Source organism: Mus musculus, chromosome 4 (assembly GCF_000001635.26).
Source record: "Mus musculus strain C57BL/6J chromosome 4, GRCm38.p6 C57BL/6J".
Classification (NCBI taxonomy): Eukaryota; Metazoa; Chordata; class Mammalia; order Rodentia; family Muridae; genus Mus; species Mus musculus.
In genome coordinates, this window is record NC_000070.6 from 28,783,923 (window position 1) to 29,072,280 (window position 288,358).

Genomic DNA, 288,358 nt, shown 5'->3' on the forward strand with positions numbered 1-288,358 from the left:
ACACCATTGCCTCAGGAAAACTAAACTTTTCACCATGTAGGAAAAAGTACAACAGCGAAAGCAATCATGACTGAATTTCTTATGTAGAATAAGGAATCACGCAGGTAGAAGGGAGCTATATGAGTCAGGATCTTAACGAGAAACAGATGTTCTGTCAAATCAGACTACTCAGGCAAAGTACTCAGGCATGGGGCTGTTTACAGACATAGGGCAGGGGGAAGCCTCTGACCTAAGAGTCCTGAAGCTGCACAGCAGAGCCCAATCTAAGGAGAGGGAGGAAGCACTACAGAGGGAGAGGGAGAGAGAGAGAGGGGGGGTGAGGGAGGGGGGGTGAGGGAGGGAGGGAGAGAGAGAGAGAGAGAGAGAGAGAGAGCTGAGTGAGCAAGGATTACCCAGAGCACATTCCCTTCCCTCCTTGAGATCTTCCTGGGCTAGACACAGGCATCCAGCTTGTGGCAATGGTTCATTTCTTCAGACAGACAGCAGAGCTGCAAGGGGCTTGCAGAGGATGTGAAAGGATAAAATGCAAGGAACATGACTAAAGTTTTTCTCCTGAACTTTTCTTCTGGAGTCATCTGTAAGGTGTTTGCATCATCAAAAATATTCAACCATGCAGCTAATTACAGATAATAATTACTTTGACTGAATTCTTTCTGTTTCCCTGTCATGGTTAATAGAGTCCACAGTTTGGTTTAAGAGAAATCTGTCTTATCGTTAGATCATAATCATGAAAGGTAATTACATGTGTGTGTGTGTGCATGTGTGCACACACACACACATACTCACACACTGACATTAAAAATTAATATATTCAGCAGCTAGTTTCATCATTCATTCTTTCAATCATTAGCATGCACTCTGCTAGACACTAGGGATTTAAATGGAGGGAAAGTCAAAGTGTGATGAAGGAGACGAATTTAGCAAGTAATTAGAATACAATGTAAGTGAAAAGTAGTTAAAGACCTCGAAACTGGGAAACCTTTACAAAAAGCTAACTTTTGACCTGAGGCTCTAAGAAAGCCTTATTCTAGAAAGGAGGAGAACTTTTGCAGAAGCAAAGAGAGGGTCTGGCAGGTTTAGGAAACCACAAAGAACACAGAATGTTGTGAGTGAGAAACAAAGACACAGATGTGGCAAAAGATGCCGTGGGACCAAATAGCAGAGGCTGCGTGTCATGAGAGCAGCGGATGCTTTGTCCTGAGAGAAATTCTTTTGAAACTTTTGCCAAAACATTAATGCAGAAACTAAAGTGGGTTAGTGACCTTTTGGGCGGGGGGGGGGGGGGGGGGGGGGTTGTCCACAACACCTGCCTCAGAATTCTGCTCCAAACCAAAAGAAAAAGTTGAAGTCTTATACTTTGTAGCAAAACTAATGAATTTATACTTTATACTTTTCCATGTGATAACATGAAAAAGATCTTTTGATCTATTTAGAAAGCAGTTAAATAGGTGTGAAGGAAAACTTCATCAGTTAAAGGCTTCTAAATAATAATAATCTTAGCATTGAATAATCTTAGCATTCCCTTACTGGAGCTTTGGCAAAGCACATTTGTTAAGTTGTATAAGAGGCAGAGGAGGAGCCACTGAAGTTTAAATATGCAAATAGATAGAGTAAATACAACTTTTCAGAAATAAATAGTGTGATAAAAGGAAGGCTAACCTGAAATCTTTTTACAATAGGCACATAATAGAGACAGTGATGGTATAAAAGTAAAATGGTTTCTTGAAATGTAATACCTAGTGTCCGGAAACTCTGAAAAGGAGGGAAAAGGAGAGAGAATGATGTTTTCAGTGTTGCTAGCACGGGAAGTGGTTGGTGATATATATGGGGAAAGAGTAGGAATTAGAATAAACAGTGAATATAGGTCAGAGCATACTGAATGCAAGTTAAGAGAAATCCACACTGAAAGTACAGCTTCTGCAGGACTGATATGAAATCAAGTCTACAGTTCTAAAAAGAAAGGCTTAAATTTACAGTCAAAATTAGAAACTCTTAAACTCCATCTGGTCTGAACAGTTGTCTTGTGAGGCCTTCCGAAGGTTAAAATCCTTATGCGCTAACATTAGGACATCTAGAGGCTTACTTGAACTTTTTCTAATGGACATTATATCCAGACAACCCTGGACTAAGTCACACCATAACGAACAGGTAGCTTGTGAAGAGAAGGCAGCCCACCCAGGGAAGTCTCTCTCCCTTGCCCCACTGCCAATTCCAGGAAGCACTCGTGCCTATTTCTGTCTGCCCTACTCATCTGTGTTACCTCTGGGCACATGCTGATGCTGAAAGTCAAAGCCTCTGCTATAATAGATTTTATTGTTTTCATAATTGTAAAATCCTTTAAAGAACAAAACAAAAAACAAAAAAAAAAAAAAAGGAAAGAAACAATGGCAGAGAACAAAGGAAAAGCAAGATAGAGGAAGAGTAGAAAAAAATGGGAGTAAGTTCTGTGCTGTGACTGAAGCCAGGGGTAGTAAAATTTCCCACCTAGATATAAGCAGTCTTATTAAGTCAAAAGTCTGTTCAAATGAATTTGGAATAGGGATTTCCCTGTTACTTTTTATTCCAGATTTTTAGCTCACAATGCACGGTGAATCCTCAGGTATAATTTTTTAACGAATTAAAATTAAAAGTGTATAAAGCATTAGAAATCTATGTCTCAGATAATACATTTTTCCTTAAACTTGACTTCTTTGCATATTTCTTTTCTTTTTCTTTTCTATTTAGAATTTATTTGTGAGTCTCAATAATAGTAGATGGATAGAGGTAGGCATTGATTGTCAAGGTCTTCCTTGATTGTCACAGTGTAGTTGTGTACATTTGCATACATTTCAACATTTCTGATCTTACTCTGGAACTGAAACAGGTGTGGCCAAGACCATCAACGGTGTCCCACTGTGGCACCATGGTTCTCTTGTTTTAGAACTTTAATACAGTTTTTATGCCCCGTTTCCACTATAAATATCAGGAGTGAAGTGCCCCGCCTGGGGAATCCATCACATAAACAGCCAGCAAACCCAGACACTGTTGCATATGCCAGCAAGAGTTTGCTGACAGGACCCTGATATAGCTACATATTTCATTAAGATATTTCATATTTCATTAATATTTCATTTCTCACTCTGCAGCCTGGTCTAGCCTGGAACTCCAGTTATAGCCCAGGATGACTTTAAATTATCTCTTGCCTTGGCTTCCTACGTCCTGGAGTTTCAGGTGCGTGTAACCATACTCATTTCTAAATTTGACTTTAAATATATTTTATTTTCTCATTGTACATATCATAATGAAAAAAAAATGTTCGATGCAGAGAAAAATGAGGCAGTATATTTCCCAGCATCATTTGAAAATAAGGATGAACAAAGACCCAGGGACTCTGATTTCCAGGTAAGATTACAGAGAATTTCCTTAACCTACCCCTGATACAGATTTCTCATTATGTCTGGAGAATAAATAAATAGTAAAAGCCTACAACATGACTGAGAATTACCACATGATTGTTCAAACTTAAAGCACTTTCTTTTATATCCAGGAGTCTCAGCAGCAGCACTCACAGGTCATCCCAGTCAGGACAGAAAAAGACTTATTTAAAGGGAATGAGTGATTGAGGAGGGTTTATAGGAGGGTATTTTGTAGAAAGAGGTTAAAAGGAGGAACTCAGCAGTGACAATGTGTTCAAGGGATCATGATAGCAGAAGGGCCAAACCCTGGGCTACCATTAGGGGACTAGGAAAAAGAGCAGGGCAGAGGTCTGCTTTTTATGACATGATGTCAGAACCCAACCAGCGAGCTAACAAGGCAGATACCTCGGACTCAATGTCTTCCTGATGTCATCTGGATTTTATCTCCCATTTCTGAACGCCCTAGACTATAAGAAGGTACAAAATTTTGTAACCATAGAAGACTGAGCACAGAGCTAGATAGTAAAGGGAAGAAAAATATACTCCAGCACAAAACTAAATGCATTTTCCATCAGTCAGTAGTCCAAGGCCTATATTAAAGCATATTTTTCTAACTAAAATGGGATGGCTATGTATCCCCACATAGATGGCAGCCCTATCATTTTCTTTCTTATTATCTGGAAGATATTCACTGTACTGATATGTTTGTAGCAGCTTGCTATACTTTTTTTTGTCTGTTTTATCAGAATGTAACTTTTAGAACTCAAAGGCTGCACCCTCTTGACAGTCACAGGTAAGGAAACGTGCCATCCTTCCTCTGACTATACAAAGAGGACAAATCTCTTTCTACCACTTGCCCTCTTGTCCAGATTTAAAGGAACTCGTTAGGGTATGGAGATACAGCTCAGAAGACAGTATGCTTGTATAGCATTCCTGAAGTTTTGTCTTTAGCAGTACCCTGTACAACAGATATTGTAGCATGCATACAACTCACGCGTGTGGAGCTGGAGGAAGGAGGATCAGGAGTTCAAGGCCATTCCTGGCTGAATTGAGTTCCACACCAGCCTGGACTACATGGACTCTGTAGCAAAGATGGATTCATTATTTGATTATCTACTTATTTAAATCAACTTAATGAGTATCCTTTCCAGTCCTCTTAATATAGAGAAGGCAAACAAAATTTACTATAGAGCCTAGATTTATTCCAGACAGTGCCTCTCCTATACACACCTTTTTTTGGGGGGGGGGGGAGGGGTGGTAGCCTGGCCAGATAATCCCAGGTAAATATGTTTCCTTCCTTCCAGTACTTGTAATGCCTCCACGCTAGGTTTTGTGGCTTTCTGAATTTGTAGGAGCACCGCAAGTCCTCCCACGGAATGTTCTTATTTGTTTCCTTTCCTGGAGAGAACTGCACATGCAGTGGCTGTTTGCAGGATTTAGCCACAATCCGGATGCCATTCAGTACCTGAAGCCTGGCTGTGGAACTGGTGAACTGGATGTTGCTTCATTTCATACCCATTTGCCCAACCCTTCCTTTGCTTTGACTCTCTCCTCTGCCCTTTTCTCTGAGCAGCAAAGAAATGCTTTCCAGCCTTTCTAACATCCCAATTTCGTTCTGGGGAGTGTTTTAAAAATTTGATATTCATGTAACTAATAGAAGCTTGATAGGAAGACAAATCCATCTACAAGGAAGCAAGTATTGTCTGCGCTGTTTGGAAAATAAAGATACTCTAGTCTAAGATTATCAACACTTTTGTGACTGACTGCTTTGCCCACCGATCTCCATGCTAGGATAGGTAGGGTAATTACATTTTACACTTGCCAACCACAAATCAACAGCTCTGTGCATGCCTGGTTTTGAAGACATTATCTCCTTTGGTTTGGACACAAAGAGAGTTCAGTCGGCTTCCCCAAATCAAGGTTATTCAGTGACCCAGTTGGGACCGAACAAGAAACTTCCACCCTCGGCTCCGGCTCCACCACGCTATCTGAAAGTGACAGCTACCTCCTTACAGATCTTGACACTCAGATATGAATGTGAGAAAATTAGTGGCAGCAGTCAGTTCAGTCACAAAGGTACAAGAAACTACGTGGCACCTCAGGCTTCAGGGTGAGGCTCTGACAGCGTGAGAGCTGCTTTATTCAGAAGCCATGACTCTGGTTGGATTATGCATGGAACATCTACTAGAGACCTTTTTTTTTTCAAATTACCATTTTATTTTTTATGGTATTGATAGAAAGGAAATTGTATAATTTGCTCATGTGTCAGAGGTAGGCTGCTTGTTTACTGCTAATGATAATCAAAATAGCTGACGTTTAATAATGTTCTGGTAACACTTAAATCAAACTGATTATACTGGAAATCTAATAAAGGCTAACGACAGCATTTTTTTTTAATATGCTTCTGGCTGTTGAAGTGCTGCCAATCTGTAAAATATTTGAATTCCAAGCCGCCAATGGATATGTATTCAATTGTATAATCAAAACAGGGGAAATAAAAACACGGTTTCAACTGCATTGGCTTTTAACATTAAATTAAAGGAAAATAACTGAGAATCATAAAAATATGCTTCAATTTTGGATGTTAATTTGGGGGAATTAATATTGTCTCGTGAGCAAGATGAGTTTCCCTGATGTAATTGAATTCTTTTTGGTAATCGGGTTTCATAGGTGTGACTGGAAGCAGCTGCATAAGCAAATGGAGTTAGCTCTGAGAGAATATTAATAGCGTTCTGAAATTCCTCATTCCCACGAGGAGAACAAAACTTTAAACTAAATACTTTAAAGAATACACATTTTACATGTTTCTTTTATTAGTTATGAGATTTGCTTATTAATCAATGTTTAACAATGTAATTACAGCTGTTTTAGTCTCACCAGATAACAGAGATTAATAAATGACCTGCAACTAGTGAAGTGTGCAGGAAGGGTAATGAATCCTTCCATCAGCACATTAATTTATTAGTAATAAACAAAGACCATGATGAAGTAGGAGAATCGCTGGCTTTCTGAATGTTGAAATCAAATTTCCAGATGAAAGCATTTAATCATTCCGTTTTCCCTCATTTCGTTCTCTTCATGTTTGATAATGAGTTGGGATTTGCCTTTTTGGACTGTGTTAAATAGTTCATCTGAGGCTCAGTCTCTTCTGTTATTTTCAAGTTTACATCGATTCAACTTTCATTGTTATATATTAATTTTAAGCATAAGTATGACTTCAATGAATTGAATCTCTTGCATTAAGAACAGCCCTGTGTCCAGCTCTGTAAGCTACCAAGGGGTTAGCTGTGATCTTGCATATTGAATCAAAATGCGTATATCATCACGAACATCCTCAAAAACTGAAATGAATGAAATGTATTGTTATATGGATATATTGATCACATTCCTATATTTTATATATATGTAATATACATATAACACACACACACACACATATATATATATATAAGTAGCATTGCACAATGTTTAAAGTATGCTTTATGAATATTTTAAAATATAACTTTATTTTTAAAATTCTATGATGTTTAGTTGTTTGAATATAAATTTTTACCTCATAGATGTTCATAGTCATGACAATAGATGGTTGTTCAGTTACTTTAATTTTGTGTTAAAGGTTAAAGTGTAGCTAAATCTAAGTTTTTAAATTAGAAATGAAACTTGCTCTCAAAGAAAATAGAAGTCTGTGTTATCACACACATTTTGAATATGTGATTTGTCGGACACCTCAAATCCATACATATTTGTTGAACTGCATTGTAAGGTTTACATTCTAAAAAGAAGTTATACATCCCTTCATGTATCAGGATGGAGTATAGGCTAGACATCCGTAGATAAGAACTGTAGCAAATGAAACTTACAGTAATTTCTCGCTCAGGTGGAAATGAACTGAGCAAGAAAATTATTCTCTTCTGATGAGAAAGTGTAAATTATAGAATCTTTCAAATGGCCCTCAGAGTTACAATGGTTGATGTCTATACCCATGTGGAGTTTGTTCTCAGGCTGTTGTCTCATCCTGCTCCCATCTAGCCTTCTGTAAAAGAAGGGCAAGAATCAGAGGAACTAGAAGAAAATCAGAGTTCTTAATACTGGAGAAGTTAACCTATGGAGGTGTTTAGTGTCATCTTCCGGAAATGTCCTGAAATACAGATGTGTTTGAGGGGAAAAACAGGAAGGGGAGAATGTGATATAATTTTACCTTGGAATATTACTGACTCACTGTATAAAAAAAAGTATTCTATTTTTTCACATTTTTTTCTTTTTTAATAACAACAACAAGGGCACAGATCTTGAGGGTTTTCTGGCATAGGAAACATGGAATTCTGAAAGACACTATATCAGTTTTCCTTGTAATTTTCCCCTCTGTGATAACCTGCATGTTTCCACTTACATGGCTTATGTTTTGCTTCATTTAAAACTTCTTAGGTACTGTCTGTGTGGAGTGAGTGTCGCTGTGTATTGATTGAACCTAGGCCCTCATGAAGGCTAGGGAAGTACTTTCCTGCTGGGCTACAACCCTGCCCTCTTTTTCCCTCCTATATCTTTGATATATGATATCATTAAGTTACCCATTCTTATGTGGACAGACTTTGTGCCCAGTTATACCTGGAACTTTCTGTGTTAGCCTCTTGAATAGTTGGGATTCCAGGCCTATTTCATCCAATAGATTAGAGGTGTGTGTATTTTGTAATCATATTACCTGTGTGACAGTTATAATAGTAGCTTCTAAGCTGACAGTTCAGGAATGTCATCTTTGCTTTTCTACTGTTGCTATACAATGCCATGAAAAAAAGCAATTTGTGGAGAGAAGGACTTATTCTAGCTTATAGGTTATAGTCCATACTTTCAGGAAGCCAGAGCAAGATCTCAAGTTCTTAACTAAACTTTGAGACAGGAACTGAAGCAGTTATAAAAAACGAATACTGCTCACTGACTTTTTCTGTTATACAATTTAACCATCCCAGGGTGGCACTGTACACAGTAATCTAGGCACGTCCACAACAAAAATTAATCAAGAAAATGTTCAGTAATCATGCTTATAGGCCACTCTAATGGAAGCAGTTCCTTAACTGAGGGTTTCTTTTTCTAGGTATTTCTAGGATTGAGTTGATTGACAACAACTAGCCAGCACAAGAATGGTATACTGAGGATGTGCCCTTGGGGGTTCTTAAGTCCTATTACCAGTATAGCATCAGGAAGCAGACAAAATGGATGGTTTTATTTCTCTACACTACTATGGTACTGGAAAGAAAAAAAAAAAAAACCAAAACCAAAACCAAAACCAAAAACAACCCAGTAGGTTAGGCCTTTGAAGAATATAAATATCTGAGAAGTCTATAGAACTATTAGTAGCAGGAAAAAAAAAAAACACTAAAACTCATATCAGTGGACATTTCCAGGGTCTAAGATTTTACATTGTATCAGAACTCTTGGAGGTAAAACAAAGAATGAAAAAAGGAAATGGTATTTAATAACTATTTGTATGTTTAACTGAAAAGTCATAGCAGAAATCGAGAAAGTCAGCCAGAATGGGTGGCATTTTCTGAAGCCCAGACATATGCAGTGAGACATTGCTGTGAATACACTGAACACCATGCCAGAGGGAGAGAAAATGTACATGGAGATATGTTATAAGGTTTATTTGTTTGTACATTTTCCCCTTTATTTTTCTATCTCTTCTTCAATTCATAATGAAAAATTCCTAGTTACCCTCTAGGAGGTAATTGTTACTTTCTAAGAGCTAATTTGTTTTTTGTTTTTGTTTTTCTTTTGTTTTACTTGAAAATAGTGGTATACATAAATAAAAGTATAAGTTAGTTACTTTTAGTTCACTAAAAACTAATGGCATCAATGATGTGTATATTAAATACTTCTGGGTTATAGCACCAGAGCCACAAAGAATATTGACACTATTAAAAATTTCCAGAGTATGTTAGTTTGAATGTGTGTCCCAGGACATGGCACTATTAGAAAATGTGACCTTGTTGCAGTAGGTATGACCTTATTGGAAGAAGTTTGTCATTGTGATGATGGGCTTTGAGACCCTTCTCCTAGTCATGTGAGAGCCAACCTTCTCCTAGCAGTCTTTGGAACAAGATGTACAACTCTCAGTCATACAGCACCATGCCTGCCTGGATGCCGCCATGATTTCTGCCATGATGATAATGGACTGGACCCCAGAACCCATAAGCTAGCCCCAATTAAATGTTGTCCTTTATAGGAGTTGTCTTGGTCATGGTGTCTCTTTACAGCAATGGAAACCTAACTAAGACAGAAGCTGGTACCAGGAGTGGAGTGTTGCTGTGGTAGGCCTGACTTTGCTTTTGTTTGGAAGAATACAGATTTCAGAACTTTGGATTCTTAAAGTAGTGGAATGCTTTAAGAGTGGCTTAATGGGCGATTCTAGTAGGAATGTGAAAAACTTTGTGGCTGAGGGAAATTTGAACGGTGGAAGCTTTGCTCTAGAGGCTTTACAGGAGAAAGATTTTAGTATGAGTGAGAGAAAGTTCTTGTGATATTTTAGTGAAGAGTGTGGCTGTTTGTTGACCTTGTCTGTAGTCTGCCTGAGGCTCAGGCAAAGAGAGTCAAATTAATTGCATTTACAAAGGAGGTCATAAGACAATGCAGATTATACTTTGTGGTGTGGTTTAGTCTCATGAAGAGTATTTTAATCAAGGATAACAAGTTTAGAAAGAAAAAAAAATACAAAATCTGTGGGTCAAATCATGAAAGGGCAGCAGGCACTACAATGGGGCTAAATCCTGTGTTGGAGAGATAAAGATATTGAGGGAATGGTGACTTTGGGACAGGATCCCACCCAGTTAAGCTTATTATTTGCCATTTAACAAGGAATGGAACGTGTATTATTATCTGATTATCACTTTCATTTGGATTTTTAATCTGGAAAAACTATAATCTAGAAACAGAGGACAGAGACTTTTTGATTTGGGTATTGAGGAATAGTGACCATGAAAAGCTTAGATCCAGGCCCAAGAGTGCTTGACTTTAGTCCCAGGAGACAGAGGCAAGCAGATCACTATGTTCAAGGCCTGCCTGGTACAGAGCAAGTTCCAAGTAGGGACAAGTTTAGATTCAGGCATGGTAGTACACTCCTTTAATCTCAGCATTCAAGAAGCAGACCTATGTGGATCTCTGAGTTCAAGCCAATCTACAGAGCAAGTTCCAGGACAGCCAAGCTTTGGTAGTGAAAGAGTTGGAATATGGAAAGCTGGTGATATTGTAAAAGAACAAGGGACCATGTTCTAGCCCCAGCAAGCAGCAGAACTTGGCAGCTTCAGCCATGTAGCTTTGGTTTTAGAGTCAAGAAGTTTAATAAGACTCAACATTAATAAATAATGTAAATAGTATAGAAAACCTAAATGTTAAACTCTGATAGCACAGTTATCCAAAATATACAGCATAATATGAAGATTATACTACAAGTGACAGTAATCAGACCTATTCTATGATTGAATGTTATTTTGGAGAGTTTAATTAATGAATCAGACAAAAAAAACAAACAAGAAAATCTTTTAATATTGGGGAAATTACTTCTAAAATTTCTCCATAAATATAATAAATAAGTAAATATCCATATAATCTAAAGAATAGTGTAATAAAAACTTAAAAATAAAACTTAATACATTGCAAAATTCTTGAAAAGCATTCAAAATTTCTTTCATAATTATCCTATAAAGAAATTAGAGAGAAGTGAACTGAATCATGACTATTTCACTCTTAAATTAAAAACTACAAAATTGAGGCTCAAAAGATAGTTCAGAACTACAGAGTACTGTGACATTTTTTTTTCTTTTATTGGACATTTTACATATTTATCTTTCAAATATTATTCCCTTTCCCAGTCCTCTCCCCCTGGAAACTCCCTATCCTATCCCCCATCCCCCTACTTCTATGAGGCTGCTCCTCCAACCACCCACTCATGCCCGACTCCCAGCCCTGGCATTCCCCTACACTGGAACATTGAGCCTTCACAGGACCAAGGGCCCCTCCTTTTATTATGCACCAACTTAGAGTAATGTGGGAAAGAAGATGCTCAGTTGAGGAATTTCTCAGAACAGATTGGCCCGTGGCTATGTCTGAAGGACATCTTGACTGATAATTAATGTAAGAGAGCCCAGCACATTGTGCGTGTCTCCATACCTGGGTAGATGGAAATGACTTGTATAAGAAAAGCTAACAGAAAGGGAGAGAGAGGGTGAGAGTGAGCCAGTAAACACCATGTTTTGACGGTTTCTGCTTCAGTTTATGTTTAAGTTCTGTTCCTGAGTCCTTCAATAGCTTACTCTAATCTGAAAGTATAAACCAAATGAACACTTACTTTCAAAACTTGTTTTTGATCAGGAGATTTATCACAACAGAAAGCATATTAGAACAAACACATACTCCTCATGAAAACAGCACAGGTTTGGTCCTCATCACTCCTATCAGATGGCTCACAACCACCTCACTCCTCGGCTCCAGAGTATCCAACACCCTTTTCTGATCGCTAAAGGCATCTGCATTCATGTGCATATAGCTGCACACAGAAACATGCATATTACAAATATATTACAAATATACACGTGATAAAACAATTTAAATCTTCTAAAAATCTATAAACTACAATATTATAAAAAGTATGGAATCTAGGCAAAGGAACGTAGTCATCTCCCAGTGTCAGCAGAGATTGACTCCAATCTTCTATGAGTAGCTTTCCCTGAAAGAATGCATCTTTTAGGTAACATGTATTTGTGTATGGCTTACACAACCCTTCCATATTTTTTTCATCTCTAAGTTTACTGTATTTCCTGAGAAGTACATATGCTCTGTAAATAGCTATTGCATTGTATGCCATTAGAACAACAACACAAAAACAAATGTAAGTACGTGTTTAGTGGAAGTAAAGTTGTTTTGTTGATGTTGTTGAGTTTTTCTAATGTGTGGTTGGGTGAACCCACAGATGCATAACTGGTGGATATGGATAATCTTTACCTTGAGAAAAAGACCCAAAACATCAATAGCAGAAATAGGTTGATTTTCTAGATGACATTTTTATAAAGTTAATACAAGATCAATCAAAATCCCAATAGTCTCTCTCTCTCTCTCCCTTCCTCCCTCCCTCTTTCTCTCTCTCCCTCCCTCTCTTTTACTCTCTCTCTCCTTCTCCCTTCCTCCCTCCCTCTTTCTTTCTCTCCCTCCCTCTCTTTTACTCTCTCTCTCTCTCTCTCTCTCTCTCTCTCTCTCTCTCTCTCTCTCGTGTGTGTGTGTGTGTGTGTGTGTGAATGGATAAATTTATTCATGCACAGCCAAATGCCAGATGTATGGCTCTCCACCTTAAGATATATTTCTTTCTGAACCTGGAGTTTACATTTCTCAGCTAGACTGGCTGGGTGTCAAGCCCCTGAAATAATTCTGTGTCTGCTTTCCTCAGTACTGGTGATATAATGGGCATGCTGCTGTTGCACCCTGTGCATTACACTTGTGCTGAGGATGTGTGATCAGGTACTTATTTATACTTGTGACATAAGCAGTTCATGCTGTAAACTGTCTTTCCATTTATCCAACACGACCTTTACACATTTACACAGTTGTCAATAACAAAATTGAGATTATGAATAAAAGTACATTGCTCAAAGACTACTAATTTGATAGCTGTCATCATGAGAATTTTGTCAACAGGACACAAATCTAGACATACCCATGACAACGGAGTTCTGAAGATGTGCCTCTGTCTATTGGCCTGTTGGCATGTCAGTCCATCATTCCCTTGATTGCTACTTGATATGGGAGGGCCCGACCAACTGTGAAATGTGCCACCCCCTGGGCAGCTGGGCCTGAGACAGACTAGAAAGGACGCTGAATAAGCATGCTAGTAAGCAGCATTCCTTCATGGTCTTAGCCTTAATTCCTGCCCCTAGATTCCTGCCTTGGCTTCCTTTGATGATGGACTATCCTGTAAGTTCAAATAAACCCTCCTCCCCATATTGTGTCCTTTGATGATGGACTCATGGTATTTTCCACAGAAACAAAAAGCAAATTAGGACAGAAGTTGGTACCAGTGAGTAGTTAGTTGCTCTAATGTGCCTGAGCATACGTTTGGGGGGAAGACTCTAGAAGCATTTGGAAGTGTAAGAGTCACTGAGGGCTGTGAACTTAATGGGCTGTTCTTTAGGTACTTCAAAGAAAGTTAAGAGGAGTACAGACAACGCAGCCCTGGCTTGGAAGTTTCAGAAGGAAGTTTGAGAGTTCCTCTGTTCATGTGATAAACTGAACAGAGAATTTGTGTTTTCTGGTGGCTGGGGCTTACAAATCAGCTGTCATTAAGCATCAGTCAATTGAAATCTGTGCTTTAGTGGGACAATGAGTGATGTTTAGTTTGTACATAAAAGTTAGCTATAATTATATGTGGTGAAATATTTTGAGAAGTATTATCTCATCACCAGCACACAGAAGCTATGGTGCCAAGAGAGGGATTGCTACACATCAAGCACACAGAACATGACTTGACCAATAATGTACAGAGGTCTCCCACACGGCACTAGTTTGAAGGCATGAAGATGTTATGGAAAACAGCTGTGTATTGCCATTCTAGAAGGGTCGGGGTTATCGTTTGTATCTAGGTTAGTTCCAGCTTGGTTTTTCTATGATTTTTCTTGTTTATAGACAAGCTGTGTGCAGTGTCTTTAGCAATACCATCTTAACATCTAGTTCTTGGTGACAAAAAGAACCGGGAAAATAACTAAAAAAATATTTCCCAAAGATTTATATCTGTAAAGCTTGACTTAATGCAAAATGTCATAGCCAGTTAATGAGCAGGCACCATTAATTCTGTCTCTTTTATATATTTTTTTCATAAAAGCAAAATATTAGAACTTAGTCTGATTCAAGATATTTAAACTATACTTATAAAACATTCTTTAAAAGTAGATGAGAGTTAATGGTGAGATAGTAGACAAGATATATTGGAAACTTCTACATGGTGGCCACAATGGAATCCAGGAAAATATAATTTAATGCAGTAGTGTCTTAGGTTGTGTTATAATGCAACTTATGCCTGAATAGAGAGAAAAGGGGCCTAATAATGAAAATACCTTTCGTCTGGAGAACAATGTCATACATGCTAACACAAAGTTTATATAAAATGCAATAAGCCCTGCTGACCGAGAGAACATTGAAATAGTGTTTCTCTAGATGACAGATTTCATATACCTGTGATCTGCACGTGACAGATCACAGAGATTTCATTTCTTTCCCTCCAAATTAAAAGGAAGGCTTGTGTGTGTCTCTGTGTGTGTTTAATTTCTTGTTCTATGAATGTATTGGCAGCAGTATGTTTACCTCAGAAAGTTTTTTGATTTTGATTTCTTGTTAGTTTATTGTCTATTTAACTTAACTTCAAAATATGTCCTTGTGTGTGTGTGCGTGTATGTACATTTGTGCATATGAGTGGGTGCATATCTGTCATCTGTCTGTCTGTGTGCATTAGTGTGATAGTAGGCAGCTGTGCATGTGTATGTTGTGTGTGCATGTATGTTTTCATGTATGATAGTACAGGAATGTGATGGAGGTGGGGTGGGTAGGTGGCATCCACACTCTGTGCAGCTCCATGCCATTTAGTTCTCATTATTTGTAATATGTATGTATGTATGTATGTATGTATGCATGCATGCATATTTATTTGTATGTGTGTAATTATTTACTTACTTATTTATTTGAAACAGGGTTTCTTGGGAAATGGTTCCACCTGCCAGGCAGACTTTGAATTCAGAAATCTGCCAGCCTCTGACTCCACAATGATGGCATTAAAGAGTATACCACCACACCCAGCTTGGCTTCCCCTTCTTTTTTTTTTCCCTAACTCTGGAAATATTATTTTGTGGGGGCTGGGAGAAGAAAATTATGAAATCTCTGTGATTTAAGTGTTCCAAAAATCCTCAGGGATACTCAGACAAATTTTACTCTTACATGAGCTTTGGAGAACAGCAAGAATTCATTGACTACCACTCCTTCTGTCTTCTTCTGAATCAATCTCTGTGTGTGTGTGTCTGTCTCTATCTTTCTCTGTCTCTCTCTGTCTCTATCTCTGTATCTCCCCCGCCCTGGTTTTTCCAGAGAGGGTATCTCTGTGAAGTCTTCTGGAGTCCAGGCAGGACTCAAACTCTGAGATTCACCTCCTTCTGCCACCCAAATGCTAGTGATTATTGGGGGTCGGGATAGGAATAGAAGCAGCTTGGTGGCTAATTTCAAAGTTGCTTCTCTCTTTCTCTCTCCTTCACATGGTCATTGAAACTTTTGAACTGCAATCTAGAAAGTATCTGGATCATAGATTCACAGTCAACACATCTTCTCCATATACAAAGACACTGACTGATGGATAACAGACAGACAGACAGGCACACACACACATGGGGGGGGGCAGGGGGGGAGGCAGAGATTAGGGAAATAAACTAAATGTACAATAAAGTAACAGAAGAAGAAATAAAAACAAAGAATCAGATTTTGCTGCCCTGACCAAGCATGTTTTTTCGTCATGCTTGTCCATGATTTCTACCTACCAAGATGGCCTCGTTACCCTTCCTAACCTTTAGCCAGAACAAATTAATTGTTTTTAGAAATTGCTATTGTGTTTTATCACAGCAACATAAAAGTAACTAACTTACTTACTTGACAATAAGTACTTACTTAAACAGTATCTAGGCACTTACTTAACCAACATCTAGACCTCTTTCTATATATTTTCATTAAACAAACAAACAAACAAACAAACAAGCCTCAAAATCTCTACCTCTTACAGAAACCCACATAAACTTACACTGATAATAAACCTGTGATGTACATAACATTAGTACCCAAGTATGGTCATTTTTATGCATAAAAAGAGATGCAGCCAGCTCCTGCTTCCTATCCTATTTGATGGATGGAAGGAGGAAATCATGGTGGGTAGAGAAGCTGTCTCTTTCCACCTGCCTTTGTTGCCTGCCTATGGGACCCTTGCCTCCTACTTGGTCGCCTCATCTGGCATTAATAGGAAAGGAGGCACCAACTCTTATTACAACTTGAAGTGCCACGGTTGATATCCACAGAGGCCTGATCTTTTCTGAAGGAAAACAGAAGAGGAGTTGGAAAGAAGGAAACTGGGAGGAGAGGAGGGAGGGGAAACTGTAGATAAAAATGTTAAATAAATAAATAAATAAATAAATAAATAAATAAATAAACAAACAAGCTTGATTACAAGCCATGGCACCCTGATTTTGGCTGCATCTATTCCTGTGGAACATCTATCATCATACATCTACCTCCTCACAACTGGAACCTGGAGCACGCAGACATTCTATTAACTTCAGAAACAAAAGCCATCCAACAGCAGGGTTAGAAAGGCAAGGACTGGTTATAATACCATGATTACACAGTTAATCTAGCAATTGCTCACCTCTTGACTTGCAAAGAAGGTAAGAGAGCATCTGTCTTTAGAGAAGATAGACTTCATTGTAGTTTTGTCAACAATGAATGCACTTACATCAAGTGTACATCAAGAAGCAAAGGAATTCAGGTGATATTTAGTGGAAATGTGAGGCTAATTGGTTGTAGTAAGGAGTTTTGTGCAGTAATCTAATGTAGGGAGGACTTTGTAGATAATCCTGACATGTTTGATAGCTGCTGACTGCAGCCCTCTTCTCTATGTCCACACTGAAGTTCTCAGTTTTCAGATCTTAGTGGGGAATTTTAATTCTTCCACTATCTTTAGATCATTTTGCATAAGATCTTAGGGCTCAGAACCTTTGTCCTGAAAAAATATCTTAAATAGATTTTAGTAACTTGGAAGTTGTCATTTTGGGCTCAGTTTCAAGAGCCTCCCAGTGCTTGATTCCGTAGCTCCAGTTTATTCACAAGGCAACCCTGACCTTTAAATTCATTATATAAGGAAAATATATGTCTAACTAGTTTCAAATATATTGTCATTAATTTCCAATCTCACATATTCTACAATATCATGAAAGTTTATAAGCAATCACATGATTTATCTTCTGTTTCCATGCCCTCCTTAGATAGTAGATCGTGTGGTGGTGTGAGCTGTAGAGAACGTGCCTAGTACATGCAAAGATCTGCATTGGATTTTCAGTCCAAAATGGAAGGGAAAAAGAAAGAAAATTAGTTCAAAAAAGTAATCTAATTTTTTTTTCTTTTAGTTTCTGCTTAGGTTAACATGGGGATAATTATACAAGTTGCCTTTACTAATGTTTCAGTGTAAAACCCTTCCCTCATCTGCCTGCTTCAAATTCTCTTGCCTGATCTCTGGTGAGCATTTGGCAGGGCTGAGCACTTCTTTTCTTGAAACATGCTTAATTTTCTTCTGAGACACCATGCTCTCCTCTTTGATGTTTCTTTCCTTTATTTCTTGACAAACTCTGAAGAGTGAAATTCAGGGTACTCACTGCTTTCTTCTTTCTCTATGTCCAGTTCAATCTCTAACTGCTAGCATGGTACTTGTAGTTGTGCAAGTAGCCTCTTCTCTGAAGCCACGAGTTCTGTCTCTGTGTACTTGGTAATCTATACAGTAAGCATCTAAAGTTAATAAGTCCAAATGGATGCTGGGTGCTCATCACCTCACCTAACCTAGTTTGTAAGAAAATTGTCATTTTTAGTAAATTCAATCAATTTCTCAGAATACTTCATCTTTATCTTTTCATAGCTCAGTCCCTTCCTACATTTTACTACAAGTCATATTCACTGAACTGAAAAATATTGGTAGAAATACAAGGTGCTCCCTTACCTACACTGCTGTTATTTAGACCCAAAGTTCCATTATCTGTCAGTGAGATGTCTTAAAACATTCACTACCTGTTTTCCTCATGTTGTTTTCTCCATTACCCAAAGTCACAGCTTAAAATGAGAGACACGTTACTTCCTTATTTAGAGCTTCAAATTAAGAAGCCTTCCCATTTAATCGAAAACTCCTTGCCTGGGCCTACAAGATTCACCTAACCTGGCCTCTTGCAATTAACCCCCAATTAGTATTAAACTCTCCTTTTCAACTTTAGTTGCACTGACTTTCAATGTGTCAGTTAAAAACTATCAGCTTCAGTGATAACTCAGGGACTTGATAGGAATAGTACTGTTGACCTTGGACAACCTTTCTTCCGATTTTAGCCTAGTTTCTTTCTTCATCTCATTATTCAGGATTTAGCAATGAATATGATTTCCTAAAATAGTTTTTCTTGTACTTTGATTTAAAATAGTTTTCCAATAAATTTTATCATGTTAACAACATTTATTATTTCCAAGTAATGATTCTCTGAACTTACATCATACTCTTTTCTCACAAATGGGACAACTATGCAGAATTTATGGGCCATGAAGACAAACTTTATTCAGTCATTGACATTTCTCTAATATCTACAACCATTGTGAGAAGAAAAGGGAAAAATAGTAATAATAACAATAAGCAGACATCACAGTTCAATGAAAGGTGGAGAAGAAAGTAAAAAAACATATTTGTATATCTAAACTTCAATGTTGTTGATCCCCAGATAGATCCCAAAACTCTTGAAATGTGACTTAGTAGAATTCACCAGAGTGTGAATTTGTAGAATCTACCAGAAAGGAGAAGTAGACACAAGGGAAGTAATTGAGTTTGCAGTGTTTTAAATGAATGCCACTAGATGAGCAGGAGTCTAGGCTGGTGGGAGAACCCATACCTAAATATCATATCTATAAAAAGTGGATAACAGACTTAACTTTCATTTGTGAAACTATGAACATTTAGTAAAGGCCTAAGGAGCAAATATAAGGTGAGGAGTCGACAGCCAATGTAAAATCATAAACAATGTACTGAGCTGAGCTTCACCTAAATTTCGTTATTTTTTTCCCATATACTTGTATATTTCCCATATACTTCAGTGAAGAGATTGAAAATCTAGAAACCAGGATATCTTGGTACACTAGATATTTATAATAAATACAGAAATCTCAACAACTTAGTTATTTAAGATATCCGATTAAAAAAAATGGGGCAAGAAAGACAGAGACATCTCACCAAAGGGTTTGTACAGATGACAAGTTATCAGAGTGAAATTTTTGACCATCATGATACACTGGAGGTATGGGGATTAATATCATAGTAAGAAATCATTGAATACCTAAAGTTGATGGTGAAAAATAAACAGGGATTATAGAATATCTCAACAAAGACACAAAGAAACTGCTTTTGCTGGACAGAACACAATACATGCAAACATTACTTTGGTGATATATTTTTGCTGTGTGACATATTATAAAATATGTTTTTGGGTGTCATTGTAGTTAGCTTTATGTGTCAATTCCATACGGTCACTAGTGAAAAAAGTCTCAACTGAGGGATTACTTAGATTAGACTGGCCTGTGACTATGTCTGTAGGGAATTATTTGATTGTTAATTGATGCAGAAGGGTCCAGTCCACTCTGGGTGGTTCTACTCCCCAGGCACATGATCCAGGGCTCTATAAGAGAACAAACTAAGCATGGTTGGTAGTGAGTCAGGAAGCCATTCCTCAATGATTTCAGCTTCAAGTTCCTGTCCTGACGTCAGTCAATGCTATACCTGGAAGTATAAAACTAACAAACTCTTTCCTTCGTTAAGTTTCCTCTGTTTTAACCACAACAATTGAAAGAAACCCAGAATAGGGATTTATTCCAGAGAAAGAAAAATATATGATCCTATCAAAACCTCTATGTATGAATATTACAGAAGCATTGCATGTAATAGTCACAGTATGGCACACTGAGTTGCAAAACCGAGTTAGAACAGCTGCCTGGAATATATGAGATCTTGAATACACTCCAAACACCAAACTATAGTAAGAGATAAGCAAACTAGTTTATTAAAATAGTTTAAAGGAAACTATTTTAATGTTTTAAATGAGTAAATGAGCAGCCAAGTGTATATTTCAGAGTATAAGTGGGTTAATCTGTTGTGGTCTTTCCTTACAGCACAAAGCCATTCTTCAACTGGAATGAGCTCTCAGTACATTCAACAACTTGTGAGAACCTGAAGAATATTTGAGAAATAAAACCAGCTAATCTTAAATGTTGCACTTTATATTATTTGATTTGCATAGGTATGTATCATTTATTTAATGCACATTTTATTTTTGCAGTTTCTGGGAAAATTGTGGAATTTTTGCAATTTCACAACTCTTTTAAATAAAAGCTATTTTTTTTTAATTTTTCTTAAGTTTCAGGATTTTATTATCATGTTGAGAGCCCAAGCCAAGGCCTCACCTCAGATGAATTAAACAAGGATCCATTGTGGTATCCCATTATCTCCATGGGAAAACTTACCATGTGTTAGTGTTGAACATACCCCACCTGAAAAGTGCTGCTCTCCAATGTAGTCCCCTGGATGTGAGTCCTGGATCAGAGGTCTTTTCATCCCTTTGAAGTAGGTTAGTTATGCACAAGTTCATTCCCCTCTCTTTATGCAAGCCATGCTTTAGAAAGATTTTGGGGATACTCTGACATATATTCTCCAGCAGAGAAAAGCATTAAACATATGTGATCCAGAGAATTAGAAATTGGACTATTTCCATACATTGAAATTACAGTTTTCATATCTTACTCTAGACAAAAAAATAATTATTAAAACATATGCCTATTCATTTATATCTTAACGTGGCAGTGAAGTTTTTATTTGTGCATAAAGTTCACAATGTGTGTATATTGAAGAGTGATGCTCAATAGCAAGTTCCCTAACTCTGAGTACACATTATAATGATTAAATGAATAAGTAAATCAACTGGCTGAAGATGAAGCCTTAAAACGCTTCCTGGAGTATTTCAATGTGCTGCCCATATGAAATCTGAATGCTTTCAACCGGGCTTTCTCTGAGGGCTGCGTTTGGGAAGTGCACCAGGACATTGCTTATGCTTATTCTAGAGGTTTCTAAAGAGCCCCTGCTCTAGGGCTTTTATGAGACTTCTTTTTAAGAACTTGGGTGATAGAGGATAGTTTCCATGAGCTAAGCTCTCTGCCTTTGTTAGCATCCTTCACTTCTAAGCAGACCAGCTCAAGCTGGGATGAGCTGCCTGACTTCATCCTGCCAGGGATTCTTTTTTTTTAATTAATGCACTAAGCATTTATAATGAGAACTTTATCCTGTTTAATTCTCCCATTTCCCTAATAATTATCTTCCCTGTTTTAATATTTATAGCTCTCTTTAAAAATGAATATACATCCTCAGATATATTTTTCCTCTTTTGAATGTTACATATTAGAGACTCTAGTAATCTGTATATTTGAATTGTTATTACTAATGGCACTGCCAAAAATCTTGCCTCTAGATAATCTAAATGGGAGGAAATGTCTTTGCCAAACATTTCGGTAGAAGTAACCTTTAAGAGATAATGATAAATTATGTGGGAAACTAATTGAAAATTATTTATTAATTTATTCAACGACTTAGTATTTAGTGCATATTCAAGCAGTGATGTGGGGACCACTAAACTTAAATTAAAATTCCTCTGTCTTCATGTCAAACCTTCAGGTCAGAGACACAAGAATAGTCTAAGTAAAAGTATTATTGTTGGACCATGAAAACTAGTAAAGAACAAAATGAATAGAGGAGCCCAAGGCAAACTTGAGCAAGCAGAGGCAACTGATAGACCTGACTGGGTAAAGGACAGAGGCACCAATCATAATCTCAAAAGACCGTGGCAAGTCCTGAAAGATCAAAATGCCTAACATTCAAATTCTCCAAGGCCTACCCAACATTATAATCAGGAATGGTTAACCTCCCTGGTGCTGAAATATTTTAAGCTGAAATTCCACAAACTGTAATTCCTACTGGAAGAAACCAACAAAAGGCTCTAGAAGAGGCTTAGAAGGAATCTCCAGAAGCAAATATTGCGATTTCAATTGTGGGCACTGTGCTTGCATCATGTGAAGGAGAATGGATACTTAGAAACTGGTAAGGTGTTGGATTTTTGGAGGTAGTAGTAACACGTGTGTGTGTGTGTGCACTTGTGTGTGTGTGTTTCCAGAAGAGATTAGTGTATAAAAGTAAACTAGGTGGTCTGAGGTGCACCATATCTGACAGAGAGAGAGAGAGAGAGAGAGAGAGAGAGAGAAGGGAAGATAGGGAGGAGGAGGAAGAGAGAGACTTCAAAGCAGTCATGAGAAGGGCCATCTCTTTAAACTTTATCTGTCCCTATGGTGTTCCATTATAATAATCTTTTATATGTGAGTTCAATTTTCTTTAAAGTTTTCATCCCAAGCTTAAATGAGCAGCACTGTCTTTAACAATAGCGTTGCTATAACTTTCATTATTACACCTTTTAAATAATGAAAGAATGAACTGTGTGAAGACTTAGATGTTTGAATTCATCTTATGCATTGTCTTGCTGCATACAAGATTGACTTGGTGTGGAAAAATTGTGAGCTTAGATGAAAATGTTGGAACTTCTTCAGTAAAGAATGTTTTGGTGGTATATTTTCACTCTCAAGAGCTCTGTTCCTTAGGTATCTATGAATGAGGTGGTGATCCAATGCCATTTCTTGGTGGATTTGGTTAAATGGCTTGGGATGTCACATGCAGTGTTTCTGAGAGCTATAGGTGTTATTAAGTTGATGAATACAGTTAACAACCTGAAATGTGTAGAGGAGTCTTAATCCAGCAGCATGGCTCCTCTGATCACATCTAAAGACCTTGTAGGTCTGTTTGATCTGGCTGGAATGAGACTCACCCTTAGACACACCTTTAATCCCAAACAATGAAGGTAGTTGGAAGTACCCATGCTTGAAAGTGATGTCTAATTGAGAGGCTGACAAAATGACGAATCAGAGAAAGATTGGACAAGATAGGATATGCCTAACTCTGTGAGGAAATAGAGGCAATGTAAGAGGGAAAAGTGCAGAGGGAGAGAAGAGAAGGCAGTTTTACCTGGAGAGTTTTACAGAGGCAAGATGAAGGGAGAATGGCAGGTGAAGACAGAATGATCCAGAGAATGAGAAGGATCCAGATGATTAGAACACATTGTCATAGTTAGTATGAGGTCAAGCAGGGCAATACAGGCAGAAGTTAAAAGAAGCCACTTCAAGTCAATTAATGTGGAGAGGAATCTGGGGCCAGAACAAAGGAGTTGACCAACCAGCCTGAGTTCAGAAAGGGGTAGAAAGGCTGAGTTTATTCAGCAGTAAGTTTCAGAGGCTAAAGACATTTTAGGGATTGATAGTACAGAGGCTAGGAGGTCCTGGACAAGGCCTAGATTAGCAGATGGAGGCAGTGAGCCTCAGAACAACTAAATCACACCAATAAAAGATTGCTTAGAGACATGCATTGACAATCTTTACTCTTTGACTTATTTCTGTATGAACACACTTTATAAGGTCACCATTGCTGTATTCTTGGGTTTGCTGTTAATATATTTGGGTACTCGTGCTGTGAACATGTATGTTATTATTGTTTGTTTTATTATATAAAGAATTCTGAAGGGTTTTGTCATGTTTGGTTTGCCAAATAAGTTAAAAAGGGAAGACTAAAAAAAGAAAAGGGTGAAAAGAAGGAAAACAGAAGTAAATAATGGATTAGTAACTCCAAGAACAGGACTCTGTTGTGTTATGGTAACTAAAGAATGCAGTTCCTAAATAAAAAGGATAACAATTCCCTGGCCTCTGATTTCTGGCAACCAAGAGCATCTCTGTGTGGGGAATCAGGGGTCAGATAAGTTGCTAGGTTCTGAGGCCTTGAATCCAAAATGCAGGCCTTTATCCAACAAATTTCAAGCCCAGTCCTGGATTTTTCCTTGCATGAACACATTTCTCAGGTACTTGGGATCATTTTATTCTCCGCCAGACTATTCTGATCTGCCGGCACTTCCAACACTGTTGATATCCAGACACATTTGAGTGAAGATCCTCTCCTTCCAGGGCTGTTTTTGTCTTGTACAAATATGACTGTTTCTTCTCAGAGGGCAAACACTGATCAGGTCAATGCTACTGTGAGGCACAGCCTTCAGCATCACGGAGAAGATCCTGCCAATAGAATTTCAATTTTGCAACTAGGGGGCACCATGCATGCATTTCATTCTTCATAACAGAAACTTTTCTGTACTAAGATGAGATATTCAAGTGCCTAATTATTTAGATCTTTTTACAGGGCCCTTAAGATTAGCCAGCCATTCTTTACTCTTTACTATTCCAGTTGTTGTATTAAATGTGGCATATGCATAGTCTGAGAAGGAGTCTCTGATACATTCTTCAAGTTAGAGAGTTAAACGTTTCTTAAAAGATGAACTCTATTGAGAGACCCAGGCCCAGAACACTCTTTCAAGGGAGGAAAATTTCTAGGTTAAAAGATTTGCAGAGAACTAGGTGGGAAGTAAGGGGAAAAAATGCTACCCACGCCTTCAACCTGAGGCTACAAGTGCTCAGATGCTTACCATTAAAACCATTGAGAGATTTCTGTGAAACATATTTTACCTTTTAAGGCTTCCTTGAGCCTATTCTGTTAACTTGGCATCTGTAAAATTAAGTAGGTTACATAACAATATTTTTTATTAAGGCTTTTGGCAGATGGATACAAATACAAAAAAGAAACCTAAAATTAGCAATAGGGTTTTATTATACATATATATAATAAAATGTATATTTTCCAAGGGTGAAATTGATTGGCTAGGACACCCAGAGGACCTGATGCCCCCTGGTGGTCACCAAATTATCTCTGCTTTCCTTGACAGCTAAATATCTGGATAAAGAGATCATAGATTTTAAGATGGTGAATCATGAACATGTGAAGAAGCATTTGGCATAAGTTAAATTATGTCTTCATATCCACACTGGTGATTTATGGGAAAACAGGAGTGAATACTGGATAGAAAGAGCCTCCCCACATAAAATTACATTTGAAAAAGAATCTTATTCTTAAAAATATTAACAATGTATAAAATGATTTTGAGTAACATGTGACACATTTTTCTTGTCATAATCAGATCTGTTAATATTACTTAAACAATGGTATATTTAAAACATTTTTGAATTCTTTGTGTAATCCGAGCACTACAGTGACACATTAGCAACACTCCAGTAAACGCTTCCTAGTTAATCTATACTAAATGAATTCAATGGTTGCAGTTGAAAATTGTGATTGTAATCTCTTGAGTTTTGCCACTTATCTCATACCCACCCAAGTGAATACCGTGTCGTAAAGATGCAAAGTATACTCTTGATTTTTTGCTAGCTAAGCCTGATGCTGAGAGTACAGGTGAAATTTATTTTTGTGTGTTTTATATTTTCATTAGACTGCATGTAAATGTTTTGTATACAGTACATAAATCATGCTAATGTAAATATATAAATGATTTTCTTAGGCGGTGGAAAAATGTTTACATTTTGATTGAAATGGAAAATGTAGTTTTCAGTATCTATTAACCCAGATACAATGTTTCCTTTTCTTTATCAATTCTTCTACAGGGTAGGGTTTTCAGTTCATTTAAGTAGTCGCTCTTCTGTGATGAACTTGCATTTGGACAGTAAATGCAAAAGAAATGGTTCCAGAGGCAGCTCGGTGACTCACTGTTGTGTGGTCAGTATTTAGCTCGTCGGCCTTGGCATGGTAACATTCCAGAGGGCCAGGTGTTCCCACACATCTACAGATGCAGTTCCTAGATATGCAGAGATAAACCCATTGAGCCACTTTTGCTATTAGAAAATGCATAAGACCTACCCCCTGAAAATACTATAATATATTATAGTATTTAAGAAGAGAAATTCTAAGTATTTCTCATCTTAAAACCCTAAGCTATTTTAGAGGCATAAATACTAAGGTAAATATCAGTATTGTGGAAAGTTAAAAGAAAATAACAGTTGTCTCTCTCTCTCCTAGAATACATGACTTAAATGGTCATTAATTTTTATGTATGTATAATTATGTGTAGACAATTCAGTAAATTATTAGAGAAATGATGCAAACTGAATAACATTTCACAGTGTTTTTGTATTTGAAGACAGGCATTTTTTTTTAAATCTTTCTACTTTATCATAGATGTTTTAAAAAGTGGATTCACAAAAATAAGGTTTTATTATTCATTCCTGTGTATTTAGAACTTGAGATAGACTATTTTTAGTAACAATTCAGAATGAGTAAATAAAGACAATGAGTAAAAAAAAGTTTTTTTAATTTCTGGGTTTTTTTTTTGGTCAAACATGTTAGTTTTATAAATCATTTGTTGTTGCTCAAAAAAAGAACATGTTTTTAATTCACTTTGTATATGTACAACATGAATTTCTAAAATTGGTCAAGAAATAGTTTGTATAAAACATAGGTATCCAACTAAACTTATCCATTTTTAAAAGATGTGAGAAAATGTATTCTGTTATTTTAAAACATGGAATCTTTTGTTACTGTTTAATTTCCATAGCTCTACATAGGAATAGAATTATATGTGCTCTACTATTTATAAAATATACTTTAGTATAACGTGTTAAGACACGCTATTAAACATTAAACTTTGAACATTCTCTTCTTAATTGTCATGCATTTTCATTTCAGTATCCTGTCTTCTTTATCAACATATCTACATAGCACAGAAGAAAGAAGGTTGGTGATCCCAGACATGAACATCTTTGTATTGCTCAGAAGGGGGAATGTCAGCAGCCCAGCACAAGAGCAGCTAATTTGGAACTTACATCTTAAATAAATAAATAAATAAAAAGGGTGTGGCTCTAATTGTGCCTGTGTCTGATGGGAGAAGTAGCACACACTAGCAGGAGTCTCCACACTACTTACCCTCCTCAGGGGAAGAAACAGTACATTCTCTGAAGCCTCCTGGTTAAATGGGGGAAGTATTTGTATTCCTATCACCAAGTAGGAGTCCTTCAGTAGATGAAAGGGGTATTTTAAACCGTTGAAGCTATCTTGGTGGCAATCTAGGATGTTGAGACCTCAGAGAAAATGTCGAAACCTTGGAAAATTTATTTTGACGATTAGAAATTGTTTAATACATATCATCTTGTGATTTTGTGAGTTTTTAAAGCTTAAAGAGTGATTTATATTTTTAATTCTGACTTTGAGCTTCCAACTTTTACCCTGATTGCATCTGTTTGGGTTAATAAGGCTTCGTGTTCTCTGTAACCAGTGTGCTTTGCCTATATTGTTTTGTCTCCTTCCAAGATTAATCTATGAAGCCTTTTCCATTTCTTATGCATCTTTAAAGGGCACTTAAGAGACTTTTAAGCATAATTTCTAAAATATTCAATAGACCTAATGTCTAGCAATACGTAAAATTTAATACATAAACTACAGAAGCGACGTGATTGGAAAAGAAGGAAAACTTCATTTCTTTCTTTGGTATAATTATATTAGGCAAGTTAAACAACAGAAGAAAACCGTAAAAATAGAAAAGAATCTGGGGGCTGTAATCTCTTTTTATCTACACTATCCCTCCTGTACATATCAGAGAGAAACCAGCACACATTTCCAGAGGTCAACCAGGAAGTCCGAGGTTGAACTTTTTGTCCATCAGAAATAAAGGCTGATCATCAATGAGTGTTTATTTTTCTTTCCTTTTCTTTAAAAATATAGAACAATAAAAGGAAAATCCATCTTAAAATATGACGTACTTATCTACTCAGTGTGACCCTTGACATAGATGATTTGGCCATTACATTTTTAAGATTTTCATTTTACAATGTCAACCACCTCTTGCTTGCAAAGTGTGCAAAACTGCCTAATGGAAAACAGATTTCTCCACACACTTTTTTCTTGTAGCTAGGATTGGGTGAATTCAAGTGGAAATGTTGGTTACATTTTTAGTCTTAGCTTTTTTTAGAAAGATAATTACAGAATAATTATGGACTAACTACAGAAAATAGTAAATGTTTGCCCAAGTAGAAGGAATGGCTATGTGAATTTAGTACCTGGCGGCTTTCTTTAGAACTGAATGTTATTTACACAGCGAAATGGGAAACAATTCAAGTAGAGCAACCTATGAAAGACCCCAGAAAATGAGAAGCATGTAAGTAAAAACGACAAGAAACGTTTTCTAAGGTCCTATTTTGCCTGAGAAGAAACTGAAGATAGAAGGAGAGAAGAGGCGAGCATAAAACAAAAGACTTCCTTTCTCCAGCCCCACTTTCCCTGTTTCTTTTGTCATAGGTTGTTGTGAACTCAGGCAAACATTGAAAGGTTTTCTTTTGGGGGGCGGGGGGCACTTTTGATTAATTTTATTTTTCCAGAGATAGGGGAGTAGTAGTTAAACATGCCTCTCGAGTTACAGAACAGAAGTTCAAACTTTTGAAAACAAAAGAGAGGAAAAGAAAAGAAAGAAAGAAAAAAGGCAGAAAACCAAAGTTATCCGACCTGCTGAGGCTGCTAACAAAAAAGTAAAAGGCGTTCTAAAAGCATAGCTCAGTTTCACTGTCCGGGTCGGGGTCGGTGATTGGTAGTTGAGGGAAGGCTTGTTTCGCCTATGCCGTCTAGAAGACGTTGAGCAGCACTGCTATATACAGGAGTGTAAGACGGGAGAGTTATTCTCGGGTTTATTCAGCTCAGTGAAGCTGCAGTAGCTAAAAGCCAAGTGCTCCCGACTGCACGCCGCTGGCCTAACGCGGCTCGTCCCCGCTTTCCCGGCAACCGATCTGGGAGGGAATCCTGGACTCGCAACCCGACTCCGCTCGGCGTTGATTGGCTCCTGCTCAGGACCCCGCCTCCAAGGTAGAGGCGGCCACTTCGTAGGGACCCGCCCCCCGGCCGTGGGAATCGCCGCCTAGCAGGCGGGCTGCGGCTGCCACTCAGTCGGAGTGGCGGAGGCTCTGGGTTCGTAGCCCCGCCTCCTCCCCCCTAATTGATATTATTGGAGTGTGGAGCAAGCGGCCGGTCTGCAGTCGGAGACTTGCAGGCAGCAAACACGGTGCGAACGAACCGGAGGGGGGAGAGAGAAATCAAACAGCTAAGCGTGGAGCAGACGGCCTGGGACCCAGAAGGGGATCGATGCGAGGAGCGCAATAATAACAACAATAATAACCCACTTCGGAGCAAACAGCATCTAAAGAGCTGCGACCCAACTGCAGCCTAAAAAAATCAAACCTGCTCATGCACCATGGTTGTTCAAACTCGGTTCCCTTCGTGGATTATTTTGTGTTACATCTGGCTGCTTGGCTTTGCACACACGGGGGAGGCGCAGGCTGCGAAGGAAGGTAAGGCCAGAGGAAAGCAAAGTTTGTTCTGACTTATTTATTTCGCTGTCTACCTGCACGAGCCGACGGGTCCGCGGCGCTGGCCGCCGCGCCTCCGGCGCCGGGCGACCCTCCCTCGACCCCCCGCCCCCTCCCCGCCCTCAGTTCCAATCGACCAGAGGCGACCGGCCGGGACTAGTCGGGGCCCCGGAGCTCCAAGGGGTGGCCGGGGACTGGCGCGCGCTCTGCAGCCGGGCAGCTCGGGGGGCCATGGTGGCGAGGCTGAAGGGCGAGCGAGCTCCTTTGCATCCGGCATCTCGGGTCTTCAGCTCCAACCGCCGCGTTTGCTCCTTCTCTTGCGGTCGGCCTGCCGTGGACGCCACAGTGAGAGTTGGTTCGAAACCTGGGGAGTGGAGCTCCGCGTCGCCCCCAGCCTCCCCGGAGGAGCCGAGACTTCCGTGGCTGCGAGCGCTCGGGCTCCCGCCGACTCGCTCACTGCGGCGGCGGCGGCGGCGGCGGCGGCAGCGGCGCGGGCCTGCGGTGGGCGCTCGGCTGCCGCTCGAAACAATGCGGCCGCGAGGGGAGGCAGCGCGCGGGGCTCGGGCTCGACCCGCCGCCGGGAGGACTGGCCGCAGCCGGCAGTTTGCACGGAGAGGCCACCGAGTGAGAAGTCTCCCGTCACTTGGCCCAGGTCCGGTACTCCGGGAGTCCAAGTAGCCAGTCCTGGCCTCTGGGGACGAGTTCTGGTACGCGAGGGGAGGCTTCTTTTGACCACAGGATACGCCTGTACGTGGGTATTTTTCCCTGCGTCTCCTTTGAACCATTGGCAAAAGGTAAAATACCTTTTGGTGCCTGTAGTTGGAGCTGGGGAAAAATAAATCCTGTCAAAGGAAGTGTCTTGCTGCTAAGCAGTGTCACAATACCGGTACCTCATCTGACAAGCTTGCGTTTCTAAGGTTGATTTCTTGGATACTTTAGAAGCCTGTTCGGGGGTGTGGAGGGCGAGAGATCTGTTAGATTTAGGTCATAGCAGTACTAAAGGGAGGGGGCATACTGGTCCTCGATTCTTTTATTCCTAAAACTTAAGATTTCACGCGGCTTTTCTTTATTCTCTTCGTCCACCCTTCTTCGTTAACTCAACATCCCCAACCCGGTACAGTACCCTACTTTGGAACAGCCTGACCTTCTGGCCCCACTTTGCACATCTGCAGTCTGTGTTGACGCTGAATCCATTGAGAGAAAAACGTGCCTCTGAGCTGATGGTTATGTCTGCAGGTGGACCAGCATCTGCTACACACACACATACACACACACACACACACACACACACACACACACACACACACATCAAACATACATTTCAAGCCTCTTGACTTTGGTGACCAGAAACCGACACCCTGCCACCTTGTCCCGATTCCTCCGGAATAGCGGGATCTAAGGAAAAGTTTGCCCCGCACGGCGAAGCGGCGCGCGCGAGCTCTGGCAGACTCCAGCAGGAGTTTGAGCTATAAATAACTGCATCACTAGGGGGAGAGGTGCCTGCAGCCAGCAGGCCTCTCTTGCTCTCCTCCTCCGGTGCTACGTGGAGAGGGTTCTGATTCTCGGAGCCTGAGTTCTTTAGATGCAGACAAGATGTTTAAGAGGCAGGTGGTAGGGAACGCGCCCGACTTCTCGGTGGCGACGCTCGGGGCGCTCCGGCGCGCAATCAGGCGGTGGCGTTCCCTGAGCGCTGCTACCCGGAGGTGGCCCGGGGCATCACGGCACCCAAGGAGCTTGGCCAGCAGCGCCGCGAGCAGGTGCGCGGCCTCTAGGGCAGCTGGGGTGGCGACCAACCTCCCGGGTCCCCTTTCCCGGTTCCCTAGCGCGGCAGGAGTGGCCCGGGAACGCTGAGGCTAATTGCGGCCGCTGCTCTCCATCCCGACAGTACAACCGCCGCCGCGCCCTCAGAGGAGGCGCTTCCCGAAAGCCCGTCTGTTCCTCGCGACTCCTGCCCAGGCTGGGCGCCACCCGCTCCCTGGAGTCCCAGGTCTGGAAGTGTAATGGACGCTAGGTTGGCGGGCGCAGCCGTCTGGCTGCCCCGCCCCGCCCCGCCCCGCCCTGATGCTCGGGCAGCGCTGGAGCCTCCAGGCTCACCGCAGAGCCGCGGCTCTGGACTCCCGGTAGCGGCCAGCTGCCCTGTGCCTTCTCCGGGGCGCGCAGTGAGGCTGACTCGGTACGGCAGTCCAGAGGGAAGACGGTCACGGGGCGATTGCATTCAGCACTCCAGAGCTTCCGAAAGCCTCGCCAGCTCGGTGGCCACCTTCTACTTCCTCTTGATTTGCCGGTTTCTTTGCTAAGTTGCCGGCCAGCAGGTAGCCGAGGGGAAAGGCATAGCAGGAGAGGATAATCTCAGGGTTCATTTCATTCTTAAGACTAACCCCAAAAGGTCATGTAGGTTTAAAATCCACTGGTTGTTGTCAATATAAAAGCTCCCCATCCCCCACAATAAATTCCAAAAGAGAGTTCTGTGACTTGAATTTGTTTCCTTGGGCTTCATCCCTTCTCAAGGTATTGTGAAACTATCCTTTCTCAATTGCTCTTCTGAATACACTAATCCAACGACTTACTGGTGTTCCAAGTTAGAACACAAATTGAAAATTTATAAGTGACTTGTATTTTTAATTGAAAGGGAGTCGATCCCTCTCCCCCACCCCCCCGACAATCTTAAATGCACTACACTAAAACCAGACTCCTGTTTTTGTATCTATCTGTTTCCATTTACTGGGGATAACTTTGACTCCTGGAGAAGGAACTGAGCGCATCATCTACTCTTCTTTTGTCTCTCAACACCCGTCTTCTTTACCTTTCAAAGCATAAACCTTTTAAAATTGGAGTCTGAATATGTTTCAATATTAAGAAGTTTATCTGAGTACATATTTTCAAGTCAAAATTTGAACAATTTCCTGGAGGTGACATTAAGCATATGTAAAGAATATTCACGATGATTTCTGGACCAATAGATTATTTGTGAAAATGCTGACAGTCAGGAATATTGTTTTAAAACACCAAAGCTATGTAGCTCTAAAATCAATTCGGTCAGTAAGTATTTTATAAGAATAATTATCTTAGAGTAACATCATGACCAACTGAAAGCATAATGTGTTATAACAGGTAACATTCTAATGAATTATTCCATTAATACAAATAATACTTTAATCACAATTTTCATAAATATTAATTATGTTTTTGGTAGTCTAAAGATGGAATACAACTCCTTGTAAAAGTCAGCTGGGAGCTTAACCCATCTAGAGAATAGCTAGTATGTTGAAAAATGTCCAATTTAAAATTATATATATATATATATACATATATATATATATATAATTTCAAATATATATATATTTGAAAGCTGATGGTTGTCTTGTTTAAAAGCACAGCTTGTAGATAACAGAGACTTGTTCCTCATGGTAGCATTGTTTAACATAGATTTAACATTTCTATATTCATATTGATAGAAGGCAAGGTGCTATGAGGGTTTTCCCCTTTAAATATTAAACCCCAGTTGTCAAGAGACGATAGGAAGTATCGCTGGTAGAATATTGAAAAGTGGAGCCAGGCTGAATAGTAGTGTGGGGATGATATCTTAGTAGGTTCGTGTCTTTAAATGTAGTGAACTCCCTGACTTCCAAAGATCTTGTATGTTATTACTGCACAACCATTGTACCTGAGCTTAGCTTTCTAAACTCATTTTTATGTTAGTTTCACTGGGAATATATTTTTTATACTTTAATTGAAGGTATAAACAAGTGCATGTATAATTTAATATGTTTCCCCCTCTAGAAAGTTTCCTATGCTTGTATTTTGTGGCTCTTCACTGCTTGATGCATTTATATAAGTCTTAAGTCATCAAGTAGCAATTTTATATAAAAAATAGATTTATCCTAAAATGTTTAGAGATGTGCTTAATTTTTTTTGTAACATTGAAAATAAAACTTCTCTTTTTCAGTACTATTACTGGACTCGAAAGCACAACAAACAGAATTGGAATGGATTTCCTCTCCACCCAGTGGGGTAGGTACAGACCTCATACAGTATGATCGTAGCTGGTCAGAGAAAGACAGGAAAGCTTCCCTCTGAGGGAACTATTCATGTCCATACATTAAAAATGCTTAAAACTTAACATTATTGTTTAATGTTTTGTTTTCTCATGAGATATTAGATTCTCAAAGTATAGAAAGTATACTTTGAACTTTGAGAAAGGAGAAAATAAAATAAATCAAGCCCAGAGTCTTTGAGTTCTTTCTGGGAGTCGTATCAATCATGCCTGTTTGTTCAGGTTATAAATGCTTACTAATTGCAGGGAACATTCTTTTCGCTAACTCACTTAAGCCTCTACAGTTGCCTTATGCTTCTGGGTAATGATCACCAGGTAGAACCTCTGTAATTCTTTAAAACAGTATGAAACTTGTTTTCATCTTCTAAAAATAGTTTTAACATTGTCCACAGTAGACTCCAGAGGGTAACAAAAACTGTAAAAGAATATTGAGACGTAAGATTTGCCATAAAATGTTAGCTTCTTAAAATTTGTGTTGTTATCTTACTATCTGCTGTTATTAATCAAAAATGATGGCTGAAATACATCCATATTACAGCAAAATTCAGCTGGAACGAATGGGACTTAACATTAAATAAGTCTGTCTAAATCTAAGAAGAATCTTAGTTTTTAAAACAATTTTTAATATATTCAGATAGATATATTTCTTAAGTTTAGTTCAACATCATCTTTATGAGTAGTTTCTGATGATGAGCTAGAACAAATTCTTCAATTCTGATGAAGCCAGTAGACTGTGAGAAAGAACCTCCCTTGCTACCTAAGTTTATCTTTAACACATGTGGAAATCTGGGGCTAAAGGTGCAGTAAATATGGATGAAGAAAAAAACACTTTCGACTGATTTTACCATAAGAACAAAAGTACAAAAACAAAATTATAGAATCAGTATAGCATTAACTAAAAAGTCACTGAGAAAACTTCCCATTTAATAGAATGAGAAATTTTAAGCATGCTGAAAATATTCAGAGTTTCTGTTACATTGAACTCTGAGAGATTTTCTCTGGGATTATATAGTGATTATCTGTGTTGGCCACCAGAAATTATGGTAAAGTGACAGATAATTTACCAATGTAGTCTAAAAGTCTAATGAACTAAAAGACCTCTAAATCTATTGAGGTACTTCCTTGGATGTAAAATATTTCCACTAGAAAATATACATTGTAGAAAGACGTTCATGGTTAAAATAAATAAATACCTTTCTTGCCAGTGACAGATGCAGCCCATTTTCTACAATCCATCAATTAAAGTAAATAGATTCAGAAGATGGTTTTATCTCTGAGAAGTAAACTGATAAATGATTGCAGTACTTCATCCATGTAACCTACAACATGATAAATTATGACTGTCAGTGTTATCTTGGGCTCAAATGAGCAGTTTATCAGTCCAGAGAATCTTGAGTTAAACTTTAACCATGTGTGTGTGTGTGTGTGTGTGTAAGAATCAATAATATGTGCAAGAAAATATGAACCCAAGGATTTTCATTATATGACAGATTTGTTCACATGTTCTTACATAAAGCAATATTGTTGCTGAGCAATGAGAAAATATTTTTATAATTTTATAAAAATATCATATAATATTTATAAAGAGCATTGTAAATTGAGACACCCATTCCAATTTATGTCATTCATGAAATACATTCACTCTCAAAAACTGTGTAATGAAACAATGACCTAAATATCAAATAGTGAGACCTGACTTTTCTGGCTTTCATGAAAATACACTATTTCATGGGCAACAACATTGATTTCTCATACCTGTAATGATACAGTTATATAGTTATTAAATGAGTGAATACTTGAGATTAGCCCTTCGAATGATCAGCCTTGATTTCTGTAAGCTGAAGCACGGTCCTAAGAGCACATTAAACGTTGGTGCTTTGGCTTTTTGGTAGATGTCATAACTGTTTTCTCCCTCTTTTAATAATGTCAATTGGCTTAGGAGACAGAAATATATCTATCAGTGGAGGATTTGAGATATTTTTCTTAGTTACATACAAATAGACTGTAAGTAGATAATTCAAGAAATAAATGGAAAATATGCACAGTGTTATGTAGTGAAAAAAATGTGTGTCAAGAAGCATAGTATGAGAATCAATTCTTGGCTGTTTGAGGGCCTTTGGAAACATTAAGCTGCTCTTAAAATAAAATCTAGTAGATACTACATAACTATTGCTTCCTTGAGACATTTCTGAGTTTAGTTGTCTTCAATTCATCATTTTTTGTTAATTTTATAAAAATGATTTTAGAAATACACAGTTGATGAAATAGATTAAATTAATTGATACTCTGATGATCAGGTTTTACAAGTGAAAATCATTACCAAATTTGTGTGTGTGTTTTCTTTTTCATCTAACTTCTTTGAGTTAATAGTTTAGATATCAGATGCCGAAAGACTTTAGACTTAAAATACACACTATTTTGTTTGTAGTATTTCTAATTGGGCAAAGGAGTATAAGTATGTTACAGTTTCATTATGAAAACATCATACTGTGAGTTGGAAAACTTAGCAGAAACAGTAAGCGAGGATGTGACTAGCTATTGATGGCAACAGCTACTGATGTGAACAGCTATGACTGAAGAAGCCTTTAAAACTCTTAGACATATGGACCTTGTTTGCTGTGAGCAGTAAGTAATATACATGATTCGGTCATCTTTGAGTTTGTTGCTGAACTGTCTGTCCCCCTGTTTTTGTGAATGAGTATAAATCAATTCACTTGTAGAATATAAGGCATCACAAGATAAATGGGCATTTTAAAACCATTCATGCATAGCTTGCTAATTTGCCATGTGTCTTTGGCTGTCCGCTGAAAACAATTTGCTTATAAGAGTAGCTTTTACTTTCAGAACTACTTGATAATTATATAGGGTTTTATGTACCATTTTAAAATGATGCTGGGCAAAAATGTGTACCTCGGTAATAGATTTAAATGCTTCTTACAGCTCGTTTTCAAAATTTCGCAAAATATTCCACACTATAATTTTGACACAGTGCTCCATGTTTTTACATTCCAGTATTTTTGGAATTGTGCTCTAAATGCCAGCATCTTTGAGTGTAAGGACACTACAGACACTGAACATGTCGACTGAGTTATCAGTCGTTCTCCTCTGCATCTGTGTGCTGTGAGGGGTGGGTGATTTTAGTACTCATTAGCCTTAGCATGTTGTAGACTCACCGGAGACTACAGACTTCAACATGAAAAGAGATATTAGTGCTCTCGTAGTGGATATAAAACAGAATGGAATGCTCTTTGTATGTTGAAAGAATCAAGCAGCACAATGATGCTCACTAAGATACTGCAGGGTATGAACTCGACCATCTCTGACTTCCAGGAGTCCATACGTGTGGCTCAGGGGTTCTTCATCTTATTTGGAAAATACAGTGTAATTTTTTTCTTTTGCTGAAAGACTGATGAATCCCCTTCCCCTCTTTTTCCAAAACTTTACAGTGGGAAGAAATTAGTGGTTTGGATGAGAACTACACTCCGATAAGAACATACCAGGTGTGCCAGGTCATGGAGCCCAACCAGAACAACTGGCTGCGGACTAACTGGATTTCTAAAGGCAACGCACAAAGGATTTTTGTAGAATTGAAATTCACCTTGAGGGATTGTAATAGTCTTCCCGGAGTCCTGGGAACTTGCAAGGAAACGTTTAATTTGTACTATTATGAAACAGACTACGACACCGGCAGGAATATACGAGAAAACCTTTATGTTAAAATAGACACCATTGCTGCAGATGAAAGTTTCACACAAGGTGACCTTGGTGAAAGAAAGATGAAGCTGAACACTGAGGTGAGAGAGATTGGACCTTTGTCCAAAAAGGGATTCTATCTTGCCTTTCAGGATGTAGGGGCTTGCATAGCATTGGTTTCTGTCAAAGTGTACTACAAGAAGTGCTGGTCCATTGTTGAGAACTTAGCTGTCTTTCCAGATACAGTGACTGGTTCGGAATTTTCCTCCTTAGTCGAGGTCCGTGGGACATGTGTCAGCAGTGCCGAGGAAGAGGCAGAAAATTCCCCCAGAATGCATTGCAGTGCAGAAGGAGAGTGGCTAGTACCCATTGGAAAATGCATCTGCAAAGCAGGCTATCAGCAAAAAGGGGACACTTGCGAACGTAAGTAATATTTGCTATTAAAATTCCTTGAATCTGTAGTTATTAGGTATTTTAGAAAATAGTGACTATTCAAATTCACAATGACTATTAAACATAATGACTACCTATAGTTGTATCCTCACTGATGGTACGCAATAGATATTGGAGATCATACTAATTGTTAGTAAAGTTTCATTTGTACCATTCAACACATTTACTAACGTGGATGGCAGCGGTTTCGTACTGCACTGTAAGGTTTACAAGAGGTAATCAGCCAAGTGAGCTTTTGACAGGAAAGACTGAGGGAATGTCAGTAGGAATTCTATGAGATGTGATTCCGCCTGGTTCTTAACACTGATCCTCTGAGCCTTTGATGAGCATAAAAATAGAAGAAACAAGAGCTTAAAAAGATGAGCTCTGTTCTCAAAGTATTAACAAATGTGGCACATATATTTAGAATTGTCACTTATAAATAAGGGGGTTGTAATGTGACAGCACTGTAGCTACTTACTTTTGCCAAATGATGTCATTTTTTTTTCTGACGTGAAGAATAAAAATGGGTGCGCTTGATATGTCATACTAGAGTGGATCGTATTGTTGTAGAAGGCGTCTGAAGTAGAGTTTAAACTGTCACCAGAGAGCCACGGAGTTACTCATGTTTGTTTTTTGAACAATATTTTATTTTAGAACAATTTTCTGTTAATTATCATTATGTGATCAACTACAGGCCAATATTTTTACATATATACATATTTTATACATATATACATATAGTTACAGTTACAATTGTATGACTTATGTTGCTATTAACTTACAAAGTATAATATACTCTGCAAAATGGCTTTTATGTATATCTTAAACTGCTTGGGTGGCAACATCATTTAACTATTTGCAATGAGTGGTTAGTTTAAAGATGACTATACCTAATAATTGTTATAGCTAAGTACATTGTCCATTAGCTACTCTGGGTACTCATCCTGGTGTTTTCTTTCTATTAGCTTGCTTGATGAAGTAGGTGACCTTGTCCTAATCTGTTTTAGACAATGCAAAGGGGAACCTCTGCAAAGCAAATAGATACCTTGCTGTTATGTTAATACTACTGTGTTAGTGTAATATTCAAACTTGACATTTTTTAACTCTTGGGCATATGATTTTTAGCAACATTATTGTAGTTTCTGTCACAAAGAACAATCCTAACAAAATTATTATTCATTGTTGAACTTAAATGTTTCTCACATAGTAGCAAGCTCTTTTCCCCCAAACTTATATGACTTTTAAAAGAATAAATAGTAATTTAAAAATATTTAGATTTCACAAACCAAGAGTTGTGGTGTACACCTTTAATCCCAAATCTCTGAAGGCAGAGTCAGGCGTATGCCCAACTTCAAGGACAGCTTGGTCTACATAGTATGTTCCAGCCCAGTCAGAGCTACAACTTCAAGGACAGCTTGGTCTACATAGTATGTTCCAGCCCAGTCAGAGCTACATGGTGAAACTCTGTCTTAAAATAAACAGACAGAAGAAACAAAACAAAATTTCTGATTCTGAAAATTTATTTAAGTGCATATGATTTTTTGGCTTTTTTTTTAATGGGCATTCTAAATTGAAATCTTCTATAAGAAATTACATACTAAATTTCTAAGAAAAAAGAATACATATACAATTAAAATTATCAGCATTCAATATAATCTGAAATAATAATTTAGTTGTGTTGTGGTAAATTTAATATCGCATCAAAACTATACAGGATTAACACAGTGTATCCAAGCACTCTGTGACAAACCTGAGGCTGGCTTAGGGTACATCAGGACACCTGACTGTACAAGGAGACCTGCTGTTTAGTTGTTTGGTTTTGTTTTGTAAAGCAAAAGAGACACTTTACATATTTATTGAATATCTCTCCTTTTGACATAAGCATAAAAGCTGAGCTCTTAAGTTTTTCACCCTTATTGGAAGAGCTGAATGCATGCAGTGGATTAGGAGGACTGAGATAAAGTACTTCCCCTCCAGCACTCAGTTATTATCTCTGGGGTAGATAACAATGTCAAGTGAACTAGGAACAAACAAATGAAGCCTCTGCTGGCTTAGGTCTATTAGCAAACACAACATTCTCTATGTCCCTACAATCCAGACCCCTCTTTCATTTCTCACGAGAGTACTCAATTAGGAAATCTTAAGAATTCCATAGCTGAGAACCACAAAAGTGACACAAAGACTTAGCATCACTCTTTGGCAGAAGAATGTCTGTCTTACTGTATAAACACAATCACTTCTCTAATGAACTAATCAGATGAAAGGTGAAGTTTTTATCTAGTAGACCTTAACAACAGTTACTGGAAAAGTAATGTTACAATGCCAGTTGTAACAATTATTTAGAGATTTTTGACAGCAACAATCCAGAATTTTCTTTAAAAAAGCACAAGCTAATGCTAATATTTTAATTAATGTGAAAGAAAAATTTATATTTTGCACAATTATAAATGTGGAAAAAAACAAATCAGAAATACATATGTAAAACTTCACTATTAAATTTATCTGATGAAAGACTAGGAAATAATATTAAAGGTTCCATTTTTGGAAGAATTAAGTTTTTTAATGAAAATTATAATGTTTTATTTTATTTTATTTAGTAGGAAGTGTTTGAGTTGTAAACATATTAATAGAAAACTTAATACAAATATCTTTAACCATAGTTTAAAGATGTATTTGCCATGAAGAAATGGCCCGAATTTTTTTCAACTGAGCAAAACCATTTTGCTAAACATTGTCTGATTACAAATAATTATTTTGGCTTTAAGAAGTTAATACTATATTTGGTGACCAAAATTACTGTCACCTGTGAACTACATCTTGGTGCCTAAACTTCAAGTAGTAATTCTTCATATTCCTCTACATGAAACTTTGCAGTGTAATAGATGGAATTAGGTATTGAGAGTAGTCACTCAGCTTGTACAGGCATAAAGAAATAAGATACCTCTATATGCCTCATGTTTGTCGTATTGTAAGTCAGTGATATTAACTGTGACAGAAATGTTCATGGGTTTTCTGCATTGGTGATACATGAGGAAGGAATCATGCCATTTGTGGAAACACTCTGCTCCTTGGCGAGGCTCCAGGGCATGGCTGTGCGGGTGCTTGCCTCTGGACTTGATCCAGGCCTGCCTTTATAATATTCCTCCTGTTCCCTCTCAATGATCCTGTTAAGAGTTGGAAAACAAATCCTGTCCCGTATTGAGGAACACTGATGTATTGAGAGGGGATGCTGGTGTGTCCCTAGCCAAATGTGACTGATTAGCCACTTAAAGCCTAGTTTATCTGGGGGCTGTCTAGCGGATCATTCGGATGCTTGTAACATCCAACGTGAAAGGTCAATAACTGCAAAAACTGATCACAGTTTTTTACTTGATGTCAGTTTATTTTGTGAACTTGAAAAAGTGAATCTGTTCCTAAAGCCACATGGTTCTTAAACCTCTGAATGCATGAAGAATTTCTATTCAATAATTAAGTATTATAGTTCTTAAAAGCAGACACTTACAGTTGTTGTAAAATACATAATTCTAATTTGTAAGATTTTTTTCTCGCCAAAAATTTTTTCTTTTGAAAATTTCTCTTTAAACTGAAACTTGAAAAAACTGGCCAATATATTTTTCTAAGTAAGGAGAATAGCCATTTAAAAAATACATTTTAAAATATATTTTATAATATGGGAAGGTTAGTAAGTATATTTGTGAAGTATATTTATTGTTAAAATATTTTTGCGTGATTTTCACTGTGCACATCTGTAGCTGAGATTTCTCTTAGATTGCTGTAGGCAATTTTCAGTAGATGTTAAGCAATAACATTTTTCAATTCCTCATTTAATCACTGTAACTTCACTAATAAGCTGAATCTCAGAGATTCTAAGTTGGTAAACTTAGATGAGAATATTGAATCTTTATTTCGCTTTTGTCTTTCTTGAAACTATGCCACATGCTTCCAAGAAATCTGTTCTGGACTTCAGTGTGTTAGATACTTCAGAAAGAATCATGTTTTAGTTTATGGAGAATGTCTACAGAATTATCTGGCTCAGATGTCCTGTCTTCTTTGCTTTCAAAATGTTCTTTCTGACTTAAACATAGAATTTATATCATAAAACTTATAGAAAATGATATTATAGAGATTTGAATTTTTGTGTGTGTTATTTTGCTAAATTTCATTTTTATAAAGAAAAAAATTAGGAATTTCTTTGTGATTATTTGAAAAATAAAATTAAAAAGTATGGACATAGTTTTCCTTATAAAGGGTTTTCTTGAGGCAGCGACAGGCAGATTTCTGAGTTTGAGGCCAGCCTGGTGTACAAAGTGAGTTCCAGGACAGCCAGGGCTACACAGAGAAACCTTGTCTGGAAAAACAAAAACAAAACAAAAAAAAACAAAAACAAAAAACAAAACAAAAACAATCAACCAACCAAACCCCCCCCCCTCAAAAAAAGGGTTTTCTTCAGGTGTATCTTATTTTCATTTGATATATTAATAGAACTATTACTTTGGTGATATATATGATTTATAAACTTGTAACATACACCATTGTAGAACTTTAAACATTCATTTGAATTAAAAATATTAACAATATTTAAAATTATTTCTCATTTACACTTCTGAAGCCTGTGACTATTTTTTAATTTGACAGACTATTTAATAAATAGTGCCATCAATTTCCATGATAGCCAATGAGTCTTAGAAATATACTGTATTGCTAAATGAATATTAAAAGAAAGGTAATCTGTATTACAAGTTATATTGCTCTAGCAGAAATTATGGAATCCTCGTTTTCTGGATCCACACCTTACCAGGTGCATAAAGTAGGACATTCTAAACTTGAATTTTTTAAAGTTTAAATTGGGGCTAATAAAAATAGTACTTCCCTCATAGGGGTATTGTAGGAATTGAATGGACTAATAAATGTTAAACCCTAGAAATAGTATCTGGGACATAAGAAATAATCAATGAATGTGCAGTATTATCATTATTATGTAGTATTATATATCCTAGATAAAGAAATATTATGGCAATAAATGATTGAACATATATTGTTCAGGCTGCAGCCAGCGTATTGTCTTTTAATATAGCATTCTAATTCCGATAGCACACCAAAGGGCATTTAAATAAAATAAAATATCATTTGCTCATCCATTTTCATTTCAAACAATGTTTGTATCTGAAATATTAGAAATGTTTTAAATATCCAAAGTTAAGGCTTAACACCACTACTGAACTTAGTTATTAGAATATTGGTGTTTCTATACAGGAATTATGAATTGTCTTTTGAACACTTTTGCAGGAAAACTCATGTAAAAATATACATAACATATTTAGGGAAAAATAGCTAGAATTATAATCATAATTATGGTTCTAATATAGTGTACTGATTTGAGGTGATATCTTGTTCTCTCTGCCTTAAAAATATCTAGAACATTAACTTTATTATAATTAGTACAATTAATTATACTATAACTAATCATGATTATTAATTATAGGTAATCATATAATTCACACAAGATTAAGTAGAATTGTGTCTTCAGAGTATATAGTCCTAAAATGCCACTAGCTTCTGCATAAGCAATACAATATTCAAATGGAGTGTGATTTGGGTTTTTTGACCAAACAGCTCAGAGATTATATTTGCTTAAGTTCTAGTTACTAATAAATAGGCAGCAATTGCCAGGTAGTATTTTAGTAACTAGCAATGTCACCGAATCATTCAGCGCAATAGGCACTATTACCTAATGCAAAGAACAAAACCATTACCACTGAAGTAATAACAATTGGCTTCAATATCAGTGTTTTATCTCATGCATTTGTATCGTGTGCATGTAAATTGTATTATTTTTTTATTTTGTGCACCTCGGTTTGTATGTTCCTGTCTGCACCACAGTTCATGTGGGACCAGAGGACAACTTACCTACCATATAGGTTAAGGAGTTGAACTTAAGCTATTAGACTCAATAGCAAGTATCCTTACCACCACATTTAAAAAAAAAAATACACACACACACACACACATACACACACACATACACACACACACACATATAAGCAGGACGGTGATGAGGCTGGGGCAAGTACCCACCATAACAGAGAGTGGAAGGCTGCTCTTTAATCAGGTTGCTCTGTCTTCTGGATTCCCAGAGTACCTGAGTAATTATGGAGGACCACCTCATTTCTATCAGTTGCGAAAATCATGTTAATTGAATTTCACAATATCTGGAAAGGTGATATAAACCTTAACTTTTTTTTCCTATTTTGACTATTTCAATGTAGTGGTTTCTGTTTTCCTAAGCACACTATACATTCCAGTTCCTTCACCTCTCTCTCTTTTCTCCCAGTTGTTCAAGTGGCAGCAGAGTGTGGTGTGTGGTGCTCTGATACACAGTACTCCTTCATTATTTAGAAGCTTCATGCTCATCGCCTACAGAAATCTCCTATTTTTAAGCCTGCCACTTAAATCCTTCATCTTAACCATGGCCATTTTTGTTTGTTTGTTTGTTTGTAACGTCAGTGCACATTTATCACTGTTGAAGTCTTGCTGCCATTTTCCTGATACTTGCTTCTTGCAGCCCTAAAAAAAATGGTTCTTTTTTTCATATCCTATGATTTAATAGTTGACCTGAAAACAAACCTAGCTTTCATCACTACCTCTGAAACCTTACTGTTAGCTTCTGAAGTCCTGCTCCTCCCTAAAAAAGCATTTGGGGCTCCTTCTGTGACCTCCTTATGACTTCTGACAGGAGTTTATACCCTACTAATTACAGCACCCTGCTTTTACATGTGGGTTGCCCATTTTCTCATGGCAGGGACATGCTTAGAAAACAGAGGGAATCTGCTCTGTACTGAGGAAGTTGTTCTTAGAGAACAGCTGTTTCTTTATTCTTTTCCACTTTCACATTCCTTGTCAGTCTTTTTGTGTCTCTCTCTTCAGCTTTCTCATTTCTTTCTTCTGATGAATTAGAGGCCTGGCCTCCTCTTCAGTCTTGTCAACCTCTTGAGAAGGAAGGAGCTCTAAGAGCCTGAAGGACAGTTTCTAAACTAAGGTCGGAACTGTGTTTGTAGTTACTATGCACTGAGAAATGGTATGAAAGTACATCGCTTTGCTTGCAATTTATATCTTTAAAATATTCATTTTAGAAGAAAGCAAACAAAAGAACTTAAAAATCTAGAACGGATTCTCTGACCCCTGTAAATAGAAAGATATCTATAGTCCATATTATATCAAAACATTTTTCATTTTAGATTTTATATCTCCATTACCTCATGCTTTTTACATCTTCAAAATATTAACGTTAAGAAACCTTTACTTATTTAATACATTTTTCAATAAACAATTCACAGATATGGAATAAATATCTACAAGGTATTTAGCTTCCTTTTGCAAAATCAGTTGTTATCTGTGCTTTCCAGAGAAACTTGATCAAGCTGTTTTATGCACTGATAAATATTATAATACTTAAAATTTGACTCATGTCACAACTTAAAATTAGAACATCTGTAGCTGATATTTGAGATTATACCAGTTTTTATTATCTTTGGCCGTCTCTATATGTATGCATTGTACATTGAAATGTTAATTGTTCAATACATATAATAGCAAGTGAAAGGAGCTACAATGAAAGGCAGACAGGAGCGTGAGGTCGATATCTCTGCTTCAGGTTCAGATGATTTGTGCACTTAGCATATAATATTCAAACACTTTTTGATTAACTTAGTTTTAGTAAATTTGTGGTGCCTTTTTATATATCTATTAGAAGTTGAAATTGGCTTGAATTTCTGGCATGCAGTCCTGATATAAATCAGTGATCTGTTTAGGATGGCTTCTCCATACGACTCCTCGCTTTTTTCTCTAAGATAATTACAACCTATAAAATAATTTCTTGCTGATGAGTTCTGTGTGATAACTATTCTATGACAATAATACTTTATGAGAAATTTCACACAGCTATATAATGTATAGTGTTCTTTCTGATTATAATCAATGAATAAGAGAAAATTTTCACAAAAAAACTGTATTTAAAATAGCACATCAACTTCATGGTATCTTACACATTTATGGTTGTACATGTACCCTAGAGAATTTCTGTAAGTTAATACGGTAAAGGCAAATGTTATTACACATACAGAATTTAAAAAATAAGACTTGTTTTCATTTAAATCTCTCTCCCTCTCTTGTGCTCTCTCTCTCTCTCTCTCTCTCTCTCTCTCTCTCTCTCTCTCTCTCTCTGTGTGTGTGTGTGTGTGTACATGCAAACAGTTGCTGGGCCTGGTCTACAGACTTTAGATCAGTAGAAGTTGGAGATATAGGTAGTTGAGAACTTCTTGACATGAGTGTCAGGAACTGGACCTGGGACCTCTGGAAGAACAGCCAGGACTCTTAACTTCTGAGATGTTTCTTCAGTCCATGCATATAGATTTTTAAAAAAAATTTAGTAATAAAATAGTTTGACCTTGAGTTTAGTTAAAATTAATGACCTATGGACTTTTTGTGTTTTATGTAACATACAAACTATTAAAACTTATTAAATGTGCATAGACATTTGTAGACTAAACCTAAAATACCAGCATTTTGTAGGATTCAAAATTTTGTTTGTGTATTTAAATGATTTACTGTTGATATTATGTATCAGCGCTGATATCATAAAAATTGTAGCAGCTATGAAAGGACCCAGTGTCTGCTGTATTCTACTTAATGTATCATCTAATTACAACGTACTTTTTGCCCTTACCTCTAGGGGTGTGGCCCTCACTCCTGAACTGCTATAGTAGAGCCATAAACAATAGATCACAAGAGTTTATGATTTGTTTGCTTTTATAGAAAATCTAAATCTGGAGAAGAGAACCTGTGATTACTTAAATAAAGTACATGAATTGATTAGATACAATATTAAGCTATATACTCCCATTTGTTATTGAAGTTGGATAACAAAAATCTGTTACTACAACTTACTCTACTTCATAAGATCATTCTTTGTAACAAGAGCATAGGAGAGAATTTAGTTTAGAAGTGGCTATGTGTAGAAGGGCATAATGTCTTTGAAAGAATTTATTCTTGTCAGTTATGGGACAAAAATAAATGTTTGTTATGAAAAATTAGATGAAATATTAGGCAAGCTCAGTAAATTTCCAGTGCTTTAAGTGTTCTGTGTTTATTTAAATAGTAGTTTACTGTTATTAACTGAACCACTTCCTATGTAGACAATTACACCTAATGATGTTAATGACATTAATTTACACTAATAGCTGGGTTAAACAAATAAACCAAATGGATTCTTTAAATATTTCTTTGTATCGCCTACTTTTAACAAGATGGAATATTGTCTAAGTTTGATACCATTTTGCTAAGGTTGTCTGCCTCTTGGAAAAGAATTATGAGGGAGGAGATATATATACATGCATATATATATATATATACCCTTTACTCACCCAAATAAAATACACTCTAGCATAAGGTTTTTATGGCGATTTTGTAATGTAATGCATAGTGTTTTACAAGACAATTAGGCTGATAAATTCTTGGAGTGCAAATGTGTCCTGAAGATCATGAACTATAATTAGGGAAAGACCATAGTGAATGGGACAAGTAACTTCCTCATTCATGATGTTAGCATTTTCTCGAGGAGTGTTTCAAAGGTAAAGTAACAGCTCACTCCTGAGGGGTTTCTTTCTTTTTTCTTTTTTTTCTGTTTAAACTTATCTCCATATTGCACAGTCCATAAATGTGTACTTTCATAAATTCACACACACACGTGCACACACACACACCACAAATAAATACACAGCCATATGTACGTGTGTGTGTGTATCACTTATATCACACCAAAGAATAAAGTAATAAAAGCATAACTCTTCATAATGGACAACAACAACAAAATAATCTAAGATTTTTTTTTCTTGGCTCATTTTTAGTTGTCTAAATTGTTATGCACTAATTCCTTAATTTATAAGTGCCAAATAGATTTATTTATTTTTCCTCTGTAAAAATCACAGTTACAGATCACAAAGAAATTGAAACAAAACAAAACAAACAAAAATTCCTGTAAGATATGTTTAAGGTATTGCATGTTTTAAAAACAAAACAAAATAAAACTACTTCAATAATATAAACTGCCAAGCTGAAAGTTTATAAAATAGATGCTTTCTTCATTTCATTTAAAGCATTTATTTATGGCTTTCTAGAATATATTTAACAGATCAGAACTGCTTAGGTATTGGATGAAAAAGAATGTGAATTTTATGCTTATGCGTTCTACAATTTTCCTTAGTGTTTTTGATTGCAAGAAGGCCGACATTAGCAATTAGCACGTCTTGATTATTTTGGCTGTTCGGTGTAAAAGCTCTTTGAAGTAAAATCAGTGGCTCTCTCTTATAATGTCAGCCACCTGGGCTTTGGGCAGGGGTAGATGCTCTGATATTTATCCCAGGGTTTCCCTCTCTATGCACTGCCTCTGCAAAGTCTTCAGACTTGACCTGACAGCACTTCCAGGGCAGAAAGGCAATTTGACATTTGAAAAATCTCTTTCTCAAAACTATTAGAATCTATTTCTCAGAACTGACCAAGTAGATAGGTGGGATTCTAGTTTGCAAACAAAGGTAACCAATGTGCATACACAGCCCAGCCCTCCCCTAATCTTTTACTTAGTTATAGTTAATGAAATACACTAGTATGCCTGACATCAATTTTGCGTAAAGTTAAGTCAAGGAGCTCTTCATTTTTCTGGTTTCTGATTTCGCATGCAGTGTTTTCCCCGGACAAGATGACAGAACCATCCCCTGTTTACTCTGTGCGGGACATCTCTGCATATGCTTTGTCATCGTTATCAGTATACCTCACTCTTCATGATGAAAAGGATATCCTGCCTCCCTCTGATTTTTCTTTCTTTTGTTCGTGCATGCTCCTTTACAATGTTTTAGACTTTATCAGTTGCTTTTCATTTTCTTACTATGATATAAAACTTCTTAAAATACACTTAATAATCCTAAGTATGTATCTACATTTAATCATAATTACATAGAGAAAGATAGTTTTTTTATTTTTGTGGGTCAGTGTCTCACTATAGAGCCAAGCTTGACCTGGCGCTACAAGACTTCCATGTAGCTCAGCCTTGCTTCAGACATGAGATTCTCCTGCCTTACCCTACCAAGTACTTGGAATGTAGCTGTACATTCCAGCTCTGGCCTCTCTTACCTATTAAACAAATGGGAGTAATAAAAGCACACTTTTCTTTCTCATGATGTCCTCATTTATTAGAATATAACATATACAAAGAGAATTTTAATATCATATAGTTTGTAAATAAAGGGAAGAATTTTAGGTTTTGCTTCACTTGTATGCCAATATTTTGCTTATTATAACCCAGTTCTGGACATACGAGTATTTAAATGAAAGAACTGTACTCTATTAGCCCACATTGCTTAAAAAATTTACAGTTTTGATCTACTGGTGATATGTTTCTCAGGATGTTTTTTATTTTTTCTCAAAAGTGCTGGAGGCTGAACTCAGAGGTTTGTATGTGCTAGACACGTGTACCTCTGCGGAGATAGGGATAATCACCGATCTTTATTTTGAGATGGAGTCTTTTCATGCCAGTGAGGCTGACTTCAAAATAGCAGTGAATCTGTTCCCTGAATGCTGGGATTACAGGCTTGTACTCTCATGCAAGGCACTGTGCCTTTCTGCTGTGAAAAGTAGCTCGCTTCCTTTGGGTCTCTTCTAAAATGCATGGACTCTTTAAATCCCTGACACTACTCTTTACTTACAAAGCCTTGTGATATTAAATTAGGAAAATAGCTTAATAAAGGAAAATAAAAATTACCCATTAAGTCAGCACAAGGTAAACTTTCTATCTCTCACCTTCTAACCTGTTTTATAATGATAAGACACTCACGGAGCTGTGTTCTGCACTGTAGGTTTTTGTCCCTGATGTAACAGTAGGGGCGTTCGACTGTTCCCTGTAAGCTCAGAATCGACATCTTAGGATGAGTACCTCATCAAGATGTGCAGATGAGTCCCTGATAAGCAGCACTCTGAGCCTTATGTCTCAAAAGCTGTAATGTCAAACCACCATGTGTTTAAATTTGAGAAAGAGAAATTGATGCTAACAATAAAGAAGAATGTAGTGAGGAATTGAGAGCGTTTTTTCCTTCTGCAATATTAATAATAATAAAAATAATGAGTACACAAAAGGGGTTAAGTTGGAACATTGACACGATTTCTTTGGATCTTTCATTTTAAGGTGTTCCTCTCATCATACACTCTTTCACAGACAGCAAGCAATGTTATTTCTGTAATAGAGCATAAATATTCAAGAGATATAAAAATAGTGTTTTATTTTTTAATTTCGTATAAGCTGGGACACGATCACTTGTTGAAAATTAAATAGTGTAAACCAGCATCCATATTACGTGTGATTTTTCTCTATTGTAGCCATTTTATATTTTCTTCTGATCCTTGTTTTAATTTCATCTTCATTCTTCTCCTCTTCCTCTTCTTTTACTTATCATTTATTTCCTAGTGTATAACAAAAATATCAGGTCAGCTTCCGGACATAGGAAATCCGCACAGAACAAAATGTATAAATCCACGGGACACCTTTATTTATTATTCATTAATGTCAGTTAATAACTGACTGTCACTTGCCAGTCAACGTGGAATCTGATAAATGGCTGCCATTGACTGATGGACGTATTCATGAGAAGATGTATTGGCAGAGTTTGTAGGCCACTTGAAAACAGTTAAGCATCCTGGTTCAGATTTGGAGATGACGATTTCATCATCTCACTGACTTTTCTTTAAATATCATCACTTAAATTGATATTAAATTATCAATATCACACTTGATTCACTAGATTAATTTTAGATTTCTAGCACAACTTATAAATTAGAGAAATGAGTGTGTAATTTTCTAAGGGACACGGGTCCCTGGTGTGTGACCTGCATTTCAAGGAAGAACTTTAATTTGTTCACTCTATGTTAGAGAATGGATACTCAGAATAAAATTTTATAGTTGTTTTTACATAAAACTATTACAGTACTTTTGAGAGAATAGTTAGTTGAAAAATAACAATAGAAAGTCTTTATATACTCTGTGGCATAGAAAGGAATTCTACTCATGCATTGCTCTTGAATAACTGCCAGTATTCTTTTGAGTGGACAACCTCATTCAAATGAGCACACTTATTATAATTTAGTTTGTAGCTAGACTTGATATAGACTAAAGTGTCTGTAATAATTTTAATTGATAACTTTGAATAATAGTTTTTGATAACTTTTCTGAACATAACTGAAATATACAGACTTTTAGAATCTTTTAATCTAGGCTTAATATCTTTAATTCAAGTAAGGGAAACTGGCTTTTAGTATTTTGGGGGTTTTTTTGCAACCTAATAAAAGGGTTGGTATGGCTTTCAATTAGTAGCATTTGTTTCAGCATTTTTTTTAGCAAAATTTCCAATTTCATTATTCCATTCCATTTTATACTGAGTATCAGTAAATTTATATATGACTAGTTACTAACTCACAAAACGTAGCATTCTGGAACATTGGAGTTACAACTACATGTATGATTTAAACTAGTAATTTCTTCAAATTGAGTTACATGGAAATCTATGAGTTGAAAATTCTTTATCATTTTTATTGCTGAAGTTTTGAGTATTGGGTTTAAAGCTATGCAATTTTCTTTATATTATTCAAGTTTAAGTAACAAAACTTAACATACTAAAATTGTTCGTGGCTGGATCTCATGTACCAAGCCATTTATGGGCCTGTTAGCCTATCTTCACTAGGAATTAAATATTTTTCATTTTGCTTGCTAAATTTGCCTTTTTTTCCCAGTCTGGAATGGCTTATTAAATGAGAGATTGCAGAAAATAAGTTCTAGAAATTTTGTAGAATTTTTCAATGTGTGCATTTTAAATTGGAGATGTTAAATGCTACTTCTATGAAATGACTCCGAAGTGTTTTCTCCATATGTCTGATGTTTCTTTATAAAAGTTCTCATATTAGGTACTCACCAAGTGACACTGAATTTGAATAGTCATTTAGAAATATGCTCTAAGATCATACAAGGGTTACTTTCTGCAGATAAATGACATTGATTTTTATTACAATGACACTGGGAAACTGAGATACAGAGTTCAGCATTTTCTTGGGTGACCTGATCTTTGCTTGTCTGATTGCATCCTTTCTAAAGACAGTAAAGATGCGATTAAGACCAAAAAAAAAGACATCTGTGCCCAGATTTCGTTAGCCAAGAAGGGCAAGATCTTGTGTTTAAAAGGTAGAGAACCCAGTTGATAGAAATGTCTGCACTCATTAGCACCAACGAAACTGAAGGCCACGAGGAAGCCCAGGGACGGTATTTTGCTTTGGACATAAAAAGCAGAGGCAAACCATGACACTTGGGGTGTAGGTCAGCAAGCAAAATCATCTCTCATCTTTCCTGGCAGCTTTCTGTCAGATTCTTGCTCTGTTTAGTGGATGAACCAAGACTCTACTTTTGATACCAACCAATTGTCACCCAAGTGTAAATGAAGCTAATATTCACTGACCTTATGCATAACAAATGAAGGCCTGTGTGTCATTTGGAAAATAATGTTGTTTGACACTTCAGTAAGTGAGTGATATGCAGAAGGGGGAAAGGGGGAAAGATGGTGAGAAAGATTGATCATTGTTTGGTTGTTCTGATCAAATAATGAAGATGTACCCTTCAGCTACTCTGTGTCTTTAGTTGACACTTTGGACACAATTTTAGCTGTTGTGTTTTTATGCTCTTATCATCACATTTCACATAGAGCCTGATTATGTTGCAGGATAAAGCCTCACTTGGGTTTCCTCTGTCACTACATCTAACACCTAGTCACGGAGACAGGATTCAATTTCTGCTAATAGAAGCTCAACACTTTGAAGATGATTCTGATTTGCTAGGTCACATTGAAAGCAAACCAAAGAAGAATTTTTAATCATTAAAAAAGTTGGATTGCTTGCTCCCTTTAGAGGAGGTGGAAAGGCCTCATTTCGTGGACTGGTTTTTAGAAAGTCAATAAGTTCTTTATCTTCTAGTTGGAATTGTCAATTACTCTCCCATTGTCTTGTTTTTCATTGAATCAAGACTGTCATATTTTTCTCTTTGAAGGTTATATTTTAATAAGATATTTTGTGCTTTTCTACTGAAAGCATTCCCATTAGTATCTTTAAAGGTTCTTATAAGCTGGGCAGTGGTGGCACATGCCTTTAATCCTAGCACTTGGGAGGCAGAGGCAGGTGGATTTCTGAGTTCGAGGCCAGCCTGGTCTACAGAGTGAGTTCCAGGACAGCAAGGGCTACACAGAGAAACCCTGTCTTGAAAAACCAAGAAAAAAAAGTTCTTATAAAATGACAGGATGCAGCAGCAGCTGTAAATAACTGTTATATGAAGAATGTAAAACAGTAGCTCTGTTATGTAGATAGCATCACCACCAGCAGAAATGGAGAGGTAGCTTCATTATAAAAATAAAACAATGATTTCCAAGAATGAGTAGAATTTGAGATTTGCAGCGAAGGCCAATTAAGTCATCATCCAGGGTTTCTGATTTAGGGAAGGCGATTTCCTGCCATAGTGGGTTTTGTGAGAATCACCAGGATAGATCCGCAGCTAATTGACATCAACCATGTTTGAACTGAAGATAAGCAGTTGTAAAACCTGGGACTCTGCGGACGATTCTGGTTCTCCTCAGCGGTCTTGTTTATTTGTAGTTATTAAAGGAAGGAACGTGGTTCTCTTCTGACGACTTAAAAGGTGGCACTGAATCTGTCAGATATTTTTCTCTCTGCTCTGGCTCAACAAGTAAGTGAAATCAGATGTGATCATGCACTGTGCTCCTGGCAGTGCCCCTAGCGCCCCTCCACCTATGCAGGCAAACCAAGACACTAACCACAAGGGCACTAGTTTCTTAGTTCTTTTCTTTTTCACCCTCAATATTTGTCTCAGTTAAAGCATCCTTCAAAGTAAATGTAATTTCACTGAGTTCTGACATTTCTCTCACTAGTTGCTTGTGCTGTAAAGAATTTACCAACTGTGTTTTTGTATCTCTGCATAGACCTACACTTGTATAGGAGCATAAGAATTGTACAGCCCCCTTTTTTTTTTAAAAAAAAAACAAAAACCAAAAATTGACCAGTAGTTCTCTTTTTTCAGCATGTCTTTTAGTTCAGAGATTATCACTTCTCTCTTTCCTTTCCTTCCGCCAGACCATCCCACATTGCACCTTTTCCTTGTCACATTCGTATTTGTAAATGTATAGGCATATATATTCAGAACACAAAGCCTGCTGCATTTGTCAATGTCTGCACATAAACAATAAGTTCAATCAGCGAAGCCATTGTTTTTGAAGTCATATCAGGACAAAAAAATAATTGTTTTTGTTGGTAGCAGCCGTGGTGGTTATGTGGTAACTATAACTGATATTCAAACATTTTGAATGACAATAGTCAGTTTGTATAAAGTCTCAGATGGAAATTCAAGAGTGCAGAAATGATAACTACCTCCTCCATTGGTGGAGTGTTTGGGTGACATAAACGATGCTATACAGCTTACCTCATGAAAACAATGTCAAGGCCATTGTATATGTGTGTGTGCGTGCATGTGCGTGTGTGTGTGCGCACGCGTGTGTGTGTGTGCGTGTGTGTGTGTGTCTGTGTCTATGCTCACTATGCATGTGTGTGTACAAACACACGCACACACATATGTATATTTATATATTACATTATTTCACGTGGATTTTCTCTATTTCTTCAGAAATATCATAGGAAGTCTTTCATAATAGAAAAGAGGGGAAAAAGAAAGAGAGAAAAAGAAAGAAGTAGCAGCATGGAGCTGTGGTCTCTCCGTGGAGACCATAGTTCATAGATTAAGGAAAAGACCCCCTCTTCTTCACCCTATGATGTCCTCTTAGATGATTAACACTGCAGGATGAAAAGTGCCGTTTTATCCTGTGTTAAAGTAAGTTGCAGCTCTTCCCCCATCCGTTTGTACTGCCTCTAGTCTATAGCTGTGCTGTGAGCCCACTATAGGGCTAGTTTTTATGTTTGCTTGTTTATTTGATTGGTTGCTTGAGGGACTAATCTTTTGGTTTTGTTTTTTAAAGTAAAAATCAATACCTAATGGCTTCCGATAGAGTTCCAGAAGTATTATTTTTTGAAATCATGTTATCATATCATGGGACGACTTGGTTTACTCTTAGAAAATGAAATCTGAGTCTAAGTATAATTCACATCTTACTGTGACAATCCTTGCACCACTGTACTCATGACTGCCGAGGACCTGTGCTTACCAAGCACCTGCTGCTCCTGTAGCCTTTGGTCATGTTCTCTTAGGAGCTGACGGCTATGACTTGCAGAAGAGGGGTCAATAGCAGTATATTAAAGATGCCTTTCAAGCCTGCAACTTCAATACAAATTGTGGCTTCCTAGGCTGGTCCTAAAATATGTTTCACCGATCTTTAAATTTGGTCACATGAGAAACAAAGCATTTTATTCATAGCTAATTGTAATGATTATTTATGAAGAAATAACGTTTTACCCTAACTCATATTAATTTCATGTTTCTGAATCATAAGATTATTAGAATTTACTTATTAAATGAATTTATTAAGTATTTCCAACAGCTTGTTTTCTTTTATCTTTAAAATAATTCATGACAAAATTATTGAAGTAAATTAAACTTAATTTACCTGTTGAGATTATATATTTAAGTTGTTACCTAGGAAATTTATGTTATCAAAATAGATATTATAGGGCTAGACATACATCTTGTGGTAGAGATTTTGCTTAATGATAGCCTATACCAATACCTAGTACTAGAGAGATGGGGCGGAGAGAGAGTGGAGGGGAGGAGGAAGGGAGAAAGAATGGAGGTGTAGCCTTGTGGTTATTGTTAATACAATAGTAAACAGTGCTATACTGTGTATCACATAGGCTTGACTGATTTTTATTGTTAAATATGAAAGAATGCCATTTCTCATTTAAGTAAAAAGAAAAAAGTAGTGAATATATTTCTTGGTGCCAATTTTCTCTGTCAATGTATGGTAAGCATTGTTTCATATCTTCAGGGAATATGTATGGGAAAACAGGGTGAATGGAAAGCATCCTTAAGTATGTTTGCATTGCCTACTTAAGACATAGAGAAGAATGTGAGAAAGCTTGATAATGAAGTAAACAGTGAAGTCCCTCACTGAGAGCCTCAGAAGTGGCTGTCTCCCCTTTGGTGACAGTGGTGAGGGACAATGAGCATCAATGCCCATAGATCTGCAGTGATATGCGCCCCGCCCCCCAACCTTCCTGCTCAGACAGCCAGGCAAAAGTGCACACGCTGACAGACTGGAAAGGTGACCATTCCTTTAGGGCAGAGTTGATTCCACTTATGATTCTCACTGTGCTATTGGGGTCAAGCATTTCCGGAGAAGTTTAACCAGTATTTGCTGTAGGGAAAAGGAGTGACTTCCTCCTTCCAACCTGCAGATCTCCAAGGTTACATGGAGACCAGAGTTTACACTGCATTGCTTTGTCAGGATAGCTCTGGCTTTCTTTGACAGTTGTAAAAGACTCCTGTGATGAAGGAATCCTAAATCGCCTGCTATAGAGAGACCAGGAGACTATGATATATGTGTGTATATTACATTATACCACATACATATTTAAATTTAGTTCATGCCGTTTTATATTTAAAGAAATCAACTCTAACGCTGTCTGCTAGGCTCCGAAGTATAAGCATAGAATGAATGAAAATCAACTGTACTTCAGTCGTAGATATTTTTTGCTATGTCTGCTCTATCTCTGGATCCACCAAGATTTTAATTTTTAAGTAGCTGCAAGATAAGTTAGCAAGTAGTATGTTTAAAAGAAAGCCAATAATTGCATTCTAGGCTCTTAATTTCTGGCTAGCTGACTAAATACCTCTCTTCCCTTCCGGTTTCTGCTTTGCAGTCTTTCTCCTTCCTCTCTGTCATTTAAGCTCGTAAATGGAAACAGGTAGCTCATATGCATATCGGCACATTCATAAATATGCAGAGCATTTCTGAGATCTGCTGGTGCTGCAGTAGTCCCTTCTGATCTGTGTCACTTTCCCCGTTTGACTGAAGAAATTATCCTTTACGTTCTGCCTGTCCAAGCCACCCTTCTTAAGCCCTCCTCCCTCGGCCCTCCTGAAATCACAGTGCTCCTGTTAGAATGAGCAACGTGGTGTGGTTTGTTCTGAGTAAAATCAGATTACATTTTATCTCATGGCTGTCACACAGGCTTTTCCAGGTTTTTCTGTAGCTGGGTTTTCTTGTTTTTACACAGTGATATCATAGGAACTTTTCCGAATGGTCTCCATTCACACTTTTAGAGTTATAATGACCTTTCTTTCTCTCAAGGTAGAAACACATGTTTGAGAATCTGTCTGAACCTCCCGGGAGATAAGGCCTAGTGGAAAATTCTGGAGAGATTGCTCTCACTAGATATACCCATAACACGTTTGCGAGGGTGATTTGGCTAGATTGAAATAGTTGCTGACAATTTAAATTATTATCAGAATTTAATGGATTTTACTGAGGAAAAATGCTGAAAGTGACAAGAATATAATGTGTAAAGGGGTTAGGGATTCCTCCTTGCACACGGAGAGTTAAAGATCAAACACAACAAAGATACAGGCATTAACAAGCGTTAGACTAAAGGGGCTGTTGGGGAAAGATGCTTAGAATACAAACCAATCCAGTCCCACTTAAGAGGCATATTTCAGAGTGCTTTGTCTATTGAACACTATATATGTATTGATGGCAGATAAACTTGCATATGCATCCCTAAATTTAATGTTAACACTGTAGATGTGTATTTTAATTCTGTCTGAGAAATCAAATTTACCATGGATTTTCTGTTACAGTATCAATGTAAAACGTGGAGAGAATAATATTCTGTATGCCCAATTTCATCAAACTTCCTAGTTCTTAAATGTTACTCCGTGATAATCAAACCTGCCCATTCTCCATGAGTCTATGGTAAATTACAAACATAATGACAATTAGTTCCTAAATACAGCTCCTGTACCAACAATTTAATACTGTTTTATCCAGAGCGCATTCATTTTGCAGTGGCCTCAAAATTTCCTTCATTTCCAACATCCAGTTGAGGATCACATAGTTGGACCAGACATTTAAAAACCTGTGTTTAATTTTTCTGTCACTATGTTTTTTTAAAAAACTTTTTATTAATTCTTTGTGAACTTCATATCTTGTACCCCAACCCCACTTGTCTCTTCCTGCTCCTCCATATCTGCCCTCCACTCTTGTATCTTGTATCCTTTCCCCCCAAAGGAAAAAATTAATATATATGTATATGTACATATATATGTACAAATATATATATATATACAAACATATATATATATATACACATACACATGCACATAGACACACACACACATATATATACATATATGTGTATACACATACACACTCACACACACACATATATATATGTCTGCCTTTCTTTCTTTCTTTCTTTCTTTCTTTCTTTCTTTCTTTCTTTCTTCCTTTCTTCCTTCCTTCCTTCCTTCCTTCCTTCCTTCCTTCCTTCCTTCCTTCCTTCCTTCCTTCCTTCCTTCCTATGCACACACAGAGTCAACATGGAACTTTTATCTGTGTCCAGCTTTACTTACAATTATATGCTTCAAGGACTCTGACTTTTGCTACCTATCAATACTGTATCATCATGGGGACTCCTCTTAGATATCTACCTCTGTTCTTGCCCGGAGTCATGGAGATCCTACAGCTTTGGTTCTGCTTTGGTAGTTTATTTTTAAAGAAAAGTTACCTCTTAAGATATTCTACATTCTATATTTGTTCAGCTATGTTTCCTAAGTCGTTCATTATTAGGTTCAGATGACAGCTTTTGGAAGAGACAACCCACACCCACCCACCCACCCCTCATTTCCTGCCTTCAACTCTTTCCGGGCCTTCTCAGTACGATATACTCTAATATTCCCTTGAACTCTTGACTCTCTTCTGTATTCATTGTAGGTGAAGTCAATTTATATTTACTCATATGTACATAGCTTTAGAGCTGAAAACTTGAAAATAGATAACCTATCAGGGGACTGGTCCAGGAAGAAAGTTGGTCCTCACTCTCGTTGGCTATTGATTTCCAGTAGTTCTTCATGCAGGGGTGAGGCCTTGAGAACTTTCCCATATCCATGTTGACAAGCCACCTGCAGTCATTGCTCAGATCTTTTTTTTAGGAAACCATGCTGATATTGTTTAGGGGTAGCATATCTTTCATGTCTAGAGTAGACTCACTTGAGGTAGGTCTCCCGGTTGTCTGACTGTTACTGTAAATCTCCCTGAGCTGTAAGTGTAGGAGTGTATAGATGTACCAGCTAGGGCTGGGTGTCCACAGACACATATTGTTAGTGTGCTGAGCAGTTGTAGATCGCTTTGCTGAAATAGTCTCTGCTGCAAAAAGAGGCTTCACTGATGAGAGAGGGTAGGAGCTACACTTACATGCAAGTTTCCTAAATAAATAAATAAATAAATAAATAAATCTGAATTTCCATTTGGAGAAGAGTGAATTTGAGTATTAACATTTCCTTTTTAAAAAAGTCATAACTTGTCCCTAATAGGACTATACTGTAGCTCATTTCAACCTTTTATTTTTTTTGTCTGCCTCTATTCCCAGAGAGATCTTGAATACAATTTTATTTTTTATGAACGCTTTGTAATAAGGTATTTGATTTCCCGAAAAGTGTTTGAGATGGCTTTCAGGTTTACATTATCTTAGGGAAGTAACATTTTTTTTTTCCTTAAGTAGAAGTAGAGGAGCCACATGCATATCTAACATACATATGGGAAGTGGACAATAAATATGCATGAAAATAAAATTGTGTTTGTGAAGTAGCTAAGGATTCTTGAGCTCATGGTGAGCTACTGATAAAGGCAAGCTACAATTATTATTCTGAAAGGTACTTTGCGGGTTTGTATTTTACCAAATTTGTCTGGAAATGATCCCTAAGTCTTAGTGACTTTTTACCCCCACAAAACTAGTTCAGTCTTCTCTAACTAGTTTCCCATCTGTTGCTGCTATTTAGTTCAAGTTTCTGTCTTAGCTTGGAGATATCTGTGACCTCTTCGTTACTGGTCTGCATGTGCTTTGTTTCTCACCGATGTTTTTCCATTTTGTTCTGTATTTATTAACTCTCTTATGTGTCTGTTGCATGGCATGTGTCTGTAGGGTTGCATGTGCCACTTTCGGGAGTTCCATGAATGATGGAACTCATGTTATCAAGCCTACTGGTAAGTGCCCTTACACAGTGAGCCATCTTGCCAGTCCCATACTTTTTAAAAGATGTTAAATGTTTATATTTACAAATATTAAATGTTTATTTTTTTCAAGTTAAATAGCCACTTACATTAAGTGCACCATTTCCTTATGTAATTCCCAAGATATTTCTCAGTATCTATCTGAATATCCTTCTTAATGTTGCCTGTTTACTTTTGCCTGCTGTCTACTGACCCTGAGAATCCCCACTGGTTGGTTTCCCCCTTCTTCTGTCACATGTTGGAGTTTTCTCTTGTAAGATGTCATTTCTCCTGAGACTTTTCTCTCCTCACTGTGCTCTTCTCTGGTCCCCTTCTACAAGCCCACAGTTGTGCCAGTCAGATAGAGTTGCCGTTGGCTCATTAGCAATAGGTTGCTAGAGAACAACGCTATTTCTCTAGAGCCTTGGCACTTGACATTCTTCCGGTCTTGCTTGTTGGAAATGGAACAATTAAACACCTCAGTGATGTTATTTAGCTAAGGCAGGAAAATGAGGTTACACTTTCTTATCCCAAATGCAGGGCCTATGTGAAATTTTGATGATATAAATTCAGATAATAATTTTTAAAAGCCTGTTGACTCTAAAAAGGACGTTTCAATTAAATGTACAAGAATGTGGTGATTATGAATCTCGATGGGATAGTGTAGTTTTTTAGATCATGTTATTAAGTAACATTTTTTTCACAAGAATATGATCAAAATATTAAAGCAATTCAAGAAGCAATTTACAAAGTTCTGTGGTATTTTATGGCAAAGAGGAAAATATGCAAAGTGTGTTGATGTGGCTGGTGGGTAGATAATGGGCCATATGGATTACCATATATTCTTTTAGCTTCCTGTGTGGACAATGCATAAAACATATGTCATGTATATCCCTATCTAGCCAGCCTCCCACTTATAACTTTAAGTCGAAAATAAGATCATGAAAACCAAGTGTGATTCAAACAACCACAGTCTTTTTTTGTTTTTCAGTCCTGTTAGCATATAAATTAAATGGACCTTTTTGCTAGTATTGAACAAAAGTGGGATACTATTGACACTGAATAACTACTGGTTAACACATGCAATGGTCTTTATTTCCAGAAATATTTTAGTAGAAATTTAGTAACTATACTATTGGTATAGAGGGAATGAGCTCTGCAAGGTTAAATGTAAGAAACATTTAATTATTCATGATACATTTTTAGCTGCTGCATGACATAGAGAAAAGTGTATTATTTAAACACATTCCTACATAAGATACTTTGTTATATGTATATCATATAAATATATTTAACTTTTCTGTAATAGGGATCTTTCAGCTATTGTTGTCAGTAACACACCATTACAATTTTGATATCAGTTACAGTGTTTTATGCAGTTGATATAATTTATAGAGTAAACCACAAATGAGTTATAGATGTTTTAACAGATTTTATGTGATCATTCCTCAAAGGCGCTTTCCTTAAAGAAGAAATCTGGATATGATTTTATATGAATTTGAAGTAGAAAAATTAGTAAATCATGATGTTGGTTCTACATTGGAGTAAGTGTAGTATTAAAATCCCCACTGCGTACTTGATATTGCCACAGTTTGTGTTATATATATATATTCAATTCTTTGACAGAAATAAGCTTGCCTGTCAGATATTGCACATCACAATCTCTGTCTTTTTTTTTTTGTTGTTGTTGTTCCAAAAATACAAAGTTTAACTTTTACTCTAAGAAATTAACTCTGGTCTTCAAATTTGACTATTAAATATTTTAGGTAAAGCATCAACTTTGAATTATACAGTAGAATCTAATATGTTGTAGATTTTAAAGAACAACTGTGGCCTCTGGCCCTGTTTAGGTCTGTGGTTTTTGGCCAATCAGCTTTATCTATCTAGATATTCATGACATCAGTATTATTTCAGGATTGGAGTCCTAGCAGTTTCTGCAGCATAAGAGTCCTGGTTAGTGGAGATGATGGAGAAGTCTGGCCACAGCTCGTGCTTTGCCATCACTGAAGCTGTTGCCCAACATGAAACTTCCTTCAGGAAAACTTGGGTTCCTGTTGATAATCTTTACAAAATTATCCCCTCCTTCATTTCATGAAAAACAAGCCAAACCAGAAAATCTATGGTGGGTGTATTCTGTACACCTTGCTAGAATTTTTATCTTCATGAGAAGATACATGGATCAATAACAAAACATGCCATGTGTTAGAAAATTATAAACTGATTCTGAATTTTAATTTTTTTTTGAAGGTAAATTTCAACCAAAGAAAAATAAAGGCTTTCAGAACATATTATGCTTCAGTAGACAAGTGTGAGAGCCTGTAAGGACATTTTTAGCCATAGTGCATGTTAAGAATGAAATGGATGGTAGAACAGATAGATGCACTTGTGTGAGAAAAAATTATACTGCTAATACGAAGAAAAATGATCTTTTTATTCAGCCATCATCTGAAAGGCTTCCTCTTGCAGCAGATGGAAACTAATACAGAGACCCACAGCCAGAGAGAGGAGGCGGGCACGGCTGATCTTGGAACACACAGCTCTAAATGAGTTGTCTCCATCAAATCACTTCCCTCAGAACTCAGTGAGCAGGATAGAAGAGGAAGCAGAAGAATGTAAGGTCCTCTGATTCAACCCAGCAAGGCTAGTAGGAGCTCGCAGACACTGAAGTAGCAATTACAGGGCCTATACAGGACTCTACCAGGTCCTCTGTGTGTATATTATAGCTTTCATGTAGTAGTTTTTGGGGGGCACTCCTGAGTGTATGAATGAGTGGTTCTCTGATGCTAGTGCTTTCTCTTGAGGCTTTTTTCTGTTTCTCTTGGCTTGCCTCATCCAATAGCGATATGCATCTTTTGTTTACCTTACATATTACTTTTTTGGTAAAAACTAAGATCAAAAAAAAGCTATATTAAACTCTGGTTAGTTTGCCTTGGAAGACTCACAGAGAATTAATCAGAATGGCATTTAGTCTGAGCTGCGGACTTTAAGGAGAGTGGAAGACATGATTAGCAGTTCCGTCGAGATCTAGTACAACCAAACTGTGAGACAAAGGCACTGAACAAGACTGGCTGAAAATAGAATGGAAGGGATACATTTGACACAGGTTTTGGAGACAGAACTAATGCTTAGCAAAATGATGGGATAGTGAGGGTTTCACAGGATCCTGGGATTTGGAGTTTTTCACTGTTTTTTAAGCTTGTTCTTTTTAAGCTTGCTACTTTAGCCAAACTGCCCCAGCCAATAATGTTTCTAATTCAGACTGGGTTTTCCTAGTACAATTAGTACAATGCTTAGATTTTATCTTTTTTTTTTTTTTTTTTTTTTTTTTTGGAAAGTTCATGTGTTCACTTTTCCAAGGCTCTTTCTTTGACTGTCAATGTTGTCACCGATATATTGCTACCTAGAAATCTATGAATATTTCATTTTAATATATTAATCCACGTTGTAGGTTACAGTTCTCTGATTAGGAGGTGAAACCTAAGCCCCTGAAATTAAACTCCTACTGTAGTATGTCCTGGTCCTGACCTCGGATTACCTAATTTAGATCTTTGTCTTAAATTGAGTCTTTAGAATAAACTCCAATCTGAGAGATGCTCAGTATTATTGTTAATATGACGTCAAATAACACCAATATATCAGTAACACTCCTGACCAAAATAAGTAAATGCTACTTTATGTATCAAGCTGTTTGTAAGCTAATATTTGAAATCCACAAAGAAGGGAAGCAGTGAAGAGTGAAACGACCCTATCAATTGATGGCCCATTCAAACCAAGAAATCTTCATGGTGGCTTTCTAGTTTAGGATTCAGATTTCTCATTCTATAAAGAAAGATACATTCAAACATCCATTTCCTACATGATCTCAGTGTTGATGCTTAGATGTCATTGCTTCTGACTTAGAATATAGATGGTAACCATGTACAGTATTGGTGATACTGCTTTGATGTGACTTGAGTGTGCTGTGACTTTTCAGAGGTGTGTTTGAAAATAGTGTAAGTAGACAAAAAAATGAATGGGAAAACATGATTATAATTAAATCCCAGCATGGTTTCCCATATGCATGTGGTTTTAGGAGAGCCTCATCGCATCACCTATGGCGTGCTGAAGGCAAGAGGATGTTTACAGGAAGCCAGGCTTGAGTGATAAGGTGGTGAGCTGGGAGCAGAGAGTTCTTATTGGTCCTGAAGAGAAAGTTCAGCCAGTGAAGTTTAATTATTTGCATAATCCATGAAATAAAGACTTCGTTCTTTTTTTTTTTTTGCGGGGTGTAAAATAGGAGACAAAGGTTTGAAAAAGTCCACTTTTAAGTCATCTTTCTAGCTTGCCAGGCATCTCACTGATAGACTATAAAGAGTTAAACAAATGCTGGGAAATGAAAATTGTAATTTCTTATGTTAGCTTAAATATGTTGTTTTTGTTGGATGGGCAGGCTACCAGTTTATCTTGGCAAAACAGTAAACAGAAGTACATGGCTTTGAGGATAACAGGTAAAAAACAACCAAAATCCCCAAGCCATAACCAACCAAACCAGCCAAACACACAAACAACCAAAGAGCACTTTTTAAAAAAGATTCTCTTCTCTCTCATGTATTAAGTCAATGGGACCTCATAAATCTAAATCTGATAGGGGACTAATATTCAATATATATAAAGAGCTCAATTTTCAATAACCAAACAAAGTTTCTGAGCACCTACATTGAAACCTACATTTGCTAATTTAATCTGTAACTAACTTGCTGGTTTTTGTTAACTCTGTAGCTCATTATGCCTAAGTGCATGTGTTAACAGTAAAAATACTGACAGTGGTTTTGTTCTATAGAAATAATTTTCAGTACATATTTTAAAATGATAAGTGTTTTCTGAAGGCATTATTTTTGGAGAGAGTAGTAACACAAAATATCACAGAAAGTGATGACAGAAACTAGCACAGAAATAGCGATATAAAGTATCAGAGGAAGTAGTGAATCAAAGTGTCACAGAAAGCATTGATACAAATTACATTCCTTGCTTGTGGTCATGCCAGTTGCCTACCTTTTCTTCTCAAATTTGGGTTAGGCTATTCCTAGAATACCTAATAATTTACAGTAAATATTTTCACATTTTTCTTTCTTCCAAGCTGAGGATTTATAACATTGCAGTTTTCTATGCTTGCAGCTGTCCTGCCAAGGGCAGGTATTCATGGAACAAAGATCGTGGATGAATGTCAATCTAGCCATTGTGATCCTTTGAAATGAATACATACCTGCACTAAAATCTTAGAATGCCCTGCCACATATTGTTTCCAAACAGAACATCATTGTGCTTCCAGAGACTTTCAAAAAAAAAAAAAAAAAAAGGTTTAGGGTGCATTGCCTGACAACAGCTAAAATAAATGCAAGGGACTTGGGGACAGCAGTCACTTTTTTCAGAACCTTTAATAGTTTCAAGGAAAAAAATTAAGGAACACCTGCCATGTTGAATTTCATAAGTCTGAGTGATGCAGAACTGTTTGCCAGTGCATTCATGAGTAAGTGAGGAAAAAAAAAAAAAAAAGAGGGGCTTTATATAGTAACGCGGACCTTCAAATGGAATTGAAAGACAAGGCGCTTCTTTACTGGGTGAAAGTTATCTGCTATATAGAAGGTCCCACTGAATGAAACATTTGTCCTCAAATTCCTTTTAATCTGCTCTGGGGTTCTGACTGTTACCTTCCTTGGAATAATGTGCCAATTTTGTAGGGATGAAGAGAATTGTATCTGTGTTTTGTTCCCTTAGCTTCTTGGGGCGCACTTCCTTGAATTTCACAGTGCCTGCAAATTCTTAGCAGCTCTCATTTCAGACTATCACTTTCTTGGAGTAAAGTGTAAGAATTGATATTCACGTCTACTTGGTGCAGAATATTCAAGAAATGCAATCCCAGTGAGAATGCCACTTACTAATAGGTATTTCTTTCCCCGGGCATCTTAAAGAATCCAGTTATAGCGTTTGTTTCCACCCTTTAGTGCCTTTCATTCCTTACCAAAATAGTCTGGAGAGTGTTTGCTATCCTGCAAGATGGCTTATAGCAGCTTGCTGCATTGGTATTGTTGGTAGCTGTTACTCACCACTCAATTTTCTTAGTTTACATAAAAGGATGTTCTTTTTCTATCAAAATATTGACTTTGTCTTCCAATAGTTTAGAAGTGATGCACAGGTATTGTGGGGATTTAATTGGATTTGATTTGTTTTATCTTCATTCTTAACTTCCCTAAGTCAATGTTAAGGAGCAATTAAGCAAAACTGATATTTGTAAATATTGTTGGAACACGAAAAGAAAAATTTAATAACTTTGGCAAGGAATTCGGACTCTCAGCACTAAATGACAGCTTTAGGCAGTATAAGGATATGTTCAAACTAACAAAACTACACAGTTCTAAGCTGAGTTTCAGGGGAAGTGTGCTGTCAGTGAGCTGATTCTAATTCCAAGGCCAGGACTACATGACCTGGCTGCTAATAGTTAACAGAACCTCTCAAATTCAGAATGTGGGTACATAAAATAAAGTTAGGTTACTGAGAGACTTACTAAAGTAACGTAAAGAGCTTTTATGAAGCCCTGTCCTCTGGCTGTTATCTCACTGTAAGCACGAGGTGACACATGAGTGAACCTATTAATAGCCCATTCCTTTACCCTTGAAAGGTCTTATAAAATATATAATTACCTCCCATATACACTCTTTGATTTCTCTCCAAACATTTGTCTTTTCAGGATAATTATAGTTAAAATATTGCTTAAAATAATTACTTAAAAATATATCCTTGTGAATTTTAGGTTTTTTTAAATAAAAGTATTTTGTCTACCTATTTTATCCAAAATCCTATTTACATGCATGTAATGGGTAATTGTGCCCAGTAACAGAAGTTAATCTCAACATCCCAGTTACGTCCTTAAACTGGGGCCAAATGTTCATACTTCTCAATGGGAAAAATGAATAATTATAACATTTTAGTGAGATTTGGAGCTGAGAATATACAGATTGTAAAGCTACTTGGCAGATGGAACTGAATTTAAAGAAAAGCAATATGATTTAGAGGAAACCACAACTTATTTGTTTTCTGTGTCTTTTAGCCCTCTGGAACTGACTCACATTCAGCTTGCATATTATATATTTATAGTCAGAATATAGTACCAGGTAGTTTTAATCTGATGATACTTCACAATATCACCTTCCTCTGTTGACCATATTATTTCTATATTTCTATGGCACGGGTGATCTAATGTAGGGTCTTTCCCTGGCTTGGCAAGCATTCTCCTTCTCAACCTCATCCATCCCTATCTTTTCTTGTGTTATTTAGAGTGATTAAATATTTGAGTATGGTTTTATACTAGGTATGTATATTTATACCATATCTGCATTGCTCTATGGAATGACTTGTCAGAAACCAAATGTGTCTGCGCAACTTTTAGAAAATGACACCTCAGTCAGTAGAAACTGGGTTGTATAATAAGCATAAAGAAACAGAACTCTGGGCCCAGTCCAGAAGCAGGATCCAGAATCCAGTATTCTAGATCCTGAAGCACTAGATTTTACCAGAATAATAAATAGGTCTAGAAATAGGTGCCTAATTTCTAAACCAAATTTTATCCCAAAATTGCACAGTTCCTTCATCTCTCTGAATCCTCGCTCTCACTGAGCACCTCCTATGTTGCTGGATGCAGTGAGATCCAGTTTACAGTTGTAAGTCAAGCTGCACTCTAAGTCACCGTAGTTTAAATTTGAATGCGCAGTTATGTGATGAGCACTTGAAAAGCTTACCTGCTGAAGACTGAGATGTAGAGTCAGAACTATGGTGCTTTCTTGTAGGACTCTGAGCGTCCTCAGCTCTTAGATACAGCTACTGTATCTTGTGTTCTTTGCCATCATCTGCCTGCATGAATTTTTGCAATGTTTTTCTCCTGTCCTCATTTCCCTTTTTCTGCTAACAGTGTTTTAACAGGCATAGACCGCTTTGTACTTCTATTAGAATAAAACTCGATCCCCAACTCCTCTTGATCCCTTTTTATCCTGGTTTCTTGATTTGGCTGTTCTTTCTGTCACCGTCTCAGCTAGGGCACCATGGCCTTTGGTGGGCTGGCCTTCACACTCTGTGGTTGGTGTGTTTCTTGAGTATCACTTACTTATTTTATGACTTCACTTACACCAAAGCAAAGCCAACCGTGGAGTGCCTGCCATGATCTCGCCTCACTCACAGTGCATAATGCCTTATTAGAGCTGTGTGTTGGATTGTTGAGTATCGGCAGATGGAGGACTCTTAACAGTGTGACTGTGTCTGTCCTCCCACCGTGTCCCTTGTTTTTGGTCTAAAGACTACAGGAGAAGTTTTATAATATTTTTGAATAATTAGCAAATTATTAAAATAAACAGGATTATAGGGAAATAATTGCATTGCTGTTGCACTGATTATATATGAAATTTGAAGGGATAATGGGAAGAAATTATTTATCTAGATATTGGAGTTGGAGTAGAGAATGCATTGTCTGCTATTGAAGAAATGATAAATTCAAAGCACCGCCCCTCCTTTTTCCTTATGGAATTTGAAATAGAAGATAGAGTTATAAAGTCAGGAAGGTGGCAATCACAGTGCTTGCTTAGCAAATATAAGAACCTGAATTCAACCACAAGAACCCACATAGAGAAAAGCCAGATGTGTTAGCCTGTACTTGTGACTCCAGTGCTTGGGAGGCAAAGACAGCTGGATCCAGGACCTCGGGGCTCAGAGAGCCTAAATATATTGTCTGTTGACTAGCTTCAAGCCAGACCTCCCTCCATCACAAAATGGTAGAAAGCACTGAAGAATGAAGCTGGGTGGTGGCTCAGTCTCTGAGCACTCCCAGGATCCAGGTTAGTTCACACTGTTGGTCTTCCTATGGGGTTGCCATCTCCTTCAGCTGCTTCAGTCCTTTACCTACTCTTCCTTAGGGGTCCTCAAACTCGGTCCAATGGTTAGATATATCTGCACCTATCTGAGTCAGCTGCTGGATATCTGGGATGGGGTGGGGTATAGCACCCTTTCAGAGGGAGAGGGGGCACCTAGCAGGGACAACATTTCAGATGTAAATAAATAAAATACTTCATTTTAGAAAATGAATTTTTAAAAAAGTGACACTGGAGAATATTCTCTGTCATCTACCTTCATTTCCAACAGGATTTATTTTTAGCAGATAATCTAGTTACATAGAAGATAAACTTTAAAAAAAAAGAAGATAAACTTACCTTTTCTAAGAATATTCTGTTGTTTTTATTGGTTTACTATTTTTGAAAATTCAGTCATATCCCTTATTTGCTTTGTTAGTTAGCACTGGACTCCATGTACATGCAGATAGCTTAGTGGTTGAAGTAAAACTGATGCCCGGTGACAGTTAAGATGGATTTCTAAACAGTGGAAAACTGGGATACCATATACAAATAGATAATTCATTGCTGTAGAAAGATTTTTCCCCTAGTATGAGGAACAATACCCCCTTTATTGCCCCTTGCCAAAACTAAGTGCAGTTACAGAAGTTTCAAGGCAGTGTTAGATTTACCCCCGCATAGAAACTATTTCAGCGGAAGTATTCTCTGCTCTCTTTCTTCATGATAATTAGAATGTAAAGCATAATTACTCTCAAGTATTGTCAGGAATGTAGAATTATTAAGGATCATGGATAGCTTGTCGTAGGTAAAATGCAAACACATCTTAGAAATTGAGGAGGTGAAGAAAACTTAAGAAAGGAAAGGTAATGAGTTTGTAGATTAATTTAGAGCAGGGATCTCAACTTTCCTACTCCTATGGCCTTTAATGCAGTTCCTCATGGTGTGGTGACCCCAGCCATAAAATTACTTCATTGCTGCTTCATTACTGTAATTTTGCTGCTGTTATGAATCATAATGTAAAGGGGTCATGACCCACACGTTGAGAACCACTTACTTCAAGTGTGTAAGGAAGAGGTGGAGAAGAAATATGCCTGAATATTTGATTCAGGCGGAGTCAGGATAGAAGTGTTATGGAGACCCTGAGTCTCCTAAAATGTAGATCTCCTGTTGTGAATGTACCTTTAGACCCATGCTCTGATTTAATTTCTCTAATCTATAAGTGTAGGTGTCCCTTTATATTTCCTTTTTTTAATAAAACAATATAGCTTTCTAGAAAATACAATGTAAATAGGGGAGTCATCTTATAATTTATGTCCTTAAGAATTATGTTAATAAGGTGTCTTTTCAAATGATGTATTATAGCTGTTTGGTTGTAAGATATGGGGACTGAAAGGACACTCTGTTACCTGGTTCCTGGTGGTGACTGCGTACTCAGTCTCTTGAATGTGGCCTCTCCTTCAATGTCTTGCTTTAATTTTACTATTTATAACAAGGTAATGCCCCCTCCTATTTTTGTCTATGCTCCATCAAATCTATATAAATCATTTCTATTAAAACATCTGTGAGCATACTGGCAAAGACAGACAACAATGGCTAAAACCCTAAAATATTTATCTATTTCTTTGCCTTTTGTATCTTTGAGAGAAAATAATGCAAACTTTTAATTTCTCTAGTGTTTTGAGAAAGAAATCATATTCTTCAAAATGTTTGGAAAATAGAATGATCCATTTCATTCATCATTCATTTAAAAAAAAACTCAATTTTTATTCTTCTCTCATACATTAAACTATGGGACCACAGTTTCCACTCCTTCCTCTCTTGCCAGTCCCCCCCACCTCACCTCCCTCTCACCCAATTGAACTTCTTGTTTCTACTAAAAATCAAAGCAAAAACAATCAAATGGAGAGAGAGAGAGAGAGAGAGAGAGAGAGAGAGAGAGAGAGAGAGAGAGAGAGAGAGAGAGAGAAGTATATTGGATATCAACTGAACCACAATAAGAACTGGACACAGCCCATATCACAACTAGACCTGGCAACATAGTAGGAGAAAAAGGGTCGCAAGAACACTCAAACGAATCAGAGACACCCTAACTCCCAGTGTTAGGAGTCCCACAAGAACAGCAAGCTGCACCACCATAACACATGCCGAGGAGCTAGGTCAGACATGTACAGGGTCTGGTTTTTGGCAATTCAGTGACCCTCGATGAGCCCCGCTTAGTTGATTTTTGGGGCCATGTTTTCCTGGTGTCCTTCACCCCACTTCCTCTTACAGTCCTTCCTCCCTTCTTCTGAGGGGCCTCCTGTCTCTGCTCCGAGTTTCTGTATGTGTTCTCATCTGTTGCTATTACCCGTCATTTTAAAAAAATGATTTATTTATTTTATGTATGTGAGTACACTGTCACTCTCTCAAGACACACCGGAAGAAGGTATCAGATGGTTATGAGCCACCATGTGGTTGCTGGGAATTAAACTGAGGACCTCTGTAAGAGCAGTCAGTGATATTATCCATCATTCTTAAGAGCAGCAATGAAGCCGAGCTGTTTAAAATACAAGTTGTGTTCTCGTTAAAAAAACCCAAAACAACAACAAAAAAACCATTGATTGTTTTCTTTTTACCTCCTGCCTACATACTAGAGTATCTTAAGAGTTTTAAATCTCTAAAATTGTTCACACTTTCTTATGTTAGGTTTCTTAGCAATGTGTGGCAAGTTACATAAATTTAAGCATGTGCTTAGCATATTTTATCCACTGTGAAATAATTGATAGAATTTTTCCACTGTCAACATAACAGTCTATTAGGCCAATTAATTTTGGTCAGGACAAAGAAAACCTCATGAAAACAGACGGGAAAGTGGGTGAAATTTCATAAACTTCTTAAAATTAATTTTCTGTAATTGAAATGATCCAATCAAAATATATTGAAACTATTAAGGAGGCTTAAGTTGTACACTTAGTTATGTATATGATTTATATAACACAATAATTAAACAGGTGTTTGTAAGGATAGGAATATATGTATATGTTATACATTGTTATATAACATTCAGTTTTATTTCATACATTAAAAAATACCTTTGGAGAATGTGATGAACCCTAAGCCAGGAACATCATTAAAATGTATTATTTCACAAAATGCAATGTGACAGTTCTATGTGTTAAGCCACCTGCAAACCAGTAATATTGAATTCCAGAGCATAGGAATGCAAGGTGGTCGTGAGACTGAGAACCTGTTCCAACATGTTTCTAAAATAATGTTGAGTAGCAGAAGTGTGATTAAATGTGGCTTAGTAAGGTAAGGCTTCTTATTCTTTCAGTAATGGTTGAAGAAGTCAAATGTTCTGTTCCATACCTGGCAGTTTCTATCTCATCTGACCCATTTGTATTTTCAGGTTCTTTTCCCCTCCCTCTCTCTCCCTGTCACAGCTCTGTCTCTGTCTGTCTCTTTGTATCTGTGTCTGTCTTTCTCTGTGTGTCTCTCTTTCTTTGTGGAATGAAGAATGTTCAGCTAACCATACGTATAACACTTAGGTTATTAGAGCTTAAAAAACAGGGCTATGCAGTTAGGTGCATGGATACTTTCATGAGTGAACAGAAAACTTTAAAAGTCGGGAAAACCTTCATGAGAGTTGAGTAACTTAGTAACTTAGATGAACATCATATAAGGCCACTGTTTCATGCAGATAACAGAAACAATCCATCTTATTTGTATGACACTATTTTCTCTGAACTCTAGCTTTGTGAAATATTTTATAACACTGGATGCTGTTTATATAAAAAGAAGAATTTAAGTCTGGAAATCAAAGAACTTAGCAACCTTTATTGACATCATGTCTAGACATAGTCCTTTAACGTCTACAGTTTGAAAGAATTCACCTGCTACCCTATTTCTTAAGAACTTTATGTAAAATCTACTAATTTAAACTACAAAATAATCATGCCAAACATTGCAGAGGGAATGTCTGTCTGCTCATAAGTGTAGAATGTTTCCCCTTCTTTTTAAAGCTGGTTTCCCCTCTGTCTTTGCCATTGGTGTTGTGTTCACTATAGTGAAATCAAAGCAAGAGTGGAAAATGCCTACTGTTAAATCCTCATTTCTCCTGTGATGTCCACTCAATCACAAAGTACTTATTTCAGAAAGAAAATAATGCTGAGTTCTTTTTTTTTTTCTGAAATTACATAGTACTTAATTATTTACCCCTTGGCCTGCACATATTCTGTTTATTTAGATATATTTATTAATTTCTGGTTTTGATATTTGGATGAGCATTGACTCTAAAGGATAATTCAGCTTGTATTTAATAAAGTCCATGCTAAATTTTTATTAGACCCAGGCCACCATGTCACAGCCTCTGCCTGTGACAGTTTTGTACTTTAATGTTCTCACTGACTTTTTATCTTCACCTCTGCATAGGAGTGCACTGTCTTCTAGCTATCTTCTCTCTTCTGGTTAGTACTGATGGACATTTCCATATTTGTAGTCAGCTCTTAGATTGCTTTCATATTAAAATATTAAGATAATTTAATACACTCTCAGCTCTCTATCCGTAATACTGTTTTATAGCACCATTAGCACAGAGATAAAACAAGTCGTTCCATCTATTTTTCCTTTTAATTATAAGAATGATTGATACATTTTTCATTCGGATGCATGCAGTCTACATTATTGTCCTTTCCCTTGAGAAAGCCTGTCAGTTACTCAGGTTTTCTACATCTATGTATTAGTGTTGAATGCATTGCTTTGCAGAGCTAGCTATTGCCTTTAGTGGGGTCAAAAGTATTTCATGGATTTGTGCTATCCTGGTTCAAGTGTAAGCCTGCAAATAAGACCTAGCATGTGGACATGTAAATAGCTTTAGCCCACCCATGTTTTGTTATATGTATATTATAGGCCAAAGATCAAATTAATCCTTTTACTCCAGAGATATAATGGTAAAAATGTGAGTATATAAGAGAGCAAATTGATGTATATGTGTGCTTGTGCCTGTAATAAATTGTAACAAAAGATGTAATGTCCCATTGTATTTAAATTAGCCTTTGTTCACTCTACAATAATTGTTTTAAAGAGTTCCAGAAAGAAATAAATCAAAAGGGTTTCTATAACAAAGGGCTTTAGTGATATTTTGTAGTTTCTAATAGAAACCTTAATTATACGAATTTATTTTAATAGTGGCCTGTCTTGTTCCAAGTTTTATACAAGAATAAAATTTCTATATACTTACTGTGTGACAATGCTAATCTAAAACTACTTTCCCCCCTGATGTTTAGATGGATTATATTTGTGGGAAAATAGTCTTTTTTAAAAACCCAGAGCCCAGGCAAATTGTTACTCTTTTACTACTTGGCTTTTAAATAGAGCCCTGAGCCAGTAACATTTTTTTTCTCATTTATGATTTACAACTGAATTGTTCCCCTTTCTTGATTCCCCTCCTCCATGTTTAAGGAAGATGTTCCAATTACATTCATAAAGTATTTTCCTTGTCATTCGCTCATTTATTTATGCTGTTCTGTTAAATGTGCTTATGGAGTCATGTTAGCTAGCAATCGTGCAAAGCGCATGCTCAGCGGCTGCTGTGCTGGCGTTGGCCTGGACAGTGTATCAGGGAGTTTCGTTACAAGAAGAATCAGTGGCTGACACACTGCCTGAGGTAGCTGAAGTCTCCCTGGCCACCAGTCAGAACGTCACCTGCCAGTCCCATTGATCGGACTTTTAGAAACATGTGGTTAAAGAAGTCAGTAAAATAGTCTTTGAAAGTGCTGGGCATTTAGAGTGGGGGTGAGAGCACAGATTGGTTACTGAGTATAGGCTATCCAGTGTGTGCTCCAAAGATGCATGGATACATATGGCAGAATCCCACCATCAGGATTCACAGTGAAGTAGGTGACACACATATGAAGAACTAGTTATGGCACAGTGAATTCATTGAAGTCTCAGGAACCCAGAAAGAACAAGACATGTTGCTTTTAAGTGATAGGTAGTTCTCACATCTTTGGTTGTTACTACTTTAAAAATGGAATGAACCAGCAGGGAGCGCTTCTTTACATATCCAATGTATGCACTTTCTAACGTATGCACTTTTTAAAAGCAAGTTGGAATGATATCCTTCATATACCTGTATTTTTGTGTTTGCAAATTGCTGTGGATACACAGTATACAGAACTGAAAAATAATGGGTCAGATATTTGCTAGGTATGAAGATAAAACCAGCGATTGATTACCTAGTTTGCTCTTTCAGTGTCACAACTGTGGTATGAAGACAGAGGACACTGACTGTCTCTCATTTCATTGATCTCACAAGATGTGTGAATTTGTGGCCATCTCCTTCCTTCCTTCCCTCCTTCCTTCTGTCCTTCCTTCCTTCCTTCCTTTCTTCCCTCCTTATCTTTCATTCTTTTTTAATTTGTAGCTACCTCCCTTTTTTTGAACAAAGAAGTATTGAACCACAAAATATCATTTTTTGTAAAGATTTATTCTGCTTTTATTTTCAGGAATTAAGGATGAGTGAACCTCTTCACCATCCTGATGCATCTTCTTAAAATGTCCTGCTTCAGGGTAAATGGATTTCTTTATGATCTCCAGAAAATTTTCCCCTGACATAACAGAAATGATTATTTATCTCTTCACATGTTCAAATGGCCTTCAACTGCTTTAGGGTTCTTTGCTTCACAAGGCTTAACATTGGTTCACATTTTATAACCAACTAAATAAGGCAAACATAGATTCCAAACAATAGCTGCTTTCAAATATGTTTTGTTGTATTCATTGTTTAAATTATTCTAGCAAACCGATTATGAAAATTCCATGTTGGACTGCTTTCTATCCAAGGGTGTACACTGAGAAATTAAGAAGAAGTCGCTCTCCTTTTGGCTCTGTATTCTACCAGTACTTTCTATCAATATGTAAATCTAAATATATCATGAAAGGACAAACTGTTAACTTTGACTATTTTTCTACCGAGTTAAAGTATTTGTTTTCTGAAAATTAAGCCAATTACAGATGTGTTTGTGTGTTTTCTTGTTGAGTTGCAATACATATAAACTTGAAGTAATCAGCCCCTATAGATTATTGTGCTATTCCCAGATCCCCCAAAAGCATCCTTGAGAACAAAACCAATAGCTGTCAGAAATGGCGCTCTGTTTTAAATATAAGTGGTCAATAGTAGTCTTTACAGGTGCTTTTTGCATGACTATCTGCATGGCGTAATTTTCTCACTTCACACTGATGGTAGACTATGACTCTGGCATCAAAGATGACTTTGTTGTCTGTTCACAACTGACGTCAGAGACAATTAGGCTGTTGTAAAAATATATGTATTAAGGTACAAAATATATAATTTATAGAATCCATCATCTCCTATAGTTAATAGAAATTCAGTGCACATAAGCTTATTATTTAATTGCCCATACCACATAAAGCAGGTCGTCTATATGGTGACACGTTATTATTTTTAGAGGTTATCATATCTGCTCTTTAGAGACAGCCTTCCTCCCCATTGTCTAGCACAGTGGTGGAAACACCATTAGAACACAGTAATTATTCAGTCAGTGAATAAATTACTTGGCTGTATTTGGTTAACCATTTGGATTTCTTGCTGTACAAAGTGCATACCTGTTCGCAGACATACATCACATTCATCAAATATAGAAATTTAGATGGGATCAAACACTTGTGCAGAAACTGACATTAGAAAGTAATAATTGTTACATATTTGTTGTGTGTTTATTCCATGATGCCATGTCAAATTCTGTGCCTTGTCTTTTATTTTACCATCTCTCCTAATCCACTGCAATCTTGTTTAAGCTTAATATTCATACTGTAGGCTAGAAAATTGGACTCTAAGAACATAAGCAAGTTTGTAAAGCTCATATAGATAGTAAATGCAACAGACACCATACTCATATTGTGGGCATGGGGCATGGTGAATACTCAGCCTGGAGCCTAACATGTGCCTGTCATGTGCTCAACCCTGGGTCAAACCCCTAGCCCAAACCATCCTGCCTTTTAGCTGTGAAAACAGCAGCTAATGTAAAATTTAAAATGTAATGTAATGTAATTGTAGGCCTTTAGACTCTTTTCAAAGTTTTATTATTTATTTATTCAGTCTCTCTCTCTCTCTCTCTCTCTCTCTCTCTCTCTCTCTCTCTCTCTCTCTCTCTCTCTCTCTCTCTGTGTGTGTGTGTGTGTGTGTGTGTGTTTTGTGGCACATGTGTAGACATCAGAGGTCAATTTGTAAGATTCAATTCCCTCCTGTCATGCGGGCTCTCAGGGCTCCAACTCTTCAAGCTCAGCAGCAAGTGCCTTCACCTGCTGAGATCTTTTGCCAGTCCTAAAACACAAATATAATCCTTTGAGAAGTATTTCTATAAGATTTATTATGTAATGTGCACCGCTCTTTAAAAGGAGGAATTCTCACTCAGAAAAGTTAGATATTTTTGTATATAGTCTATGCTGCCTGACCTTTCTCAGTATTTTTTAATAAGAGGAATGGATAATATCACAGAATTTGTAAGCTATATGACAGACATTGTAATGAATGTAAGAAAAAATATTTGAAAGTAACCTTGGCAGCATCATGAATGCAGTGCAGTAAAATTGTGCCCATGACTAAAATCCTCCCTGCTGTATGGAACTGTTCCAGCTTATTGTTCACCCACACTTAGAAAAAAGTCATTTAGTGAATAACAGTAAAGTTGTGTCTTAAATAGAACACACTGCATAGTTACTACAGATCAATACATTTGAGTGTGCAAAACTAGCTGCCCTAATTTAATGGTTTATCCTTAAGAAATCTATAATAATAATAATACAGTTTACTATAGACTCTGAGTAGAGGTAACATTCCTTGGTTTTGAATTATATTTTTTAGTGCAGTTATAAGTCTTGATAGTAAATAATTTTAAATACATATATGCATGTATGTGCATTCTTATGTGTGTGTGCGTGTGCACACACACACACACAGAGAGAGAGAGAGAGAGAGAGAGAGAAAGAGAGAGAATGAACGAATGAATTGAAAAATTGAAGTCCTAGGCTGTGACATATGGATAGTACTCAAAGGGGTAGGACATGTTACTTTCATTATTTCTTCTTAATGGAGCTGATTAGTTGTTGTTGTTCTTTTCTGTGATTTTTAATGAGATATTTCTGCATTTTTATGTACAACAGTTCCAAGATCATTCAGATCTTGGAAAAGAGTTTTAAATAGTGGCTCTGGAGAGCTAGATGTGATAGACTACAAGTCGTGATAGGCAGCCAGGGACTGTAAGGGAAATTGATGTGTACATGCAAGACAGCCCTTCTCTTCCACATTCTCACTGAGAGACTGAGCAAATGCCCTGCATTTGCATACCACTTTCTGTGATGCGCAGGGAGGATGTAATAGAAATATTCACGGCTTTAAAGAAACCATTTCAATTAATCAGTGATTGGGTCACTTGGCAGCTAGGCAAACTAGTTCTGTGCTCTCTTTAAGCCTTTCCAAAGAGATAGGTGACATCATGAAAATGAATTAAGTAGAACAACAAAACCCACAAATATTTTATACTTAGTGTTTTAGGGTTAATAACAGAGCAACAGAGGAAATTGAAACCCAGTGTTAAACGAGTTCCCCTCAAGTGCATTCTTTCATGGTCAAGTAAGATTTGAACACAGGTGTTTAAAATCGAATTCTCTTTCTCTGCATCACATTACCTCTCTGTCATGGTCTAGCATTTAGAAGGGAAAATAAAGAAGACAAAAAAAGGAACTAGAACATTTCAACCATACGTTTTAATTCTGTTTTTCTACCATTCTGATAGTGATGCTCTAATCACAATGATATTCTGGTAAAAAAGAATGCTTAAACGTTGCATCTTAGCAAACTTATCACATCCAAATCGATAATTTAGTTAAAAAATACTTCATACACAGATCTACTTCATTTTACACCATCTATTTTAAAAATAAAGCTTCGAAGGCTTTATTGTTTTCATTTCCACCTTATAACATACATACATTAAACCCTCAATTAAATAGCCAAAATAAATACCAGACATTCATGCACTTACTAAGTTCCCTGCAATGAATAATGCTTTTCAGTCTTAAAACTCTGAAATTGTTTCCAGACACTTAAGTACCTGCTCTCCTCGAACAGAATATTCTTCATGGTCTCTTTTGTACATTTTTGCAAGTTAGTTATAGGGTAATGTGGATGGTGCTTCACAGACCATAATGTACTCATTACATCATGTTGGTCTTATCCTCCCTGCCCGCTGTTCATTCTCAATGTGAAAAACCATAGCCTATCAATGACAGGAGGTCTGGATTGCAGGCTGACTTTTGTAATTATTCCCACTGCGGGCCTGTCAATAGGATTAAAATACAGATTCTGGATCTGTCTCTTCCAGATGAGGTCAGCACATGGAGCAGAGGGAGTACTATTTCTGCAAGCTGTGCTTCCCCTCCGCCTTATGGAAGCAGAGATATTAACATGACACAAATATTTGAAAGCTCCTATGGAAACAAACTCCCTGTCCTGAATTAAGCAAAAAAATATCCATCTGCAATAAATAAAATGATGGCATTCATTAGAGAGCCGGCCATGTATGTACATAGATTCTGAAATAATATTAAAGGCCAGAAAGTTTCAATTACAGAACAATCCTTTAGTTCATAATTAATAAACTCTTTGCAGCTGTGTTACTGTGGCCGGAAACATCTGCAAACCTTCATATTTAACACACACACACACACACACACACACACACACACACACACACACACAATTCCTTTAGAAAAACTTCAATTGTGTTTAAAATCCCAGGTCTAGAAATGGAGTAGGACCTGAGCAAGAGGAATCTAGTTTTATTCCCTTAGCACACAGGGAGTTGGAGTGTGGATGGTTCAGGGGAAGCAAAGGACCTTTGCCTCACAAAGTAACGGGGAAACAAGGAGACTGTGCACGATGCGGTCACTGACTCCCTCATATACAGCTCTAATCTGATGGATCCAAGGTCTCTCCTGTAGTCAGACACTGTGGTTCATGACTGAGCCTAGCATTAGTAGACACAGACGACTGGAAGTTTGATTTTGATGCTGCTCCAACCTCAGCTGCTTAGTGTGTTTGTGATGAGTTCAACCTATATAAGACACCATAGCAAAACGGAAGGGCAAAACTTAAACTAAAATTATACTATACAATCATAACTATAAGTTTGAACTGTTAATCATTTCTTTTACATCCTAAGTTTCTGTGCAGATAAGAGTTAAGCTCTGCAACTGTAAACTGCACACAGAATAAACATGGGGAAAGACGATGATCATGTAAGTTATTAGTGATTTGCTAGTAATTTCTTACATATAAATGTTACAAAATGTTCACATACAGAGTGTATTTGTTGAAAAAGAATTTATATGCCCAGTTAATTCATTGTATTTTCCCTAACGTTTGCCTGCTCGAACATTCAGATATGAAGTTGTATTATTATTAGACTTAATTATTAAAGCTATAATGCAATACAGTTCCTATGCCATATAGAGCAACTGTTGAAGGTCATAATTTAAGTGTCCCATAGTCATAGCCACTGCACATTACTGTCAGGCCATTGGCATCACCACCACCATGAAACACTTCCCACTAACAGCACTCACCTCTGCTTGTTTCTGCTCCCCATGACCATAAATCTACATCTATCAGTAGATACTTACCTGCTTTGGATATTTAACATATATAAGAGGCAGTAACTTTGTTCCTTCGTGTGTCAGGTTATTTGTACTGCCCTGTGTGTGTCAGTATTTAGGGGTGTTGGGGTTTTTGTTTGTTTGTTTTTGGTAAATACATATATTCCATTACATTTCATGGCTACAACATTTACCCATGTGAGGAACTGTCACATCCTCATGGTCATGGTAGAGCCACTTACTCTATTTCCCATTTCTCTGTTTTGTTGCTAATTTTTCTTCTGGTGATTTTGCCATGTTTAGTTTTGCTTTTATATTTATTCTGCGGTAATGCTATACTCGATTATGTCCATTCCAGGCCCCCTTCAACTCCTCTGGATGCCCCTCCTATGTAATTTTCCCACTCTCATGCCTTTTTCTAGCTCTCTTTTTAAATAGCCTTTGCAACTGCAGCCATCTTCTTCAATGTAGATGGGTCTCATATGCCTGTGACATGCTCTTCTGTAGTGACTAATGCTTTTCTACATCCTTGTAGGTGCCTATGATCTTCTATATATCTTCGGTACAGAAATATTTATTTTCTGTGATTTCCTTATGTGTGTTTTCATTTCATAATAGTTATTTGTTTCCGGTTTTGATTGGCTTATAGGGGTGTTTTTATTTTGTAATATTTCTTTAAGTCTTATGGTTTGGGTAGCTTGTTACTCTAAATCATGATCTTTTAAATTGAGGTAAGATTACTTTTTGTTGTGCATCTTACATGACCATCTATAATTTTAAGAACTACATAGGATCTTCAGAAGCTGGTAATGAAAACGTGATTTACTTTAAAACACAGAAATATCCAATATGAGCAAAGATTGTGACATGCATGAAATTGCCGTACATTAAATCTACTATGATTTTCAATTTTCTTTGTGATATATGCATTTGTATGCAGATGTGTGTGTAGACAGCTAAAGTCAATAGCTAGCATCATTCTGGATTGCTCTCCACTTTTTTTTTTCTTTTGAGAGAGAGTCTCTTACTGAACACAGGGCTTGCCAGTTTGGCAGGCCAGCAAGCTTCCTATGATCCTACTGTCTCCACCTGCCAGGCCTGGGGTCACAAGGGAATGCCACTGTGCCTGGCTTTTAAGCCTAATTGTGTGGTCAGCAAGCCCCTGAACCCACCATTTCATAAAGTGAATACAAATTAATAATTTTTAAAACAAAAATATCCAGGGCCCAATCATGATTTAATAACTGTTACTTAGTCAAGGAAATTGTGTCTTTTCAAAACTCTCCTAATATACAGTCAATATGAATCTCCAAACAAGATATGGATTTCTAGTCAAATGTCAAGGGTAATGTCAAGTGTGCCTGACATCGGTGGAAGTGCCCACTCCCAAGCAGGAAGTCTTCCCCGAACATCCTTAAGTTCAGTGGATCATATAAAGAGGACCTTTATATATTTGATTGTTAATTTATTTATTTCAATGTATTTTAAATGAAATAGAATTACATTTCTCCCTACTCCTCCGTCTCCTCTCTCCCAGGTCCCCTCCCTCAGATCCTTCCATTTCCCCTTAAGTTGATAACTTTCTTTTCTTTGATTTTTATTCAAACACACACACACACACACACACACACACACACACACACACACAGAGACAGAGAGACAGAGACAGAGAGCTATATATAAATATAATCTGTTGGGGATATGTTCAAGGCTGATAACTCAGCTTGGAAAACTAATATAGATGCTTATCCCTGGGAAAGGCTGATTTTCTTTCTCCTACCAGTCTGTTATCTTCTGGTAGTTCTTTGTCTCTAGGTGAAATACCACGATGTTCCCACCTCCTACACACACACACTTTAACATGACCATTGATATTGCCATTATTCCAGTCTTGATTATGCACTAAATAATCAGATATCCATAGGTTATAAAGTAAAAGAACCAAACCCAGTCTTGATATTTGAACACTGGTGTAGAAGGGAGAGGAGCCATTTTAGCTTTATTGCCTAGCCTGGAGCAGAGTGAACGATGCTTAGTGTTTTTGTGTGGACTTAAGGAATGTTCATTTAGAGCATGCATTCTTTCAAACAGAGCTCTGATTGTTCTGCTGACTGCATTAGACAGAAATCAACTCGGAAGCCAGGGCCCTCATTGCTCTAACACCTGGAATCCAGGGAAGGCAACTGTGGTAATGTGATTAGTAGGAATGCAAAAGGAGAACCAAATACAGGCTTATAGAGTCAACTGTCTTAACTATATTTGTACTTAGAAGTTGGGTCCATTAATAATACTTTTCTTATGTAATTATTTTATAAGTGCTAAACCAGACTGCCTTTTTGTGCTTTTTAAAAGGAATTTGAGTTGCAAATATTATTTGAATAAGTTTACAATATAGAAGGACATATTGTCATAAAAATATTTGAATATTAAAATCTAGGGTTTTTTTTTTTCATGGCAGCAAACAACAGATCTTATTGTATGCTGTCATAAAATTTTACAGATACAATAGAGAAAGTTCTGGAAGTCTAGTATATGGAACTTTCCTAGAATCTTTCTTCATCTGGTTTTCTGTTTAAGAAACAGACAAAAAAAAATTCAAAACTCACTTAGTATACAAAAATTGAGTTAGGTTAGTAAATTTATTTTTTCATATAAGGGCTCAAGGACAGAAAGATCAATCAAAAGAATCGAATTCAGGGCTTTGCCATAACACAGAAAACTGTTGTTAAAGTCATAGGTGAGAAATTATTTTTATATAGACAATTAAATATTTGACACAGTTTTTACACATATCCTCACTCTCAGTGAATGCAACACCATGCTCCTTTACACTTAGGATCAATTGCAAAAGAGGGAAGCTTAGCAGGCAGGACATTACACTGGTGTGTTTCTTAGTGCAATTTATTTTTCTATAGGATTAAACACCCTGAAAAGTGGCTTTGAGTTCAAGTTTCATGGAGCTAATTTAGATGTAAAAGAAGAGAAGGAAATTTTAAATGGTTATCTCACAGTTCCTATGCAGTCTTTCTTAGATGATCCATACGACCTGGTACAGAAACTGTCCCTTTGTGCATTTGCATGCCTTTACCTCTGAAGTCTTCTTCTAGTGCGTTTTAGAAAACCACCTGCACTTTCAGACAGAAAAGTTGCCAGACTTCCCGTGCAGCCATTTTGTAGTATTTGGGAGACTGAATTCTGTTTCATGCTCATTCCAGATTAGGCTACTTTATAAGTTTATCTCATCGAGTATTTGACTTTAGCTATTTTACATAGATAGCTTATCTCAGTTTCTAATTTTAAGAACATCTGTTACTTCCTTCCCAAGGATTTTACCACCCACTTGCTCACTGTTATCGCCAGATACAAAGGTTCTTCTTTTACACGCTCTTGCTTTTATTTTAATATGCTGCCTCTAAAGAATTGGTACTTACTTTTAATAACTCTAAATTGATAGTTTCCTTTGAGGTTAGATAAACTAACTTGTTACAACTTATAATTTTCAATGTTACCTGCACTAAACCAAATATTACTTCAAAGGAAAGAATTACGAACATTTTTCTAGTATTACCCTTATTTAATTATAGCCATGAATGCATTCCATAATTGTGTGGTGCCAGAATTCATAGTGAAATTGAGATGGTCTATTTAATATCTTTCATTAAAATGTATTAGAGTATTATTACATAGACTTCTAAACCAAAATAATCGTAGTAACTTAGTAGCAGTACATAAAAGAGATAATATATCTATTGAAAATTACAAGATTACTGAAAGTAACTAAAATTCTTGAGAGCTAGCACGGAACTGAGACTCCTGTCATGACCAGCATACGGTTTTCTGTGTGCAGACCTGTTTTCTAAATCCAGCTTTAACGCAGGCAAGTGGAATTATTTGACAAATTCAGGTTACTTTTGCTTCAAATCTGTTTCCCCATCTGTTAAAGGGGAAATACAATTTAATGCAATTTGAAAGATGAGCAGTAAGACTTTTAAATTTCTCAACCTTACATATTATAGATACATTCCCAACATCATGAGTGTTCATTGGGAACTTGACTTTCTAACATGGAGGCTGGCAGAGATTCCACTAGTGAGCCTTAGCTTGCTCCCTGAAATCCTTACCTGCTAAATATCAAGTCATAGTGATATTGTGCTCCCCTTCATGTGTTCGATCTCGACCACAGTCTGTTAAAAATAAATGATATCAGTGACATGGAGAGACTATCTGACATTTCTAAGCCTCACTGTTTCAAGAAGCAGTACCTTCTCTGTGTTCTCCCACTGTATCTTTTATCCTTGTGTACCGATGGAGCACGAAGCAAGATACAGTGGATCTTGATAAAGTAACAGTTTTGTGTGAGGGGGTCTGAGAAGTTTATACTAGACTCTTTCTTACCAGTGAACATCTTTAATAGGGCAAGATCAAATCTGCACGTGTCGTTAATTTTGCTGTGACGTGGTATTGTGGAGCTGCCCTGCTTTCTCTGTACCTTGTGTGTAATAGTTGCTATTGAGAATACATAAGGCTGCGCTGTGTGTCTTTGTCTAATGTGATTGCTCCCATTTCCCACTTGTGTGTACTGGAAAACACAGTTTAGAGGACCAGGTTCTGAGGGTAGTAGTGAATCTTACATTTACAACAAGATGAAGTGCTCTTGATTATCTGTATGTCTATAAGTTAAATGTATGCTGTTTAACATGCTTATCTTGTAAACAGCATTAATTGCTCAAATCCTAAATAATAATAAGCCTTTTAACACTTCAAAGCTGTATACAAAAATATTGAGCATGTAAACAAAAGCAAAGTATGACTCAAACTTTTAGGAAATATGACACCCTTTGAAGTATCAAGTACTATCCAGGGAATTGAATCAGATTTTTTTTCTTCTGAGTAGCACACAAGGAGATCAATCTAAACCTTCAAGTAGAGATTAAAACTTTAGAGCTTAATATGCTATCATGTGCCTTTATCCCCAGCACTTGGAAGAAAGAGGCAGGCTGCTGTCTACAAATTTAAGGCCTCCCTGCTCTAAATAAAATACATAGGACTACAGAGAGAGAGAGAGAGAGAGAGAGAGAGAGAGAGAGATCTCATTTTAAAATAACACACAAAAAATTAAAAATTTAAAATAGGTGTAAAATATTCACTAATGTTTCTTTAGATATATCTGTTTTCTCAATAAAACTCAAAGTACTTATGTATTATTTTAATAAATATAAAGAATGATATTTCACATATTTAGAGTATCCTTAAGAAATAGTCACGATGTTGAAATAATAAAAAAAATTTTCAACTTGCAAAATTTGAACTGAAGATAATCATGAGCATATAAAATATCTAAGAAGACTAATTGCCGCATGGGTACCTCACACAGTGGGGTCTGAGTGAGTGGCAGTAGCCAGCTGGGGAAGGAGCTGCAGCATCTATGGCTCTCTGCTCACTGCCTAGAGCAATTGCTGGCTTCCTGAGCACTACACCTCCCTGAGCCCAGGAGAACATGAACGCCATCCACTCCAGGGCATATATGACTTTCTCTGTAATGGACTTGATATTTAAGTGTTTCTTTAACAAAAATGGTTTGAAAATGGAGAGGAGCCTACTGTATAACTGTCATGTGATCAACTTGAGGCTTGGAGTCCCCGGAAATTTGGAGCAAAGCATTTCAGCCATATCCAGGTGGAAGTTTGTGTATCATTATTAGTGATTATGCAGTTCGAATGTTGATTTGAAGGTTCTCTGTTTTTACTTGAGACCATCAATGGACTCTTCAGTGTTCTAATATTTAGCATTGCACTGAGACCCGCTGCAAGTGCACATTTTCTCTATTGTGCAGTTGTACTTTTTTTTTTTTTTTTTTTTTTTTTTTTGGTTTTAAAATGTATCATGGTTTTCCCCTGTGACAACATGTTAAAGCATATATTAGGTCATGGGAAGTTTATTGTTCACAAAAGAGATACACTCTCTTTTTTTTTTTTTCCTGAATATCCCCTGACGTCACAGTCAGTACTGGCCCACTTCACCTTACTCTGTCCTACCTCTCTCCTCTCCAGCCTGTGGCCGCAGGTTCTACAAATCTTCCTCTCAGGATCTCCAGTGTTCTCGTTGTCCAACCCACAGCTTCTCTGACCGAGAAGGATCATCCAGGTGTGAATGTGAAGATGGGTACTACAGAGCTCCTTCTGATCCACCATACGTTGCATGCACGAGTAAGTTCAAGCCACAGAAAGAATGGCTTAGATCTCCTTTTCATTCATTTGCAGCCCTCAAAGGAGCATCACTTAGGCAGACCTCAAGTTTGAAACTTTGAGGGGAGGCCCTTGGTCCTGTGAAGGCTTGATGCTTGAAGGGGAATGCTAGGGCAGGGGTGGGGTGTGGGGGGAACACCCTTGTGGATGCAGGAGGTGGGGGTGGGTAGAATGGGGCATTTTGGAGGTGGAACAGAGAAGGGGGATAACATTTGAAATGTAAATAAACTAACCAATAAAAAATTTAAAAAAACATTTTAATAAATAGATTTAGTTAAATAGAAATGTTAGTATAACTTTACCTCTCACCATTTAAGAGGCGTTTACTAACACTTTACATATAGTATTTCTTAGAAAATATTACACATTACTGGTCATACAGTGGATCAAATGTGACTAAATAGTGTTTTCTGAATTAAAGTCTCGGTGATAAACAAGAACCAGTCTTCCATTTTGGTGCTTAAAAAATTAATGAATATTTGAGAAGCCCAAATAGCAGACCCACTCATTGCTATCAGTATCTCTTGAGCATAATGTGAATGAAGTCAGTGTGTTTACCTTAATATGGCTCAAAAGAAAACTATCACATAACTTTTTTTTCCCCTTGGGTGTGCTAACTTTCTTAATTTCTTAGAAGAAACATTGTGAACGGCTGTGGCAAAAATAGAAAGACAGTTGTTGTCCTGTTCTTGTTCAACATAAACCAAAAAGAAATGAAGCCTCTTATGGAGTGAATTCATAGAGGGCTTATATAACTTCTCTGGTAACTACGATTCAGTGCTTATGTGAAAGAAATCACGTTAGCTGTATTCTATTTTCATGTTCTTCATTGATGCTACTGTTCATTTTGTTTGTATACGTTTTTCTTCTTCTTTTACCTACTTGTTTATTTATTTTTGGCTTCCAAAGGGCCTCCCTCTGCACCACAGAACCTTATTTTCAATATCAATCAAACGACTGTAAGTTTGGAATGGAGTCCTCCGGCTGACAACGGGGGAAGAAACGATGTCACCTACAGAATACTGTGTAAGCGGTGCAGTTGGGAACAGGGAGAATGTGTGCCATGCGGAAGTAACATTGGATACATGCCCCAGCAGACGGGATTAGAGGATAACTATGTCACTGTCATGGACCTACTTGCCCATGCAAATTACACTTTCGAAGTTGAAGCTGTAAATGGAGTTTCGGACTTAAGCAGATCCCAGAGGCTCTTCGCTGCTGTTAGCATCACCACCGGTCAAGCAGGTAAGTGCAGGGGGATCTTACTGAGTTCATAATGTTGGATTGTATTAGCTAGCGGTTGTGCTTGCGTGTTTAGTTAATGCCACTGCACAGATTTTTATTTTGCCAGCATTTTGATTATTTAACTTTTGCTTATTTCTCTTGTTACTTGTTACATGACATTTATAGTCATTTAATATCCCCATAGTTCTGGTGGGGAAAGTAAAGGTGGGAGCATTCTAAGCTGGTTTAAACTGTCATACTTCAACCTGTTTGGTTGAAAGCTCTAAAGGAGGAGTGAAAAACTACTGTTAAAATACTGAATAGTATTTCTTATGACCATATTCTACATGACATTAAAAATAATGAATGTGGTTGTTATGTTATTATATATTGCTAAGCCATTTTTACTGCATTGAATGTGATTGTCTTAGGGTTTTTATTGCTGTGAAGAGATCTTGACCATGGCAACTTCTATAAGTGAGAACAATTAGGGATAGCTTACAATTTTAGTGCTTTAGTCCATTGTAGTCATATTGGGAATCATGGCAGCATGCAGGCAGTCATGATGCTGAAGAAGAAGCTGAGAGTTCTTCATCTAGAACTTCAGGCAGCAGGAAGTAAAGGGGTTTGAGCCTCCAAAGCCCACGCTCTAGTGATACACTTCTTCCAAGGAAACCACACCTACTCCAACAAGGCCACACCTCCTAGTAGTGCCAGTCCCTATGGTCCTATTGGGGTCATTTATATTCAAAGATTTTTTGAAATATCTGAACTTTGCTTTTTAAATTTTGCATTAGTGTATTTTAAGTTCATCAGTAGATGTGGGATCTTGTGACCATCCATATTTTATAACACACACTTAGCTAATTTAATGAGTATTTCGAAAGAAATGATAATTATGAACTTGTAGCTTAGTCTAATACCAGCTTTCATTATTTTTTTTTAACTGATAATTGAAATGCCTTCCTTAGTCAGCTTTGGTTACAGTTAATATGTTCTGAAAAAATGCATGTCAGGAAGTCAGTTGGAGAAGCCAGACATTTCTAAAACCACCAGAAAAAAATCTTATTACTGGAAAACGTTTCAGAAATTGGAGCTTTTCTCAACTGACACTGTTGAAAGATGCTGTGCAGTCGATATTTAGTAGATGTCGCTGAGGACTCGGTTATCAACTGTACTAAAAGTGGCCCTGCACCAGATGATGAAGTTTGGCGAACATTGCAGTAGGCTTATAAGACGCTCTTTGTGGTCTTCTGCGGAATCTGAAACCAATCAACATTCAAGGAGCCTGCTCTAGCCTTCCATTCTTTGCTAATTTTCCCACCCTACTGCCTGTTTAAATTGCAATAGTATAATGACAACTGCATATGGACCTGTGGTGAGGAATCTGTATCGTGTATACATACACGATACTTTTTTTTTTTTTAAATATAGCCCATGGACTGCTATGTTGTCCTGGAGAGCACTGGGAAGGAATTCAGCTAAAAACTGCAAACTTCAAGAAGAAGTAATGGTTTGTTTCTCAAATTGAACTCACTAAGAAGCAGTCAGCTAGACGGAGTTTGGCGTGAGGAGCTTGATTAGGGGTGGGCTTGAGATTAGACAGCCCCGAAAGAGGACAGCAAACAAAAGTGGGCAGCTGGGAAATTGAGCTGTGATGCCGTCATGTTGGAAATCTTCTTCAGTGTCCAGGGAATGGTTCCCATTTAATGAACTTCCAATGTTATCCTCTATTGAAATGAATTTTACACTTCAGTGTCTCCCAGATATTGACTGTGAGTTTCACTAGGAAGGAATATCATTTTTCAGACAAAAACAAAAAAAAACAAAAAAAAACAAAAAAAAACTGATGGAACAGGGAAGTGAGTTCTGCTTCTTGGCAGCTATCTCAGCATCTGGTAAAATAATTTCTTTTGTCCTTCACCAAGGGGACTGTGACCACCACATCACAACATCCATTACATAAAATTAAATCATGGTTAAAAAAAAAATAAGGGAGCAAAGTTCAGGCTATGTTTAGAGAAAGATGATGATCTGGGCTGGGTCAGTAAAGATTTCCCTGAGGGGCTGGTGGGAACCTTGTGTTGGGATATCAGACCTGATGTAGTGAAAAGTGCTGGCTTTGGGAGTAAGCAAGTTGATGTTGATGGAGTATAAATTTTTGTGTATTTTTCATAACACATTTACATATTAATCATAGTTGATTTCCCCCATTTGTGGAAAATCATTTGTTTCCTCACATAATAGATCCTATTGACAGTTTCTCTTCCCTGTACTCCTCCCAGTTTCTCTCCCCCTCCCAGAGAATTAATTTCTGTTTCTCATTCGTTATTATCCCTTAGCCTTCTTAGGGATGATAATAAAATAAAATATAAGATAAGACAAAAACAAACGCATGGGGATTGGACGAAACAAACAATGGGAAGGAAAAGAGCCCCTGAAAAAGGCACAAGGATCAGAGACCCCACCCCCCAACTGTGAACACCAATGAGCACCAACATGGCAGCTCGATGTTCAACAAGTTGTGTGGATATTGCATTCAGCTATGGCCTTGCTGTGAGACTGCAGAGAGTACCCTATAGTCTTGGCAATTGCCTGTGTTGTTTAGGGGTTCCCATGGGACCTCTTTGGCTAACAGATACATTAGTGCTTTAGTAGGGAGAGATGGCCTGTTTGGGCTTTGTCTCTTTCTTTGTCTTTATTTGGTGACTCCAGATAAACTGCCATAAATACCTCTCTAGATTAATTCCAAAAAAAAAAAAAAAAAAAAAAAAAAAACCCAACAGTATGAAGTATTTTCTAAGGACAGGTAGGCATATGTGGGCATTATTCAGTGTCTTACAGACACAATAAAATCCATTGATATCTTAGTTTGTTTTCTTTCACTCATTGTAAGTTTGATTGTATATGGGTAAATGGTTTTCACAGAGCTCATATCATATCACTAAAAGTTTGAATGATTTTGTGAAATTTTGTAGGTAAAACATTGACTATAAGAATGTGACTTTAGCCGGGCAGTGGTGGTGCATGCCTTTAATCCCAGCACTCGGGAGGCAGAGGCAGGCGGATTTCTGAGTTCGAGGCCAGCCTGGTCTACAGAGTGAGTTCCAGGACAGCCAGGGCTACACAGAGAAACCCTGTCTCTGAAAAGCAAAAAAAAAAAAAAAAAAAAAAAAAAAAGAGAATGTGACTTTAAAGGATCACCAGTAAGTTGCTTTACCCATATTATTGCAACTTATTACACTGACTACCTCAGAATTTTCAAAAGTGTGTATATGAGTATATCAAAGATTGTAGAATCCATTGCATGGGAATTCTCAGGTTAAGTAAAGTATGAGCTGTTCACAAGAAGGGATCTAATAATGTCTTGTGGACATTAATGACAAAATACCTCTGAGAGGTAATTATGATAAACAGCATTATCCTGGTGGTCATTTCATTCCCTTTCTTCAAGGAAAAAGAGAATTACATATTTCAGTTTAATTAATTTTATGTTATGCAATTACCAGATCTGATTTTTCATTCTAAGAATTATTTCAGCGATCCCTTTAGTTTGATTTGTGTTTTGTTTTTTATATAATGTTCAAAATTAAGTACATTGGTAACACCCTATGATATAGCATAATACATAAGCAAAGCTATACTAAAAAGATGCGAGCACAAGTCTTTTTTTTTTAACTTTCAGAAACAGCCTTATTCATGTGAGCTAATGTGATTCAACTATGAATATTTTCCTCAAAAATCAAAGCAAATTATCTCTTTCCTATGATTTAAAATGGACACAAATCAACTTATATGCCTGATACATAAAATGAATTTGTTCTGTTTAAGTTAGTGCATTTTTATATTTCTTAGAAATCTAAACCTTGGTTTAAATTTAAAGGAAACATGCTATTAATAAGAAAATACATCTTCTGTTTCTAGAACCTTTACTGGTTATAAAGTAACATTAAATTCTTCATAAAATATAATCAGTTCACCTCTAGGTAGAAAAACTTACAACTACAAAAAAAATGAAACATCATTTAGAAAATGTGTTAATTTTATTAAGCATGCATGTGTAAGCAAACCTATGTCATTTACAGTGGAAGAGCTGGGCTCTCCACCCTTTCTCAGTGGTTCTGCTGACCCTTTGACCCCCGATGTGTCCATCTCAGGTGACAGGTTGTACAAGGACGAAAGAGGAAATGACGTCTTCCAGGAATCTGGTTCCTCACAACGAACCCATTACCTTTAAAGAAGTGACCCTAGACTCTTTTCAGCCCCTTTCCCCTCCTTCCACTTACCCGAGGACTTTCTCTAAGGATACATAGATGGAAAACCATAATCTTTAAGCCAAAAGTGAAATCTTGGCAAAGATGAACTCTGTTAGGTTTTGTTTGGGGAATTTTTAGTCCCTTCAACTGTAGGAAAATAACTTTAAGTAAGTCTATAGTATGTTCTAGCAGACCATGCGGATTAATATAGCTATTCATCTGCGAAGTCGTTGGAGTGCACCTCATTTTGAAAGAAAATATTATTTTTCTATGAACATGAGATTAAATAAGGCATCTACTACCCCTTTGTGTATCTGGAAAAATGTGAGCGTTGTAGATATTTACATCTTTTTTGGTGATTTTTCGCCTCTAAAATTTTCAATTAGTTTAGTGAGAGTCGTGGTAAATGGCAAGCTGACCTGTAGTCATGCTGTTTTCTATACTCAAACAAACTGATTAATTATCTAATGAAATAGGCAGGCTGTGCTATGATGCTGCTGTATGACTGTACAAATTAGTTAGGAATTTTTGTGTCAGTTTCTAAGCTTAAAAAGTTTGTCATATTCTTGGCAATCTTAATCTACAATTTGCACACAATTAAGAAGTAATTGCTGTATATAATATTTTGGGCAATATTTTACAACTATGTTTTAGAGAATTAAATTTGTAACTTACCAACTTTGAACCCCTTCTATTAAAGAGGCCTTGGATTGTTATCCTTGAACAGTCCATGATGACGGTATTAGATACAGTGATTCTTAGACTATGTTCTGCCCTTAGTAGAAGCTCTTTCATTTTGCTACTGAAACTGTCTCAAGCCAAGGCATAAGCCGACTAAAATACATTCCCTAAAATGATATTTACAAAGAGATAATGACTTCCTTTTAAAAAGGTAAAACAAACAAACAAACAAAAACAAACAAACAAAAAACAGTTAAGTGATAAATAGAAAGTTGTTTTCACTAAAATGTGCCTGCTTCTTCTTTTCTTTTAAGGAAAAAAGATACAAAAACCATGTTTACCTAAGGACCGAAATGAAATATGCAAGAAAAAAATTGCAGGATATAATCTTTGGTAGATATTTGTGAGTTCATTATCTGTTTATAGAGTTTCTAAACAATTAAAAGTAATTAAAATAGCAAACTTATTCCTGTGATAGCAATTGAAATGCACCAAAAGTTTCTGATATGAATTAACTTAGAAAGTACCTTTTGTTAATCTTTATTTGGTCCAAGCCAGTTCTCACTGTGATTTACTTTCCAATGTACAGATAGCTTTGGTGTGTGAGCCATTAATCTGTTCTTGTGGAGTCAATTGTCAAACTACTTCTGTTACTAAAATAAAAGCATTCTGGAGACAGACAATGAAAAGCCAGAGAGTAGAGAGCCCCATAATCTGGTTATGTGTGAATGAATATAGATATGCAATAAGCTCTTGGACCTGTGTACTAGTGGAACACAGTTCTTGCCAGCTCCAGTTTCTATACCCTTCCCATCTTACCCATTCATGCCTGTTGAGTCCCTGAACCTACATAGTGGCCCCGCCTTGATAACAGTAGAAGATGGTCTTTACCTTGATCAGCATTTGATTGTTCCATTTTAGCCCCAGTCTGCCGAAAGAGAGAGTAAATGTTGATTATTTTATTTCTTGCTTTGTTGGTGATGAATTGAAGCAAATTTGATTCAGACAAGCAGCCTGGTGAAATGAGGCAGAGCTATCCAGAAAACATCTGTATTTATCCACGAACGCAGTAAATTAGACGTACCTAGAAAAGACATTGATTCACGAGAATCATTAACAATTCTAACCAACTGATCCAAGTAATAGGGTAAAGGAGAGAACACTATCAAGATCTTGCTTCTCAGATCTGTCAATTAGAATTGCAATAGGCTGATCTTTACTTGTTTAAATCTGTTTTATGACTTTGTTCTTTTAGAAGCAATGGGTAGAATCAATTAAGAGGTGAAAGATCCATGAAAAATTATCCAGCTTTACTGCACTTCATTTACAAAGAGGTCAATCAGAAAGGAAGAGATAATTGCTCCATCCTAACAAAATTAATCTGGGACACCCAGACCAGATGATGTATGCTCTGTGACAAAATAAGTGACAGAGATGCACATATAAGCCTGTAGATTCTTGTCCCGTTGCAGAAGAGGATCATAGAAGGGGTGTGTCAAAACAGTCGCCATAGCCTTAAGACATGCTGTTCTTAATTACGCAGTGCATTTGACATCTCATAATTAGCACCTCAAGTTTTGATAATATCTAGTCGTTAAGCTCAATGTATAGAAAGATGCAGAACATTAAACATACCATGCAGCGAGACAATTATATAGGATAGACTAGCAAACACTGGTTTAGTCATTAGCACTAGTGGGTTATTCAACTTTTAATCCCCACTATTAACTCTGGATTTGTCAGGCTATACTATATATGTATATGTGTGTGTGTGTGTGTATATATATATGAGATCTATATAATAGCACAAATAGAGGTCAAAAAAATATATATAATTGTACTGATTTGAACATAAATGGTAATAGCTGTATATATGTGAGAAAATAATGTTTTTTAGAACCCCCAATGTTACAAGCTGGTAGAACACCAATGTTACAGGATGCAAATATAAAAAGTGTGGCATCTGAGGTAGATAGCAAGGCAGGCACTGCAAGGTCAGAAAGAGGCACTTTCTCCCTTTTCAGCCAGGTATTGACAGAGTCAAATGTCTTCGAAGGTCATCCAAATGAAGACAGACAGAAATCCTTTGGAGATGAACATTTGGAGCTAAGAAAGGCAGTTGTGCTGGGAAATTTGAGGTAGAAAATATCATAATCCTATTTCCATGGTCAGAAACAAATACACTGTGGCATATGCAGCAGGCATGCTTGGGGTTGACTGGACTGAATTGTAATAGATTGCTTTTTATGCTGATTTCATACAACATTTATCAAACCGCTAAAGACTGAGACGGAAAATGACTCTGAGTTTGGTTTGGAAAGAAATGGCCGCCGATGTTCTTTTCCAATGCATTATCATAACCTTGTTTTCTCCTTGTTTTGACATTTCATTCTATTTTCTTACATGCCTGACATCACTAAAAACCCACATTTAGCCTCACATAAATTTTATTGTTGAGATCTATATAATAGCACAAATAGAGGTCAAAAAAAGGAGAGCTGTTAATTATATAAAGAAAAACTGTACACATATAACCATCTCTCCTGAAATGTGTTGCCATTGTTAATATTGAAGGCTATAAATTTAGTATATACCACATAGAGAGCCTTGTGTCTTCACATTTATTCCCATGGACATCGACATAGCTTGTAGTTATATAATGTTGTTTTATTGTGTATTTTGTTTTCCCTTTTTCTTTGTTTCCTTCTTTTCCCATATATCTTAAACTGCACCATAGTGCACACTCACCTGTTTTAAACGTGGAGGGATTTTGCTGGAAGCGCACTTGTATGACAGAGGTAGGACTGGTTAAATATCTGTGTGGTAGTACTGACCTGAAGCACTCTCTCAGCTTGCTCTTTAGGAAAACACACAAACACACAAATGCACACAGACAAACTAATAAATACAAACATGCACACCAACATACCCAAACTCACACACACACAAATACACAAACTCAAACATGCAAACATACACACACAAACAAAACAAACACACAAGTATACATACAAACACATACATACTAAGCCAGAAAATTGCCCAAAAAGTTTTGAAATGAATCCGGCTATTTTCAACATCTGTTACCACTGAACAAACTTCATTTTCTCATGTAGTCTTCTCTTTAATTTAATTTTAAGTTTTAAAATTTTTATAAACAGAATGCTGGGAAAACATTTCAAGAACTCTTGGGTTTTAATGTCATTTTTACCGTAAACCTGCTACACTAAACGCTGTCAAGTCAGAAAAAAAATACTGACTGGCTTCCTTTAAACTACTATCTAGTCCAAGTTTCATTTTTTAATTTGACCTAAGGTGGAAATGCATGAGTGGATTGTAATTGTTGTATCCTGGCAATTCGTCAGTCTGTTTTCTGGACATACCTCGGCAAATGTGCTGACACCAGAAGAGTTGACGTCATATTTTCTTTGGTATTAAGTTATTAATTAGAGACCTCATGGATATGTAGAACATTGTCTTCTGAAAATACATTGGGTGTTTGCTGAGCCCTTTTCTACTTTAATCTGTAAACTTTATGAATGAAGATGATTCTGAGTGTGTGTGTCTATATTTCTTTCTTCAGTACTACAGAACTAAGCACTCTGCCTGCGTTTCTGTGATGAAATCTCCCTTTGTCTGCTTGTTTGCCTCTGGACTTTCCCACTGCTGAAACTAGAAGCCTATGAAATTTATTTTTCTATAAAACAACTTAGAATATATCTTCATTAGAACTAAATTAATTATTTATGTTTAACCTTTTAAATTTCTTATGTACCAATGCAAAATCTATTTTGGTTGAATTATGTTTTAAAAACCTGAAATGGTTTTATTTCATATTTTGGCAAGATGGAATTTTTAGTGTATTTGAATTCAGAGTTTTGTAAGTTGTGATTTAAATTATAAAATTTTAGAAAGTCACGCAATTATATGTTTATAAAAGTGAATCAGTAGTAATTGGAAGGTTTTGTTTGCTTTTTTTTTTCTGTATCCAGACTAAATATGTATTTTTACTAAGAAAACTTATGCCATCTACCAAATAGGTAGGTTTCCTGTACAGGATCAAGTTTGTTTTAGAAGACAAGAAAACTGTTATGTATTCTTAACAGAAGTCAGTAAAAGAAAAATGTGTTTATTTTTTGAAGCCAGCAAATGAGTAGCATTTTTTTCAACAACTATCATGTAATTGGACACTTAGTTTTGTCTGTCTACTCTTAGGTGTATAATAAATATATCTAGGAGAATTGAACACAGAAATTAGATTTAGTGTTCCTGTGGGTAGCTAAAATTACCCTGCCACTGTTACGAAACATTGGGGTTTTTTGTTTGTTTTTTATTGTTCTTAGGGTGTAAATAAATATATTGACAGTAAAGAATTAATAGCACATCCAGGAAGACTTTATTTAATAATAATGATGCAAATAGTTTTTATGCCATTCGATTTATCTAATTTATAACTCTGTTTGATTGCCACAGCATGCCTTTCATCTGTAAGAATTGCACCCTAGGGAGTAGTCAACTTATTAATTCATCGCTTGTCTTTCTTTATGGTTGCAAGTCCTATTATAGTATGAGCACCGAGTGACACTCTCTTCTGAAAGCTGCCAGCCAACTGGTTCCAGTTTAGCTGACCTTTTGTTTGTAACCATGATCCTAATGGTTTTCCTATTGGCTTCTGTTTCTCATAGATTACATTACAATCTACCCTTTTGTCTTATGGTATCTTGATGGGGACAGAACAGCAAGAGGGAATTGCACACCTGCAATTACAGAGCTTTAAAGAGAAGAAGGCCCTGCTTCAAGTTAACCTGTAGGCTTTTTTAAATGCCTTTTGATTTATCTGTCACTTGATCCATCAGCAATGAATAATTTTCATGGAAGGTGCACTTTAATTACATTCCCATTTGACTTGCATTATCAACCCCTATCTAGGTAATTAATCTCACCAAGTATCCAATTTCGGCCTTTATTGCTGGCAGGCAGACCTTCTGAATTATGTGTGCTTGAATGGATCTTGGGTCTTTTCACCATGAAAGAGATCTGAGACTCTCCAAATCCCAAAACTATGTCTTAGATTTTTTTTCTAATAGATACTGTGAACAAATTATATTTAGTGTCACACTCGTACTTCCACAACTTATAGTTTTGTATTATACTTAACTATGAGATAAAACTAGGTCATGGGTACCTTGGGGTACCCATAGTGTTTGTCATTTGTCAGGGGAAGATGTGTGCTAAGTTAGTAAAAACAGGGAACACTTCTGTCCATCTGCTGATGTAAGTTAGATAACAACCATCTAAACTTCAATGGGTTCTTTTACTTTCAGGAAATTTTTTTTCTGAATTAATGTAAACAATTGGGTTGATGATAAATCAAATTCAGAAAGACTTAAAATTACCTCTATATTTTATATCATCAAACTCCATTTTCTATAATTTTCCCCTCTCTGTGTTTAGGTACTTGACCTAGGGCCTAACTTTGGACTTTTAATTGCTTAATTTCCCCACTGACTACTGCCAAAGATGGTTTACTGTTTTAGTTTACATGTGCAGTTATGCACAAATACTCTGAAATATTTAATTTTCCTTTTTTCTGTCCCTCCCCCTCAAATGGTTGGACACTGATGGTTTCCAGACCTGGGAATTATGCAGTATTTTACTTCTCTATTGAGTTCACTTCAAAAACGTGGAGAACTTCTTGGGAATAAATCAGAGGACGGAAAAACAGGTTGGCTCTTTGAAAGTGCTCTAAATCCATGGCAGGATTTTAAGGGCGGATTTGGCTGCTGTGCAGAAGTGAAGGCCATGTTATCAGTACACTGGAGAGGTTAATGTGTCATCCAGGAAAATACCATGGAAGACAGGGATTGTGATAGGAGGATAAAGAACAGCACTTTCTCGTCACATACAAAGGTATCTGCAGAGTGTGGCCTTTGTATATTTGAAATCTTTAATCAGGAACGAACTTATTTAAAAATGGAAAATTAAACTGCTGTCTTGACTGTGTTGGTTGGACTGTTATTATATGCAGTTTATATATAGGGTACAATTAGACCTTGTTGGAATTTAATGACTCCATGTGTTTATCTGAGGCTCTAACACCCCTAAGGACACCCTCTTCTGTATCTCCCCAAGACCATAGATTATAATTATGTTTATAAGATCAAATAAACACCATTAAAATATAATTTTATTTTAGTCCTTTAACATGTATGCAGCTTTAATTTCAGCTTTTTAATTACCACAATTGAATATGTTATAATATATAATTATGTATTATGAAAACTGTTAACATCTTTTTATAAAAATCATATTTCTTTTTAATCCAAGCATTGTTTGCCTTTTTATATTTGCAAACAATTTTTCTCTTTTTTATCTTACTTTAATTGCATATTTGCCATCCCAAATATTTTTGTAGAAAATAAATAATTCAGTATTCTTCTTAGGATATGATCATAATAAGTGTTTACATGTCATACCGAAGAACCAAATGCAGTTGAAATTGGAAAGAATATCTCATTCTAGGTGATGTACTATTATAAATTTATCAATAAGGCCTTTGTACACACATGTCTAATTAATTTGTGTAATATATTTGATAAAAGTTATTTCCCTAAAATTCATTATTACCCTATGCATATCCTAATAATAAGATGTAAATACACAAGTTTTTAAAAATTTGTGTCATTATTTTGATCTGTTTTGAAACATATGAATCATGAAAGTTTATATCTTTAAAAGGTTTTGTTCTTACTCCCTACAACACTATTTGAATCATAATATGGACATTTCATTGATAGTTAGAGATAAAGGAATTAAAGTTAAATATTAGGGACTTTATATAACAACCCCACAGGCTCTTGATTAGCATTTATAAATGATTTAAAAGGCAGGATATTTCCAAGTTCTTTTCTTTCTTACTATATATTCTTTAGACGTACTTTTTCCTGTATATTTTCAGCCTAAAGATGTATTACTTTGGTTATGGAGGCAATAAGTATCTTGAGTGAGATTATATTTCTACAGAAAAATAATCTCAGTTTCTATGTGGTACTAAATCCATGAAAAGATAGACCACAGAGACAATGACGACAATGCGACCACTGGATTTAGAGTCATGTTTGCATTTCAAAGTAATCAGTTGCCTTTTGTGCTTGGGAAAATATTCCAATTTATAACAGTTAATCACCATGGTATGTAAGCAGTTATTCATTGGTGACACTATTGAACCCAGATAAATTTTTGCAAAATTGTGGTATAAATACAACTGTAGCAAAGCAGAATCTTGTTAAAATTAGTAAAATAATGCTGCTAATTTTATTTATGGTTAAAGTTATTATTATTTTAATGCATAACACTTTTGATAACCTGGCCTACAAAAAAATTATAAATTATAGACTAGTCTTTGAGCAAGTAATGTTACCATTTGCTTGGTATCTAAACAAATCTTTCATAGTCCATACTTTCAGGAAAGAATCCAGTTTTATTAGATATAATTCATTTAAAAATAGCATTATTTCTCAATAAAGTGGTTTCTCTAATGGTTTTTTTTAAGTTCTAAGTATTGCTTGCATTTTATTTTAGTGTACTTGATGGTTAATTTGTGTTACAGATATAGAGTCTTCATAATACTGTATGAGAATGCACATCATATATGTATAGATTTTAATACATATGCAATTTATGATAAAGGTGATTAATCTCTTCCTATATAAATTCATAATAAACACCATATTATAATGTATATAATTTGCCAACAGAGTACAGGAAATATTCTATATTTCTACACAACGTTTTATATTTTTAAAAAATAGAAATTTAATGATAATGATATTATAGGCATGACAGTGAAAAACTTCTGATGTTCAGTAATTTTTCACTTGTTCAGGTTTGTAAAGAAATGTCCTTTATCAGTCTCCTTCAAACAGTACAGTACAAACTACTTTGCTTTTGTTTTTATTAGTATTTAATATTCAAACAGTTAGCATCTGTGTAGAGTTGTATATATTTGCCAAGCTGTATATTTGAATTTAAATACCACTCATTGACAGGCCCCGAGAACTATTATTTGGTAGACTGCTAGGTTGCAGAGAGAATTGGATTCTGATGACTTGATTCAGATTCTCGTAAGCAGAGAATTCACTTTCCTCCTTCTAACTGAATTTACAAGTTACTTAAACACTCTTCTTCCATTTAACGAATCCAGTTTGTTTCTACTAACATTAACTCATTGTCTTTTGATCAAAATGTGCCTTGTTTTTGCATGTTGACCCATATGCAATGTTCTTATACTTTCAGAGCCTTAAGAGGGAATTATGTAGCTAAAGTGTGCAACACTAACTAGGAAAGATAAAACCTTATAGTGGGAGTCCATGTGCTCTTTGGATTTGCAGGGCATAACAAAGGCAGTGGATACAGACCTTCCTCTCTATAGAGAGAAAACTGTGTTCTCTGGCTCGATATTTTCTCCTTTGGCCTGCCTTGTTAGTAGGACTTCTTCAAACAACCACATTCTTTGGGTACTCATTCTCTGCTTCTCTTGTTATTTTACCGGTTCTCCTCATTCAGTCAAATCTCTCCTTTCTTATGCCCCACCTACCCTCTCCCTCCTTTCCTTTCTTGCTGTGTATTATCATGGAAAACAACTAAGTGCAGAGGGAAAGACTAATTTATAAGTTTATAACACAGACAATATTTTAGTATCACTGATGTCCTGTGGATGGCGAACGCACTGCCAGTATTACTTGTTTTAATTCTTATTTATTTTTTAAAATTATTATTGTTACTACTACTATTATTATTAATATTATTATTAGACTGTTGAAAGAGGAGAGGGGAGGCAGACAAGCCACTGCACATGTATGAAAGTAAGAGAACTACTTCATGGAGTCTTTCCCTTCCTTCTACAGCATGTGAGTTCCAGAGGTTGACCTGACTACTAGATTTGGGTCCCAAGAACTTTGACTTTCTGAGCCAACTTGCTGGACAGAATTTATTGATTTGTGACTGCGGCCTTGTCCTGTGATATTTACTTCTCCTGAGTTGCTTCCAGCTCAGAGCTGCATTTTTGAGACCAGTGCTAAGAATAATAGCAAGTCTGTCTGTGGTATTCTTTATTAGTTGATAAGAAAAAAAATGGAATGTTTTCTTTTTTTACCAGTTCCCTATGAGAGAAATCTCTCACCCACTGAACATAATTATATAAACCTGAAAACTTTTTAAAAATAGCTGTTTGAGACTCTTTGAAACAGATTTTCTATCTTCCAGCTTATAAAAAATTCAATGCAACAGAATGGCCAAACTCCTTTTATATTTGGAAAAAAGCCACTATTTTTATAGCTAGAATTGGTCAAAAACGCATGGAAAAATAGGTCTAGTTTCTAATCTGTATCCCAAAAAATAGAAGTGTTCTACTGTTACTGCCTAGTAAGTCAGTGTGTAAATATATCCACTTACTGAAAGACTTGTGACTCTGACCTTTGAAAAATGCTGGGCAGTCCTTAGAACCTTGTTTTGACCACTGGCAATCTTTGACATTACTGAGCAACCTTATCTGTGGACATCATCCTCTAGTGTTCTGCTTTTCTCATAAGAGAAAAGTGAGTCTTTGAATTGTACATTTGATAGCAGTAGCATCACATTCGTGATTTACAGACACTTTCTGTGAGGATTTTGACAATCATGTTTGTGTTCCATACAAATACAGTAAATGATAGCATGGATTCCTCTTAAATTATTATTTATGCTTCACTCATGTTTTTTTTTTCTCTAACTACACCAAACCCACAGTACTATAAAGAACAAACCAAAGAACAAGTGAGTGAATTGGAGTCCTTTGCTTTATCTATCTTATTCTGTTTTTCTTGCTCTGAGCATCCTTTAGGTATATGCTAACAACACTCAACTGGGAGAACTAAATGAGAAGAAGAAGAAGTTGCTATTGTGTACTGGAGAATATTAGGGAATTGTTGGGGAGACGCTATCCCGTTCTGTGCTTATGAGTTGACTGGGCTTTCTGAAAGCTGTACATTTAGCCGTCCCTTTGGCTTCCAGTGAGATAACACAGAATGCTCAGGCCACTGTAACATAAGGCTTATGAGTAGAACCCAGAATGATCACATATGCTCTCTATTTACAAAAGGTACTGATGTTAAATTCCTCACAAAAAGCGTAAGGAATACTCCTCAGGTCATCATTAACAGTCAAGTGTAGAGTTGTTCGTAAATAGTGTGACAATTCGGCATCATTTTTTCTCTTGTATTTTAAAGGTTGTAGGAGGTGGAAAACGAAAGTTTCACTCAACCCTTGAACTGCTTTTCTCTTTTTAATAGGTGACTTTATTTGGTTGTGGGTCTGTGTATGCAGATATGCATACACGTGTGCGCATGCATTTGGAGTCTAGAGGTCAACCCTTAGTTGCCTTTCCTTGGGAAACACTCATTTTTATGTTTTGGGGAAATAGTCTCCTCTAACTGGAGCTCAACTAGGTGGTTAGTGTGACTGAAAGTGAACTCTGAGCCTGTTTCTCCCTAATAGTCGCAGGGTGAGAGACTGTGCCACTACACTTTGCCTCTTCAGGAGTATCTTGAGGATTGACTCACATACTCACACTGATGCAGCAAACATTTCACCTCATGGCCTACCATTCTAAGAATTTTAAAAGGGCACATTTTACAAGTGAAGTTCATCCCATTGGTGTTGAATAGCAAGAACAGGATCTATGCCTCTATTTGCTATTACAGTAACAAGCATCCATTGTGTGTCTTTCCCATATGATGTATAGCCTTCAACAAGCCATCTTTGTAGACTATCCAAAAGAAATAATGGAATTATGATTTGAAAGTAAATAATCTCAATTTTATTGACAAATAGAAGTCTGGTTAATTTTTAATTTCACAAAGTATCAAGGAAAATATGTTATTCCATAGTTCTTTATGTCTTAGCAAGACATAAAGACTTATAATTTTATTACAAATATACAAAATATGATCATTTCCTAGTCCCCATTTTAGAAGGGCCTATGGATATTTTTTTAAAAGAAAAGTCCAAATCTGGGTGATGTGTATACCACCAATTCTTATCTTAACTACTTCATTTCAGGGGTGATACTTTTCCCATGTGTGCGTTTCTTTCTCTTACTGTTCCATAACTAATCTGCTAGTATCTTTTGAAAATCAAAGGTGCTTTTTAAAAATATATACATATTTATTTCATTGCTTTTTCTCTTTAAAAACAAAACAAAAAGATGGAGTTCTTTATGCTCTTCATGATGCCCATAACTTTAATAAATCCTTTGGAATTATAATGTAAATTCCAAAGAACCTGTTAAATTTTAAATAGAATTTATGTCTCAGGATTGATCAGAGAAAAAAAGATTATGTTACAACTGTAGACAGATAATACATCACATGTGTGGAGGACTGTGCCACACATTAGCTGAAAACCTCACGCTATTGTAATAGTAAAACCAGAAGAAAGGTATTTTCTTCCTTCCTTCCTTCCTTCCTTCCTTCCTTCCTTCCTTCCTTCCTTCCTTCCTTCCTTCCTTCCTCCCTCCCTCCCTCCCTCCCTCCCTCCCTCCCTCCCTTCCTCCCTTCCTCCCTTCCTTCCTTCTTTCCTTCCTTCCTTCCTCCCTTCCTCCCTCCCTTCCTTCTTTCCTTCCTTCCTTCCTTCCTTCCTTCCTTCCTTCCTTCCTTCCTTCCTTCCTTCCTTCCTTCCTTCCTTCCGTTCATTCTCAGTATTTCTTGAGTATCCCCAAATGTTCTTGTAGGCAGAGAAATTAAACCTAGAAGCTACGTACAAAGTTTCAAGAGAGGTCACTCCTTCCTGGTGTTAGCACTTTAATGACTCATTAACAATCAAACCTGCAGCATTTTTTTTTGGTAGGAAATATATTGTTCAAAATGCACGTAGGAGGTAAGCACTTGGCAAGGATGAGAGGGCCTATGACGTGACAGAGGACAGCAAACAGGGGGGGCCGTGAGCTCTGCTCCAGTTCAGCATTCCAGGTGATTTGTTCTTTCCTGTCCTTGTGTTTCACGGTTGTCCTCAGTCTGCAAACAGTCAATTGTGATAAATATGATGCTAGTCCTAGTGGGAAGCATTTGAATAAGCGCACACCTCACAATTTATACTCGTTTTATGTAGTATTAAGTCTAAAGGTGAAACATGCAAATATATTCATGGTTATCAGGGAAGGAAATGAATTCGCGTCAGACTTTTAACCTTGATATTTGTGATTTGATTCAGAACAACCTTGTTCTAATGCATAGAAAAGCCACAAGCTCTTGGACAGAATAACAGAAATGACATCTTAATGTGCTGCCTGGATGATGTATGTTAAGTTTACCTGCTATTAACTGTACAGAGATTTTAATTGTTTTATTAATGAAAACTAAATTTTGTGGCTAAAATTAAAAACTATGATTTGATTAGTATTTTATATTTAATTTAATTGTCTTAAATCTTCTTCCTAACACAGTGATGATCATACCAGTTTTTTTTTTAATTTGGAATTTAAAAATATCCTAAATAATATTTTATTCAAATATGCTAATATTCGAGTATGTTGGAAAGAATATTTTACTTTTGCCTTCATAATTTAATCTATATGGGCAGTACAGACACAAAGTTCAAAATAATATTTACATAAACTAGTTTATTTTTGCTGTGAACAATTGTGTCATACTATAGCCTAGAATAAAGCTTTGTTTAAGCGACAATTATACCTCTATATAGAAACTGAAGTAATTAAATATGTAATCCACATAGCGAGGTAGAAATGGCATTTTTTGCTGTTCTTTAACCTCATACCCGATTAAAGATTTCAAACATAAAAAACCCTGGTTTAGCAGGTTTGCTGTTCATGGTGTGTTCTCTTTACAGTGGCAGGCACTAGAAGTGCAGCTATTAGAGTTAATGTGTATGATCATGGCCCGGCCATGTGGCTCGTGGCACACCTAAGACTCGAGCACCATAACAGAAAGAGATATTTTCCATTATTGTGCACATTTTATTCTTTTAATATTACTCACTCAATATTTCTTTAAACATATTTGGGCCTGTTTAATTTAGGTCTACTCAGCTCCCAGGAGGCCAAGGCCTTCTCCCCTGGTCAGTTGATATTAACCTGAAGTGAGGGAGGCAGGGCAGTTTCCTTAGGTTGAAGCAAATTATATTTAAACAAGCGCACATAGTAAAATGCCTTCAAAGCCAGGGTCCTAACAGACTAGTTGAAAAGCAGTTGTGTATTGTGTATTCCTTGGTTGATAAATTATTTCTCTTGAATTATGTGAAGAAACGAAGCACACTGGTGTCTGTTTCCCTTCAGGCAAAGTTGTATAATCAAAGCTTGCTCAGTCTGGCTTCAGGATGCAGAAAATGACAGGATGGTTTAGGATAGCCACCAAATAATAAAACAGCAACTTTGAAGAAATGGTTATTGATTAACAGGGTATACTGGGTCGAATTGTTTTCTCAGGTTACACAGTGGAACGTCTTGGAGGAGTAGGGGATGTTGCCTCTCTGCACATTTCATTTGAAGTCATTCTTATTCTTGGCTGCTCTCTTCATTTTGTTAACTCTCTCATAATCATTTTCAGAAAAAAAGGAAGCATTATCTGTGCGCATGAAATATGTTTATAATCTCTTCTGTAAAAAGGTATCTTTCTCTATGTAAGTCTTGTTAAAAGGCTCATGATTGCATTTAATACGAGGAGCATCCGCATTTCATTTCTGTATCTTAGTCTTCTAACTGCATCAAGTATATTTTAGGAAGATACGCTGTTGAAAGTTGCAGCTCTTTGAAAGGGTGTAAGGATGAAGACAACTGAGGAAAATCTTTTGGATGTCTTAGAAGAATATCTGTCAGTGGAGATTACTGAATAGAGTTTCTTATAGTTTGCATATGTGCAAAACACTAGAGGAGATCAGGTAGGCTCACTACTTTTCCTAAGCTGTACTGGTGATACCCATTCTGTCTGGTTGATTTGTACATCCTTTGCAAAGTTATAACCAAGGTCTTTTAGGCTCGCGGCCTTCCTAGTACTAATTTAACATTGTAGCATCTATAGTACCACTGAAAAGTTTCAAATATATGTCCTTTTTTATTTCAAAAAGAATTAACTTACTATGCTTAATGTAAATTATTCATACATATTACCAATAATCATCTCACTTTATTCCAGCGTAATATTTGCATCCATTCAGTTCCCCTTGAGAGTAGAAGAACTGAGGATCGTCTCATACTTTAGGGGGAGTTTGTGTTGCTATAAGTAGTCCTTAGCATTGTGGCTCAGTATCGTCAGATCCAAGCGTGTCTTCATATTTTCTAAATGTCACTTAAGCTGCTCTGCACACGGAAGAGGATTGCACATTTCACAGTATACCAGGTTTCACTTTCCAGTTGTGAAGGTTGCTATACATAGAAAAATGTTTTATATACTGTCAAAATGTTTGAGATGAAGTCTATTATTTGAGAAAAATCCAAAATGTTTGAAACCTTATATAAGTTCATTTATACTGTTTAGTAGACAGAATGTATTATTTAAGAGATATATTTTTGTTTTAAAGTTGTACAACAAATGGCCAGGTTTTTTTAAAAAATAATATTTGAATAACATTTTTATCCATATGATATTTGGTGTAGCTCTCTGTTTATTAGTTGTGGGATATAATTTTTGGAAGACTTTTAGAGCATGTGTTGCAGCTCAGCTATCTTGCATAAAAATGGACATATTTCCGTATTTTCATTAATGTTACTTATACTCTGGTTTAGATAATATAATAAAGCCTTCCAACCATGTTTGAAGTAAAAATTCTGAATGACAGACAATCAGAATGCTTATTGCTGCTGTTTAAAAGAAGCAAGATAAACGTGTTCTGACTTGGTGGAACATACTCTGCAGTTATTTATATTAGTTATATGTCTTTTATGATCTTACTGCAGATCAGCAGAAGAGAAAAATAGTCACTTAATTTAACATAGTTGAAAGTTTAATGTAGTAAAACATGTATTGCTGTATTCCCCTCAACTATGTTGGTGAGTAGTTAGTGTTCCTGTTGCAATGATAAAATGCAATAATTCAAAGCAACTTGGGGTAGAAAGGGTTTGTTTAACTTAAAACTCTCAGGTCACACTCCACACTGATTCAGGAGTTCAAGGCTAGGACCTGGAGGCAGGAACTGAAGTTGGAGCAAGGCAGAGGTTTGAAGGATTTTAGAGACCCCATTGGGAATATGTTAAGTCTACAAGGCAAACATAAAAATCTATTTAGATGTGCAACATAGTCTTGAGTTCAAACCATAAAACTAAAGGACACAAGAAGAGATTAAAAAATATAAACACACCAAAAATACTCTGATCAGGGGAGAAATCCCAGGCTGGTGGATGACACTCAAAATATGACCAAGAGCAGTGGTAACCAGTGAGACAGGAAGGAGATTTAGAAACTGATGCCCCAAAGCAAAGCATTGGTAGTGCAAGGAGAAGATATGTCCGATACTATGAGGGAATCATGCAATTGGAGGAGTGAGAGTAGAATTCTGAAGGTCTTCAGAATGTCTTGTCTCATTGGTATGAAGTAAGCCAGGGAGTAAACTCAGCTGATACCTCTCTGTCAGAGTCATCACTGCGAACGTGGACTGTTAATAGACACAGCATTTAATCTATGACAGACAAGTAGATCCTAATGTCATGTGCTATACGAAGCCATTGACAGTTATCTAATTTAAAACCCTTTAGATTATTTTGACTAACTTGGAAAAAGGAGGAAGAAATAATAGCGATCTAAAAAGTCTGCAACCTCCTGTCTTAGAAACTCGGATGCGCAGTGACAATTTTGTCTCATCTGTGCTGCTCGTTGATTCAATAGCTAGCTCTTGGGGCTTGTGATGAGCTGCACAGTCTCCTGAGCAGCGGTGCTGAAGTAGTATGCAAGGAAGACAGGATTTTCGTGTAATGCAGTAAATTTTGATGTACTATTGTCATTTCCTGGGTCCTCTAACATTTCTATATTATTGGGAATCACACATCGTCACCAAGTACCAGCCATGGAACGTGAGTCTATTCAGAAACTTGAGCACGAAATACAGGCTCACACGCCACTCCAGAAAAATGACTGTAAAAGGATTAAACTGGTTCCTGCATCTCTCTGTAGTCTAGGTTCCACAGAATCTGTCTTTGTTTTTGTGAACACTTTTTGTGACAGGTAAGAGTGAATGCAGTCTTAAAATGACAATGTTCTTAGTTTAAATATTGCTTTCTATTCTGTCCATTTGACATCTTCAGTAAATTCCTGGATTCATTATATGTAGCTGATTTATGTCATGCTACTCAAACTTTATTCCATGTAAATTCTAGGTGTGGGTTTGGTTTTATATATAGGGTGCATAAGAAATTGTACTCATATATTTTCTATCAATAGAAAATTCATTTAAAGTAGTAATTGATGATACAAAAAATGGCTTAGTGGTTAAGAGTTCTGCCTGCTCTTCCAGAAGACTATGATTGAGTTCTGAACACCACATGGTTGTTCACAAACATCTCCCCAAGACTGGGAAGATCTCTTCTGGTCTCCATGGACACTGTACAAGTTTAAGATTACACAGAATTACTTACAGTGCTAAATACAGGGGTGGACTTTGGTTTTCCTCATTGGAATGATATGTATTGTGTTCTCATGATATATAGGTAGTCTCTGAGAGAAACAGATATGGATTCTGAGGCACTATGACTAATGGGAGATAGAGATACCACTTTCTACCCTTTTCATATCTACTAATACTACGTTTTTCTTAAGTGTATTATAAGATTCCTCTCAGATTGAAAAAATAGCTTGTGAGTATACTGTTTTATAAGGCTAATATATGGTGATGATGTCAGGGTTTTTGTTGTTGTGTTTTGTTTTGTTTTGTTTTGTTTTGTTTTTTCGAGACAGGGTTTCTCTGTGTAGTCCTGGCTGTCCTGGAACTCACTCTGTAGACCAGGGTGGCCTCGAACTCAGAAATCCGCCTGCCTCTGCCTCTCGAGTGCTGGGATTAAAGGCGTGCACCACCACTGCTTGGCCGATGTCAGGTATTTTAAAACTTAGAAATATTAACCCTGGGGTATTTGTAGATCTTGCTGATGGGGAGATGTTTTATTGTGTCATTGACTCAGGAAATATGGGCATTATAACGTTATCTCACTTGAAATAGCAAAGAAAACATTATTTAATTTCGTGTATTTGATAATAACTGTGTTTCCTGGCAAATACTTTATGCCCATTTTTCCTCATTGATATTTTCTTGATTTAAACCTTTTTATAGCCATAGATCTATATCACTCTGTGTATGGTGAGAAAGAAGGATAAAGATTTGGATTTGAATTTAACAATGTTTAAATAAAAATATAAAATATTAAGTAAGCTAGTTAAAGAAGTTTTATTAACATAGGCAATATTGGCTAAATATATACACACAATATTCTAACAAGTGATAGCTTGTTTTGTTAGAGTCTTCCAAAGTACTGTGGTAAGGGCAGAACTAAGTATGGAGAGTAGGAAGAAAGAAGCATAGGTAGGAAGTATTCTGCTTCCCACTGCTTTGGACAGTTTTCTAATTAAAATCTGACATAACTGATCTTAGAAATAGTCTGTTCATGTCATCTCTCCTTGTTGGCTTTGCTTATGCCACCATACAGACTAGGGCATCTAACATAATTAGGAATGTCTTGACTGTTAGTCTGGGAGATAGGAAGTAAGGATGCATGTTTCCTTGTGTGTATCTTGGAATCACTATTGACTACTTCTTTTCTTGACTGATCACCAGTCTGCAAGAATAGACTATATGGTGACTTACTCCGATATCATTGTACATGATGCATTTTGTTTGTTTGTTTGTTTGTTTGTTTGGCTTGTTTTTAATTTTTGTTTTACATGTTGATGAATGAACTGGGTGTTGTGCATGTGGTTTGCCTAGGAACAGAATAGCATCTATGTTCATTAAAAGAAATTCTGTTCACCAACGTTCTTTGGAGATACAGTGTGCCATTTTAATAGACTCCAATTTCCCAGGTCTCTTGCAAGAATTCACTTTTCCACAGGACTGACTTATGAGTTCTGGAACCCATGTACCTGTCACTTCCACTGTATCATTATACTTCACCCTCATTTGCTCTGATAACAGGTGATTGGTTTTTAGTGATTCTTCTCCACATGAGGAAGTCTAGTAGCCACTGATTTAGGGACTATTCCTTGGCAATTCTTAGTCTAATTTTACTTTGAACTAGAAGAGTGTTTCATTTCTTGAGATTTCCTTGGTCTGTCTGAATAGATGGGACCTAATTACAAAGATTTTGGTTAAGATGATAAGAACTTGTTAAAACATGGTGTGACTACATTGGCACATTTGTCTTATGTAAAGGAAGGTACATCAGGACAAACAATAAATATGCTTGTAGCTATTCCACTCATCACATTAAATTTGTGTTTTCCCTTTATAAGTAGGCATATCAAGTTTTGTTAGGGTGAAATCTCTCGAAACTGTTTCTTATGCTCTAGTCATCTTTCCCTCATGGATGATCTAAGATACCATCATTGACTTGAGGCAGACCACGTGTCCAAGGATACTTGGAGGTAGTTTTGTTTCGTGATGAAACACATGAGAAGGATGTAAATGGAAGGACTCCTGGAGTTAAGATTTTAATATTTCAGTTGTAGGGAGCTCTCTTTGAAAACATAGCTCTTTATACGGATTTGGTGTGAAAATGTTTAGTGGAGCAGATGGAGATCCAGCTGGTACAATATATGTTTGTCAGGGTATCTGGCATTTAGCTACATCCAAAAATGCTATCAAACTGAAAGACGCTAAAGAGCAGCGCTGTGTGGAAGCCAGTGTGATCAGCCAGGGGTAGAGTTCTCTCATTTCTGATTCCTAACCTTGTAGGGATACATTTTAACACACACGGAATTTTCGACTTTAAAAATAAAATCTGAGAAAAATGTAAATAAAATTGTCAAACAGCTGCCTTTCCAACTCTTGATTTTTGTAGGCGAGGCAAAGCATGCTACTCTGTGTTGAAGTGTAGTGTTTAAAGAATAGGCTGTATCTTAAGTGTACAGTAAACACGTGCACTTCACAGGGCTTCTGCATATTGAAAACCATCATATTAACATCTTTGGCTTAACTGTAAAGCATGGTAGATGATAATCAATAAAATAATGAGAAAAGCAAGGTGAGCAACCTAAATATGTTTACAAATATTCCATCCAACAGCAAGCTAGTGTTTAACCATTACTGAAGTAAATGGCGGGTCTGACTAATTAGAAAATAATGTGTTTACTACTGAGTCTGAAAATGCGTGCATGTGAGCACGTGTGTGCGTGTGTGTGTGTGTGTGTGTGTGTGTGTGTGTGTGTGTGTGTATTTATAATGTATCAGACATATGACATTGAAGTTGTTTAAATTCAGAGCATTTGGACAAAAGAAAACAATTTCACTCTATAAAAAATATTTCCCACAGATTTTTGTTTTGGTTTCCATTTTTTATATTAATAAAATAATGAGTAATACCCTTAAATTATACTCACAACAGGGGGTCAACTTGCCAATTTATTTTACTACTGTTAGATTTTGATTTTTACTTAGTACTGGGGGGTCACATTCAGGTCTGAATCGCAGGCAGGCAGATGATCTACCATTGTCTCTATCTTACAGTCTTACTGATCGTTGCTGTCTGAGTCCTATACATTCCTGTGGTGTTATTATGCACCACAGTGAACCTTGAAACTCCTTATAGCAGTGATCAAAAGTATCTGTGGAGTGTTTTTAGGAGTCTTGTCTCAGGAGTCTATTTAAATTACTGATTCCATAAGAATTTTTAATACTTACATTTTCCAATGACCTCATGAAGACAGGCTCTAAATATTTAAGGTGTAATAAAAAAAAAAAAGCCAAGGTGTCTCTGGTTCAGTCACCGATATTAGCAAGAACACAGCTCTAATATCAAACCTTATCAAAGTCTTGAACAATGAGACACATGCTTATTAATGAGCATACCTGAATGAGTTAGGGCTAGTTAATCATCAAAAGCATATATGCTAATCCTCAAATATTTATCATAAAAGCATCCCTTTAGAAACAATAATTTTAGGAGTCACCAGGAAGACTCTTATTTTATAGAATGAGGCAAAAATAGAATACTTTTTTTTTTTTTTTTTTTTTTGCAATACTGCCAATGATAGTGGCTTTTGAAATCCTGGAAAGTTTTTATTGGAATATCTTCTCTTATAGTTAAAGAGAATATTAATACCATATTTCCACTTCTCAAGTATCATCTTAAATTATACTTATTTCATAATACTTCCTTACAGCACAAAATTCATATAGAATATGTTAAACATATACAACATAAATTACATGTAATCTAAATTATATATGTGTACAAATTTAATCTATGTGCATATATTTTTGAATACATGTATCTATGAGGTACGAAAACTGGTGGGCTTACTTTATACCATACCAAGCCTGATATTAGAGTCTATATATGTGTTATGTTTTTAATCCTCATTAATTAATGTTAATTCAACTAAGTTTAGGGATGGGAAAATAAAGACATAGGGAATTTGAAAACCCAAATTTGTACAGAAGCAAGAGTATAATATTAAAGTATGGTCCTTTGACTTCTTTTTAATTTTGTATAAAAATTTATATAAAATGTGTTTTTATTTTCGTGTATATGCTATATCCTGTATTAATTTCTATTATGTAAAATTTTTAAAGGATATGTCTTTATAGTTACCTGAGGAATTTACTAATTAGTTTAACAAATTTGTGAACAGCTTAGTGAGTGTGTTGGAGCGAAGGTAGAACTGTGTAGATTATGCTGCCCTAAGGGGACTGCTGCTATGAAAGAACTGAATTTCTCGGTGTTCTTTCTGAAGATGCTTTCTTGCCCATTGGAGCCAGGTATGCAAATTCTAGAAGACAAAATCGATCTTTTTTTTCATTCAAATCCCAGGTTTTCCATTTTTGATGTATAAATTTTACTATAAATATCATCCTTATTGTGTCAAACAACTGATCTCTTAAAAAAATAAAAAAATAAAAAAGTATTTTCATTAGTGAGATCAGCTGTGGGCAGATCTTGCTGGCTGAATTCCACACATAATGATAACCTGAGAGCTGAAGCAGGCAGAGAAATTTTAGTTTTGGTTGTAGATTTAATGCCTTCCCATACTGATTCTGTAAACATGACCAATAATTAAGGTCTTACTCTTGCCCATTATTTAATGACTTTATTAGGAAATTTTTATTCCAAAATTTCATGTTAGTTACTTGTTACAAATGTGGATCCTGTGGAGTAACATTCAGGAAGTTCTGGTTTTGCTGGTAAATTGGGTGAGAACCAATTATGTCAAGTTTGCATGTATTCCTATTTTTCTAGTTATTCAATATGCACAGCACATCTTTAGTGGCAATTTGACAAACAGATTTACTGACCCACAAAATATAAATTAATATTTCCTTCATGACAGAGTGTGTTTCGAGGAGCTTTAAAAAGAATTTAAATGCCCATTTTAACACATTTTAAGACAGAGTGTTTCTGTTTTGCAGCCGTTACTTCATGAGAACAAAAGATAAACAGATTATTTTTTAAATAACCGAGCATTTTTAAGGATGATTCTTTCTGAATTAATCTAAATCTAATTTTTAAAACTTCCAATAGGATGAGCTCCTAAAAACCCCATATTTCACACTTTGATTCTGCCTCAGAACTGTGCTAATTAGGCTAGATAACCTTGTCTCTAAGACACTAAAAAGTAGCAAACCTGTGTAGGCTTTATGTATATTTTGCCAAGTTATCTTTTTAAATGAGTTCTCATGAAATCTAATTTTGCCGTCTTTGATTATGCATCTAACACGTGCCTCATAGTGTTTTAATGAAAAAGAATAATTAATATTGTCCTTCTATAGGGTATGTTTTTTGCTAGCTCCATCTCATATGTAATTGTTGAATACAAAAGTGAATTGCCTGTTCCCCAAGTGAAGTACAAGTGCAGCACAAAAGGGTTTTGTGGTGAAGACTCTCTTCTTCTAAAATAGACAGTCATGTTTGCTTCCGAACACTTTGCCTATGCATCGTATTGTATCACTATTAAAGAATTCTTTTAGAAATTCAGTACTGAGTTCACTACTAAAGTTTTGTTGAACTTGAAGCAAGCCCTCTGCCTGGTTCACACTGACAGAGAAGCCATCCCTGACCCTTCTCTGTGCTTCCCAACACTGGGACTATTGGCGTGCACCACTGCACACTCCTCAGATTAAATCTTTATTTGAATTTTCATTGTATATCAAAATGTTTTTCTAAGCTTTTACTAAGTCTGGATAACATTCCGACATGGCGAGGCTGCTTGTAGTTAGAGACCTCCTTTATTAAAGCATGTCTGAATGAAATGAAACTGCCACACACATATCCCATCCGCTGCACTTTCTATACATTTGCAAGAAGATGAAGTAATCGGTGAAATGGGTCCATGATTTTTCCTTTAAATTAAATTTTCACTAAGAATACAAAATTCATTCTAGAGATTTGGCCACAAAGCCAATTTTTACCTACTGTGATCTTTCTTATTGCAAAACGTCACCTCATTTAAATATATACAATTAACCACCACTTCTGCTTTCTGTGTTGCTATGGATCAACCCCAGGACTTCACGCATGCTATGTAAGCTCTCTATTAATTGTATATATTTCCATTGCTCCTTATATGTGTTCAATAAAGTTGTTAGATGAGTTAAAAACTGTTTTTTTAGGGTACCATAGAAGGAAAGTCATATAATATACCTTTGTTGTTGTTGTTGTTGTTGTTGTTTGTTTGTTTAATAGGTATTATTTCCATGTATATTTGCAATAGTGAGCTACTGATTGCTATATTTATAGATGTCCACGTTCATGTTCCCATGTGTTGAGGCCAAAGGACAACCTCAAGTGTTGTGCCTTAGATGCTCTCTCTTATTTTTGAGTATAATCTCTCACTAGCCTGACGCTTGCCAAGCCGTCAAGGCCTAATCAGCAGCACGCCCGCCCGAGGGACTGGTGTGACTGTGGCACCAGCACCAGGGTGCACATCATTGCCAACTTTTTGCTTTCATTCCGGGGATCACCCTTGAGATCCTCTTGCTTGCATAGCAACCATTTTACAGACTTTTACAGCCATCTACTCCGCCAGTAACACTTACGACACTGTCGCATTGTCAATCTGTACACTCCCGTGAGATTCTGCTAAATCTACTATCAACCTACTTATCATATAGATGTAGATAGATATAGATGGTATTAGTACAGTATAACCCAAATGCTTTCTTTCCTTCTATGACCATACATTGATAGATTTCTTGCTTAGATTACTGTAGGTCTCCATTCTAGAACTTAGTATCTTACTACCAGTTCTGAATAACTTTATAAAGAATAGACCCTCCTCAGCTGTAGAAGGTACCTGCTGGGATTCAAATCTCACTCTAAGTAAACATCAATGTCTGCCACATGTGTTGCCCTATGTCCTATCTACCTGCCCACACAAGCCTTTTAACAACATTGGTCTCTTTCTTAATCTTAAACACTTGGACCGGGGCGTGGTGGCGCACGCCTTTAATCCCAGCATTTGGAAGGCAGAGGCAGGTGGATTTCTGAGTTCAAGGCCAGCCTGGTCTACAAAGTGAGTTCCAGGACAGCCAGGGCTACACAGAGAAACCCTGTCTCAAAAAAAAGCAAACAAACAAACAAAAACAAACAAACAAACAAAAAATGAAACACTTGGACCACGTGCAGCACTTTTGGACCTTGGCTCTATCTCTTTCCGCTGTGGCGCAGCTATCTTCCACTGGATGGCCACTTGGCTGTATTATGGCCACTGAGTAATTGTTCAGATCTTGACTTCTCCAAAGCTCTCTCCTGTCAACCTTTCTTAATGCACAATTTGTAAGTGAGCTTTGGCAGAGCTAGTCAGTTCTTATACTCTTCTTCCTTACATACCGTATCAGCACCATATCACCATCATTGGAAAAGTGTTTCTTTTCCCGATTCCACTTTCTAAGCACTGCACAGCCGCTATGAACATATGAAGCTCATAGTTTTGAACTGAATTTGAGTTTGTGTCATTACTAAGAAGACATGTTGTTAAGTATATACAAGATATACCTGTAATTCACATCTCATTTAAATAACAGCAGAGTGAAAGGATGAAAGATCAGAAAAAACTAATTGCATTCATGATAAAAAAAAAAAGCCCATATCTATGGTCATCTTTTCCCTAGTGTAGGTTTTTGCATAATTGTAATTAAGAAAATTAAGAAAAACACATTTTAAAAACAGACAAGTTAATGAATGGCCTGCCTTCCTTCTAATGTTTCCATGAAAATTGCAAGCAGCTTTAAGAACCATCTCTAGTGGTGTGAACAATAAAGACAAACAAAATAAAAAGTTGGCAAAGAACTTATATTGCCAGAGTTTTTCAAGAGAAATCATGTTTACATCTGTAAGCAGGAGGTATAACTATAAAGTTAAAGATATGTTTTCTGTTACATATTCTTTCTTTTTAAAAACATACTGACTTGTATGTCCTCTTTGCATTTTTTGGTGAGAAATGAAAGAAGCAACAGAACTTAGATGAAGTTCAGAAGAAACCGAACTTAGCCATTCTAAGTTAGCGTACTTCTGAGCTCAATGCTTGTTTCCAAGGAGCCTCTGTCTGTACACACCTTTCGCTTTCTCACCAAGCAGATGGCGGCATAATGGCAAGCGATGCAGGCACACAGGCCAATTTATTCTGCCACACACTGGAAACTGTGCTAGATTTTGTGGGCAAAATAAAAACAAGAGAAGGAAACTAACACTTTTAAGAGCCATATTACAAACCAAGCCCTATGTTGCTGTTTTCATACACATATTTTTTTCAAGAAATATTTGCATTAGCAAGGGCCATATGTTAACACACAGGAAGGGTACAGAGAGTCTTATGAGTCCAATTTTTCAAAAGTGCATAGCTATCATTATTGTTCTGACTTCATGCTGTCCGATCTTTCAATATTAATGAAAGTATAGTTTCCAGACATAGAATGTGGTGGTTGAGAAGGTATGGACGTTAAAACTAGAACAGGGGTTAACAGGAAGACAGAGCCTTGCAACTTCTATGAATCTTTCTAAGATCAGCTGCCTTCCCTTTTATAGCCTGTGTTTCACCAAGGGATTGCTTAGGCAGCTGTGATGGCAGCAGGAGCCAGGCTCACACCATGCAGGTGGTGGGCAAGGTCAAAGATTTCTGCCCAACAACAGCTGAGGAGATTGAAGTGGAGGGCAGGTGGATGAGATGAACTGGAAAGAGAATACACTTAGCTGTGCTTTAATTCTGCTAAACTGGATCTACTCAAGGAGTTCATACTTAATAGTGTGATTATGTATAATCCTGTGGCCAAGTTTAAATGCAGCTTAAGATTAAATCTATGGCAAAGCCTCATTAAGTGAAAGTTTGTAGCTGAATTAATCAGTTGGCTAACAGTAAAAGGAAATCCTAAAATATGTGTCGGATAATTAATTCATGCATTAAAAAGGACCAAGGTCTACAATAGTAGGCCCTATAAAAGGCGCTCCCCAAATGAGTGCCTCTGCTCCTTTATGAACACATTTGCCCCATTACGTTATTTATTCTTGCTACTTATATTATGAACATGCTTCCATTTACCATTATGAATCCCAAAGGCAGTAAATTGCAAAGGTCCTCTCAAATCATTTTCTAACTGTCCTGAGCTTCAGTGTTCTACTGGTCACAAATAGTCATTACTTCCTTCTAGCTTTGAAGTGAACTTGATGTTTGTTTGCGCAGTTATATCTCTTGTTACACCTAGAGGCTGTGTATATAGAGAATGCATTGGAAGTTCTTTAAATGAATATTTTCAGTTTTCGAAGCTGTCAATCAGATACTCAGGGAAATAATCATACATAATATGAACTAATTCCTTTGTTTATCTAGTTTCATATACTAGTATATAACTACACCATTTGTATTTTATGTACAAATTATTATGTTTTTATTAATTAATGTATATTATGCAAAATTATTGGCATAAATAATTTGGATATGAAATGAAAGCATTTAAAATAACAGACTTTACAGTGTAGATATTTGTACTCAAATTGTCATATAGACACTCCATGATGTATATAATTATATCTAATTAAACACGTTATATTATTTAATCGTGAGAAATTCTCCTGTTTCCTTAAAGGACTACTTATAGTTTTGCTAGGTATAGTTGTTTTGGCTTATATCTCCTCTCTTTTATAACATGTAGAACTCTGACTCCAACTTATCTGGCCTGATGGTCTTCCTTGAAAAATCACATATTAGTATTATGGGACTGCTGCTTTAGGTGACTTAGTCTTTCTGTCTTACTGCTTTCAATTTCCTGTTGTTGTTGTTTTGTGTGCTTAATGATTTGATTGTGATAGGGCATGGGAAAATCTTCTCTGATCTTGTTTATGGGTTTTGTGTTTGCCTCTTCAGATGTTATAAGCATCTTTTTCCTTAGATTAGATCTAAGAGATCCATCTTCTATGATTTTATTGAAAATATTTTCTGCTTCTTTGATCTGTATATCATCTCCTTCTTTTATGCCTATTATTTTGATGTTTGGCATTTTTATGGTGTCTCTGAGTTCCTACATATTCTATTCTTTGGTTTTGACGTGGGGAGGGGTAATAGTTTATTTGACAGATTAATCCAGTTCCTCTCTCTTGGCTTTAGGACCTAATATTCTGCCATTTGATCCATTAATGAAGCTCTCCTCCAGTTTCTTGTTAATTTTTCACCCTAAGTTTTATTTTATTTTGACTTTTCTTCTATGATTCTCTTTATTAAATTCTCTTTTCAAATATTAAATTGGTTTTCTTTTCACTCAATTAGTTGTTGTTGTGTGTGTGTGTTTGGGTGTGTCTGTTTCTGATCTGATTGGGTCTGATTTTTATTCTGATATTTATTCATTCTTTCTGAGTTGCTTGATCATATATATTAATTTTTTGAAATCATTGTCTTATATATCTTCTAAGTTCCTTTGGGGAATTTTACTATGGGAATATTGTTTTTATAATACAATGTAGTATTTTCTTATTCATGTTTATGTTATTATGAGGAGACCTAAGCATCTGGAGTTGGGTTGTTTGCAGTATCTATTGGGATGAGAATCTTATATCTGTTTAGTTGAGTAGATGTTTGAATCTTTGCTTTCTATTACCCAAACTTGTCATGATTGAAACAAGCTGAATGGTACCTGGGATTGAGTCTTAGGAAAAATGTTTAAAGAGGGTATCATCTACAGTCTAGGCTAAGCTCATGCTAAGTGGAGTTTATAAGCCCAAGAGTATATCTTTGATAGAACTGGATGATTCTCATAGCCACACTTCTACAGTCTTTGTGGGCATTCAGAACTTCTCCTTAGGAAACAGGGGCAGTTCGAGTTGGCAATGAAAGTTGTCAACGAACCACAGAGACCTCCCCTGTACTGGAGAGGTTGGAGACCAGGCCTCTGGGATAGGTGGTGGTGAGAGCATAAATATGGGGTTCTTACATGGGAAAGGGAGCCCCAGCAGCTCTTCCTCAGATTTGGTGCCTTACCAGTTTTGGTAAAGCTGGCTTGCCTTGTCTTTTTCATGCTGTTGTTGACCCGTCTGGAGTTGTGCTGAACCTCCCTGTGTTAGCATAGTGAAACAATGGCTTTCTTTTAAGCCATGTATCCTCATTGTAACTCTTATTACTTTCAAAATCTGGACATTGATCATTTCACTTTAAGCAATTAAATTTCTACAACAGCACCAAGAACATATTCTAACCATTTCAGGTATGTTTTGGGACACAGTTAAATTTCTCAAGAGATTATCCAAAACTGAGAGGGAATGTTAGCTTTGTATTGAAAGAAAATGTTAAACACCTTCATATTCTGAAATCTGTATTACAAAACATGGTGTTTAATGGCTATGAACTTGACTAAAGAAAAAAAGTCAGTATGTTGATTTGGAAGTCAAGGGTGGACACTCAAGAGTCACATCAATTTGTACAGAAGAGAAATAAAATAGAGTTATGTCTTTCTTCTTTCTTTTTTTATTTATTAATTAAATGTTATCCCCTTTTACAGTTACATTTTCAAACAAAGAAATAGACTGTCCTTTGTTATAGCAATCCGAGAAGTCAGATGATACTAGGGTACGCTGTTGTTTAAAAGGGAGACAGGAAATTTTGTGTACCATTTTGGGTTGTTAACGATTTAGTATTTTCTCTTTGAACGTGTTTTCCATTTGCATGAACTAGGCCCCTGAGACAGGGACAGATCACAAAATATGCTGAATACTGTAATGATATGCTTTTATTCTAATGATAGGTATATGTCTTTGAGATATTTGATAATCAGTTTCAAAGAAATTAAGCTAGTTTTATTTTAGTTTAAGTCTCTAAGCAATGTATGTGTGTAAAAAAAAAAATGCTAGAAACAAATGTGCAGACAAGGGGATGAAGTTGAGGTTGTAATGGGAGAAAAAAGGAGTACCGTGCAAGGTGTGACCAAGATACAGACGTTAAAAACACGAAAGGAAATGCTGGTAATCCCACACTGGACTTCACTCAGTGCTGTCAATGCAGTTTCCAATGTATTCAAGGCCATTCGGGGCTGGCTGACAGTGGGCGCCCAGTCATCTTCCTGTTGTCACACTTTCTTCCTTGGAGACCTGAGACTGCCTTCCTGGCCTGCATTTCCTACCAAGGTCTTTGAGTCCTTCCACACTGATGCACTCTTTACCCTTGTTGATTAGTACTCACAATTTCTTTGTGTCATTAAAATCAGAAACCCAATGAAAAGTGTCTTCAACTTAGCATAGCAATGTAAAAGCATGTCTTATTTGGTAATTGTTTGCAAGATGAATGTCATGTCAGATTATGCAAAATAAGGATGTTTTACTATACAGAGTTCTCTTATGTTAGAATACCTGGTTTCACAAGATGAAGATAAAATAAATTTGGTATTGAATATAGGAAGTTCAGATATGTACTGTTTTAAAACATGAAAGAGTATTGCCCGATGCTAAATACTCAGAAGTTTTCATCAGATTTTACATATTTGGTTGAACTCATTATTTTTCTCAGGACTATATAGTATTATTTTTATGTGATTAAAATAGTTCTTGAAACTATAACTTGCAGTGTTTTCATAATAGTGAAGAGGTTAGGATTTTTAACCTGTTTTCCACATTCCACTACATCAGATAGCAGTTTCAGTTATTAAATGCAAATTTGTATGCGTCAGGTTTTTGTTTGGGGTACTTTAAGAAGGCAGGCGCTCAGTTAGAGACTTGGTGCATAGTGTTAATTGACTTTAACATGAAAGTAGCTCTCTGCATGTTATATTGAACGGTGTATAGAAGAACACCCGAAAAGTATTGTTTTTTGTTTTAAGTTGAAAGAATAAAGTTGAACACTGTTTTTTTTTTTAAATTCCATTTATTTAGAGGATTTTTTTCTCATCACCTTATTTTCATAAATTGTCACAAGGAAGCTGAAAAATTGGATTTAGTTAAGAGTTATTGCAACTACCACCATTGAGACCAAAAAGTGAATTTATGTGAACTTTACTTGTGCTACAACACATGGAGTTTACTCTTAAATTTATCATCGCCATGTAAATTAAATTCAATTAAATAACTCATGTTTATTGAAGAATGTTAAACATCATAACCTATTTTAGGTTCAGTCTTTTTAAGTGCATTTGAGAGATGGCTGATATAGCAACAAAGTAATCAAGAATTTTAAGAATGTGACTCCATTATAAACTAAGAAAACTAAAAATCCTCTCCTTAAAAATGTAATTGTCCATGTCTGGGTAACAGCTTCCTGCATTTTCCTTTTAACAATGTAAAACCAGAGGAAGGTTATCTCTTCAGTTTGGTACATCAGGCTGCTCTGAGGCTGCCATTTGGATACGGTTAACTCATTCCACTGACAAGCATGTCTCCGACCCCACAGCCTCTACTAAATGAGACACTTCAAGATCATATTGTCTTTATTCTCAGGATAATGGCATCTGAACAAAAAATGCACCAATTCAAATTCACTGGGAAAAAAAAAAAAACTTGCCATCTGAGACCTAAGTAAAGGCCATTCACTATTGTCACTGCTGTAAAGTGAAGACAAGACTTGGCTAGTGCAAAATCTTGTTTCATGCAGACTTGAAACATACATGGCAAGTGCCTTCCCCCAAATGAAAAGGACAGACCATGTCCAACAGGTCACCAGGTGACGCAGAACCCAACTGGCCTACAATGATGGCAAGTCCATGCTTTTTTCCCCTTCTAGATCCATTGTCTGTACACCACCTAATCTTGAAGCTATGACATTTAGTTTTTTAACCAGCGTGTTCTGACTATGAATAAGTGGCTCAAAGTTATTCATGCTTTAAAGTATGAAAGTTAGATTTGTGTTTTATGTTTTCTTGAATAGATGAGATCTCTCAAAAACCTCTTTTGAGAAGAAAAACAAGTATGTCCCTAAGTATACTGTTGTTTTCATGACACCTTTTCTAAAAGAGAAATAAATCTTTTGTAGAAATATTTGGTAATTTAGTCCAGAAATATCTGAATATCATTGTAAAATTTTATGCAATGTGTTATTATAGCCCAAACCTAAACATTTCCATTTACCAGAGTCAGAAAAATCTCAATGAATTACCTAAGATGGTTTTAAATGCTATATTTTACTTATGCTAAATAGAATGGATAACATATCATTAATGAGAACTTTGTAATAATGCTCACAATGTTGGGGGAAGTTTGTTATTTCTGATAGCACATACTTTCATATTGCTAGATTATTTTCTTAACAGAAAACCTGACATTTTAATGCAATGTTTCATAATTTAACTTTTATGTTCACAATAGGTACTGATTATATGGACTTGCTAATTAAAAATCAATTTAATACATGTTAATTATGTTTAGATGCTATTTTCAGATATGATATTTTATTGGAATGTTTTCATATAAAATAGTGTTCTCTTAAAATTAAGTGAAGATATGGCTAACTGTGGGTGTGCCTAAAGATTATAGTATTTTCTTTTAAGACAAAATTTTTATACTTCTAATAATTTTTTTATTTATTTAATCTTCATAGGCTTTGTTTTTAATCTTTTCTTATTTTTGTTATAGCTCAAGAAAAATTTCATTTCTCTTGTCAGACTGATAAGAACTTAATTTTCCTATAGTCAGCGACAGAATTCAACTCAACTTTTATCCTAATGAAAAGGCACTGCTGGTATATGGGCTAATGAGTGTCACTATGTTCTTAAAGGACATGCATTTGCATATTTTTTAATAAATTGTTTTGAACTGCTCATGAAGTTTAGCTAAGAATATTTTTAATGGGAGAAAACCCACACCAGTGTTACAACTCTCTTAATGAATTAAATAAGAAAAGGACTTTTCAATAGAATCTCTGGCACATAAACAAAAGGAAACCTTTAAATTCAATTCTTGTGGACCTGGACTGGTTACTTCCATGATGCTCATGCCACTATTGTGCCAGTGGACATATCTTGCCCGAGTCATATATTGTGTATATTGCATGGTTCACAGTGGGATGACTGATAAATGCATTTCTTCTTGGGCAGCTTGCATAGCATCTTCCAAGTTTCCAAGTAGAAATGGAGATTCAGGGTCAGTGCCAACTTTATTTCATCATGTACAATAACTCGGTATTTGGTGTCTTCAGCAATTGGAGCTACCATCAAGTTCTAGAGAGTGAAAAAAAAATGCACTCACAGTAGCCTGTCTTTGGGCATCAGTGGGGCTTCATTATCTAGTAACTCCAAAAGACTTAACACAATCCTGGCACTGGTCTTCTTTGTAAGCCTCTGGTGGTTACTGAGAGCATTGATGTTCCATTATAGGGTAACTGTTTTATATATATATATATATGTATATATGTATATGTATATGTATATGTATATGTATATGTATATGTATATGTATATGTATATGTATATGTATATGTATATGTATATGTATATGTATATATATATTCTTTTTAAAAAACTCTTTAGTTTTATGTATTCCTCCCCATATTTCTTCTTCTCTTAGAGACATATTTGGACTCAATTTAATTCAAACAGGTGTGTTAACATATAGTGATTTCCGCATGAATTTTTATCATTAATATAGATATATTGACATGTATTCTATTTTCTTAGATGAAAACAGATTGTGTTCCACTATGTTAATACAATACCATACAGGTCAAACTATTTTCAAGCAACAAGATTCTAGATCATAACTGTGTGTCAGCCATTAGAATAATAACTCTATCAAATATTGTAACATGTGCAAACATTCTGGTCACATAAGAGGAAATACTGTCTTCATTTATCTACTTGCTACTGAAATTGTTTACAAATATGTCACTTAATGGTATTGACAAAAGCAAACCAATTCTATTCTTATGGGCAATGGAATAAACTAATTATCTGAGATTTCCATTTACTTGGAAATGCAATATGTAGAACTTTCACAATGCCTCAGTATGTCAGGTAACTCTAAAGCAGCATTAAAATTTATTAGAAAATATGAGAGAAAACTGTTTTGGGGGAAACTTATTATTTTTCAGTGTGTGTGTGCGCATGTGCACAAGTGCTCCAGAATATTTTCTCAGATTAGCACTTTTAAATTCAAATCGCTTAAGTATCTTGTATAGTTTTCATAAACAAACAAAAAAATGGAGGCAGAATGATGCTTTAAAATGTAATTACCAGGGACCTGTATGAGCATCTTGGAAATCTGTGATTTCGTTCCTCGGGGCTTTCTTTGTGTCATTGCATGGCTCCAACTTTACTAAACTACTACCTTTTCTCAGTTGTATCACCTCTAATTCTCTTCTTGTCTTACACTTCTCTTTTTCCCTGTCTAATCTTTACAAGCTTTTCTTTTCTGAATTCTGACTTGCTCTAACTGTACACATACAGACAGTCGTGGCAGGGAAACTTTCCTCCTGGAACTGATATTCTATTGAGATTAGACAGGTATCTGACCATTTAAATACCTTAATGAGATGCACTGTATTTTAGAAGATGATGAGCAAGAATGGGGGTTGAATCAAAGCAGTGAACTATAGTAATTCAATGAGAATTTTAAGCACGAGAAGCAAACCATGCAGGCATCCAAGGAAAGAGATTTGAAAACAAGACTGTCGGATGCTTTGTGAGTTCTTGTAAATAGAAAGTGCACCCATTGCTGAGACAGCAACAGGGACAGTCGCGGACACTGGAGCTTTGTATCCACAGTGGGACTTGTGCTTTTTCACATAAGTTGCTGGAAAGCCTTGGGCTCGTTTTGGAGAGCTGTGATGTAATCCAACTCTAGAGCCAGGACTCTGTGACAACTGTAATCTTATTCCTTGGCCCAGTCTCTTACTTTCATAATGTGGCTAGATGTTCCCTTTACTCAAGGATAAGAGATACAAAATCCTACTCTATCCCCCAGCCTACCATAGCATCTAGGACAAAGAGGGAGCAGCAACATTGACAAAAAAAAATATTGATTTGCCTTGGAAAACTAAAAATAAGCCCTGCTTCAGCACTGGCATGTCTAGAAGTAAATCTTCACAGATCTGTTAGTTTGCCAATAAATACAAATAATCCAATAAAACTGTTTGTGTCTCCAATCTAGAAAGAAGAATAAATTCTTAAATTTTCAAATCTTCAGATTCCTATTATTGTCTTTCAAAATGTGAAAATCAAGCAAGTGTGCACAATTTAGGATTTCGGCACCACCAGCACCCCTCCCTCCTGACATGCCTGTTCAAGTCAATTAAAATGCTTCCTCGATGCCCTCATTCACTGGATTCTGTGATTTTATCAGAACGTTTCCATTGTCGCCTTCATTTGAATGCTGTGAAGGCTGTCTTAAACAACAGATGCAAACCATCTTTCTCCTATTCTCTTCTCAGACATTTATGTCTTGCAGCATGTGAGAAGCATATTAAGTGGGCTTCAGGTAATAGAAGTAAGGTTTTCACAGATAGTGCTTGACAATTCAATCAAAGAAAATCAAGGGGAACGATTTATGGAAAAGGGTGGCTTACCATTGGCATTCTTGAGGACATTTACAGAATAAAGAGCAACTCCTTCCTTGCTTGTTACAGTATAAAAATTCAACAGCAGTATAAATCACCTATATGCAGGTGAACTTGAAACATTAAAAAGGCCATGGAAAGCCTGATTACTTTTTATTTTTAAATCCAGTATTGATAATATCTATTTTAACTAATGTGTATGATCATGTAGGTGTCTTTTTCCTGTTGCTTTCAAAAGGAATATATTGTACCTAGTTTTATATACCTTAAAGCACTGGATTTCCATCTGTGGTTCATAACCCCTTTGGGGGTCCCATATCAGATATCCAGTAGATCAGATATTTACATTATTATTTATAACCATAGCAAACATTCAGTTATGAAGTTGCAATGAGGCAATTTTAATGGTTGTGGGTCATCACAACATGAAGACCTGTATTATAGTGCTGCAGCATTAGGAAGGTTGAGAACTACTATCGTAAAGTGATTTGTGGGCTAGATCTAAAATTGTAGACATTACTAATAATTCCTATCTCTCTATTCAGCCTTCTTATTAGCATGAATCTCTGTCAACATTGGCATGTTTTTTACTTATTCATGGCATCCTCTCTGAATTTGATTAGTATATGAGCTTGGGTACTCTTGTTAGAGGAGAGTGAATGGGATGCATTGGTAACAGTAAGATATAGCAAGAACAATGAAAGCCTATAGTGCTGTCACCTACGGCGACGAGAAAGTCTGCTTCTTTTTTTTAATATCATAATGTAAATAAATCATTTCCCCTTCCTTTCTTACCTCCAACTTTCTCATATAACCCTACTTGCTCTCTTACAAATGATTTTGAAATATATATTGTATATGTGTACATATTATATATTACATTATATATATAATATTTTCTGGGTATATATTTTTAGAGATATATGTTCTAGAATACATAAAGAACTACAAAACCAAGCAGTGTACGTTTGGAAGTTTGAATGGGAAAGCTGGATTCCTGGAGATATTAATAAAAAGCTACCACAAACAGGGTTTCAACTGAACCAGCACTAGCTGTTATCAAGTCAGATCAAGCTTCAGGCAGGGCAGTTGTGTTTTGCAATTCATGTCTGAGAAAAAAGTTTGACATGGGTGAAGCTTATGACCTGTGATCTCTGATGTATTCCGTGTGGTTGTGTGGTTTCCTTGCTCTGTGTGAGATGTGTTGCCACAGTATTCAGGAAGTGAGTCTAAGGAGGGACAGTCTCCTGGCACATGGCTACATATAAGTTATACAGCTCAGACAACATCTCCCTTTCTTTCTATTTTAGATGTACTCTTCATAGAGCAACATCTCTTCCGGGACTACAGATCCCTCTATATAGTGCTGTCTTCCAGTAACCGTTTTTCTCCCCGTTTTTCCCTACCATGTAAGGATACAAAAGCAAGGATAACTTCATTTCATAACCTTTTCTAGCACTCATAATAAGAATCAGAGCTTCTTCTTCTTTCAAATGCAGGATTTTCTATAGTAGATCCAGTTTTATACAATTTACAAGAGATGCTAGTAAATAAAAATGATCTAACTCGGAGAGTATGTCAATGGTTACCATCAGACTACATGAGCGAGAGTAATGGAATATTAGGAAGTAAAGGCAGAGAGGAGATATGAATTGTAGTTTGGTAAGGAAGGTTGAAGCCTAGGCTGTGCTATGATACTTACATACGTGACCAATGGACAACTGGAGATCAAGAAAGTAAGGGATCATGAACAGTAAAGCACCACCTCCGTGGTGGTTAATGTCAGCGTGAGCCCCGGAGCTAGTAGATGACAGCCCCTTCAGATAGAAAGCACAGGACTACCAGCTGCTATGTAACCGTCAAGCCCAATTCAGAGGTTGTGAACAAAAGGCTCACAGAACAGAATTACCCAACTGGTAAGTTCTGTGCCCTGCTAAAGAGACTGCAAGCTGAGAAATAACCAAGCTTTCTATATGGAGATGAAGAGCTGAAAAATTACTGACTCTAAGCTGGGCATTGGTGGTGCACACCTTCAATCCCCGCACCCAGGAGACAGAGGCAGGTGGATCGCTTGAGTTCTTGGCCAGTGTGGTGTACAAAGCGAGTACCCCAGGACAGCCAGTGTTACACAGAAAAGCCTTGTCTTGAAAAACCAATAAATAAACAAATACATAATACATAATAAGTAAATAAAATTACTAAATTTACAGTGATATATTTTTACAGATGTCTGATTTATTTAATGAATCAGAATGATTTTATAGTTATTTATTAACAGCAGACATTGATTTCTAAAATTTTACTCTTTGAATATCACATATAGTTATGCATTTGTAAAATATATTTTCATCTTAGGAAATATGTTTTAGACTCTAAAAATTCCTGGACTGCTCTCCAAATGATGGGATTCACGTCAGTAACTTGTGAATATGTTCGCTTCATACGATCAGAGAAAATGAGAGAATGTGTTAACCAGTTTAAGAATTTTCTTATATTTTCTAACTAAAGTACTTTACATGAAATTCCCAAGCTTGCATAATATACGACTAAAATATGAGGTTCAGTTGGGATCAATTTTAAATCTGTATGAGTCTGTTCCTGGTTGACGGCTGTAATGTGCAGAGAAAACCTTATTCATAAATAAGTTAGGAAATCCTGATTCCTCTTTTCTTCATTCCTTAAATGGCTTTAAGTTTTGTGTTAAAATTTTAACTTATCAAGATGTGTGTAATGTGGCAGTGTTTCCCACTCTGCTCCCACGAATCTTCACAAGCTCTTTGATGCTATTTACTGTAAAATGCCTCCTTCCCACAGTCTTTTGAAATGCTAATTTTTTCCCAAGGCTATATAGAGATGAAGCCAATTTCCAGACTTTCTGATCTTATTTAATTCTTCATTATTTGTCTTGTTTGCCAAATGACATTGTTTTACTTATCAAAGATTTAGATGTTTATATTTTATAATTTGTGTCACCTAATTATAGTTATCTCAGTTTTATAAACTTTCATGAACCGTTCCTTTTTTTTTAACATCTGAATTTTAACTTTTTTGTGTTGAAGTTTTTTTTTTTTTTTTTTTTTTTTTTTTTTTTTTTACCCCGAGGACATTGTTTAGTTATCATCTTATTGAAGTTATGAATTAATTTGGTTACAATTGATATCAGTCCAACACCAATTTCCCATCAAAGAACATAGGACATCACTGTGTTTAATTAGAAGTATCTTCTTGGAGTCCCATAAATATCATATTCTTTATATTAGACCTAAGTGATTAAAGATAAATAAAGGATGAAGTATATGAGAGCTAAAATTTTCCAGTGATAAAAATTACAAATATTTGCTTTATTTTAAATATCTTCACAAATTACACTGAATAACCCTTCTTACGGTCTTCTCCAGTGCTCTTCTTTTTTCACTAGGAGTGTCTACACCACATCAAGTGTTTTACTCTACACCCAGTGACTCTCCACGGAAAAGCAGTCTTCCTAGTTCCAACCCAAGAATCATGATGTGAAAAAACAGAAAAACCCATGCCCCAAATACCAGAAAATCTAAGTCCTATGGAACTTGTACCAAGATTCTATCTTCCTGTCACTCTTTCCTCCTTATTCCTTAATCATTTTAATTTTAATTAAAGTTTAATTGCATCATAGCCCCTTCCCTATGCTCTCTCCACCCCACTCCTCCCATTTCTAGCCTCTCCTTTGTTCTCTCAAGTCCATGGTCTTTTTTTCATTGGTTACTATTGTCAGAAAGATATAGGTGTAGATGTAGCTAAATATATAAATTCATAAATATATAAGTAAACCAGCTGAGTAAAGTGTGTGTGTGTGGTGTGTGTGTGTGTGTGTGTGTGTGTGTGTGTGTGTGATTTCAGAAATCAGGTTAAAAAATCTTCAACACAAAAAAAGTTAAAATTCAAAATACATCTTCAACAGTAAAACAAAAAAAAAAAAAAGAAGGTTCATGAAAGTTTATAAAACTGAGATAACTATAATTAGGTGACACAAAAGGTAAGAAACTAATCCCAGGGGAAGTGGAATTCCCCCATCTCTGCAGCCCTTAGTTGTTGGTTGTTCTTTGTCTAAGGATGAAGCCCCATGCGATTTCTCCCTTGCGATATTCGTGTATCTACTAGTGCTATGGTTTGAGTATTGTTTGGACAGCCATGGTGTTGTGAAATCTCAGGTGTGAATCCCCGGTGTTTCTAGGAGATGTATCCTCACAGTTATTTTACTTCTTAAAACTCAGTGTCCACATGTATTTTTCTTATTCACTCTATAAGAAAACTGAATTATACTGTACTGAATTAAAGAGTCAGCAGACTCTTAACTTTTTCTGTGACTTTAGTAAAAGTTGGGAAGAGCCTAACCATGAGTTATATCTTGGAAAGTACTATAACCAATGAAATGGAATACCAAGCAAACCTGTGATAGTTCCTAAACCAAGCAGCTAAAGTCCACATAATATTCTAAGTTGCATACCCTGCACAGGCAAGGCTGTACTCCAGCCTACTTCTGTGTGACATAAGCCAACCACCTTATCTCTGTGGACTTTTAAATGCCCTTGCATAAAGCGTCTCTTGACTACATGACTGTTTTCTTCAAAACTTATCATTTTTATCCATGTTCATTATACCCTGAAATTTCTCCATCTGTATGTTATAGTGCACTTATCTTAACTCAAAATTGTCAATAGTCTGAAAGCAGAGTAGATTGAGGAAAGTCACAGAAGACATCCGTGGCTAAACAGAGTTCTCGGCTACAACATTTCTTGGAAACGTAACCTCTTGGGTGGTGAGCATCTAAAGCTAACCTTTGTTGGACTGAGGAGTAATTTTGCTTGTTCTCACACAATCTGGAGAGGATTCCTTTCTAAACCTGTGTGAGATTACATGCAGCATATTAATACAGCAATAGGGATGGCTTGAATGTTTTTGACAGAGACGTATGCTGAAGTAGAAACTTTAGTGGCTTACAAAGCAATTAGCTCAAGCTTTTGTAGTGTGGCTTTGTGCAGGCTTGGAGATGCAGTATATATGAGCTTCAATTACTGAGTTCCTGTTTTTAGTAAATAGCTGCCCTGTAGGTTGCTAAGTGCTATGGCTGACAGGCTGTATATGAAAAAGCTTTTATTTTAATAACCAGTGGCAACTTGCACTTATATATATATAAACCAACCTTTCATTTCTAGAAATACTTCTTTGGTTCAAAACCGCTGAAGAGAATTGCAGTCACCTCTGGGAGAGTAGACCTAAACCAGTTATTAACCAAGGACCAAATGGGACATCAAAGCACAGGAGTTTCTAATACCAAAGTCAGAGAGCAAAATGGATCCTTGAAATATAAGCCTTGGGGTCTGTGTGTCTCAGATCCAGAGACAGGAACCAAAATGTATTCATGAGTGAAGCTTCAGTTCTGTATGCCTAATATTGAACAAAGAGAAGTTATACTCCAAAATGTTTTATTTAAGGCCACTACACAATAACCTGGAAATAAGCCAGCTCATTTATCTCAATGAAAAATCAAGTGTGCCTAGGCCATGCTGAGGCTGGGTTGTAGCTGTCAGCTCTTACAGACATGTGTTTAGTTAGCTTAGACATTATTTTAACCCATCTCTTCGTGGCAAAATGGCAAAAATGCCTTTCCTAAAGATGGCTCAGATTAATCAATTAGGAGACTACTTTTAGGACATTTTCAGTTGTAGCATTGGGAAGTTAGAAAATAAAGAGTAATCCATCAAAAACATATTTTGGAATAAATTTTGAGTTTTAGAATAGATAGATTTTATATACTAAATTTATAAAACATTATGAGATATAAAAATATGGTCATTAAAATTGTGAAGCAATTTGACATATCCAGTTCTTACTGTTTCCTCTCACTGGGGGCCGGGGGGGGGCGGGGGACAAAGGAAGTTAAATTTATTTATTTATGAGACATCTCCAATACACTAGGATTTTAAACTTCTATCCTCAAGTTCTCCATTATATGTCATGTATCGTTTGTACTTGGGATCTGTGTCACTCACCTACATGCCCCACCTATCTAATATATATATATATATTACACACATATATATAAAATACATATATGTGTGTGTGTGTGTGTGTGTGTGTGTGTGTATAATGTTTACATGTCATATTCATGTCTGCCTTAATGTGTATGTTTATGGCATAATTGGTTGATTTTCTGAATTAATTGAAATGGGAACATGACTAGGGAGAGCTAAACCAACTTTGGAAGAAATCATGTGATGACATATTTGAGAATTGTCAAATTCAGAAAATTTATTCTGATGGAAGTGAAGGGAAAATAGCATAAAGGGATGAAAGTTTCATACATTCAAGGAAACAGATATTCAGTTTACTCCCTAGTGTACACATCGTAATAAAAATCAATTTCATAGAAAAAGGTGTAAAACAAAGTGTCTTTTTGACACTTGATTCAATAAATAATTACCAGGGAAACCCTGTTTATGGCAAAAGTTTTGATACAGATGACTATAAAATAAATATTAGCCGGACGTGGTGGCACATGCCTTTAATCCCAGCACTCAGGAGGCAGAGACAGGCAGATTTCTGAGTTTGAGGCCAGCCTGGTCTACAAAGTGAGTTCCAGGACTGCCAGGGCTACACAGAGAGACCCTGTCTCAAAATATATATATATATAAATAAATAAAAATAAATATATTAATATAAGCCACTTGGTGGGAGAAAATATCAAATATATGTGAAACATAATGGAGTAGTGTTATTTATATATTCTAAAGAAGTAATAAGAAATCTTAACACAAAAATATGATGAAAATATTATCAAATGTGGAAAACGGAACCAAGAAGAATGGCTAATAATTTAATAAATAAGTGTGGAGAAAAAATGGGCCACATTGAAAGTCCATTTGAGGAGTGTGGAGAGATGGCTCAGTCAACACAGCTTGAGCATGGAGCATGTCATCTCAGTACTGGGATCTCTAGAGCTTGCTAACCTCCCAGGTTAGCCAAGTAAGCAAGTGTCAGGCTCATTGAGAACCTTGTCCCATTCGCATTCCTCCCTCCTCCCTCCTCCCTCCTCCCTCCTCCCTCCTCCCTCCTCCCTCCTCTCTCCCTCTGCCATCTCCTCCTCAGTTTTCCCTTTCTTCCCTTTTCTTCTCAATTTCAAAATGTAGTCAATATTGTAGGATTTACAAATTTGTTCTAGATTCCACAGAATAAAAGTGCGATCATAACCTTGAAATAAACACCTTTTAAAAATAAATGACCACCAGGCAATCTCATGAAGCTTGAGAAAGTGTTCCCATGTTCCATATGACTTCAATAAGTTGTGTGCAAACAAAGCCATGCATACATTAGTATTCTATTTTATTCCATATTCTGTTGCCTTCAAATGAGATTTTTGGTAATTCCTTACATGAATTATAATATTTAATTATATAGAAATATATAATTAAAAAGATAATGTATAGGTACAAATAAGTATTGAAACTGATAAATAATAATATAATCACAGTTTATTGCACTGAAATACATTATATGTTTATAACTATATGTAATATATTTGAAATGAAACACTGCTGATACAAATTCATACAAATGTGATATTTTCATTAAAATCTCTGTACTTTGGAAAATTCACTTTTAAAAATATACAATTAGTTTTTCTTCAAAAAATAGGAATTATTTTATAATAATATAATAATAGGAACAACATTATGAACTAACCAGTACCCCAGAGCTCTTGACTCTAGCTGCATATGTATCAAAAGATGGCCTAGTCGGCCATCACTGGAAAGAGAGGCCCATTGGACTTGCAAACTTTATATGCCCCAGTACAGGGGAACGCCAGGGCCAAAAAGGGGGAGTGGGTGGGTAGGGGAGTGGGGGTGGGTGGGTATGGGGGACTTTTGGTATAGCATTGGAAATGTAAATGAGCTAAATACCTAATAAAAAATGGAAAAAAATAGGAATTATTAGTTAGATATGGTGATATATGCATATAACACTTGATCGGATTACAAGAGTCCAAGACCAGCCTGAAACAAAAAGTGAATCCCAGTTAATTTTTTAATATTTATCTTTATATGTAATATATATATATATATAGCTATATAACTTTTATAGAACTTTTTATGGAAAAATATTCTTCAGTTTTCGAATGTTAAAACTTATACTTGAATTAATATTTGTTACTTCAGAACACGTATCCTTAGCAAGAATAATGAGTAGATTCAAATTTAGCTACTTTAGTTTTCCCAGATATATCACACCAACATGACACAGAGTCCATCGTTAGAACCTTGGCTATATATTTTCATCTCTGCTTTCAAAATCTTAGAGTATTAAGACTCTCCTCAGCTGACATCCTTGAAGTTGACATCGTCCTGTGACTGAGTAGATAGCAGCAAGAAATTCAATTACGGCAAGTCAGCTCTGTCATTGCACCTGTCGGCTTGCACGGAAAATGATTTGTAAATTGGGCTTTATCTTTCCCATCCCATAAATCTGCTGTCCATAATTGACACTTGTCAACATAGATGAATAGTGGGAGAAAGAAAACAGAAAGTAAATGAGTGGCCCACCTGGGAAAACGATGTCTTGCTGCCCGTGGGAGTCATTTACAAACAGCAGTACCCAGGGGCCAGAGTTTGCATCCACAAGCAGGCGGCCAGCCATTTCCTCCTCAGAAGGAGCCGAATCACAATGAAGACAAAACACAGTAATGACAATTAACATTCACCATTTTTCCAAAGGATATAAATATTAGTTCCAAGAAAACAAGAGCTCTGTTAGTGTGTTGAAGCCGAACGCTGCTGCTCATTTCTAAGTACCAGGTTAGTGTCTGACCTGACAGAATGCATTCATGAAGCAGCATTTTGCCTGTCTAGGGAGTTGATATTGTCACTTGTTACACAATTTAGCATCAGTTCAAAGTTGTTTGATACCAGTGTTGACAGATTGGTTTTTAAAAGACATAAAAACGATGATATTTTCTTTCAAATCTCAAAGAAGCAGGATTTCATAAAGATGATCTTGGGAACAGGCACTAACAACATATACGTGACAGAAAAGCCTTCAGGTTGCACCTGCCTACAAGACGTACTTAAATTCACATCTTCTTCTTCTAATGCTTATTGTAAATTTTGAAGCACTCAATTTTAAACAACCAAAATCATTTCAAAAAATATATTAGTAATCTTATGATTCTAAAAAAAATCAGTTTTTAAATTATCACACAAAGTATGATGGCTACAATATAAGTGTATAAATGTAAGTGATAACAGATTGAGCACTTTGCAAACTAAATTAGAAAGTTGAATTATGGTTTCAAATCATTAGCTACACATCATTTTACACTCTCTTTCCCATATACCCAGCTTATCAACAACTCAGCCCTTTAAGTGTGCCCTTTTTGTTTTAAAATATTTAATTTATTATGAAAACAATTTTTAAATTGCTGTGAACATTGCATTTCTAAATCATTGTCACTTTTATAATTTATAGCTATCTAACTTGAAAGCATAGCATTTTCTTTACCCCTTTTGTTTCCAACAATCAGCATGAATAGAAAATTTATATCTCCTTCAAAATGAGAGCAAAGCATTAGAAGAGGAGCGTTGGAGGAGGATTATTTATCTTGCACACCTCCGTCACAACTCTTCCTCCCCTGCATGGGCAGCTCAGTGAAATCTTGGTTGAGCTAGCTCATGTCTGCATACATGAAGCATGGTTATGTTTATGATATGTTATAGGGTTTTGGCTAAGAGGTAAGCCACTTCCTCATAGGGTGGTTATGTAATAGCTGATGTATAGATGCTGTAATGACGCGTGGGACATTCTTACGGAATGATAAAACACTAGGTATTAACAGCATAATGCAGAGATCAGCAGTCAAGGTCAGCTTGTCTTGAAATTCTGATCTTCCTCATTCAACGGCCTATGTGAGCTAGCCAAGCTTTGTTCTTAATATATATGTTGTGTGTGTATTATAAATCTATAGTATCCATAAAATATGTAATCCATATTATATATTATATGGTATATGTAATATAATAATGCAACCTAAGAGTTGAATTAAAGCACTTTAATGCATCCAAGTAACAAAAAGAAAATGGGCTGAGCTTTAGAAAAGTTATTGTGTAGGAACTATAATAATGATTTGAGTCACATTTTCTATCACTTAGCATAACAAGTCTTTGAAAGAAAATTCACTGTAATCTGAAAATACCAGACCATAATAAATGTTCAGCATTTACAATACAATACATTGTGTAGTCAATATTATTCTTACATGAAAATGTGTGTTTATGAGTGATGTGTAAGTTTAGATAGCTTGTACAAAAATCACGTTCTAAAAATAGTGAAATGATTCAGATGTAGGGATCTTAGCAACCAATTCCTTCATTCTAAGATTCAAGGAATGGACCCAGTGGAAGGGAAAACTGATTCACTGAGTTATCCTCTGACTTCTCAGCATATGTCATGGCACAGGTGAGCCCAAATACACACACATGCATGACCCGAAGAAATAAATATAAAATTTCTAACCATAGTTTCTATTAACAAACAGGATAGAAATTGGCCTCCTTAAAAAGTTTTAGCTAACATTGGGATAAAATAACAGAAATGGGTTGAATTTCTATTATGTATTGTTAAGTTGGTTTTACACTTCATTTTCTTCCTTCTCTAATTATTCAGGTTATTGACAAACCTTGCTTATTTTTCAAAATCATTATTGTCACTTCTATCATTTCTATATTATGTACTAAGACATGAGGTTCCTAGCAATTGGGGTAAGGTGCTATAATTAGTAAGTGAGAGTGCAATTCCTGAACATTTTGTTCATGCCTTCAAGTCCTATGAAGGCAGAAAGCACCTTCAGCCACACTAGAGTGACTTGAAAGTTGGATCTTTCCACTCCAGGATTTTATGCAATTATTCAACTCGATATTCATTATATATGTTGCTCATGTGTATGGAGCCGTATGTTTATGTGTGTGTTGGTGACTGGGTTCTCTGTTATGTCTTTATGTGAGGAATAAGGCATCACACAGTTCCCCAAACTGGCTAGTGGGATGCAGAGTAACAGTAATTCCTAGTAGTTTCCAAAAATATTTGATGCATTAGTAGAAACATATTTAAAGTATATTGTGATATTTTGATAAATCCATACATTGTGTAGTTTTATGTATTCCCTATATTCAACAACTCATTTTAACAGTTTCATAATCCTTTTATCATTTTAAGTTATGTAGTGTGTTGTTATCAATAGTCACGTTGGTGATTATTTCTTAAAAATCAGTAGCCTAGCACCAAAGTTAGCATTCCTTATGTATCGTTTTAGTGGTGGAATTATAATGTACAAGTCAAGTTTTGTTAAGTATTTATCTTAGCTATATGATTATGTGCCTAATGTTAACTGTCTTTTACCACTGGAGATTATATATATATATATATATATATATATATATATATATATATATATATACACACAAATGCATGTATACATATACATATATGCATATTATATAAGTATATGTGTATGTATATCATAGTTATATATGCATACATATATAATTCATAAGTCATATAATGCATATATGCATACATAGTTAATGTAAACATATATGAATCACATAATGCATACATATATGAATTACATACCTAAGTGTATATGAGATAGATGTCTTAATTTCAGAAGAACTTACTTTAAAATATAGTTAAAAACACTGGCTATTCAAAATAAATTCTTAATAAGTATCAACCACAGAATATATGACTTTCATTTTTCATTGATATAAGCAGTTTCTAAATAAAATACAGTACACTATTGCTTTGTTTGCCATCTGTGACACATTGAAACAGAAATGAGAGATGTTTTCATAAGTATTACAAAATTTTTCAGAGAGGGGTACCACTGGAAAATACTTATTACTGGACAAAATGGAATATGTACTCATTTGAAAAAGAAATTGAGTGTGTTGGTCACGGAACAGATTAGACGAACATCTGCAGGGAGATATTTGCAGCATCAGTTATTGGGATGTGTCAGGACTGTGTAGTCAAAATGTGCCATTGTGAGGTTGTGTTTTTATTTCTTTACTAATAAGGAAATAAAGATCAGATCTATAATATGAATTGACTAAATACTCATGTTGCTTTCTGCTAACCCCGGAGTTAAAATACTAGGGCATTGTTCATCATGAGGACCCTGCCAGCTGTTGCAGCAAGTGAGATCGTAGAAGTGAGCACGTAATGAACATATACAGCCTCACATCTCGGGAAACAAAGAGATGTTGCCAAAGCCTGGTCCCAGTTTATGAATAGTCTGCCAGTTTCAGGGAAAGGATCTCTAAAAAGGATGGTTAACCTAAAATTAACACTGAAATGGGAAAATAAGGAAGGGTCTCTTCTTATCTACAGGAAGTTCTAGTGGGGTTTAAAACTATCAATCTCCCCACCACGACCACCAAGTCCTAGTTGTATACCATCCACAACCCATAGGCTTTACCCGAGTCTTAGGCAACTCTGTTGGTTCTGTAGGACCATAATTTGAGACTAAGAATACAGGAGGGGGTTGTCAGATAAAGGGCATCATTTCCCTCTTCCCAGGCAGTGCTGGACAGTGCTAGCTTCCTTCTTGCTATAGAGTCTTTTCTCAATTACACCTCTCCTGAATTTTTGGAGTCACACACTCAGCTTTATTGCCCATCCTAGTGAATGAATAAATGAGCAATAAACAGATATCCAAGTGTACTGGAAACACAGGCTTTTCTGTCATAACTACAAAGCACTCCACATTGCCTTACCATTTTCTATGTGAGGATCGTGTGTGTGTGATGGCTGCTAGGAGCGGCCATATTGCAACTGCAAGAGAAAGGTTATAAGAGTTATATTTGTGTCCTCTTTATCAAATATATCAACTGTCAGCAGAATGCATTTTTATGAGAAAATCCAAACTTTAAACTACAGTTTCTTTTTTTTTTAATTAAATATTTTCTTTATTTACATTTCAAATGTTATCCCCTTTCCTGGTTTCCCCTCCAAAAACCCCCTATCCCAAACCATACCACCTACAGCCTACTCACCAATGCACACACTCCAGCTTCCCTGTCATGACATTCCCCTACATTGGTGCATCATGCTTTCACAGGATCAAGAGCCTCTCCTCCCATTGAAGTCTGACATCTGTCTGCTACATATGCAGCTGGAGTCATGGGTCTCTCCATGTGTGCTCTTTAGTTGGTCATTTCGTCCCTGGGAGCTCTATTTTTGTTTTCTTACAGTCAAACAAATTCTACATTAGAGAAAGTCATATGGTGGGGGGGGGGGAGGGAGGTGGGGGGGAGAACACCAGGTAATAAATGTGTTCCACTCCATAGGCCACATTTCTGTGTTACAGTTCTTCATTGTCATGTGTTAACACATCATAAACAGGAGGTAGAAATACATAGCCAATGGGCCAACTACTGATTATCTAATAAAAGGTGAGACTAGAAGTATTATCTTCTCAGTACTTGTCTCCTCATTGATTTTGCCCACGTTTCTTTGTGGGTGAGAGTATGTGCCATGCTTGTATAGCATATATGGAGTATACACATGCATGTATGCCAGAGCATGCAGAGGAGAGTGTTTGGTGTTCTGCTCTTTTGCTCTCCACTTTGTGCCTTTGACAGAGGGTCTTTCTCTGAGCCCAGAACTAGTCTGGTTTCACTAGCAAGTTCCAGTGACCTCCTTTACAGGCCTGTGTGAATACAGCTGCATTTTAATTCAAGCTTCTGGGGATTTGAACTTAGGCCCTCGAGGCCTGCAATCTAGTATTCTTACCAGTCTCCCCAGAGTCATTAGCTATTAAGATGGTGGTACTTCTTTGCTGGCCAAAACTCATTTTGAATAAAGAAAACATTCCTTATACAATAGAAATAATGGAGCAGGCCAAGCCACAGGCAGAAGCTGATCTGGGTAGGTTTTTGGCTGGGGATGGCAGACTGTTGGGAGGATCTAATGAGGAGGGGATAGTGGGGAGAAGCTTTTGAGAGAAGGGCCCAGAGAGGAGGAGCCAGTGAGGAGGAGCCAGTGAGGAGGGCGCACAGAGAAGTAGCCTATGCGATCCTAATTTCTGTGTTGGTGAATCTGTATGCACCAGTAATCATTAGTTCTTATCCATTATGTCTTCCTCTTTGATTCTTTGTTTGGCATAACTACTGCAGGTATTGAGATACATTAGATTTCCTCATCCTTTTTGTACACATATGATAGTGTAACAGTACTCTAGAATGAGTAGTTTGTCAGCCAGTTAAGCAATCAGCTTCTTGAGTGAGTCTTTCTTTAGGGAGGTGATGTCCAAGATAAAAAAAATTACTTATGAATTAATATCTGAAGCAAAGCCTATCCAAAATTAGTAACTTTCCCTACCTGGTATTTGTTGCAAACTGTATTTTCCAAGTGGACAAAAAAAAAAAAAAAAAAAAAAAAAAAAAAAAAAAAGTGGCTCCTGGGTTTAAACAGCCACTTGAGATAATATGTCTTAATCTCTTCTGAAACTAAAATATTGCATAGACAATTAATGCCATGCTCCCCTGGTGCTATCACACGTGGGAGGAAATCCAATGCAATTTTTAGCTATGGCGTTCTTGGTGGAAGTTTTTGCCTTGTGACACAATAGCTATAAAGTACAAGGTACAAACATAAGGTACAAACATATACATGGCACATTTACCCGACTGTAGGAAACTATTTCTTTTGCACTCAGTTTTCATAATAAGTATTAAATCTAGGCTGGTATTGAGGACTATCCCTTAAGCCACATGGATGTTTATATTTCTATAAACAAATGGACCAATTGGGATGGTGACTTTTCAACTCATCTTTCTAATTAACATTAAAGCGCTGAGGCTGTATCTCTTCTGAGCCCCTTGCTCGTTCCAATGCCTCTTCGTTCTGTTCCCGCCTTTCTTCCGTCTCAGTTTCTCCTGACGGACTAATCAACATGGACTAGGATGTGAAATTTAAATCACATGATTCTGTGACAATGATGGAAGTAATAAACTGATAAGCGGAAGTGAACAATACTGAAATGTTATATTTTATTATCCGTGTATAATACAGTTCTATCCCTTATAAAACCTGACAGCATCCTCAACTGAAAATGTTACTCTGGCCTGTAAGAGGTTGTTATCAGTGTAACGTCCATTTGTGTGTGTAAGGTCCATTTGTATTTTTAGAAGGGGCTTGGGTAAGAGCCAAGGCTTTATATACTTAGTGATAAAATCCATTCTGTAAATATTCTGTCTTTAAAGCAAGGCAAACTTTAATAGTTGACTCTAGAAATAAGGCAACGGATAGCTTTAGACTCACAGAAAGTTAGAAATGGGACCAGGTTTTTCTGTTGGGCTTATCAAAGAAGAAGTGGTCTGAAAATTCCTCAAGAGTTTCCTCAGCAGTGAAAAGTGAAGTCGCTGGGTCTTTATTTGTGATACCACGCATTGTGTGGCATTTTTTGAACCGGGCGTGTCTTGATGATCTTCCCCCGCTAGAGTAATTTTATTTTGTTTTTACTACGAAGGATCCATTTGAAATGACTTAAAATTTGGACTTTAGTCTTCTATCTTACTCGTAGTGATAACTAGGTCATTTACTTGACAAAACTATAAATGTATTATTTGCATACCTAACAAGGTCAGTATTTGTTATGAAAGGCGGTGGACTCACACCTGAAAATGACAATGCAAGTTCTCGACCACACTTGAAAAGAATCATTCTCAAACCCAGCTGTGCATCTCCATGCCAGCGCATTCATCTACGCATGTGAAAGACACCCATGCCAGAGCAGGAATTTAGAGTATCTGATTTTAGAAGAGAATTATTCTGAAAGGGGTTCCAGACATCACTTATCTTAATATACAAAAATAAATAAATATTTTTTGCTACATGCAGGAAGTGATTTTCCATATTTAAAAGCAATTAATTTCTACTACTACATTTCTAATACAGTTCTACTACTATCTATTTGTATCTATTTCTATTTACATCTCAGAATCCCAAGCACTGCGCGGTTAATTTTATTGCTCAAGATCATCCAACAAAGAAGCTCTGAACCCATTGCAAAGCCAGAGGGTTGACTTGTAACCTCACTCTTCTGTCTGCACTCTATACCAACATTCAAGAAACATCAGAAGAATTGAGGCAATAAAACGTAAATACATGTGTGGTTCCTAGCAACAACTATTATATATTAGCTGGAGTAGGGGGAAATGGTGTACTAAGTAGTTGTTACTTAAGGCTGATGACCTGAAAATCATGAGCCCAATCTTTAACCTGGCTGGATACTGCCTACGTATTAGCTTGTATATATAAATATCTCTAGATATTATACATACAATGCCACAACCTCTTTGATAACTAATTTGGATGCATATTCTACTACCAAAACAGGAAGTTACAACTTAGAAGGCTAAAAGCAGAATATTTTGTTGTTTGCCTCTATACTGTAGCCAAAAGATTTGCTGGCACTGGGCTTACATTGTCTCCACTGTGTTTTGCAGACTAACTATGTGTGTGCATTCCTACTTTGATTTTTGTTTTGAGTTGAGATTTCCTTGATGGGTATATACTATGTAGTTCAGTTGATGGAGTGCGACATGGTGTTGCATACAGGTGACCTCAGGATTCAGGAAGCAGGCACTGGAGGATGGGGAGTTCAAGGTCATCCGCAGCTACATAGTAGGTTTAAGACCAACCTAAGATACTTGGGACCCTGTTACAGAAATGCAACTAATGTCTTAGAAGGCAGGAGGTCAGACTTTATTATCCATCATCTCTGTAGTCCATAGAATTCTTTACACTATACTCTACTATTATACTATAATCACTTGTGGAAAAATTACGTGCAGAAGTTCTGAATGAATAGAACTCGCATCCAAAAATCAATAGGAATGTGAATAGTGATTTGCTATGGGGCATTTTAATATAACAGTGAAGGGCACTTGACCAATACTGTAGTTGTTTGAAAAGACACTGCTACTCGAAATGTCAGTATAGAACAGATAAGTAGCTTTTCTCAGAAGGAAAGCATTCAAGGAAGCTGTATAGAAAAGTAAATGCTGCTTTCACTAAGAAATTTTGCTAAGAAAAAAAAATATATCAGTTAAGCAACACACAAAAGAGGGAGTTAAGGTACGGCCAGTATATACCTGACACACGCCTTCTCAGCAAAGTGTGGAAACTGCCCTTGAGTTGTCAGACTGTGCCTTACCGGGCACCTGCTCTAGAATGCTTTGAATAAGAATGACTTGAGTCCTTGTCTCCTTTTACAACAGTAATTCTAAGTGAATCTTGACACTTGGCTCATCTTCTCTCTCGATCATAGAGCCTTATCTTAGAGAACTCTAAAACATTACAGAAAAAAAAAAATTCATTCTCCTTAGAAAAGTTGTATTAACTAACTGGTACCTGGGCAGTTTTATTCATCTTAATCTATTACTGACTGTGGTAGGAGTATCTCATGCTCATGAGTGAGGATGTAGGCCAATAAACGTGGCGTCTTTGTGTATGAATGCCAACAGCTGATAAAAGGTACTGCAGGTCGGCACATGACAAATTACTCAGCTCCTGAAGAGTTGCAGAAAGAAACATCAAGATTCCAAAACAGTCATTAAAAAGATACCCTGCAGATTTTTTAAATACTCCATATATTTTGGCTTACGTTGACTAAAGAGTGCTTACTTTAACAAAGATATCTTTGAAACACAAAATGTCAGGCAGAAAGGTTCCCTTTTACTTTTGTGCTTTTAAAGTGATGTGGTGTATGCATGCCCTTGCCATTTTAAAAGGGATGATATTTTTTAATCTCTACTTGGTCTACCGTCTTCAGCTACCATCAGGTTGTACAAGCATTTATTTTTATTTTTAATTTTTTGCATGGCTTATACCCACAGTGTTTCCACATCCCCTTGTTAGCTTCTTACTCACTGTGGACAAAACCTCTATTATAAACGAATTAAAAGGAAAAAGGGTATTTTGGCTCATGGTTTTGGGTGTTCTGCCCTCATCATGGTCATCTCTGTTGATTCTGTGCTTGTGGAGAGGCACACAATTAAGGTGGATGAAGCATGTGGCTGAGGATTCTGACAATAGTGCAGACAGGAAGCAAAAGAGAGGGTGGGGAGGCTGGGAGGGGGGATGGGAGGAGGAAGGATGGAAGGGAGGGAGGGAGGGAGGGAGGGAGGGAGGGAGGGAGGGAGGAAGGAAGGAAAGAAGGAAGGAAGGAAGGAGAGAAAGAGGGAGGGAGGGAAGGAAGGAAGGAAGGAAGGAAGGAAGGAAGGAAGGAAGGAAGGAAGGAAGGAAGAAAGGAAGGAAGGAGGGAAGGAAGGGAAGGGAAGGGAAGGGAAGGGAAGGGAAGGGAAGGGAAGGGAAGGGAAGGGAAGGGAAGGGAAGGGAAGGGAAGGAAGAGAAAGACAGAAAGAACAAAAGACAGAAAGAAAGACCAGGACTAGGTGCTGCTTCAAAAGCATGCCCCACTGACCTACTTTTTCTAAAGACGCCCCAGAATATAAAGTTTCCAGCACCTTCTGGAACACATGGGAACTCTAATTATGCTTCTACTGCCTACTCTCAGGAGATGAAGTACCTGGAATTATTAGTCAGGTAGGGGCAAAAAGAACTAGGACTAGAAAGCATACTCTTACCTGGAGGCTGCCTCTTTCTCATAAGCTTCATGGTGTCCATATTACTCCACTAATTCATAATAAAATAGAAATAACAATATCTGTCTACCTTATAGTGTTATAAAATGCAAAACATAATTCAAAATGAAAACCCTGGGGGGCGGGGTATGGGGGACTTTTGGGATAGCATTGAAAATGTAATTGAGGAAAATAACTAATAAAAAATATTTAAAAAAAAGAAAACCCTAAGAATTATAACATATGATGTGTGTAACATATGAATAAAGACTTTTCTAGTTCCTAAAGATCATCAGAAAGTCCTTTCTACACTACTAAATGCCAAACAAATGTTGGTTGACAGCAGCTAGACACGTTTAAAGAATGGCTTCTAAATAGTGATTTAAAAGCTAGATAACACCTCTCATAGGGGTACTTAACCTCCCGCCATTGTCCTGGGAGGCTGTTTCCTTGTTCCTCTTGGAATAAGGCTCAGTGAGGAGGAAGTCTCAACTAAAGAAAATTGCCTGATTGCTACCTGCTATATTCAGAAATTTAAATCAAGGAGATTTTTTTTCTGAAGATTAAAAATGACCAGGAATTACAAATTAACTTTTTACCAGCTGACGCTTTTATAGTCCTTCCTTTTGGGAATTCTGCCAGCAGGAGTCTCCACAACTCACCACACTGACCCTGACCCACTTTTCTGAGATGTTTTGCTGTAAAGGTCAGACACGTAAGACTAATTCCACATCTACACAATACTTGGCAATTACCTAGGGATTCTAGAGAAGAAAATTTGATTCTCATTGATATATTGGCAGATCATTTCTGTAATTATTGCTTTAAAGACGTGTAGTTCTGATTAATCTGAGCAGCAGGCATTGACCAGGTCTGAAACGGCTGGCTTAGCTTCTACATGCACTCGAGGAGGTGTCTAACCAGGACGCAATTCTCCCTGGCTTTGTCGAGTAAACATCATGCTCACTTTTCCATGGACCTTCATGTTGTAGTGATGGTTCCTGTGAAAAATACCACCTCATTTCATACTGATTTTTTTCCCGGCTACTTGTTATACAATGACATAGGTTTATTTTAGCCGAAAAGCACCCTTCCCTCCACCCAGATAATTCACAGACTCTATTACACACTGTGATCTTGATTGCTGCCAACTCAACTGTCTTTAATCTTTTTTCTGAGTTAAAATATTTTAGTGGCTGTATATAATATGCTATTAACCCTTCCTAGGCCGTTAAAGCTCAGTGCTTAGTAAGATCATGTGTTGGCATTGTATACATACACCTACATGCCCCAGAAATCAATTTGCTATATACAGAATACAATGTTGGAACATTATACTTAGGCACTAGTCCTCTGTAAGTGAAATAAATTATATGTGTTTTTGTTTATTTTAGAATGTGAGAGCAAATACTGTTAGGGAATAGGAAGAAAGCTAAATATAATATAATGAAATACTAAGGTAGAATGGCGCATGAACCTTTCACTTCAAAAGATGCTTAAAATTACATTCTGTATTTACAATGTATACTGACAAAAGTGTTTAGTGAAAGAAAATTATTGTGTTATTCTACAATATTATAGTACACAGAGTTCTAAAGAGCCTTCACTTCCGCCGTTTGAATCATCTAATGGAAACTTACTAATGCCAGAAGAATTAACAAGTATGTATGCATGCCCATAGGTCATTTCATAGTTGTTGATTGATCTTTCTTCATTGCCCTGCTAGAAGTATTGATGAATGTCTGCTCCGTTCCTTGACATTAAGTTAGAAAATATGTCTAGATAAAACGATGACCTCTATAAATAAATTACTTTAAAAAAAATCCAAGACAGAAACAAAATGCAAGAGTTTCACTGAAGTTCTTCCACACACATACAAAGTTTCTTCCTATTGTGCAGTGGAATTCCTCCCTATAAAATGTTGTGTTGGGGGCTTAAGTTCAAAATTATCCATAGTACATTTCATGGTAGTGTCTGTCAGGCACATCATGATCTATACAATCACTACCCTTGTCAATAGTTATTAAAAGGGGAAGTGCACAAACTTTCTTTACTATTGCTGTGATGAGAAATTTCCCTAAAATGAGTAACCTAAGGCCATTTGTTTTATAACCAATATTTGTTGCGTTAGAATTCTGAAAGAGCTTCATTCAGCGCAATCCATTTTTTTTTTCTCACAGTTTCCTCAGGCTATAAGCTGATCTGGGCTAGCCTGCCTGCCTGCCTGCCTGCCTGCCGGCCTGCCTGCCTGCCTCCTTCCTCCCTGTCTGCTTGCCTGCCTGCCTGCCTCCTTTTCTTTTCCCTTCCTTCTTTCCTTTTATTTTCTGCTCATAGATTTGTAATTTGGGAAGCTTTAGGGGGAAAAAAAAATCCATGCTCATTCAATTCTTTGGCGCTTCATAAAGGACTGCAGTATGCATCTCTCTGCTGTCAGCCAGGGTCCCCCGCCATATCTTCTTGTGTTTCCCACTATTGTTGTACTGTGTTACCTCAACACAAATCACCAACCCTAGCTGGACCATCTTTCCATATTAAAGTCTCTAGTTTTTCTTTCAGCTTCAGTGTCCCGTGCGGTGTCACCATAACTCCTACTGTGTTTTCAAGTTATTTTTTTCTCTACTACATGGAGAAAAATTTCTCTAACCATGCATGTGCATGCAAGCCTTCATACATGCACATACACACACATACAAATAGGCATGCTTAACATTTTTGCAAGACAAAAATGAAGGCCTTGTTCTGTAATCTAAATGTGACTTTGAAATTGAATCAGAAGTTAAGATAAAAGATGATATTTGGCTGTATAGATATCAAACTGTACAAAGTAACTCTTGGTTTAGCTTTATATGTCAGTAATCCATCCTGGTTAGAGATTATAAATCTAAAACTTGATCTTACCAAATCAAAACATACTTTTTTGCTTTATTTTACTTTGAATTTCTGGATTCATAAAAATCACCAACTTTGTTATCGTGCTATTGAGATTTACTATTTATCTATGGAAATTGTGCCTTGATTTCCTCAGGTCATATGTTAATTATCATTTAGTATAGATTCCAAATACAGGTAACAGTCTACTACATGGCTTGGTATTGCATGGTGTATTTTATATCTCTCCTTATGCTTCAGAAGAATTTTTGAAAACCAAGAAAATTGCATCCCTCTCCCTAGTTCAAAGCGTCAAATTTGAATATTTCCATACATGGAGGTGGGAAATGTATCCGTGAATCATTCCATACAAACTCTGCTAAAGATTGTTAGATAGCTTTGCCATATTAATACTTCCTAACAAATATTTCCAAGTTCACATTATTGCTTACTGCTTATTAGTTTCACATCAGTTCCAATTGAATTATATATTGATTTCATTTTAATAAGTATGGACATTATAAATTAGTGTCATACCATGCAATTGGTTGTTAAATGTTATGTAATTTCATTTTAGATTTCATTTTCAGAAATGAACCATGGGTTATAATTAACTGAGCATTTGACGTGAGTAGATATACTGTGTTTCAGAAAGTAGATTAGATATGACAAGGTAACCACACGGTGCATTGTGTTTTAGCATCAGCTCACCTATGACTCTCTTATATCAATTACTTTGTAAACTGACCTTCTTAGAATCTGACTAGTTCAGAGTTATCTGTGTTTATAGATGGTATACTTTGGTGGCGCCTGTCTTCTATACCTAAAATAGTAGAACTTGGGGAAAATATTATCAGTTTTTCTGAACCAAAACCTTGTATTTGAAGGGTTTTCTTTTGCATGACTCACTATTCTCAAGTGTCAGTTGCTAACACTTCTGTCTATGCCCTCTGAAAGCACGTGCCTGAATATACTGTCAGCAGAGGTTTTAAAGTCAAATAGGTGTACGAAAAGATCAGTGTGTCCCCTTGTGGGCGTGGTTTCCTGTGCAAAAGCAGAGACATCTGTTGTGGCATGGTGAACCATTAGTGCAATAGGGTGAATTTCAAAATATTACACATTTCAAAGGGTTTTTGGCACCCTTTCTCCCATATCCTCAATTATCATAATTATATCTGTAAAAGTTCTTTTACAGTTTCAAATAGCGAGTGTAATTTTAGTGTAACTTTCAAAACTCAAGTCTTCTTTTACAGTAGAGCTTGCTCCACGTGGCAGTAACTAAGCAAGGTGTATTTATAGCCCGCATTTTCTCCAGAGCACTGAGAATCCAAGGCTTCCTGTGTCTTTCAGTTTTGAGAAGGCAACTAAGAAGAGTTTAAGCAGTCACTGAAAACTACAGTGTGTGATGCATGCTATTTGAAAGTAGACGGTAGTCTTAAATGTGTTAAACAACATCACCCATTCCTTCCCAACTTGATTTCACGTAGCCCAACTAAATTATATGCAGTGATCACACAGCAGTGTGTGGGTGAGCATGTGCAGCTCTTTGCAGTATTTCCACCTGGGCTGTGTTCTAGGTTTCAGAGCAAATGAGACTTTTGAAACGCCAAATGCAGCAGGACCTTCTTGTTGGTTGGTGTTTACGCTTCCTGAGGCCATGGAGGCCACTCACACATCTCACTTTGTGAGCTGCTCTAAGCCTGGTCTCCCTCAGTGTAGAGATAGGTTTTCATAACTACTGCAAAGGGATAAATGTTGTTGAAAATGGGTTTCTCATTGCAAATTTGTTTCACTGCAAATGTACCAGATATGCATTTACCTGTAAATACAGTCTACAGAAAGCCTCACCTGAATTTTCTTCAAGCAAAAGACATTCCACTTAATCTGCCTAGTTATTTTTTTTATTAATGTGGGCAAAAATGGCAGTCATGAATCTTCCTTGCCCTTCCTTCAAAACCGCAAAACATAGAATATGATAGAATATGTGCAAAATGTGTTTTCCAGACATTGATGCAAGAAAGTATTATGAAGTAGAAGAAACAAAAAGCCACAGGGATAAACATCAGAAATTTGCTTAAATGGCTTTGGTCCCGTATAATTGCTTTTCTGTCAGCAGGATTATTAACAATTTCGGACATCTGAAAATTAAATTAACAGCCTTGAAAATATTTTACAGAATGAGATAGAGCATGATCCATGAAACATAATGACCCCACTGAAAATCAGCCAAGTCGGCGCAGCTACTCACTTAGGCAGAGGGGACGAGTAGTAAATCATCACGGAGCAAATTGGACAGAGCAAATTAGCTTACTGAATTCCAAAGCCTTGGCTACCAGAAAGAGGATATGCCTCTAATTAGAACGAAGGAACTCAGCGCATACTATTATCAGCAAAGGGAGAGAAAGCAACACTTTAGCTTTGAACTGCCTCCATAGAGGCTCACGAGTCAGGGTTACAGAGGTGCATTACGTATGTCAGGGTGTAAAGCCGACGGCATCCCATGCCCAGCTTGACATGGGAGAATTTGCACATACTGTAGCATGTTCACCTAATGAAGTGTAAAACTTCTCACCAAAGTTAGTTGCTGTTCATTCAGACTGGAATATATATGTACATCCGCATACACAAATGAAACATAAAAACATTTTAAAGTGTGTACCCTTTAAGTGAAGACGCTGCTTCATGAACTTTTATTTCTCTACAGTATTCTGATTTTTTTTATTTCGTTTGAAACGTGTATTTTTGTTTTGTGTAAAATAAATATTTGGACTCGGTTTATCACTGGAGATTAATCTGAAATCATATTTTCTAGCCTTAATTAGCATTCATTTGCTTAATTGTCATCCTCGGCCCCATGATTTTCGTTTTCCAGCAACTTGAACAATGCTATCTTCTGCTGTTTGCACTTTCATTTAAATTTCTATTAAGGTTTATGAACAGTAATAAGGTCCTGTTTGAATATTCATTAGCTTTTGAATTGTGAGCTATGAAAAGGTGCTTTCTTTTACCTTAATGAAACTGGCACGGCATGGGACTGATCAGTTGTGACATATGATTTGAGGCACCCGGTGAATTCTCTCATTGTTTATTGACACATCTTGTCCAAACAGCTCCCTCGCAAGTGAGTGGAGTCATGAAGGAGCGAGTACTGCAGCGGAGTGTGCAGCTTTCCTGGCAGGAGCCGGAGCATCCCAATGGAGTCATCACGGAATATGAAATCAAGTATTATGAGAAAGTAAGTGTGAGAGAGCTGTGGCGCCAACAGTGCGGTGCCTGACACCATCCAACTGCGCTGCATGCAGTCCTGGGCATTCCACTACAATTCGGAGCTACATCAGGATCCATACTTACTATTAATAGCCATCACCACCACCTCTGGTTTAGGATTGTGACCAACAGCTCTATTGGTTAGCTTTCTGTGTCACACAAATGAGAATATTGTACTCGTAGTGGATTTCTTCAGGTTTTTTTTTTAATTTAATTATTCGATAGAGCGCTTTTATGACACAGAAACTAATCAATCCAATACATTTTGAACAGTGTCCCTTTCAGTCAATTTGTGTGCTTAATGAAACTTTAATTTAGGGCTTTCATAGGACCGATGTTTTCAAATACTGTTGTAATAGCTGATGATATTGTGCATAATATGTATATAATACCCTCCAACACTAAGATTGTCATGATGTTATTCCATTCCTTAGATTCTCTAGCATAAATACAGAATTATTATGCCTTATGCCTCTTTTTCTATAGAAAGTCTAAAACTCATGTGGTGTTCCTTTCTATACTCTCCATAGAATGAACAAATATTAATAAGAAAGAATCTGTCCATATGAATCCATTCATCCATGTCTTGTTTAGAAAGGATGAAACTGTCAACCTTATTTACTAACACTTATGTGAGTTTTACCACACAGAAACACATCACTCAATTTAAAATGCAGAAACCACCACTAATAAATAGTATGACCATAATTGTAATAAATGATACTATATACATTTAATGCAGTTAGGTGAATGCTCCAGTACATGAAACTACTTCACTATTTAGACATGATTATAAAAATAAATCCTAATATTTGACAAAATTTGGGAATGATCAACTTCATTAAAATGTGTACAATTCAAGGCAATGGCACTCCACACCAGGTAAGGAAAACCAATATGGGAAGTGCCAGTGCTCACGTTAAAATACCTTGGCTTATGATTTTCATTCTGATTTGGTTTCTTCTTGGCCCCAGCTGCATTTTTATGCCTCAGCTTTGTAATAAAAAGCACATTTCTTGTCCCATCAAATGTGCTTAACGGGGATCATTGTTTTTAACGCTGCTTTTGTTATGTCTGTTACACCGTAATCCCTAATAGTTATGGTCCTTCCAGAAATTGGCAGAATTTAAAGCCAATAAAGCATATTTTACAGTACAATGTGGCAGAGTTTCTCACAGGGAATCTGCAATCTTTTGCAAATCTTTACTCTGAAATAAGTGCATTCAAATTGCTGGGGTTTATTTGCATAAAAGAAACAGGATATATTTACAGCCAGTAATGTGGAAAATAGGCAGTTATTGGAATGTAGCATTGGAATGGCTGAGCTGTGCCGAGTGAAGACACAGGACATGTGCGTTGTTGCTCACTGACTGTGAATCTCTCTAGCTCTGCTCAGATGTACTTCAACTGTCTATGAGTACATATATAATATCCACGATCATCTTTATAAATGGTTATGCGGATGGCTATCATGAATCATCTCAATAAAGTTAGTCCGAGTTTATTCCTACTTTTAGAAGTATCAATGTAAAAATAAATAAATCAAGGTGGTATTTTCAGATTTTAGTAAATAATTTTAACACTGGTACTTTACAGACAAATTCATAAACTATCCAAAACTGTATATTTAAAAACTATTAACTTGGCCAGGCAATGGTGGTGCACACCTTTAATCCCAGCACTTGGGAGGCAGAGGCAGGAGGATTTCTGAGTTCAAGGCCACCCTGATCTACAAAGTGAGTTCCAGGACAGCCAAGGCTACACAGAGAAACCCTATCTCAAAACAAACAAACAAACAAACAAACAAAAAACAAAAAACAAACAAACAAAAAACCCAACAACAACATATAACTTTTTCAACTTGTGTTCATAAGTAGCCTTAAAAAAATCACAACAAATGAAAATTCAGCTGTTACTCTTTTAAAACATTGTTTTCAAGAGATTTTATGTGCTTGAATTTTCATATTTAATTAATTCTTAAGCTTACCTCATAAATGTATAAAAGTGTCATATATGTATATAAAATGTGCTTAACACGAGATTTCAAATGATATATATACATATATGTATATATGTATATATACATATATAAATACATATATGCTATTGCTTTAATGAACTTTGCAAGCCTTGGTATTTACATTCGGTAAGTGCATAAATAAAATTAAATTTAAGATAAAGTCAAGCCACAATTATAATCCACATTACTCTCAGATTGAAAGTTATAATTTAGAAATTGTACTAGGTACTGCTCTGTGGATGTGTTTCCTTCCTTTTCATTGAGAGTAGCTGGTGTGTCACTATTGTTGTAGTGGATTTCTTAATTTGATAGGTTGCTTGATTTTTTAGTACATGAATTTTGTCATCTAAATATCACTCAGAAAAATGTTTGAAAGAGCTAGATTGCTATATGAAGTCCTGTACTAAGCCAGAGGTTTCCTGGATGTTCCTGCATTTTAGTTAATAGAGAAATGTGGCCAAAAAGTTGTGACTGTTGTGCCCTGTCCCAACACTGCAAAAGCCCAAACCTTGTGATCATCGTAAGGAAATTACTCCTCTTTGAAATGTGTACAACAGAGGCATGTTTTCATTGCATTTTATTTTATCTCAGAAACAGTCTTACAGCGTTTCAGAAGGTTCAGTGTAGCCTCAGTTAAACCAAAGCGATGCGGTGCATTAAAATCAATGATCAGAATCAACTTCCAAATAAATTCTCCCTGTAAATATCATTGCAGGATCAACGGGAAAGGACGTACTCAACACTCAAAACCAAGTCCACCTCCGCCTCCATTAATAATCTGAAACCGGGAACAGTGTACGTCTTTCAGATCCGGGCGGTCACTGCTGCCGGTTATGGAAACTACAGCCCTAGGCTTGATGTTGCCACACTTGAGGAAGCTTCAGGTAAAATGTTTGAAGGTAATTACAATCTTTGGTTCAGATTCTTCACTTTATAAATGGTTCTTGGTTTTGGGTTTCTTTTTCCCTTTTTTATTGAGGGTGGTGATCTTTCATCAAAAATAATTTTTGTATCTAAAAATGAATATACATGAACATAATGGAACATAAAGGCCACTCATCAAAATAATTACTAAATATATCTTTATTCAACAGTATTCAAATGTTATATCAGTCTTTTAAGTATATTCTGTATTTATTTATTAAAAAGGAAATAGGAAACACATGTAGGCATCATTCAGTTTGTGTGTTGACATAAGGCCTTGTTGTTACTTGAAGTGTGTTCATCAAATAGACACTTTTACATAAACACACCAAAAGGGTGACTTGATAGATAATAGTTTACTATCCGTGGTTTTGACTTAATCAAAACTATGGTTCTAGCAATGGTCTCCAACATTGAGGATTTGCAAACTCATGTCTCTTTTAGTTGGACTCTCTCTCTCTTTTTTAAACTTTTGTTATGAATTATTTCAGTTATAGAGAATATGAAGTATATATGAAATATATATAAATATCCTGGAACCCTGCACTCATCCTAAAAATATAACATGCTCAGTGATTTTTAAGCCCCTTTATCAAGTGTTCATGGTTCACAATGGCTATGTTACATGTCACATATAAACCGTTACAGCTGAAGATGGAAGTTTCTTCTCACACTGTACCCGGGGAACTGGGAGAACAGCGGATGGACATTCTTCAGCTGGCCTATAAGACCTTGGTGGATTTCCACATTTGGGAGGTCTTGCCTCCTCCTGGTGTGACTGCTTAGATGCCATATTCACCCTGTGGTTCTTCACTGTTGCCCCTTGTCATTCTAGTATTCCACTAAAATGTTTAAACAAAAGTGAATGAAAACCATGATATCACTTTCTTTTTTTTAGCTTTCAAAAAGCTTTTAAAGTGACAAAGCTTTGATCAGAATTATTTTGACTTCAGAAAAAATTATCACTTTCAAATGAGAGAATAAATTGATAAATAAGCTTTGTATAAATTGAGGCTTGGTAAATTTGCTAGCCATAATATCTTCTTTAAAATATTATATTTTAAAATAAATAACAAAATGTGTATATTAAATTAATATGGACCATCCATCATTTGTAGAGAACTGTCCATGTAAAAGTATCTGGTGAAAAAAAGTCACCAGAATGTGGTACTATGTGTTGGATGCTGTTTAGTTTTGCCAGTATCATTTATTCTGGAATATAGAATAGCAAAATTAAGAATATCTACATTTACTAGCTCCCAAACATTAGTAAATTTAGATGAAGAATTTATTTATTGAATCTGACTATTCATTAGTATCATTTTCACTATTTTAATGGAAGCAACTAAGACTTCAAAAGTAAGGTGAAGTGTCAGATACTGAGTAGTCATGTGAAATTAATGTTAAAATGGTATTTTGTATTAGAAACCGTATGGTAATTCTTATTATTATGATATCCTCTTCCATTAAGATGTAAAATTGAAGAAAGAATTTGACTTGTTAGTGCCCACTGTACTGTTTGCTGCATAGAAGTCACTCAATGAATAAGAAATGCCCAGATCATACCCACCTGGACTAGGTTATCAGCATAAATCAGTGCTCTGAGATAGGTGTGCGAAATCTCTCCTCGGTGCATCCATGTGTTATTCCAGATGCGCTTCGTCCATCCCTAAATGTTGGGACAGTAGTTTCCAAATTAAATTTATTATGTATTTTTTGTTATTAAATTAAATTTCTACATACAAAATAGTGTGGATAGTGCATAGTTTGAAGTTTTTAAAGGTCTCATTATTTAGCCAACTCATTCTCAGCAATTTATTTTTCTTAGAAGCACTTTTAGGCTTCTATTGAGGAACCCTCAAAACTTTGGGTTTATGTTAAAACGCCGTAATACTCTCACCTCCTTTAGCCATCAGTGTAATGTCATTAGGTCACTGAGCTTCTGAAAAATCTGATGTTGCATTTATAAGCAAATGAAAGTGTAAATAAACAACAGTATATTCACATTATGGGAAAATAATGCTGGTCTTTCCGATTTCCTGGAAAGCTCTTAAGGACTCATAGGGATGCCCAGGCTAGTCCCTTTGAGGTATGCTGACTCAGCATGTGTGTTACTCTAAGGATTAAGTGCACACAGAGATGTGAGGAATTTTAAGTGTCCCTAATCTAAGCTTAATGAAAAGGTGTGCCAAGTTTATAAATTCTGGCCATATGATTGACTCTGGTAGAAGTCACAATGCAGTATTATCGCTCAAGAAATGATGATGTGCTATGCTCAGAAGCAAGACAGAAAGGAAGATTCTCTCCCTCAAAGAGGTCACTTAGACACTGTTCAAACAGAAATTAAGAGACTATACCATTGCACATGCATCCCCAGTTTCCCTTCTACTTATTCAAATTACTGGCTTTGCAGTTGTTAAAAGATGGTCTTCTGAGTATGGCCTCAATAGGTCCATCTGAAATGGTCTATCCTTGACAAAGACGAAAATATTAACGATACAGGTCAACTATAAGTAACCACATGTGAATAAACATTCATAAATGTTCAGCTGAGCTCAGTGTTTCCGTTGGAGTGCTGCCTGAAAGGCTAAGGGAAGAACTGAGCCTTAGACAAGCAGAGAATTGACCGCTTGGGATCGCTAAATACAAAGCATTTCTACACTTGGGTGCATAATTGTTTCCTTTCCAGTGAGAATTATTTCACTCTGTATCTTCTCTGTCTATGTAAAAAGCTAGATAGAGATACAAATAAGCAACCAGATAAATAAGGAGGAAAACAACTAACCTAAAAGATATGCTTTGTTAGTCATATGCGTATTAGACTCTAGCTCAGCATTTAGAACTCAAAGGTAAAATAACCTTTTCTTTGGTTAATTCTCTAGAGGCAGATCAGCAGGTGACAAATTAAAGAGAGTGTTTAATACACACAATCAGAAATTGTATGACTAGATATCTCTGTAGTTTTCCTGTATGATATAGCAGCTTTCTCTTTTGGGAAGTTCTCAGATGGTGACAACATGGGCAAAACAGACAAAATCATTCTAGGAGTTGGTGCTACTGGCTGAGGCAAGGCAGTTCTGCATATATAATATCTTCTGCTCTAGAGACACAGTCCCTTGTCACCAATAAGAAAGAGTAATGTTTTCCATTGCGCCTTGTATGAAAGATTATAGTTGTTGACTACTTTAGAAGTAGGCAAATTATATTGATTTGAGTTTATATGTTACACATTTGTATTTTTGGATGTAAATTTTCATTGTATGTTGTTTCTTTCTATCTATCTACCTACCTATCTATCTATCTATCTATCTATCTATCATCATCTATCTTGGTAATGATAATGCAATGCTATAAATAAGGCATAACAATAATTACAGAGTTGGGAGTGATAGGCTCATGTTTCGTGAGACATCCTGAGTCACATGCTGCTTGAGGGGAGTTGACTCATGGGCTTCTCCACATCGAGACTGTAGAGACCAGCTGAACAGCTGTTAATGATCTCAGGAGAGTCGTTAGTATGTATAGGAAAGACTACAGTTCAATAATTGTAAGATAACTTTAACTAGTTGGAAAAGTTTGCTTATCATTAATATATTATTGCCTGTCTAATCTTGCACTTCCTTAAAATTCACAAATAACTATTTGTGTAAATTTATATTGTTACTTACAATGAATTTGCTTGAAATTCAAAATAAAGTAAACGATCTGAATGGTTTTCTATTCAGCCTTTCATGTTCCTCCTAGCCGTGAGTGGGTCTGAGCCTCTGTTTTCTGTTTGTAGCGACAGCAGTCTCCAGTGAACAGAATCCTGTCATCATAATTGCTGTAGTGGCTGTAGCAGGGACCATCATCTTGGTGTTCATGGTGTTCGGCTTCATCATTGGAAGAAGGTAAAGCAAAGAGTCTTCTAGTATTTGATATAAATTATGTTGATTTCCTGAAAGTGCCAACCATTCATCCTATTAGAATGTCAGTAACAAATGTGAGCACTTCTTTTCTGATATAAATATTAAATGTCAGTTCATTGCTTTTATTTTCCCCAAATCAATGTATATTATGAATTTGATCAGTGTCTTCAGTATAAAGTGAATGATTGCTACAATTAATATTAGGTGAATGTAAATTTGTTACCTTCAGTTATTTTCATAATAAATAAAAAAAAACCTAGGGAAAAATTTACTCATTGGCTGTGTTTTTCAACTTTGGTGAAAACCATTTAAGATTTGTATGCTTGTCTATTAAAAATATAAAAATGAATATTAACTGATAAATCCAACATCATAAAACTTTCCTGTTGTCTACTTTTACACATAGATGCCATTTTCAGTGAATATTTTGATCATGCATGTTGACATGTTATTATCAAGTAGTTTATAACTGTGGGTATAATGTATTTGTGTTTATTTAAATCTCTATCTAGCATGTTGATACATAGCATGTTGGTCCTGGTGTTGCAATCGAATCCATGAGACAAGATCAGGCTGTAAACTTTCCACAAATTTACTTTTGTCCCTCCAGGCACTGTGGTTATAGCAAGGCTGACCAAGAAGGGGATGAAGAACTCTACTTTCATTGTAAGTGTTTGGCTTTTTCTTTCTTTCAGTATACCCAGATTCGAACAGAGTAATGATTGTTCCGATTGGCATGAATGGATCCTAAATGCATCATGCTTGAAGTTCTACAATGAGCTCAAAATGTAACAGTCACATTACTTCAGAATATTCAAGTGCTTTTACATCACAGATTTTGCCTTTTGCAAACCCTGCCCATGCGTTCTCCTTGCTACAGTAGTGAACCATTAAATGCAGGACTTCCCTCTTTTCTAGTAAGGGGTGTCATTGTAAGTTACGATGGGCCCATTCTCCCATCCAGTGAGTGATGCTCACAAGAATCACAAGCACAGGAAACTAGTATGAACTAGTACAGAGAGATATGTCATGGGAAATAAATAGTATAATGTTAGTCTCCAATCCTCTAATGCTCTCCTAGGAATGTGAGCTACCTGGTTCTTAAAAGCTCATGTTAGAAATCAATTCTGAAGGAGGCCTATCAATCCAAAGAAAATAGGAGTGCATCTGAATTACTTTTGTTGCAAAATGAATGGCAAGTGGAAATAAGGGTTTTGAGAATAAATGTTGATAGTTTTACAGATAAAATAAAAGCCTCAGACTCAAATTATTTCAGTTCTCTAATTAATGACATTCAAAACCAAGCATATTATTCCTAGTTTTAAGTCATGAAAATATAAAATCTGAGTGTATTTATTATTTTTAATTGCTATATCTTTTATGACATTTTTATGCATAAATAAAGTTCCCAAAATGATATAATAACTAATTATTACCTAATGGGCCACATTATTCTTGTAGTATCTAAGAATATATTATAAGCCCTCTTCTAAAGTGATGAGTGTCTAAATGGTGTTCAGGAATGTCAAATCGTTTTAGAGTGTCCTCATAATTCTTAAAAAACAGTGCTCATATTGAAAGTGTGGATCAAATTAAAAATACTCTTCACTAAATTTTACCCCTTTGCATCTGTTGAAGCAGCGGTCAATTTGACTTCTGCTTTTTGAAAGAGAAGGTGTTGTGTAACAATGATCCAAACTGAACAGGAAGCCCTGAAGAATCTTAACACAGTAGCCAGGAGGGCATGCCCACAATTACACAAGTCAAAGCAGAAATGACTTCACGCTGAGTCTTAGACTTCTATTACTCTCTTACTGAACCCTTCCTACGCTCTGGGACGTCCCAAGCCTTTCTCTACATAATTGTATATGTATTCTCTTTGCGTTGGCATCCCAGGTCATATACAGCTCAAAGCTTACATGCTTTGAGTCTCCCTGCCTCCATGCGACACTGTTCCTCACTCAGGACCTTTGATTAGTTTGCCAGTGAGTTCCCTATAAAAAGCATCATTAATGAGGATCCCACAGCCAGTTTATAGGTAGAAGAGAAGGACAGTACGGATGTTTTTGTCTCCTTTGTGACAGAAAAACAAACAAACAAAAACTAACACTTCCCCAAACAAGGAAGGAACCAGTGGAATCTGAGAGCCTAAGACAGTATTTGTATTGAAAACCATCTACGGAATAAAATTGTAAGACCTGGGTAAGATTCCTGGCGTCATTCATCATGCCATAGGTGGATAACTTATTGGTGCAGTTGCTTAATATCAGCCCCATCAATATGTCACTTTTCTGTCACTTAAGGGATTTATATAAGACATTCTCAAATAATCAAATATACTCTAGTTCATTTGCTTTTACGTTGGAGCTTGATGCAGAATTTAAACCGAAACACAACTTAAGCAAAATTCCTGGTATAGCTTTATGTTTAAGTGTCATACTTCATTTTTAGTATTTTGCAGCCTTTCACTTTTTTCATGCTTTACATCCAGTTTTTAATCAGAACCACTCAGAATGAGTGTTTTACTGCTTTATGTAGACAGGATGAACTTGTTGGATATAAGCAATTTCTATCTCTTTGGCAAAATATCTGTGGTGGTTTTGAAATACTTAACATTTATGAGAAATTTAAATGAGGTATGAAAACACATACACACACACACACACACTTACTTACTCTTACATTGGACAAAGCAATGGACTGGAATATTCAGAAATTATGTCAATATTTCTTTTAATTTGAAACATAGACTTTTAAATGAATACTGAAAAAGTAAAATGTGCTTGATTGTTCAGTCCTCTTGAATCCTGTTATTTTTGATCCATTTTTTTTTTATATAGCTAACCTGTGATTCAGTGTGAACCATACACTGGATCCTACTTTATGGCCTTTTCTAAAAGCCCTAGCTATTTACACTACATGCTGGTATCCTTTTATACCCTCAGCACATTGGAGATGCAGAGAAACCAGATTTGATTTTTTACAGGAATTTGAAAGCCCTGAGTTTAACAGAATGCCCAGTCATTTGTAGCAGGTGCCCTGGGCTCCCGAGAGCCCCCAGTATCACATTTTAAGATATAAATACAATGGAGGAGCTTAGTGAAGCAGTCCCAATTTGCATTTTGTTTCCTCCTACCGTTTCTTCTAACAATGTCTTGGAATCCAAGCTGGGTAGTATTTCATGTTTTTATGCCAAAACAGCTTTGGCCTGTCAAAATGTTTTATGACAGCTTGAATAAAGAACCATCAGAGACCCGTTTGAGATGCAGAAGGCTACTTCCAATCTCTAGCTTCCTTATCGAAAACAAAAGGAAACAAAAAAATGAAAGAAAGAGAGAGAGAGTAAAAAGGGAGAAGATGGCTCTTTCTCCAACTGCCTGACAACCTAGGAGGTTAACCTATTGTTTTCTTCCCTTCTTTCTCTTTCCCCTCTTTCCTGTACTCCTCTTTTTTCTCTTCCTATCCCCTCTCTTTCTTCCCTTCTTGTGTTTTTTTTTCATGTTCAGCTTTAGTAACAAATGAGCACCTGTCAGTTTTATAAACCGCAACAATAACTGTTTAAGACAATCAATTTTGGATAAACAATCAACTACAGCAGAATAAATCAAGATTTTTAAGTCCCATTTTCCTTTATACATTCTGCTTATTTTGTTGTTATATGTTTATTTTTTAAACTCTGATCTTGATTGAATGTGATACCATAAGCACAGTTAGGCTGCAGTGTAAATATATAAAGACATTGTTCTGAGAGCAGTACGATTTCATGGAAAGATTGTTTGGTGGCTTTGTTAAAATTAATAAAGAATTTTTAAGGATATAGTGTAATTTTCTTCATTGCATTAATATAACCAAATATGCCTACCTATCTTTGTCTTGAACCAAATGAATAGATTTGGAATACTTTATTGTAATTGAATTTGATATAAAGTTGACTGAGCATTTATGTGTTACCTGCATGCTTCTGGGTGCATTGAAATATTTTAACTTTTAAAATGATACTATGTTGTTTCAATTTTGACTACCTTTTGTGAGGCATACTGGCTACCTCCTCCTATTAGCTAAGATCTTCCAAAGCCTTATAATGAAAAGTTTATATAAACCATTTCTCTTTCAAATCACTGTCATACTTGGTCACGGATCCCAGGAATATTGTAAATTTTCTAATTTACTCTGCACTTTGTATATCCAGCCTCTATTACCCTCAAGGTGAATATAAAACTATGTCTTTTGAATATTTCTCTTTGATTTTGTGATAGCAGTCCCTCATATCTTGTACTAATTTTATGTATATGTCAACAGTGGTTGGTCTTTAAAAATAAATCAAAGAATAAGTAAGATGTCTAAATGTTTTTAATATTGCTGTCAGTGTAGTGGTCTACCTGTAAATGAAATGTCTTATTTCCCTGGTGTATTAATTTGATGGATTGACTGGCTGATAGATTTATCAATGTGTCTACAAGTCCATTCCAACCCTCGGTATGGCATGAAGTAAGCTGTGATGGCTCTGAGTTTAATCAAAACCTCCGGTCCGATAGGCACAGGCACGTCAGAAATTTCGGTGGATGTCTTTTGTTGATTTACTGGAAAAGCAATTCAGTTAGTAACCTATGAGTTGGATCCTATGCTACCTATAGAAGCTTGCACATAATACGTAGACGCCAGCAGACTGGAGTAGTCTGTTAAAACTGCTGTGAATGAGGTGATGTGGAAGCAAGGTCACTGTTCCAAGGAGCACTCTGCATAATGACATTCCTGGGCTGACTGCACAATAAGTGCTTTGCTTCATCACAGTCATGCTTTCTTACATCATTACAGTTAAATTTCCAGGCACCAAAACCTACATTGACCCTGAAACCTATGAGGACCCAAATAGAGCTGTCCATCAATTCGCCAAGGAGCTAGATGCCTCCTGTATTAAAATTGAGCGTGTGATTGGTGCAGGTAAGGCTGTTGTAGCTTCCTTATTCAGCTGTTCTATTTAGCCAAGATCGAAAGTCATATATCATAATGACAGCCAAATAATTATACTTCAAGTATAGAACTCTTGCATTTACCTGAGCTATCGGAAGCAATGAGGCTGTTCTTGTCTATGAAATTTTAGAAAAAGAAACAGAAATGGAACATGTAGTATGGGATCTGAATATATGTGATTTTAACTGGGGTCTTAAGTTGCTGGGTTATTAGCTAACTCACACTTACCTTTTGCTATTTTAAATATCAAAATATCAAGAATAGCCTAGAATTTACAACATAAGAATTTTCTTGAATCCTTATATATTAAACATCTCTGTCTTTAAACTTGCCTGTTTTCTCTTTTTATCTGTACCAATTAACCATTGACTGTATGCATTTATGTAGAAATGTGTATATAAGCTAATTACATGGAATAATATAAATTTGATTTCTTTAGCCAAAGTGGCTTATACCTAGGAAGTGTAATGCATATTAATTCCATACTTTTAAAAACATTTAATACATAATGTTCCTTATACTATAAAAGCAATAGTGCTGGTGATAACTTGGTAATGTGACCCCAATGCTTTAGTGAGTAGATATTTTGAATCTAAAGGCTGTCTCACAAAGCATGTTTGCTAATCCAACTGAAAAGCCTATGTAGCAGACAGTTTAGTAAGGCTTAACTTCTCTGAATGAACAAAAGTATGTCTCCAATTTGATTTGGGTTTTTTTTGCCCTTCATTTCATAAGCTATTTCATTGCATATGGAAAATAAAAATCTCCCATCAATTTGAATGCATTTGTTTTCATTTAGGGGAAAAAAAAAACACGTCATCGGTTAAAACTTATTGTAAATATTTTACTTCATTTTTTTGAAGACATGAACTCTTTCAGCAATTAAAACATGCCTGCTTGTTCTTTTACTTCAGGAGAATTTGGAGAAGTTTGCAGTGGTCGTTTGAAACTTCCGGGGAAGAGAGATGTTGCAGTGGCCATAAAAACCCTGAAAGTTGGTTACACAGAAAAGCAAAGGAGGGACTTTTTATGCGAAGCAAGCATCATGGGGCAATTTGACCACCCAAATGTCGTCCATTTGGAAGGGGTTGTTACAAGAGGTAGACACTGGTGATATGCTTCACTTATTAATGTGTTGGAAATTAGTAGCATTGCTTATACAATTAAAAATCAAATTCTGAATGCATTCCATTTCTAACTGATGTGTAACTAACCAAAAAAAAACCAAGTTATTTTGCTGACACTTCAGAATATAATCAAGGAAAACACAGGATTAGATTTAAAGAATGAATCTCATGGCTAGTATGACTGATTCATGTCTATATTTATCTTCAAAAGCCGTAAAAGTGTTATAGCTCCTCTACATTGTATATAAAGTTTCACTTTTGTGGTGGTTGTTGCTGCAGTAGTTTCTCACAAAGTACAAATGAGCAGGGAAAGGAGATGGGTTAGAGTGCTGTAACTATCTTCTACAGCCTTGCATGTCCACCCACCCTTAGCCCTGCTATTAGAAAGTATCAATTCTGACCCCCTCAGCTTCTCCAAAGAGTACCATGGGGATTCGGGGTGAAAAAAAATGAGAAATTCTCGTGTGGGGCGTAGCTTGTGAAATAGCGTTGTCTCCTTTTGTTTCCTTTATTAATAGGGAAGCCTGTCATGATTGTGATAGAGTTCATGGAGAATGGAGCCCTGGATGCATTTCTCAGGGTGAGTGCTCACATCATTCTGCCATGCACCTAGACTGAGCCTGAGAGGGGCTCAAAGTGTGACATAGAGACAAGTAAACTGTATGGAGTAGGAATTTTTTTTTTTTAAAACAACCACAGTTTTAGACTCGGTTACTGAGAATATTTAAGAAAATGTCTTATTAATATCATTACTTGACGTCTTAAGGATACACCAAAGCTCTGTGATTGAAATGTCTGTTGCTGGGCGGCAAACAATTCTTAATGAATGGCATGTGATGCTTTCATAAATCCTTAATTATTAGCAAGCACCACTTTACTGCAGGAAGCTTGTCTGTTCAAAATATGGACATGTTAAGATTTTTCCCAGTGGCATGTCTGTATCCTTTACAACTGAGTGGTGACCTGTTTGGTTTTGAAGGTCTCTCACACAGTTGCAGAGGGTTAATGCAAGTCCTGTGGCAATACAAGCCAAGGGTTAAAAGAAAGTAAAATCAGCCACTGTTAATCACTTTCTGTCTTTATGTTTAAATATTCTAGCTCAAAAGTTGACCTGTTTCCTTTTTTTTACTATTCAGAGAACAAATAATACATATGCATTCCTTGCTCAATGCATCCTTACTTACATATATACTTTGGCATATAGGAGACATGTATCAAAGTTTATTTTTGGAAATTCGATTTCCTAGCTGTTGTTGGTATTTTAGCATGTAAATAAGTAGATTTTTATACTAGCCAATTATTTTCAGTTATCATGAAAATAGCAAATATATGTAAATAACTAGGTATCACCGCAGATCTATCATGTTGACCATCAACTAAAGCAGCATGTGCTATTTCCCCCACTAATTATCTACATTACACAGGACATTAATTAACACTTCCTACTATAAAATGGCAAATTGCAAAGGCGTATACATTTTTTTGGTTCCAGTGACTTTTGTTCCCTTTAAAGTCCCATTGACAAGGCTCTCTTTTGTCTTCCTACAGAAACACGATGGGCAGTTTACAGTCATTCAGTTGGTAGGAATGTTGAGAGGTATTGCCGCTGGGATGCGATACTTGGCTGATATGGGATACGTTCACAGGGACCTTGCAGCGCGCAACATCCTTGTCAACAGCAATCTTGTTTGTAAAGTGTCAGATTTTGGCCTTTCCCGGGTTATAGAGGATGATCCCGAAGCTGTCTACACCACGACTGTAAGCAAACACCTATTAGTATGCTCCTTATGCTTAAGCTATCCAAAGCATGCCAGAATGGCTTAATGTAAAATTAAGCACCAGGAGACATGCACATTGACCTCAGCTTTTCCTTTCATTGGAGGAAATTGGTGTTATTATTGCAGTCTACACATAAAACCAGAGAGGAAGGGAAAAGAATAGTAATGTTACATCTTACCCTGGTGTTTCACTGTCTGGACTTATACTATGTAAATATTATTCAGTTAAATACAGTATCTGCTTACTGGCATATTACCACAGAAGTAAATATAATGGTGTTTAAATAGAGACACCAAAAGACTAAGAATGCTAACTCATGACTTTTATGATATTAGTTAAAAAGGAAGGCATATGAACATTGACATAAATGCCACATTTTTCACTCCAGTTTACTGGCAATGTGGTCTCATTTGTCATTATCTATTCATTATACTCTTGCCCTGACACACACAAGGTCCATTAAGTACAGTTGCCTTAGAAATGAACATATAATGAGCACCTAATAGAAAGATTGGTAACTTTTAATACAGAGAAGTTCAAGGTTCACAGACCTGATGCTCCTGGGCTGCCAACCCATGGCAAAACATTTAACATAGTTGACGGCATGCCCATGAATGATGTAGAAGCTACTGTGCATACTTAAAATGTCAATGTCTTTTTTTATATATACCAGGGTGGAAAAATTCCAGTAAGGTGGACTGCACCGGAAGCCATTCAATACCGGAAGTTCACCTCAGCCAGCGATGTGTGGAGCTATGGGATTGTCATGTGGGAAGTGATGTCTTATGGAGAAAGACCTTACTGGGACATGTCAAATCAAGATGTAGGTGACGCCTTACACAGACAAGACTTACACATCCACACCCACTTCTCATGTGACAATGTCAATGGTTCATTAAGGACACATTGTTTTAGATTTATAAAAAATATAGTTTCCTAGCTTTCCATCATTATCAGTAGCAATAATGTTAATAAATGTCAGGAATTTTTTTTTAACTTAGAATGATAACTTTCTCCTTTTCTTTTTCATTTTAATTCTATTAACACCATCAGAACCTGAAGCTGGTATTCGCCACCCCCTTGTTTTGTTTTTGTTTTTGTTTTCTTTTTTTTTCTTGTATATTGTTTTTGTTTACATTTCAAATGCTATCCCCTTTCCAGGTTTCTGCCTGGAGACCCCCTATCCCATGCCCCCTACACTGGGTCATTGAGCCTTGACAGGACCAAGGGCCTCTCCTCCCATTGATGCCCAACAAGGCCATCAAAAAGGGAACCTCATAAAGACTTGGGTAAAACCAGTGTAGCAAAGCAGGGTGGTCTTCACTGCCATTCAGAAGAATGCTAGTAGTAGAGGAAGTAGATCTGTACTTCTGGAGTTGATATAGATGTAGGCAAGGAATCAGCTATAGCTAAAATTCAAGTCTGTTCATTAGATCGATATCATTGTTTATAATTTAGAGTAACCTAACAAGTTCCTGCGGCCTTTAAAGGCATTTACTCCACATGGGATGCTCGGCGAGGCTTTGGCTCCGTATTAACCGAGAGGCATATGCTTGAAAAGGGGGAGGTTTTTAATCATGTATGGGTTTTGGTATTTTTGAATTGAGTGATACACCTTTTCCTGATTTTGCTTTGTTTTTAGTGTTTCAAAGACAAAAAAATAAATCTAAATGATGCTTCCTTTTGGCAGAGGCAGAGTTTGCTAATATTTGACAGGTTTCAATGTCAAAGATTTCATGGACTGTCAAAATGTGGCAAACAAATCCTTGGGGTAGAGAAAGGGAATATTTACATCCCCAGATACTCCATAGAGTTTCATCTCTTCTGACACCTTTCCTCTCACACTGGTTTCAAGACTAAAAGGATTGACAGCAATGTGAGATGACTTAAACTCAAAGTTTACTTAACTTCTAAACATAGCAGAAATGGGTGAGGAGAAAAAAAACTTACACTTTTAAGTTTGGAAATTATTTTATTGTATGTTTGTTTGTTTGTTTGTTTTCTTTAAAATGAACATCACAAAGAACTGTTATGCCAAAAATTATTTTTGTTGATCAAATAGCATTATATCTGGAGTGTGGTTTGTTCTTACTTCAGTTGTTTAGCACCAACCTTTAAAATTTTTCACCCTGAAGGTCTAAATTCCCTGGGAGTGTGGGGTTTTTATAGTACAAAAGGTTGCCTACATACTGAGTTTATAATGAGAAATGTCTGTTAATATTTCTATTGAAGTATCCTTTATTTTATAGTTAATCATTAATATATAATTTAAGGAATTTTGCTTCATTTTCAATGTTGAAATGGAGACAAAATTAATTTTTTCATGAAAAAAGGTGCTCTTTTGGAATCTGGCCAGGGTTTATAGCCAGTGGATAAATCTGTGGATTTTCTACTGCGTTAGGAACTGCGCTGTTTTCAGGAACATATTGCATTTCCAGAGACAGTTGCTCTAATCAGATTTTTTTCATATATGCACGTGCCCTAACACTGAGTTATATCCACAACCCTCTGGGTAGATTTATTAAGTGAACTAATTCATTTGCATTGTTTAAAGTTAGCCGCTAGGCATCTGTGAGGTAATTTAGAAAGGCCTCAAATTTTAAATGCATTGGATTCTGAAAGACTTTTCATAAGATACCATGAAAAGACAATATAAATTTATGGTTTTGTTCTTACTCAAATCTTCAAACATCTAGTCTGACTTTGGTATGAGGTGAAGCGTCGGCACTCACAATAAGGGAATATAGAAAGGGTAGGTGACAAAGAGATCAGTAGTTTCGAGAGGTTTCTGGTGCTTTGGCTTCATTCTGTACTGAAGAAAACTAGAATACAATACAAGAAAATAGACATATGCATGGCCAAATATATTCAAATACCTTGTCACCTCATAAGCATTTGAATAACCATTTTGTTTATTTTCAGATACCTATAACTTTCTGTAGTCTAGACTGCATTTGAAACAGTGTAATATGTAATATGAAATTGAAGATAGTATGCTTTTCTAATACCTGTTTTATTTAATGGCCTTTCAAAGAAAAATTCTTTATGTGTTTACAAGCGATCATACATTAGGATGATTGCAAAGTTTGAAAGCATTCTTTTGACATTCATAACAGCTACCTTTTAATTGGGTTTATTCTGGATGGGTCAAAATGAAATATTTATTTTCAAATAATGAAATTTTAATATTACTGTATAGTCATTTTCTCTTATCAGTACTTGAGAAATTGTTTTCCTGTTGTGTTTTGTTTTTACTGTAATCGAAGCACCAGGCAGGCAAATCATCCCTTTTACTTATAAGTAGTTGGAAGTGTGACTTAAAAGCGAATGAACTTACATAAAAATGATTTCTTCATTTCATCAGTTAAGAGGTCACTCAAGAACTTGCAGTTATTCCTCAAAGGACCAGAGTTTTTTGCTGCTCATTCAGAGGACTCAGGTCCTGTTTTCTACAGACAATTAGGGAAACTACTCACAAACACTTCTTACTGAAGTTCCTAGGAGCTGACACCCTATTCTGATTTCCATTGATAAATTTGCACATAAATACATATAGACACACACTCCTACACATAGAATAGAATAGAATAGAATAGAATAGAATAGAGTAGAGTAGAGTAGAGTAGAGTAGAGTAGAGTAGAATAGAATAGAATAGAATAGAATAGAATAGAATAGAATAGAATAGAATAGAAAGAGGGAGGGGAGAGAGAGAGAGAGAGAGAGAGAGAGAGAGAGAGAGAGAGAGAGAGAGAGAGAGAGACAGAGAGAGAGAGAGAGAGAGAGAGAGAGAGAGAGAGAGAGAGAGAAAGCTTTGAAAAGGTTATATGCCTATGCCTAAATTTTAGAGGTAAGGTATGAGCTTTCAAATTCTACCTTTTTTTATTAGATTATTTCTTCATTCACATTTCAAATGTTAACCCCTTTCATACTTTCCTCACCGAAAATCCCCTATACCCTACCCCTCACCCTGCTCACCAACATACCTACTCCCACTTCCTGGCCCTGGCATTACCCTATATTAGGGCACAGAATCTTCACAAGACCAAGGGCAACTCCTCCCATTAATGGCTAACTAGGCCATCCTCTGCTATATATGCAACTAGAGACATGAGCTATGGGGTTACTGGTTAGTTCGTATTGTTGTTCCTCCTATAGGGTTGCAGGCCCCTTTAGCTCCTTGGGTACTTTCTCTATCTCATTCATTGGGGTCCCTGTGTTCCATCCAATAGCTGACTGTGAGCATCTACTTCTGTATTTGCCAGGCACTGGCATAGCCTCACAAGAGACAGCTATAGCAGGGCCCTGTAAGCAAACTCTTTTTGGTATATTCAATAGTGTCTGGGTTTGGTGGGTTTTTATGGGATGGATCCCCAGGTGGAGCAGTCTCTGGATGGTCCTTCCTTCACTCTTAGCTCTGAACCTTGTCTCTGTAACTCCTTCCATGGGTATTTTGCTCCCCATTCTAAGAAGGAACAATGTATCCACACTTTGGTCTTCCTTCTTCTTGAGTTCCATGAGTTTTGCAAATTGTATCTTGGGTGTTCTAAATTTCTGGGGTAATATCCACTTACCAATGAGTGCATATCATGTGTGTTCTTTTGTGATTGCGTTACCTCACTCAGGATGATATCCTCCAGATACATCCATTTGCCTTAGAATTTCATAAATTCATTGTTTTAAATAGCTGATCAGTGCTCCATTGTGTAAATGTACCACATTTTTTGTATCCACTCCTTTGTTGAGCAATATCTGGGTTCTTTCCAGCTTCTGGCTATTATAAAGAAGGCTGCTTTGAACATAGTGGAGCATGTGTCCTTATTACAAGTTGGAACATCTTCTGGGTATATACCCAGGAGTGGTATTACTGGAACTTCCTGTAGTACTATCTATGTCCAGTTTTCTGATGAACGGCCAAACTGATTTCTAGAGTGGTTGTACCAGTCTGCAATCCCACCAGCAATGGAGAAGTGTTCCTCTTTCTCCACATCCTCGCCAGCATCTGCTGTCACCTGAATTTTTGATGTTAGCCATTCTGACTAGTGTGAGGTGGAATCTCAGGGTTGTTTTGATTTGCATTTTCCTGATGATTAAAGATGTTGAACATTTTTTCAGTTACTTCTTAGCTATTCAGTATTCAGTTGAGAATTCTTTCTTTAACCTTGTACCCCATTTTTTTCATAGGATTATTTGTTTTCCTGGGATCCAACTTCTTGAGTTCTTTATATATTTTGGATATTAGTCCCCTATCAGATTTAGGATTGGTAAAGATCTTTTCCCAATCTGTTAGTGACCCTTTCTTATTGGCAGTGTCCTTTGCCTTACAGAAGCTTTGCAATTTTATGAGGTCCCATTTGTTGATTCTTGATCTTACAGTACAAACCATTGCTGTTCTGTTCAGGAATTTTCCCCCTGTGCCCATATCCTTGAGGCTCCTCCCCACTTTCTCCCCTATAATTTTCAGTGCCTCTGGTTTTATGTGGAGTTCCTTGATTCACTTAGATTTGACCTTAGTACAAGGAGATAGGAATGGATCAATTCGCATTCTTCTCATAAGATGGTCTCAGAAGATGGAAAGATCTCCTATGCTCATGGATTGACAGTATTCATATAGTAAAAATGGCTACTGTACTGAAAGCAATCTACAGATTCATTGCAATCTCCATCTAAATTCCAACTCAATTCTTCAAAGAGTTATAAGGGACAATTTGCAAGTTCATCTGGAATAGCAGAAAACCTAGGGTAGCAAAAGACTATTTTCAACAATAAAGGACCTCTGGTGGAATCACCATCCCTGACCTCAAGCTGTACTACAGAGCAATTGTGAAAAAACAAACAAAACTGCATGGTACTGGTACAGCAGCAGACACGTAGATCAATGGAATAGAACTGAAGACCCCAAAAATGAACCCATGCACCTATGGTCACTTGATCTTTGACAAAGAAGCTAAAACCATCCAGTGGAGAAAGACAGCATTTTCAACAAATGATGCTGTGGCTCAACTGGTGGTTATCATGTAGAAGAATGTGAACTGATCCATTCTTATCTCCTTGTACAAAGCTTTTACCTTTTAAAAGTCAACCCTGATTTTATGGCTTTATTTTTTTTTAATATTAAGATAGAAACAAAGTAGTAATTTCTTTCTGTAGTTTTTAACAAAATCACACAAGAGGAGTTCAGCATATTTAGTATCTTGCAGCAGTCTGGGTCAGGGTACCAGAAGTAAAACTTAGTATTGAGCAAACTCTGGAGCCAGTCATGAATCGTTCCATTTTGAGTTAATCCAGACCTGTAATCAACAGGTCTATGTTAATTCTTTTCTTCACTCCAATGCCCATACTGTAGTAAAAAGGGGACACTATAGTGGTAAGTTTTATATCTAAATCATACTAACAGTGTAGACCAAAGAGGTTGTCTTTGTGACAGGTGTGAGGATAGATCAGTGCAGGCAAACCCAACATATTTAGATTAAATTCACAAAATATATAGGTCACTCTATATGTATGCTTTGTTGTTTCCATGAATGTTTAAATACTTGGAGGAAAAAACCTCTTCTTAGTCTCCTCATTGGAAATATAAAATTCCAATTCTGGTCTGATCAGATCACCTACATCCAATTCCCTAATAACTGTGGGACTTGAACACTCTTTTATGTGGTGCAAACTTTATCTCTAACTTCAGTATGATAACAGTATTTGCTTAAGATTGTTTTTGTAACACTCAAGATAATTCCGGGTCAAAGCCATATCAATCATATTGTAGAAATAATGATAAATATTTACTATAATTGTTAGTTGTGTCTTCAACTGGTAGGTTTTTTCTTTTTCTGATAAGTTAACAACAACAGCAACAAACGACAGAATGTTGAACATCAGTTTCCAAAGAGGTGCAAGTATGTTGGCCAGTTTATCACCAAAGAATAAAACTTAACTTATACCAACATTCTCTAAATGGAAAAGCATTACCAGAGAGTCTCTGGCACTCCTGTGTTCAAGGCCAACATTGTCAGTGACAACTTCTGGGTGCAAACTGAGGTCTCATGTTAGGATGTTTTAAAGATTTGCACTCTGGTGTCAATGCTGTAAATGTGTAGCCCACTAATCTTTAAGCAGTCAGAAGAATTTTATTTCCCACTGAGGTGAGTAGTTTTATCAGTTGGCTTCATAAATTTCTAGAAGGCAATGGGATGCCTCCAAAAGTTCACTAACTCTTTCCTTCCTGTAAGATGCTTAGTGGTACTTGCTTCATTGGCCCAAAGTTCTAAACATGCATGGGATTCTAAGCTCAAGAATTCTAAAAGTCATCTTGAAAGCTTGGGGCCTTCTTGATGCCAGAAGGATGTCAGAAGGATCATAAAAATAATTATATTTTAAAAGAAGATTTGGAACAAAAGGAAAAGTAGATAATTCTTCCTACATTATTTTTCTAAGGCAACCTAAAGCAGTACAGACAGGGTGGACAATTAGGAGATAGAGCAAATGATGCGAACTGAGCAAATGCCGTTGATATTTAAATAAAATTTTGTCAAATTAGAAAAATATTCTATGTGTTCAGTATCAGCAACTTTGGGTATAAAGAGAGTGACTCTTCCCAATGAGGAAAATAACTTCCCATGTGTTTGTTGTGTGGTAATTCTAATGCATAAAGTTGGGAAGTTATTGATTATTTACACTTCACAGGTTAAGCTACTGTTTAAATCACTTAGCCTAGATATTCAAAAGTATATCTACTTTCCTCTGAAGTGTTTATATACAATATTTGAATCTAAGAACACCATTGTTACTTGAATGTGAGATAAATGTTGGTTATAACCCAGTGGTTCAATTCCAAGTAACAGTCTCACAACTGTGCATATCTTCATTTCCTGGAGGTCCAACACCCTCTTCTCATCTCTGTAGGGATTAGGCAAACATGATGCTACTCATACAAACATGTAGGCAAAACACCCATACACATAAAATAAAAAAAATAAATAAAACCTTTAAAAATATGATTCCATGTATATATGTACAAATATTGGTAATACATATACATATATGCTATCTTTATATAGTTACCATTTATGTATGTTTGTCCATGGGATAAATAGCATGATAAAGATGTATTTGGGGGTATGTTTTCAAAGCTATATGCTTGCGGTTTGGGGACCAACAGTGCTCATATAACTTCTATCAATGGTCCTAACCATCACTACTTAATATTTCCCCCTTTAGTGTTCAAAACTAAACAGTACTTGAGGAAACTTGGTGAAGGCTTACCTTGAGGCCAAAACTGTATTCTACAAGATGGAGAGCAAGGGTTTCAAGAGCATATTTTTCAGGACTTAGAACCATGAAAAAGTGGTAACTAGTTGCCTATGCATACAAAAGAGAACTCAGCACCATTCTCAAATTTCTGCTAGGATAACTCTGAGTTACACTGGATGAAACAGAAAAAGATTGGAGGCAGTAAGATACATTCAGTTTTAAACTTATAGATTGTGATATACCCATGAAGCCTATGAGATTTTTAGTAAAGTAATGCAATACAGATAACTGTACAATTTGAAGATTTGGACCTAGGATTTTATGGTTAACACTTTTTAAATATTGCTAAATTAAGTTTATTTATCTTTTTACATTATACTGTATGCATACATGTTTCTCTTAAAGTACAAAATGGAGTTGCCTTTGTTTTCCATATGTATAATCATTTTTTCTCCTTAAAGAGTTAGTGCTAGTTGTCTGATTCATGTCACCCTCCATCTTACATATATTTTCCTGTGCTATTCCTGCAAGAAAACATACATCTTATTGACAAGTGTCCCTAAAAATACCAAAGTCTTTAACATTTATTAATGGCAGTTTGTTGTCTGACTATATCTGTCTTTATTTTCTTCAAAAACTCAAGGTTAGTTTTGTGTAGTTTCTTTTCAAAAAAGGCGCTTTTTTCCTTACTTTTTTATTTCATTTTTGAGATTGTAATATATTTATAAGATTTCTCCCTTCCCTTTTCTTCCTCAAAAACTTCATATGTATGTATGTATGTATATATATATATATATCCAAGTTCTACTCCAAATTCATGCCACTTTTAAAAAATAAGTTGTTATTACAAGCATATATTTATAATATATACATACATGTTCTTAAATATAATCTGTTGAGTCCATATAATGTTACTTTTCTGTACGTTTTCAGGGCTGACAATTTAGCACTAGACAGCCAATGGGAATGCTCTTCCCTAAGGAAATCTACTTCTCCTTAACTTTCCTCAGTGTAGGGTCAAGGACTCATGGCTTTTTCTCATCAACTATGACTTACTCATTGGTGTCATCCTTGCTCAGTTTATGGCTCAGTGATCATGTTGGTGAAACCTTATGTGGATGACTAGTGTCATTGCTAGGAGAGACAGTCCCACGGCAATCTCCCTCTTCCTCTCTATCTTACAGTCATTCTTACCCCTCTTCCACAATGAGCTCTGAGCTTTAGGTAGAGGCGTGTCTTGTAGATGTATCCTTTGTGATTGGGCTCTACAGCTTTGCATTCTGATTACTTGGAGTTTTATAGAGTGGTCTCTGTTGCACCAATAAATTGTGGTTTCCACAACCACAGTTTACTAAATCAGATAATTTCTAACAATAATCTATAAACATTTGTCCTTATGCCCACTGACTTTTCTTAAATTTTTAATACTATCATGATAGTTAATGTCAAGGGTTTGTATTTCTCCTTGAGTAATATTTTTATTTGTTTCTTTTAACTCTTATTTAGGTATAGCTTGCCTTCCTATTGTCTTCCCTGTGCTGATCAGATTAATAATAGTTTTAGACTTTTAAGATTTTTTTTCCTTTTCATATAACCAAGAACATTGGTGATAAGAAACATAAGCTCTCTAATCTCTTTAAAGGAATGTCTGTACAAACCTATTTTATGTTTGTAATTAATATTTGAAGTAATTATTTGAAATAATTACTCTGGCTGTTATTTATCTATAAATTGTCTATGATAAAAAAATTTAAACCAGTACTATGAATCATTAAGCCTTGACTAAAAATTCATTTCATTTTTCTGCTGTAAAGCTTTCTCTATATCTGTCAGGTAGGTGAATATGGAGACAGGAAGGAATCCAGCCACCCTTCACGGACCAGAGCAAACTGTATGCAGCAAGGTCTTACATTGCATTGCCCAGAATAGTAGCCTTCTTGGGAGTTAAAAGGAAAGTGTGTCCGATAGTAGATTCTGACAGGCCACATTCACATTGTGTGCTCTCTTGTTTGATGAGTGTCATCTGCTCCCATCAAAAAGTGGAACTCTTTGGCTTACTTTCAGTAACTCAATTTCCTTTTCCACTTTCATTATCTTTTACTTCTATGCACATGTGTATTCTTACAACTATATTTGGCTGAGAGAGTTCCATAACACGTCCCCTTTTGAAAATCTCTGGGGTGGCATTAAAAATATTTCCATCTCTTGCTCCCTGTGTGAGCTTAATTGCTGTTCCCTATTGCTGAATTAACTAGGAAATGTCATCATATCCTGTGCCTCCTGGACCCCATAATAACATGCTTAATATATTCATGAATGTTTTGGAAAGAAGAAGTCTTTGTAAGCAATATGTCTTGCTCTTATCTGGATAAACCATTTTGCCTTCCAAGCAGTTCATTTCATTGTAATTGAAGCTCAGTTGGTAATCTTTTTTAATGTCCTTTTGGCTATCAGGTCATTAAAGCGATAGAAGAAGGTTATCGTTTGCCGGCGCCCATGGATTGCCCAGCTGGTCTTCACCAGCTAATGCTGGATTGTTGGCAGAAAGATCGGGCGGAAAGGCCAAAGTTTGAGCAGATAGTCGGAATTCTAGACAAAATGATTCGAAACCCAAGTAGTCTGAAAACACCCCTGGGAACTTGTAGTAGGTAAGAAATCTCCAGTGAGATGGAACTGAATGAAATTAAAATATCCACATAATTTACCTTCTTACCCTTTCCCCAATCATAAACTGACTTCTGTGTTCAGCTGTATATCTATACTAGAATGCTAGGTTTACAAACTTTATTAGCTTTTTTCTTCTTTTGTTTTTTAGATGGTTTACCTTACTTAGTATTTAACAAAATCCATTCATTGTTATTGGACCTCTCTTTTCTTAGGACTTCTGAGAACATGAGATGTCTTTCTCAGAAAGTGCCGGCTGGGTCTTTGTGACCAGGTAGACAGGCATTGCTTTCGGGCCTGATTGTTACCATCTTGCTTTGATTATGTGGCTTTGCTATATTCTTATAACGTAACTTATTGTCTTTCTTTGTTATCTTATAAATGCTTCTGTAGAATTAGAAACTATAAAATGTGACTCTGCATATATTGTGCAAGATGCCCATTAAGTACAGTCTCTTCACTCTGGGCCCAGGGCACAGCAGTAGTTTTTTTCAGCTTCAGCTGCAGAAAAGCTTGCCACTGTGGGCTGCACTCAGTGGGCTCTCTTATCTCTACGGGACTCCCAGTATGTCATCAAAACAGAGAATTTTTAATGCTCTGAATAGCACCCTGGTACCCTGCGTGAGTTAGGATACAGCCAGATATCTTTTACTAAAAAGCCAGCGAACAAATATGACTCTTCCAAGCTTCATCACTTATTCAGTGTTTATGATCATGTAGAAGACACAGGCCAGGGAGCACTCTTACAGTGAAAACTTAAACTCAGGTATTTGTAGTTTCTGGATAATTTACTCTGTTTGGGTTTTGGTTAAGACATCTTACTGTATTTCCTATAGCCTTCTTGTATGTATCCAGACATCTTTGGCAATTGCTGAGACTATTTTTTATTGCTGTGTTTTACTCTTGCCTAGACCCTTAAGCCCTCTTCTGGACCAGAGCACTCCTGACTTCACTGCCTTCTGTTCAGTTGGAGAATGGTTGCAAGCTATTAAAATGGAAAGGTATAAGGACAACTTCACAGCAGCGGGTTACAACTCACTCGAGTCAGTGGCCAGGATGACTATCGAGTACGTTTTTACTTAATAAATTGTATTTAATAATTGACCAGGTGCAATCCACAATTGTGGATTATCCTATATGCTGGGTTATCCTGTTTAGAAGTCTAGGTCACAAAATCAAGGCAGGAAAAGGCATTTCTTTTAAAAATAGTTATGTGACCACAATGCTTTTAAGTATAGTTTTCTTACACAGCATACTAACCGTTTTATGAAATCAGTAGTCACATGGTAATTTTGTAAATGAGAAAGATAAAGGTCAGAAAATTTGAATATCCTCTATGATGACTCAACGGGAGTCTGACATCTAATTTGTCTCCATGGCCAGCATTCTGGACCCTGCTCAGTGGGACTGTCTCCTTATTAACCACTGTATCATTCAGGTTCCTATTCACTGAAGAATATTTCTGCAGTCAGCTTGAAAATGACTATGAATTTAAACTCAAAAGACTTAAGTTGTGCTTTCTAGTCAATCATTGATTAAATGGTCATTAAAACTCTCCTAAAGCCCTCTCACCCTCGCAAACAAATATTCTTTCTGTATACACCAAGAAATGACATACATGTGAACTTCAGCATATCCACACTGTCCCCTTCTGTTTCTTTCTAACAACCAATACATAAAGTTGGCGTGCTTATACCTGAATTTCCAGAGTAAACTGTATCTCTGTCATTCTGTGCTCTTGAAAGAACCTGCAATATAATACAATAGTATTACCCCATTGCAATGTTTCTGGTACTTGGAAATATCTAAGCTCAACTCTTATGGCTTTTAAAAAAGACACAAACATTGAAATAGTTATAGTTAACTCACTGCACATTTAAGCTTTGACTCTAGCATTGTACATATATGTAGCAGTTTTCTTCTTGCTATTCAATTGAAGGAATGCAATTATATCTCTACTAATTCATGCTCAGAATTACTCCCAGAATCCAGCTCACTGGACATTTCTGTGTGACACTGACTTCCTGAACTTTCTCCTGGGTTCCCAAAACAATTTTCACTATTACAATATCCCATGTTTCCAATTATATAATTTACAATGCCCAGTGTTTCAGGTAACATTCCATTGCCTTTTAAAATAAAATCTTAGGATGAGTTAAAAAGCAACAGTATGGTAAACTACGAGACAGACTTGTTCATCCAGTATTTTCAAATGAGACTGTCCAAATACGTCAGCATCTTCTTTAGAGTAAGACTGTATAGCACCCAAGAGTACTGTTAGTGTGCGTCAGCCAACAGGTAGTAGAAAGCGTGAGTGACTGTGAAGAAGCACGCAGAGCACGTTCTGTTCTTTGTCATGGATCTGATAAGCGTGCCCTTGTCTTTTTCAGTGATGTGATGAGTTTAGGGATCACACTGGTTGGCCATCAAAAGAAGATCATGAGCAGCATCCAGACTATGCGGGCACAAATGTTGCATTTACACGGAACAGGCATCCAAGTGTGACACATCGGCCTCCCTCAGATGAGGCTTAAGACTGCAGGAGAACAGTTCTGGCCTTCAGTATACGCATAGAATGCTGCTAGAAGACAGTTGATATACTGGGTCCTTCCTACAAGAAAGAGAAGATTTTAGAAGCACCTCCAGACTTGAACTCCTAAGTGCCACCAGAATATACAAAAAGGGAATTTAGGATCCACCACTGGTGGCCAGGAACACAGCAGAGACAATAAACAAAGTACTACCTGAAAAACATCCCAACACCTTGAGCTCTCGAACCTCCTTTTTATCTTATAGACTTTTTAAAAATGTACATAAAGAATTTAAGAAAGAATATATTTGTCAAATAAAAATCATGATCTTATTGTTAAAATCAATGAAATATTTTCCTTAAAATATGTGATTTCAGACTATTCTTTTCCAGAACCATCTGTGTTTATTCTGCTTAAGGACTTTGTTTTAGAAAGTTATTTGTAGCTTTGGACCTTTTTAGTGTTAAATTTATGACACGTTACTACACTGGGTACCTTTGAAGACTCTCAAACTTAAAGGAAAGCAAAACTACGCACATAGTCGAGGATGGGACTTTGTCCTTCATGGCTTTGGTATCCTGGCTGTGTCATTTTGTTAAACCAGTGATGTTTTCATATTGTTTGCTGATTGGCAGGTAGTTCAAAATTGCAAGTTGCCAAGAGCTCTGATATTTTTTAACAGGATTTTTTTTTCTTTGTAAAAATCAGACAACATACTAACTTTTCAATGAAAAAAAAAAAAAAAAAGAAAGCAATAATGATCCATAAATACTATAAGGCACTTTTAACAGATTGTTTATAGAGTGATTTACTAGGCAGAATTTAATAAAAAAAAAAGAGAGATGTCAAATTTTAGGTTTATGTGTATATGATAAAAGGCTGAGCTTCGTCTGAAGATGCTGGTGAAAGCAAGACTGGAAGCGAAGCTCTCCAGCTTTGGCTAACCCAATCCGAGCACATCAAGAGCTTCAGTCTTGTGACAGTAAGAAATTTAGGAACATAGTTGACCTATATTTTGTATTCTTTCTTGTTGAATGCAGTCCAAATACAAAAGTAAGGAATTCAGTTTTCTATTGTTACTCTGAAGCAAGATCACAGGGGCCATTCTCTTCTCACCACTCACAGACAAACTAGCCGCAAATATTTCCACCAATGCAGTGAGAAGAAAGCAACACAGAGGTATTTTATCTATGAACAGTGACACACACACACACACACACACACACACACACACACACACAAACCCTTTTAGGTCAAAACTCTTTTACCCCAGAAGGAAGAAGTAAAGGGTCTGGCTTTTCTGTTTCCACTTTATTTATCAGACCATATTATTTGGTTACTGTGTTTGAATTTCATAAGCAATAATTAAATGTGTCTTTATAGCTATTTCAGGAATGTATACATATTTGAGTAATGTTTTCAAAAGTTACAAAAATCATGAACTACCCCAAAACTGAACTGTTGTACTTCCAAAGAAAATTGGGCTGTTTATAATGATTTTACTAGAGAAAGATCCCAGGGATCGGTCCTAATTGGTGTTGTTTGGTCATGTGGACATCCACAAACAATCAAACAAACAAACAAACAAACAAGAACAGGTAACAAGCAAAATCTGTAAATGTTCCTTTGTAAAACTTGTAAATTTTATTTATACCGTCTTGTTTTGTATACACATTTCTCAGTCGTGGCTCCGAGGACATGAAAATGCTCTATATTTTTCTATTTTACTTGCAGAGCTTCACAAAGAAACAGGTATTTTCAGTGCTACTTATTGTGTTTTCCCACATTTAGGACCAAAGATGGCTATAGAAAACTCAAATGGATTGCGTCCCAAGCCCCGCCCTATCCTTCTTTTTCCTTTTTATCACTGTACAGTGTTATTTGATATTTTAATTTATTTTTTGATTGAGTAGAAAACTCATTTTAATTTCTCTAAAATGTTTTTTGTCCCTTAGGAAAAAAAATAATCTGTAAAAATAGTTTTAATTAGCATAATCCAGTCACCCTAGACACTTCCATTTGTAATCTTTGTAATAGACTGTAAATATATTTTTGGAACTATAACACAATGTGCTTGAGGGTTATTTTTCAGTGTCTGCAGTGTATACAAAAGTGTTTAACCTCAGTATAGCACTTTACAATTCTAATCAGTAGCGTTGGCCTTTGTGCGAATGAGTGCGAGCTTGAGCGAGTGTTCTCTAATTCCGTTTGGATTCCGGACTCACTAATAATGAAGTTCTTTTCTTGTTCATAGCTTAAGGTGCTTATTTTTTCTATTAAAAATTAAATTAACAAAAAAGCCATTCTAGAAATAGAAGACGCAGTATGGTACATGCAGACAGAGTCTTTCCTGCTTTTTCTAGTAATAGATTTATAGTTGAGTAGTCTTTCTTGAGTAGAAGGGCAGAATAAAAGTGGTTTTTTTGGGTTTTCTTTTCAAGAAATAACTTTTTCCTTCAGCAATATACCTCATCTGCCTTAAATTTTTTACAGCTCTTTACAGGGAAAGGGGAGACGGGATGGAAAAGACACAGCACAATAAGAAGTGGATGATTGCATCGTGCTCTCGTTTGTAGGTCTCTTTTCCTAATCAACACTATGATTTTGAAGTACGCGTACACGAAGCAAACGGGAAGAGATAAGGAATTAGCATTGTGAACCTGACTGTAATCCTCTCTTCCGGAAAGAGATGAGATGCTATTGCGATGAGAATGTACAACTTGCACCTTGAAATCTTTTTTGATAATTAGTGCTCAGGGGAGGGGGGGGGAAGTAGAGAAAGCAAACGCCCAACAGAGAATTCCAAAAGTATAGAACACGCAACAGGAAATGGCCTCCTTGCTTTAATACAGCCGCCTTTTATAGAACACCGCCCACCCAAACCACCTGGTTTGCGTTCAGTACTGAGATACATTCAAGTAACTTCTTACATTGGGAGCTAATATTTTCTCAGCAGTGGATCAGGGCCCTGTTTACTAGACTGGTGGCTGGCTCATGCTTCTCAGAGCACTGTTAGTAGAATCATATTGTATACTTATGTAATCTACATTAGCTAGCACTCTTTAGGACTCTATTTTAATTGCTCCTCTTCTTGGTGTTTTTAAGACAATGGAAAGGGTGTAAGTCACCTCTCTTTTATTTAGGTAATGCTGATCCCTTCCCTTTTGTTTCCTGAGCAGCCCAGAACTGTACTGCTCTCCAATGTGCATGTTCCAACGAATAACTGATGTGTATTTTTTTGCTATATGTGGAGAAATCATGGGGAACTTGGGGCGAAATATGCTTTTTGTTGGTTGAATTTTGTCCCTCCTTGCCTAAGAAATACTACAGGGGTCATCCTTTTATAAGGACAAAAAAAAAAATGCTTTTGAACAGTGTCTTCAATGTATCAAGCACAAATAACTCTTTCTTCAACACGAATCATAAGTCTCTTTTTACCAGCTTAAAATAATAAACGAGTCTATTAGACAATGTAAAGAAAATCCTGTCTCCAGTCATTGGTGGGTTCCTTCACATTCCTTATGCTTTCCTTTCCTAGCTAATCAGATTTTGAGAAAATAGTTGAGTGGGCTGATCAGAATATGAATAAACTGATTATCCTTACTCCCCCACATGGATACTGACCTAATTTCACTCTAATCATTTATTATGGGATAACAAGACTGTTTACAAAGGGCCAGATTGTTGAACATTTGAGTTAAAACCTGGTTTTGTTTGTTCCTGAAGCCACAACGGGAGAATACCAAGAATATTTGCATACGAAAGGAAGTAGTTTGTTGCTGGCCCTTGACAGACTTACTAAAAGTCTGACAAAGCAGAGTGACAAGAGGGCACATTTGCATTTTTACTGCTGGGTAATGCAAACAGGAACCAGCACAAAGGGAAATGTGACCCAACTAGTTCTCTAATCCAGCTGTGGAGCACAGACTCCTGGTTTATGGATCAACTTGCAAATGAAACTAAGAAAACTCTTACTGCACCATCATCTAAAGGTGAACAATAAGTAGCAAACATGTTGAGAAAATGCTCATTGTGTTGAAGTATCCAGATGCTGCTCATGCTGGTCTGAACCAAGATACAAGGAGGATATTGTAACTTAGGGCTACCCTGCCCATTCCTACTGAAGACATAATAATATAACAGGAAAAGATGTAAGGCAGTAGTAACGAAGAGAAAAGTCCCATCATTAGTTGTGCATATGAATGATAACACAGTTCAGAACACAAAGGCAAATCCCTAAAATGAGCAGATATTTATTAAAGTTCTTTGTCTATATGTGCTATAAAAGCATCATTATTTGGCAATGTCTTTCCCCAGAATTATTAAGATATAATTTATAAGCATGTGACCACTATGAAACAAAAAAATTATTTTAATATTTATGATCTTCATCTTTTTTTGGTATAGCATTTATTTTTGCTTCAATAAAAACTCAGTATCAGTTATGAGGAAACATTCTGAAGAAAGAAATGAAAATCAAAAAGCAAAACGGGGAGAATCATGTTTCTAAATACAGAGATCATAATTACATATATTACCCAAGTAATAAAAGTAAGCACGTGGTACCTGGGATATTTTAAAACTACTGAGAGGCAGTGACCCTGAGTCCATGTGTGCTAGCCTTAATCACTTCTCTGGTCACTTCATTGTGTGCATCTCAATATAGTTTGATGAATATGGGCACGAGAGTAACATTGCAGTACAAATCCTGTGAGCTGCATTAGAGTTAAGTGCTGTAGGGTTTTTTTTCAAGTTCAATGATTGAATGTAATTAAATCTATAATTAAACAATAAAAGATCCCTTCTGATTGACCTTGAGGTTAAAATAAATATAATTAATTGATTCAGTTTAATTGGTCCTATTGCACAAATGTTTTCTGGGTAAGAATAAGAAACAGTAGTCTAGGATTTCATAAGTTGGTAAGAATCAAAGTCATTCTTAAGATATACAATAGTTACAGGCATTCCTACTTTTGATACTTTGGCAAAATAAAAAGTGAGATTTTTTTTTATGAGCTTCCATGGATAAATGAATTCCCAATGAGCTTGATCTGCACTTATATTGAATTACTTCAAATGTCCCAGGTTTCTGAAGATTATTTTTCTTATCTTTTAAAATTTGCCACCTGTAACTTGATATCTTTATAGATTTTGTATATGGCCAGAATCAGCATAAGATACCTTTAGTGTATGGGTATGAACAGGTGTGACTATAGAACTTACTTAAGGATGCCTGAGAAGAATGTGGCCCATTTGTCTGAAGCAATGTTCATTCCAGTTTAGGCCAAGACAAGAACATGTTCAAGTCTCACCAATGAACCACATAACCCAAACTACATAAAATGCATGCCTGAACAACAAACTAGAAGAAGATACAGAACATTAAAGTGTCTATGCAGAGCTGCCATTTACTTGTTACTCTTAATTTTTGAAATGAGACAATTTTTGAGACAGCTCAAAAGCAATTTTTCTCGGTGACATGAATTTATAAGCACATTGTATGGATATCATAGACTCCTGTACCAATTAAGTAGCAAGCCTAACCTTAAATTCCTTGGCCAATATGCTGAAACTAGAAACAGCTTACATTAAATACAGAGAAATGTAAGACTCCATGGACCCTTTTGGGTAAAAGAAACGAGTACTTTGAGCTCGAACACTCACAGAATGCCATTGATGTGCTGGTCCAGCATTGCTGTGATGCCATGTTTTCGCTAAGTGCCCCAGCAACCCCATGCTAAGCTCTCCATCCATTAGCTAGAACTCAGCATGGCAGAAATAGCAGGAGCCAGACAGTACATACAGTCTCAGCCAGACTTGAAGTGAACATGTGCAGATGGTTACTATTGTTGATTCCAAGGCCTCTAAGACAGGTTTGGTATGAGAGAGCTGTACAAGGTACCCTTCTAACTTATGCTCTTCAATATCATAGACCCTCACAGTTTTGTTTTGTTTTTATTTAGTTTTACTATGGAGAAGAAGCTGGCCTTGGGTTCACAGCAATTCTCCTACCTCACCCTCCTCATACTCTTTTAAATGGGAGGGATCTCCCTCTCCCACATATTTCCTGTAGGTTTTCTCTAATAACATGAGTCAGACTTATTTCTCTTCTTTGTGCTTCACCACATTGCCATATTGAGATCACTCAATCCTGTTCTCCCTATGATCTGGGTGTTTCTCTCCTGCTTTAAGTGATCTTGGAAAGTAGGAACCAAATGGAATTCAATGCCAGTATTTTCTTATACTCCGTAGATATTCTATAAATGCCTCATAATTCTTAAAGTATAAATAAATTCCATATATATACATATACATATATATGAATAAGTAAGGTACAGTGATGGATGCAGCAATGGGTATTAAGAGAACAAACTAATTTCAGAGCATGGATCAATGCTGCTAAGACTGGCAGAAGCAGCAGGCATGCCTTTCAGGACTGGGAAGAGAAGCACAGAGGCATGGAAGGTGGAAGGAGCTGCTTCGTGCACAGGCCAGGGTGCTCTAAATGGCAGACATTTCCAGATGTTTGAGAGGAAGAGATACCATTGGTTGTAATAACTGGGCAAGATTAAAGGCAGATGAAATTAAGAGAAATTGGACTTGATGAGAGAATACAAGGATCTTTTATTATTTACTAATATCTCACTGGATAAGGCAAAAACAGACTAATTTTAATGAAGAGTCGTAGCACAATTTTTCACTCTTTAAAAGGAAGGGTGTACATTTTATTATTCTAAGATTTTCAGGAAAAAAATGACAATAGTCCAATACTTAAACTAAACATATATTTATAATTCTAAAGTTAAGTAAAAATGTAATATAATACAGTACAATTTTGTAGGACATATATAAGTCTACTTTCTATTTATTTCATAAAAGAAAGCATTGGCCAATGAATGATTACAGAAGAGAGAATGAATGAATCTCAGAGTATACGGTATTCATTCTTGCTTTACATATATGAGAGAAAGTGAGTGATATGTGTAAAATGAGTAATGATAGAGCCATCTTTAAAGTTGTTCCATTGAGTCAGAGAAATGGCTCAGCAGGTAAAGGTGCTGGTGGCCACACTGGATAGCTTTTGGTCCCCTGAACTCAAGTATAAATGGAAAGAACCAGGTCCATCAACTCCTCTGACCTCTCACACACATTGATAAACAAGTTCTCTTGCATTTTAAAGTTGTCCATAATCCACTTGCACATACGTATATATGTATGTGTGTACATACGTACGTATGTACGATTGTACGTATGTATGTATAGATATGTGTATGTGTGTGTTTATATTTATACATGGGCATATTATTTTGGAGGTCAAAGAAGAACTTATAGAAGTCAGTTCTCTCCTTCAACCATGTGAATCCAAAGGAAGAGAGCAAAGGTGGCCGTGCTTGCCAGCAAAGACCTTTAACTGGTGAGGCCTTTTGATGGCCCAAGGATTATGTGTTAAAACACATATGCATTCTTAACCACTAACTTCCCAAAAAAGGAGATTTAGGTTATAAATCATGTTTGACCCCTACCTCATACTTATCTTTATCCCTTTTTAATTTTTTTCAGTACTATTAACTATATTTGTGAGAAGAGTATCAAAAATGAAAGAATTTTCTATCTATAAACAACTGCCTGGTATATACCATTGCTGTTAACATTTCACTGTCTTTTAAACCAAGTACAATCTCAAATCCACTTTCCTAAATTATGTTCACTTCACCTTCCCAACCCTGTTTGGACTTAGTTTTCTGTTAAACTTCTTTAGTAATTTCTCCCAAACCACATATAAAGAATCAGCATAAAAGTATATGATACCAATCATTAACCAGAAAACTTAAGTTTGTAATTGACATTGATAGTTGGAACCTAGTCTATGAGAGAAATTTCCCTTTCCATGTTCTTGAGAAGGTAAACATACCTATTTTAGCATTTAAAAAAATGTTTTATCTCTTTGTACTACAAACTTTCTTTGGACTATAAGAAAACATACCACATCTATGAATACAACACAATTAAAGGTTGTATATGGTTTGTCTTCCTATGCAGTAATAGTTATGAATGTCTATAGAACAGAAAATTTTAATTTAAGTAGAAGGACCCAAATTCTTTTTCAACTTTTTCTCTTTTTATGTATCTCCCCTAGTGACTTGAAGAGCCCTCTGGAACTATGACCAAACACATCATTTTGCTAAGATTATTCTTTGTGGCTTGATACAAACTGCTCTTTGTAAGTGGAAAAGTTTCACTTACATTTTCTTTCATCTAAACACAAGGGTTAATTTTTTGTCTGTCACTGCATTTGTAGGACTGGGAGTGGAGACACTCCCCCTTCACTACCTGCCTTGATCTTACAGTCTCATTTCTCATTAGCCAATCATATCTCAGGATCTTATTTTTTTCTCCTATAATTACTTCTGTTCCCTCATAGAGAAGATTCAGTTTTCCAAATCAATTTATGTTTTGAAATCTAGGTACAGTGCCAGATACTTAGAAGACTTCAAAGTTTGTATGATTGGTGGATTTCCAGACCAGGAATCTTTACAGTTCACTAGTATATCCTAAACTCAGTATATATAGCCTATATATACTCTCTACAACTGACTTAGCTACTCATCCTTCAGAGGCCGGTGTACAGTCTATGTCACACAAGTCTCTCAGTGGCTATACTATGTCTGATTTCAATGATTCCTTGTTTTAACTGACTCAAAACTCTAGACCACAATATCACAATGTTCAACACATGTCCTAAGAATACACAGTGCAAATAACCTCAGCATTCAAGCATCACATGCAAAAACATCGTATGCATACCCAATTAACTGTTCATAAACTTTTGGGTTGGGTATATATATTATTATGTGTATATTATACATGCAATATATGTATATATCATATATACATATAGAGATATAAGACACATTACATATGTGAATTTAAATTATATGTAAATAATTCACTCTTATTTTTTTTCTTCTCTCTTCCTCTGATAGTTGTACAAATCATGATTTTCTCATACTGTGACCACTTCTCTCTTTGATAAGATATCCATGTAGCTGAACCTCAAGCAATGTCACACGGTATTAAAGCTCCATTTTATTGTTTAACACTCTTAAATGTATGTTTAAATTATTTCATTTTATTTATGTAGACTAAATTAAATTTGAAAATTATGCTGCTGTAGTTGTGCATCTGTATTTTCTGTCTTCCAACGAGCAGCAAACTTCGTTCCTGTCTTCCTGCGCAGGAGACCTAAGCAGAGCCTTTACACAGTCTCAGTGGTAAACCTCGCATCTTCTACAAGATAGATTTCAGGGTTAATTCTATCACAGTGGTGTGTGTGTGTGTGTGTGTGTGTGTGTGTGTGTGTGTGTGTGTGTGTGTGTGTGTGCGTGCGCATGCACATACCTGGTTATGGCATTACCTGTCCCTCTCTTCACTGCCCTAAAATAAATAGGGTAATCAGACATGTATTTAAACATTATTAAAACAAGAAAATTGAATTTTATCTACCCTGAAACCCCCACAGAGCAAGAAAACACAATTTATTAATTCAGAAGTAACAGTAGTTAAACTCAGAAACATTTTATAAAAGTTGGATCATACCTGTCCCTCATAGGCTAGGAGTCTGTGCATAGGTACAAATTCAAAGATTTTCTTGCTTAGATACTGACACTTGCTGCGATGTTGCAGCTTGTGACTTTTGATGCTTTTAAACTCATACACTCTACATCGTGCTTCCATATATATATATATATATATATATACATATGTATGTGTGTATATATGTATGTATGTGTGTGTATGTATATATATATACATACATATATGTGTGTGTGAATAGAAAACATAACATATCTATAAATACAACACAATTAAAGGCTGGATATGGTTTCTCTTCCTATGCAGTAAGAGTTATGAATTTCTATGAAACAGAAAGTTTTAGGTAGAAGGCAAAAACAGAGCCATTTTAAGGAACATTAGCACAATTTTTCAGTCTTTAAAAGGAAGGGTGTACATTTTATTATTCTAAGATTTTTAGAAAAAAATGACAATAGTCCAATACTTAAACTAAACGTATATTTGTAATTTTAAAGTTAAGTAATATATATATATATATATATATATATATATATATATATATATATCCAATGTAGTAAAGCAAAGATTATCTTCATTTATTTATGATTATGGCTTCAATCCCACAAGTGTTCAGTTCCATATATTCATCAATTACTGCAGAAGTCAAAGTCTGCACATACCACATATGTTTTCTTTTTTTTTTAGTTTGAGACAGGGTTTCTCTGTATAGCCCTGGCTGTCCTGGAACTCACTTTGTAGACCAGGCTGGCCTTGAACTCAGAAATCTGCCTGCCTCTGCCTCCTGAGTGCTGGGATTGAAGGTGTGCGCCACCACGCCCGGCATTCTTCATTCTTAATAGTTTTAACTGTAAGAACAGTTTTGTAGCTGCCTTTGATACTAAACTATGCACCTCACATGTAACAAATACAATGATTCACTTGCTTAGGAGGACCTCAGTTTTGATAGGTGAACTAAGATTATCATGTGTAGACCTACATAAATTGATATCGAAAAGGAAACTTTATATGTTGACAGGATAAAAAGAGCCTAAGATGAGGAGAAATGTTTAAGCTTTCTACAGCAGAAGCAGCCACCCTGCTTCCAACACTCACTGATTCCTTGACATTTGGCCAAACAATTTAACTCCATTAAACACAATTTCCCCATTCATCAGACTGGAGATAACAGCTTTGCTTGTTTCTAATTAAGAATACATGGAATTCAAAGGATAAATAAGCTTTAAATATTATAGAGCAAATTTAAAATAGCATGATGGATATGGTTTTGAAAAGATGTTATCTGCTTTCCAACTGCCTTTTCATACGCTTCAGTTCAGCCCCCGAAATTACAAAGTATTAGGAAGCAATAAAAAAATTACCTGTTAATGGCTCTAGTATATTTTCTTGGCATTTTGTGGGGATTTTCATCTCAATTGTGGCTTTTGAAGCATAATGACTTGGATGTGAATAGTCCAAAGGTCTCCGCTGAACTTATTCTTTGATTTTGTTTTGATGGCTTCCAATTAAGCCCAGTTCCAAATTCAAAGTTTTTCTTTCATAGCTACTGAAGCCTTCTGTGATGTTGCAGCTGGCAACTTTCGATGCTCTTAAGCTCGTAAACTCTATATCACGCTTCCTACTTCCCAAATGGCATGTCATTTTTCCAGCTCCACAGCCCATCCCAGTGGTTTTTGGCCATCAGTATTCTGTGTGCAGACCCCTAGCCTATGACAAACAGCAGACAGATATGGTCCAACTCTTACAGAATGTTCCCGAATTTAACTTCTACATGGATAGATGATAGATAGATAGATAGATAGATAGATAGATAGATAGATAGATAGATAGATAGATAGATAGATAGATAGTTTTCTTGCTCTGTGGAGGCTTCGGGGTAGGTAACTTTCAATTTTTCTGTTTAATAGTGTTTAAACACATGTCTGTTTATCTTGTTTATTCCAGGTAGCTCTGTGTAGAGAGGGGCAGGTGAAGCCATAACTGATGCCTTGGCCACTTTGAAATTTCAGTGACAGTACTAAAACAGAATGCTTACACAGAAACAGAATGGCTGAGGCTGTCAGGATTGCTTTGAAACTTTATAAAACTTCTGTTGTTTAGAACTTGAATACAGACATTCTCATCTTACCCTACCATGACAGGCTTCAGCTTGCTCTGCTTGCTCTTTCTTTAGTTATTAGATGATCACCATGTAGGATGCTTGGCATTTTTGGGACTTTTTACGGGGTATGTGGTTATTTCTTGACTAGTCATCTGGAACATTAGATTCACAAAGTACACAACACTGCCATGGTTTTGTTTTTAAATACTAAATATAAATATAGATGCATATGTCCAAAGAGCAGTACCTTACAACCAACCACTTCAAAGCTACTAGTGAGTAAGTAAGTGAATTTATAAATACTACTGAGATGGAAGAAGAATAATACTTCAAAGTATTATTGAGACAAACTCTTTGGCTTACAGTTTCTCCAGCATTCTGACTCACACCTTTGGCTTTGCACAAATCCATGTCAGTTTCTATACGGAACTTTATGCCTTGATTCACACCATGTGGCTTTATAAAACAGGCTGTCCCCGTGGTCCCTGAACCTCTCAGTTGGGCTTATCATATCACAATGTTTTTCTTTCTCAGTTATAGCTCACAAAACCCAATGTCCAATAATTAGGGTAAATCATTTATTTCATTTCAAAAGTATATATGCAAAATTCTTACCATTGAGAGAGTTCAAGACAGAAGAATTAAGCCTCTTATCTCTTCAGAGAGAAGAACAGGATAGGTCTTCATAATTCCTTGAACACTGTGGGAGGGATAGTAATATTTGTTATCAGAAAACCTTGGTTTGTTTTGCACTATGATACTGCTGGATTCTAGCACTGTAACCACGGAGCAGTAACAAAAGCACCCTGCGAATCATGCTTCTCCTTTGCAAATGAGAATGGATGAATGTAACGTATTTCGTGTGATAACTGTTAGGAACGTGTGTGTGTGTGTTGTGCGCGCGCACATGTGTGTTGTTTAAATATATGTAATGCATATGTACATGTATGCATATTTGTTTCTACCTTGTGTATATGAATACACACATATTCATACACAAACACATATATTCATTCTTAGAAGAGTGGAAGCGTGTGTGACCAGTGCAATTGTAATTGATAGGCTCTATACATAAAGATCCTGTGATATACATATGTTCAGATTGAAGCAATATTGATCTGAAGATGGTGTGTTTAATTTCACACACTCAGATGATTCTCTGGCAGAAGGTGTAAAGTAAGTTATTTCCTCGGCTGAAAGATCAGTGAGTACAAAAGAGTGAACAGCACCATGTCCAGAGTATAGAAAAGGTTCGAGAGAACTTTTCAGAGAAGAAGCTGAGGCTGGCTTCGCATGACATAATTTCTTTCTGCTTGCAGTACCTCAGCTATATAAATATGCAGAATTCTAGAGGAAAGAGTGGCTTCTAGAAGTGACTTCTTTGGTTCTGCCTTTGGGCCCAAAAGTAAATAAACTTAACTGCATAGATGCAGAAGAGAAAGGCACATTGTGCTCTTAAGGCATCTGTCTTTCACAAAATATTACTTTAAGAAAAACCTTAAACTTTTTGAAGCTGTTTTATTACCAAGCAAACACCTAAACCATGTTGCCTTAAAGTACTGCTTTAAGGGGCAGGTGGAGGTAGAATAAAGAAAAAGACAAAAGACAGAGCTCTCCTATCACATTATCTGCTACTGTGACAAAACATTTACTTTCCTCAGTTGAAACGAAGTCTTTACACGATATACAGAGTGCAGAGCATGTCCTTTTCTTACTCTTTCAAGGTCTTTCATCAGTGATTTAAAAAGGACTCCTGGCAGTGGATGCAGGTGCCATAATAACAGCATCTCAACACGGCACACAAGACACCAACTCATCTTTTCCCAAGATGCCGGGAGTGACATTTCCATTCTATACCGTCTCCACCACTGCTTCCCAACCAAGAACAGGTGATCATTAGGATGTCAGAATTTTTGAAGATATAACAAAAACTTTAGAAACACTGAAATCAACAGTAAGTATGTACTAAAATCCCACTGACATCACAAATGCACAGAATCAAAATAGAAATAAAAAGAGATAAGAAGCCTTTTGGTTCAACGAACAGAGAGGTAGTTGATAGAAGGATGAATTGAGCTAAGAGTTAATGCAACATACACATATACATACCACACACATGCACATACACACATAAATATATATAGCATATTCATATATATGTGTATATACATACCACACATAGACACACAGTATATATACACATGTATATGCATACATAATACACACATACATCTATATACACTTACTACAGATATTCACATGTGCTACAAACACACAAAAAACATATACATGAACATACACATTTGTATAGATGTAGATATCCCCAAAACATATAATTCCAATGTGTTCACAAAATATATATACATATGCATATAAGTATACCACAAAAATATATATATATACATATACATATCAGCTAAACAGATAAGCACCACAAACATAAATGCATATGCCTATACTCATATACCCCATACACATTTACATATACCCCACACATGCACATGTACACAGTCAAGTACCTATATGGGTTATTAGTTAGCATGAAAATAGCCTGACATTTGTAATCATACATAATCTAATAGCAAGGAGACAATGTTGAAAATACACTATTTTAGCCCTGTCTCAAAACTCAATGTAATTTATAATTTAGTAGTGAAAATATAAGCCAAAAATCTTTTTTTTATAATTTAATTTTATTTTTTGCTCAAATATCTTTTCTTTTTGAGGTCAGAACTGACAGCTAATTTTCATAAACTGTACCAACAGCCTGACTTTCTAAAGTTGAACTGATTTATTGAGCCTATATGTATTGTAAATAGCTCTAGGCAAAATCATGCTAATTACATTATGCAACCTTGATCCTCTTTGTCATTAGAGAGAGAGAGAGAGAGAGAGAGAGAGAGAGAGAGAGAGAGAGAAACTATAAGCTTCATCCTTATATAAATGCTTTTTAAATGGAAGCACAAAGACTTTGGTAGGATAAGATGCACCAATGAGTCTCAGAAATTCCAGTCAGGTTGATAATATGCTGAGGAAAATCCACATATGAAATCATTTAAAATTGTTTTAAACTGACTTCTACTCATAGAAATTGGGCTTCTATTCTTTTAATAAGGTACATGAAATGAAATATTGTTGTTAAAATCAGGCTGTGCCCTTTTCTCTTTCTCCATGGTGTGGCTCCTTGGGCTGTGACTTGTCACAGTCAGCATTTGACTCCATTGCCAAATAAATTCTGAATTAGGATGACCCTCCTCCTTGGTGGATACGAGTGTCACCATCTGGGGGGCATCACCCAGAAGGCACAGGCAAGTAAAGGTTGCCCCTTTATAATTGAGACAATAGGGGCACATGAGTGTATCGAAATGATATCAGGAAATCCAGGCCTGAGAACTTATATACACAGCATGCAGAGGAAATGTCTTAGCACCTTCACCTGGACCCTATAAGATGAACACCTATCATTTGAATGGGACCCAGGGACATATCATCTGGCCACACAGAGTGTGTATCAAGACACCAACAGGCAGAACTCCTTGTGCCCTAAGAGCTATAGTTTAGCTTAGTGACTGACAGAGATTACCAGAATGGTGTTGTGGTCTACTCATTTGTCTGTGAAGACTTTGCGTTTCCCTTTACCAATATCACCTCTGTGATCCTTCACGTAGCTTCTGCAGCCCAACTTGACCCTCAGGACTGGCTCAGCTCTAATTCTGAAGCTTTCTCCTGCAACGGGGTCCATAACAGGTCTCCACTTCATCGTAGGCTATTTTATATCCCTATTAGCTCCCCAATTTCTGCCTATCAAGGCCTATTTGAAATTCCGTGAACTGTGCTATATTCACTTTGTTTAATAAGTTATGTTAAACATTTTATATGACGATTAATTTAAAGCATACTTTTCTTTTTTTTTTTTAATTAGGTATTTTCTTCATTTACATTTCCAATGCTATCCCAAAAGTCCCCCATATCCTCCCCCCACCCACCCACCCACTCCCACTTCTTGGCCCTGGCATTCCCCTGTACTGAGGCAGATAAAGTTTGCAAGACCAATGGGCCTCTCTTTCCAATGATGGCCGACTAGGCCATCTTCTGCTACATTGCAGCTAGAGACACGAGCTCTGAGGGGGTACTGGTTAGTTCATATTGTTGTTCCACCTATAGGGTTGCAAACCCCTTTAGCTCCTTGGGTACTTTCTCTAGCTCCTCCATTGGGGGCCCTGTGATCCATCCAATAGCTGACTGTGAGCATCCACTTCTGTGTTTGCTAGGCACCGGCTTAGCCTCACAAAAGACAGCTATATCAGGATCCTTTCAGCAAAATCTTGCTAGTGTATGCAATGGTGTCAGCGTTTGAAGGCTGATTATGAGATGGATCCCCGGATATGGCAGTCTCTAGATGGTCCATCCTTTCATCTCAGCTCTAAACCATGTCTCTGTAACTTCTTTAATAGGTGTTTTGTTCCTAGTTCTAAGAAGGGGCAAAGTGTCCACACTTTGGTCTTCGTTCTTCTTGAGTTTCATGTGTTTTGCAAATTGTATCTTGTATCTTGGCTATTCTAAGTTTCTGGGCTAATATCTACTTATCAGTGAGTACATATCATGTGAGTTCTTTTGTGATTGGGTTACCTCATTCAGGATGATGCTCCCCCCCACCCCCCCGTCCATCCATTTGCCTAGGAATTTCATAAATTCATTCTTTTTAATAGCTGAGTAGTACTCCATTGTGTAAATATACCACATTTTCTGTATCCATTCCTCTGTTGAGGGACATCTGGGTTCTTTCCAGATTCTTGCTATTATAAATAAGGCTGCTATGAACATAGTGGAGCATGTGTTCTTCTTACCGGTTGGAACATCTTCTGGATATATGCCCAGGAGAGGTATTGCGGGATCCTCCAGTAGTACTATGTCCAATTTTCTGAGGAACTGCCAGACTGATTTCCAGAGTGGTTGTACAAGCTTGCAATCCCACCCACAATGGAGGAGTGTTCCTCTTTCTCCACATCCTTGCCAGCATCTGCTGTTACCTGATTTTTTTTTATCTTAGCCATTCTGACTGGTGTGAGGTGGAATCTCAGCTTTGATTTGCATTTCCCTGATGATTAAGGATGCTAAACATTTTTTCAGGTGCCTCTCAGCCATTCGGTATTCCTCAGGTGAGAATTCTTTGTTTAGCTCTGAACCCCATTTTTAATGGAGTTATCTTAGAAACAAGCTAAATATGATCTTCTAATTCTCTTGCCATTAAGCACTAGAGCCCAAGAACTCAAATATTAGTACTAAAATGCTGCTCACAAAATCTGAAATTTTGCTTTTAATGATAATTTTTCATGGTTCTTGAGCATTGGAAATATCTACACACCAAAACATATCTACCTCCCATTTCCCCCTTTCAAACACTCCATGCATGGCCTCTTTTCAACTTGGCGTTATATTCTTGTTTGTTGTTTATTACTAAGTCCAATTAGTACTGGATGTGGATCTTACCCTATAAGCACTGGTGGCCTCATTAAAAAATAAAAAAATAAAATAAAATCTCTGTTCCCCAACAGAAATCAATTGTACATAGCTCCTTGGAAAGAGATGGGGGTCTGGAGGAAAACTTCACCACCTATGAGAGAACTTGGGCTGGAGTGATTGTGTTCAAGTCTTTTCCATGTAAGCATAGCTGAATTCATGGGTGCAATATCCAGGTCATGTCCAGATGTCAGCATCACACAGCATGTTCCACATCCTTAGACTATAACATTCTTTCTCCCTTCTCTTCCCAGATATTCCTTGAAATTTGATAATAGTGGTAACCCAGGTAGGTTAGTTTAGAAAGTTGTACCACTTAGGACTGAGCACTGAGACTTCTATTCTCAGCCTTTTGACCTGTTTAACATCTTAGCACTGACTGTTTCTTGTTACAAAAAGAAGTTTCTATGACCAAGGTAGAGAGAGGCCCAGGTCTGTAGACACAAATGAAAAGGTAATTTTATAGTATGGCCATTGGCAAAAGAACAATATCAGGTTCTACTGGGGACTCTATGATCACCCCATCCTGGACTTCTCACCAGAATCACAGTATCAGGTTTGAAATTCCCTCCTGAGAAAGAGACCCAAACACAATTAGAAAGCTGTTATCCCATAAGAGTTGTACCACTATTGAAGCAGTGGGTATATCTTACCAGGAAGGTCACTTATACAGAGTGGTGGAGTAGGTAATCTAAATACAAGTAATGTCTTTCTCTTCATACATCTTCTGTTACTATGAAAGCTAGCCATGAATGAAGAAATTTCTTGTTTGGATTGAGATTGATTTTTTTGTTTGTTTGTTTGTTTTCTTCTATGTCCTCTATCTAAAGGATGTGAGATCTTCAGCAATAGGGTCTTACAATGTTTTTTATTGTGGGTAACCAAGAGCAATGGCAATGGCCTGTGTTGTTTTAGACACCTCTGTGGTACCTCTATGTTCAATAACTCTAATGATTTGCATGATGACTTTCATTAAATAATTCCAGGGGCATTGCTTATCAGTGTAGAATAGTAATATTCAAACACTTTATGCTTTGAAGTTCTATATTGGAATTAGTTTACTAATTAATAGATTTCCATAGTGACTTTTAATGCATCCTAAATTTTAAATAACCAACTCCACCACTCTGTCATCTCCCCGTTCTCAATCACATTCCCGCTTGATCACTTCATACCTAGTATATAGCACCTACTCTTCTTTCATAAAGTACTATGTACATACTATATTAAAGAGATAGTACATACTATCTCTTCAATAATATTTAAATTAAAATGTGAGATATTGTGGGATGCCCGACTCGCCAGCAAGTAGATGCCACAACAGGATCCTTCTGCAACATGTTTATTGGGAGAGCATGGACTGCAGAGGCAAAAGACCCCGAGCCCCAGAAAATGGCGCTGCTTATATAGGCCTAGGCGTGACGTGTCCATACCTGATTGGTTATGCTACCAGTACCTCATTAATATACGTCGGGCCAGGCAGTGACTCAGCAAAAAACTCTTATGCACATGTACACATTGGTTGTTTACCCATAATCATGGGTGGTGGCCAGTGGTAGCCAGCGCCATCTTGTAATAGCTTTTGTGGCTTCCCACAAGATATATTAGACTTTCACATAGCTTTTTCATATTGTAGGCTTCCTTATACTGCATTGCTATCTGAATCTTGTTCCCATAACATTTCTTTACTCCCATGGAATAAGTGCTCCTGCCTGTACAAGAAATGCTGTGGGCAAGATTCAGAACCACACTGCCTATGGGAAGTTAACTACACATAATTTTCTTCTTACTGGGTGGGCCTTGAGTCCAAATAGACAGCCCTTGGCTGCCACCATAAAGCAAGTGCCAATAATGAACGTTTAAGGACATCTTGGAATTCTGATCATTGTTGTGGATCATGGGCTCCTCAGTTGGATATAACTATAGACTTATTTCCTCCATTGATAAATTGCCTAGAATATTTCAGTTCTATGAAATCTAGGCCTCAGGGAGGCTCTAGGTTGCAAATTATGTGGCATCTTCTGCAATAGGGTTTCACTTGCATCAGGTAGGAGGCAAGTGAGGGCAAAAGTATTAGCTTATATTGTTTAAGGAAGCTTCTGGAACTCCTTTACCAATAACCCAAAAGAATTTTTTAATATAACTGGTACTAAGTTTTTTTGTGAGTCTGTGAGTCTATAACTGCTGTGGGGAGAATTATCATCCCAAGTGGGTCAGATCTCTCTCTCTCTCTCTCTCTCTCTCTCTCTCTCTCTCTCTCTCTCTCTCTCTCTCTGTGTGTGTGTGTGTGTGTGTAAGCATGTTCTTATATATGCAGTATATATAAGTAAATAGAAAATAATGTTACTGCCTATATCTTGTTCTGACACCCTTAGTACTATTGTTCTCTTCTCCTCTACCCTTTTCTGTGTTTTTTCTCCTCCTCATTCTCCTTTTAAAGCCTTCCCCCATTTTCCCTTCACATCATCTATATCCTGTTATTCCTTTCTCTAGAGCCACAACCCTCATGCCCCCATCCCCGTTTTTTTTTTTTTTTTCTTCCTTTTTCAGTGGAACCTTTTACACTCTTCAGGAGGTCAGTAAGTTGTAGTAGGGTTATGGTGTCATTTTGCTTTATGTACCTGGTAAGGCCAAAGACTCCATCCCTAGGCTTCTTCTCAGGGTTAGATACTGCCCGCAGGCACACAGGGATTTTGGGGGATCTGCAACCTATAGGAGGATTCTTCAGTCCTATGAATCTTGCCCTGTTGACTTAGCTACTCTGATCCCTAGGCCTACAGTTTCTGCTGCAGGCTGCTGGAAGCCATGGTGCTGGTTTCACCTGTAGGCCTTATCCTGGACCTGAAGCAGGTTCCTCACAATGTAACGTCACTAGTATTAGTATCTTCTTTTACTATGGTAGTTTCCTCCTTTGCTTCATTATTGCATATCCAAAATCCAAACTTCATGAAAAAGACAAATCTCACTTCCCCTGTAAATGGGTCTGTATTAGTTAGAGTTTCCATTGCTGTGAAGAGACACCATGACCAAGGCAATTCTTATAAGGCCAACATTTAATTGGTGTTGGTTTACAGGTTCAGAGGTTCAGTTCATTATCATCAAGGAGGGAGCATGGCAGTAATAAGGCAGGCATGGCACAGGCAGAGCTGAGAGTTCTACATCTTCATCCAAAGGCTACTAGTGGAAGACTGACTTCCAGGCAACTAGGGTGAGGATCTTAAGGCCACACCCACAGTGACACAACCAGTTCCCACCTCCAAATGGTGCCACTCCCTAGCGCAAGAATATATAGACCATCACAGCATCTTTTGTTAAAATATTCAGTTTGAAAATTGATATCATACATAAGGAGTCTGTAGCTATGATCTCAAGTTAATATTTAAGCCAATGATCCCAAAATTTGGCAACATCTGAATCTAAAATTAAAAAAAAAAAAAAAAAAAAGATGCCTTTCTTCTTCCATAAGCAGTTTGATTTTCTGAGTCTGGGACATAAGCACCACACTGGGATTTTACTTTTTAAATCCAGATAATTTTATAAGGCAGCCAAATCTCGGAAGTACTGACTTTTACTACAGATTTACAGACTTTCAGAAAATTCAGGAAATTCTCTTCCAGCTTTCTCTTCAATCAGTTCATAAATGATTATTTCTTGCAAATCTCCTTTCTATCTCCAGCCATATAGCCCCGAAAAAAAGAAAAGAAACAGTTTCTCTACCTCATGATTTTTCATAAAACTTTAGACATATCTACAGTGGGAGAATGTTCTAGGAAGGATGTTCATCGTGATTATGCTAATCCTGCTCAGTCAGAAATGGGAAGTTGAGATCATACCTCTGGATCAACAGAGATATGTTTATCATTGCTACAAAACTGTTCAGGGTAATCTGAATACATCCTTTGGGCTTGTAAAAATTCATACAAAAAAAAAAAAAACAAGTGCGTTTCCCCATGGGTCAATAGATACTATATAGAATACTAAAGAGTAAGACTAAAATAACATTTCAAATGTTATTATTCTCAGATTTTCAAGGAAGTCCATATAAATGCACAACTTTAACTAACAGATATTGGATTTTCATAGAAATTATATTTGATTATATCTCTTCAGTAAGATTTTAAAATAGTCACTGTGGACATGTAGTAAAATGCTTTGCAGCATCTTTCAGGACAAATAGAGAAAGTGATCCTAAAGATTTATCGTTTTCTCTTGGAGATATTTGAGGTCACTGAATATGTTTAGATTCATTTCCATGACCTAATGTGAGTTGAATGATTTAATTATCTCCAGGTCCTAAAATTGTTTTTTGAATCCTGAATATTTTAAATATTATAACTTGTCCTTAGATAAATAATAATCAATGTATAAGAGATTGTGGATGACAATCTGTTCTCTTTTCTTGCTGACTATTAATTAAACAGCTTGAAAAATATCATTAAATATGTAATTTTAAAGTTTCTGTTAATAATATTAATAATGATAATACAAACAGAATAATAATATTTTGCCAAGAATATGCTACCATAACTTATGAATCATAGCTATGTCTTCTAAATCTCAATAAGATGAACATTTTTATTACCCACATTTCACAATGGACAAACAGAATTAGAATACTTGCACGGTCTGCCTGGCTTCCATGGAAACTAAAGAATTAAAGCTAGAATTTGAGATATAGCAGACTATTTTCAGAATCTATGTTTGATGTACTACAATGAATAGTCCCCCCCCTCTCCACCTGGGAGTTAGAAATCCAATGTGGTATGTTTTCTAGACATGACAGAATATTAATGCAATGTGGTTTGGTTTCATTCCTATCACTCGTGTGCATATGCTGGCTTAAAAAGAAACAGAATACAATTTTTAAACAGAATAAATCCATATATATTTCAAAGGTAAAGATTCCATTCCAATTAACTACTGAGACATACTCTAATGAAAACATTTAAAAAATATGTGAAACTTTAACAAAATCTTTTCTTAAAAATATGTGGAACTACAGTTTCCAAAATGTGCAACACTTATGGCCATGTTCAGAATTACAACCCTCACATGCCTCGTTTTTCCTTTATTTTCTGAAATTCACACTGGCTCAAGTGGACCAACTCATCACCTACTGTCATACACTGCAAGAAATCCTAAGGTTATTCTAGTAGTTTGATTCACATAGTGATATGCATTCTAATGTTCTGAGACAATGCCTACAAATCAGCATGTTCTTTCACAACTTATTGTCATTCTACAGCTGCAGAAAGAAATTAGCATTCTTCTTAGGTGGAATTTTAGCAAACCAAGTGTCTATAATTTCAAAGGAGAGTTATCCTTCAAAACGTAAACTGTGTTCTCAATAGAGCCTGAAAAAAAATGTATCATGAGTATTGATAAGCAGAAAAAGAATTACAAGGATAAAGACTGAAGGAAACTCAGAAAAGGATGCTGGGCAAAGAAATGGTGTAGAAAACCAAGCACATACACTTGTTATGAGCACACTGCACAGAAAGGGTAGCCTCCTGATAATAAAGTCAAAGAACAGGTACACAGCCCAGCTAAACTTTAGTGAGCAGTTAACTACAGAGACATTAAATCATAGCCACTTGCAACAGAGGTTAATTGCTACACTGAATAAATGGCTTCATTTTATTTATTATGATAATTCTTTGAGGGAGATATTATTATACTCAGCCCCATGACAACAAAATCAAGTTGTGAAGAAACTAAGTAAGCCTTTTGAAGGTCATACAGCCTTGAGGCTCTAAGCATGTCATGTAGTCCCTGGCATTCCATACTAAGATTACACCTTCCTGATTCTAAATGTTCTCCCCTCCGAGTAGTACAGAAATACAGGCATTTCTTCCTTGAATGTCATAATGGTTCCATAGCTGTAAAGTGTGAATGTCGTTCCTTTTCCATTAAAATGAACCAGCAACTTACAAGGAAAACTGCCTCAAAATCTTTATTTCTAAGTTGTTAATGACGTATTTCTTAAAATCTTCTGATTAGGAAAAGTTTCCCAGTATTAGTATATGTCAGTTCCTTCATTAGAAGAATATTGAAGAATTTCAACAACTGTTCGAGGATATTTGATCACACTGTGAACCTCAAAATTGTACTGTTTACTGGGAAAAAAAATCTGTTTCTAGTTGTGAAGCGACTCAGTCTTAGCAAACACCTTTAGTCCCTCTGGCTAGAATATAGATACACCCTTGGTACACACCAATGATTCATCTCAAACAATGAAAGTATAGTTAGTTATTGGAAAGAAGCAAACCTTGTTTGAAAGTGACTTCTAAGTGAGGTGCAGAAAATTAACAAATCAGAGAAAGAGTCAGAGATAAGATATGCCCAACTCACACAAGAACAGACACGAAGGGGAGGCAACTTGAGGGAGTGGTGCAGAGAAAGAGAGGAGACAGTTTTCCTGAGAGAATTTTACAGAGAGAGGTTGCAGTGAGAGAAAGCTAGACACAGGGCAAGACAGAATGAACCAGAGAATGAGAAGGAGCTAGACCATTGGAATATATTGCCAATGTTAGAATGAGGCCAGGCAGAGCAATTCAGGAGAAGCTGAGAAAAGCCAGATTAAATCAGTTTGTGTACACAAGAGTTTTGAGCCAGAACAGCTGACTTTATTCAGCTAGCAAGAGATCAGAAAGTATGCTGTTTGGTTGGTATCTTAGTCTTCTGGGAGCTCTCAGGGGTCCAAGTTAGTTGATACTGTTGGTCTTCCTATGGGGTTGCCATGCCCTTCAGTTCCTTCAATCCTTCCTCTAACTCTTCCATAGTGGTCCTCAACCTTAGTCCAATGTTTGCCTGTGAGAATCTGCATCTGTCACAGTGAGCTGCAGGTAGAACCTCTAAGAGGTCAGCCAAGCTAGGCTCCAGACTGCAAGCTCAACATAGCATCAGTAATAGTGTCAAGGTTTGGTGCCTGCCCAAATGATGAATCCCAAGTTGGGCTGATCCAAGGCTCCTGGCACATATGTAACAGAGGACTGGCCTCAGTGGGAGAGGATGTGCCTTATCCTGTAGATACTTGTTGCCCCAGAGAAGAGGAATGCAGGAGGGGGACACCCTTTCAGAGGTAAAGGGGAGGGGAGTAGGGGGATGAGCTCTGGGAGGGGGGACACGGAGTGGGGGCAACATTTGGGATAGAAATATATAAAATTATTAATTAATAAAAATAAATATTAGAAAAAAGACACCAGAAAGGAATAGGAAGGGGTGAACTCATTAAGCAGTAAGTCTCGGAGGCTGAAACCATTATGGGCCTAGGTGAGATTATATTGAGAAGACTAGAAGCTTCCAGGACTAAGTTTAGGTTAGCAGACAGAGGCAGTAAACCTCCAGACAATTACATCAGGTGAATACAAATTGTATTTACAAAGGTAACAAAAAAGTCAAGTAGAATGGCATACTCCTGTATTTGTAACATCTGGGAGTCCCCTCTCCTCCCCCTCCCCCTCCCCCTCCTTCTCCCCCTCTCTCTCTGATGAGAAGTTCCTTCCTTGGCTAGATAGAAATCTCTAGCCCAAACCTGGGCTACATAAGAACCTATCTAAAAACAAAAACAAACAAAGCTGTAAATAAGTGGATAATTATATAGAAATTCAAAAGGAATACATCAATAAAATGTAGTAAGAAATATGGGAAAAAATTAAAAATGGAAAAAAAATAATAAAATAACTCTATTTTCTGAATATGTATCATAATGTTTTCTGACCAGAAAGATGTCTCAGTAGACAGAGATGCCTGTGTCCAAGCCTGGTGACCTGATTTGGATCCCAGGAGCCCCATGTACAAGGGGAAGAAATAGCTTCCTCTACTTGCAACTTGATAAACACATAATCCCTCCCCAAAGAGAAAAAATAGAAAATAAATGCAATGAAAATATTAAAAGTTTCCAAAGAATAGTTTTCAAGTGCCAGTGCTTAATAAATATTGTTTAATAAAGGGCACAAATGACATTAATCAGAGAAAATTGAAAATTGCTTACAAGGAACCTTGAAGAATAGAAGAAGTACAGTAGTGTTACAGTCCCAGATTACCGACACCTACAGTTAATTTTATTATTGCTTTTGATTTGAAACTTCACACCTGGGTCCATCCTTGCATGTGACAGTGATCTCGAAGGCTGGACTGCTACCACTGCAGAATGTTGAAGCCAGCCACTCTGCCTTGCTTCATCCTGCAGACTTCAAGTATGTTCTTTAGCTTTCAGAGAAAATGTTTTCCAGATTCATGATTGAAGAATTCAGGCAGTATGTGCTGCTCCTTGCGCCATTCTCATGGGTGTAAGGTGAAATCTCAGAGTCATTTTTATTTGCATTTCCCAGATGACTAAGGATGTTGAACATTTCTCTAAGTATTTCTCAGTCATCAGACATTCCTCTGCTGGAAATTCTCTATTTAACTCTGTACCCCATGTTTTTAGTTGGGTTATTTAAGTTACTGGTGTCTAACTTCTGGAGTTATTTATACATTCTGGATATTAGCCTTCTGTCAGATGTAGGATTGGGGAAGATATTTTCCCAACCTGTAGACTTTTATTTTGCCATGTCTGGGTCCCTGGCCATGTAGCTGCTGTGGTCTGTGTTGATGCCCATGGTTTGTATTACTACTAAAGACCATTCATTATTCTCTGGTCTGGCTTGTGGCCTGAGACCAGATAGAAATCCAAGGGCCATGCAGAGCTGGCCCCATACCTTGCTGCCTGCTGCACTCTGGAGAGCTGGCCCCACATCTCTCTAACACTCAGGAGGGAAAGCCCTGAATCTTACTTGGGCAGCACAAAAGAGCTGGCCATAGTGGTAGCACCCCGCCAAGGGCATTAGCTTGAGAGAGCTGGCCCTGCCACCCCCATTATTCTGTCATGAGGTGTCATGGGTGTAGGTTCATAGATGATCCCCCTCACCCGATTACCCATAAGCACCTCTGGCAGTCTGGAGAGCTGGACACAGCAAATCGAATCAAGAACAGGAGAGATGGCTCTGCCCCTTGCTAGCTGCAGCACTTAGGATGGTGGGCCCACATCTTCACTGGGCAGCACAGTAGAGCTGGCTCTGGTGCCACCGGTGCTGGTGACATGGTCTCAAGGGCATGAGGGCAGGAGAGCTGCCCCTGTTCCTTGCTGGCTGCAACATGGGTTGAGCTAGCTAGGGTAGTGCTGGAGAGTTCACAGTGGTAGTGCTGGCAATAGAGAGAAGGCAGGCTGACTCAGCCTACTACCCAGGTCCAGATCTAGGGCTCTGAGTTGGCCCATCCAACATCTACTTTTTCTGCGAACTGCTGGAATACAGTGTGAAAGGGCCAATTCTGCTGATCCAAAGCTGCAAGATCTCTTAGACATAGAGCAATAACAGAATGACTGAGAGAAGTTCTGGTAATGATTCAGTGTTGATGATTTAACAGAAGCCACTAGCCTCAAACCTGACCAATGACTCATAGCAACGAATATTTCCAAGTAAACATATGTGGACAAAAGGGTATACTGTTGGATACACTGTGACATACTACAACCTCCATGATGAGATGTTTACTATAGTTTTTTTTTTTTTTAATTTTTGTCCTTTTATTTTCTTTGGGTGGGGAGGTTGCATGGGGATAGGGTACATAGGAAAGGATGGGAGCTAAATGGCATTGGGGTGCATCATGTGAAACTCACAAAGAATCAATAAAAAGTTAAAAAGAATTCTGGCAAGTCTGGGGATAAAAATAGTACCCGTCTCCCACCCCATGGGTTCTAATATAAGTTTGAAATCAGATTGAAAGATATATCTATTGACCTCAATGTGCCTGAATCTCTGTGTTTATCTAGAGAAGATCTGAATTGAGCCTGTGGCTTTCAAGCAGCCAAGTGTTTGGTAAAGTTAGGCACCACTCCCCGTGCTCTGCTTAACTGAAATTGAGGCAGGGATTTCTGCAGTTGAAAAGCTGGCACGGGATGCTCTGGGAGGGTGTGGGGGCACACTCTAAGAACCACTGATTAGGATGAAACAGACGTTCACAATGGTATCAAACATTTTGACATGTTGTATGTAGAAATTCCAAAGTATCTTCCTAATATGTCCTCTTGAACTATAACTATTAATAACACTCTTATGCTTTTTCACTGCATGAGTAACAGAATAAACATGCAGAGACAGGCAAAGACGCTTTCATTTTCCAGAATCCCCTCTGAAGACTAACGCGAAACCTGACTTACTGTCTGCTGTCTATTGATTTTATTATTACTTCTTTTTTTATTGTTTTGTTATTCACAATACTCTGGAGAGGAACATCAAAATTAAACAACTTCTCCCCGTGCTTACTGATGAAGAGTCATTTCAAACAACTCAAGTTCTTTTCTCAGGTCACAAAATTATCCTTTAGTTCAATCTCATGTTAGAAATGAGCCTGATCGTCTATCTTATAAAGAAGTATTTTGGAATCATTTTAGTATATGTGTCTTCTCTAGACATGAATAGATTCAAATTTGAACCATCCCAACAATCTCAAGGTGCAATTTTTCTGGGTAATAGTGTGAACGGAATGATACCAACCGTCAGAATAATTATGATCACAGTCCCACATAGCAGGTTGAATGTGTATCTGATGTGTCAGCTTTGATATCAGTTCTGGGTATACTTATCAGTTTTATAATGCAGTTTTTTTCCTTTCAAAGAGACAAGTTCAACAAGAGCTCTTTAGCAGTCAGGAGGCTGGGACAAGGTTATAGAGTAGCCAGCTATCTCGGCTGCTCTCCTGTCACCTAGCTCTTCCCGTAACGCTTAGCAAATAATTGTCAGCAAGAGTCAGAGGAGGAATGCAAGGGCAGATGTATGCACAAAAGGGTCACTCTCTCCCAACATCTATGGGAGTCAGGACATGCTGATCATTTCTCTAATGGCAGCCCGAAATTAGATTCTTGATATGAGTATATTGATAGGAAAATCATGCGTATGCTCCCTTCTTTCCTATTCAATAAACACAACATTTTGGTGTGAATTAGAATATTTTTTTCCTGTACTTGGAGCACAAGAACAATGCCGACATGCTTGTATTGGAAGAAGGAGTCTATTATCCCTTTCTGACAGTCTGAGATTATCCTGAGGTGTAAGACTAAACCTGGGCCACAATGCCCATGCCAGCAGAGCAGAGCAGAGCAGAGCAGAGCAGTCACTGTGCTAGTCTCCAAGGAAGGCTGAGTGTAACAAAACAGTCCTGTACCACACTTTTTGTATTGTACTTGACTGATAATTTGGTGTTCTACTCTGGCTAAAAGGTAATGGCTTAGCAATTCATTCTAACATTTGACTGTCTACAATGTATCATATTATTTTTTAAACATTAAAAAAAATCGTCTTCTAGGCAATTAGAAGTTTCCTCTTTTTACTGGTGGCATGATGAATAATGAAAAAAAGTAAGACATATTTGCTGGTGATGGTTTCAGGCACTAATCTGGGGTTTGGGAGAGAGAATTCTGAGTTTTCAAGACCCCAGTAGGTATTAAACTCTGCAGTTATCATCTGCTTGTTTGGTATCAGAATATGTTCCTATCAAGTTACCATCACATTTGACATATGGGCAACACTGTTTTATTCCTTTCCTTTTTCTTTCTTCTTTTATTCTTTTCTTTTTTAAAATACTAACAAAAAAGTGTACTTAAACTAAACAAGGCAGAGGATTCAGTGAACAAATTTACTAGCTTAACACTCTTACAGATTTTTCCTAATGTCTGCAAGATATTATTAGGAAATTACTCTGCATGTGAGTTAATAACCTGAAAAGGAAAATCTAGCTATGTGTACATGTACATTTTATGTTATCCAATAACCTGAGTCAAACCTCTGGAAATACCTATAAAGGTTATCTTAGATTGTGGTACCCTTTTCTGAACCTTCAAGGGAGTATCTTAGTTAAATATTTGAGGAGAACAAATAATACTGAATCTTGCTCTGCCTGCCTAACTTGGAAAGGATTAGCTGATGAGCCGCACTGGTCATCTGCTTCCTAAGGATACCATGTTGCCTCTCCTGTAAGCTCCTGGCATCAAATCTCCCCTGCCTGTTGGACTATACCTTCAAAATGTGAGTCAAAAACATTCTTTCTCACTTGTGTTGCTGGTATATTATCAGGACGTCAAGACAAGTAACTAAGACACCTGTGCTTAGGTGAATATCATGCATTTAATTTAAAAGTATGTAGTTCTTTGTTCTAAAATTTTCTATTGTATGTCTATTTCAAAGCCCTACTTGGAAAGCAAAACATTGAAAGAATAGGTGTGAATGAGAAAGAGACTCCTCCTCATGCAGGGCCTTCTACTCAATAGCTTTTCATAAAAAGATTCCAGCATCCAAGAATGCTGACAAAGTGGACTGTGTTATTTTGTCAGGTTTTTGTTCCTGTGACAAAGTACCTTAGGATAACAACTGAAGAGAGTAAATATGTTTTGGCTCATCTTCAAATGTCTCAGCCCCAATCATTGGCTTCAGGGCTGTGACTTTAAGCAGAGCAGAGACTCATAGCCCAGAAGCTTCCTGGAGTGATACTGACTGCTTCATGAGGCAGGAAACAAAAATAACAAAGGGTCATAAGAGAAATTAAATTTGTTTAGGGCATGCTTTCAGTGACCTACTACCTCCAAGAACACCTCTAAAGTCAGAATTATGGATGAATGAGAGGAATCACTTCACAGACCTTTGATCCTTGTACTTCTCAATGATCAGAGCCACTATGCAGAAACATACCTTCAACATATGCATGTTTTGCAGTGCTCTTAGTCATAGATATATCAAGTCTTTTGAAAGGGGGAGATGGGCCAAAGAAAGAAGAAAATCCAAGGTTTTGTGCCTCAATAGTCCAGTCTGTCCACTGAGGACCTCTTGATGATACCCTGCTATGCTATGGTATTTGCGAATTACCATCTCTCTATCCATTTCTTCACACCATCAGCTAAAACTCCTATTTTTAGATGAATAGCCACTTTTCAATTTCTTATCCGAGTAATTCCTTATATAAATTTTTAATTTTATTTTATTATTTGAATATTACATACTTCAGTTTTCATTACTTCTGATTCCTGGTTCTTGATAAGCTGATCCAAGCATGATCCTGTTTGTGTATTCAGCTAGCTAGTTAGTTGCATTTGTTGATCAAAAGGAACCCCAAAACTCAACATGCTAACTACTACAAATTACCTAATATATTGATGATTATTATTCCTATTAGCTTTGCCAGAAATATTATTTATATAGGTAGTAAATCCTAAATATTTGATAAAAATACTATAGTGGGCCAATAGCATTTGCTTTGTACTGACTGAAGCTACTACTTTGAATATCTAATCTCTATGCACTTTTCATGGTTTTATAGGCTCTAGAGGATAGACTTCATGCAACTAGGGATTGTATGGGTGTGTGACAAACCATTTACCTCCCCACTGCAAATAAACAAAGGTTGGGGATTTTACTCAGAAGATGACAAGATACTGCACAGCACAGAGAGCAGGGTCCTTTCAATGCAGACAAAATGAGAAATGAGATTTCTGTAGCCACATTGTCCACCTTTCCTATGGAATGGATCCACTTACGGAATAATTCATTGCAAATGGCTGTATCTTGGGATCTCTTTGTCCGTTTGATGTAAGTAAATGTTACAGTTCTTGATCCTGATGTATTATATGCTGCCTGTTCCCAGAAACCTCAAGTCATGATCTAGTCTGCATAGTACTTACTGCCTTTTTGCCCTGATTGTAGTCAGAAAGTGTCATAAACTGCACTGGGTTTCTATGCATACATGTTTACTTTGTGAAGCCACTAGTCAAAGTGGATGTGGCAGGCAATTGTATGGTTATGTCTGGAGATTAGGACAGATATCAGGATGCAAATAACTTTGAGATGAAGCAGTACATTTATGGGAAGAGAAATAAAACAGGCCAGCAACAAAATGTAGATGCTCCAGAATGCAAAGTTAGAAGAAACCACCAAGGTTCCATGATAAGGAGGGACAATTACTGAGGTAAGAAGAAACTCAGAGCAGAATGTTGCCCCTGAGTACAAGAGCCAAGGAATTTCATGGATGGATACAGAGAGGCAAACTCTGTCAAACAGCACTCTTGAGTCAAGTGAGAAGAGACCCAGTCCTGGGTGTTGTTGTTGTTGGTGGTGGTGGTGCTGGTGATGGTGGTGCTGGTGGTGGTGGTGCTGGTGGTGGTGATGGTGGTGGTGATGGTGGTGGTGGTGGTGGTGGTGGTGATGGTGGTAGTGGTGGTGGTGGTGGTGGTGGTGATGGTGGTGGTGATGGTGATGGTGGTGATGGTGGTGGTGGTAGTGGTGGTGGTGGTGATGGTGGTAGTGGTGATGGTGGTAGTGGGGGTGGTGGTGATGGTGGTAGTGGTGGTAGTGGTGATGGTGGTAGTGGGGGTGGTGGTGATGGTGGTGGTGATGGTGGTGGTGATGGTGGTAGTGGTGGTGGTGGTGATGGTGGTGGTGGTGGTAGTTTTTGTTTTTGAGAATGAGGAGATAACACTTTATTGGAGTAGGTTCAAGAGAGAGTACAAAGAAAGAAAGAAAGAAAGAAAGAAAGAAAGAAAGAAAGAAAGAAAGAAAAACAGAAAGAAAGAAAGAAAGAAAGAAAGAAAGAAAGAAAGAAAGAAAGAAAGAAAGAAAGAAAGAGAAAAGAAAAGAAAAGAAATAAGTTGGAAATAGCAAGTATGGATGTTAATCTTTCACCAAGGAAATTCATATCTTACTCTTTTGGAAAGATTTACTTGCTATGAGACATTTACTAAATGTATAACTTACATAGTAATTAACTTAATAAATTCCTTCTTAACATCTAATAAAACATCTGAGCCATTTAGTCTGTTGTGATGATTGAGATGTATGGTACATAGTAAAAAATTTTAACAATGTTATCCTCTTTAAGGCTAGTCTACTTTTTGATTCACAATATGAAATAACCTCTTAACCTCTGAGCCAGAATGTCAACCGATGCTTTGGATTGGTTGTCTATAAAGAACGTTCCTTAGCTGGTTCACTTTACTTCAGTATTGCAACGAGCTTGGCTCATCTCTACTTGTAGTAAATTGCTTTCCATGCAGGAATTTGCAAAGACTTTAGCTGGTACATTTCTAACCATATGTATGTGTGTGGTTGTGTGGTTGTGTGTGTGTGTGGTTGTGTGTGTGTGTGTGTGTGTGTGTGTGTGTGTGTGAAATTCTGGCTAAAATCTATCGGTGCTGGGGCTTCGTTCTTTTACAGATCTCCTGACTTGTTTGTCACAGAGAGTTGGGCAAAATCCAATCTTTTTTCTTTGTTTCCAGGTATCAGTTTCTGTTGGCAATAATTCTGTTTCACTAGTATCCAAGATGTCCCATGCTGGGTGCTCACTAATGCTGAGCCATTGTTGATCGATTTCAGAGTCATGCATTTATACTCCTCAGTCTAGCATATCACGAGACAGAAAAATGAAGGTTGGTTATTTATTCAAGGCAATGCATTTCTAGCAACTGACTTGGTTTCAATTTTAGAACAGGTAAGTTTCACTGATATTCATGAAACATATCAAAGTGTTTATGCATTGACTTTTTGTTCTGTTTTACTTATAGTACTTAGATAAATGTATCATTACATAGGTTATAATTTTACACATGTTTTTAAAATGTATCTTATAACTTAATTTGAATGGATATGTAATTATTACAAGAATTTATTATATCTGATTATAACAGTACAATCTTAATAAAGGAATATGTAAACAAAGAAAATTACTAAATATTATAGAAAGAATAAAAACCAACTCCTGTGCAGTTTACATTAGCCTGTACATTCTCTAATTTAACTAGAAATAGCACAAGCCAGGAGGTTTACACAGAAAAGATTTTTGTTCTCATATTTACAGAGACAGTAAGACCTAGAGTAGATTGCTGGCAGGACTGGTGAGTGGAGATCTTTTTCTTCAGTTCAGCATGATGTTCCTTTTTTGTTTGTGTATGAATTTTCTATGTTAAAAACTGACAACAGCCACAGGAAGTGAGGCCTCACCCCAGTTATATAGTTAACTCGTTTGTCTTTAATACACTTATTATTTGCACTTTATTTAATAATTTATTTTGTATCATATACAGAAGGAAATCCAGGTTTTCAATATACGTTTTTTAAGATGAGGCAAATATTGTCCATGTCATCTTCTACCATATCAGTCAATTTAGAAAAATTCATGCCAGACAGTGAGTACATAAAGAGACTATGACACATATGTAAGGGGTCTCAGCCTTGCCAAAAGGGGGCACTTCTGAGATTGGTAAGAAACATTATGTCAATTGAGATGAAGGTAAGAAAAAGAACAACACCACATGTTCATATTTATTATGTGTGCACTCTTTCAAATGAAGACAGTCACGGAAAAGAAAGTAGAATGTCCCATTACCAGTGGGTTATCGGTGAGAAAAAGAGATGTGTTGGTCATGTGTAATGATTTAGATAAACATACCACTTTAGTTAGTGTGATTCAATTATTATACATTTACTGTGTATCATAGAACTCCCTTTTCGCCCATACATCATGTCATTATAATTTGTCAGTTTCTAATAATAAAACACATAAATGGCTCATACTTAGAAAATTTGTTTCTCTAGTGTATCAGAAATAATACTTTGAACATAGACCAACAGCATACAAATCTTTTTAATGTCTAAATTAAGGTGCCTGAATGCACATGAAAGCAGTGTAGCAGTGTCTGGATGAAGTGTGCTAGTGGGTTTCTGTATGTCATGGTGTAGTACAATAATCTAAGATACAAGTGGCATGTACTAGAAGTCTATTCTGCCAAGAGTGATTGTCACTTAATATTTCAAGATAGCAGCCAAGGCTTACTGTAGTTAACGATGTTTGTTAGCAGTGGCTAGTTGAATGACATTTTAATTATATCTCATTACGTAACCTTGAAGAGTACTTATCTTTAAAATTTTGGATTGGCAATAAGCAATAAGGTGAATAAGGCTTATGCCAATGCAGTATAAAATGCATTTAAATATAGAATCTGCCAAGAATTTCCATGAGTAGTGATGTGAAAAAAGTCTATCAAGCACAAGGATTGAGAAATATCCAACATATCGTATGCGGGACAACAATGAAGATATAAGGGAGTGAAATAGAGATAACATAACCAGCAAAAGAAAAGAGGAGTCACAACACTGGAAATTAACCTGACAGGTGCCAAATGTCAGGCCTTAAACATTCACAGCGTCTTGGATCATTTGGGATCTCTATGAAGCAGATGCTGAGACAGAATTGGGAGTTAAAGAGTTTTATTAGGAGAAAAAAACTGACTATGAAAGAGAAAAGAATGATTCATTATGAGCCTGGAAGATTTCAGTCATAAATCCAATCACATGGTGCTTTTGGGACATGTGAGGGCAAGAATGTTGTGTGGGTATGGGAGAAATGACAAGCAGGACAATCCAGAAAATCCCTTAGATTGAGCTGTACTTCTGTGGATGTGAAGGGGCACACACACACACACACACACACACACACACACACACACACACACACACACAAAGAAGTTTTAAACAAACACAGTCCTTAGGCAAGATCCACGGCACAAAAGCAGTGAGACCTGCTCAGTTCTGCTTGCAGCCCTGACACCCAGAAGCTTTTGGCTGTTGGCCCCTGAGCTGCTCCTGACAGTAAACTCCTCCTCCTCAGAGGTCAAAGTGCATCTGCATAGCCTTGCATAGGACTCCTTATATCCCTTATCTTTATAGTTCTCTGTGATGGTGTCATTGGTTTTTATCAACAATCACACTTAGTTTCAGAAAATATTTTAAGAGCCTTGGTAGTATGGCAAAGTCATTTTTATTTAAAGTGTCAAAGAATTCAAAATCCTATGTAATTGGCCCTGAGAAACTGCAAACACTCGAAACTGCTGAAAGTACATGCAGCAAAGAGGTTGTCCTATTTCTCTTATCCACTCCCCAGATGTCTCTAAACCTTCATGACCTACTTATCCCACTAGTGCTATCTAGAAGTCTTTAACAAAATAGTCCAAGCTAACTCCTTTGTTTTCACTATATTTATAAATTCATGTGTGCATACAACTGGGAATTCTAAGAGTTCTTCCTGGTGCCTGATCAGGAAGAATGAATTGTGACATGCAAGGAGGAGATGCGTGGGAGCAGAAACAGCTGCAGAACTTAGGAAGGCAGCACTCGGAAAAGGCTTTTTGCTCACTGTATCTTCTAGTGCTCATATTGGCATACACCATGCAATCCACATGTTGGTCCCTTCACTCCAAACTCCAGAGGCACATTTACATTTTGGATTTTGCTATTAATACCAACTTTGCTTTTTTGAAAAGAAAAAAAAAACAAAAAACAAAAACAACAACAACAAAAAACCCCTACCACATGTGAGTCCACACCTGGTCACTTGTAACTTACTAACTATGAAAACTAAGAATTCTCAGCACAGCAATGTAGGAATCATTTGTTGCAGGTCCAATATGTGCCAAATTCTCGTCTTACATTATTTTTGTCCTATGAATGGTAGTATTGTTTTCTTCCTTTGTGGATGGTAAAATTGTGAAACACAAAGTGATTGGATCATAAAGCTGGCACATATCAGGTATGCGATTTAATTCTATGTTTCAAATTTCAACCATTATTTCTCAAAATGAAAACTTACATGTTTTATGATTTTTTTTTTACAGAAGAAGGTGGAGGAAAAATAGAAGAAATGGAGGAAGAGGAGGGAGAGTGGGAGTAGTACTTCTTCTCTATACATAGGCTACGTGGGGTGCATGGGAAAAGTCACTTCATGAATTCTGCCTGCAATGGACAACTACTGTCCATATGCCCTTCAATAGCTCTTTCACTGTGGTTGTCCTCTTCCTTCTTTTCTTCTCTTTTATTTATGTTTTCTTAAAAGAAAATTACTCACCAGAAGCACCCTCTGCCTGCATGTTAATATGCTGTGGATCATGGTAATGTCTGGGTTGAGTGATACCCGAATAGAAAGCTTGAAAGATACTGTAGGGGCACCCTAGATGCACGGATAGAGGCTCCTTCTTGATTGGAAGGCATTAATTACTTCTAGAGAGCAACAATCCTGCCCTTTTTCTTTCTTCCCTATCACTTACAATTGCTGCATAGGTATGCTAAGAATGCACATATGAGCAAAGTTCTGCCTAATACACTTACAAAACTTACTACCTAGCTCAGTGTGTGCCAGCAGGCATACGAGCAGATGGTATAGACAGTCCTTTTATGAGAAACATGAAATCTCCTGTATTAGGTAATGAGAGTTATCAAGGAAGCATTTTTGATTGCCTTGAACTCAAGTGTGCTCGTCTCTCAACCAATGAGCCCGGTGTCTAACCACAGGGGAGTCTCCTGGATCATCATGTCTAGATTGGACAAAGTAGATAAACAATGAAACAGATATCACGTCCTCAGATGGGGTTTCTTGGTCCATTTTGCAAGCTGTGTGAATCTGTGGCCAATGATATGAAGTCACCCAGCTGCTTCCTTCAGAAAAAGTACTGAGAATAAAATGGTTCCCATTTGACATGTCCTCAGCACTCTGGGTGTAAGCTCACAGGAGGCTTTACAAATACATTTACAGGAATCAATGCTCCGAAAGGAATTGGGGTGTGTGTGTGTGTGTGTGTGTGTGTGTGTGTGTGTGTGTGTGTGTGTGTTTATTTTTGCACAGTTGAGTCACTCACATGAAAACACTGCATCAAGACCTGTCAGGGAATTCCTACAGATCCATCTGAGGATTCTCAACTGTGACTGGGATTTTGTCCATTTGGATTCTTGTCTTTTGGATCTCCTTTGAATTTGAATCATATAACCACTATAATTACATGTAGACATGGACTCTCCTGTGTAGTAGTGTCTGTGCAGCCTGTGAAGTGATTTCCTTTTTACCACCTGCCTTATATTCCTGCTCGTTCTTCCCAGCCTCTATTGATGTCTTCTGTGGTTCTGACTGATCCTGTAAGTTCTTTTATTTGGATGTTTCTAACTCTCGTTCCTTCCCTTTCCTAACACTTTGACCTTGATTCTGGTACTTTCAGTCCCCAGGCCCTGTCAGTCTTTTTTATTATAAATTTTAGCTTTCAGTTGAATGAGCAAAATATCTTTTGAGAGACAATCATTGTCCTGTCAAATTTTCTTCAGTAACCTTTTTTGCTACTTAGGTTGGTGGATTTCTATGAGAGGATTGGTGCTTAACTGGTGTGATCTGTTTCTCTAGAAAGAGCACAGATAGGAAGAAGGACAGAGAGCGACTAGTGAGCCCTGGTCAATGCGGCACAACGTGATATAGCTTTCCACTCTCTACTCGAAAGACATATTGTCATTCAGCAGTCATCTCAGCAGCTGTTCTGGGTGCACCATAGGCCAGTATCTGTGTGAATGCAGAAGCAAGCTTCCATCACTCAGCAAAATACAAGAAAAGCGAATGCCACTGGGCAAACAAGACTAACTCAGGGAAGGACACAATGTAAAGGAGCACTGGCGACATTGCAGGCAGTTCAGGACCTGGAGCACAGGAAGAATTCCCAAGAACCCACATAAAAGACTGGCTTGAAATTATGCCCGAAGCCCTGTTTCCCTCACTCGAAACTTTGTGTGCTGCTTCTAAAATATTTTATCTGTCATGCTTGAAAATGAGATTGGAGAAAGGGTTTTCATTTAAATGTAGTCCCTAGACTACATGAAAATACTTTAAAACTCCACAAAAATCTCATGTTAACCTAAAGCAAACAAAATGACTGTAATAGTAATCTTGGTTGTCAACTAAACTGGATCTTGGATCAACTGATCGGCACACTTCTAGCTGGGTTTCCCTCACAGTGGGCAGCACATTTTAGGGGCATTACAACTGTAAAGTGGCCTGGGGGGGTTAGACTGAACAAAATGCTTTGTTTGCCTGCCCACCTTCACTTCTTGCTGGTAAATGCATCTACTACTCTGCTCCTGCCATCAGAACCCAGCTTCTCCAGCTTTCAATAAAGACTAAGGATAAGATGCAGACTGCATAGGTATTCATCATTGTGGAATGAGGAATTGCCAAACTCTTAGTCTCTACAACATGCACGTAACAACTTTGTGACTACCTAGACCACATTATATAAACCAATCTATTAAATCCCTTTTATACATTAATTTTAACTCTTTATTCTTTTAGAGAGCCCCGACTAAGAGTGTGACCCTAAAATGTACTCTGTTATTTTTAGGAGTATTGAAATGTACAAATATTAGCATAAGGAACACAACAGGTTATTTAAATAACTCACCATTCTTCACTGTTTTTGTAATTTGAGAGTACTGTCTTCCTTCCTTCCTTCCTTCCTTCCTTCCTTCCTTTCTTTCTTTCTTTCTTTTTTTTTTCCAGAGCTAAGGACAGAACCCAGGGCCTTGTGCTTGCTACCACTGAGCTTAATTCCCAACCCCGAATACTGTCTTTCAAATTTCAGAGAATAAGGCTCTTTAGTGTTTAAAAGAGTGAGTGGAAAATTCACAGAAATTGCCAGTATGCAATGGAGACACACCAGCTGCCATATCTCTGCAATAATAATGAGGATTTCCATCCCACAAAAAGCTTTGTCTATGATTTATCTTCCGTTTTGCAGTAAATAACACCAACCTTCCGCGACTTCTTTCTGTGTTGACTGTGGATTTTCCCTTGGGAGCAAGTGATGGCTGAGGTGAGAGACAGATAAAGCCTCAGCTAGGTCAAACAACTGAGGAAGCCCCCTCTCACAACTTGAAATAGCCTAGCTATTGGTGGAGAGCTCCTCTAAGCAATCCTGAATGAGCCTGGTGGGCTCTCACTATGTCCTTGACCTTATGACAGTGTGCTGGCTAGCTTTATTTCAACTTGACACAAGCTAAAGTAATCTGAGAGGAAAGAGCCTTGACTGAAGAAATACCTTCATAATATGAGACTGTAGACAAGCCTGGAGGCATTTTCTTAATCAGCGATTGATGTAAGAGGACCCAGCCTATTGTAGGTCCTGCTATGCCTGGCTGGTACTCCTGGACGCTCTAAGAAAGCAGACTAAACAAGCCATCAAAAGCAAGCCAGCAAGTAGCATTCCTTCATACCTTCTCCATCAGTCCCTGCCTCCAGGTTCTTGTCCTTCTTGAGTTCTTGCCCCGTACTGCATTCAGTGATGAACTGTGATTCAGAACGGTAAGCCACATAAACCCTTTCCTTCCCAGAGTGCTTTTGGTTATGGGTCTCATCACAACAGACCCGTAAGACAGATAGCTTGCTCTTGGCCATTTAAGACGGACTGTCCCAAGAGCAAAGGGTCTAAAAGCTGCAAATGAAACTGAAGACGTTGTGAGCTGACTGTACTGTCCCCAAGTTCCACTTCCAATATGCTCTGGAGTTAAGTAAGTCACTGTTGCATAGGGTACGTCTCCTGATAGGAGAAAGAGCAGATGTGCAGAGAACAAGATGACCTACTGGTGAGCTGACTGCTGAGATGCATAATGGCCCCACATGCAATGTCCTCTTATCCTTATGCTGAGAACCACATGTTCTCATCTGTGTTTGACGCTAGTCCAAAGTTGAGGTGCTCATGTAAATTGAGTTCAGGCTCGGTGCAGAATCCTCAGGTGTGATCCTCTCATACTGCCAAGCAAAAGATGAGATGTCTGCTCTGTCACACTTCGATCCATGCCGGTGCCAAGGGAAGCGCAATACATGATTCAGTGGGGGTTTGGGAAGCATTTTGAAATCTAGCCATGTATACCTTCAGGACCTTTTCTTTGACTCCGGTCCTGACATTCCCTGGGAGTCATATTGTGGTTCAAACTCTGCCCTCTGGGTTTTTGATTCATTTTTGTACTCTTAATTTGTAAATTTTAGATCATTTCAATTTTGAACTGCCTTGAAAACATCTAATCTAGTATATAAAACTTCTTTGTCAATTTACTAAGCTCACGTAAATCTCAGACAGCTCACTCTATTGGAAGAGTCACATACAAGTTAGCTCCTCTCAGTGAAGTTGCACTGGGACACATCCTCAGGTCACTATGTTTTGTCCAGCAGCTTAGTGAGAGGCTTTACTTTCTACAAGGGGCTTAGAAGCCTGTGTGTTATTTAGATGAGACATGGTAAGCGTGTCCTTACATATCACTTCTCAATAAAGTTCTTAGCACTTACCACCCTTAGTCTATCTTTATCTTAAGGCAAAATTTTATTTTTCTGAAAAAATTTTTCCTGTCTGGAGATGCTATATGGCCCTTTGTAGTTCCATGTTACAACCATTTCTCATTCTGCTTTTCATTAGTCACTTAAAAACAAAACAAAACAAAACAAAACAAAACAAAAAACAAACAAAAAAAACCCACTTTCTTCATTCAAGCCAGAAATGAATATAAATTGTGGTCTTATCCAAACACAGTAGTTAATTTCTTTTTGTTCCATAATATCATAGAAGACAGTGTTGCCAAACTTTCTTCCATTACACAAGAGATGGTGTATCTTTCCCAGCTCTTAGTAGCGTTCATTCATTACTAATCCTCTCACAGCCCCTCCTATCTCCCATGTACCTTCCAATTCCAAGCAAGTGCTGGTTCAGCTTTCCTAGAACACCCCTTCATTTAAAGACATAGTTTTACTTCTAGTGATTTACTGCTGGAAAGCTTAATGTCTTCTTTGATTACAGCTTGATGTTTCATATAACTGGGAAGAGCTTGACCTGCAAACTTCGTATTGACCCACATGTTACTTTGTGCAGCCACTGATCTACAAATCCAAGAGAACCTCTTCAGTCACATATCTGGGTATCCCAGCGCTTTGGGACCTTTGATCCTTTCCAACCTCAAAGGCACTTTATAGCCTGGTGTGACCACTAGTACTCTTTATGATGTTGCACACAGCTTCCAGGAGATAGCAAGCAGGACCTTCCATGCCAGATGGACATGGCCTTCAGAGCTGCCATCTGCATATCAGTCAAAGAGGTCACATGATTTACTGTAGCCTGTGGAGTGTAGAATTCAATCACTCCTTGTAATTGTATTTCCTGGTCACTATTAAGAAGGTGACTTAGGAGGAAAATTGCTAGCACATATTTGTGGTAAAGCCTAAAATCCTTTCTTCTAGAGTCCTGTCAAAACTTTCACTTCACAGAAGCCCAAAACTCTCTTTCTGTCCATTCTACACTCTATCTCCAATCGATGGCATTCAGTTCTCAGATGTCAGAACCCACTTTTAATCTCAATTGGACACTTTTAATATTTACAATCTTATATTTATGAATAAGACTTCCATGTGAAGAGCACACTCTACTTCAGAAGCATCATCATCTCTAATTTCTCCCACACACGATGAAACATTAGGAAAACATAGAGATCTCTCAGTCAAACAACCCAAATTGAGTCTTTCCTTGACTTGATGTGATCTATGTGTTCTAGATGAAGGTGATATTTGAAAAGTACCTATGATAAAATAGCACACAGGTTTATTTTTTTTATGTCATAGTTTAGCCATATGCGTGCACTTCTAAAGAAACTTTATGTGCTTATTTTATTTTATTTTATTTTATTTTATTTTTGATGTGTGTTTTGCCATCTTTTTACCACATTTGTACCTATTACCTGTAGAGGCCAGAAATGACACTGGATTCACTAGAACTGAAGTTACAGATGGTTGGGAGCTGATATGTAGGTGCTGGGAATTGAACCCAGGTCCTTTGGAAGAGAAGCCAGTGCTCTTAGCTGCTGAGCCATGTCTCTAGTCCTAGAGAAAAATTAAGAATCATCAGGTTGCCAAGGAAGGTCAAAAATGATAGTACTAAGCTGGTGTCTACAGAGGTTACTGTTGCCTTTCTGTATGCTCTTTATTTTCTCGATTCAGGAGTTTAGAAATAATTTCATTAAGTGGTGTTGTAAACCTGTTATAGAAACAAAACACAACTTAGAGCTTAAAGTGTATGCTATGATAATGTTTACACAGATAAATTAACATTTCTATGTGTTTAATGTATACTATTTTAGCATATTTGATAGCAACCAAGAGGTGAAAGAATTTTTCAAATATTTTGTCTTTTAAATCAGTTAATTAGGATTCATTCCTATGAGCCTTAACACCAAACAGCAGGTGCTATTTACTGTGTTGTATTCTACAGTAGTTACTTTTGTAACTTTTATAATTTAGGCCCAGTTTCTTTTGCAAACTTTATTTTGATGATATCTAAAAATAATCAGGTAGTGTTAATATTCCAAGCTTTGTTCTTTGATTTTAAATTTGCTTTGGATATTATAGATAATTTATATTTTTAAGTGACATGTAATGTCAGTTTGCCTATTTCTCATAGTATATCACTTATCTCTCTTCACTTTGTGTTATTGCAATGGTGCATTAGAAAACTTATTAGAACTTTATCATGCCAGTCAGCAGTGGTGATGACTGCCTTTAATACTGGCACTTGGGAGGTAGAAACAGGGGGCCATCTGAGTTTATTCTTTTCTCAAGGGGCTCATTTTACTCTCATTATACTACTGGTTTTAAGTGATTTGATTATTATCTTCATGTTACAGTTTTGTGTGAGAGGTTAGGATTATGCACAATTTATTATTTTTATCAAATTTAGAGAAGATTTTGAACATCATTGCTTCAAGGATTTTTTACTCCATTTTCATCCTCTACCCAGGGAGTCACCAAATAAATCATGTCCACATTATTTTTGCATTCATTGAGAAAAATAAATCTGATTTGTCACCTCTCTTACTTCATTTTGGATGAGCCTGTGTATAGTTCATTGATATTTTTCACTGATGTCTAGTTTTCCATGAATCTTATCCAATGCAGTTTTCTTCTCACAAATTTATATAACTAGAATTTTGATACACCTTAAAAGCTGTGTTTGTGTATATTTAATTTTTAACATATGGACTACAGTGGTAATATCTTTTAAAGTGATTTTCTGAATTCTTACATCTGTTTCAACTCTTTGTTGTTGATGTCTTAACTGATAATCTTTCTCATTAAATACTCCATGTTCCTTTTGGGCATTTCTGATAGTTTCAGAAGAGTACTAATATTTGTGAACTTTAATTTATGGAATATATATATCATCCACATTTTACAAGGTATGACATATTTACCCAGTGTTCTCTGTCAATGCATTATTTTCCTAACTAACTCTGTTTTAAACCTTTAGCTGTTTGGTCTTTTCTGTCTGCCAGCCATGTCTTTTCAACTCTGACAGCCTTCTATACTCAGAGCTGCCATAACTCAGCCACAGTCTACCAACACTCAAGCAGAGCATCATTGCAATTGAAGGACTCAACTATATTTACTTTTTGCCTCCCAGATCTCTCTCTCTCTCTCTCTCTCCCTCTCTCTCTCATTCTATCTGTGTATGTGTGTGTGCTTGCATGCACGCGTGCACATGTGTGTGCATGTATGTGTGTGTTAGTGTGTGTGCACATGTGTGCATGTGTGTGTATGTGTGTCTTGTTGCGGTTGTTGTTGATGATGATGTTGCCTGATGTCCACTGTTGTTTATTCCTCCTCTTTGATTCTCCTTCTCCCCCCTTCTTTGACAGTTTTGTATGCTTTCGTAGAAAGATAAATGTGTTTTTGTTCTTTATGTCATTTGGACTGTATAAGTGGAAGTTGTGAAATTATCTTTTATAAATATAAAAACAACACCTGCATATTGCTGGACTAAGCAAAATGCCGGTGGATATTGAAAAACAAACATGCATAACAAACAAACACAAAGCCAGCAATTATCCAGTGTTTAAGAAAGAATTCTAAATAATTTCAAACATTTAACAAAGAAACATGGAATATGGTGTGCAGGACTTCCATTCATAGTACATAAATGTCTCCATTTGAATTCTTCCTTTTGACACGGTAAGGATTCATGCCCACTCTGTCCTGGAACTATGCCTAACCAGCCATGTGGATCTTCTCTTTTCTGGCTTTTGTCTCTCTCTTTATCCATAACTCCATAGTTTGAAACAGATTCCTTTTTAATAGAAATTAATAGTGTGATATGTCTGGATTCCAAAATGAAAATTTGATACAGTTTTCCCAGTCTTGTGTATTAAGTTGCTCTCCCACAGTCTAGATGCATAATACGTTGTGCTGCTTCAACCAAAATCAAAAAGTGTGAACTCAAAAAGGCGCTGTATGATCAAAATGTCCACAAAAATATTTTATATTTTTGATAAAACAATGAACTTTTATTTTTCTCATAGTTATCATATATTTTTAATCTACAAGAGTAATAAGTATAATTAATTACTATTCTAATCACATACATAAAAAATGCATGTCTGCTTCTGGTGCCCTGATTACGAAGCTCTCTTCCAGACTTACAGATCTGTAAGACATTTATTTTAAAGACTTCTTCATGTCTATTTTTCCAGGACTAAAAAGCAGGTGTCAAAGGAAGTAACTGCAAAATATGGCAAGAAGGGTGGGGGTAATGTGAGTAATCGGTACTAGTCAAAGGCTCTCAGTTAAAACAAGGGGAGAATGAGCTGCAGAGAATGTCACTTGCGCTCTGTCTACAGTTAAAAAGATATGGCCCTGGATTGGTGTCTGGCCTCAGAACTAAGCAGAATTGTAGCAAGAAGGCCTTTGCAGAGGAAAAGATTCTAGAAGGCCAATTGTTCTTGAAGTTCTTAGAGCATTTCTTTTTTCAGTAATGTATGTTGTGTTTTTCTACAGAAAATTCTTCAAACTATAAAGAGTAAAACTGGGGTCAGAGTAAACCTAAATGTATATGAAAGGATATAAAAATTATTATATAAGCAGAATAATGGACTCACATTTAAATATTTTACAACCATTTCTTTGGGCTGAAACAAATCCCAGTTCAGTGTAAAAATTCATTTATTGATTCAGTAAAGATGTATTGAGTACCAACCAAGTACCACAAGTGTTTGAAATGCTTATTCATAAATCAGGGTGTAAAATAAATCAAGATTTTGTCTTCAAAGGGGTTATGATAATATTGATTGCAAAAGCATTATCTTTTCTCACTGAAATATCATATGAAACTGAAATGCTTAAAGAACTTGAGATGACTTCCTGTTGAATAGTTAAAAGGACATGATAGCATTAGGCACATTCAGACACATCATAACCTGGGTGACAACCTTGGGTAATATACGAGAATAGATTTGAGGCCTTAAAATGAGAAGTAACTACCTGCCAAACACTTGATTCCACTAACTTCATTAACAACTTGGCTTCATTTGCCATTGAATTATTAGGCAATCAGTAAATTTCCTTGGGCTTGATTATCACAACTTCAGCAAGTTATTCTTTGAGATTTTCCGGTGTCTTGCAAGACAGATGAGGGGGTGCAAGGTAGCTGAAGATTCCCTAAAATATAGATATAATAAACTGATGTTAGAAAGTACTTACTGTTTTAATTGATAATTTGTACATCTTTTCTTATATAATGGATGATTGGTCTTAAAATAAGCATAGGTATCTAATGAAAATAAATGAAAAAGGAGACAATGAGAAAGAGAGCAAGGAGAGATACAGTGGGAAGGTTTGAAGAGTTTGAAGGGAAGATAGAGATGGTGTAATTATATTATAATCTCAAAAAGTAAAAAAAAAAAAAACACTAAGCAAACTATGGATGATTTAAAATCTGGAGAATAAAAAAATATGTAATAATAAAAAATAATTAAGAATGAAACATGGGCACAGCTATGACTAAGAATTTTTTAATTTTTTTTATTAATCATTCGATTCATTTACATCTCAAATGATATCCAACTGCCTGGTTACCCCTCCATAAACTTCCCATCCTACCTCTGCCCTCTTCCCCCTCCCCTTTGTCTCTAATACCTAATAGAATTTATATGAACAGTAAGATTCAGTAGAATTTATGTGGGCAGTCTCCTTTCTCTGAGGAGACATAAAGAAATCTACAATGGAAACCAATGTAGAATTCTACCAAAATTTAAGTTAGAAAACCAATGAGTTTACTAAGTTTGCAAATCTCAAAATGGGAGTGAAGGCTTGTTTATAAGAGCATGAGCTAAAAACAGCTGCACTGGAAAGTCTTTACCCAGCATGCATGATGTTTTCTTTATAACCTTGATTATGAAGTTCTCTCCTACTTACGGTTACCTCCTTCCACAGCCTATGTATTTTAGCACCTCTATAGAGTCAACGGCCATTTATCAATTAAAGAAATTTAGCATACAGATTGCTTGGAGCCTTTACTGTGATTAAAGCCCTTCCGTAATTTTAAGAAAGAACTATTGCCCCCTTGAAATGATTTCTTATAAGCAGAAACTGCTGATCAAGCAGTTTTACTCAGAGGCAGCTACTATACAACAAATAGTAAGAGTTCATGTTTATCACATAATAAGAACTCCAGAAACATTCTGAAAGTTCAGTGATGATTCATGATATCAAGGTTTTTTAATATATATATTAAACCATACTTCAATGTCACTTATATATTAAAATCATACTTAATTAAAACACATACTATATATATTAAAACAATACTTAAATGCCACTATTACTATAATAAAATATTTATATGATGTGATTGTTAATCTTCATTGTCAACTGGATGGAATTTAGACCACCATGAGAACAAATTTCTATGCATATGAATGGAGGATTAAGGTAAGGTTAATGAGATGGGATGATGGATCTTAAATGAGGGTAGAATCATTCTGTGGGTTGGTGTTCTGGGTGAATATAGAGGAGAAAGCCTCCTGGTACAAGCATTCAGTACTTCTCTTCCTATTCATTGTAGATTCAAAGTGACCAGGTACATTCTTCTTTTGTTCCCTCATTTTCCTTTTAAGATAGACTGGGCCTGCTAGAATTATAAGCCAAAAAATGTTCCTCTCATCTTTTAGTTGTTCTAACATCTATTAGTTAGTTCTAAAAAGTGTCAGAAAAGCACTTGTTAGAAGCAAAGTCTAGTGGATCATTGTGGTGATACAATGAAATTCTAGAAGACATAATTAGTGACTGAAATATGGACAATGGAGACTCAGTTCATGAGGTTTCAGAGAGAAAGAAGGACTGTTGGGAACAGGGCTAGAATCCATTTGTGTGATAGTCTGCCAAAACATCTGCTATATGCTGCCTCTGTTATGAAAATTGGGGCGAAATAAAATTAAAGGTAATGGACTAATTTATTTTTTGAAGGAAATTTATGACAGAATATAACATTCAGCCTTTGTTATGGCTGTTCTTCACTACTCTTATTGAGGTCTTCAATGGGAGATTAAAAAGTGGATCATGGGAAAAATAGGAGACCTTGAATTGAGGTGATTAACAGAGAAGGAGAGAGGAAGGACAAATATCAGTAGTAATGTCTGAAAAAAATTTATAAGGAATCTTAAGTTGTGTACCTAAAATTACATTTAATAGGTATAAGTTTGTGTGTATGTCTATGTATATAGTTAAAATTACATTTTCCCACATGGCTGATAATATTGCTTCAAGAGACATAGACTATCTAAGAAAAACCCCAATACCAGGAATGAAAGGTCCCCTTTTGTGTTGTTGCTCAAAGTTGTCCAAGACTCTCTCCAAGCATAGACTATTGCTCTTGTCTTGAGTTTCCCCCTAGAGGTTGAAGATAAGTCTCTAGTTGCTTAAAACACCATGTACTTCTAACCCAGTATCAACGGGATTCAAGCTGCTTCTGACTTGTAAGCCTGTTCCTTAAGGACTAGCTTTCATGCTACTACATGTCATGAAAATGTCCTAAGAAGGGAAACTCTCAGTAGTCCTACAATACTACACTGTAGTATTGCCCTACTCTGTAGTAGTACTACAATGTAAATGAACTAAACTAATGATCAATAAGGCAAAATACCCCTAAGTTTACATTGGTAGAATACATACATTGGAGTAACTAGTAGCTTTCTAATTGAATGTAAAGCTCATTCAACAAGAAGACAATCCTGCCTGGTACTGGAAACCTACCCAGCTATCAGTGCTGGTGAAGTCTTAGAACTTAGAGAAGAATCTACCATGGCCACTTTTATTTAATCAGCAAAATTCCTAGCTACATTCTAAATACTTATTCATATTCCCACAGATAGGTATAGGTCTTTGATGAAGGCTATGCTTCACTGAATAATTGTCTCCTTACATCCAGACACCCTTACAGAAAACCACAACTTATTAAAAAAAAATCACAGAATAGTTAACAATGTAGTGCACAGTTCCAACTGATATATCTACAACACAACTCTTGCACCTAAGGTTCATGGATTTTTGTGGAAAGATTATAAGAACAGTAGAAACAGGAATGTTGCTATGAGACTATCTCTTCTAAAAATGAGAGAGAAACTACATCTGTGAAATCTCATCCATATGCTGCCTAAACAAGTCATGAACAAGGATGACACCAATACACATGATAACATAAAAGAACAAAATAATGTGGCCTCTTAACTCTGAACAAATTTTTCTAAGGAATGTTTCTCTGAGAAGAATTCAGTTAGCTATTCAATACCAAGTGGTCTGCCATAAAATCATAAACACATATAAATAGCATTATATGGACTTAGAAAGTTATATACATATCTTGCGCGCGCTCAACTAGCCAGGAAGAACGATGCTGCAACAGGATCCTTCTGCACACGTTTATTCAGTCCTGTTTCTTCTTGTTTTATATCTCCCCTGTTTATATCTCCCTTGTTTTTATCTCCCTTGTTTTTATATCTCCCTTGTTTTTATATCTCTCCCTTGTTTTTATATCTCCCTTGTTTATATCTCTCCCTTGTTTATATATCCCCCGAACCCTGGGCCTCTCACTCTTTTATACTCTCAGTTCCCATCCACGCACAGCAGGCCACACCACCTCACCAGGCACGCAGCTTCAGCTAATCAGGGCAGCAGGGGCAAATCTCCACCAAATTGGATTCACCTGTATCCTGGTACACCTGCGCAGCACTCAAGATGTTTGTGTCTTGTATGAGGAAGTCAGGTGCAAGTCATATGACTTAGCTGCAGTCCCTGGCGCCTTTGGGACTGCCGCCACACCCGCTCCCCACAATTCCCCCTTTTTTCTTTTTTGGCAGAGAGAATGTCTGTAGATAGCCCCCCGCAGCCATGCCCCTTACCCGTCCTTGGGTGACAAACAGCATTGGTTTGATCCCTGTCTTAGGTTGGTGACATGCCCAGGGAGTCTTATCACTGACTACCTCTCTATCATGCCAAGCCACACCTGGGGAGATTGTGTTTTGCTTGTGGCAGGTGCATCAAAAGGCCAGGATGTTAATTAACCTATGGCCAGATCTTAATCGCTGCAAGCAAGCCTCATGGGTGAAGGTAGAGGTCTGATCCCCAGTGTGCAAGCATAGGGGCCCTACACAAAACCATCCCTTAGGCTCATCACCCAGAGAGGTCTTGGCCAGCTCCCGTGTCGTTTTTCCTGGGGGAAGGGAACTAGGACACTGAACCTTCATGCAATCAGACGTGCCTTCCACAGGATGCCAACAGCAAGCTATCCTCTGTGCAGTGCTTAGCCTCGCAACCCATGGCATAAAGCAGCATTATTTCTTTTAGAGCGGCAAACCGAATCTGAGGAGATTGTCCCGCCTCCACTGCAGCAAAAGCCTACGCTACCATGGCTAAAGTGCGGGCCTGCACACGCTGCACCTAACACATGTGCCAAACACAAAACACACACACACTATAACAAGCATACATCCCAGGGCTCTCATCCCCACTCATCTTCCCTGAAGCAAGGGATAGATGGCCAGCGGGGCTATCTCTTTAAGGGGAATTCAGGGATCAAAAAGCGTGGAAAAATTTGAATGTCATGTCGAGCTGGTATCGGCTTCTGGAATACCGAAAGGATCTCCCATCTCGGCTCCATCGTTTGTGCTTGTGGGACCATCCACCACATCCACAGGGGCAACTGGATCAGGAGCCTCATTCTTGCAGCGTCTCACCAATCTCTCCAGCACCCAAAGAGGTTCCATCTGGTCCTGTGGAAACACACAAACAGACCCTCTCGCCCACGTCAACACCTGATCTGGTCGATCCTCTCCAAATCTCCAGACAGAAGGTCCACCTACAGGTGGCTGCTGAGGAGGCATAGGGAGGAGGCACAGAAGCTAATTCACCTTCCTCCTCCGCCTTGGCTCTTTTGTTTTGTCCTTTCTGTCCACCTGATAACACTGTGTCTCCTTTCTTTTTCCTTTTTCTTTTTAAGCCCTTCTCCTTTTCCGACATACTCTCTTGTTGCTCTATAAGGATTTTCTGACCTGTCTTGACTACCTTTACACACAATTTCAAACAGTAACAGAGTCCATATATCAGAACAAACAAGACCAAAACTATCAGACCTACCCACAAAGGGTCAATGGGAGAAAAAAGCATAACTACACAGCGAGGATCTATTGATCACTACACTGAGGTTATCATAGTTCCTTAACTTGTCCCAAAGCCATGAACCTTATCTTGTCCCAAAGCCAGGAACCTATCATTACCTTGTGCCTGCTTCCTGGCAACTTTATGCTTGCCTCTATTTTATCCGAGGTCCTTCCCAAACTCCTGGGTTACTTTGTGCCTACTTCCTGGCAACTTTATGCTCACCTCTATTTTATTGAGGTCCTTCCCAAACTCCTGGGGTCGCAAGTTTCACTCACCGCGAACTTACCCTGCCTGCAACCACTGACTGCTGAAAGTTCTGAACTGGTGGAGGAGTCGGTTCCCCGTACGGGCCACCAATTGTCGCGTCTGCTCTCGACCAGCAAGAACGACGCGACCACCAGTCCTTCTAACAGCAGTTTATTCCGTCCTCATCTTTCTTCTTTCTCTTCATCAGTACCGTTCCCCAGCTGAAGAGTTCTGAATCCACGCCGGATCCTTCTCAACAGTCTGTTTTACGGGAACACTTTATTAACCGCTCCTTCCCAGTGATGCAGTTCTGAATCCTCCCTGTAGCAGGGGGTCTTCGCTCTTGCCTGAAGATGTTTCTTTTCCCGGGTTTCTCGTCCCAGATCTTCTCATCCCGGGTTTCGGCACCAACTCTTGCGCGCGCTCAACTGGCCAGGAAGAACGATGCTGCTACAGGATCCTTCTGCACACGTTTATTCAGTCCTGTTTCTTCTTGTTTTATATCTCCCCTGTTTATATCTCCCTTGTTTTTATCTCCCTTGTTTTTATATCTCCCTTGTTTTTATATCTCTCCCTTGTTTTTATATCTCCCTTGTTTATATCTCTCCCTTGTTTATATATCCCCCGAACCCTGGGCCTCTCACTCTTTTATACTCTCAGTTCCCATCCACGCACAGCAGGCCACGCCACCTCACCAGGCACGCAGCTTCAGCTAATCAGGGCAGCAGGGGCAAATCTCCACCAAATTGGATTCACCTGTATCCTGGTACACCTGCGCAGCACTCAAGATGTTTGTGTCTTGTATGAGGAAGTCAGGTGCAAGTCATATGACTTAGCTGCAGTCCCTGGCGCCTTTGGGACTGCCGCCACACCCGCTCCCCACATACATACATACAAACATGCACATATATGAAATGGTGTGTGTGTGTATGTAGCAACAAAAACTAGGTGTTATGAATTTGAGGGAGAGTGAGGGTAATGCTTGTGAAGAATGGTGAGATGAACATAAAGAGAGAAACCATGCATTTATATTTTAATTTCAAAAATAAAAAAATAAATTTTGTATTTGTAGCAAAAATATGAATGTGTCAAATTTTGCAAGGAAAGCTATGTATGTAAGTTTAAACTGTCAGACAAAGAGACTTTAGATGGCAAAGCATCTATAATTGTATGAAGAGAAAGAATGGAAGATTTTGAATTTACAGTGATGTGTTTTAGTGTCAAATTGACAAGAACTTGAATTGTGACAACCTTGATTGTGAAATTTCTGGGATTGTAAATCACCATGGAAATGCTTCACTGGACGTGTCTGTTAAGTAGTTTGTAGATTGGCTTGAGTTGTGAAGACCCATTCTAAACGTGGGTATACCATTCCAAGAACTGGGATTCCAGACTATGAAGAAGAGCACCTCCTAAGCACTGACATTCAATACCTGCTGCATCTTGCTTGCCAACACAACGTGACTGGCTTCTCCTGACAGGCGTGGTCTTATCTTCCTTGCCTTGGTAGGTATTAACCTTTTGAACAGCAGGCTAAAATAAACCTTTTTTTTCTTACATTGATGCTGTCAGGTAAATTGTTGTATTAAGTTAGAAAAGCATCTCATATGATATTGTTTCAAACTAGAGTTATATCTGATACTGTAAAAGTCTATAAAAAGCTTATAAAATCTCAAATATTTTACATAAAAATTTTAACTTTAGATTTGGATATATGCCTATATGTGCATAATGTAGATATGTGTTCTCTACAAATGTAGATTATTGTTACTAAGTAACAATATGTAGATAGTGTGCTAACATTTAATAATTAATAATATTTACTAATGAAATTCTATAGCACACAAAACATACATTTTAATTAGCTTGCATTTTCTTCTAAATAAAAGAGGAATTCTGTATTTATAACTTATTTCATGGCTTATTTTTATTTCAGTGTTGGAGACTGACTGATGCTCTGATACTTATGTAAAAGTATGGCGTATCAGTCAGGGTTCTCCAATAGAACAGAACTGACAGGATGATTACACACTTGAAATGGGGATAGTAGAATCTTTTACATATATGTAAAAGATATACATACATATACATACATATACATACATATATATATATGATACAGTCCTACTGGGAAAGCTGACAACATGACAGCTGCTCTCAGTTCATTAGTTGGAGTATCTCAGCAGTCCTAGTTTAGATCTGAAGGCCTAGAAGATTCCTTGAGAGCCATTGCTCCTCACTCCACATGGGAGACCAAAAGATGATGGGTTCCGGGAAGAGCTGTGGTGCAGCAGTAGCAGCAACAGCATAGATAACTTGCAATGGAAGCAAAGGCAACAGGCTTTGTCTTTGACCCTCATTTTACCTGGACTGCCACGTGAAGGGTGGATCTTTCCACTTCAATTAATCCTAATAAAAAGAATCCCTCACTTTTTTTGTTGACTCCAAAGTCTTTCAAGTTGACTACCAATATCAATTATCATTGATGGATACTTTGTCCAGAATTTGTTTGATTTAAGTGTGAGTGTGATATATCTGTGAATTCATGGAGTTGACTTTGTAGATTGCAATATATAATCACAATGGAATATGTGGCAATAAAGAAGTTGACAGTAGAGAGCTATCAAGTCAATTAATCAAAGTTGCTATGAATAATATAAGTAACGTTGTCCACCAATTAATTTATAGGAATAGAGGCACTCTTTGTACAGTGGTGTTGTACTGATGGGAGAAAATGAAACTTGCCTGGGAGAAGTGAGCAGGATGTTGATCTGGTTACTTGCATTACTCAGGTCTTTTACATAAAAAAATACATGTATTTTTCTTGCATGAATATATAGTCATTTAAAAGTAACATTGCTAAGAATAACGGAAATTTAAACTAAAAAATTAAAACATTCAGAATTATTGGTTAAGATCAGGAATCTTCCTAATCCTGTCTTGCATATTACTCAGTTACCAGGAAATAGATCAAATATACCTGATAATTATTTGCTTAAATGTATAAAAAATAATAATCTCATGATTAAATTTTTCTTTTAAAATTTAATTTGATTATACAAAGAGTATTTTTACTTTTTGCAATTATTCTTTCAACAATAAGAGTAAAATGTAATTATTATACTTTCTTTTGTCGTAACAATAGCACAAAAAAAGGTTTAAACATTATAAAAGAGAAAGATTAATTTTGTTTTTGATTATCACTGAACTTACTTTTTCTTGGTTGATTCTTAGAACTGGGGAAGGGATACCTTAGCTCTTTATATTTACAGCAGGGACTCAGTCCTGGCTTGCTGGCTAGCAGTGTCTGAGGCCTCTGGCTGCCTCTCTCTTGACTTCCCTCCTTTCCTTTTGTTCACTGAATTACCAAATCGGGATGTGTTAGATTGGGTTCTCCTCTTCCTGGGATTAACTCAAAGGACACTCACAGAACACTTTAAAACATTATTTTCAGGGAAGTTTTGGAAAGAGCAGCCTCAAGTTCAGTGTCACCAGCAATATCTCAACCACGTTTTCCACCTTTGCCCCCTCTGCTTTGACCCATAAAATATCAGATGCTGCTGGGTATAAAATGAAAATTCTTATGTCAGTCAATCATTCCTTGAATTTAGACATGTCCCTGGAAAGTAACTGATCTTTTCTCAGGGCAATGTCTTTGATGTTGCCAGTGTCAAAAGTGCCATCCCTCCAACTAAAGGGACCTGTATTGCCTGAAACAGCTAAGTCTTTCTCTGTCTACCCTCTTGAGTTACATCTTCCTGTCAAAAGCCTGGAAATCTGGTACTAGATCACATTTAGCACAGCTATTTTGTAAACCATATGTTTTATTCTCTCGGGGATATCTGAGCACCTTTTTGTTATTTCTTTCTAAATTCTGCAATGAAATTAAAATAATTATAAATTAATCATAAATCATCTTTTCCAATATTCACAGAGTCAACACTGTCTTTCCAACTTAAAGAATTAGTGGATTTCTTCACCTGTCTTTTATAAAAAATGAAATTTATTCAAACCTGTTAAGTGTTCAAATGGGATAAGCATGGTGCTTGGAGCTTTGCTGAAGCAAACCTCAGTGCTCCACACACATAGGGCTTCCTCTCTCTTTTAGTGGGCAAGAACCAGCACTATCTCCCTATTGGAATCCCATCCCAGAAACTTAATTTTACACGCTCTTCTTGTGGCTTCCAAAGCAGAGGCCAGTGGGACTGTAGAGACACAACATCAGTCAAGGATGGTGGTTCCTCTGAAGGAGCACGATTTGACTCCCAACACCTACATTTTAGTTAACAACATCTATAACTCCTGTTACAGAGAACCCATCCCATTCTTGTAGCCTTTGCAAGCATTGCAGACAAATGGTACACAGGCATGCACATATATGGCAAAATACCTATATACATACAGCAATAATATACAATAAAAGTGATGAGAAGGCAAGTGAACAGAGAACACACACTGCCTGGCATGGGCGTTTTGAAATCTTAAACCCCAACTCTAGGTACACATCTAGTCCATACCTACTCCAACAAGACTACATTTCCTAATTCTTTCCTGATAGCTCATCAACTGGGGATGAAGCATGAGAGTATATGACCGTATAGGGGGCATTCTTATTCAAAGCATCACAAATGTGTGTGGATATTTTGAGTGCATGTATGTCTATGTACCATTCATGGTTGGTATACAAGGGGTGGAAAGAGGACATTAGATTGCCTGTAACTGGAGTATAGTTCTGCGATACTATGTGAGTGCTGATGTTGAACCTGTGTCCTCTGTATAGAAGTAAATGCTGATCTTATTTCCCCAGATGAAGGGGTGAGATGAGAACTTGTGTGAGAATGTGTGTGCATATGAATGCATGGCTTGGGTTGAGCCCAAAGTGTTTCTTTAATAACTATCCCTAGGTCTAGGCCTTGAAGCTTCTAGCCTCTGTTCAATCTAAACTTCTGAACTGACTGATTCAATCTGGCTTCTTTTGGTTTCTCACTGAATTGCTCAGCTTGGCCTCTAACTCTAGCAATCTGTTCTAGTCTTCTGGTTCCTTCTCACTTTCTAGCTTGTTCTGTGTTCATCAGCAGCCTACCTCTGTAACACTGTCCTCATAAAATTGCTTCTCTCTCTCTCTCTCTCTCTCTCTCTCTCTCTCTCTCTCTCTCTCTCTCTCTCTCCCCAGTGCTCTTATGTACTATACTCTTAAGTAGCCTCTCTTTCATGTGCTGTTCTCCTGAGTTGGGCAAATCCTATCTCTGACTCATTCTGTCAAATCTCTCAGATTTGTCACTTTGTCTGCCTCTTTCAAACATGGCTGCTTCCTTCTACAAATCAACGTTATCTTCATTGTTTGGGATTAAAGGCATGTGTGAAGGATGTGTCTGTATTTTAGCCAGAGGGATTAAAGCTGTGAGACATGTCTGCATTTCAGCGAGGTCGTTCAGATCTAGACAGTCTTGTGATCCTTTATCTTGCTGGATTAAAATTCTTCTACACTCTGGAAGAAGAAATACTGTTCTGAACCACTGAGCTAACTAACTACTCTTATCTACCTACATATACAAATATATATATAAAGAGAAATAGGAGCAGGAGATGGGATTACTCATGTCTGAATACCGGTGGGCCCACACTAAAGCTATTTGGCAAATATCAAGTTGACCCATGTCCAACAGAATAAATGCTATTATTCATACAAGATGAAATTCTGCTTAATACTCCCCACCTTTTTGGAAAACAGATAAATTATATCCATAGATTCCTGAGAACTGGCCCCTAAAACAAAGAATTTCTAGTATGTGAAGATACTTTGTGTTATGCCATTTTTGTGCTGGCCAAAGGCCAAGGAAAGAAAACTGCTGGAGGGCATTAGATATAAATAAGAAACATCATCCTCACAAAAAAGGTAGGTGTCATGAGAAGGACATTAAAAACTCCATGGAATGCCCCATGAAGCAGATTTAGTACACTAAGCCCCTCATGAAACAGACTTAATAGACCAAATAGTGAATAAAGAGGAGAAACAAACACTTGTGAAATAGATATAGAACAATAAACATATTAAAGTTATAAGCTTGTAAACATGAATAAGTTTAGGAGATACGCTAAAATGCCCATAATGGTACAAGAAGATGTAATAAATTGTATAGGTTAATAACCATTACCCTAATGTTAATATAGTTAAAGGTCTTCTCTCCAAGTATGCTTAGGCCTGGAAGATATTATTACAAGTAAATACTCTCAGAGAGTCAGTGACAGCATTTACTTCTATTTTCCAACATGTTTCTGTAAATTAACTCAGAGAAAAACATATTACATTTACTATGTTTCACTCTGATCTTAAAGTAGCTAGGAATCTAGTCATACTGAAGTTTCAAAATATAGATGCCAAAATTTAAGTTAATACCAGTAAATCAAGAACTCCAGGGGTTTAAAATAATTCACTTTAATCGCTAGAAATTTCTATGGAAGTACAGGTACAGTTAAGCAGAGTATTTCTCAGGCTTTCCCATTGCAAAGATGAATGTAAGAAAAACACACCTTTTAAATCAAAATGTGGAATAATCATTTAAAAATTTCAAAGTTTATATACCAGAGAAAATTTCTTTTTTTTTCATTTTTAATAGATAATTTCTTCATTTACATTTCAAATGCTATCAAAAAAGTACCCTATACACACCCCATGCTCTGCTCCCCAACCCACCCTCTCCCAATTCCTGGCACTGGCATTTAATCTTCACAAAAACAAGGGCCTCTCCTACCATTGATGGCCAACTAGGCCATACTCTGCAACATATGCAACTAGAGACACAAGTTCTGGGGGTGGGGGGTACTGGTTAGTTCATATTGTTTTTCCTTATATAGGGTTGCAGACCCCTTTAGCTCCTTGGGTACTTTCTCTAGCTCCTTCATTGGGGGCCCTGTGCTCCATCCAATAGATCTCTGTGAGCATCTACTTCTGTATTTGACAGGCACTGGAATAGCCTCACAAGAGACAGCTATATCAGGGTCCTGTCTGCAAAATCTTGCTGGCATATCCAACAGTATCTGGGTTTGGTGGTTGTTTATGGGATGGATCCCTGGGTGGGGCAGTCACTGGATGGTCCTTCCTTCTATCTCAGCTCTAAACATTGTCTCTGTAACTCCTTCCATGGGTATTTTGCTTCCCCTTCTAAGAAGGAATGAAGTATCCACCCTTTGGTCTTCCTTATTCTTGAGTTTCATGAGTTTTGCAAATTTTATCTTGGGTATTCTATGTTTCTGGGCCAATATCCACTTATCAGTGAATGCATATCATATGTGTTCTTTTGTGATTGGGTTACCTCACTCAGGATTATATCCTCCAGATCCATCCATTTGCCTAAGAATTTCATAAATTCATTGTTTTTAAATGTTGAGTAGTACTCCATTGTGTAAATGTACCACATTATCTGTATCCATTCCTCTGTTGAGGGACATCTGGGTTTTTTACAGTTTCTGGATACTATAAATATGGCTGCTGTGAACATAGTGGAGCATGTGTCCTTATTATAAGTTGGAACATATTCTGGGTATATGCCCAGGAGAGGTATTGCTGGATCTTCTGGTAGTATTATGTCCAATTTTCTGAAGAACTGCCAGACTGATTTCCAGAGTGGCTGTACCATCTTGCAATTCCACCACATCATTGCTAGCATCGGCTGTCACCTGAATTTTTGATCTTAGCCATTCTGACTGGTATGAGGTGGAATCTCAGGGTTGTTTTGATTTGCGTTTCCCTGATGATTAAGGATGTAAAACATTTTTTTTAGGTGCTTCTCAGCCATTTGGTGTTCCTCAGTTGAGAATTTTTTGTTTAGCTCTGTACCCCAGTTTTTAATAGGGTTATTTGATTTTCTGGAGTCCAGCTTCTTGAGTTCTTTTTATCCATTGGATATTAGTTTTCTATCAGATTTAGGACTGGTAAAGATCCTTTCCCAAGCTGTTGGTAGCCTTTTTGTCTTTTTGACAGTGTCTTTTGCCTTACAGAAGCTTTATAATTTTATGAAATCTGTACTGGACAATTTTGTGTCAACTTGACACAGCTGGAGTTATCACAGAGAAAGGAGCTTCAGTTGCTCCGTTCACTGAAATGCCTCCATGAGATCCAACTCTAAGGCATTTTCTCAAGTAGTGATCAAGGGAGAAAGGCCGCCTGTGGGTGGGACCATCTCTGAGCTGGTAGTCTTGGGTATAAGAGAGCAGGCTGAGCAAGCCACTGTAAGCAATCCAGTAAAGAACATCCCTCCATGGCTTCTGCATCAGCTCCTGCTTCCTGACCTGCTTGAGCTCCAGTCCTGACTTCCTTTGGTGATGAACAGCAGTATGGAAGTGTAAGCTGAATAAATTTCCTTCCCCAACTTGCTTCCTTGTCATGATGTTTATGCAGGAATAGAAACCCTGACTAAGACTAGGTCCCATTAGTCAACTCTTGATCTTACAGCACAAGCCATTGATGTTCTGTTTAGGAAGACCAGTCTTAGTCCGTAGTGATCTGATAGGATGCATGGGATAATTTTAATATTTTTGTATCTGTTGAGACCTGTTTTATGACCAATTATATCGTCAATTTTGGAGAAGGTACCATGAGGTACTGAGAAGAAGGTATATCCTTTTGTTTTAGGATAAAATGTTCTGTAGATATCTGTTAAATTCATTTGTTTCATAACTTCTGTTAGTTTAAATGTATCTTTGTTTAGTTTCTATTTCCAGGATCTGTCCATTGATGAGAGTGGGGTGTTGAAGTCTCCCACTATTATTGTCTGAGGTACAATGTGTGCTTTGAGCTTTATTATAGTTCCCTTAATGAATGCGGATGCCCTTGTATTTGGAGGGTTGATATTCATAATTGAGAGTTCATCTTGGAAGATTTTACCTTTGATGAGTATGAAGTACCCCTCTTTGTCTTTTTTGATAAATTTGGGTTGAAAGTTGATTTTATTCGATATTAGAATGGCTACTTTAGCTTGTTTCTTTGGACCATTTGTCTCGAAAATTGTTTTCCAGACTTTTACTCTGAGGTAGTGTCTGTCTTTGTCCCTGAGGTGAGTTTCCTGTAAGCAGCAAAATGTTGGGTCCTATTTATGTAGCCAGTCTGTTAGTCTATGTCTTTTTACTCGGGAATTGAGTCCATTGATATTAAGAGATATTAAGGAAAAGTAATTGTTGCTTTCAGTTATTTTTGTTGTTAAAGTTGGGATTCTGTTCTTGGGGCTGTCTTCTCGTAGATTTGTTGAAGGATTACTTTCTTGCTTTTTCTAGGGCTTAATTTGCCTCCCTGTGTTGGTGTTTTCCCTTTATTATCCTTTGAAGGTCTGGATTCATGGAGAGATATTGTGTGTATTTTGTTTTGTCATGGAATACTTTGTTTTCTCCATCTATGGTAATTGAGTTTTGCTGGGTATAGTAGCCTGGGCTGACATTTGTGTTCTCTTAGTGTCTGTATAACATCTGTCCGGGATCTTCTGGCTTTCTTAGTATCTGATGAGAAGTCTGGTGTAATTCTAATAGACTTGACTGGTTTCTCTTAGTGCTTTTAATATTCTATCTTTATTTAGTGCCTTTGTTTTTTTTTTTTTTTTTTTTTTTTGATTATTATGTGTTGGGAGGAATTTCTTTTCTGGGCCAGTCTATTTGGAGTTCTGTAGGCTTCTTGTATGTTTATGGGCATCTCTTTCTTTAGGTTAGGAAAGTTTTCTTCTATAATTTTGTTGAGGATACTTACTGGCCCTTTAAGTTGAAAGTCTTCATTCTCATCTATACCTAATATCCATAAGTTTGGTCTTCTCATTGTGTCCTGAATTTCCTGGATGTTTTGAATTAGGATCTTTTTGTATTTTGCATTTTCTTTGATAGTTGTGTCCATGTTCTCTATGGGATCTTCTGCACCTAAGGTTCTCTCTTCCAACTCTTGTATCCTTTTGCTGATGCTCACATCTATGGTTCCTGATTTCTTTCCTAGGATTTCTATCTCCAGAGTTGCTTCCCTTTGGGTTTTCGTTAATGTTTCCACTTCCATTTTTAGATCTTGGATGGTTTTGTTCAATTCCATCACCTGTTTGGTTGTGTTTTCCTGTAATTCTTTAAGGGATTTCTGTGTTTTTTTAAGGACTTCTACCTGTTTCGCAGTGTGTTCCTGTATGCCTTTAAGTGAGTTTTTAATGACCTTCTGAAAATCCTCTACCAGCCTCATGAGATATGATTTTAAACCCAAGTCTTGCTTTCCCGGTGTGTTGGGGTATCCAAGACTCACTCTGGTGGGAGTACTGGGTTCTGATGATGCTGAGTGTTCTTGGTTTCTGTTAGTAAGATTCTTATATTTGCCTTTTGCCATCTTGTAATCTCTGGTGTTAGTTGTTATAGCTGCCTCTGGCTGGAGCTTGTTCCTCCTGTGATTCTGTAAGCCTCTATCAGCACTCCTGGGAGTCCAACTCTCTCCTGTGTGTCAGTGGTCAGAGCACTCTCTGCAGGCAAGCTTTCCTCTTGCAGGGATGGTGCACAGAATTTTGGAGCTCAGCTCTGCCTCCAGGCTGGGAAGGTGCCCAGAGGTCTGGGTCTCAGCTCCATTTTCTGGCTGAGTCCCAGGATCAGTTCCCTCCCTGGAAACTGACTCTCCTCTGGCAGGGAAGGTGCCCAGAGGTCTGGGTCTCAGCTCTGCCTCCTGGCCAAAGATGAAGGCCTGACATGATCCTACAGAAGAAGCTCTGTTGCTTTTGAGGTCCAAACAGTATCCTGTGTGGACTGGTCTCCGAGAGACCCAGGATACAAGATGGTGTTCTCACCTGGTCTCGTGGTCAGAGACCCTGGAGGCCGACTCTCCTCTGTAGGGGAAGGTGCCCAGAGGTCCAGGTCTCAGCTCTGATTCCTGGCTTAGTCCCAGGGTCAGCACCCTCCCTGGAGGCCCGAGAAAAAAACATTTTTTGTTTTTGTTTTGTTTTTTTTGTTTTGTTTTGTTTTGTTTTGTTTTGATTTTCAGAGAAAATTTCTTATCTTGACAGAAATGACCTCCATAAGATGTACAATGGATTGGTGCTTATCTATCTGGATGTCTGCATTTAGAAGAAAGAACACTGATCATTATTTATCACACAGCAGAAAAGTCAAGTCCAAGTGGACCAAAGACATCAACATAAAACCCAGAACACTAAATCAAATAGTAGAAAAAGTAAAGAACTGCCTTGAACACATTGGAACCATCTTCCTGCATAGTACACCAATAGCTTAGGCACTAAGATCAACAATCTGTAAATGAGACTTCATGAAACTGAAAAGCAAGATAAAAGAGAGCATCAATAGGACAAAATGTCAGCCTACAGATAGGGAAGAAACCTTTACCAACCTTACATTAAACAGAGGAGTAATACCCAAAATATATAAAGAACTCAAGAAATTAGACACCAGTAAACCAAATAATCCAATTTAAAAATATAGTCCAGAACTAAAGAGAGAATTCTCAGCAGAGAAATTCCTAGTGGTTATAAAGAGAAACACTTAAATAAATGTTCATCATTGTTAGTAATTAGAGAAATGCAAACGACTCTGATTGATACTCTATCTGATATTCATCAGAATAAACAAGATCTAAAGCTCATGTGACAGCACATGTTGGTGAGCAAAGGGAACACTTCACCATTGCTGATGGGAGTGCAAACGTATACAACTACTTTCAAAATCAACCTGGTGGTTTCTCAGAAAATTGGGAATAATTCTACCTCAAGACCCAGCTATACCACTCCTGGGAATAATATCCAAAAGATGATCCACCATACTATAAGGATATTTGCTCAACTATCTTCATAGCAACTTTATTCATAATAGCCAGAAACTGGAAACAGCTTAGACGATGGTCCTCAACTGAAGAATGAGTAAAGAAACTATGGTACATTTACACAATGCATTAATACCCCAAAAAAAAAAGACATTATGACATCCATTGCAGGCAAATGGATGGAACTGGAAACTATCGTCCTGAATGAGGTAATATAGACCCAAGTAAGACATTCATGATATGTACTCATTTATCTAGATATTAGCCCTAAAGTACAGGATAACCATGCTACAATCTACAAACCCAAAGAAGCTAATTAAAAGAAAAGATCCGAGAGAAAATGCTTGAATCTCACTCAGAAAGGAATATAAAATAAGCATCAGAGGTGCGTGGAGGGAGAGAACTAGGTAGGAAACAGAGAAAGGGGATTGGGATGTGGATCAAGTGTGGAGAAGTCTTACACGCGTTCTCGCGACCGGCCAGGAAGAACGCAACAAACCGGAATCTTCTGCGGCAAAAGCTTTATTGCTTACATCTTCAGGAGCAAGAGCAAGAGAGCAAGAGAGCAAGAGAGAGAATGGCGAAACCCCGTCCCTTTTTAAGGAGAATTATCCTCCACCTAGGACGTGTCACTCCCTGATTGGCTGCAGCCCATCGGCCGAGTTGTTGTCACGGGGAAGGCAGAGCACATGGAGTGGAGAACTACCCTTGGCACATGCACAGATTATTTGTTTACCACTTAGAACACAGGATGTCAGCGCCATCTTGTAACAGCGAATGTGAGGGCGGCTCCCCACATCTCCCCCTTTCCTTTTAATAAGAGCAATAGGCCACCCATATTAATGAGAGTGGAGATAGAGGTCAAATCCCCAGTGTGCAGGTAAAGGAGCCGTACACATAACCTCCTCCCAGGCTCATCACCCAGAGGGGTCCTGGTCTGGTCCCGTGTCGTTTTTCCTGGGGAGAAGGACACTTGGATACTCAACCTTCTTGAAAGATGACATGTCTCCCTAGAATAGGCTCATATATGCCGCAGAGCCCTTCTACTGCAGTGCTTAGCCGTGCAACTCTCTCAGGCTGCTAAAGCACACTCACTCTATCCCGTGCAATGACACTAACCTCGTGGGGTGCAAGAGCTGAATGGCCAGCGACCTATTGCTTAAGCATAGATATATCAGGGGAAGCACCATGTTCTAGAGCTGCAAGCGCCTGGGCAATAACCACCTTGTCTCTCCTAGTTTGGGCCTTAAGCTTACAGACCAACCAAAGAAGCAACACTAATCCACAGCAAAGTGTATCTCCAAATAATCCCACCCATACCCATTCTTTAAAGAAGGAAAATGCTGAGGAGATCCAATTGGGTAATCCTGTGGTCAGGGACAGGTCCAAGCGCGTGGAGTTGACCTGAATGATGGCAAGTCTCAATTCCCGAAGGGTCTGTTCAAATTCAGCTGTCCAATTCTGTAACATATACTGAGAAAGACTTTTTGACAAATTAGCTGCCCTAGTAAATTTCTCATACTGAATGGAAGTAACGCATAATCCCGGAAACTTTTGTTCACATCCCAGCTGAGCTATTTGCCATAATACATCTAGTTGTTCCTGGACAAGATCTATGCGTTGATTAATTTCTGCCCATGGAGCATTTTTGGGATTGGAGGATGGCAGCCGCTAAGCCTGCATTGGTGAGAGGTCTCCCAAGCTCCCGACAAACCCTGAGCCAGTCTTGTAAACCTTTGTTCTTTCTTGGGGCTATGGCCGCTCGGTACTCCTGTGTGGCTTGCTCATAAATGAGCTGTTCTACCAGAGGTGTGGCTTGCTCTGAATCTCCAAAAATACGCTCTGCTGCCTCTGTCATTCTGGCCACAAAATCTGAGAAGGACTCCTGGGGTCCCTGGACGATCTTTGTTAGTTGTCCAGTGGCTTCACCTGCTCGGCAGAGCGCCTTCCAGGCCCTAATAGCCTTTTCTTCTGATTCAGAACTACTAAGAACTGGCTCCTTGAGCTCATCTAGTGATGAGTATAGGCTCCTTCTCTTAGAGACCTCCGCTGATTGATCTTTTTTCTTTTCTTTTTCCTTCTCCTTCCTTCCAATCTCTCCCCAGGTATTCTTATTCTTCCCTGACCTAAACTTTTCCTCGGGTTCAAGACCCTTGGAAAGGCCTGTATACTTATTTTGTGCACCATATTTCCTCTTTGCTCCTACTCTCTCTCCCTGCTTTACTTCTGATAGATTGCCCTGACTTTCATCCAAAATTTTCAGCCCTGCCTTAACCACTTGATAACATGTGAAAAGGAACAAAAAGGCTCCTAACACTGGAGAAAGATCAAGGCCAAACATACCTTGTAAAGCTATTTCCCACTTTACTTCTGATAGACTGTCTTGAATTTCGTTAGAAAGTTCAAGGCCAGACGTACCTTGTAAAGCTGTTCCCCACTTTACTTCTGATAGACTGTCTTGAATTTCGTTAGAAAGTTCAAGGCCAGACTTACCTTGTAAAGCTGTACTTACGGGTGCCCCTGTTCCCCAGCTGAAGAGTTCTGAATCCACGCAGTTGAATCCTTCTCAACAGTCTGTTTTACGGGAACACTTCATTACCACCGTTCCCCAGCTGGAGTTCTGAATCCACGCTGGATCCTTCTCAACAGTCTGTTTTACGGGAACCTTTATGACCGTGACCCGCAGTTCTGGTTCCGGAATGAGGGATCTTCCTTGCGCCGGTGATGGTAGTTCCCGTCCCGGGTTTTCTCGTCCTGGGTTTTCTCGTCCCAGGTCTTCTCGTCCCGGGTCTCGGCACCAACTCTTACATGCGTTCTCGCGACCGGCCAGGAAGAACGCAACAAACCGGAATCTTCTGTGGCAAAAGCTTTATTGCTTACATCTTCAGGAGCAAGAGCAAGAGAGCAAGAGAGAGAATGGCGAAACCCCGTCCCTTTTTAAGGAGAATTATCCTCCACCTAGGACGTGTCACTCCCTGATTGGCTGCAGCCCATTGGCCGAGTTGTCGTCACGGGGAAGGCAGAGCACATGGAGTGGAGAACTACCCTTGGCACATGCGCAGATTATTTGTTTACCACTTAGAACACAGGATGTCATAGCCATCTTGTAAGGGCGAATGTGAGGGCGGCTCCCCACAGAGAAAGGGTGAAAGAAGACTGGGAGAGAGAACAGAAATCTTTCAGGATGGGGGTAGAGGTCATCTCTGGGATGAACCAGAGACCTGTGATGGGGAAACTTCCAGGTATCTATAGGGTGATCCTAGCTGAGACTCCAAGTAACTAAGACATAGATACAGAAGTGATAACCTCCTGTAGCCAGGTGGGACTTCCCGTGACGGGAGGGGACACTAGCCCACCCACAAAATGTATGACACCAAATCTTATCTACAAGATATTCAGGGATACAGATGGAGCAGATATTGAGGCAATGGCCAGCCAATAAATGACGCAATTTGCACCCCATCCCATGGAAGAGACCCATACCATGGGAGAACCAACATCTGATACTATTAATGATACTCTGCTATGCTTGCAGACTGGAACCTAGCAGAACTGTCTTCATCCAGCAGCTGATGAAAATAGATGCAGAGACCCACAGCCAAACATTAAGTGGAGTTAAGGGAGACTTGTTGAAAAGTATGTGTGGGGGAATGGACCTTGAGGGAGTGGGAGGGGTCAAAACACCACATGAAAACATACAGTCAGCTAACCTGGGCCCTTCTAGGCTCACAGATACTAAACCACCCAACCAAAGACCATGCATGGATTGGGCATAGGTCATCTATATATTTGTAGCAGATGTATAGCTTGGTCTTCACGTGGGTTCTTTAACAATTGGAGCAGGAGCTGTCTTTGACTCTATTGCCTGCTTTTTGATCCCCTTCCCCTAGCTGGGCTGTGACTTCCACTTCTCTGAGTAGAAGAGGAGAGGCTAATGAGGAGAGGAGAACATGAGGGTGGAACTGTGTGAATAGGAGGAAGGCAGGTTGTAATCAGGTTGTAAAAATATACATATAAGAAAAATAAAATTATAATAAAATGAAAAATAAATTAGTGTTATCTTTACAGTTTGATAGAGACATATATTCTTGATATATTAAAATTTTTGCTATGAAAGTTATTAGAAAGCCTATGCAAGTTAAAAAAAAAAAGAGCCCAGCTATTGATTCTAAATATCTTGATGATATGTCTTAAAAAAAAAAAGGAAATAAGCAAAAACAGTTATTTAAATGAACTAGTCTTCAGCAAGAGTGTTTGATCGAACAAAGCAGCCCAAAGGCACTATCATCAATAAGCAAAGAGCAAAGACAATATAATGGAAAAGGTAATCTCACACCATTCCATTGAAGAATAGATTATCAAAAAACAAATGATGTCCATAAATAATGAATGCCATTGAAAGGAAAGAAAAAAAGAATTTGTAAAATAAGGCATTAGCATATAGAGAATGAACATTTTTTTACTTGTTTTTCTTGCCAGATTCATATATGTATATAATAAACTATAAGCATATATATGTATATATGTTTAATGATAAGAATAATTAATGCTATGTGTGTATGTACATAGGGCTCTCCACAAGAGCATATGAATCCTATCGTTAACTATTTGCTCAAAAAAAAAGAAAAAAAGAAAGAAAGGAAAAAAGGAAGAAAGAAAAAAAGAAAGAAAGAAAGAAAGAAGAAAGAAAGAAAGAAAGAAAGAAAGAAAAAGAGAGAGAGAAAAAGAAAGAAAGAAGGAAAGAAAGAAGGAAGGAAGGAAGGAAGGAAGGAAGGAAGGAAGGAAGGAAGGGAGGAAGGAAGGAAGGAAGATCCTCTCCCACAAGAAAATATCAACTACTGATAGCTCTTGGCAATTGTTTTTTGTATTTTCATGATACTAATCCTTTGATACTTTATCAGATGTATTATTGGTGAACGATTTTTATGATTCTGTAGACTACTTTATTGTTTCCATGAAAACGTTTTAATTTTTATGCTATTGGTGTTTTATTTTAAAAGTCCTTTCATGCGACAATGAATTCCAGCCTATTCTTTACAACTTCAATTAATGTCTGGTCTCATTTTGAACACCTTTATTAATTTCAACATTTACTAACTTCTATAAACTTGTTGTTATGATGTTTCCTCTTGCTTTTGATTAGCTGTTCTAAGACTGTATTTCTGTGTACTCTTGGGTGTAGTTAACCTCTATATACTGAAGATTTTCTTATAGAGCCTACAATTAAGCTGAATTAGACAGAAATTGCTTAAATTTGTTTTCATTAATTCACTCATCTGTGTGTGCTTTGGTAATCATAATTGATGCACCTATTCATGTCCTTTATATGGCCCTTGAACATATTTATATTTGCTACTTTGAAGTCCTTGTCTTATGGTTCAGCTAAACTGCTTTTCCTAGCACCTCATGGGTATTTCTCCAAAACTTTTGTTTTGAAAGGAGGCTGACGTGTTCTGAAAGAGGCATATTGTCTTGATTAGCCATGTTTGTGATTTTATGCTAGGATCCACCATCTGTATTTATGACATTTGAAGTGTTTCTTAATGTAGATATCTGGTCTTGCTTTTGTTTCAGGGGTTTTCCAGCCAAGTGTTTCAGCTCTGGGGTTACTGTTAAAGAAAAATCTATGTGTCTATGGAAACTCATAAAAGAACAGAGTTGGGTTAGTAAGTTGAGGCCATAGATGAGAAGAAATCAGAACAAAAAATATTACAGCAATAGAATTAAGAGCAATATAAAAATGTTAAAAGGAAGACAAGGCTTTTTGGAAAGATAAAATTTTATGACAAACTCTTAGATAAGTTAGCTAAAAGAGTGGGAAGAAGATATACATTTTTTAAAAATAGAGTTGACATAAAGATATTTCAATAGGTACTAATTTAGAAAATCATGAAGGCATAAATACCTTAAGTTGGGAAATTTGAAAAAAATAATGAATTTCTAATTGCATATAACATACCATAATTAAACCAAGAATAAATAAATAATCTGAAAAATATCTGTAATTATCATTGAGATTGAAATAGTAATTTTTAAAATCCCTACTAGAATAAGCTCAGGACAAAATGAGCTCAATCCAGAATTTTTACCAGAACTTCAAGGTAGAACCAATTTTAATTAAAAAAAAATATTCAACAAAAATTAATGTGAAGGATGTTTTCTAAATCACTTTTAAAATCACATTTTAGTCTGTTAGTAAATCCAGATAAATTATCATGTAAAAAATGTAGACAAATCTTTCCAATGTACATAGATATAAATAGAAACCCTTAAGCAAATAGTCACAAACTAAATGCAACATAAAATAAAAAAATTAATTTACTATAGCTAAGTTCATCAATGTACAATGATGTAATAAATACCTCAACATTTCAACTTTTTGGGATCTCAGTCTCCTGTTACAGAACAAAGATCTGCTCCCTGATATTAGATGGACTGTTTTGTGCTTCTACCATAGACTGAAGAGCATCAGCTATCTATGAATTTCTAGGCCTTCTATGCTAAACTGATACTGCTAAGTCATCTATTCTTGTGAAATGGCCTCTCCAGTATGGGCTACCAGTTGCTTGACTACCAAGATCCTATCCTGAAAGACAATCTAATAAATACAAGAATCATTTGTATTCTGTTTCTATATAGAACCCTTAAAGTACATTTATCTCTTTGATGATTTTTGATTTGAAATCAAATTTGTGAGATATTTGAGTACTTACACATTCATGCTTCTTGGTTCCACTTGTTTAGAATACCTGTTTATACCAAATTACCCTAAAGAAATGTCTGCTTTTGGTAGTGCAGTGTCTTCCTGGGAGGCAGTAAAAAGATGGATACAATTTCAAATATAATCTCTTAACCTGTTTTTTTTTTTATTGAGGAACTGAGAAGCCTAATAGTCAGATATGATTAAAATATGTGTGTTAAATCTGTCATTTGTTGGATTTGTGGTGTTTTCTTAGCTCAGGTATATTCTTGGTTTTTAATTAATTATCCTAATATTGCAGTGATATCTTTGTTGGGTTTATTTTCCTCTTCAAACTTGAAATATTACTTCTAATATATTCTGTAAAATTGCATGTTTGAAATTTTGTCATAAAACGTTTTATTTAGCAGACCTTGGGAGCTGGCTTTTCACCTGGCCCCACAACACCCAGAGGAAGCTTAACTCCCAGGTGCTCTAACATGCCCAGGATCACAGGTGAGGAGGCCAAAATATCTACCCAAACACCAAGAGTAACTGGGACCCCTGGGAATCCAGGGACACAGGAATCCCCACCCAGCAAGTGGCACGAGTTCCTTCCAATTTGAATCTGTAACCCTGAGCAGACCTGGGGCTCTACATCTACTCCTATAACAGTGGGTTTCCTATGCCCAAGTGCTCCCAAATGCCCAGGATCACAGGAGAGGCCACAATATCTGCCCCCAAACCTGGAGTAATTTGGTCTCCAGGATCCAGAGATGCAGAAAGCCCTGCCCAGCCAGTGGCACAGGTTTCTTCCAGTCTAAACCTGCATCTGGATCAGACCTTGGATGCTGGCTCTGCACCCAGTCCCACCACACACAGAGGAAGCTCAACACCCACATGCTCTGAAATGCCCAGGAACACAAGATCATAGGATCACAAGGTCATAGAGGAAGCTCAACTCGCAGAAGATCAGAAACACCCAGGAGTACTGAAGCTCTGAAATACTCAAGATCACAGTTGAGGGCACAACATCTTTCCCAACACCCATTGTAACTGGGACACCCACTGGAACCAGAGAAACATAAACCCTGCCTAGCCAGAGGCACCAATTCCATCCAGCTTAGACCTGTGCCTGGAGCAAACCCAAGGCTCTCGCTCCCCACCCACCCCTTCAATACACAAAGAAAACTTGACTCCTAGGAGCTCAGAAACTATGAGATCTCAGGAGCTTGGTCACACCAGGATTTCAGGATCCCAGAATCCTAGAATAACAGCATCACAAAAATAGCTAGACTCTGAGGAGTTTGGACACAAGCCAGATCACAGGAGGAACAGGCTCCAGTCAGAGAAAGCAAGGGCAGGTACACTAGAGATAACCAGATTGTGAAAGGCAAGTACAAGAACATAAGCAACAGAAACCAAGGCTACTTGGCATCATCAGAAAAAAGTTCTCCCACTACAGCAAGTCCTGGATACCCCATCAGACCAGAAAAGGAAGATTTACATTTAAAAATCGTTTTTCATGGTGATAATAGAGGACTTTAAGAAAGATATAAATAACTCCATTATAGAAATAAAGGAGAATACAAGTAAACAGGTAGAAGCCCTTAAAGAGGAAAAACAAAAATCCCTTAAAGAATTATAGGAAAACACAACCAAACAGATGAAGAAATTGAAAAAAAAAATCCAGGATCTAAAAATGAAAGTAGAAACAATAAAGAAATCACAAATGGAGACAAATCTGGAAATAGAAAACCAAGGAAAGATATCAGGAAACATAGATTCAAGCATCACCAACAGAATATAAGAGTCAGACAAGAGAATCTCAGGAGCAGAAGATATCATAGAAAACATTGACACAACAGTCAAAGAAAATGCAAAACACTAGAAGTTCCTAACCTAAAACATCCAGGAAATCCAGGACACAATGAGAAGACCAAACCTAAGGATAATAGGTATAAAAGAGAGTGAAGATTCCCAATTTAAAGGGCCAGTAATATCTTCGACAAAATTGTAGAAGAAAGCTTCCCTAACCTAAAGAAAGAGATGCCCATGACCATACAAGAAGCCTACAGAACTCCAAATAGACTGGACCAGAAAAGAAGTTCTTCCTGTCATATAATAATCAAAACACCAAATGCACAAAATAAAGAATTTTAAAAGCAGTAACGGAAAAAGTTCAAGAAACATATAAAGGCACACCTATTAAAATTACATCAGACATCTTACCAGAGACTCCAAAAGCCAGAATACTGGACAAATGTTATACAGACCATAAAAGAGCACAAATACCTGACAAAACTCTCAATTACCATAGATGGAGAAACCAAGATATTCAGTGACAAAACCAAATTTACACAATATCTTTCCACAAATCCAGCTCTACAAAGGATAATAGATGGAAAACTCTGCCTGGCAGTGGTGGTGCACACTTTTAATTCTAGGACTTGGGAGGCAGAGGCAGGCAGATTTCTGAGTTTGTGGTCAGCCTGGTCTACAGATTGAGTTCCAGGACAGCCCGGGCTACACAGAGAAACCCTGTCTCGAAAACAAACAAAAAACAAAAAGAACTATATATAGAATCAACAAAACCAGGAGCTGGTTCTTTGAGAAAATCAACAAGATAGATAAACCCTTAGCCAGACTAACCAGAGACAGTATCCAAATTAATAAAATCAGAAATGAAAAGAGAAAAATAGAAACAGAAACCAAGGAAATTCAAAAAATTGCCAGATCCTACTACAAAAGCCTATATTGAACAAAACTGGAAAATCTGGATGAAATGGCAATTTTCAATACTAAATACCAAAGGTAAATCAGGATCAGATAAACTGTCTAAACTGTTCCATAATCCTTAAAAAAAAAAAAAAAAAAACAACAGCAGTCATCAACAAAAAAAAGTCCAGGACCAGATGAGTTTAATTCAGAATTCTGTAAGACCTTCAAAGAAGACCTAATACCAATACTCTTCAAACTATTCCACAAAATAGAAACAGAAGGAACACTACCCAGTTCATTCTATGAAGCCACAATTATGCTGATGCCAAAACCACAGAAAGACAAAACAAAGAAAGAGAACTTCAGACCAATTTCCCTTATGAATATCGGTGCAAAAATACTCAATAAAATTCTAGCAAAATAGTTTCTAGCAAATCAATTCCAAGAATACATCAAAATGATCATCCATCATGATCAAGTAGGCTTTATCCCAGAAATGCAGGGATAGTTCAATATATAGAAATCCATCAATGTAATCTACTATATAAACAAAGCCAAGGGGGGGGGGGCACATGATAATCTCATTAGATGCTTAGAAAGCATTTGGCAAAATTCTGCACCACTTCCTGGTAAAAGTCTTGGAAAGACTTGGAAAAGAGCAGGAATTCAAGGCCCCATACCTAAACATAATAAAAGCAATATGCAGCAAATCAGTAGCCAATATCAAATGGAGAGAAACTCGAAGGAATCCCACTAAAATCAGGGACTAGACAAGGCCACCCACTCTCTCCCTACCTAATCAATATAGTACTCAAAGTCCTAGTCAGAGCAATTAGAAAACAAAAGGAGATCAATGGGATACAAATTGGGAAGGAAGAAGTCAAAATATTACTACTTGCAGATGATAAGATAGTATACTTAAGTGATCCCAAAAAGTCCACCAGAGAAGTCATAAACCTGATAAACAACTTTAACAAGTGGCTGGATATAAAATTAACTCAAACAAATAAGTAGCCTTCCTCTACTCAAAGAATGAACAGGCCGAGAAAGAAATTAGGGAAATAACACCCTTCACAGTAGTCACAAATAATATAAAATATCTTGGTGTGACTCTAACCAAGCAAGTGAAAGATCTGTATGATACGAACTTCAAATCTTTGAGGAAAGAAATTGAAGATCTCAGAAGATTAAATGATCTCTAATGTTCATGGATTAGCAGGATTATTATATTAAAAATGGCCATCTTGCTGAAAGCAATCTACAGATTCAATGCAATCCCCATCAAAATTTCAACTCTATTCTTTATAGAGTTAGAAAGAGCAATTTTCAAATTCATTTGGAATAACAAAAAAACCTAGGATAGTAAAAACTATTTTCAGCAATAAAAGAACTTCTGAGGGAATCACCATCCCTGAACTCAAGCTGTATTATAGAGCAATAATGATTAAAACTGCATGGTATTGATACAGAGACAGGCAGGTAGATCAATGGAAGAGAATTGAAGACCTAGAAATGAACCCACACCACTATGGTTACTTGATCTTTGACAAAGGAGCTAAAACAATCCTGTGGGAAAAAAAGACAGCATTTTCAACAAATGGTGCTTGTTTAACTGGTGGTCAGCATGCAAAAGAATACAAATCGATCCATTCTTATCTCTTTGTACAAAGTTCAAGTCCAAGTGGATCAAGGACCTCCACATAAAACAGGATATGCTGAAACTAATAGATGGTAAAGTGTGGAAGAGCCATGAGCATATGGACACAGGGGAAATTTTCTTGAACAAACACCAATGGCTTATGTTCTAAATCAACAATAGACAAATGGGACCTCATAAAATTGCAAAGCTTCTGTAGGACAAAGGACACTGTCAATAGGACAAAATGGCATCCAAAAGATTGGGCAAAGATCTTTACCAATCCTATATCCAATAGAGGGCTAGTATTCAATATATACAAAGAATTCAAAAAGTTAGACTCCAGAGAATTAAATAACCCTATTAAAAATAGGGTACAGAGTTAAGCAAATAATTCTCAACTGAGGAATATCGAATGCCTGAGAATCAGGTAAAAAATGTTCTACATCCTTAGTTATCAGGGAACTGCAAATCAAAACAATCCTGAGATTCCACCTCACACCATTCAGAATGGCTCAGATAAAAAAACTCAGGTGATAGTCAATGCTGGGGAGGTTGTGGAGAAAGAGGAACACTCTTCCATTGCTGGTGGAATTGCAATCTGGTACAACCACTGTGGAAACTGGATATAGTATTACTTGAGGACCCAGCTATACCACTCCTGGGCATATACCCAAAAGATGCTTCAACATATAACAAGGACACATGCTTCACTATGTTCATAGCCGCCTTATTTATAATAGCCAGGAGCTAGAAAGAACCCAGATGTCCATAAACAGAGGAATGGATACAGAAAATGTGGTACATTTACACAATGGAGTTACTACTCAATTATTAAAAACAATGAATTCATGAAAGTCCTAGGTAAATAATGAAACTAGAAAATATTATCCTGAAAGAGATAACCCAATCACAAAAGAACACACATTATGTGTACTCACTGATAGGTGGATGTTAGCCCAAAAGCTCAGAATACCCAAGATACAATTCACAGACCACATGAAGCTCAAGAAGGAAGACCAAAGTGTGGGTGCTTTGGTCCTTCTTAGGAAGGAGAACAAAATTCTCACGGGAGCAAATATGGAGACCAAGTGTGGAGCAGAGACTGAAGGATAGGCCATCCAGTGACTGTTCCACCTTGGGATCCATCCCATATACAGTCACCAAACTCAGACACTATTGTGGATGCCAAAAAGTGCTTGCTGACAGGAGACTGATATAGCTGTCTCCTGTGAGGCTCTGCCAGAGCATGACAAATACCGAGGTGAATGTTCTCAGCCAACAATTGGACTAAGCACAGGGTCCCCAAGGGAGGAATTAGAGAAAGCACTGAAAGAACAATGGTATTTCTTTTGCCTTTCCTTCAATAATAAGGACTGAGTCCTACCAGGATTAGAGGATGTGCATGTGGTCATTTATCTCATGAAAGAACTGTGGCTTGAACCCAGATCTTCGGACTTAGCCCATAAATGCATTTGGTTTATATGAAATCATTAAATAATAGGAGAAGTTTTTATTTTTAAGTTTAAAAGTATTGATTTATGTTACTACTAAATAAAGGAGTTCTCTTATTTAACTTTAACATCTAATCTGAAGTAACCAAGTTGAAATCAAATACTACATGGTGTTTTTACTATACTTCTAATTAGTGACACCTCTGGCAGAAAATAGTTTGTAATTTTACATGATTAAGAAATGTGTGAGTCCCTATTCGTGTATTCTTTACATAGTGGAAGTCTCAATGTGCACCGTTTGATCGAAACTGGAACTGCTAAGTCCAAATTTACTTCACAAAATTGGATCTTACATGACCTTCTTTTGGAAATATTTGGAAGGTAGTTCAAATTATGCTGAGTACCTTAAAGTGATAAAATATACCTTATTAAAATGTTGAATAGTTCAGATATTTTTCAAAGCAAATCATACTTCCATCAGTAATTCCACACTAATGAGGTTTATTAGGTCCACTTCAATCAAGGTGCATAAGTTCTATTACTTCTGAAGAGACAGTGGTATTTGGTAAGATGTATCAATTATGAGATGAACAAAAAGGTTCATTTCCCTTTTAATAGGCATATCTTAAAATTATTTTGGAAAGTAGTGTAATAGTATTTCTTCATTTTTTAGTTTATATTCAAATTGATTTGAAGCCCAAGTACCTAATACCATAGCCAGCTGGCATTTTAAATTCTGTATCACACAAAAGCTCCTCATCTGAGAATGGTTTTTCATCACATTTTGGTTCACCTTGGTTATACATAAGTAACCTCCACACATTTAAACGACATGACTAACCCCCATATTTAGCCTTGTTCTCATTCTGTTATATGTCTGACATCAAATGTGATAGCTAGAGCTAAAGCACAGCTAGGTACTTGTTCTCAGCCTGAACAAGCAAGCTTAATTATGACCTCCAGATAAAGGTATAGCCATTAAGCCACTGAATTATCAGACAGTCTCCCTTACTGTTTGATAATAAATCACAGCTAAGCAGAGCAAGGGAGTCAGCGCTAATCCTTGGGAGGTTTGGAAGGGGCTGTCTCTCCTAAGGATTGTGTCTATTTATATTGCTCTCAGAGTCCCCAAATGGCCTCTGCTTATCTCCAGCTTTAGATAATTTATGCTTTTGGTGTGTCACCTCACTGCTGAAACTGTTATCATGATAAGGAGGTTTAGGAAATCTGATCCACTGAAAGGCTAATCCCCATGGCAATTACTCCACAAAATAAGTTTTCTTCACTGATTTGCTTTTGTTTATTTGATACTACAAATGTGGATTTTATGATTACAGTTTGGAACAATTGTTTAGCTCCAAAACAAAATAAGCATTGGATTTGATGAGCTTTCTCTTTAGACAAGAGTTGTTGGACAATTTACACTGATTCAAATGGCCAGATGGTCTCCTCTCTGTCTGACACTGATCAAATAGATCTGCAAATATTTTTATTTTCACAGAGGATGATCCTGAGAATAAAATTTGTTGAACACTCCCCTATGGTGAACTTCTGTTCCAAGATGTACTCATCTTAATTTTGATTCTTTAATATGAAATAACTTCAATATGAAACTATTTTATTTAGAAATACAATGCCCATCTTGGAATGTTCTTAAGATGAATTTTTTGTTATTCATTACCACTGGCCCAAGTTTTATGAATTCTTATCTCTTAGAATTTTATGAGGTTGTTTGACTAGTAGTTAAATCAATTATTTTTCAGTGACATAAAACATTCCTAAATGAGCATTCAAATAAAGTGTTTATTAACGTAGTAGAATAAAAATTTGTAATGCAGGGTTAGCTTATACTTTTAAATATGCAACTTAAACTTAAGGTAGCACTGTATTTCGCTATTTATTTTTTTCAATAAGATATCTGTGTTTTGAGGTTTGGAAAGGGAAAGGTTATCCAATTGTCACAAGTAGCCACCGATTACTTGCTTCTTCTTACATTGCGTATTGATGCCATGAATTGGGGACGTATTCGCTGGAAAGACAAAGTAGGCAATGAAATAATTCAACCTTGAGATTTCATTACATTTAAAGTCACCTAATAGAACACTTGATATTTTTAATCTTAGTTAAAGGCTTTCTCCCTAAGCTGTTACTGATGGCAGAAATGATGGAAAAGAAAAATATCTGACTTTATAACTTCTACAATTCTCTTTCCTTGGGGTATATTTCAGTGCAAAGTACTTCTGTAGGTGGCTGCGCAAATGGTTCTTTAATTCCTCTTTAGAAATAGAAGATACGTGTCTGTATTTTAACTTGAAAATGAAATGGAAACAGTACTGGTTCATAGGTAAAATTGTTTTATAAAGGATTACTTTCTGTACTTTGAATGCAAATTGAGGAAACTTTAACAACTTTTTCTTTTAAGAAACATCTTTTTTATAATATCACACACACACACACACACACACACACACACACACACACACACACACTTAGGATTGGTAGAGACACAGCATTGCAGGGACTAATGATAGCCAGATTTTAGGAGAGCTGAAATCAGTTGCTAAACAGCTCACTTCGTTGCTCTGGGCTCAGTTATGTTCTGCTTTACCCAGGCACATTTTAAGACAGAAATTTTGTTTTTATCTTATTTATTTCCCTCTCTTCCATTTAATCCCATGTCTTTGGATATCAATTTAAATATCCCAAATGACAATAGACTTTTCTTACAAAATCTTACATTGTTTCAATGGTGTATGCCTATATTATCGTATATTACTTTATATTATCTTATAGTACTGTTCTTAATGTACACACACAACAATACTTACGTAATACTGACAAATGGCTTACTTCTCTAGATCATAAATTGCAGTTTAAAGAAGAAAAGCAATATTACTTTTTATTTTAAGCATAAAGTGTGATTTGAGCAGAAAATTTAAATTATTTTGATTTTGAAACTGTTTATACAGTCGCTCAGAGGTGAACACTTGAGTAGTAGAGTGAAATCCTGGATTCAGCCATCAGTAATACACAAACACACACACACACACACACACACACACACACACCTACTACATTATTTGGCTTTATTTACAAAGTTAGAAAATTGAATAGATTAAGTCATCAGGAAGTGCATGTGCATGTGTGTATGAGTATATGCTTTTTCATCCCATTTGTTCAATATTTTACTAATATTAAAAACTTTGTTACCCAGGAAGCTCTGCTCTCTCAAAGATGATAGAGAGAGGGAGTGGGGGAGGGATTCTTTGAAGGCAGTGATCAGCATGTTAAAATGTATAAATAAATAAAGAAATACATAATACATACATACATAAATACATACATACATACATAAATGGAGAAATGGAGAAAAATATAAATCAATAAAATAAAAATACCAGACCAAAAAACAAAAGACAAAAAAGTTATGGATTATATACATCACAGATAATAAACACTTGCTCTATTTTGCAGTTCTGGTGACCCTTTTCCTTAATCTCTAAAAGTGTATTAAAATATATTTTCAAAAACTTTCCTTGTTTGTGGTTTATATATATTTTTACAAAAGCTAAAGACAATATTTATCAAATGACTTAAGCATAGAATCATTGAAGCAGATTTTATACATATTGAAATGATAGTCTCGTGTTCTTGACTGTTGCTTGAGGGCGTTTTCTTGGATCCACCTGCTTTCAGTCAATACCCTGTATGTCCTCTTCAGTTTCCCTGCTCTTCCCTTTTTGTCCCAGGTACCTGGCTTTTCATGCTGCTCTTACTAATTGCCATATCACACACAGGTCACAGGTTAGTGATGCATCAAAATATTCTTTTACTATGAAATTGCCTTTTAATGATAGCAAAGCATTAAAAAAAAAAAAACAAGCTTTAGCCATGAGAAGAGACATGTTAGCATGCAAGGATTGAATGTTTATAAAAAACATTAAATAATGCCTCTCTTATGACCTAACCTAACAAAGGTCACAGAAATATCACAGACATCTTCACTCCCTGGGAGATAATGAAATAAATAAGAGTCAGGGAAAAAAAGGAAGACAAGAGAGGAGAGATGATTCTATACAAGAATATTGTGGCTTTTGAGTACCTATTTTATTAGACCAAATGAATAAATGAGAGAGGTATTTTCCATTAAAAATGCTTGTAGCTACCGATCTTGACATTTTTTCAAGTTAGGATAAATGAAAGGATTAATACAGGCACATTTGTGATTTTTATTGCTTAAGATTTATATTTAGTTATATATTATCCTTATTACACTCTATTACACAATATCTTTCCCTCTCCCCCTCCTTCTCCCTCTCCCCTCACTTCCCCTCCCCCTCACTCCCCTCACTTCCCCTCTCCCTCCCCCTCCCTCTCCCTCTCCCTCTTCCTCTCCCTCTTGCCCTGTCCATCTCTCCTGCTTTCTCCTCTCTCCCCAAATACATTCAGATCTCCTTGAGGATAGGAATGACTCTAATGAATCTATTACTTTTTATATATTTGTTGTACTGAGAATAGTTGTTGACTCAGAGTCACAGGAAATTAATATGAAAGTATACAAAATAAGAAATCAAAATTGAATACTTTACTTTCTCTCTTATGATAGTAGATAGTAGTGCTTTGGTGACTGCATAGCAAAGCTGGCTGGCATGCCACTGTAGAAATATGGGAATGTTCTGTACAGGAAGTTGTTTCCTGTACCAATATGTTCAAGGTTATTCCTCACTTTCTTTTCTATCAGGTTCAGAGTGTCTGGTTTTATGCTGAGGTCTTTGATCCATTTGGACTCAAGTTTTATGCAGGGTGATAAGTATGAATATATTTGCATTTTTCAACATGCTTTAGCAGACTGCATGGAATCAGCTAAGCGAAAGCAATTGAGATAAAGATTGTGCTTTGATATTAGTCATTCATTATATTTGGAGTTGGTAAGAATTATTTCCCATTCTATTTAGGCTGCCTCCTTGTTCAATTGATGGTGTCCTTGATTTTACAGAAGTTTTTCAGTTTTATGAGGCCCCATTTATTAATTTTTTATCTTAGTGTCTGTGCTTTTGGTGTTCTGTACAGGAAGTTGTTTCCTGTACAAATCTGTTCAAGGTTATTCTGTACTTTGTCTTCTATCAGGTTCAGTGTCTCTGGTTTTATGTTGAGGTCTGTAATCCACTTGGACTTAAATTTTATGCAGAGAGATAAGTATGAATATATTTGCATTTTCAACATGTAGATACTTAGTTTGACCAGCACTATTTGTTGACAATGCCATCTTTTTCCAATGTGTATTTCTGTTTTCATTATAAAAAGCATCAGTTGTTGCTACTTGTCTATTTATTTCTTAGTTGTCAATTCAATTTGCTTCATCAATATTTGTCTTCATGACAATATCATGCGGTATTATAAATAACTAAAGAAACTAGATACTGGGTTGGAGAGATGGCTCAGAGCTTAAGAGCACTGGCTGCTCTTCCTGATTTCAATTCCCAGCAATAACATGGTGGCTCACAACTATCTGTAATGGGATCCAATGTCCTCTTCTGGTGTGTCTAAAGACAGCGATGATGTAGTCATATGCATCAAATAAATAAGTCTTTAAAAATAAAAATAAAAACAATGGTTTAAGAAAAAAGAAATGATATAAAAAAATCCAGAGAATCCTATTTCAAATGGAGTACAGATCTAAAAAGAGAAATCTCAACAGAGAAATTTCAAATGGCTGAAAAACACTTAAAGAAATGTTCAACATACCTAAGCATTGGGGAAATGCAAATTAAAACTACTTTGAGATTTGATCTTACATTTGTCAGAATGGCTAAGATAGTAACACAAGTGACCGTTCAAGCTGGCTAGGATGCAGAACAAGGGGGACATTTCCGCTGTTGGTGGGAGTAAAAACATGGACAGTCACTATGGAAATCAATATAGCAAGAAGTTCCTTAGAAAAGTGGGAATTGATCTACCTCAAAGCCCACTTATACCATTCTGAGACATATACCCAAAGGACACTTCATCATACCACAAGGACAGTTGCTTAATTATGCCCATTGCTTTATTCATGATAGCTAGAAACTGAAAATGATCTAGATGTCCCTCAACTGAAGAATGCATGATGAAGATGTGGTACATTTACACAACCGAGTATTTATCCAATGACCTAAAAAAGAGACATCAGTAAATTTGTAGCCAAATAAATGAACTAGAAAAAAAGAAAATCTGGGGTAACCCAGACCCAGGAAGACAAATATTGAGTGTATTTGCTTATAAATGGATATTATCCATTAAGGCAATTATATTCAAGCTACAATCTGCAAGCCTAGAGACATTGGGTATAGAGAAAGGCTCTAGGTGGGACACATTCTTCTCCCTGGGAAGGGTAAATATAATAGGTTTTGCAGGTGGACTGAAGGAAGATGGAAATGGTAGTGAGAAGGTTTAGAATGGAAGGAGAGAGGAAAGTTAGAGACAGCTGGTATTGAGGGAAATTTGGGGGGACAGTCTGGAAACCCCATTTGGTGGAAATGTCATGGAATCCCTGAAGGTGATTGTAGTGAAGCTTCTTAGTAATGGGGGATATAGAGTCTGAACTGGCCATCTCTAGAAACCAGGCAAGTCTCCCAGTGGCAGGACTAAGGTACCTTTGGTTGAATTGCTGGCTGAGGAGATCTTATAGAGATCACCAAACAGTGCATGCTGATGCTAGGACAGATGGTTGCTCTCTGCAAACTGACAGTGTGGCCTCATTGCAGAAGACAATATTCACACAGCTCATTGAAAGTAGAGGTGCCTTTCTGGTTCCTGCATGAAGCCCTCACCCCTATGTTCTAGTACTTTATAGTCTACTAAAAGAGAAATTTGGTCACTAACCCACCCACAAGTCTCTTGACCTACAATCTATCCTGTCTAATAGATGTGCTGAGGTAATGATAACACAAAATTTGTAAGAGTAGCCAAACCAATATTTGATTTAACATGAGTTCCCCACCCTCCCCACAAGAGGAAGCCCATGCCTGCCACAGCTTAAGTAGCCAGGAGCCTGAGACTGGATATCCAAGAGACACAGGGAAAAAACAAACACAACTAGTCTTTAAAATTTTTAATGAAATGATTCCTAATGAAATTCTGTTATACTCATAGATCAGTGCCTTGTCCAGTAGTCATCAGAAAGGTCTCTTTGGAAAGCAGATGGAGTTGATGCAGAGACATACAGCCAGACTATTCACAGAGAGCGAGCCTAAATGGGAGGTATCCATAGGATCTCTCCTCTTATGAACTCAGTAATTCCAAGGGAGATGGGGCAAACAGATTGTATGTGTCAGAGGGAACGGAAGACACTAGGAGAACATGGCCCACTGTGTCAACTAGGTATGGTGTATATGGGCTCACAGAGACTAAAGCCCCAATCACAGGGCATTTAAGGGTCTTCACGTGGTCCTCTGAATATATGTTGTTGCTATTTGCTTGATGTTTTTGTGGGACTCCTAACTGTGGGCGTGGGTGTGCCTTAGACTCTTGCCTGCTCTTGGAATCTTTTCCTCCTGTTGAGTCGCCTTGTCCAGACTTGGTGGGAGGGCCTTTGGCTTTTCCATTGTTTTATTGTATTTTGTTTTGTCCTGTCTGGTTATTGTCTCTTGAAGTCCTGCTCCTTTCTGATTAAACACAGAGAAGGAGTGGATTGTAGGATAGGGTCAGGGTGGGAGGAGTAGAGGGACAGGAAACTTGGTTGGGATGAATTATATGATAGATAAATTTATTTTCAATATGAATAAAAAGGATCTACTTTGAAACCTTTTGTTTTTATGTTTCCCAACATGTATTTTGACAATTTAAGGTGGTGATATTTGCAACTTATAGTTTAGAGGTCTTTAGAAATATAATTAAGACAAGAAAAAAATAGACATAATTTTTTTTTACATTGGCCACAGAGGAGAGAAATTTTGTCCTAGGCATTCACCCAGTGTTTTAGGCCTGCAATAATCACAAAATCAAACAAAACCAAATGACCACATGTTGTGGTTTGAGTTAAGCAAACAGCTAAGGAAAACATGGTGAGCACCAGGTATCTGTGTAAACTTACAGTTGGTTCCCACTTTTTGCATTCATGTGAGGTGTTGACCCTGTTTTATGAAACCTTGCTTGGAAAAAAAAAGTTCTAGTTTTAGGATTTTATTAGATTTTTTCCAGAAGAAAGAATTCCAAACCTCTCATAAATCTTGCTAGTCTCCCTAAATCTGTGAAAAGTATTAGAAGACTCTGAGCAAAGGTGAAATTCTCTGTTTGTTTCCCCTCCTACTTTTCAGAGGGGAAATCGCAAAGGCAAAGACAGTTTTGTGCAGAGTCCTGACTCTTTTCTCTCTCAGTCTCTCCCATTGCACTCAGGAGATCACAAGCTAAAGACTAACCTTGAAGGAGAAAAAAGACCAAAAAGAAGACATCATTTTTCAAAAGGCAACTTGAGCAAGATAGAGAGAGAAAAAATGTTGTCAAATGAGCTTTAGACAAACCCTACTTCTCTATTTAGATAGGATGGCGCTGACCTTTTAAGTAACTGAAACATAGACATGTAAACAGTTTAGCAATGCTTGCTATGGAACTGGAACTTTTTATGGCTCCATCTCTGAAACTTTCATCCTAATATCATATTGTGTGTGGAAGAGAAAACCAGTGTTCATGTCATTTGCTAGGCTCTTAAGCTGTTAAACCCGATACTGAGCTCTGATGAATCACTATAATTTAAAGAATATGGCCACGATTGCAGGGGTATGTTTGGGATACTGGTAATGGGGAAATGAGTATACACTGACTGTGAAAATAAAACTAAACACCAGTTCTTTCCCAATGATAATATCAACATGCCTTTGTGGGATTTGCATTCATGTGTTATTCATGTAGGTGTTGAGATATGTTTTGGTGAAGGCAAGGAAAAACCATCTTGGTGTACCGATGGTAGCAGCGAGGAGCTGCCTAACCTGAAGAAGACAGACACAGCATATTGCATGAACACGTTCTACATGTTCTTTTAGTAGTCAACTATAAAACTCTTCAACACAGATTAAAGAGAATGTGTAGAAGATTGTGTGTCTATAGCTGTTTGATAGCTTGGGAACGAGTGGCCCATCAGCACCTCTTCATACCTGACTGCCACTATGGGATGGACAAGAGACTGTAATGAACATTTGTCACTCATAAATGGTGTGAAGAGTATTTGAGATAGCTACAATAGTTTCCCTTTCAGTGTCTTTGGCTTTCTTCTTCTTCTTCTTCTTCTTCTTCTTCTTCTTCTTCTTCTTCTTCTTCTTCTTCTTCTTCTTCTTCTTCTTCTTCTTCTTCTTCTTCTTCTTCTTTTTTGTGACACTTCACTACTACTGAAATTCACAGCAATCTGGATTTGAATGCCAAAGTGTGCTTTTAACTCTTTTTTTTTAATTTTAATTAGGTATTTTCTTCATTTACATTTCCAATGCTTCCCCAAAAGTTCCCCATACCCTCCCACCACTCCCTTCCTCCCCCCACTTCTTGGCCCTGGCGTTCCCCTGTACTGAGGCATATAAAGTTTGCAAGACTGATGGGCCTCTCTTTCCAATGATGGCTGACTAGGCCATCTTCTGATACATATGCAGCTAGAAACACGAGCTCTGGGGGGGTACTGGTTAGTTCATATTGTTGATCCACCTATAGGGTTGCAGACCCCTTCAGCCCCTTGGGTACTTTCTCTAGCTCCTCCATTGGGGGCTCTGTGATCCATCCAATAGACAACAGTACCCAAAAGTACTGGTTTTTTTTTCCATTAAATTCTGCTGCTGCTGCATATTTCTTTTTTATCTCTCTAGTGAAGGGAAGGGAATACATCAGCAGAACTCCCCTCTTGGCCTTGAGAGTGCAGGCAACATTTACATGATTCCTATGTTAGTCCTCAGCTCAGTCAGCTTTAGTGAAACCAAACAAACCTATTGCAATTAAAAAACAAAACAAAACAAAACCCTCACCTATATTCTTATATATACTATGTGTTAACTTAAATGTAAGAGAAGCTACACCCATGATAACACATCAACGTGCTAACCAAACAAACCCATGTTCTTAATGCCTTATTTGACTCTAGTTTAAAGTGAGCCAGTGTTTTTCATTAGTTGCCAATATGGAGGAAGCTAAACATAAACAAACAAACAAACAAACAAATAAAAAGTTTACTGTAATATGGAATGTTCTCTTGTGGCTTCTGTCAAGCTCCCATTTTTAGACTAGTGGGAATTAAACTTGGAAGTAATAAGAGAAGAGGAAGAACACATCCATTCACCGAATCATCTGGAGATCTCACTCTGAAGCTAGATATAATAGGTTAGTGACTACATAAAAAGACTTTTTTTTCCATTTTTTATTAGGTATTTAGCTCATTTACATTTCCAATGCTATAACAAAAGTCCCCCATACCCCACCCACCCCCACTCCCCTACCCGCCCACTCCCCCTTTTTGGCCCTGGCATTCCCCTGTACTGGGGCATATAAAGTTTGCGTGTCCAATGGGCCTCTCTTTCCAGTGATGGCCGACTAGGCCATCTTTTGATACATATGCAGCTAGAGTCAAGAGCTCCGGGGTACTGGTTAGTTCATAATGTTGATCCACCTATAGGGTTGCAGACCCCTTTAGATCCTTGGCTACTTTCTCTAGCTCCTCCATTGGGAGCCCTGTGATCCATCCATTAGCTGACTGTGAGCATCCACTTCTGTGTTTGCTAGGCCCCGGCATAGTCTCACAAGAGACAGCTACATCTGGGTCCTTTTGATAAAATCTTGCTAGTGTATGCAATGGTGTCAGCGTTTGGATGCTGATTATGGGGTAGATCCCTGGATATGGCAGTCTCTACATGGTCCATCCTTTCATCTCAGCTCCAAACTTTGTCTCTGTAACTCCTTCCAAGGGTGTTTTGTTCCCACTTCTAAGGAGGGGCATAGTGTCCACACTTCAGTCTTCATTTTTCTTGAGTTTCATGTGTTTAGGAAATTGTATCTTATATCTTGGGTATCCTAGGTTTTGGGCTAATATCCACTTATCAGTGAGTACATATTGTGTGAGTTCCTTTGTGAATGTGTTACCTCACTCAGGATGATAACCTCCAGGTCATTCCATTTGGCTAGGCATTTCATAAATTCATTCTTTTTATAGCTGATTAGTACTCCATTGTGTAGATGTACCACATTTTCTGTATTCATTCCTCTGTTGAGGGGCATCTGGGTTCTTTCCAGCTTCTGGCTATTATAAATAAGGCTGCTATGAACATAGTGGAGCATGTGTCCTTCTTACCTGTTGGGGCATCTTCTGGATATATGCCCAGGAGAGGTATTGCTGGATCCTCCGGTAGTACTATGTCCAATTTTCTGAGGAACCGCCAGACGGATTTCCAGAGTGGTTGTACAAGCCTGCAATCCCACCAATAATGGAGGAGTGTCCCTCTTTCTCCACATCCTTGCCAGCATCTGCTGTCACCTGAATTTTTGATCTTAGCCATTCTGACTGGTGTGAGGTGGAATCTCAGGGTTGTTTTGATTTGCATTTCCCTGATGATTAAGGATGTTGAACATTTTTTCAGGTGCTTCTCTGCCATTCGGTATTCCTCAGGTGAGAATTCTTTGTTCAGTTCTGAGCCCCATTTTTTAATGGGGTTATTTGATTTTCTGAAGTCCACCTTCTTGAGTTCTTTATATATATTGGATATTAGTCCCCTATCTGATTTAGGATAGGTAAAGATCCTTTCCCAATCTGTTGGTGGTCTTTTTGTCTTATTGACAGTGTCTTTTGCCTTGCAGAAACTTTGGAGTTTCATTAGGTCCCATTTGTCAATTCACGATCTTACAGCACAAGCCATTGCTGTTCTGTTCAGGAATTTTTCCCCTGTGCCCATATCCTCAAGGCTTTTCCCCACTTTCTTCTCTATAAGTTTCAGTTTCTCTGGTTTTATGTGAAGTTCCTTGATCCATTTAGATTTGACCTTAGTACAAGGAGATAAGTATGGATCGATTCGCATTTTTCTACATGATAACAACCAGTTGTGCCAGCACCAATTGTTGAAAATGCTGTCTTTCTTCCACTGGATGGTTTTAGCTCCCTTCTCGAAGATCAAGTGACCATAGGTGTGTGGGTTCATTTCTGGGTCTTCAATTCTATTCCATTGGTCTACTTGTCTGTCTCTATACCAGTACCATGCAGTTTTTATCACAATTGCTCTGTAGTAAAGCTTTAGGTCAGGCATGGTGATTCCACCAGAGGTTCTTTTATCCTTGAGAAGACTTTTTGCTATCCTAGGTTTTTTGTTATTCCAGATGAATTTGCAAATTGCTCCTTCTAATTCGTTGAAGAATTGAGTTGGAATTTTGATGGGGATTGCATTGAATCTGTAGATTGCTTTTGGCAAGATAGCCATTTTTACAATGTTGATCCTGCCAATCCATGAGCATGGGAGATCTTTCCATCTTCTGAGATCTTCTTTAATTTCTTTCTTCAGAGACTTGAAGTTTTTATCATACAGATCTTTCACTTCCTTAGTTAGAGTCACGCCAAGATATTTTATATTATTTGTGACTATTGAGAAGGGTGTTGTTTCCCTAATTTCTTTCTCAGCCTGTTTATTCTTTGTGTAGAGAAAGGCCATTGACTTGTTTGAGTTAATTTTATATCCAGCTACTTCACCGAAGCTGTTTATCAGGCTTAGGAGTTCTCTGGTGGAATTTTTAGGGTCACTTATATATACTATCATATCATCTGCAAAAAGTGATATTTTGACTTCCTCTTTTCCAATTTGTATCCCCTTGATCTCCTTTTGTTGTCGAATTGCTCTGGCTAATACTTCAAGTACTATGTTGAAAAGGTAGGGAGAAAGTGGGCAGCCTTGTCTAGTCCCTGATTTTAGTGGGATTGCTTCCAGCTTCTCTCCATTTACTTTGATGTTGGCTACTGGTTTGCTGAAGATTGCTTTTATCATGTTTAGGTATGGGCCTTGAATTCCTGATCTTTCCAGAACTTTTATCATGAATGGGTGTTGGATCTTGTCAAATGCTTTTTCTGCATCTAACGAGATGATCATGTGGTTTTTGTCTTTGAGTTTGTTTATATAATGGATTACATTGATGGATTTTCGTATATTAAACCATCCCTGCATCCCTGGAATAAAACCTACTTGGTCAGGATGGATGATTGCTTTAATGTGTCCTTGGATTCGGTTAGCGAGAATTTTATTGAGGATTTTTGCATCAATATTCATAAGAGAAATTGGTCTGAAGTTCTGTATCTTTGTTGGATCTTTCTGTGGTTTAGGTATCACAGTAATAGTGGCTTCATAAAATGAGTTGGGTAGAGTACCTTCTACTTTTATCTTGTGAAAAGTTTGTACAGAACTGGAATTAGATCTTCTTTGAAGGTCTGATAGAACTCTGAACTAAACCCGTCTGGTCCTGGGCTTTTTTTGGCTGGGATACTATTTATAACTGCTTCTATTTCTTTAGGGGATATGGGACTGTTTAGAAGGTCAACTTGATCCTGATTCAACTTTGGTACCTGGTATCTGTCTAGAAATTTGTCCATATCGTCCAGGTTTTCCAGTTTTGTTGAGTATAGCCTTTTGTAGAAGGATCTGATGGTGTTTTGGATTTCTTCAGGATCTGTTGTTATGTCTCCCCTTTCAGTTCTGATTTTGTTAATTAGGATTTTGTCTCTGTGCCCTCTAGTGAGTCTAGCTAAGGGTTTATCTATCTTGTTGATTTTCTCAAAGAACCAACTCCCCGTTTGGTTAATTCTTTGAATAGTTCTTCTTGTTTCCACTTGGTTGATTTCACCCCTGAGTTTGATTATTTCCTGCCGTCTACTCCTCTTGGGTGAATTTGCTTCCTTTTTTTCTAGAGCTTTTAGATGTGTTGTCAAGCTGCTAGTATGTGCTCTCTCCCGTTTCTTCTTGGAGGCACTCAGAGCTATGAGTTTCCCTCTTAGAAATGCTTTCATTGTGTCCCAAAGGTTTGGGTAAGTTGTGGCTTCATTTTCATTAAACTCTAAAAAGTCTTTAATTTCTTTCTTTATTCCTTCCTTGACCAAGGTATCATTGAGAAGAGTGTTGTTCAGTTTCCACGTGAGTGTTGGCTTTCTGTTATTTTTTTTTGTTATTGAAGATCAGCCTTAGTGCATGGTGATCTGATAGGATACATGGGACAATTTCAATATTTTTGAATCTGTTGAGGCCTGTTTTGTGACCTATTATGTGGTCAATTTTGGAGAAGGTACCATGAGGTGCTGAGAAGAAGGTATATCCTTTTGTTTTAGGATAAAATGTTCTGTAGATATCTGTCAGATTCATTTGTTTCATCACTTCTGTTAGTTTCAGTGTGTCCCTGTTTAGTTTCTGTTTCCATGATCTGTCCATTGGCGAAAGTGGTGTGTTGAAGTCTCCCACTATTATTGTGTGAGGTGCAATGTATGCTTTGAGCTTTACTAAAGTTTCTTTAATGAATGTGGCTGCCCTTGTATTTGGAGCATAGATATTCAGAATTGAGAGTTCCTCTTGGAGGATTTTACCTTTGATGAGAACGAAGTGCCCCTTCTTGTCTTTTTTGATGACTTTGGGTTGGAAGTCAATCTTATCAGATATTAGGATGGCTACTCCAGCTTGTTTCTTCATACCATTTGCTTGGACAATTGTTTTCCAGCCTTTCATTCTGAGGTAGTGTCTATCTTTTTCTCTGAGATGTGTCTCCTGTAAGCAGCAAAATGTTGGGTCTTGTTTGTGTAGCCAGTTTGTTAGTCTATGTCTTTTTATTGGGGAGTTGAGACCATTGATGTTAAGAGATATTAAGGAAAAGTAATTGTTGCTTCCTGTTATTTTTGTTGTTAAAGTTGACATTCTGTTCTTGTGGCTGTCTTCTTTTAGGTTTGTTGAGGAATTACCTTCTTGTTTTTTCTAGGGCGTTGTTCCCATTCTTGTATTGGTTTTTTTCTGTTATTATCCTTTGAAGGGCTGGATTCGTGGAGAGATAATGTGTGAATTTGGTTTTGTCGTGGAATACTTTGGTTTCTCCATCTATGGTAATTGAGAGTTTGGCTGGGTATAGTAGCCTGGGCTGGAATTTGTGTTCTCTTAGTGTCTGTATAACATCTGTCCAGCCTCTTCTGGCTTTCATGGTCTCTGGTGAAAAATCTGGTGTAATTCTGATAGGCTTGCCTTTATATGTTACTTGACCTTTTTCCCTTACTGCTTTTAGTATTCTATCTTTATTTAGTGCATTTGTTGTTCTGATTATTATGTGTCGGGGGGAATTTCTTTTCTGGTCCAGTCTATTTGGAGTTCTGTAGGCTTCTTGTATGTTCATAGGCATCTCTTTCTTTAGATTTGGGAAGTTTTCTTCAATAATTTTGTTGAAGATGTTTGCTGGTCCTTTGAGTTGAAAATCTTCATTCTTATCCACTCCTATTATCCGTAGGTTTGGTCTTCTCATTGTGTCCTGGATTTCCTGGATATTTTGAGTTAGGATCTTTTTCCATTTTCCATTTTCTTTGATTGTTGTGCCGATGTTCTCTATGGAATCTTCTGCACCTGAGATTCTCTCTTCCATCTCTTGTATTCTGTTGCTGATGCGCAAATCTATGGTTCCAGATTTCTTTCTTAGGGTTTCTATCTCCAGTGTTGCCTCACTTTGAGTTTTCTTTATTGTGTCTACTTCCCTTTTTAGGTCTAGTATGGTTTTGTTCATTTCCATCACCTGTTTGTATGTTTTTTCCTCTTTTTCTGTAAGGATTTCTACCTGTTTGATTGTGTTTTCCTGTTTTTCTTTAAGGACTTGTAACTCTTTAGCAGTGTTCTCCTGTATTTCTTTAAGTGATTTATTAAAGTCCTTCTTGATGTCCTCTACCATCATCATGAGATATGCTTTTAAATCTAGGTCTATGTTTTCGGGTGTGTTGGGGTGCCCTGGACTGGGCGAAGTGGGAGTGCTGGGTTCTCATGATGGTGAGTGGTCTTGGTTCCTGTTAGTAGGATTGCTACGTTTACCTTTCGCCATCTGGTAATCTCTGGAGTTAGTAGTTATAGTTGACTCTGTTTAGAGATTGTTCTTCTGGTGATTCTGTTACCTTCTATCAGCAGACCTGGGAGACAGAATCTCTCCTCTGAGTTGCAGTGCTCAGAGCACTCTCTGCTGGCAAGCTCTCTTACAGGGAAGGTGGGCAGATATCTTGTTTTTGGACCTCCTCCTGGTCGAAGAAGAAGGCCCAAAACAGGGCCTTTCTCAGAAGCTGTGTTGCTTTGGCAGTTCCCAGAAGCTGTCAGCTTCTGTGGTGCAGACTCTCACCTGTGCAGACTAAATTCCTAAGTTCCAGGGAGTCCTGGAACCAAGATGGCGACCGCTGCTGCTGAGGCTGAGGCTGCCTCCCAAGCCAGGCGGACACCTGTCCTCTGGTACGGACGGTGGCCCGCTGTCTGTGGCCCGCCAAGGGTGCTGCCTCAGCAGCTCTGTGCTTCTGCCTGTCCCAGAAGCTGTCCGGTTCTCTGGCGCACCCTCTAACCTGTTCAGACTAATTTCCTAAGTTCTGCTGAGTCCCGGAACCAAGATGGCGACCATAAAAAGACTTTTAAATTGAGTTGCTAAGTTTTATATTCTTTGGGGAAAAAAAACATATGAAATAATGGTGATCCATTATTTATTCTCCTTGTCAAGGATCGCTTTACCTCAATCCCTCTGAAAGGAATCTAACTCATTTCACAATGGCTCCTATAATAAACAGGAGGAAAAGGGCACAAGTGGGATGCATGGGGACTCAAAGAGATCAGGGAGCCTCAGGTAGGGATCCGACCTCTGTCCTCTGCACATATGTTAGAGCTGACAAGCCAGGCTTTCCTCTGGGATTTCTAACAGTGGGAGTGAGCATGGGGAAGGGGCTGCCTCTGACTCTTGTTTTGGTCGGAGGACCTTTTTCCTCCTAGTAGGTTGCCTCATCCAGCCTTGGTGTGATGGTATGTGCCTGGTCTTACTGTTGCTTCTTGTGCCATGTTTGGTTGATGTGCCTGGTTTTTTTTCTGAGTGGAAGTGGATGGAGAGTAGATCTTGGCCACAGGGAAAGTGGAAGGAAGAGATGGGGGAGGGAAGAAAGGGGAAACTCCACTTGGGATATGTATGTGAGAGAACTATAAAAATGAATACCTGTGATGGAGTCAGAAAATGTTGTGATATTTGGTTGCTGGCAGCCTTTGAGATACACTACCCTTCTTCCTTCCTTGTTCCACATTACCAAAGGTTCCAGTGCCTCTGCAGCATGCCAGTGAGAAGTTCAAAGTACTGAACCCTGCCATTTGTATGCAAGCCTCATCTTGTGAGAACCCATTAAACCTATGAATGCCTAAGTCACTTATGCTCTACTGTGGCAGCTATTTTTGGATTTATGAGGAGATTTTCTGTCCTCCCAGAAGGCCTTACTATGTAAAGAGTAAGCTTTTCATACACTCTTAGGCATATGGTATCATCTGTTCCAATATTTGACTCAATCTCTAGGTGAAGACTTTCTTCCCATTTCTGTGGGCAACCATAAGGTGCTGTCATATGCATTCATGTGTACATATGGATGCATCCTCTGTCAAATGTGACATTCACCATAACCAGTAGACTAACCACCAGTGAAAAAGCATACTCCATATGTGTATACAGTATGGAGTTTCAAATTCATATGAGGGTCTGGCAACCTTTGCAAGACTATCTCCTTCCTGATGGGCAGCTGGTCCCCTGTCTTTACATGGTAAGCTCCTCTGACATTTGTGCCCTCTCTACACTCAGAGCCTAGACCCAGTGAAATAAATAGCTCATGCTTCTTTCTGTCTTTCTGTCTCTGTCTGTGTCTCTGTCTTTCCTCCCTCCTTCTCTCCCTCCCTCCTTCTCTCCCTCTCTCCTTCCCTCTCAAAACCCAATTAAAATTACATCATTCCCACTTCCTCTCCTCTCTCCAAATTCTCTCACATGCCTCTCAACCCCAAATTCATGAAGTCTTTTCCTTTAAGTATTACTTTTACCTCCCTCTCCCTCTCCCTCTCCCCTTCTCCCTCTCCCTTTCTTCCTCTACCTCCATGTGTGTGTTGGACACAAACACACACATATGTATATGCGTGTGCGTGTGTTTTGTCATTATCTATTTACACACTTATACCACACATTGAGAGACATGTAAAATCATATATATATACATATATGTATATATATACATACACACACACACACACACACACACACACACACACACACACACATATATATATATATATATATATATATATATATATATATATATATATATATATTAAGGTTTTACTGTTGTGAACACATGCCATGACCAAGGCAAGTCTTATACATGACAACATTTAATTGGGGCTGGTTTATAAGTTCAGAGATTCAGTCCATTATCCTCAAGACAGGAACATAGCAGCATCCAGGCAGACATGATGCAGGAAGAGGAGGTGAGAATTCTACATCTTTATTTGAAGGCTGCTAGCAGAATACTGACTTCCAGACAGCTAGGATGAGAGTCGTAAAGTCCACATCCATAGTAACACACCTATTCCAGCAGGTCCACACCTTCTATTAGATCCACTCCCTTGGGCCAAGCATATACAAACTATCACTGTGTGTGTGTGTATATATATATATATATATATAATTTTATTTTATATTTTTATTATATATATATATATATATATATATATATATATATATATATATATATATATATAATAATCCTATGTATATTTGGGTTGATGACTTGGTATGGGATAATCAATTAGCTAAGTTATCCCTGGGCAAATCCAGTTATTCTTCTCCCATTCATCATTCATTTCCTGTATTCCTTTATCTAGGGCTAAATGAGGCCTCATGAAATTTCTCCCACCCGCATGGGCATGTCAACTGTTGCTGTCATCGTTCAATCCTTGTTTAGGCAATCACATATTTGAGGTTTTATGGGGTGGGCTTCCCTGCTATGTATACAAAAGTTAACCTCACAGCAGACTTGCTGGCCCTCTGCTCTTGCAATCCTTCCAGCCCCACCCACTTCCACAACGTTTCCTGAGCATAAGGTTTGTAGATGCAGGTGTTGTGTTGTAGATGTATCAGTTGGGGCTAGGCATCTTGGGATTAGTTGTTTCTGAATTTTGACTAGGCATGGCTTTCTGTAATGGTCTCTGTCTGCTTCAAAGAGAAGTTTCTTTCATAAGAGGTGAGAGCTACACTTACCTACTTGTATAAGGATAAGTGCTTATGATGTGGTTAGGAAGTTTGCTGATTTAGGAAAGTGCTGTCAATAGGATTTCTTCTAAAACCCGTGGCCTCCGGAGTCACAGGGAGTTGGTTTGGTTTCCAGTATCAAATATGAGTTCATTCTTTCACTTTTAAAGAAGCCCTGCTCTAAATAAATTGCAGTCATAACATTGCTTGAGGGGTGCTGTATGGAAATTAACCACTCATTTAAAGGTTTCAAGAGATACAAGGATCAAGTTACATTTTTTTTTTTAATTTGACTTGCCAAAAAAAGAAGTTTAAGTTACAAGTTAAAGTACCAAATATGAAAGAAAGAAAGGTTAGGTAGAAGAAGGGAAGGGTATATGAAAAGATGTTCAAATGCTTCAAACACACACACACACACACACACACACACACACACACACACACACACACACATACACTTGTGTACACACACATGCCACAAGCACATGTGCTGAAATGCTGTTTAAAATTAATATAATCAAATAGATGCTGTTGAGAAATTATGACTAACTGGCTTAAGATCAAGAAGTGCATCAGATCATGGAAGCCAAGATTAAATCCTAAGGAAGACTGAGGAGATGGCCGTGTTCAAGAATGAGGACCTGAGTTCTGTCCCCAGCATCGTGTAAAAGCTAGATACTGCAGAAAGCATCTGTAATCTCAGTGCTGAGAGTGAGACAAGTGGACCACTAGAACTAACTATCCAGTCTTCCCGCCCCATTCATGAGTGCAAGCTTTGGGAAGAATCCTGCCTCTAAAATCAAGGTGGTAAGAGGGGAGGAGGACACCTAATGTTACCTCCTTTCTTACACAGGGGCGTGCTCATGTACACATGCATGCATAGTATAGAAAGGAACATGCCACACATGAACATCTACAACACACACACATACACATACACACACACACACACACACACACACACACACACACACACACACAGAGAGAGAGAGAGAGAGAGAGAGATCATATTTATATGAAACAAAAATGTCCTGTGAGGATATGCCCAATGATGAAAACATGACAGTGGGCAAGGGTTAGTGAGAAAGTGTTAAACATTAAACAAGTTTTAGAAATAAATTTTCTGAACTAGAAAAGCATTTGAATCTAGAAATAAAAAGACCTGATTCAGACCATGCTGATTTAATAAGAAGATGCACGCTACCAAACACATCCTTCAAAAATGTGTAAACTCCAAGAATAAAGAACACAATGTTTTTCCACTTAAAGAACAAGTAGCCACTGAAGGAACAAACAGTCACATTGGTAAACAGTTTGTTATTTGGTTTTCAAAGCAAATAGAAAACAGTAGTCCATTTAAAACCACCGAGGAAAGAAAAACAACATGCAAAGAGCTTTAAAATGTTTTAGGTTGAAACTTTAAAAATAGAGGAAGATATATAGAGACTTACACAAATATGTGTGATACAGCATGCAGGTGTAAATAAAAACTCTTGGGTGGTTGATCATAAGCAAAAATAGATAGTTCAGCCACAGAGAGATCAGATGCAAAAAGCAAGGAAATGGAAAAGGGATGGTGATGAACCAGTACACTTTCTAATCATGAGTTTTGAAATTAAGTAAGCCTAGGAGGACTTTAGAAACCTAGATAGTCCAATGTGAAACCAGTTTCCAAGGCACTGAATTATTCTAGCAACACCTGAGGAGTTTGGGTAGGCGTGAGAGAGGAACAAGAAGTAAGAGACACTCTAATGTTCTCATTTGTGAAGAAAGTAGAGAAGGCAGATAATGAAGAGTAAATGTGCTTTGACAACTTTTAGCAAGCTGTCAAAAAGTTAAAGATGGGGGAACAAATCTTGGAATAGTGAATAAAGTTATGTGGTTTTATTGTGAGCAACGCAAGTGACTAAGATCAGAGGCTTTCAATTACAGCAGGAACTCGAAGTTAATTTGGGGACATACAGCAACTTTGCTAACACACTCAATAGTGGAAATGCATAAGGTGGGTGCATTTTGTTTATTAATTATTATATATTTTATCTTCATACTAAACTATGATATGGTAGGCTTGTTTGGTGAGAGCTCACACATAATTACTTGTTTCAAATGTGAATGAACGACAAATCCATCATAAATTAAGACTCCAGAGGCATCTGAATGTCCCAGTTAGGAAGCATGGAACATAGACTAATCTATAAACTTAGGCATTACATATTTTTTACATGTATTTTCAATTTGGTCATAAGGTTATCCATATCATTTTAACGTCATTTTTATTTGTACATTATTTAAATTTTGCCTTTGTTCTTAAACAGGCGATGTCATGTTCCTTTTTTTTTCTTGGTGATTTTATTTATTTACATTTTAACTGTTAACATCCTTCCCAGTTTCCCCTCCACAAACCACCTTATCCATATGTTTCTTTGCTAGGGCTACATTAATGAAATGCCAATGACTGGAAAACTTACAAGTATGAACTGATGTTTCGTACTTCTGGAGATGATACAAGCTCCATACCACAGCTAGCTATATTTTCTGAGACTCAGAGTTGCCTTCATTGTCTGGTCTTTTCCTGCCCTCTCTTGTCTGCTTTGTCATATCCTGCCCTCTTCCCTTTCACTAAGACCACCCCCCCAAACTTGAGTTTGCTAACCTACATAACCCCATCTTATTTCTTCCATTTAAAAGCCCTACCTTTAAAATGTAATCACATTCTAGGTATTGGCAGTCAGGACTTCAACATTTGAATTTGGGGAACACAATTAAGCTCATACTAAGAAATAGAATGAAACCATGGCTGCTTTCTGTGGCTTCTGAAAAGCCCTATATCCGGGGATGTAAGGTCACTATGTAAGTCTCCAAATACTTTGTAAACTTGTAGAGCCGCTGGAATATGAGTAGAATAGAAGATTCTATAGAAACCCAGGGGAATCAAACAGCCACTCTGAGTATTTAGGTATGTTGACGTTGAATTCTTCCCAATTTATATTTTGGCAATCTGTTTATGTATCTATTTAATAGGTATATTAAGAGATCACCCAGAGTAGCTCATGCCACTGTTCCTTTATATCTATTCTGGAAGTACCCAACTTTCTCTATTCAGTTATCATTGAAGAACTTTCATTAGCACTGTCCTCATGGGAGAGTACACAAAACCTGGGAAATATAAATCACTGAATGCCTTAATGGAGTTTTCTAAAATGTTTTTTCTAAAGCATACCATAGGTTCACAAAAGGGTTTTCCTCCCAATGTATGACAAAAATAATAGAGTCAGTAGTAATATTTTTGTGGATTCGTTCTCTCTATACAATCAGTTTGCTAATGTAAAGGTTAATTTTTTCTTTCTTTTTTCTTGTTTTCCCTAAAGATTTGAGTGGTATAAATTTTTTTTTAAATTGTGGAATACTGACTATGAACTACAAGTCATACAACAATGAAGTCTGATATGTAATAATGAGCATCATCAAGTGGTAGGTTAATGAGCCATGACACAGAGCACAAACCCTCATAGTTGCATGGGAAAGATTATGTATACTGCCCCTCCTATAGAGGTGAAGTTCCATGGATATACACTGAAGTTTTATATAAAGCCCAAGGAACTGCATGGCTACCCATTAGTGACAAGTCCATATCATGCAGAAGGTCTGGTTACTATAGGTGCCAAGGAACAGAGAAAGAGAACATAAAAAAAAAAAAAAAAAGAGTCTCAGAAAATGGACACCAGAACAACAGAGAATTTCCCTTGAGCAGGCTGTATGAAAGATGTGATATGCTGGACAAGTTTATTCTTCAACAAAGGCTGACTCCCTGAAGCCAGCAGGAGTTACGTTTATAGATAACTTGTTTCTCTGACAATGGGGCATCTATAAAGATTGCAATTTTTTGTCACTTGGAGATTAACTATGGCAATTAGCTCTGTTTAGACCATGAAATGTGACAACTGGTGATATGTGTTATTAGTTGGGAAGTGCTTGTTTCTGATGATTGAATACTCACCTCCTTTCTTGCTATGGTAATTGTGGAAATGTGTTTAAATATCACCATGAGAATATGATAAAGCCCCTACAACTAAAAAAATACCATCAACAAATTTCTTGGTGAAAGGTTACCTGCTAATCTATTCTGATTCTGTACTGTGAAAAACGAAGACAGTGTTACTTCTGGTGCTGTGATTTGAGGCCAGCATTGCCAATTCATTCAGAAAGATTCTTCTCTACAGACCAGATTGTGGTACTCAGAAATGAGTTTCCCCTGATGATAGATACCAAAAAAGTTCAGGACTAAATTAGTTTCCATTTTCATGGACAAAGTGACAGGAAGAAGAGGAACTACCTGAGGACAAACAGAATTTAAATGCTTAAGGTAGAGTCAAGCCAAATGTTATCCTGATCATCAGTCAATTAGAAGAATTGTAAAGAATTGTAGAAATCAGCAGAAATGTAAAGAACAAAGACCAAAGTGCATTCAGCTACAGGAAAATAAGTCATCTTCAAACACTCTGTTCTGAGTTGTTTGTTTGTTTGTTTTTTATTATTGCTGTTTGCATAAAAAAGGAAACTGTGTTCAAAATGGCTACATTGCTTCTTAATGGGAGAATGGATTTGAACTCTACTGACTGAAAAACACTTCCTGTACATTCTTAAAATAACGTGAAACAATAATCTTGCATGCTTTTATTTCACAATGACCTTAGATGATTGACTTGAAACAAATAACCCTATTATTTTCAGGATAGCTAAATGCAAAAGAATATGTAGGGGAGAATAACATCGAAGGATGTTCAATGTATGCTGAAGAAAATGGTTAGATGTGAAGCCTAGGTTTATAGAGATTGGCACTGGACTGTGTGTTGGAAAGTAGTATACAGAGCCAGTCATAGGCTCACAATGAGAACTACACAAGAGTGAGCATACAACTCCAGCAGCTGTCAAAAGATCTGTGAGTATCTGTGTTGCTGCTGCATGTATATTGGATATTTGAGCTTTAAATCACAGTTCTGTTGTTCACCTTTACCAAATAAGGACCAGCAAGTACATTAATGCATCATGGTGGTCTTAGTCTAAATGCTTTTTTTTGGGAAAGGTCAAACAAGGTCAATAAGCTCCTCTTTCAAAAGGTTAGAGGCTATCGTTTTGCTATTGTTGTTTGTTTGTTTGTTTTTGATTGTTTGTTTGATTGATTGATTGATTGATTTTATTATGATGTTTGAAGGTTGTCTGTCTTGGACCTCTCTGGGTTGAACTTACTGACCCTGGATTGACAGAGAGTTGTCTCTGTCTTTCTCCTGAGTACTAGGATTAAAGGTGTGTTCAGGCAGATCCTCTTAAGTTTCATTTAACTTGAATGGTGGTTGCTTGTTACTTTAACTGCTCATTTACATGGGCCCAAGACAGACTGGAACAAAATAAAATAAAAAACTAAGTCTTCACAGTGGATAATTTGAGAACTGATTACGTCTGTAGTGCAAAACATATTCAATAATCTTACTTTAAGATCACTTACTTCTGAATTTTTTAAATTAACATTTTCTAACTATGGATAATTATTAATCAGAGCAAGTGGCCACACAAAGTGATTCTTTCTTTCCTTGTAAATAATTGGCACCTACTTAAATGTGGATGGTTTCCTGAGTGTGGGTCTGTATGTATTTACATGTGTATGTGTTTGCATGTAGAGGTGAGAGGCCAGCTTCATGTTGTTCTTCAGGAGCAAACACCTTGTTTTTTGCTTGTTTGTTTGTTTGTTTGTTTTGTTTTGTTTTCTAAGACAGTGTCTCTCACTAGTCTGAGACTTGACTAACAGACCAGGCTGGCTGGCTAATGAGTCCCAGGGATCCAACTGTCTCTGCTACCCAGCTTTGGTATTATAAATGCATACCAAGGTGCTTGGTGTCTTTACATGCATTCTGGGGATCAAACTCAGATTATCATACTTGCATGTCAAATACTCCACCATCTGAGCTATCTCCCCAGGCCTACTTATATATGGCCTAAATAACTAATGGTTATCAATGTAATGGATATAACTGGGAAGTGTATATCACTTTAAAGTGCCAGGCTAAATGTGTCAGAGTCCCATGCTATTTAATCATCTCAGTATCTATAGAAGCTAAGTACTGCATCGTTTCCCACATCATTAGGAAGTGGAAACAAAAGAGTTAAGTGTAATAACCACATGGGATTTAGTTGGTGCACTGGGTAGTTTTGTGTCAACTTGACACAGCTGGAGTTATCACAGAGAAAGGAGCTTCAGTTGAGGAAATGCCTCCATGAGATCCAACTGTAAGGCATTTCCTCAATTAGTGATCAAGGGGGAAAGGCACCTTGTGGGTGGAACCATCCCTGTGCTGGTAGTCTTGGGTTCTATAAGAGAGCAGACTGAGCAAGCCAGGGGAAGCAAGCCAGTAAGGAACATCCCTCCATGGCCTCTGCATCAGCTCCTGCTTCCTGACCTGCTTGAGTTCCAGTCCTGACTTCCTTGGTGATGAACAGCAGTATCGAAGTGTAAGCTGAATAAACCCTTTCCTCCCCAACTTGCTTCTTGGTCATGATGTTTGTGCAAGAATAGAAACCCTGACTAAGACAGTTGGTGCCAGTGCAAGGGTTCACGTTTTCACTTCGTAGTATAGAATGCTGCATCTGCTATCATGGTTCTCTAAGGTTAGCATGCTTGGAAATTATACACAGAACTGAATACAGGGCCTTCCAGACCAATACATGTGGCTTGTGAGGATGCATATTTAACAGTTTTGCAAAATGGACTTAGGATGTTGAATGCAATCGTTCAGCAGAGAGCATGACAGAATCTGTAGTAGAAGACACTGAACTGTAGGGCACATATATAGCTTCTTACAATATGCTACCTAGAGGCAAAGCACGATTGGATCACCACCCAACATCTAAAATTAAAAGTATAAAGTTTAACTCACTGTGAGATACGCTGGCAAAATCTCATATGAAAAATTAAAAAAAAATTCACATAGGGCTTGGAAGACGTATGGAGTTATAGGACTAGACAATGTTATGCAGTACAAGTTAGCTGATGTCTGCAGAATGATAGTATCTAGTTAGTATGGCTAGGGAAAATAATTCAGCATATGGATGCATTCATGGAATTTAAAAATCTTCTTCTCCAAACATGATACACATTGCACTACTACCAAACTCAACTGTGACTTTTATGCCATTGCCCCGGTTTTCTACAAATTTCATTGGCAGTTGACACTTGGAGTGTACTTACCAAATTTGAGTGATGTATTTTATGTGCTTTGTTTGTTTGTTCGTTTGTTTGCCAAGAACCAGCCTCTGCTTGAAGACGTTTTCTGAAAGAAAGGGTGTCTGGGAGCAGCAAAAAGAACAACTGACAGTCAAATCGTGGATCCAAGCTGCTTGATACATCTTTTCCAGTCTTCTTCTCTCTATGTTCTGCTTTCTCTCTTCCTGTCCATGTCCTCCTCGTCCTCCCCCTCCCCTCCTCCTCGTCCTCCTTCTCTTCTCCTCCTCCTCCTCCTCCTCCTCCTCCTCCTCCTCCTCCTCCTCCTCCTCCTCCTTCTTCCTCCTCCTCCTCCTTCTTCTTCTCTCTCTCTCTCTCTCTCTCTCTCTCTCTCTCTCTCTCTCTCTCTCTCCTGTCTGAGTGTTTCTGTGGATGTGCTCATGTGTCTGTGTGTATTTGTGTCTCAGCTCTCCAAGAAGTTCTCTCTTTTTATCCTAAAAAATTCTCTTGATAGATCCTTTCCTGAAGAACACAGGTCCAGTCTTTTAATTTACATATCAATCCAGTCATTTGCTCCAGGTTTCCTTTTGATTATCTTATGAATCAGCATCCTGTGACCCCAGACCTTTGATTTTTAGGAGATACCAAGAAGCATATATTTTTTTCTTAATGTTGCAAAAAAAAAAAAAAAAATTCAAAGATCCTTCTGCCTTTGTTAAACACAGATAAACTAGTTGGGTAGAACCCTGCTCTGAAACTGCCATTTGCACCACACCTGAGCCAAACCTCACTCTGTCCTAAGCTGATCTTGCACTCAGGAATCCATCTGCCTTTGAAAGCATAAAGAAAAATGCTTAGCTGAGTGGGATCTCCTGTGATCACCACACCCTAAATCTCCTAATCTCCTTCCTGAGGAATTTTCTGACAACTTGGCTAACAGTGCAGCTGATTTTGTTCCTTTAGAATAATGAGGTACCTCATATACTTCATATTGCATTCTTATTTTTGCATAGTTGAGAAAATATATATGTTCAAACTCATGTACTTAGAACTCTTTCCCATAGCCTTAAGGGCTGTCCTGAATATCCCACTGTTACTACTTTGCTGAGACTTCTGCTGTCTGATTATCATGGAGTCATTAATGTTAGCTTGAAGGACTTTCCTCAAAGGAAAGAGTCCTCCACGGCTAGTGGTTCCAGAAAATATGTACATTACAACACAAACAAGCCTTATGCCCACAGCAGACATTGACACTTGTGGAGGCTCACATCAGGGTCCTGTTCAGGGGCAGGAACCATGTCAACTCTATTCCCACCAAGGCCACACTGGGCTCGGCAGTTGTTCCTTGTGTTCTTATAGCCTATAGATATTTAATGTAACCTTATTAAATTAAAAAAGTCATAGCTTCTGAAACAAAATACAATCCCTGAGGATCCAAGCAACAATTAAAGAAAGTTCCAAGCTATTCTTAGCAGATATGGGGAAATAAAGGCTAATTTAGGAAATATATATATATATATATATATATATATATATATATATATATATATATATATGAAATCAATAGATGGCTAATTCTACACACTAGACAAGTACTAAAATCACCAATTTCAGGCATGTTTTGTTTGTGTATATATGCAGAGGTTATTTCTTTTTATTTTCTAATGTGTGTATTCCTTCAGAAGTCAGACTGAAATTTATTAGTGAATAATCCTGTTACTATTTACATATTAATTGGGATAATATCATATGCTTTCTAAGTATAGGTATCTGTCATCATGACTTTTCTTTATAGTTTATCTCATAGTTTTCCCACAAATCTCTTTGTGCCCTTTTATAGTTGCAAGGTGAATATCAGGTGACAAGTTAATTCTCAAATAATATAGCTACATGGTTTTGGCCTAGAACTCACCTTCACTAGAAAGCATAAATTTCAATTATTTTCTTATTTTCTCTGTTGCTAATTAAATGTTTTAATGCTTCTTCCCGAGGGATTGATGTGGAAACAGATATGCAGAGAAAATATGACTATAAAAGTCTTGTAAATTCACACTATTCATGAATAGCAACATCGACCTATGTGAGCAGGAAAAGCGCTCAGACATATTGTGGTGTGCCCCACAGTTACAAGAAATCCTGGGGACCCAGGCTCTCCAACTGCTTAGATTGCACAGAGCCAGCAAAGACTTAACAATACTAAGACATCAACATTTCCGTAGAAAGCATGCATTTTATTTGCTTAAGGCTATTAGTAAGGCTCTGCTAAAGTCAAATCTTTGCATGCTTTGAGCAGTCTGGCCGAGCGTCCAGCATATGGGAGCTGCTCATGTTTTGATTGCATTAATTAATGCACTTAGGAGCCTTCCTCTGTAAGAATCTGACTCATTGATCCAATGAGCATGCAAGCCTGTCGGCTCTGGGGGAGTCAGCATGAAGTTGTTTAGTCTAGTGCTTCTCAAATTTTAATGTGATTTACAAATCACTTGATTTTGTTACATCTCCGATTCTGATTGAGTAAGTGTGGGCGAAGGCCTGAGCTTCTGCATTCCTAAGGAGATCTCAGGTAGCCCAGGGTTGCTACGTCTCAGGCAGAAGGTGAATTGCAATGATTGAAGGACTTTCTCTTGAAAAAAGAGCATGCTCCTTCCTTAAGGTAAATTGACTGCAGCACATTCAAAATGACAGTTTCTCTCTGCGGGTATTATAGGAAACGAAGTTCAATGCAATGTGATGGTTCATAGCTCTCTTTGTAAATCTCACTTATAGTTTTGCTGTATTTGTGGAACGATGGAGAAGGAAGCTGCCTTGTTCCTAACAAAGAGGCCTTAGTCTTGATTAGGAAACAGAAGTGCTGCAGGTCCCCTCAATTGACGTCGCTGCCGGAACAAATGCATTTTCTCAGGTGAGCTCCTTAGAGGATCACTGTTTTGAATAAACACTTCAGGTCTGTCCTGGCTTCCGTCCCACAGGCTGAAAATGTTGTTTTTGAATGTCCTTTCTTCTTTATGGCATTGAATAAGACTTTTCTATTCAGCAAGTTTTCAGAGAACAGAATGTTGGCAGATCTGGCCATAATTTCTTTTGTGTGAGTATAGAGAAAGTAAAATGTTTCATGTAGGCAGAACGGTTGCACGTTCCAAACTTACTGAACAGACAAGTTATAAAATACACTTGTCTAAATAAACAGCCATTCTCAGGCTATAATACAGCCAAGAAAGGGACACCTCCGAAATGGCCCAGAGAAATGTTTGATCGTCCTGAAAACAGGATGTGAAAACAGTGTGATGATAACCCACTCCTTTTGCTGTCTGGGTGGCGGATGATACAGTCCCGAACAATGCACAAGGTAATCCTCAAGGGTTTTGCTTCTCAAGGTCAAGTTCATACTGGCAATTACAAAGATGTTTGTTGAAGTCACTTGAATGGCAGTATAAATGCTGCCATTTAACCAAACTGGTTGATCGGGTGACTTTATGAATTGTGCTCCTTATTTTTCTTTGAAAGAATCACTTGTGTGGAAAGACAAAGGGAGTTATTGGCCTAGACCAATTAGCCGTAAAGCTAACAGTCACTGGGAGATGAACCTGAAAGCATTCCCACAGAGCTGAGCGAAGTCCATTCACACTCAGTTGAACAGTCTTCAGCTTCTTGCCGCCCCGGCTTTAGAAACACACATCGCCACTGGCATTCTTCTTGTGCGCCTATCATCCAAAAACCCAGCCAGTGAGAACACAATCTTGACAGTGACTAGGCTTTTAAAGGTTTTATTTTATTTCATTCTATTTTACTTTATGAAGTCAGTTCTCATTATAGCACAGGGTAGCCTCCAACTCTTGATCCCACTGCCTTACCCTAATGTGGGGATGGATGTCTGCTCTGAGCTGGGTCACTGTGCATGACTTGACCTATAAATGCAGAGGATGGGCCTCTGTTGCTTAGCATAGCTTACTTTCCTCTGCTGCTTTAGATATCTGTACAAATGACACAGTGCAGGAATAGGTCTGTCTGGATCACTTGAAATGAATAACAACAATAAAGAGAGTAAAGTCCCATTTTTCTGCAAAACAACGTATTCTAAGATGTCATTTTAATGGTGATCTTAAAGGAGGAACCAAATCTGGAAACCAAACTGGAATTGTAGCATGCCTTACACTGTCTATTTTTGTATTTTAAAACTATAAAACAGATCTTGATCATCAGTATCATCATAGGTCAATATACAGTTAGTGAATTTTATAGGGCAGTTAAAAACACACATCCGTCATTAAATATTTGGCCTGGGCAACAGCAGTTCAGCATATGCTTTGATCCTACCAAAGCTAGTGAGTTGTCCTTGGGAAAGCAGATGATTCTGTTGGTAGAGAAAATAGCCTGTTAATTAGTGTTTATAACAATTTTCTTTTGAAGAAAATCAACTATTTTTAAATTCACTCTTGTTTTTATACCCTAATATGAGTGTTTTTTTTATTTGGGCAGATTAGACTTAATAGTAAAGGCAACAGTTCTGTGACTCACAATCTAGATGTCTTTGTTTCTCAAGGCTCACTCTTTGGAGTTTTTTCATTGCAGGTCTGGAGGACACCAGTGGGCAGTACTCTTCTCCCCCAGGGCTTAGTGCTTTAAGACTCCAACAACATGTTACACAACACATCAAAGAGCCACTTAAGAAAAACACTGCTGCTGAGCATAGTGGCACATATCTTTACTCCCAGTTCTCCAGAAGCAGAGGGAAGTGGATCTTTGTGAGTTCAAGACCATTCAGATCTACCTAGTGAATATGAGGAGATCCAGGGCTAAATAAATAAATATAGAAGACAGAAGTATACAGTTATACAAAGCTTCCCATTGGCATTAGGGAAGTTTTACAGATTCTCCTTGGGTTTCATGGTCAGAACTAGTCAAATGTACTTGCTTAAAAGACTAATAAATGAAAGGAAAACTTGGCATATTTGGTATTTCTGTACTAGCTCAATAAGAAAGTTTAAAGGGAACATACTTTATTGTTACATTGAAGCATTTTAGATCATTGGAAGAAAGGTGGAGAGCTATGAACACTGGTTTTGGTTTTTGTTGTTGTTTCTGTTTTTTTTCTAATGTCTAAATGATTTGCTATTTTCTACAGTATTGTTTTATTCATGATTGACATATTTTAACTCCTCGATGTCCTTATACTGACTTTTGAAAGGAAGGGGAATCATCTTTACCTCAGTTACAGAAAAACTTTGTAGTTAGTATCCTATGGCACTATTGGTTTAGACTTTTCTCCACTCAGATTTGCCCCATTTCTTTTCCTGCCTAACTTAATATTTTCAGAATCTAACTACTTCCTCTCTTATGAATAAACAGCTCAGACTTTATGTACCCAAGTATTTTCAATATCTTGTGCTTGTGAATATTTTTTGAATACTAAAAAAGCAGGCTTCTCTGGGAAGCCCCTCCCCCCATAAATCCAAGTTAAGTTCCTTCAAACAAAGATAAATTAGTGCCTGTCAGTAGTGTTTGCAACAGACATCACAGGCTTTTAGAATCATTTAGGAACAAAAGGAAGATGAAAGGCAACTGTGGTGGTTTGAATGTATTTGGCCCTCATAGATTCATGTGCTTTCATGCATGGCTCTAGGAAGTGGCACTATTAGGAGGTGTGGCACTACTCGAGAAGGTATGGTCTTATTAGAGGAAGTGTGTGATTGTGTAGGTGGGCTTTGTGGGCTTTGTGGGCCCTATACTCAGGTTTCTACAGGTGCAGAAGATAATTTCCTCAAGGCTGCTTGCAAAAGACAGATTCTTTCTGATGCTTGCAGATCAAAGTATGAAACTCTTGGATCTTCTAGCACCATGTCTACCTAGATGCTGCCATGATTCCCACCATGATGATAATGGACCTCTGAAACTATAAGCCAGCCCCAAGTAGATATTTTCCTCTATAAGAGTTTCCTTGGCCATGTTGTCCCTTCACATCAATGAAACCCTAACTAAGATGGCAACTTCAGGAGAAATGTAGAGTATATTCAAAATAAAGTTAGGCTTGAACCTGCATGCAGGCTGAAGCACACTGTGACTTCAAGTCTTGCTGTTTCCATGACTGTAAGACATTATCATCAGAGATTCATTTCTGTGTAAGAACTATAGTGTGTGAAGAAAACATACTTTATTATCATAGAACTAAGAAAGAAATGGGGCTCTATTAAGACATCCTAGGCAGCTTGTAGGGAATTTAGAAGAGATAAAGGGTGAAGTAGAGGAACTTCATGTCTACATAAAACAAGTGTAAGAAGTGTTCAATATCTGTAAAAGGAAAGAATTTAGAAGGCTTTGGAAATGGCATTACTTTAACCTTCTGAAGGCAGAGAATATTTGAAATCAGGGGGATAATAGAAATATAATAACAGAGATATTTGTGACTTATCAGACTTGAAGGGAAAAGATGTGTACAGGACCTTTCAAAGACAGATCAAGGTCAAGCAAATATAAAATGAGCTTATTTTATTGAGCAAACTCAACATAGTATTTTCTAAGACTCTCCTAAGAGCACATTTTCCATTTAGTTCATTAAGGTTCTTTAAATTTTTGCTTTTTAGCATGAATTATCCATAAGACTTAAAATGTAGAATTTTCATACTAAATAATTTTTTAGGCCAGCTAGAACAACTATCCCCATCACAATGTTTCTTTCTTTTTTTTTAAATTTTTTTATTAGGTATTTTCCTCGTTTACATTTTCAATGCTATCCCAAAAG

The 288,358-nt window shown here is 37.2% G+C and overlaps 1 protein-coding gene and 1 long non-coding RNA gene across 8 annotated transcripts in view; both read left to right on the top strand.

Annotated features, from left to right (window-relative positions):
• The first annotated feature begins 29,143 nt into the window (after positions 1-29,143).
• Positions 29,144-183,581, top strand: Epha7 (Eph receptor A7). 7 transcript variants are annotated; one of them, XM_006537606.4, is made up of 17 exons: positions 29,144-29,558; positions 33,523-33,587; positions 37,077-37,746; positions 86,635-86,790; positions 87,739-88,074; positions 151,782-151,906; positions 154,674-154,842; positions 158,664-158,772; positions 159,401-159,456; positions 163,606-163,731; positions 164,676-164,861; positions 165,407-165,468; positions 166,437-166,646; positions 167,341-167,490; positions 177,367-177,560; positions 178,488-178,643; positions 179,967-180,854. In XM_006537606.4, exons 1-17 carry the CDS (start codon positions 29,462-29,464, stop codon positions 180,079-180,081), a joined length of 2,982 nt encoding a protein of 993 aa, XP_006537669.1. In that variant the 5' UTR covers positions 29,144-29,461; the 3' UTR covers positions 180,082-180,854. The 7 variants fall into 7 exon arrangements, with proteins under 7 accessions (XP_006537669.1, XP_006537670.1, XP_017175443.1 ...); NM_010141.4 differs by having other exon boundaries at positions 29,209-29,558; positions 154,674-154,857; positions 179,967-183,581; NM_001290434.1 differs by having other exon boundaries at positions 29,209-29,558; positions 154,674-154,857; positions 163,618-163,731; positions 179,967-183,581.
• Positions 183,582-284,156: 100,575 nt separating this feature from the next.
• Gm11917 (predicted gene 11917) overlaps positions 284,157-288,358 on the top strand; it is a 20,836-nt gene continuing 16,634 nt past the window's right edge. Inside the window, exons 1-2 of the long non-coding RNA NR_151693.1 lie at positions 284,157-284,275; positions 284,389-284,524. This is a non-coding gene — a long non-coding RNA (predicted gene 11917). The remainder of the gene's footprint in view (positions 284,276-284,388; positions 284,525-288,358) is intronic.

Coding starts and splice junctions, on each gene's coding strand:
- Epha7 (NM_010141.4), top strand. CDS start 29,462: ATGGTTGTTCAAACTCGGTTCCCTTCGTGGATTATTTTGTGTTACATC. Junction 33,588..37,076: donor TTTCCTCTCCACCCAGTGGG/GTAGGTACAGAC, acceptor AAAACTTTACAG/TGGGAAGAAATTAGTGGTTT. Junction 151,907..154,673: donor AAATCAAGTATTATGAGAAA/GTAAGTGTGAGA, acceptor ATATCATTGCAG/GATCAACGGGAAAGGACGTA.